The sequence below is a fragment of the Engystomops pustulosus genome, chromosome 4 (genome assembly GCF_040894005.1).
Source record: "Engystomops pustulosus chromosome 4, aEngPut4.maternal, whole genome shotgun sequence".
Classification (NCBI taxonomy): Eukaryota; Metazoa; Chordata; class Amphibia; order Anura; family Leptodactylidae; genus Engystomops; species Engystomops pustulosus.
In genome coordinates this window covers 29418030-29705552 of record NC_092414.1, presented here as the reverse complement: position 1 = coordinate 29705552, position 287523 = coordinate 29418030, and the positions used below count along the sequence as shown (strand labels likewise).

The window sequence follows — 287523 nt, the reverse complement described above, 5'->3', positions numbered from 1 at the left end:
GTGCAGGTAAGCGCGTGGCCAGCGACACTTTTTTTTTTAAAAATGCGGCGGTTTCTCTGAATCCGTCGGGTTTTCGTACGGCCACGCCGGCGATGTACCACAATCCGGGGCAATTCAGGGAAAATCGGCGCAAAACGGAAATATTCGGGTAACCCGCCGTAAAAACGCGATTCGGGCCCTTAGTAAATGTCCCCCAAAAACTTGTCAACACTTCGGCCATTGAGTGACAGCAATGGTCACCAGCAACACGTCAATTGTTGACCCTAGAAGTGCAGAGCAGAGGGCATCCATTAGGTAAGTCTTTTTGTTTTTTACTCTTACACAAAAGGTCGCCCCTTTTACATAAAACATAACCAGAATGTGGATTCGCTCATCCAATTGTAACACAAAGAGAACCAACATGTGCACAGAGTGGATGATCTACTAATCGGGGGATTAAGTCATGGATAGCAATCATGGAACAAAGCCAAAGCAGAGGGGTAATATCTTTTATGGCTTCATCTGATTGTATTCGGAAATATTTAGGATTCTTAATAGGTGGTGCAATAGGGGATGGATAATAATTAGAGATGAGCGAGCACTAAAATGCTCGAGTGCTCGTTATTCGAGACAAACTTTTCCAGATGCTCGAGTGCTCGTCTCGAATAACGAGCCCCATTGAAGTCAATGGGAGACTCGAGCATTTTTCAAAGGGACACAATAACACAATAAAATGTTTTATTTAATTGAAAAAGAATGTCTTCTGATAAGTTAGCAGATGTATGCAAACATCTGCAATCTATTCTTCACTGTTCCGCGCGTATATTATCTCCCGACAAGTTAGCAGATGTGAAGAACAGTGAAGAATAGAATAAAAACAGTGAACACAGTGAACACAGGATCATTTAAGTGAAAAACACAGTGAAGAATAGATTGCAGATGTTCGGCACATCTGCTTACTTGTCGGGAGATACGCTGTCCCGGGATCCACTGCTCTTCTTCCACTGAAGTCTCCCCGATGTCTCCGTGCTGCTCCCCGATGTCTCCGTGCTGCTGCCCGATGTCTCCGTGCCGCTGCCCGATGTCTCCGTGCCCCGATGTCTCCGTGCCGCTCCCCGATGTCTCCGTGCCGCTCCCCGATGTCTCCGTGCCGCTCCCCGATGTCTCCGTGCCGCGCCCCGATGTCTCCGTGCCGCTCCTGCCGCTGCCCGATGTCTCCGTGCCGCTCCCCGATGTCTCCGTGCCCCGATGTCTCCGTGCCGCTCCCCGATGTCTCCGTGCCCCGATTTCTCTGTGCCGCTCCCTGATGTCTCCGTGCCGCTCCCCGATGTCTCCGTGCCGCTCCCCGATGTCTCCGTGCCGCTGCACGATGTCTCCGTGCCGCTGCACGATGTCTCCGTGCTGCCGCTGCCCCATGTCTCCGTGCTGCCGCTGCCCCATGTCTCCGTGCTGCCGCTGCCCCATGTCTCCATGCTGCCGCTGCCCCATGTCTCCGTGCTGCTCCCCGGTGTCTCTGTGCTGCTCCCCGGTGTCTCTGTCCTGCTCACCGTGTTCTTCAATGTGTTCTTCACACATATATATTGTTCTTCACATACTATTTTGTTCGCACCGTTCGGCGCGTATCTCCCGACAAGTAAGCAGATGTGCCGAACATCTGTAATCTATTCTTCACTGTGTTTTTCACTGTGTTTTTCACTTAAATGATCCTGTGTTCACTGTGTTCACTGTTTTTATTCTATTCTTCATTGTTCTTCACTGTGTTTTTTTAATTAAATGCTCGATCTCGAGCAGGGGAAATACTCGTCCGAGCAACGAGCCGTTTCGAGTACCTTAATACTCGAACGAGCATCAAGCTCGGACGAGTATACTCGCTCATCTCTAATAATAATCATTGGAATTATAGAAGATGTGATCTCCCACATACAAGGTATACTAATAGACAGGCAGTCCCCAGGTTATGTACAAGATAAGTTCCATAGGTTTGTTCTTAAGTGGAATTTGTATGTAAGTCGGAACTGTATATTTTATAATTGTAACTACAGCCAAATTCTTTATGGTCTCTGTGACAATTGGATTTTAAAAATGTTGGATTGTCATAGGAACCAGAATTTACAATAAAGCTTCATTACAGACACCTGTGATAACTGTTACAGCTGATTATTGTAACCTAGGGCTAAAGTACAGTAAATTACCAACATCCAGAGGTCTAGGGATTGTCTGTAAGTTGGGTGTTCTTAAGTAGGGGACCTCCTGTACAACAACAGGAACATAGATATTGGGAGGGAGTTGTAGCAGTCACACCTGAGTCCAGGTGTTTAACAGGAACCTGTTCCCAGATTTTACCCCAGACCCCTCAGGTAGGGGATGAAATGTCCTTTCTAGCATTCCCTCTTTTCTGTGAAATCTCACCCATTGTCAGGCAAATATGACTCTTCTCACTTATTTTTCACATCAAATGAGTCAAGTTTAGTGATAACATGGGTGATTGCCACTTCAGACACCCATATCTTCTGTTCTGTAGCACCTATTAATATTTTTGTTTCATATTAAAGGTAAGAATCTCATATTTTAGATCCCATCAAGCTTTACGGTTCTGGGATCTACAGTACTGGCATACAGGCAGTTAAAATATAGGTGGGAACTAAATCTTTATCTGCAGATTCATTTCCAACTAGGACTTTAGCTGCCTCTATCTGTAGCTCACAGAAACACAAGTCTGGTGCTATATGAAATATGAGATCCTTATCTTTAATATGACACAAAAATCATGGTTCTAGGTGTTATAGAACAGATAGGGGCTGCTGAAGTGGCATTCCCCCTGCAACCACTAAACTTGACTCATATCATGTAAAAATGAGGTGAGAAGGTAAACAGGTGAGATTTCACATGAAAAGAGGGAATTCTAGAAAGGACATTTTGTACCCTTCCTGAGGGAGCTAGTAGTTTAGTAGGGTAAATCTAATGACAGGTTCTGTATAAGGGGGCAAAGAAAATAAAGTATATATGTATATTTAAGTCAGCTCACCCGACTGATCCGAAATCTTGCGTTTTTCCACGTGTTGTTGAGGGTGCTCGGAAAAAAAAATTCCGTATCGGATGCGGTTACACATGAGAAAAAAATGAAAGTTTTCCAGCACTCCAAATTCTTATATTTAAAAATTCATCCTTTATTCCATGTTGTTAAAGTTCATAAACATCCGATATTAGCGATTCGACCTACGTATTTCGAGCCTTTTGTTCGCAGTTCTTAGTCATGGACCATGACTAAAAGCCACACACAAAAGGCTCAAAATGCGTAGGTAGAATCACTAATATTGGATGTTTATGAATTTTAACAAGATGGAAAAAAAGGGTGAATTTTTAAATATATGAATTTGGAGTGCTGGAAAACTTTCATTTTTTCCACTGTATAAGACCCCACTTTTACCTAAGAAGATACCAATATTATAAATGGCTCATGTTTCACCTGAGTCTAGAATTGGATGTGTCATAAATACATGACAGATGTGGGTACCAACTCGGGGACGGTAGTCTACTGACCCTCTTACCGAGACCTGGTTTGCCAAGTATATGTGACCACTCTCCTTTCAAATCCATGGGAATGAAGAATATAGCTTAACTTATATTTCAACTCTCCCACAGTCCACAATGGAAAGTGGCTACAGCAAACTCTCCTCTCAGCTCTGAATTTTAAGGATTTTCCAATAATTTTCAAATTGTCTTGGATAGCCCTTTTAGATCTTGAGTCAGAACTTAAAGGACATCTACCACCAGGATGAAGGATTGCAAAACAAGCACACTGACATACTGGTGTGTGTCCCCTCTGGCAGGAACTGCTCTTTTTTTAGCTTCTTATATCCTGTTTTTTTTACAGAAAAAGGCCTTGGAAATTATGCAAATGAGACTAAAGGGCTCCAGGCTACATTTGCATAATTTGTAAATAATTTGCCTTTTTTCTTGAAAACCAAGGCATAAGAAACTTAAAGAAGAGCAGATCCTATGAGAATGGATACACACCTGCATGTCAGTGTGCTTGGTTTACATTCCTTCATCCTGGTGGTAGATGTCCTTTAAGTTCTGACTAAGGATCTAAAAGGGCTATACAAGACAATTTGAAAATTGTGGGAAAATCCTTAAGAATGCAGAACTGAGAGGAGAGTTTGCTGTAGCCACTTTCCATTGTGGACTATGGGAGAGTTGAAATATAAGTTAAGCTATATTCTTAGCGCCCATGGATTTGAAAGGAGAGTAGTCACATATGCTTGGCAAACCAGGTTGCGGTAAGAGGGTCAGTAGACTAAAGAGTCAATGTTTGCTAATTTTTCATTTTTCCCATTTCAACTCATGGACAATCTCTAAAACTAGAAATAGATACAACCTTGAGATTTTTTTTTTCTCGATGATAGACTTTAGGGCTCCTATCTCTGAATGAAGATTATCTACTCTACTAAAATCACAATCCAGCATTTATTTCGAAAGTTCTGTGACTTCAGAAGCAGGGAAGTCATTATGAAGCCCATCACATTATATTTCACAGGTTTCAGCGCACACAGATTGAGAGTCGTGGCTGCTATGGACCTTTCGCTTCAGTGATTTGATTGAATGAGATATCACTTCAAGGCTTCGCCTCAACCATCATGTTTTACATCTACCAGAACCAAGATCAGAAGCCTCACCGCTGTCAGTATTCACCATCTTGATGGACATGTCTTTGTGTCTGGAAACAACTGAGTCGGGAAGGTCTTATTGAACGTGGCAGGTCTGACAGATACCGGTAAAATGTGTCATTGATATGGAATGAAATGTGACTCCTGTTAATATTAAAAGGCAGCTAAAGATTTTATTTAAAGGAGATCTAACCAGTCTGAACTCAGGCTCTACAATGGTTCTATGAGCCACAGAACCGATGTTATAGGCACTTAAAGGAAATCTACCATCAAAATCCATCATGATAAAACCAGACACACTTACTCATAGATCCAGGCACAATGACTGTGACCTAGACGTGGACATCAGCATCTGCTCCAGAAACATCTCTCAGGAAAGTCAAGACCCTATCAGAGAGGAGCATTACGACCCCTTTTCCTCAGCGATCAGTAGAGATCTGCTTTTCTGAATTTTTTTGACGCGTCAAAAGTTTGTTGAGATGATAGTTAAACTTTTAGCGTAGCAGTAACATCTCTAGAATGGGTGAAGTGAGGAAAGTCCACCAGACCACACAGGTTGGGCAGAGGGTTTAGATGAAAGGACGTTGTTGATATTGAATATGTCACAACAATTTACTTAAATTAAATGTCACAATTCTGTCGAAAAGGGTCTGGGTGATCTGTGCAAATCTGACTTTATCATAACAAATCTTAGGTGAATGGAGACCATGGGTATTTACCATGGACAGGTAGTCTCCAGGTCATGTACAAGATGGGTTCTGGGTTTGTTTTTTAAGGAAAATCTACTATCAAAATCCATCATGATAAACCAGGGACACCTCCTCATAGATCCAGGCACCGGGACTGTGGTAATCTTCTTATATTGGTTATCCATATCCTCCTTCCTTCTTAAATCAACTAATGAACCTGAGGGGCTCTAGGGGGACACCACAGTTCTGCAGATTCACCCAAATCCCTGCTCTCTCTCCCTCCTCCCTCTGTCTGTGTAATTTAGCAGCAGCAGGGAGAGGGGAGACCAGTTCTGCTCATTGTAACATCCTGTGAACAGAAACACCCCTCTCCCCCCCGAGCCCTCCTGGCTCATTAGCATATGACCACAGTCACAAGGCCTGGATCTATAGGTAACTGCCCCTGGTTTATCATGAGGGATAATAATGGTAGATTTCTTTTAAGTTGAATGTGTAAGTCAGAAAAGTTGTATTTTGTAAGAGTAACCTTATTTAAATTATTTTTTAGGAGGAAAGGGAAAGGGTGTGGCCGTCTAAATCATCCATAAAGCAAAGTCATTTATCAGCATCCAGAGGTCATAGGTGACAGAGACGTCCGTTGGTAACCATGGGTCATCTGTAAGTTGGGAGTCCTTAAGTTGGGGACTGTCTTTAAAAACTACAAGAAATACAATAATGACAATGATAAATAATAGTTGTTTTATTAGTCATAATAATAGATAATAGAATAACATTAACATTTTTCATTTTGAAATGACCCTTTCATGGGATGCGCTTTATATACAGGTTCAGGTCTTACTTCTGGGACCTTCAGAAGAATCATTTTCTTCAGACCCTCATTTAGTGATTTCTAACAACCTTATCTCCTGTATACTGTAATGGCAATGTGACTGGGATGAGCTGAGGGCTGATATTTGGTGATTTCTATCATTCCCACAGTATTTAATATATAAGGACACATACAAGTCCATCAAAGGGGAACATCTCTTTCAGATGGTCCCCAAGGAGAAAGGGATCTCGACTTTGATCCAAGTCGTGACCTTAGTAGGTCTTGGAGGACCACGAAGTCCATATCTTTATGTACTTATTATCAACGGAAAGATTCACATCGTGAAAAAAAAAACATTTAAAAGCCAGAATGGACATCATTGAGCATCTGTGTATCATCTCAATTAATCTCAAATCTCATAGGAACAAAGCAGCAAACTGGAAACCTTCACATCTTCAGCCGCTTCACTGGTAGCTACTAACTCATGAATAATGTAGAAGCTGTACGACATTCACATTTAACATTCATGCTTCATGTTCAGACACAGTACAGTTCTGTCAGATCTGACAAGACATTTTCATCCACCTAAAAAAACGCTGCTCTCCGGGTCACGTCGTGCGCCGTATAACAGACAAGTGATTACATTTACTGCTGGACTGAGACATCCTTGCACATCGATGGGATTCACAGCTGTATCATTGTATGTCAGAGGGTGTGAAGGGTCTCATTTTATGCTGATCTACCAGATAATTGAGTCCATCGAATCTTTCATGGAAAAAGGTAACATGCGGTAATAGATGTTTCTTCTGTGAAAATGTACAGATTGTTGTTGGTGGTGGTGGGTAGATAGATAGAGATGTGATACAAGAGTATGACACGATGGGGATAATTTATCATTGGGTTTTTTGTCTATGTTTGGCGTTGTTTTGGCGCTGTTTTGGTACAAATGCTGTTTTACAACTTTCCATTGCGCCAAATGAACATAAGTCAAATTAGACCATCTCCTTGGGGAATTTCTATGTCTATTTTTGGAGATCCGCTGCCCATCAGATTAATTAAAGTGGCTTTGGCCCTTTAATAAATGTTCTTATGGTCTATTTTCTGTCCGGGATTTTTTGTTTCAAAAGTCCCAAAAAAGTCTCAAAATGCATGTGTCTCAGCACATGGACCAGCAGGGGACTGGAGTGACTATGAGACTTTTTGCAAAATGTCTTAAGTCATGAATCTGACTCTGCACAATGTTGCACGAGCAGCAGTTCTATGTTCATGCCAGATTAATGAAGAGGTGGAAATAGCCCTGCAAGACTTTTTAGCAGTGAAAAGTCTCAAAAAAACCTAAATGGGACTACTTTGAGACTTTTCATACCAAAAAAAGCCCAGGAAAACCAATGATAAATAACCCCCAAAGTCACTATGACATAGGGGCATAGGGGCACAAGCGCCAAGTTTGCAGCCCGATACATCAAGAGGCTTCAGCCTCTTGATGTATCGGGGCTGCCGGCTGCGCAGCGTTTATCCTCACCTATTAAAAGTCGACGGCAGCAGCAAGTGCGCAGGCGCGGGGACAGTAACACCCCGCGCCAGCCCACTCCCGGCCGCCCGCACCCTCCGCTCGGCCGCCCGCGCCCCCCTTCACATCCCTTCACACCTCACTTGTGTAAAGGTGGCCGATCGGGGCAAATAATCGCAAACGCTAGCAATACGCTAGCATTTGCGATTATGTCAGGGCCTGATAAATATCCCCCTTTGCTATCATCAAATTCATCATTTGCATAGACAAGTTTTCACAATACGACTGACTTCATAATTTGCGATTTGGCACAAATTTCTATACAAGTTTTGGCGCAAATATATTCTGAGACTTTTCATGTCTTTTTGCGACTTTTCACGCGACGGTTGCAAACAACCCAAACATAAAAAAAACACTGGCAACAGATTTATCAAAGACTAAAGCTACTTTAATGAATCTGACTGCAGCGGAGCTCCAAAGACAGACATAGGGGGTTACTTATCATTAGGCGGATCCTTGGAGCAGTTCTATGTTTATTTGTGGAGCTCTGCCGCCCATCAGATTCATTAAGTGGCTTTGATCATTTAATAAATGTACTTATGGGGGACATGTATCACTCTTATTGCTTTCTTTTTCTTTTTTAGTGCAACTTTTTAGGTGCAGAGTTAGCTGCATCAAGGATTTAATGCAGTTGCCGTATTTAGCTTTGTAGCCCAGTTGTTTGTTCAAATTGTGCGACTTTTGAGCTCTGAAATTGTCCCATTCTTGCGCCTAATTAATCCCAAAACAGAGCATGCTAGACCCAGACTTACTTTTGGGAGCTACTATTTGGGACTAAAAAGTCGCACACCACAAAAGGTTGCAAAACTGAGACTAAATAGGCAACTCATCATAAGTATCACAAGGGGAAAAACTTAAGATACATTGCAGTAGGCTGACTTCAGCAAACACGAAAAACTAGCAGCCGAAAAACTATGTGCTCCATGGTCTACTTTCAGTTTTTTTTAATGTCCCAAAAAAGTCTCAATATGCATAGAAAGTCCTAGCACATAGACCAGCAGGACTATTTTTAGTCAACTTTTTATGGGACTTTTTGAATTTTGCAAAACCCAAGACGTGAATCTGGCTTTGCACAGCGTAGCAGTAATTATATGTTTATGCCACATTGATGAAGTGATAGAAATAGCCCTGTGAGACTTTTTAGCAGTGAAAAATGCCAGAAAATATCAATGCGACTTTTTTTGAAACTTTTTCATGCCAAAAAAGACCAGGAAAACCAATGATAAATAGCCCCCAGCGTCCTGTCATAAGGACCCAACCTAATGATAATTACTGTATTACTATTCCTGGGCTCTGTATTCTTATTTATCATCTGATCTAGAATTTATTTATTTAATGTTTGGCTTGGGGTCTGTATTATTATTTATTGTCCAGCCTGTTTTTTTTTTTTTTTTATAATTTACCTTTTGGTTTACCTATATAATTTTTATCCTAATTCTTGTTTCTTCTTGAGTCTGCATTCATATTTATGGTCTGGTCTAGGGTATAATTTATTGTCTGGTCTGGGGACTGTATTATCATGTATTATCTGGATCAGGTCTGCCATCAGGGGGAATACTGTGACTCGAGATAGAGGCCCAGTCTGTTTTACAATTGAAAGGGTACCCTGTCATGGACTTACCCCCCTTACTTATTTTTTGGTCATTTATATAGCTGTTACTATTTGTGAGCAGAAGAAACAGTTGGCTGTGGAGGGATCCAGGTCCCACCTACCCACCAGGCCTCCTGTTTAGCAGCTCCATGCTCTCGTTACCGCATCTGACATGCACAGGAAGCAATAGTGATATGTCGTTCACAAACCGGCTCTTTTTTGTGAATCACTGGAGTCGGCTCCCTTAACCCCACCCCAATGTGGTACTAACCCTGATCCTAAAAGGGTAACCACTCCCCTTTTAACCCTATGAAATCAGGTTAAAAGTGGGGAGTAGTTCAGGGGCTAAAAACCTGAAAATATCTCCCAATACGGAGCCATTTAAGAGCAAGTTTTTTTTAGTGCACTGAGCCAAAAATCCAGCTCACTAAAAAGAGACAGACTTCTCATCTCTACTCTGCAACACAACACCAGATGCATACACATATGAATGTTTTTCTCACTATCAGACATGTAATCAGATCTGTTTATTTTGCGGCCTGTCTATGATTTGCAAGTGAGAACATGCCCTATCTTTTATGGCTTTTACAGTCTGCTCATGCATGGGACCGTGCAATCCACAGCCATGAGCCCTAAAAAATAATGGGGCAGTATGTTAGTTGCTTAAAAAAACGGTTGGCACATGACCTCAAAACACATTTGTAAGCAGGCAACATTAAGGCATTTAAGGCATTTAAGATAAATGTCCATGAATCTGACTCCGCACAATGTTGCACGAGCAGCAGTTCTATGTTCATGCCAGATTAATGAAGAGGTGGAAATAGCCCTGCAAGACTTTTTAGCAGTGAAAAGTCTCAAAAAAACCTAAATGGGACTACTTTGAGACTTTTCATACCAAAAAAAGCCCAGGAAAACCAATGATAAATAACCCCCAAAGTCACTATGACATAGGGGCACAAGCGCCAGCGTATGATTGCCCCGCCGCTGCAAGTTTGCAGCCCGATACATCAAGAGGATTCCGCCTCTTGATGTATCGGGGCTGCCGGCTGCGCAGCGTTTATCCTCGCCTATGAAAAGTCGCCGGCAGCATCAAGTACGCAGGCGCAAGGACAGTAACGCCCCGCGCCAGCCCACTCCCGGCCGCTCGCGCCCCCCCTTTACATCCCTTCACGCCTCACTGGCGTAAAGGTGGCGGATCGGGGCAAATAATAAGCTAGCATTTGCCATTATTTCAGGGCCTGATAAATATCCCCCTTTGCTATCATCAAATTCATCATTTACAAGTTTTCACAATACGACTGACTTCATAATTTGCGATTTGGCACAAATTTCTATGCAAGTTTTGGCGCAAATATATACTGAGACTTTTGATGTCTTTTTGCGACTTTTCACGCGACGGTTGCAAACAACCCAAACATCAAAAAACCCTTGCAACAGATTTATCAAAGACTAAAGCTACTTTAATGAATCTGACTGCAGCGGAGCTCCAAAGACAGACATAGGGGGTTACTTATCATTAGGCGGATCCTTGGAGCAGTTCTATGTTTATTTTTGGAGCTCTGCCGCCCATCAGATTCATTAAGTGGCTTTGATCATTTAATAAATGTACTTATGGGGGACATGTATCACTCTTATTGCTTTCTTTTTCTTTTTTAGTGCAACTTTTTAGGTGCAGAGTTAGCTGCATCAAGGATTTAATGCAGTTGCCGTATTTAGCTTTGTAGCCCAGTTGTTTGTTCAAATTGTGCGACTTTTGAGCTCTGAAATTGTCCCATTCTTGCGCCTAATTAATCCCAAAACAGAGCATGCTAGACCCAGACTTACTTTTGGGAGCTACTATTTGGGACTAAAAAGTCGCACACCACAAAAGGTTGCAAAACTGAGACTAAATAGGCAACTCATCATAAGTATCACAAGGGGAAAAAGATACATTGCAGTAGGCTGACTTCAGCAAACACTAAAAACTGGCAGCCGAAAAACTATGTGCCCCATGGTCTACTTTCAGTTTTTTTTAATGTCCCAAAAAAGTCTCAATATGCATAGAAAGTCCTAGCACATAGACCAGCAGGACTATTTTTAGTCAACTTTTTATGGGACTTTTTGAATTTTGCAAAACCCAAGACGTGAATCTGGCTTTGCACAGCGTAGCAGTAATTCTATGTTTATGCCACATTGATGAAGTGATAGAAATAGCCCTGTGAGACTTTTTAGCAGTGAAAAATGCCAGAAAATATCAATGCGACTTTTTTTGAAACTTTTTCATGCCAAAAAAGACCAGGAAAACCAATGATAAATAGCCCCCAGCGTCCTGTCATAAGGACCCAACCTAATGATAATTACTGTATTACTATTCCTGGGCTCTGTATTCTTATTTATCATCTGATCTAGAATTTATTTATTTAATGTTTGGCTTGGGGTCTGTATTATTATTTATTGTCCAGCCTGTTTTTTTTTTTTTTTTATAATTTACCTTTTGGTTTACCTATATAATTTTTATCCTAATTCTTGTTTCTTCTTGAGTCTGCATTCATATTTATGGTCTGGTCTAGGGTATAATTTATTGTCTGGTCTGGGGACTGTATTATCATGTATTATCTGGATCAGGTCTGCCATCAGGGGGAATACTGTGACTCGAGATAGAGGCCCAGTCTGTTTTACAATTGAAAGGGTACCCTGTCATGGACTTACCCCCCTTACTTATTTTTTGGTCATTTATATAGCTGTTACTATTTGTGAGCAGAAGAAACAGTTGGCTCTGGAGGGATCCAGGTCCCACCTACCCACCAGGCCTCCTGTTTAGCAGCTCCATGCTCTCCTTACCGCATCTGACATGCACAGGAAGCAATAGTGATATGTCGTTCACAAACCGGCTCTTTTTTGTGAATCACTGGAGTCGGCTCCCTTAACCCCACCCCAATGTGGTACTAACCCTGATCCTAAAAGGGTAACCACTCCCCTTTTAACCCTATGAAATCAGGTTAAAAGTGGGGAGTAGTTCAGGGGCTAAAAACCTGAAAATATCTCCCAATACGGAGCCATTTAAGAGCAAGTTTTTTTTAGTGCACTGAGCCAAAAATCCAGCTCACTAAAAAGAGACAGACTTCTCATCTCTACTCTGCAACACAACACCAGATGCATAAACATATGAATGTTTTTCTCACTATCGGACATGAAATCAGATCTGTTTATTTTGTGGCCTGTCTATGATTTGCAAGTGAGAACATGCCCTATCTTTTATGGCTTTTACAGTCTGCTCATGCATGGGACCGTGCAATCCACAGCCATGAGCCCTAAAAAATAATGGGGCAGTATGTTAGTCGCTTAAAAAAACGGTTGGCACATGACCCCAAAACACATTTGTAAGCAGGCAGCATTAAGGCATTTAAGGCATTTAAGTTAAATGTTCTCTTTTAGGATAATGCAACACCCTTGCCAATGCAAAGGCAGGCTGGTAGTGGACTGACAACCTCTCTAGGAAGTTTCTAGAACTTGGAATATTGTGTAATTGCAGCTGTAACTACTGCCTGTGACTGTCCAATGATGTTCTAGTAATACAAGCTGGAAGGTGATTGGAGGAGTGCTACCACCTGACCTGGGTGTATATAAACCCCTGCTGGGCAGAAGCAAAAGGTCTATGCATAGAGTCTGCAGACAGAACCAGACCTCATGGTCTGTCACAGCCAGCATCGTAATCCCAGGAACTACAGCTATCTCAGGCCCCCTGCCTAGCACCCAGGGCAAGTCCAGAGACTTAAGCCCAAAGCTGAGATCCACCACCCAAACTCAGCTCCATCTGTACTAGCCTAGCCTGAATCTACTACCAGGCTCTGTGTAACCTTCCTGTGGACCGACTCTCCCTGACTCTTCCAGCTTGAAAATCTGCTGTTAATCGTTTGGCCGTTGCTTGCTGCTCAATAAAGAACTGCAAGTTGATTTGCATAACGTTGCTGACGTCTGATTCCTGGATATGGCTGCTTACCATCACGGGCTTCCCCATCCATTACCCAGGGACTCATCCTACAGACACTTAGGGGTTGCCCAGGGAGAAACCATTGCATCAGCCTCTCCCTCCATATTTCTTGCACACACCACCTGCTGGAGACATTCCATTCCCCACCGTGACATCAGCGTGCCATAGGCTGCATTCGCCAGCCACTCCAGTATTCTGGGCCCCGGCTGCCTCCAGGCCACCAATAAAAGGCTAGGCCCAGGTGGGGGATGTTGCAAGTGGCGTTACGAACAGGATATTTACATCTGTGCCTCATACTGGCACTTTGAACTGTCATTTTATAAAGACTGTGCTGCCTAACCCTGCTGCCATCTGGGTTAAGGCCCAAGTGATTGTGATCTACAAGATAGACTATGTTTTATTGCTGCCACATGCTGTAGAGCTCTGCTCCAGCACCCACGAGGTTAATTCCTCAATGAACTGTGTCAGCACTGCTACATCTGTAGCCGCAGAACTGAAAGCATTAACCTCTACAGATTCTGTGCTGCGCAAGTAATTCCAGCCCGTCAAAAGACAATCTCCGCCCCATGCATGGATGGCGCAAATCCTGCCTCAGAGCTCTGTGGCGCAGGAGAAGAAGCTCCTGGCGGAAAGGACTCAAGCCCCGCCCTCTGGCGCCAAAGAGAGGTTAATCAGCCATCTTGCATTTCTCCACGTGTTGTTTCCTGTCCTGCTGACATGCCGTACAGCAACCAAAATGAGGAACCAATTGTCGCATGGTCTGCCCAAGAGCCTCAGGCACTTTCCCCTGCTGCACCGATTACTGCTGTCTCCCGCACGAAGTCTTCAATGGCGGATTCTCCACAGCGGTTGCCTCCTCCGATTCCGGACCTCCAGAGGACCATCTGGGATGTGAGTACGATGGCCTACAGGGGCCCTTAAAAAGCTGCAAGTATGTTTTATCACAGTGACTGTTACCATCTCTCCCTCAGCCCCGGCTGGGGTACGATTCGGCCTACCAAAGGGACTCTCTTAAAGGGGCATGACCCCTTATGCAAAGATGCTGACCTGCCTGCTGAGTACCCAGGACCACCTACCAAGAGGCCCATGCTGTCCGGTGAGAACGCCCTGCCAGCTACCGAGGTTTCTGCCACCACCAGCTCAACAGCGCCCCCAACAGCTGCAAGTCAGTCCTGGAATAACACTCCTCCATGCGCTCCCCAGCTACTGAAGGTCAGTCAGAGAAGTTCCCCTTAAAAGGGCTTGGTTTCAGTTTTTAGCATTGTTTTTGGAATTGCTAGAGCTCAACATGTAGCTTCATTTGGTTGGTTATTAATATGTTTGCCTATTATTGTACTAACAAGATAATGGAAAGCATAACATAGCTACATATCCTTCACTGGCAACACTGATATTTACATATAGTGCACTCCGATGACCCTGTACAAATATCTGCATAACCATTAGCAGAGCTTATAAAAACATATTAGTATATTACTTGACCATTTCTAAAAGGAGCCATAAATCACGCTGTATTTTTGTAATTAATATTTCCATTACTTATTATGATCCTTCATCTAGAATAAACACATTGCAAGGTTGAGTGCTTGATAAGTACAGATTACGGATCTTATAACATGAAAATGAGACAGACAACCTGTGAACCTTGTTATATACATGCAAAGCGCACCAATCGCACTGTTACTGCTAAACACCAGGTTATAGTGACCAATAATTCATAGGTGAGGCTGTAAAAATGTTATGAGTGATTTTAATCTGTTATTTACTACAGTTAATAAGTTGTAGCGAACTGTACGTGCATATTTTTTTATTGATACCATTGTGTTATGTGTGTGGAAGGACCTGTGATCACATGACCATTTTGTGCAGGTCCACCAAAAAGTGAAAGGGAGGATTTATCAGAGCTTGTACGAAAGTTTTCTGGCATACAAGCTCTGGAATAGTAGCTATTTATGGTGCAAGGGCATGAATTGTGACTAATTCCCCCCTTACGCCACTTCCTCAACAAATGGGCATGAAGTTGCCTGAAGGGGACCATTTTCTCCCCCGCAGTTGTGAACTACATACAGTCTGCAGGACCTGCCTCAGAATTTCCCGACAGCCTAACCCCCTGCTAGATATATCAGGAGGCCGGAGCTTCTTGACATATCTCGCTCCTGTAGGGGGCGGGGTTAACATCATACAATGGCGCACCATGTGCATAATAAACCCCCCCCCCCAACACTGTGACCTTTTTTCTTTTTCTTTTTTTTTAAAATTTATTCAGCAATTAAAAAAATCTTCACAATTTGAATGCTCATGTTTAAAAACTGAACCATAAGCTTCAAAAACACTGCTGCAAAAATGTAGACATTTTATGACTCAATGAAGGAGGGTGTCTAAGAGGTTCTCTTCTTACAGTATGGTGCAATATTTATAATGTTTTTACTTAAAACCTTATGCCCAAAAAAATGAGGCATAAGAGGACTCATTGGGGCACATTTATTTACCCGTCCTGACGCGTTCCTCGAAAGTGCATTGTCCGTCCTGATTGCACTGTGCCGCGATTCACTATAATTGTGCGCCCGATATCCTGCATGTGTCGCTTCCCCACTCAGGGCCACAGGAGTTCACATTCTTCTTTCTGGTACATGAAAGCGCTTGATCTTGTGAAACAATTTGAACGTTAAATCCTGCGCTCAGTCTGAATAAGTCGGATCGTCTGACAGCCACATCCCCAGTTTTCTGTCGCATGGAAACCAACGCAGCTGTGCCACAATCCGATGCCTTGCGACACAATCCCAGCGCAGACGCCTGTTAAATACCTATCAAAGCCATGCAAATCCCGAAAGCGTCAGAAACATCTACTAAAGTGCAGCCATCCCTGGGTTGTAGATTTAGTAATTGAGGAAGATACATTGGGGGTCATTTACCAATGAGCTTTCCATTTTGTTGTGCATAGGCCTAATGTATAACATACTTACACCTTTTTAAGGGCCCATTCACATACCGGATTTGACCAGCTGAAAAAGATGTCAATATCCATTGTCCATTGTATGAACCTCATCCGAGTGAAGAAACACTTTTGAAAACTAAGACGTTCAGACCACAGAGAGGAAGCAACAGGATTTTGGATCCTTGGAACAAGAGGTACCTAAGAGGTAACTGCACTGACCTTGTCAGTTTTTATCTTTTAAATTTTAATCCCCCAGTGATGTTGACACAATAAAGATCATATTTAACCCGTTACTTTACAATTGTAGTCAGTTTTGTTGCTATTTTAGCTCCCAGCACCCAGTGATGGTCAGTGTAAGATTTCAGAGCTTGAGCAGGGACTCTCTAAGCAGAGACTTTATGATTCCTCTAGTGCTGTGTGCTGACATCTTGCTTAGATTATCATTTTATAGTCATATCCAGGGACAACCAAATAAAACATAAATAAATAAAACCTAATAAATAAACATCAGGACTGATAGAGATAGATTGGAATTATATCTGTGAACTTCTGTATTTTTTTTTTAAAATAACAATGAATTAGAGAATGTGATATTTTGTTATTCTGGGTATATTTAAAAATTTTGTCTTTGTGGGAATACCTCTTTAAGTAAAGCAGCCTGGCTTATATGAAGTTTAGAAGTTCAAGACATTTATTACTTACCCCCTGTGAAACACGCCCCTTCCAAATTCATGATAAAACAAGTTGACAAAAATGGTTGCAATGAATTTGTGCCTCTTTAAAAATGTTCTCAATTGAATCAGCAAACCAATCAACCAAAGTTTAACCCCTTAATGACCGCCCTATCGGGTTTTTACGGCGGTCATTAAGGGTACTTCTTCTGATGCGACGCCTTTCTACGGCGGCGCATCAGAAGAAGTTTTCGGGACACCGGGTCTCGCTGGTGCCGGTGTCGGGCTGTGATATCACAGCCCAGACCCGGCACTAATACCCGGGATCGTAAAAAATCCGATCCCGGGTGTTTAACCCCTTGCACGCCGCGGTCAAGCATGACCGCGGCGTGCAAGTGTGTCCCCCGTGGATCGGACCCCCCCGGTGTGCTTACCGGGGGATCCGATCCCTCCTGCCGCTGCCCCGGGTTCCGACGAGTGACCCGGGGCTGTCGGCTCCTCTTCTCACCGGGTCCTGCCTTCCTGACAGGACCCGGCTGTAAGTAACTGAGCATGCGCAGCATGCTCAGTTACTTTCACTATACACTGCAATACAAGTGTATTGCAGTGTAAAGGCTTGAATAAGCGATCGGATGATCGCTTATTCAAGCCAAGAAGTAGAAAATGTAAAAAAGTAAAAAAAAAAAATTAAATCTTTTTATAATATAATTAAATAAATAAATAAAATAAAAGTCCCATAATCTCCCCAGTAACACATAAAATGCAAATAAAGTATATAAAACACAAAACACGTACATATTTGGTATCACCGCGTCCGTATTAATCTGTACAATAAATCTAAATCAATATTGAACCCGCTCAGTGAACTACGTAAAAAAAAAACTCGAAAAACTTCCCATAATATACAATTTTTCATCAAACACCATCACCAAAAATGTTCTAAAAAGTGATCAAAAAAAGTTACGGTACCTAATATGATACGACTGAAAAGAACAACTGTTTTCGCAAAAAATAAGCCCTCAACCAGATCTGACAACAGAAAAATACAGAAGTTATGGCCCTGAAAAGTTGTCAATAGTAAAAACAACGCGATTTTCTCCAATATTGGTTTTGCTCAGGAAAATTGAGCAAAATAAGAAAAACTATATAAATGAGGTATCACCGCAATCGTAGTGAACCAGAGAATAAAGATAAAATATTATTTTTACATTACGGTGAGCGGGGGGGGGGGGGGGAATGCTCACAATCCAAAATAAAAATTGATGATTTTGTTTGTGTCCCCCTTGAAATAGTTAATAAAATCTCATGAATAAGCTTTAGACTCCCAAAATAAATTATTTATACATTGTATCTCATCCCATAAAAAATAAGCCCTCATATGATCGCATTACCAAAAAAAATAAAAATTTATAGGTCGTACAATGTGACAATACAAATCTGCTGTGAATGGCGCCTCCATTCATTCTATACTCGGCCGTGCGCCCGTACAGCAGTTACCACAACATATGGGGTATCAGTACACTCGGGAGGAATTAGGCATCAAGCGTTGCAGTGCGTTTCATCATTTAATTTATTCTGAAAATGTCAGTTTTGGCCTAAATGAATGTATTTCCAAAAAAATTCCATAGTTTCTAAATCGCAGGTCCATATTTTTTAACCCATGTGAAACACTTAAAGGGTTAATGGACTTAATAGAAGTTGTTTTACATACGTTGAGGGGTAAAGTTTCTATAGTGGGGTAATTTATGAGGTTTTACTATTATTTAGGCCTCTCAAAGTCACTTGGAAGCCGAGTTGTCCCTCAAAATGTGAGTTATGGCAATTTTCATGAAAATAAGAAAAATCGCACCTAAAGTTCTGCGCCTCATAACATCCTAGAAAAATGACCGGAAGCATAAAATATCATCCCAACATAAAGCAGATATTCTGTAAATGTTAATTATCAAACTTTTTGGGTAGTTTTACTTCCTGTCTGGAAACCAGAACATTTCAAACTTGGAAAATGAAGAATTTTTACAAACTTTTGCCAAATTTTCACTTTTTTTCAGAACGAAACGCAAAACTTATCACTTAAATTTTATAACTAACATGAAGTACAATGTGTCACGAGAAAACATTCTCAAAATCACCAGGATATGTTAAAGCGTTCCGAAGTTATAACCAATTATCGTGAGACATGTCAGATTTGAAAAATCGAGTCTGGTCATTGAGCTGAAAACTAGTGTCGGTGATAAGGGGTTAAGAAAATAAAGAATTGGATAACAGCTCAACACAATGCAGTCTGAATGTTGCAAACAGGAATAAGGGAATATCTGCGGAGCTGTAGTGAATAAAAAAACTTCTTGTTTTATTTAATCCATTAAAAAAGGGACATAGCTAGTAGATTATATCTGTGAGAGTACAGAGTGTGAAACACACAGGTCTAACCTACTAGATGTGTAGTTACAGTATGTACCTCATATAATGGATTAAATTAAACAAGAAGTTTTTTTATACACTACAGTTACGGAGATATTCCCTCTGTGCTGTAGATTCACAGGCTGTGAATGTTCCACCCTCCCCCCTGCTCCCTCAGCACTTCCAACCCACCTGCTGTAATCTCACACAGCGGAAGGGGGAAGTGATTCTACACCATGTAACAGCCTGTGAAGCTACAGCATGGAGGGGCTCTGGTAACATCCCTCAGAGCCCTTCTGGCTAATTAGCATAAATTTAAACAATGATTTTAGAAGGAAGGAGGCCATGGATAACAAATATAAGAAGATTACGATTAGGAAGTCTCCACTTGGGAGACGGAACATGTGGGGAGTCCTCCACGTCCTCCACTACTGCTGAGCCGCCCTGTTGACTTATTGTACTGATGCCTGCCTGCTGACCACTGACTCGTAATGTATACTTACCCATTTATTCTATAGCTGCACTATGATTGTTATGGCAGATTTATCTTCATCTGTTCAGGGTCATTAGACAGCTTGGACCTTATTCATCCTTCTATTGTAATTGTATCATACTAGGGGCCAGGTTCCACTGTATGGAGGAGGTGTTTGTTTGGTGAACCTTACCTGGTTGTGCCAAACATTTTGACTCATGTATATTTTTTAATTGTTTTTAACTTGTCCTTCATGCCTTGATGGAGTTTTTCTATTGTTGAAATAAAGATTTATCACTTTTTAACATAATTTTGTCTATTGGCACACCTCTTTTTCTCTTTGAATAAAATATAAGAAGATTACCACAGTCACAGTGCCTGGATCTATGAGTAATGTCCCTGGTTTATCATGATGGATTTTCAAGGTAGATTTCCTTTAACCCTTTAAGGACGGAGGGTTTTTCCGCTCATTTCTCGCTCTCCAACTTCAAAAATCCATAACTTTTTAATTTTTACATTTGTACTGACCTGTGTGAGGGCTTATTTTGTGCGTAACAAATTTTACTTTCCCGTAATGTTATTTATTTTAACATGCCGTGTACTGCGAAGCTGAAAAAAAATTCCAAATGTGGAAAAATTGAAAAAAAAAACGCACGTTCTTGTGGGCTCAGTTTTTACGACTTTCACTCTTCGCTCCAAATAACATGCCTACTTTATTCTTTGGTTCGGTGCGATCGCGGTGATACCAAATTTATATAGGTTTTATTGTGTTTTAATACATTTTCAAAAATTAAACGAATGTGTACAAAAAAGAAAAAAATTTTTTGTCATTTTCTGAAAAATAACTTTTTCATACTTTGGCGCACGGAAATGTGTGAGGGGTCATTTTTTGCGAAATGAGCCGACGTTTTCATTGCTACCATTTTGAGGTCTGTGTGTGACATTTTGATCATTTTTTATTTCATTTTTTATGTGATGTAAAAAGGTGTAAAAGTCGCATTTCGGACATTTGGGCGCCATTTCCCGTCTCGGAGGTCACCGCCGGCTGTAACGGTTTTAATATTTTGATAGATCGGGCATTTTGGGACGCGGTGATACCTAATATGTTTGTGATTTTTACTGTTTATTATGTTTTATATCAGTTCTAGGGAAAGGGGGGTGATTTGAATTTTTAATATTTTATAAATTTATTTTATTTTTTTAAACTTTTTTTTTTCTTTTTTTTCCCACTATTTCTTAGACCATCTTGGGTACATTAACCCTAGATGGTCAGATCGTTCCTACCATATACTGCAATACTTCTGTATTGCAATATATGGCATTTTTGCAGCACATTCATTACAATGAGCCACTGGCTCATTGTAACGAATCTGCAGAAGCCATGTAGCCTCGTGTCAAAAGAAGACCCGAGGCTACCATGGCAACCGATCGCCGCCCCCCCAATGACGTTCGGGGGCACGGCAATGGTAATAAAGATGGCGGCGCCTGCGCGCCGCCGTCTTTTAAACGCCGCCGGAGACTTTGCCGGCGGCGTTGAGAGGGTTAATAGCGGCGATCGGTGCAAGCACCGACCGCGGTTATTAGCGGTGGGGGTTTTCTGCAAAAACCCCCACCTTTGTATGAAAAGGACTCAGCCCGTGAGCCCTCTTCATACACTCCTTATACCTCTGCGCCGTAGAGCTACGGCGCAGAGCGTTAAGGGGTTAAATGTGTTTGTATCATTTGTTGTGTAGAAAATCACAGAGATTATTATGAGAACAAAGCAGCTTTCAATATACTTGCATCTCAAAAAACAGTCACCATTTATCTCCCATTCGAAGTAATTATAAAACAGCGAACAGGTCCCTGGTCACACGTAATTACCCGAGGTCTATCAGCGAGACAAAACTAAAGAGAACGGGAAATGTAATTGCAAGTTTTTGGTTAGAGATGGAATTTATAGCCTTATGTAAGATTTATTTTGTGACAACTTATTATGCAATTTTTATGCTTTTTCCATTTTATTTATTGATTTGTTATCTATTTTTTTTCTCAATGCAGCCGTATGAGGGCTTGTTTTCTCAGATCACCTGAGCAATTAGATTCATACATAATTTATATTGTTTTTAAAGTTTTTCTCTTTTAATTACTGTACAGGTGGTCCCCGACTTAAGGACACCCGACTTCCAGACGACCCCTAGTTACAGATGGACCTCTCCATCCCCTGTTACTATAGTCCCAGACTGCAATGATCAGAACATGTTTTTTTCCACTCAGTTATTGACACGACCATGCATTCTTTGTTACAGATATTTTTCAGATAGTAAAGCATTTTAATTTTTTTTTCATACTAAAAATGTGACCGTGTGATTGCCTGATCATATAATACATGGCATGGTCTTTGCAATGGCATATAGTCAGGGTGGGCGCCAGCACTGGGCAAGTGCTGGGGCCCAGGACTGCTGGGGGGCCCACATAAGGCTGTACATTAGGAATCCATGGGGGTGAGGGCAGCTGTATCTAATGCATCCATAGGGTGTGAGGGGGGCTTTAAATAAAATAACCATGACGGGGCTGTTTCGTATGATAAACTAGGGAATATTTTAGGTTTTAGTTTTAATGCGGCCATGTGAGTTCACTGCAAACGGCCCACTGAGGCTCTGTTGCCCAGGAGCCTACTGAAACTTGGTGCTGACCCTGTTCCATACATTGAACACCAACTGTATTATCAGTGGGGTAACTTGAGGTAGAAAGGCCCAAAATGTGTGCAAGGCCCCCAATTATAATGTATTGTTTATAGCACTAGTCTTATATAGGAAATGTACACGTATAGGCCCCCTAGGCCCGGTAACGACCACACCCTCTGCGCCCCCTCAAGTTATGCCCCTGTGAATTATAATTTATTTGTAGAGCATTATTAATTCAATAGTGCTGTACATTTAATAAGGGGTTCACATACATTACAGAGACCTGCAACGAGCGGAAAGAGGACCTTGTCCGTGAAGGCTCACAATCTACATGGGAGGGGAGGTTCCTTAGCAGCGGGGTTATTGTATGTTGTGGATAATCCTTAACAGAAGGGTTTTGAGGTTTACGTTTGAAGGTTAGGAAGGTGGGGGAAGCTCTGACACGTATTGGTGGAGAGTTGCAGAGTATGGATGGGAGAAGTTCTGGAGATGATTGTGAGGAGAGAGGATGGTACAAGAGTGAAGCAGAAGGTCTAGTGAGGAACGAAGATTATGTGTGGGATGGAAACGGCCAAGGTCATTGACAATTGGTGTGACCGATATAGCACCCCATGAAATGTACAGCATGCATGAACAAACAAAAAGTAGGTGCCAAGTTTGAAAAACTGTGGGCCCTAAGGACACTCTGGGACTGGTGTCAGCAGAGTCATCATTGTCATAAAATTTGCTATTATATGGGATAATAATAATTCTTTTATTTATATAGCGCACACAGATTACACATCGATACAAAGAGGTGTCCAAATCAGCCCCTGTCCCCATGGGGCCCACAATCTAATCAACCTACCAGTATGTCTTTGGCGTGTGGGAGGAAACCAGAGGACCCGGAGGAAACCCATGCAAACACGGAGAGGACATACAAACAGATGTTGTCCTGGATGGGACTTGAATCCAGGCCCCCAGGCTGTAGTGCTTACCATTGAGCCACCGTGCCGCCCTGTTTGGATGAACCTCCTTGCCCTTTGTGGCGATGCGATTATAATGCACCTCCTTTTTGTGAAACATGCCATATTGTGTGGTTGGCCTTGGTTGGGAAGTGAAGGGTAAGGGATGGGGATGGGTAAGACATATCTGACTTAAAAAAAAAAAAAGATATACATTTAGCAAGTGGTAATCGCACAGATGATGTACTAATGTTGTGCTGCTCTAATTCACTTTTCGTTAGCTTTCTCCTGGCACATGTGATTGCTGATGCATACTCTGGCTGAATGGGGCCCAATGGACGCAGTCAGTGTGTGTCCGGGGCTTTGTTCTATTTCAATGAGAAGCCTTCATACAGTCTCCAGTGATACATATAGAGTATTTAGGTAGCTGCAGAAGAGAACAATGTCTCATGAATGCCGACAAAGACCATTAGAAGATTACAGAGCTCAGAGAACGTTTTAGGCCAAATCATTTCTGTGTCCCCGGCAAAGTACAATAAATCCGTTTTCCCATATCGCAGCAGTAAAAAGCGCGTTGTGTATCTTTTATAGTTATGGATGGGAAATCCCCTGGGGCTGAGCATGGAGAAGATTTTACATTTTAACTATACTACTATTTATTACACACTGTGTTGTGTCAGAAGTCCTATGTTCTACTGGCATTGGTTATTTTTTTATAGCTGTAAACCGTCACTTCAATTTTTTATTTTCTTTCCTTCAAATATAGATATAGGTAAAACATGTTGTCATGATCCTTTAGATGGACTGTGGCGGCAGGCCTGTTATCCACACACAGCTGCCTTGCAGTATCCCTGGAAAGTTGGATGGTTCATAATTTAGCTCAGCTGTGGACGAGTGATGCAAGGACTGGGCAGTCAGCTGCTGGGGGCGGCATCCTGGGGCTGTATATTTGGCTGCTTCTCAAGTGTCTCAGGGTAGGTCATACGATCTCCAAAACCAGACTCTGTGGATGTCTGCTTGACCTGTGTCTGCTGGGACTTACATTGGACTATCTCTGTAAACCTCTCCCGTAAATGGGTCTGCTGGCTAGTGGTGTACCTGCCAGTGCTGGAACCTTTTTGCCCTTGTTTCTGCTAATATCGGAATCCTGCCAAAGCGGGTTACCCAGTATGGTCTCACCCTATATTCATCAAACTAACGTCTGAGGCCCTATATTCATCCTGCCAGTGTCTGCGACCCTATATCCATCCTGCCAGCATCTGCAGCCCTATTATCATCCTGGCAGCGTCTGTGACCCTATATTCATCCTGCCAGTCTCTGAGGCCCTATATTCATCCTGCCAGTGTCTGCGACCCTATATCCATCCTGCCAGCATCTGCAGCCCTATTATCATCCTGCCAGTGCCTGCGACCCTATATCCATCCTGCCAGTCTCTGAGGCCCTATATTCATCCTGCCAGCGTCTCTGACACTATATTCATCCTGCCAGCGCCTGCGACCCTATATCCATCCTGCCAGCGTCTGAGACCCTGGTAACCCAGTATGGTTTGACCCTATATCCATCCTGTTAGCGTCTGCGACCCTGGTAACCCAGTATGATCTGACCCTAGATCCATCCTGCCTGCGTCTGCGGCCCTAAATCCATCCTGCCAGCGTCTGCAACCCTATATTCATCGTGCCAGCGTCTGCGACCCTATATCCATCTTGCCAGCACATATATTCATCCTATATTCACCCTGCCAGCGCCTGCGACCCTATATTCATCCTGTTAGCGTCTGCGACCCTGGTAACTCAGTATGGTCTGACCCTATATTCATCCTATCAGCGTCTGCGACCCTATATTCATCCTGCCAGTGTCTGCGACCCTATATCCATCCTGCCAGCATCTGCAGCCCTATTATCATCCTGGCAGCGTCTGTGACCCTATATTCATCCTGCCAGTCTCTGAGGCCCTATATTCATCCTGCCAGTCTCTGAGGCCCTATATTCATCCTGCCAGCGTCTCTGACCCTATATTCATCCTGCCAGCGCCTGCAACCCTATATCCATCCTGCCAGCGTCTGAGACCCTGGTAACCCAGTATGATCTGACCCTATATCCATCCTGCCTGCGTCTGCGGCCCTATATCCATCCTGCCAGCGTCTGCGACCCTATATCCATCCTGCCAGCACATATATTCATCCTATATTCACCCTGCCAGCGCCTGCGACCCTATATTCATCCTGTTTGCGTCTGCGACCCTGGTAACTCAGTATGGTCTGACCCTATATCCATCTTGTCAGCGTCTGCGACCCTGGTGACCCAGTATGGTCTGACCCTATATTCATCCTATCAGCGTCTGCGACCCTATATTCATCCTGCCAGCATCTCTAACCCTATATTCATCCTGCCAGCATCTCTAACCCTATATTCATCCTGCCAGCATCTCTAACCCTATATTCATCCTATCAGCGTCTGCGACTTTATATTCATCCTGCCAGTCTCTGAGGCCCTATATTCATCCTGCCAGTCTCTGAGGCCCTATATTCATCCTGCCAGCGTCTGCGACCCTATATTCATCCTGCCAGCATCTCTGACCCTATATTCATCCTGCCAGCGTCTGCAACCCTATATTCATCCTGCCAGCGTCTGCGACCCTATATTCATCCTGCCAGCATATCTGACCCTATATTCATCCTGCCAGCAGGGCCGGTTCTAGACAAATTGGGGCCCTGGGCAAAACTAATAGTGGGGCCCCAAAATAAAACAATTTTATGACCAGTCACAGTCAGTAAGAGGCTCCTTTAGTATGGTAAAACAAACTGTAATATGGGAGAATTTTATAGGAGATGATAGATGATCGGGAGATTGAAGGCAGCACAGAGGCTCAGTGGTTAGCACTACAGCCTTGCAGCGCTGGTCAACATCTGCAAAGAGTTTGTATGTTCTCTCTGTGTCTGCGTGGGTTTCCTCCGGGCCCTCTTGTTTCCTCACACACTCCAAAAAATTACTGTTAGGTTGATTAGATTGTGAGCCCCATTGGGGACAGGGACTGATTTGGCAAGCTCTGTGCAGCTCTGCATAATCTGTGTGCGCTATATAAATAAAGAATTATTAATACTAATTATTATGATGGAAGATAAATATGAAAGATGAGATTCTAGATGCAGAACTATAAAGTAGATGATATATACAGTAGATGGATATGAGAGATAAATACAGTAGAAGAGAAATAGAAGATTGATTAATAAATAGATAGAGAAAAAGTGAGATATATAAATGGTCAGATTATAGGAGATGGATAACTAGACAGACGGATGATAGATATATAGACAGGAGATAGAGGATAAGCATCTTCACCCGGGAATTCAACCAAGGGTATTAACTAGAGATGAGCGAGCACTAAAATGCTCGAGTGCTCGTTATTCGAGACGAACTTTTCCAGATGCTCGAGTGCTCGTCTCGAATAACGAGCCCCATTGAAGTCAATGGGAGACTCGAGCATTTTTCAAAGGGACCATGGTTCGGGAATAAAATGTGTTATTTAATTGAAAAAGAATGTCTTCTGATAAGTTAGCAGATGTATGCAAACATCTGCAATCTATTCTTCACTGTTCCGCGCGTATATTATCTCCCGACAAGTTAGCAGATGTGAAGAACAGTGAAGAATAGGATCATTTAAGTGAAAAACACAGTGAAGAATAGATTGCAGATGTTCGGCACATCTGCTTACTTGTCGGGAGATACGCTGTCTCCGTGCCCCGCTGTCTCCGTGCCCCGCTGTCTCTGTGCCCCGCTGTCTCCGTGCCCCGCTGTCTCCGTGCCCCGATGTCTCCGTGCCCCGCTGTCTCCGTGCCCCGCTGTCTCCGTGCCCCGCTGTCTCTGTGCCCCGCTGTCTCCGTGCCCCGCTGTCTCCGTGCCCCGCTGTCTCCGTGCCCCGATGTCTCCGTGCCCAGCTGTCTCCGTGCCCCGCTGTCTCCGTGCCCCGCTGTCTCCGTGCCCCGCTGTCTCCGTGCCCCGCTCTCTCCGTGCCCCGCTCTCTCCGTGCCCCGATGTCTCCGTGCCCAGCTGTCTCCGTGCCCCGCTGTCTCCGTGCCCAGCTGTCTCCGTGCCCCGCTCTCTCCGTGCCCCGCTCTCTCCGTGCCCCGCTCTCTCCGTGCCCCGCTCTCTCCGTGCCCCGATGTCTCCGTGCCCCGCTGTCTCCGTGCCCCGATGTCTCCGTGCCGCTGCCTGATGTCTCCGTGCCACTCCGTGCCGCTGCCTGATGTCTCCGTGCTGCTGCCCCATGTCTTCGTGCTGCTCCCCGGTGTCTCTGTGCTGCTCCCCGGTGTCTCTGTGCTGCTCCTCGTTGTCTCTGTCCTGCTCACCGTGTTCTGCAATGTGTTCTTCACACATATATATTGTTCTTCACATACTATTTTGTTCGCACCGTTCCGCGCGTATCTTCCGACAAGTAAGCAGATGTGCCGAACATCTGTAATCTATTCTTCACTGTGTTCTTTACTGTGTTTTTCACTTAAATGATCCTGTGTTCACTGTTTTTATTCTATTCTTCATTGTTCTTCACTGTGTTTTTTTAATTAAATGCTCGATCTCGAGCAGGGGAAATACTCGTCCGAGCAACGAGCCGTCTCGAGTACCTTAATGCTCGAACGAGCATCAAGCTCGGACGAGCATGTTCGCTCATCTCTAGTATTAACCCTTTCACCGCCAGGCATTTCAGGATATTTTGTCGCGTTATTGACCAGAGCAATTTTTACAATTTTGAGGTTTAAAAATAAAATCAAAATGACAGCAAAAAGAATTAAAGTAAACCCAACAAACCATATATTTTCTGAAAGCAGACACTTGCCCCATTTTCAAAATTGCATTAAAGAAATTATAGACGTAGGCGATTCATTGATTCAAACTAAAACATTTTATAAAAAATACTTAAAATTTGACTTTGATGGCAAATAATTTGATGAACATAAAATATTTACCTTCACATCTCCTAAATGTAATACATGGACATGTGTAGAAATCACAAATGTCCCTATTGATATGTTCACATAAATAAATCCACATAATATCACTAAAACTGGAATAACTAGATATCTGCTTTTCAGCTAGACATTTTCAGATAGTCACAACCTGCACAATAAAGCAATAAAAGAATAAAAAAACAAAGGTGCTATAAAACCTATAGAATTTTGAAAGCAGACAACCAGGTGATGCTTTTAACATTCAAAATTTCCTCTAAAATATGTACAAATCCAGAATACTTAGATAAAGAAAATATACTTTCCTAAAACAGTAAGATGTGAGGAGATCATACAGACCCCACATGTGTATATTCACCAAAATATGCAGCAAAGGGAACATTACATCCACAGGGGCACCGGACAATTTTTGCTGAAAATTGCACTAAGCGTCACATAGATCTATCATTGTATTCTCCCTTAAAATGGTAACCCAAATAAATAACTATACATCCATAAACCAAGCTAATGAGATAGCAAAAGTCACTTTTAGATGTCGCTATTGTATTAGCCGCATAATAACAGATCCCTCTGCGCTTCATAAGAATGAGAGTGAGAGCGTTATAAGTGTAAATAATGGCGGATGGTGTGAAATAAAAACTTTATTCCAGAACATGTGTGTGTTTTTGGTGTCACATATAACTTTTTGGACAGTCAATTTTCGCAAAAAAACACCTATCCCAAAATAAAAGGCAATAAGAGAGAAAGTGTGTTCTTAGATAGTTCTGCATAGAGAAGGGTTAAAAACATGAATATTAGTTGATATTATTCCTTATCAGAATGTAGTAACATATAAAGAGAATATTTCCATTATCTGTGAGGTGCAGCAGCTCCTGTGTGCAGCAAACTCTCCCTGGAGCCTGATGGCTAAGAATCTGGAGGGGGGACACTTCAGGGGGCTGTATCTCTGGCTCTGTGACACAAAGAACCTCACTTCTTTTTTACTATGAAAGAAGAGAGTCTCCTCTTTTATATGAATCTAAATTTGTGTTTCTAAGTGTCAGGAAAACGGAGATATTAACTGTCAAACTGCCGTCAGGAGTGATTTTTATATATAAGAATCGCACCTGATATTCTCACTTTAAACCTGAATATCTCTGGATCCATGGTACCTAGAAACACAATTCAAGATTCATTGGAAAGAAGAGATTCTCCCCTTTCCTTTCAGGGGGCCCTGGGCAATTGCCCACTTTGCCTACCCATAGCGCCGGCCCTGCCTGCCAGCATCTGCAACCCTATATTCATCCTGCCAGCGTCTGCGACCCTATATTCATCCTGCCAGCTTCTGCGACCCTATATTCATCCTGCCAGCTTCTGCGACCCTATATTCATCCTGCCAGCGTCTGCGACCCTATATCCATCCTGCCAGCACCTGCGACCCTATATCCATCCTGCCAGCGTCTGCGACCCTATATCCATCCTACCAGCGCCTGCGACCCTATATCCATCCTGCCAGTCTCTGCGACCCTATATTCATCCTACCAGCGCCTGCGACCCTATATCCATCCTGCCAGTCTCTGCGACCCTATATCCATCCTGCCAGCGTCTGCGACCCTATATCCATCCTGCCAGCGTCTGCGACCCTATATCCATCCTGCCAGCGTCTGCGACCCTATATCCATCCTGCCAGTCTCTGCGGCCCTATACTAACACTGTCAGTGTCTAGGACCCTGAATTGGTTACCGAGAGCTCATCTGTGGGGGATAGGTCATCAATATAAATTTCTGGACAATACAGCTAAAGGGATTGTTTTCGATTGATCACTTCCTTTTAGTAGACTTGTCCACCCCTGCTAGGACCTGCAGCTACCAGCGATAATCTTACACAAATTTGCCAGCAGAGATTAACTCCAACTAATTTTCCACACGAGGCATCACACAATGTTCAGATCTGTTTCCATTTTTTCTGTATTTATGGGTTTTTGTCTATTCCTCAGCATCCAACCATCTGATTCTCCTATTGTTCTAACACAGTAATCCCCTTTCTGTCGCTTTTTCTTTTTCTTCTATTATTATTTATTTCTATTATTTTTTATTTCAACCATTCTATAACTTATTATTACCTGTATAGATCACGCTGAGCCCTGCACCGATACGTATGAAAATCTAACTTCCCATCTCTCATTGTCTCTGATGACGTTGACGACTCTGATGACCTTGTTTCGTCTGGTTTATTGGGGACAGTAAGGTGTGAGGATTTGAAAGAGTAGAATTTGGTTCTAGAGACGTGTTTATAGAAGAGGATTAAGCCGACAGGCACCACGTTCTGTTTGGACGATACATCTATGTGATCACTTTGGAAGTTCCCTCATTTATAAACAAACTCCCACAATCCACAGTAATCTCTCTCTAAAGCAAACAGGAGGCTTGAATTCCCTGTAACTTTGTATATGAGACCATATAATACTTTACTAAAACATTCCTGGAAGCGTTAGTCTTCACACCGTGAACTTTATGTCCTTAAAAATGGTTTTTATTAAGAATGCCACCAAGACATTAGAACCAGAGCAGAACCCTCCTACGCTCCGTACACAATGGGGACTCCAAAAATAGAACTAGAGGTTCTGGTAATCCTTCAGGTTATCTTCCTATCTGCTTACAATATTAAAGTCTCCTTAGGACAAATAAAGTTTCTGTGTTGCTTTACGTCTTTACACTTAGCATTGTCTCTGATTACATTTGTAACGGGTAACGTTGACAGGGCAAATAAAGCTACTACAAAAACGCCAAAAAACTACAGTTCTCAATGATACATAAAAAAATATGTAGTACAGGCAGTCCCCGGGTTACGTACAATATAGGGTCTGTAGGTTTGTTCTTAAGTTGAATTTGTATGTAAGTCGGAACTGTATACTTTATAATTGTAAACCCAGCCACAATTGTTTGGGTCTCTGTGACATTTGAATTTTAAAAATGTTGGGTTGTCATAAGAACCAGGATTAACAATAAATCTTCATTACAGACACCTGTGATAACTGTTATAGCTGTTTATTGTAGCCTAGGACTAAAGTATATTAAATTACCAAATTCCAGGGGTCCGTTTGTAACTATGGGTCGTATGTAAGTCGGGTGTTCTTAAGTAGGGTTCGCCTGTACTATGCATGGTCGGCTCCAGGCTTCAGTAGGCCCCTGGGCGACAGAGCCGTAGTGGGCCGCTTTGCAGTGAACTCACATTAAAAATTCAGAAACTATAATAGTCTCCTGTTCCATAAAATATTTCCTAGTTTATCGTTCCAAACAATCGCCTCATAGGTATTTTATATAAAGCCCCCCTCACTCCCTATGGATTCATTAGATACAGCCCCCCTCACCACCATGTATTCCTTATGTTGGGCCCCCCAGATACTCTGGGCCCCAGCATTTGCCCTGGCAAGCCTAGTGCTGGCGCCGAGCCTGTTATTATGTAGAAGTACCAAGTCTGTTGGCCTGTATGTCAATAAGACCAAATCATGGTATGTGTCACTTTCCCTTCAGAAGGGTTGAAATCCAATGTCTCTCATAATGTCAACAGCATGGAAGACATTATGAAGTATTAATGAGCAGTGTTAATGTGACTGTTTCACAAAAGCAGTGGAATACTTACTAAAAGCAGCAGCAGAGTTAATGGCAGAGATTTATCAGGGTTCGTACAACAGTTTTCTGGCATACAAGCCCTGAATAATCGCAAATCCTTGTGCCTGGCCAGGAATTGCAATAGTTTTTCCCCTTAACCAGCTCCACAGCAAGTGAAGAGGGCTGTGCAGTTGAGTGGACAGGCGCTGGGCGTTCCTGTTCCGCACCTGCACATTAACTATTGTCTGCGCATGTTCAGGGACAGGATATAGCACAATGCGTATATATCCAGCATATATCCGATGTCACGGGTGCTCCCGCGATCCCTGCCTCGGATCGCGGATGCACTCGTGTCCCTCCGTGTGCCCCCGCTTCCCCGCACTCACCTGTCCCGGCCGTGGACATGCGTCCCCACTTCCTAGGGCGTGTGCACCGACTGTGGAAAGTTTAAAGGGCCAGAACACCGCTGATTGGTGCACTGGCTGAACACCTCACCTTATAATCCGGCACCTCCCTTCCTGCCTTGCCGGATCTTTGTGCCTCATAGCCTCAGAGAAAGCTCCCTAGCGATTATCCTGCATTCCTGTGCCTCCAGCGTTCCTGTATGTTCCTGTATATTCTGCGTTCCTGCTCCCGAGTCCTGTGTTGCCGTGTTGCTGTGGACTGCAGGGATTAACAAACCCAAACCTTAAATTTGGTACTTGCCCCTGTACCTTAATAAACCATCCAACCGTTTGGTACTTGCCCCTGTACCTTAATAAACCATCCAACCGTCTGGTACTTGACCTTGTACTTTGATAAACCATCCAACCATCTGGTACTTGACCTTGTACTTTGATAAACCTTCCATCCGTCTGGTACTTGACCGTGTACCTAGACTAACCACCCAACCGTCTGGTACTTGACCGTGTACCTAGACTAACCACCCAACCGTCTGGTACTTGACCGTGTACCTAGACTAACCACCCAACCGTCTGGTACTTGACCGTGTACCTAGACTAACCACCCATCCGTCTGGTACTTGACCGTGTACCTAGACTAACCACCCATCCGTCTGGTACTTGACCGTGTACCTAGACTAACCACCCAACGACAGACCGGGAAACTAAATGTTTGGGTAATGTGGGAAGGCCACAGCGTTTATTAACAACTAAGATAAATTATTAAATAATGTTATAAATTAAAACATTTCCCAACTTGCTAGGCCCGCTTGGCATCTTCAAAATCTTGAGAACCAACTTCGCCCGAAATGGCAGCTGCGGCCCTGCAGCCGGCATGTGGGCATTTTCCAGCGCCTTAGGGCCTGTGTAACTTCCGCCTTCGCTGTGACATCTGTAGGAAAACAGAAGGAAACAGCCAGAACCGAGGAAAGAAAAGCTGAAAAGAAATAATTCTGAGGGCAGGGTGGGAGGGAGACTTCTCGCCTCTTCGGTCCAGGGGGCAGAAGGAAAGAGGCCCCCCCACGTGCTCTCGGACTTTATAAAACCACCGGGCGGGTCCTTACCCGCCCCCAAACACCGCCTCCGGTGACCTCACACAGGAGGAGTAAAGGGGCAAGCCCCACCAGCCTACCAGAAGGCTTGAAACCACCCCCTACAGTCCTCAGCCCCTTCGCTATTTGCTTTGGGGCTTGTTAGACTGCAGGGATTAACAAACCCAAACCTTAAATTTGGTACTTGCCCCTGTACCTTAATAAACCATCCAACCGTTTGGTACTTGCCCCTGTACCTTGATAAACCATCCAACCGTCTGGTACTTGACCTTGTACTTTGATAAACCATCCAACCATCTGGTACTTGACCTTGTACTTTGATAAACCTTCCATCCGTCTGGTACTTGACCGTGTACCTAGACTAACCACCCAACCGTCTGGTACATGACCGTGTACCTAGACTAACCACCCAACCGTCTGGTACTTGACCGTGTACCTAGACTAACCACCCAACCGTCTGGTACTTGACCGTGTACCTAGACTAACCACCCATCCGTCTGGTACTTGACCGTGTACCTAGACTAACCACCCATCCGTCTGGTACTTGACCGTGTACCTAGACTAACCACCCAACAACAGACCGGGAAACTAAATGTTTGGGTAATGTGGGAAGGCCACAGCGTTTATTAACAACTAAGATAAATTATTAAATAATGTTATAAATTAAAACATTTCCCAACTTGCTAGGCCCGCTTGGCATCTTCAAAATCTTGAGAACCAACTTCGCCCGAAATGGCGGCTGCGGCCCTGCAGCCGGCATGTGGGCATTTTCCAGCGCCTTAGGGCCTGTGTAACTTCCGCCACGGAGCAGCCTCCTCCCTCCTAACACCGGCTGCGACCCCCCACACGGACCAAGGCCATGGCCTTCTCAGCCTGCTCCTGCAGGCCGAGAAGGAAAATATTTCGAACATATTCGCCTCAATGGAATTGAGATGGACCCGTCGCATAATAACAGATTGCGGTTATCCCCTGCAGATTCTCATGCCTATACACCACTCCTCCCAGGGACATCAGGTATTATGATAATCAGGACTTCCCTTGCTCTCTGTAAAGCAGCAGTGAATAGGATGCCTGACCCATTAACTGCTCGAAGACATGCCTGCAAAACCCACAAGACTTCCTTCAAGGGACTAGTTATCCGGGGTGAGATGTGCCTTTTACGCAACCCAGGATTATCCTTTACCGACTTTAAGTTACTGCATCTACCCAAAACCAGGGACCGAAACCGCAAAAGCTCACAGCTAGTTATGGAAAGTTTTGGACACTTCCATCTTTCTCTGCACTAAATCAACCGCCCTATCAAAGGAGACGAACGTAACCGCCACCACCTCCTATATAGCGTCATTGACCGAGGGACCCTTGGGAAAAGACAAGTGCTCGATTAATCTGAACTTTCCGGGCTCCTATTGGGAACTAAGCCTGGCGGTTCTATAAGGGACCGGCCATCCTGCCTGGGGAAACCTCATTCCCGACCTACTCCAGTGCAAATACCGGATTGAACGAAATTAAACTGCCGCAATTAACCAACATTGCTGTGGGCTGGTGGTTAACCTGATGCAGTGGATGGGGTGAGAAGTGCCTTTTGTGCTGCCCAGGATTATCCTTCACTGACATTAACCCCTTAACGCCGAAGCCACTTTTACCTTCCTGACCCGGCCCTTTTTTTTTTTTTTTTTTTTTTTTTTTTTTTTAAATCTGCCCTGTGTCACTACAAGTGGTTATAACTATGAAATGCTTCAACATATCCAAGTGATTTTAAAATAGTTTTCACGTGACCCCTTGTACTTATGTTATTTGAAAATTTTGGTGGTATGTTTTGCAGTTATTTATGAGAAAATCAGATATTTGGTGAAAATTTGGAAAAATTCTCGATTTTTGAACTTCAAAATGTTCTACTTTATCCCATACATAGTCATAAAAGAAAAAAACAAACTTAGTAACTAACATTCCGCGAATGTCTACTTTATGTCTCCGTGGTTTTTTATGCATATTCTTATTTTTGTAGGATGTTATGGGGCTTTAAACATTAGGTGCGATTTTCCACATTTTCATAAAAAACGCAAAATCCTGCTATTGAGGGACCTGCTCAGGTTTCAAATCACTTTGAGAGGCCTAAATAAATGTAAAAACCCCCTAAAATACCCCATTATAGAAACTACACCCCTCAATGTATGTAAAACAACTTTTATGAAGTTTGTTAACCCTTTAATTGTTTTACAGGGTTAAAACAAAATCGGATACAATTTGAAAGTACATATTTTTGGCTAAATTAATGTGTTTCTAAAAAATGTACAAATTCTCAGTGGATAAAATACAAAAACGCTCCACAAAATTTGATCCCCAATCTCTCTCGCGTATAACAATACCCCATATGTGGTGGTGACTGCTGTATGGGCACACGCCAGGGCATCGAAGGGGAGCTGCGCCATTCAGAGCAGATTATGCATTGTCACTTTTAATTTGCTATACAATTTTTTTTTTTTTTTTTGGACATATAAGAGCTTATTTTTTGCGTCATGAGATGCACTTTACAAATACTTCATTTTAGTGGGTCATTAGCTTATTGATGAGATTTTATTAACTGTTGAATGTATGGGTGAAAAGAAAATTGTCAAATTTGGTTTCCTTCCTTTTTGTATTTTCTGGGGGTCGTACACCGTACACTAAAAATACTATCTTATCTTTATTCCAAAGGTCACTACGATTACGTTGATAGTGTTGAGTTATCTTTTCAATTGATACCATTTTGTAGCACAATTTTTTTTTTTTTTTTTTTTTACCGGTAAGCTTGATCCAGCAATCCACTGATCGCCCGTTCAAGCTATTCTTCACCTTACACAGTGTAATACATGTATTATACTGCACATGCTCAGTGTGTTACAGCCAGGTCCTGCCAGAAGGCACGGACCCGGCTCCTGGAAGGAGGATTGCGCAGCCCCGGGCACTGGCAGTCCCGGGGCTGCGATCCCTAAATGTGTTACCATACAAATAGGTCCGGGGCTGAGGCAGGAGTATTTTGCGTAATTATGGAAAGACGTGGACACCCTCATCTTCTACTCTGACCCCCCTCATAGGATCGTTCCTTATCCACCGTAACGTGGTCGACATTAAGGAGCGACCATATGACAATATACTGCCATTTCTAATCTTCTCTTTCGTCTCTTCGGGAAAATAAGTACCTAGGGGAGCTACCCTGCAGAACATGGTGTCCCTAAATGTGTTACCCTGTCCTGTGTTAGCTAAATTCCCTAAGCCCACAGGTGTATCCTGACTGGCTTGTAATTGTGTGACTAGTGATCTAATGGACGTGATGACCTCTGTGTTCTTGTGTGAGGAGGTAATAGACGTGATGACCTCTGTTCTTGTGTGATGACCTCTGTGTTCTTGTGTGATGAGGTAATGGACGTGATGACCTCTGTTCTTGTGTGAGGAGGTAATGGCCGACCACGAGGGGAGGCCACTGAACTCACCGGATGAAGTCTTCGCTGGTGGAGCTGGCGTGTCCTGATGAGAAGACTGTGCTTTGTCCTGTTCAGACGGTTGGTGATGCTCGGAAGCTGAAGTGATGCGTTGAGGTGGTTGCTTGATGATGTCTGAGCTGCGAAGTGGAGCTTGAGAGCCTTGGCTGCCATGACGGGGTGACCTCTGGGACTGCGGTGGCTGTAGATGAGTTTTCGGATTTCTGGTGAGTTGCTGGACGCTCTGATGTCCGCCTGGAGTGCTTGGTCAGGCGGTGAGGGGAGTCTCTGCGGCGCTGTCGGGAGTCTCGGTGACGGGTGCGGGCGTGTGAGTGCGCCACCTCGCGGCCACTGGAACCCGGTGACGATGGGCTGTTGTAGTGTCTGCGACGTCCTCCGTGATTGCGGCTGCGGTCTGGTGAGATGAGCTCAGGGCCCGTATCGGCAGCCCGCCTGCGGTATGGCCTCTGAGACCATTCTGCTGTGCCGTTGCTACTCGTTGGACGGGGATCTGTGGCTCCTGTGTCTGTAGTGCACCGTGGGCATAGAGGTCTCTACTGCATAAAGGGTATGCAGAGAGGACTCGGGGGAATAGGAGAGGAGGAGGGAAGGGGAGCTGCCCAGGGATCCAGGGCTGTGGTGTTGGCTGGGCCGGGGGGCATGGTGGGGAAGGGCGGAAGGGGGGAGGGAGGGCGGCGGGACCCAGGCTGGTGATCTGCTGTGTGGGTGGGTGGGGGGGGGGCTGGGGCTGCCTGGGGAGTAGGCCCGGGCCTGGGGCTGTCTGGGGAGTAGGCCCTGGCCCTGGCAGGAGAGTAGGCCCGGGCCCTGGGGCTGGCATGAGAGTAGGCCCGGGCACTGGGGCTGGCATGAGAGTAGGCCCGGGCACTGGGGCTGGCATGAGAGTAGGCCCTCGGCCGGCTGTGAGTAGGCCTGAGGCCTGGTAGCAGGCCCAGGGCTGGATGGAGTGTAGGCCCGAGGCTTACCGGAAGGCCCGGGCCTGGATGGCGAGTAGGCCTGAAGCCTGCCGCGCGGCGGGGGAGGGTCCCTGGGGGTGCCGGAAGGACTGTGGGAGGGCCGGACCGCGAGAGAGGGGATGGGGAGGAGGATCGCTGCCGAGGAGGGCGCCTGGGCTCATCATAGGCCTGAACCAGAGCGTGGCCGCAGGCTTCAATTGGCACCGGAGGAGAGGTGAGCGCTGGGGGGGGAGGGGCGGGAGCCGCGGAGGTGTGTGTGGGGGTCGCTTTGCAGGCCGGATGCTCGGGAGGCCGCACATCGGCGCTGGGTGAAATTTCAGGCCGGGGCCTGGCCTGGAGGTGAGGAGACCGGAGCTGGGAGCAGGGGGGGGGAGCGGGGGAGGGAGCGCTGGCGCGACATACTGGCAGGGTGGGAGGATGAGCGGGCCGCAGCGCTGGGGTGCAGGGTAGGGGAGTGGGCCGCAGCGCTGGAGAGCATAGGAGAGGGCCGCAGCGCTGGGATGCAGGGCAGGGGAGTGGGCCGCAGCGCTGGGGTGCAGGGCAGAGGGGAGGGCCGCAGCGCTGGGGTGCAGGGCAGGGGAGTGGGCAGCAGCGCTGGGGTGCAGGGCAGGGGAGCGGGCAGGGGATGGAAACCGCTTACCCCTTGTGTCCTTCACAGCAGGGATCCCACGACGATCCTCGGGGGCAGTCGGCGTCCCACGTGGTCCAGGCGACGCCATCTTCTTCTGGCCCGGGCCGCGCTTCCTGGTTGGTGCTGGTGATCCTGGGCTCAGGCGGACAGGAGGCCTGATCTTCCTCAGGGGACGTCCTCTATCTTCAGCCAGCTGCTCCCGTGGAGGAGGTGAGGAGCACTGGGTGGGTGGTGGTGACAGGGTGGCGGGCCGCCGGGCAGGGGGAGGTGGCTGTACCCTCCAGGGTGGAAGCCACTGCAGCGGGTTTCGATCCAGGGAGATGGGTGTCCTCTTCAGGGACGTCCGCTTCTTGAACCGACCCCGCAGCAGGGCGCTGCAGGAGGGTATCCAGCATGGCTGAACCCTGGTCACTTGCTTGATTACTAGATCTTCTAGGGAAGCCATGCTGGGTATTTGCAGAGGGGTCTCTGACTTCTCGCCTCTTCGGTCCAGGGGGCAGAAGGAAAGAGGCCCCCCCACGTGCTCTCGGACTTTATAAAACCACCGGGCGGGTCCTTACCCGCCCCCAAACACCGCCTCCGGTGACCTCACACAGGAGGAGTAAAGGGGCAAGCCCCACCAGCCTACCAGAAGGCTTGAAACCACCCCCTACAGTCCTCAGCCCCTTCGCTATTTGCTTTGGGGCTTGTTATTACCAGAGTTCCTCTGTGTTCCTGTGTCCCATGTGCCTGTGTTCCTGTTCCCTCCCGCTGCTGACCCCGGATTGGACTTGACCTTGCATCTCTGCCGCCTGCCCTGACCCTCTGCCTGAACCTGACCACAAGACTGTCTTCCGTTAAGGTACCTCGACCTTGGCTGCCACCGTGGGCTAGTCGCACCTGTGGAACGACCTGGTGTTACCCTGCCGCAGCAAGTCCATCCTGCTTTGTGGCGGGCTCTGGTGAAGACCAGGTGCCACTTAGACTCCGGTCCCAGGTGGCTAGTACCACCTCCCGCGGTGGTCCAGTGGATTCCGGCATCCTAAATCCTGACATCCCAGAGGCTGGAGCCTCCTCATATATCTGGTATGGCGCAGTAGAGGAGTTTTCATCACACGATGCACCAGAGTAAGGTAAATTTCCTCCAATGTGCCTTAGTCTACTATGTGTGTGCAGAGATTTGCTCAATTTAAAGTTAATACAAGAGGAAGAGAGATGAAAACTTTTCCATTTGTCTCCATCCTGAAATGACTTCAAAGTGGAAAAGGGAAAAGTTTCTAATTTAGATGCCTTGGGTTCTTTCTTTAAGGAAAGAAAAAGAACACAGCAGTCGGTACTATTTTTCTGACATTTCATGTAACCTTAGCTACTTTCAGAAGTCATTTACATTTTAGTTTTTGTATTTGTTCTGTTCCTAGAACGGAGAATAACAGAAAAGAGTAGGAAGGTGTGGACCTAGCCTGATCCCTTTATCATAAAATCCTGATGAGAGCCCAAAATTGATACACAACTTAAATGTAATTATCAGAATATTCAGTGGATAGAAAGAAGGACATACCTTGAAGTATCTACATAACACCCACCCCGTGCCTTTTGGCTCCCTTTGTGCTTTCATACAGTGTAACACTTCTCTTGGTATCATCAGACAGTATGATGTACTCTAGGGGCCTCCAAACAGGATAATGTCTCTCCATACATGGTGTTGTGGAGTATGTTGGCCTTCACAAAGTATACTGCAGGTCCTATATGCATGGAAACTCAAGAAAGAAGCATGGGAAGTATGCAAATATGTTTTCCAAGGTGTTAATGGAAAACAATGCCTCCTTTTGCTACCTTTAAAGGCAGCCCCCTTAACACCAATTATGACCTACAAGAAGTCTAAAGATATGGTGTAAGATTAAGCCAAACCAGTATATCTATTCCATAAGGAACAGACTCCCAACTGTAGACAGCACTGTTTCCACCTGGTTGGGTCTCTTCAGTACAGTGTAGGGAACTGGTTTGGCTGTGTGAGAGGCTATTGACTAGGTTTGGGAAGTATGAGTTCTCCTTATGGAGAGTTTGCCAATCAAGGCTGCCTTATAGGCATGTGGAGACTTAATCACATCATGTTATTAGACTTCTTATAGGTCATACTTGGTGTTTAGGAGGCTGCCTTTCAAGGTAGCAAAAGGAGGCATTGTTTTCCATTTAACACCTTGGAAAATATATCCGCATACTTCCCAGAATTCCCTCGTGGGGCATCAATGGCTATAAGTCTACAGACACCTATAAGGTGGCGTAGAAGTAGAACTCTTAACTTCTGACCCAAGAAAGAAGTGGTGAGCTCCACCAGTCCCCAACCTAAAACAGAAGAGGACCTGCAATCTAACAGTAGTCAAGACACAGTACCCCCACAGTAGCTATTAGTAATATTGCCCCCTATTGTGCCTTTAGTTATTCTACCCTGATAGTAGCCGTTAGCACCCCCCGAGCCCTGACTGGATCAGCATCCGGCCTTAGAACTTAGCAGCTTTGACCAAGCATAGGCACGACCCTCTGGTACTCTGTTGGGCCAGTCTGACATTGAGCACAGGGATTGTGATTTCTTAATCTATCCCTATTTAAAGGCCCAAGTAATTTTCTACTTGTGCTATGTCAGGATCAGTGGTAGTAGATCCTCTGGACCACCGCGGTCAATGATGTAAGCCGGCACCTGGGACCGGTGTCTAAGTGGAACCTGGTTTTCACCAGAGCCCACCGCAGCAAGTCCGACCACCAGGTCGCTCCACAGGTGCAACTTTGTCCACAGTGGTGGCCAAGGCGAAGTACAGAATCCTAAGGCAAACTCGTGGTCAGGGACAGGCAGGGGGTCATGACAGGCAGGACAGGATCGGAGTCAGAAATGGAATTGAGGTCAAAACGGGAAATCAAGATAATCACAAAGGGCATGGAACAATTCTTTTTCTAAGGGCATAGAAGCACAAAGATCCGGGAGGGGGCCACGGAGGGGGCTGGCCATTAAACAGTATTGACAGAAACAGAATGAGCCAATTAGTGGCTCACTGGCCCTTTAAATTTCACAGAGCCCGCGCACGTCCCCGCCTCCTAGGCTAGCTACGGTAGGGAGAGGTAAGTGCGAGTGCCGGAAGCCTTGGGGAGCCCACGGAGGCACAAGGGTGCGCCTGCGACCCGAGACATGCTAATACTCATTAATTCAAACTTTACTTTGTGACACCACCATATGGATCCGCAAGCAAAAAATGATAACCTCCGGTGCTAGCAACTTCCATTGCCAGATAAGACAATACCTGCCCTGCATATTCTCTCGCAGATGCTTCGCAGAGATATGTAATTATGGGACATAATTGTTCGAACACATTCGGCATAGCAGCAGGTAATTCCTCTGCAATTATACACGCTCATGGGAATTACAGCCCAGAGTCTCCCTTATAATTATATCGGCATTGTCCGCGCTCTCTATGCAAAGATGAACAATTAATTCACTCTATAGATGTAAAAAAAAACTTTATTACAAGGCTCCATCTGACAAAAAATTACGGATCTTTTTTTTTTGTTGAATAGCTTTGTTACTTTTTGTCATTTGCCGTAACATGAATCATACAGTAACAATTGCCAACTTAACTTATTCAAAGTTGAAAGTACTGAAATTTCAAGCAGCAGCCACAGCCCACAAATCATATATTGGTGGCTTTTCCTCCTATTAAGTTTATTAAGAGGACACCCCCATTAATGAGATTTTCCAGGAATCTGGGAAAACCCACTGAGATTTTGGGTGGAAAAAAAATACTTCCGCCTTTCTGGCCCCAGTGTCACTCTGGCCTTCATCTGAATAGGTGGACTCCTTGGACCAGGGGTCTTCAAAAGAGGTGAAGTCCCAAGGAAAATGCAATGTCCTGTGATCCAAAGAGACTGGTCATTGGCTGAAGTTCTGTGACTCATGGAACTTTCAGCCCTTACATAGAAACTAGACCCAGTGCAGTTTCAAGTAATGTCCCATCAAATGGTGCCTCTCCTTAAAGGAAATCTAGCAACAAGATGAAGGATTGTGAACCAAGTACACTTACATACTGGTGCATGCCCCCTCTGGCAGGATCCGCTCTTCTTTTACCTTCTTATGCCCTTGTTTTATGAAAAAATGCTTACGGGTTATGCAAATGAACCTGAGGAGCTTTCAAGAGTGCCTCAGGTTCATTTGGATAATCTTTTAAGCCTTTTTTATAAAACAAGGGTATAAGAAGGTGAAAGAAGAGCGGATCCTGCCAGAGGGGGCACACACCAGTATGTAAGTGTACTTAGTTCACAATCCTGGTTGTAGATTTCCTTTAAATAAGCGATTGCAAATGGGCCCAGGAGCCTCAGGGGACATATATGGTGTCGCTTCCTCATAGCAGTTCTATAAACAATACAACCATTATATTTGAGGAGGGACTTATGCAGATCAAGTGTCCCATTGTAAAATCTGTACTATGTACTCGATCAATGAGATCAATAAAGCCAGGGGTATCCTATGTGACTCATTTGTATATAAGCATCTGCAACATCCCCCACCGGGGCCTAGCCTTTTCTCGGGGCCTGGAGTCAGCCGGGGTCCGCAGTACCTGAGTGGCTGGCGGTTGCGGCCTAGGCACGCTAGTGCCACGGTGCTTGGTATGGGGAAACCGGAGGGCTGTCCTACAGCCTGGCAGGTCTCCAGCAGGGTGGTGTTGGCAAGAAATGATGAGGGAGAGGCTGCTATAGCAGTTCTCCCTGGGGCAACCCTTTGGTGTCTAGAGTATAAGTCTCTGTGTAGTGGACAGGGTGCCTGTGATGATGGCAGCCTTAGTAGCAGGGACCAGACGAAGGCAGAGGTTGAACAAAAACAACTTACAGTTCTTTATTGGAACCGACAGGAACCGCAGCAACGTGCCTTAACAAAATGGTGGAGTGCTGAGATGCAGTTGGAGGGAGCCACAGGAGGGATCATCAGCCTGGATACAATGGCAGGCTGGGAGATAGCTGTGTCCTAAAAGGCTGCTTCAGCTTGTCCTGGGTTGCTTCAGGTATCACCCTGCAAGGTAGGATGATACCCCTTTCCTCTCTCTGTCTAACTCACTACACTCTACTGTCTCACTGCTTGGTCTGACTGGCTAGTCTTTCTGACTGAATCCTGTCAGACTCACTTCTCTGACTGACTGACTGTTGGAAAACTCCAACCGTCACTTTTTCTCAGCTCTTGGTCATGTGGTGGTTACTCCTCCAATTACATCCCAGCTTACAATACATTAGGATAATACATGTGATTGGATGACACATTTTACATCACATAAAGCAATTAACTCCTGCCTTACCAGGCAGGCTCTACCGCTGTAGTGCTTATCTGTGTGAGGTATAGTTGTTATGTAGTGACCTGCTATATGGTGGGACATATTCGCAACCACTCCTCTGCCTTGCATCGGCGAGGGTGTTGCATACCCCCGGGGCAATTGAAAGAGCTGCCCTCGGCTCGACTACGGACTGATTGGAGCGTAGAGGGCCAACCGCTGGACAGCAACGGGGAACCTCTGGGGGGGTCCGTGCAAGTGATGGCTGGTAGAGGTAGATATAAAGAGAGCACTTCTGTGAAGTGCAGGCTACATGATGTGTAGGGACAAACCGCCCATGGTCCTGGAGACAGGCACCTGGGTTGGTGTCGGACTAAGAAAAGGACATGTGTGACAGTTGGTTGCTGACGCCATTAAACCAAACTGTACAGTAGGAAAGGTGTGGTGTCATGTACTGTAATCCACTCCTTGCACCGGGGCCTGTATATTTGTTATATAAACACTTCTTCCCTGGCGACAAATATATAGTGTATATATGCATTACATTGGCATATGTGACACAATAAAACATTGTACAATGTACAAGTACCTGCCGACTGACATTCTTACCCTTGTGTGAGTGGCATCCAGGTGCTATATCTTTAATACCCCCGGTCCCCTAAGGACCTGCAGTTTACGGACTACCCCCACTTACAAAACTTCTGTTTGAGGCATAAGATTGCGGTCAGGGTTTTACATAGAGACGGTCCGATACAGCCACACTACAATCTGAAAAGCCTATAAAAGGTTAGTGCAAACTACTGACATAAATTGACAGTGTGCAAACATTTTGTAAACTCACATTGGCTTAGGAGCCCAATGGGTACACATCTTATAACATTACATACGTTACAGATAGGTAGGCTACTCAGGGTAGCAGCATAGAATGTCTCTTTACCTGAAAAGGAAAGGCATAAAAGTGCATGTAGAATGTCCGTACCTAAAAGGAAGGCATTAAGTGCAATATAAAAATAAATAAAGTAGCAACTTTTCCTTGAGGTTGGCAAAAGTCTCTCAGAAGGTCTTTAATAGCAAAGTCCATCTTCTGGGTACAGCCCTTGAAGTGGGAAAAGTGCAATAAAGATGCAAAGGGTCTCCTCTATGTGTAGAGGGACACAGTCCTTTGTAGGAATCTTCTGCTGTGGCAGAGGAAGGGGTGCTATCATAGCACATGACTGTGGGCAGTTCAAGGTATGTCTCTTGACTGAAATAAATAGGGGTAGAGTCTCAGGAAAGTTTCTGACTCTATAGGATAGGTGGGTATTCAGCCCAACTGGGATAGCAGAAATAAGTCTATGTACAATATACACAGTACCTGAAGAGGGCTACAGCCCATCAGGGGTTACTCAGTATCTCCTTCGGTGGTAAGTACTTCGGTGTCAGAAAAACGTACCTGCCTCCTCCTTCGGTGTGACACCAGTTGATACTCCTGCAGGTACGCAGGAGCTTTACCTTTTGTCTCCCTTTGAGACCTCCGAAGTTCCGGCTGGGAGAAGATAACAACCTCCTCATCGTCCCCCTCTGAGTCAGGCGCTGGAGTCGGAGTCTCAGCTGTCTCTGATGCTTCAGGGGTTGCAGACACTGGAGCCGGATCACCCTCCACAGGCAGCAGTATTGGAGACTGCGGTGGGGATGATGGTCTCTCTGGGGTACCTCTTACTGGAGTGGAAACAACAAAACAGAGTTGAGGCACAGTCACAAGTTCTAAGAAACTGGGGGTAGGTGAACACAAGGAGGTCTGTAAGTTGGGGGTCGAGGTGAGAGGTGTGGACATAGGGGCAAAAGGACGAAGACATCTCTTCAGCCGGTTCCTATGTACCCGGAGTAGTGGACGGTCTCCTCTTGAAATCTCGTAGACTTCAGGGGAGAGACTGTCCCTAACTAGGTATGGCTCACGCTCCCAACGCCCATCTAGCTTACTGGTGGGATGGTTGTTGCGCAGCCACACTCGATCTCCTGGGGCAAGAGGCTCAGCACAGGCATTACGATCGAAGTTCCTTTTTTGTTTCTCTCGGGCCTCTTCCAACCGCAGATCCACAACTTCTCTGGCATCCGCCAAGCGCCTCTGGTGTTCGTGAACACAGTCAGTCTGGGGGAGTAAAGACTGGGAATCAGGGGACTCCATGTCCCAGGTCATATCAGCAGGGAGATGGCCGTGTCTCCCGAACATTAGATAATACGGGGTGTATCCTGTGGAGCAATGAGTGGTATTGTTGTACAGGTACACTAATTCGGGCAACAGTTTTGGCCAGTCAGCCCTTTTTGCAGGGGTCAGAATCCTCAGCATGTTGATTAGATTCATCTTCTCACAAAGCTGTGGTCCTCAGCTTTTTACAGCCATATAGAGTGCACAGCTCTTGGAAGACTTGGGACTCAAACGCTGTTCCTTGGTCCGTAAGGATCTGGTCCGGACAGCCATAGGGGAGGATGAAGCTCTTCCACAGGGCCGTTGCGGTGGTCCTTGCAGATAGGTCTCTGACGGGTACTGCAACCACAAATTTGGTATAGTGGTCGATGATCGTGAGAGCATAAGTGTGACCGGATCTGCTGGGCTCCAACTTCACATGATCCAATGCCAGGATCTCTAAGGGACGTTGGCTCACAATGGGATGTAGAGGGGCCCTTTGATTGTATCGCTCTCCACGAGTGATGGCGCAGGCTGGGCACTCTGGACACCAGGCTTCGATGTCAGGCTTCATGTTGACCCAGTAGAAGCGCCTTCGGAGGGTGGCTTCAGTCTTCTGAGCGCCAAAGTGTCCGGACTGGTCATGGTACATATCCAGTACTATCTTGGCGTCCCTCCTGGGAATCACAATTTGATACAGCCGGTCATAAGTGATAGGGTCCAGTGTTCTTCTCTTTAGCAGACCCTGATGCATGTTCAGAGTCTTTCTCTGGTGCCACAATTGAGACAGTTCTCCGTCAGCACTTCTGCGGCGGATTCTTTCAGGCACTCGCCCACTAGAGAGATAGTCCATTACTTCTCCTATGGCGCGGCTATCAGCCTGAAGACTTATCCAGAGGTCCTTTTCAGCAGGGGGCTCTGACTCTTCTTGAGGAGTAGCTGGCGCTGCCTCTGACGGTAAGGAGTAAACTCTCTGGGCATCTTGACGCACAAACCGGGCATAGAACGCTGGCTTCTCGACATCTTCCCACTGAGCATCCGTGGAGGGTCCCTCCCACTGGTCAGGGAGACGGGACAGAGCGTCGGCGTTGTCATTGGTCTTACCAGCCCGGTACTTGATGGTAAAGTTGAAGTTGGCAAGTCTGGAGGCCCACCGTTGTTCCAGTGCTCCAAGATGAGCGGTGTTCAGATGAGCCAAGGGATTATTGTCTGTGAAGACAGTGAAGAAGGATGCAGCCAGGTAGTCCTTGAACTTTTCGGTCACAGCCCAGTCTAACGGCAGAAACTCCAACTTGAAGGAACTGTAGTTCTGGTCGTTTTGCTCCGGTTCTCGGAGGGAACGGCTGGCGTAGGCTATGACCCTTTCAGTTCCGTTCTGGAGCTGGGATAGTACAGCCCCTAGGCCTTGCTTGCTGGCATCAGTGTATAGGGTGAAAGGCAGACTGTAGTCTGGATATCCCAACACCAGAGGCTCAGTCAAGCGTTGCTTGAGCATCTGGAAGGCAGCTTCTCGTTCGGCTGTCCACTCAATGGATACTGGGGAACGTTGGCTCTCTTTTGGCAGGCCCCTTAGAAGTTCTTGCAGGGGAGCCGCCAGCTGGGCTAACTTCGGGATGAAACGCCTGTAATAAATGGCAAATCCCAGGAAGCTTTTGATGTCCCATATGGTTGATGGGGTAGGCCAGTCGTGGACAGCTGCAATCTTCTCTGGATCTGGCTCAATTCCATGAGCGCTCACCACATGTCCCAGGTACTTGATGCTAGGCTGTAGCAGGTGGCACTTGGATGGCTTGACCTTCAACCCATGTTGGGTCAGGATTTGGAAGACTTCAGCCAGATGGTGGAGGTGGTCTTCATAAGTCTTGGAGTAGATGATGATGTCGTCCAAATATAGCAGGACGGTCTCGAAGTTGCGATGACCCAAACATCTCTCCATCAGCCGTTGAAATGTGCCTGGGGCGTTGCATAGCCCGAACGGCATGTTGTTGAACTCGAACAGGCCCATTGGGGTGGTGAAAGCCGTCTTCTCTCTGTCTTCTGGCGCCATGGCCACTTGCCAGTAGCCACTGGTCAGGTCCAGGGTAGAGAAGTTGGCAGCTGACCCTAGGGCTGCGAGGGATTCCTCGATTCGAGGCAGAGGATAGGCGTCCTTGTGGGTGATATTGTTGATCTTCCTATAGTCAACACAGAATCGAAGGGTTCCATCCTTCTTCTTCACAAGGACCAGCGGGGCAGCCCATGGGCTGTGACTCTCCCGGATAACGTTGGCTGTCTTCATCTCTTGTACCAGCTTCTTCACCTCTTGGTAGTGGGCTGGAGGTATGGGCCGGTATCGCTCCTTGATAGGGGGATGAGAGCCAGTAGGGATGGTATGTTGGATCAGGGTAGTCTGACCAAAATCCAGTGGGTGTTTGCTGAAGGCCTGGTGGTGCTTCATAACGATATCCAGGACACCTTGTACTTGGTCTGCAGGAGTAAAATCGTCGTCTCGAATATTGAGCTCAAGCCACCAGGATTGCTCGGCAGGCTCACCTTCAGCACTTTGCTTCAGTTCCAACTGTTGGGAGGCAGACAGAGAGGTTTCCACCAAGTCTTCAGGATGGACGCTGAAGAGAGTGGCTACGGCTTGGTACTTTCTCAGATCCACAGGGGAGTCTCCCACATTTAGTAGTCGAATGGGTACTTGTCCTCGGGATACAGTGACTAGGCTCCTGGTGGCTAGAATGGGCAGGTCTTCATCAGCTGGTAGAGGTTCTACTATCGCCTGGTAGTCTTGACCTTGGACGCCCATGCAGGCTCGACACCATACTAACGTCTCAGTCCCAGGTTGAAGGCGGACAGGTTGGGGATCCTTGATCCGGGCTCTGCAGATTTCACCATTAGGGCCAGCAAACTTCTGTTGCGCCGCTAGAACCTGCATAGACTCCTGAATTACCTTCCGGGAACCGTTGGGCACTGTTGGCAGGGAGTCGTGGAGAGCCTTCAGCACTTCAGGGTAGCAGTTGCGGAGGACATTGGTACCCAGTACCAGGGAGAAGTTACCGTTTTAGGGCACTCGTGTCACCACTACGCCCTGTCTGGTTAACTCAGTGTCTCCAATGGTTAGCTCCCAGTAGCCACGGATGGGTACGGGCTTTCAGTTCGTAGCAATAATGTTCAAGTAAGCCTTGGGAGGCTGGATTAAGGATGCTCCTCCTCGGCATTTCTCGAAGGCAGCACTCCGGAGGGTGGTCACTTGAGAGTCGGTATCAATTAAGGCCGGTAGGGTAACTCCGTTGATGGTTACATGAACCATGGGGCAAGTCCCCACGAACCTGTGCATCCAGTTAGCATCTCGGGGACTTACAGGTTCTTCCCTTGGAGGTCATCCCTTAGCTCCAAGGGTTTGTCGTTTAACTGACGACATCCATCCTCTTCATGCCCATATTTATGGCAGTAGCTGCACCGCTGGCGGGGTTTCTTTTGACTCCAGGTGCTTAACGACTTCGCTTCTCTTGGGCGCTGTTTGGCCAGAGAGTCACGAGGGGTAGCTGACCGTACAGAGTTCTCTGGAGGTTTCTTCCTCATAGCGGAGACAGTCACTTCCAACTGGGTCAACCGATCGAGTATTTTATGCAGGGTGTCCGCCAGATTAGGGACCTGTCCTGCTAAGCCAGCAACTTCCGTAGCCGCAGGAGTAGGTGATGTCGACTGCGTTGGATGGCAAGCTAGAGCAGATTCCTCCATTTCCACGGATTCAGGCTCTTTCTGCGGTCCAGTAGGCGGTCGGTCCCCTAATATGTCAATGGCAATTTCCTTAAACTCAAGAAAGGAAGCCTGGGCATGTTGAGAAGAGATGATCTTTAGTTGACACCTTTGATTTCTATCAACAAGTCCATTAATGAATTGTTCCCTCAGGGTTTGATCAGAGGTTTCAGCGTCTTTGGGATCAAGACGGGTTATGGCCTTCCATGGCTCCTGTAGGGAGAGGGCAAAGTCTCGGAGGGACTCTTGGGGCTTCTGTCTTTTCCTGAAGAATTGCTGCTTCAACTCTGAGGCAGTACACTTGTCAAAGGTGTTGCGCAGCCTATCAAGAATTTGGACCACATTCTGACACTGTTCTCGGGGCCAAGACTAGACTTCCTGGAGAGCGGGTCCTTTCAACTACCCGGTTAGGATGCCCACTTTCTGTTCCTCTGTGAATGGGTACAGGGCGAAGGTGGCTAACAACTTGTCTCTGAATTCAGGGAGAGTGTGTGATTCTTCCTCGTAGTGGGGTAACCAGGGGGCCCCCAGATAGTAGGGCATAGTCAGAGGCATCATGGTGGGGGTCACAGGGACACTAGCTGTAGCAGGGCTGAAGGGACTCTCTGGAGGACTTAACATGCTCCGGTACCCTGAGGAGGGACCAGGGGACGGGACTTGCTCCAGTCCCGTATCTTCGTCCTGGGCGGACATGACTGGCCTAGCTGAGGGAAGTCTGTAGGGTTACACAATGTCCGTTGCTATGGGTGATGGCTAGAATGGGACGTGGGCACTTTAAGACACAGTCACTATTCCCTGGGAGGTGAGCCAATAACCTAGCGTCGGAAACAATCTCTACCCCCCTTTAACTTCCCCAGCGGTACTCACTCAGGATCAGCCGCGGTGACAGGACAGCTCCGGTGCACGAAGGACTCTGTTCCCGATGTCCGGCAGGCAGCAGGGGCACGGTGATGCTCAGCGGTGCTTTCCTCCAGTCGCAGGACACATGTGCCGGAACTCCGGATGAGGCTGGCAGGCTTCACGCGCGGCCTGCGCCAAAATCCAAGATGGACGATTAACCCTCTTTGTTGCTGGCCGCACACGTTCCAGCTCCTCCTCCACGGTACTTCGCACCACTCGCGCAGGGGGTGGAGCCTGGTGACGACTCTGGAGTTCCCGCCAGTGAGGATTTGGCGGGCTGGAAATACTTGCTGCGCCACAGCCTTGTGAGGTAAATGCTTCAACCGCTCTGCACCAACTGTAGTTGAGCTAACAGAGTCCGTTGGCAGGGATTAACCCCCTGATTGCTGGAGCGATGCTTGACAGCGCTTGGCAGCACTAATAAAGTCAATGTGAAATATAGCCCAAAATCACTTGGGCCTATATCCGAATGGTAGCAGGGTTAGGCAGCACAGTAGTTTTTCAATAAAGGATAGTCTCTAGTGCCAGAATAAGGCACAGAAGTAATGATCCTGTTCGTGACGCCACTTGCAACATCCCCCACCGGGGCCTAGCCTTTTCTCGGGGCCTGGAGTCAGCCGGGGCCCGCAGTACCTGTGTGGCTGGCGGTTGCGGCCTAGGCACGCTAGTGTCACGGTGCTTGGTATGGGGAAACCGGAGGGCTGTCCTACAGCCTGGCAGGTCTCCAGCAGGGTGGTGTTGGCAAGAAATGATGAGGGAGAGGCTGCTATAGCGGTTCTCCCTGGGGCAACCCTTTGGTGTCTAGAGTATAAGTCTCTGTGTAGTGGACAGGGTGCCTGTGATGATGGCAGCCGTAGTAGCAGGAACCAGACGGAGGCAGAGGTTGAACAAAAACAACTTACAGTTCTTTATTGGAACCGACAGGAACCGCAGCAACGTGCCTTAACAAAATGGTGGAGTGCTGAGATGCAGTTGGAGGGAGCCACAGGAGGGATCATCAGCCTGGATGCAATGGCAGGCTGGGAGATAGCTGTGTCCTAAAAGGCTGCTTCAGCTTGTCCTGGGTTGCTTCAGGTATCACCCTGCAAGGTAGGATGATACCCCTTTCCTCTCTCTGTCTAACTCACTACACTCTACTGTCTCACTGCTTGGTCTGACTGGCTAGTCTTTCTGACTGAATCCTGTCAGACTCACTTCTCTGACTGACTGACTGTTGGAAATCTCCAACCGTCACTTTTTCTCAGCTCTTGGTCATGTGGTGGTTACTCCTCCAATTACATCCCAGCTTACAATACATTAGGATAATACATGTGATTGGATGACACATTTTACATCACATAAAGCAATTAACTCCTGCCTTACCAGGCAGGCTCTACCGCTGTAGTGCTTATCTGTGTGAGGTATAGTTGTTATGTAGTGACCTGTTATATGGTGGGACGTATTCGCAACCACTCCTCTGCCTTGCATCGGCGAGGGTGTTGCACATCATTTTCTAGTATCCTAGAACAGCGGTCCAAAACCACTAGTCTACAGCCCAAGACTGTGCCGTGAACCATCAGGTTGTGGGCTGCAACTAAAGAAAACTAAATCAGATATTCACCTTTCCCCGCTTCCCTGAAGCAGTAACGGCTTTCCTCTTCTATTTCCCTTTGCAATGGTAATATGCATCTCTAAAGCCACCAGACGTAATTATGTCATCATATCGCGCCTGCCGGCTTTAGGGCTGCTTATTGCCTGTGCAGTAGAGATCAGAAGAGAAGAGGGCGGTGACTGCTGCCACTTCAGGGGAATGTGTGGGAAGGTGAGTATATGTTTAGCTTTTTTATTCACAAAAAGGAGGCAGGATGGACAGAGGAAAGGGGGCTAGAAAAAAGGGATGTTATGAAGCCCCCATTTCTGTATCCAACGGCTTATAATGACCTCTTTTTGGTAGCCTCATCCTTAAGAGGACAGAAAAATAATCAGGAGGCATTAGAAGGAGGAGCTGTAGGAGAGAAGGCATTATATGGTGGGATTTAGGAAAGGACACATTATAAGAGGGGGCTGCTGGGAAGTAGAATTATAAAGGGGTCAGTTACAGAAAAGGAGCTATTATAAGAAGGGAGGGCTTTACAATGGGAGGCTAGGAAAGTAAGCATTATAAGGGGGGCATTATAAGAGAGGGGATGTGCAAAAGGGGGCATTTTATACGGGGCATTATATAGCTTGGTGTTAGGTACAGGGTAAGAGTTGGGTACATAATTTTTTTTTTTTTACAGGGACCATTTGAAGTGGGGGCACGACCCCACCAGTTCCTGTAATAAAGTAGTTGGTCCCTGGCTACTAAAAGGTTGCACTGCCCTAGAACATCGAAGAACATCACTGTGATGCTGTCAGATTCCTGGACATCAGTTAGTGACCATTTGTGTGCCTAAATTTTTATAACAGGTCCCCATTAAAGGGGTTGTACCAGATTTGATTGTCATCCTCTGTCCACAGGATAGGGGCTTATAGTCTGATCGGTAGGGTTTCAACTACTGTAATCCCCCCTTCCCTGATCACAGGAACAGGCCGTCACCATTCATGAGAATGTGGGTCTTTTTCTTACTAAATGAAGCTGCAGATTGATCATAAATTCTGCCCCTCTATACAGTGCTAAGGGGAGTGGTGGGCGCATGCAGGTGCTTTACTACGCAATTTCAGGTGCTTCTATAACATTGAATGGAGCGGCAGGATGTGATCAACGATGATCAGTGAGCGACCGTTCTGATTCCAAAAACCCCACTAATCAGATTATTATGCCTAAGGTCACATTGGCGTTGGTGCTCTCCTGGTTTTTGTCTCCTGGTTTTTCAGCCTCATCAGTGAAAAAAAACAGATGTTCCATCCGTTTTTTTTTTTTGCGGACCCATAGACTACTATTGCCTTTTGTGATTCGCATCAGTGAAAAAAAAAGGGCATGTTTAATTTTTTTCCACGGACAACGAATCAGTGAAAATACAGCCAATGTGAAAACACCTAAAGAAATCAATTGCTGTGTGAGGCATCCGTGAAATTCACTGAACCACAGACGTGAAAAACTACGCCAATGTGAAAGAGCACTTATCCTGTGGATAGGGGTTAACAAACAAATTTGGTAAAACCCCTTTAAGGCCCCATGCACACAACTGTTGGGGAACATATGTACGGCCGGAAGCTTAAAGCTTAAAAATAGGATATGTCCCTGTGTTATGGCGCTGTGCTCTCCATGGCGCTTGACATTTGCTTTGCCTAGCCTTACGGGCACACGTTAGTCGTCAGCACCCTAAGTCTTTCACATTGGCATTGTTTTTTGATATCTGTGCTTCAGTCATTTTAAGGAATGCCTTATGAATGCTTTAAACCCGTTTTGAATCCATTTTGAAACTGTTTTGAATCAGTTTTTGGCCCATTTTTAAGCAAAAAGCATGCATTTTGCTTACAAACGGGCCAAAAACGGATTCAAAACGGATTCAAAATGCCATGTGTGGCATCACCCTTACAGAGTCATTGCTTTTTTTATTGGTATTTTGTAGAGATGAGCGAGTATACTCGTCAGAGCTTGATGCTCGTTCGAGTATTAGAGTACTCGGAAAGGCTCGTTGCTCGGACGAGTATTTCCCCTGTTCGAGATCGAGCATTTAATTAAGAAAAGACAGTGAAGAACAGTGAAGAATACAATTAAAACAGTGAACACAGGATCATTTAAGTGAAGAACACAGTGAAGAACAGATTGCAGATGTTCCGAACATCTGCTAACTTAGCCGAAGACACAGGCGCCGACGCTGGATCAGGCATGCCGGAGCGGCGGCTGGAGTGGGCATGGAGGAGCAGAGCAGGCATCACGGAGCGGAGCGGGGGCTGGAGCGGGCATGGAGGAGCGGAGCGAGGCTGAAGCGGGCATGGAGGATCGGAGCAGGGGCTGAAGTGGAGGCTGGAGCGGAGCAGGCTGGAGCAGGACCAACAACACAGAAAGAACACAGTGAAGAACACATTGCAGATGTTCCGAACATCTGCTAACTTACTGTATCGGAAGACACGAGCGCCGAACGGTGTTCTTCACAATAGTATATGAAGAACATTATGTGTGAAGAACACGTTGCAGATGTATGGAAACATCTGCAATGTGTTCTTCTTCAGTGTTCTTTCAATGTGTTCTTTCAGTGAAAAATGCTCGAGTCTCCCATTGACTTCAATGGGGTTCGTTATTCGAGACGAGCACTCAAGCATTGGAAAAAGTTTGTCTTGAATAACGAGCACTCGAGCATTTTAGTGCTCGCTCATCTCTAGTATTTTCCCATTGGCATTTTTTTCCGTTGTACGTGAAGAATTACATTTGAAACTTACCTGTCCGATGTTTTCAGTGATGTTTCCCCAAAAAATTATGGCAGGTCAGTATTTTTTCACTGAGAAACTAAGTGTTATATTTTCTTACCAATGTTTAACCTTCAGTTTTCTATTGCGGATGCGGGGACAAAACTGAAGCAACATGGAGACAAAACAGAGACACAACAGAAGCGTAATGAACACGCCAATGTGAAACCCCTCTTAGACTCTTGTCTCTCCATATATTTAGATGCAATTGTTGTTGCTGTTTATTTACTTCCAAAATACATTAACATAGCAGCAGTGATAGTAAAAGTAGATAAAATGCTAAAAGTATACAAAGAAATGAGTAGCAAACCTGCTGTGTGAACAGCGCCTTACATGGCTTTATTGCATTTTCTATATCATGCTGCCACCTGCTGTTACAGAATAAATTGACTATTAAAATGACATTTTGCAGACAATATTCTGGATTAGAAGTGATAATACTTTAACGCTTTCGGGGAAGTTCTCTTCGGCTGAAATGTTTAGAATTGGCATTTAAGTTTTACTGATTTGCTATGTATTTACACAGTTTATATAGTGCGCTCACCTCTTACGTATCATGCGATTGTCCTTACCTGTCACCGGTGGTATACAAGACAAATCATCTCGTATAAATAAGACCAAAACTACCAGATACAACATGTTTCGTATTAGGATACGCATCCAGCACAAGCAATTTGGCAATTATCCCCCATCACTCTGGTAAACTCGCTTCCTATTCTAATAGAATTTACATGATAAATGGCCGAATGTTTTACCATTTATGATAATGACAAGTCTTACTGATAACGGCGTATAATGTCCGCATATCCATTCCAGATACGTGCCGCATTATCGCACTTATCTTCCTGCATAGAACAAGCATCTGTAATCATGTAAAGGTATACATATTCATCGCGGCCGCAGACCGTATATTATGTGTCCATTTTAGCTAATGCTTTGCTGAATTAATGTATCCGCCGATGCCTTGATCTCTGTTATTGTATCTACATAAAACCCATAAAACAGCCATACATACAGAGGCCAATTGGAGGGTCACCGGGTCACGCTGTCATTGCCGGTTCTCTTCATGTTATAGCCTCGCTCTAATGACCTTGACAGCAAATTGGTTATAAATTATTCCTGGTTCTGTCAATCCAAGGCTTTAACAAGACCGGAGAAAGTGAGTGGGTGAGATTTCATTCTCAGTCTTTTATTTCCTTCATCCAGTGTTATAGGAATGGAATAAAAATGGCGAAAAACTTGTTATATTTTATAATAGATTTTGTGTGTTGATATAATGCAGAATTAAAATTGTGATATTGAAACTTGTGGAGGCAAAACAAAAATGCACACGATTTATCAGTCTAACTTTATAATGACAAAGTATTAGGAATTGTGGGTGTCATGATATTCTGGTGGCAGGCTTGTGAGCCGCAACCAGCTGCCTTTCAGTATCTCTGGAAAGGTGGGTGGTTCTCAATTGAGCTTAGGGCTGTAGCAGCAAGGGATAAGTGATGCAGGGACAGACCAGTCAGCTGCTGGGGGCGGCTGTATATTTTGCTGCTTCTCTGGTGTTTCAGGTTGGATTACACTGTCCCTGGACCTAACTCGGCAAATGTCCTGCCAGTGGCGCTGGGACTCGGCACACGTCCTGCCAGTGGTGCTGGGACTCGGCGCGTGTCCTGCCAGCGGTGCTGGGACTCGGCGTGTGTCCTGCCAGAGGTGCTGGGACTCGTGTCTGTCCTGCCAGCGACGCTGGGACTCGGCGTCTATCCTGCCAGCGGCGCTGGGACTCGCCGTGTATCCTGCCAGCAGCTCTGGAACTCGGCGTTTATCCTGCCAGTGGCGCTGGGACTCGGCATGTATCCTGCCAGCGGCTATGGGTCACAACATGTATCCGATGGACCCCTTGTTTTCATGATCTGTGGGGGTCTCATCACTGAGACGCCCACTGATCAGCAAGTTAGGCCCTATCCCTTGGAAAGAGCCTAACTTGTATTCGTGGGAAAACCCCTTTAATGCTAACAAAGTTTATTCCTCTCTCTTCCCTGGAAGCGGCTGTGATCTGGCAGCTGGCACAATGAGGTTCTCATTATTCTGGGTATAAAAATGTAATCAGTGGAACGCTGATTATCTCTAATCGGTCAGCTGTTTTACACTGACATTGTGTGCACTATATATTCCAAGCTTTGGGGAATAAGTGATAAGCAGATGTTCTACTGGTTTTCTGCTGATTCTAAGAAATATGGCAATTAAAATTTTACCTGTGTCAAAGTTTTTTCTCTTTTCTTCCCCTGTAAGATGTTTTATCAACATATGGCAAAAATAATTTTGCAGCTTTATAGCCTATTAGCTCAGTAACGGTGAAGTGCCTTCTCATGATATAATATAAGTAGTTCTCCAAAAAGAATTCAAAAGGGAAAACAATACAAGTGCAGAAATTTCAAGTATATCAGAAAGTTGGGGAGATGACTACGACTACACGGCTCATACTCAAGATTGTATTATAGGTAATATAGTGTGTACAGACTCCTTGGGGGTTACTGTAACTGTGAGTGTAATTTTTGTTTTTATGCTTAATTTTCATATGGAATCCAAATAGAAAATGTATGTCTCATTAGCATAATTTTAGAAGCTGATTTTAGAAGGATGGAGGCCATGGATAACAAGTATAACACGACTAAGATAGTCACAGTGCCTGGATCTATGAGTAAGTGTCCCTGGTTTATCATGATGGATTTAGATGGTACATTTCCTTTTATTTCCAGAAAATTCCAGAAATCATTTGCGCAAGTTTTTTGTGGGCCCTGTATCTACTGCTTTCACTATGCACTCCATATGACACCTCCCCTTTATTCTTTGGTACAATGACAGGGATCACCAGATTTATAAAAGTTGTATTAGGTTTTAATCCATTTAAAAACATTTCTTTGTTTTGCCATATTACGAACGCCAAACTTTTTCCCACTTTGGCGTTCGGAGCTGTGTAAGGTGTCATTTCTTGCGGGGTAAGCTGATGTTTTCATTGCTGTATGACCTCTTAATCATTTTGTAATTCAAATGGCAAAAAACTTGTGTTTTAGACATTTGGACTCTTCTCAGTTATGGGATTTGTCATCTGGAATAACAATTTTTATAAATTGATTAATTAGGACTTTAGGGACGCTGCAATACCTAACAAGTTTATTATTTTTTTGTTTGTTTTTTCTATATCAGTTCTAGGAAATGGGGGTGGTTTTACATTTCAGTTTTTTTAATTAATTAATTTATTTATCAAACCCTAGCATACACTGCAATTCCACTGTATCGAAATACATTGTGGATTTGCTGAAGATCTTTTACAGTGTGCCATCAGCTGTGGTTAAGCATGGAAAGCAGACTTGTACGCCAGTTGGTTCGCATACTGTTTCCTGTGTTATGACTACCAGGAGTACATTATATTCTGCAACAAATTGAGTTATCATAATAATTATTTTATTTATATAGCTCACATAGATTACACAGCGCTGCGCAGAGTTGGCCAAATCAGTCCCTGTCCCCAATGGGGCTCACAATCTAATCAACCTACCAGTATGTTCTGGAGTGTGGGAGGAAACCGGAGGACCCAGAGGAAACCCACCCAAACACGGAAAGAAATACAAACTCTTTGCAGATGTTGTAGTGATTGTTGTTGTAGTGATAACCACTAAGCCACCGTGACCATCACTGCTTGTAGTCCTGCTGGGTCTGAAGGATCCAGCGTCAGAGAGTAGCTTATTTACCTTCAAAGGGCCATCCATAGCATCAGCACCTGCAGTATCAAGGGTGTTGGTGACCTGACGGGAACATTTCGGCAGCTTTGTCATCTATGGGCTTCTGTAAAAGTCTATTATGACCCCCATCACTGCCTCCTTTCCCTTCTACATGTCGTCTATAGGCTCCTCCTTCAGGGGGTGTGGCTGGTATTGACTTTCCTTTACCCACTTTGGTACGAAAGATAATTTTTATCACCACTTGGTGTGGAGTTGCCGTAATAAGAAAATAATTGCAATCTCTGGCAATTTGGCAAGGCATTGGGATCATTTTGGGGAAACTATGCCAAAAAACTGGGGTAAAAGCCCTGATAAATGTGCTACTGCATCCCAGTACAATGGAATATATTAAAGGATACTGGTCCATATCTCCATTGCTGGAGACCACATTTTCGGTAACAGTGTCTTCTTCTGTCAAGCCAAGTTGATATTTCTGCTTGTCCTTTTTGCCAATCGCCTTGCACGAAAGCGACATTAGCCTACGGTAAGTCGCAGATATACAGTATTTTAGCTTCTCCCGTATTAATACATTTTCACCACTAGATGTCAATGTTTTTCATTCTTTTATCATCTTGTTATAAAGATTTACTTGATGTTTTTTTAGATTCTCTCTCACACAGTTGAAGTAACCCACAATAAAAACTACAAACCTTTCCATTGTTTGTAGGTGGGAAAACTTGCAAAATCGGCCTGGGATCAAATAATTCTTTTCCTTACTGTATATATATACACAAAAGTAGAGATAAAACAATCATGGACAACCCTTTTAATATACAGTATATGTCTTATATACTGGAGTATAAGCAACCAAAATAGAAGCTGAGACCCCTAATTTTACCACAAAAAACTGGGAAAACATATTGGAGGACATTTACTTACACACCGCTGGAGATCCCCGAAAGTGAATTGTGCACGGTCGCATGAAAGCCAGCTCCACTGCGCCAAAATGAGATCGCAATCCCCTTCTAAATCCCTGTCACAGTGGCGCAAATCCCGAAAACCATGAACAGTCTGACGGAAATGCGACCCTTCGTAAATAAGCCCCATTGACTTTAGTATAAGCTTAGAGTGAGAAATGCATTTGTCACAACCAGCTGGTCAGTCCCCTTCCCCCCTAGGATATAGCCCTCCAGCCCCTGCCCCCAATATATAGCCAGCATCCCCCTGCCCCCAATATATAGCCAGCAGCCCCCTGTCCCCAGTATATAGCCAGCAGCCCCGTGTCCCAAGTATATAGCCAGCAGCCCCCTGTCCCCAGTATATAGCCAGCAGCCCCCTGTCCCCAGTCTATAGCCAGCCAGCATTCCCCCTTCTCTTCTTCGGTCCAGCAGGTACGTGTGTCGCCGTCTCTTCTCCAGTCTGGCAGGTCTGTGTCACGCTACTATGCACAAGCTGTGACATCAGCCGCTGCTGATGTGTTGGTCGGTCGTGTATGTGGGCAATTTGGGGCTTTAACAGAAAATTATGGGGATGGCATTTCCTATTCTGGTGAAAGTGGATCCAATCACTGTCCGCAATGAAGAAGTCCAAGTAGGCACGTTGGAACACCTAAAAGTGTTAATCCACAGAGTATTGTACGAAAAAAATATTTATTTGTTTCACCATATTCTGACGTGAGTGACTTTTCCATACTTTGGTGTACGGATCTGTGTAAGTTGTAATTTTTGCAGGATGATCTGACGTCTTCATTGCTGCCCCTGTATGACTTTTTATAAAATTTGTTGCAAAATGGCAAAAAAGTGGCAATTCAGAGATTTGGGGCTTGTTTTTCCGTAATAGGTCCACCCGGTAGCTTTTATGTATTTATAGATCAAGAAATCAAAGCAGCGATACCCAATATGATGTGATTTTTATTAATTGTATATTGTTTTAACCCTGTATTACACAGCATTAGTAATGTCTGCCTATGTGTGTGCACAGACAGAACGCTAGGTCCTGCTGGAGGCAGGACAGTGCAGTCAAAAGCTCGGGACAGACTCGGCTGTCCTCCTGAGAAGATGGCACCCCGCAATCCTGGGGTTGCAATAGGATTAGGAAGGGAGTCCCCCCTCTATCAAAAGGTAAGTAGATCCCACATTCACAGCATTGTTTGCATGATCTAAGGGGTTAAACAGTTCAGATGGGATCTCATTCTTATCCAGACTGTTAGAACAAATCCCCAGCTGTCATAAGACAGCTAAGCAAATGCTCTTCCCTCAACAGGAGACCAATGCTTGGAACGCTTGGTCTATTCTCGACTAACCCGCTATCTCTCAGCTAACTCCCTCCTTGACCCCCTACAATCTGGTTTCCGCTCTATGTATTCCACTGAAACTGCTCTTTCTAAAGTCTCCAATGATCTCCTCACTGCAAAATCCAAAGGTGACTATTCTCTCCTTATTCTTCTGGATCTATCGGCAGCGTTAGATACTGTGGACGAACCAGCTCCTCCTTAGGATGCTTCACTCCATTGGCCTAAAGGACACTGCACTCTCTTGGTTTTCTTCCTATCTCTCTGACCGCACTTTCAGTGTCTCCTTTTCTGGATCTTTCTCTTCTCATCTTCCTCTCAGTGTCGGGGTTTCTCAGGGCTCAGTCCTAGGTCCTCTTCTCTTCTCTCTCTATACTGCCCCCATTGGACAAACCATCAGCAGATTTGGTTTCCAGTATCATCTCTATGCTGATGACACCCAGCTGTATACTTCTGCACGTAACATCACCCCTGCCTTACTCCAGAACACTAGTGAATGTCTCTCTGCTGTCTCTAACATCATGTCCTCTCTCTTCTTGAAACTTAATCTTTCTAAGACTGAACTTCTTGTCTTTCCACCATCTACTAACCAAACCACCCCTGACCTCTCCATCTCGGTCTGTGGGATCACTATAGCACCGAGGCAGCAGGCCCGCTCTCTTTGGGTTGTGCTGGACTCTGACCTCTCTTTTTCACCATATATTCAATCTCTTGCTCGCTCTTGCCGTATGCATCTCAGAAACATCTCCAGAATCCGACCGTTTCTGACATTTGAAACTTCTAAAATGCTAATTGTTGCTCTGATTCACTCTCGACTAGACTACTGTAACTCCCTACTAATCGGTCTTCCACTCACTAAACTCTCTCCTCTTCAATCTATTCTTAATGCAGCAGCCAGGCTCGTCTTTCATGCCAAACGCTACACGGATGCCTCCAGTTTGTGCCAATCACTTCATTGGCTGCCTGTCTCCTTCCCTATTCACTTTAAAATAATAACCCTCATCCACGAAGCTCTGAATAATGCTGCACCTCCCTATCTCTCTTCTCTCATCTCAGTCTATCACCCTTCCCGTACTCTTCGATCTGCCAGTGACATTAGATTAATCTCTCCCTTAATTCGAACCTCCCATGCACGTATCCAGGACTTCTCCCGAGTTGCTCCAATTCTCTGGAATGCCCTTCCCTGGACTCTCAGACTAATACCCACCCTCCAAAGCTTCAAACGTGCTCTTAAAACCCATCTCTTTAGGCAAGCTTATCACACTCGCTAACCGCATGAAATGTCAGCTCTCCCTTTACTAATCCATCCTATGTCCTATCTCCCATCTGTTATCTGGCAAACAGCAGATATATACCAAGCTCCAGGCTTCTCTGCAGTCTTTTTCACCTAGGACCCTGTAAATAAGATGGCGGCTGATGGCTGGTTCAAGCAGCAACATCGTTGTTTAGTAAATTATTTATTAAGTTACTTTATATTGTTCCCTTATAAAGAATGGCTGGACCATTATACAACCTCTTGTGTCACCCCCTCATCATAGTCTGTAAGCTCTTGTGAGCAGGGCCCTCACTCCTATTGTTCCATAGGACTGTTTGTTCTTTGTAATGTAATATAGTTGTATATGTCCCCTATGATTTGTAAAGCGCTACGGAATTTGATGGCGCTATATAAATAAAGATTATTATTATTATTATTATTATTAATGCAGCACATGGACTAGGCCAGTGGTGGCGAACCTATGGCACGGGTGCCAGAGGTGGCACTCGGAGCCCTTTCTATGGGCACCCAGGTCATCTCTCCAGCACACCAGACAGGACTCATAGAATGTTCCTGCAGTTCCAAGCAACTTAAAAGATGCTGCTTTCATTCATATATTTAAGTGATACCTACTTCGCTACTTGGGTATGTAGGAAGAGGGAGAATTAGTAGACAGGGGCGAATTATCTTTGACAGAACTTCTGCTGGCCCCACGATTCTGTGTACAGAGGGACACTGGAAAGAAGCTAAAATGATGCAATTTTTCCATCTTGTGCTCAGGAGGCCAATATGATAGAACATTGTTGAAGAACAGGGAGCAATATCTTACTTCTTTAATTTTTTGTTGGCACCTCGCAATAAATAAGGGGGGTTTTGGTTTGCAGTTTGGGCTCTCGACCGCTAAAAGGTTCGCCATCACTGGACTAGGCTGAACAAGAAATCTGTCAGCCCAGCCAAAAACCCCTCATAGATCTACAAATAAAAATGACATTTTAAATATTTACGTTTTTATCTATGTGTTGATAATGTAGATTCATATAAACTGAACTGTGTTTGTTACATAACTCTGATCAGGGAATGTCAACCCTTTGTGCACTCTCCCTGGCTGTAGTATGCTATGAACATTCTTTTCAAACATCAAGCTGAAAATGAAGGGGTTATTCCTCACAGTTCAGACCTGTGTAAACAAACACAGTTATCAAAAACAGTGCAAACTGCCTGTGTATAATGCAGTCAGGGATAGTCTACCTCATAGACACACACTATATAGGATGGAAAGTGGATCTCTACAGGAGGGAACTCTGCAGCCTGTTTCTTTACAAACTAAGCAGAATTCTCAAATTATTCAAAAAATGTTCACAATACCCCTCACATGACTTTAAATCGAGAATCATCCTTCACTTTAAAGAAATCTGAGGTTTCAATATTAGTTTCAGTATTGAAAATCAAAGCTTATTAATGAAAAAACATCAATTTTAGATGTACAGGCAGACCCCGGGTTACGTACAAGATAGGGTCTGTAGGTTTGTTCTTAAGTTGAATTTGTATGTAAGTCAGAACTGTATATTTTATAATTGTAGCTCCAGCCAGAATTTTTTTGGTCTCTGTGGTAATTGGATTTTAAAAATGTTGGGTTGTCATAAGAACCAGAATTAACAATAAAGATTCATTACAGACGCCTTTAATAATTGTTACAGCTGTTTATTGTAGCCTAGGACTAAAGTACAGTAAATTACTAATATCCAGAGGTCCGTTTGTAACTAGGTGTCATCTGTAAGTTGGGTGTTCTTAAGTAGGGGACTGCCTGTATTGTAAAGATATACTGTAAATGATATTAAAGAAGTTCAGCTTTATGACATGACTCCTAGCAGGGGTTGCAGTTTTGGGCTCTAAGTTATCACCTGTCACCGGCACAAGGCCAACTACCAGGCTGAATGCATGCAAAAAAAAAAAAAATCACAAATGCCAAACAAATGCACAACACGTTTATTGGCAGGATTGCGAGTTATAATTTGACAAGCTTGCAGTGACAAAGCACAGGACTACCGTACTGTCCGCATAATGATTTGCAGTTTGGCAATCTATTGGCAGTGGTGAAGCCTTAGGCCTCTTATTAAATTCAAGTTTAAACAAAAAATCAGGTTCATTTATACAATATGTTGTCAGACTTTCAGAGTGCGATTGTTATAATTACATGGCTACCTGGACTTTTAGTTCTCAAACAAAAAACCAAGATGGTGGCTATTTTCATGATCTGATCTGGATGGTGTGATATGTTTTGGTCTTGGCAGGATAATCTATCAACACAGAATGTGTTTAATTTTTTTTTATCATTACTATTATCATTGTGTGTTTTTTGAGTTTGTTTTACAAGAACATGTAAAACTTACATTGTGTTGCCAAGTCATGTAAGTCAGGGTTGAACCTAAACTTTCTGCTCCCTGAGATGAGCATTAGAGCAGCGGCCCCTTCCAACCCAACAGGTTATTTTTTCAGTATGTAGGTTGGCGTGATGTCTGATGCTGACATCTGGTGTGAAGAAATGCTTATTTTAAGAGTCATGATCAACTCTAACAGGTGACTGCTCCTTTGATGCTGCGGGCGGTGCTGCCTGAGACAAGAGGCTCAACTTACTTCTTATCTGCATATAATTAAACAGTAGGTTACAATTCATCTGACATTCATGTACTGGATTAGGCTACGTTCACACGACCATTAGGGGGGCGTTTATACGGCCGGCAGTGGGCGCACCGTACGACTCCATATACATGTCCTCTCTTTCCTCATATTACCGTGCCGTGGACCATGTATCTCTTTGGAGAGGGGTGCCCCTCCTCTCCATTGCCGCGAACGTATACCCACCGTGCTACGGCCCGGCGGGAATACATTAGTGTGAATGTAGCCTTACACTTTAGGGCACAGGAGGGCAGTAATTATGCACAGCACACTTTAGTATAATAGATGTCATGTACAACACATCATATTGTGAAAGTTACCACCAGGGTACATTGTATACATTAGACAATAGGCAGAAAAATAATTGTGCACATTATTGTTGATCCCTGCTTGTAGTAATATGGCTTGCACCTTTACAGACGTTCCCACTTCTTATTCGCAGTAAACTTCCATGTATCGATGCAGTGGGCGAGTGCAATTTGTTCCGGGAAGTCCGTTTCCAGTTCAGGGAAGGAGACTTGTTTCCCATCAAGAAAAGGTCCCAATACGTCTCTTAGGCTGCAATTAAGAATTTTAGACAACATAAACTAAATATAAGGCACAGTAACATGGGAGCAGACCTAAAAATGTGCTCCCTATAAAAGAATAACTTCAAGTAACTCTCACATGGAAAAGTTCTGGTCATATTGCACTAATATTAGTAAGCTAAAACCAATAGTGGGTCTAAAACATGAATTACTTATCTACTATGCTTTCTTTTTTTAAGGATACTGAGAACACTGCTGTGTGAACACATCCTAAATTACATTTTATAATCTTTTTGATCACAATTCAAAAAAGTATTGAGTATTTTGGAAATCTCTCCGAAATCAAAGCATCCCAGTGTCTAGAGCTTTTTTTTTTCTTATATCCATACAAGCAGAGATTTGTGTGATTATCAGTAGCTGATAGTGGCCTTACTACACTGATTCATCATTAGAGATCTATTGCTGCTAAAGTAAAGCGGTTGTCCAAGAGTTGGGGGGAGGAGGCTGGATAAAAAAATAAACTTGTAGTTGCCTCTTGTGGTGCTCCGCACACATGCCCACCCCTCACCATGGCCCAGCGTTGGGACTGTGGCGGATGGGTGTGCCCAGCCCTACCATTCCTCTGGGATAGCACGGCATGGAGGGTCCACGGCGCGGGACAAAGGAAGTAAGTAGATGTTTACTTTTTTATGCAGTTCCCTAAAATCACCTCAAACCATTTACCCATTTCTCCCAACATTACAGCCACTTTTTACAAGAAGAACAAAATGATTGGGCGTTGAAATTCAACTTTTCTGATGCCCCATATCCTAACTTATTGTTGTGGAAATTTATTTATTTCATATGTATACACACACACATACACATACAGGTTGGCCCCTTTAATTTTAAAGCTGATTTACACCCTAGAAAAATCCACATTAAATGTTGTCTATGAACAAGGATGTAGTCACCTGGTTGCTGGATCCCCCATATTGTCCAAAGAGTTAAACAAAATGGTTGAGAAACTCTTGCAATTCAAACAGTTACAGATTGTTGAGAATGTGTTCGAAATACTGTGACCATGGCCACACGACTTTGACATCTATTCCAGCCTCATATTCCTGACTTAAAGAGGACCTGTCACCCATAAATTGGGCACTAGTGCTTAAACAAACGCCGCAGTGTTAGAAGGATAGCGTTACCGGAAACCTCCGGTAACGCCATCTAATACTGTGGCGGGGCACAATGTAAACGCCGGACCGCTCGCCAAGTGGTCCGATGTATTCATGAGGGGCGGGGAGGGCGGTGACTGCCACATGACGCGCGGCAGTCACCGCCGGCCTATGGAGCGAGCAGGGCGGTCTGGGGAAGAGGCAGCGCCTTGGACTGCCCCCTCATGAATACATCAGACCGCTTGGCGGGCGGTCCAACGTTTACATTTTACTCCGCCGCAGTGTTTGATAGCATTACCGCAGGTTTCAAGTAACGCTATCCTTCTAACACTGCGGCATTTGTTTAAGCACTAGGAGCTGCTTAAGCAACTCCTAGTGCCCAATTTATGGGTGACGGGTCCTCTTTAAAGGTGGAACATTAGCAGATTTTACACCCCCACCCTTGGATAAAGTATAAAATATCCTTTATAGATTTCCTTTCAGTAAAAGGGGTTGTCCAACTTAGTGTTTGCACCACTAAACTGTAAAAAATTAACAACAGAATCCCTTTGACAGTCCCTACTACTTTTGGTGAACCCTGTTGTACAGCTGCATTGGCTGCGCTATTGGAAGAAAATGAACAGGATCACGAAGATCCAATTTTCATGAACACATAAGAAAATTGAATGGGAGCTTATAGGGGTATTCCTCCCACAATGACAAGATTCTTAAGTTTGCTCAGAAAAACAAGATAATACATTCTCTAATTCACTGTTATTAACAAAAAATACAACATTTCACAGATATAATTCCAACCTGTCTCTATCAGTACTGGTGTTTACAATTTTGGTTGCCCGTGGATCCGACCGTAAATTTTCTGACTATGGTCGGTTTACTCTCATGAATTGCTTCTCTTGCCTGCAGTGATCTCTGCCTCCTGCCCCCCCCCCCCCCCCTGCATTACAAGACCAGCTCAGACACAGCCACTTCCTGCAAGCAAGCAACAGTGTGCAGATACTCTACAAGCTACAGACAGAAAAGGTCTTTATAGCAGAGTTCATAGTGGGTGTTATAGGCGAGTTGAGTGTCCATTGTGTTTTATATCCATCTCATGGATCTCATCCTCTTTTATCTCCGATTTGTCTCATCTCTCTTTCTCTGTGTCACATACTTGTGAATGTTCAGAAGCTAAATAAAAGTGTAGATTAACCCTGTACTCTGATGATCTAAGCACATTTTAGAGAGTCCCTGCTAACACTCTGAAATTTTAAAATGGCCATGCCTGAGTGATAGGAGCTAAAACAACAATAAAACTTAGTAAAATTATGAAGTGAAGGGGTTTGAGTACTTTCTTTCATGGGCAAACTCCTTTAGTGTAAATTTTAAAGTGCCTATAGAAATAGCTGGAACTATTATGACCTTAAAGGAAACCTACCATTTGATTTGATGCATTATGAAGCAAACATACCTTGAGAATGCTGTCCCTACACTGATGCAGGATCATATCTTGGTTAATCCCTGTGCTGAGTGGTTTTGCTTATAAAACAGATATAACTTTATGATAATTAAGCTTTGTCGCTTCTATGGCTGCTCCAGTGCTAGCTTCCTTGCTTCTCATAGCAGAAGAGTTTCTCTCTGCAGGAGATGATGATGCAATTAGTTTTCTCCCTGCCAGACAGAATAATCAACAGCTGCTGTGTATGAGTGATCCAGCTCAGGTTAATTAGTGCTTTACTTAGCAGCCATTTGCAATTTCCAAGCTCCCTTGTCTAATGTGTTTATCTTGGCAGCCATGCTGTCCCAGCTTTTCCAAGTTCCTGAATGTTATGATTGTTTTTTCAGCAAAACCACTCAGCTGAGGGATTAACCATGAAATGATCCTGCATCGGTGTAGCTACAGCATTCTCAAGGTATATTTGCTTCATAATGCATCAAATCAGATGGTAGGTTTCCTTTAAAGATTGCGATGTAACTTACGTCCAGGCGGGTTTCGATTCCTCGGTGCTGTGCTTTTTCTTTAGCTTCAAGGTGATCATTTCATGCAATTCAAGCAAAAAGACATTTGTTCCATGTTGCTCCAGGAAAATATTGAGTTGCTGCTGCCCTTCCTTGTCCAATTCCATCTTATAGGCCTGGTGTACATCAGCAAAGGGGTCCTGAAAAATACAGAATTGGGGGTGTTTTAGTCACATACAATCATAAGGAAGCATTGAACTAAACTTCCTAGTGTTTTTAATACTAAGCCCCGTCTTACTCCTTTCAGATGTAGAAGATGTGCGGACTTCAGAGCGGAGAGTAGTTGCCAGAGTGCGATGGCGTTCTCCAGGTTACAGCGTTTCAATGCCTGCAAACAATTCAGAAGATTATGTGCAAAACAGTTTATTATGTCATAAAAATTTAAATTATGATAATGATATTAATAAAATCCTTTAAAGAACAGATAAGGCACAGACACCATAGAATGACCTCTCCCTGCACTTTCTCTCCGACATAGATGGCCGGTCTATGACTCATACTTGAAGCCGCCTGTGTCTTCACACTGCAGGTGAGTGACGGAGGAGAACCGCACATCATGCAGACTGTCAGTACTTCAGGGTGGGGCACTTATATACCCAGGACTAGGGGAAGACATATATACAAGACAGAGCGGGACTTATGACAGGAAGGGGACTTTATACAAGTCCCCTCATGTCAATTATTTATCAGTCCGCCCGTTCCTGTATATATAACCCCCCTTCCCCTTTCTGTATTTATAAGTTCCCCTCCAATCCTGTATTTATAAGTCACCACCACCATCCTGTATATAGAAGTCCACCCCTGTCCTTTATATACACTGGGTATTCCTTTAAACTTTTTACTCTATGTTTCATTGCAGCCAATTTGTAAGATCAAAAAAGTTTTTTTTTGCTCATTTATGTACACTCTGCCCCCATCATGACTGTAAAAAAACAGAAATGTAGATATTTTTGCTAATTTATTAAACTAGAAAAAGTGAAATATCACATGATCATAAGTATTCAGCCCCTTTGCTTGGTGTTGAGTAGAAGCTGCTTTGGAGCTAGTACAGCCATGAGTCTTCATGGGAAGATGCATCAAATTTTTCACAACTGGATTTGGGGATCCTCTGCCTCTTCCTTGCATATTGTCTCCAGTTGCCTCAGGTTGGATAGTGAACGTTGGTGGACAACATTATTTAACGCTCTTCAGAGATGTTAAATAACCTTTAGGATTTTTTTCCCCCTAGGCCACTTCAAATTCGCAGTCTTTTTTGCGTTATTCAACGTGTATCTCCATGATCGCAAGTGTTAACAACTTACCTCGAGGACATGGACACTGCTCTGCTCCTTCATCTGTAAGGTGTCCTCTATGTATGTTGTAATGAGAAGTTCGGGATCTCCTCCTGACATTGCTAGGAATCCCAACGCCACATCCACAATGTTCAGGGCCTCACACACATCGCTGCTGGTATTCAAGTTTGTACTTATAAAATCTATTGTTGAGTTTGATAACGAAGTCTAAAAAAAACAAAAAACAGATACAGTAATCAGTTTCCTTACGATGTTATGTAACACAATTTATTATCATCTTCTACATAATACTATACCTGCTCCAGCTTGCTCTGTATATCTACAAATAGATTTTCATAGTTACGATCCTGGGTGGATATAAGTGTAGGTAGACCCTACAATGTCGAGAAATAAAATTTGTGGTAAGAACTTTATTTCTAAAAAAAATAATAATAATAAAACAAACATACAGATCAATGTGCATTGGAGAGGAATAATATTAGATTGTGGGATTAAAACTTTTTGTAAGTGGTTTTTGTTGATCCAGGGGGTTATTCTGACCACCATATTAGGGGAACAAGATGAAATTTATTCCTACGAATTGGGATCATCCAATTGGTTTTGCCTTCCTCTGGATCAATACTGTATTATGTAGAATTAATAAGTTGGACTTGATGGACTTTTTTACTATGATGCTATGAATACTTTATCTTACTTTTTCTTAGGCCACATTTACACGACCATAGCGCGACATGTCCTTCCCCAGCCATAGCCACGACAAGCACATGTTGTACAGTATTAGGGGTAATGCTTCACTCTCCCTTACAGGAGATAGCAGAGCGTGGCCATACTGACGGACCCTTGTATGGTGCCACCACACCGTCCCCATGTGCCTATTGCCGTCTATGGGGACGTATAAACAGTCTTGTGAATGGGGGGGGTTAATCTTATTTTGAATATTGGTTTTGGGACCTTTGACATGAACACACTTTATAAAACGGTTACAGACTCCTTCTGAAATATTGACTATAAACATTGGGTTACACATAGCAAAGCCAACATTATACACTACAATTTGTATCACAACAACGGTTGTACAGTTAATTTGACACATATACAATTATGGGCAAAATAAATGCTGGTTAAAATGATTTTCCTACAATGATGATGATGAAGGGGTCGTGCATATTTTATCATCGGACAGTGCCAGGAGGCTTTCGGCTACCAAAGGCGTGAGCGACTCCGGCTCATTTTTATAAAGTTCTTTTTTTGGTCGAGCGGACCTTCATAACTTGCCCTTAACAGTCTACCACCGCTAAATCTGGTGGTAGATGTCCTTTAAATGTAGAGACAATGTAGAGACAAATAACAGTAAGATGTGTGATAATATTCCCACCAGCCGCCACTTACATGCATGGTGATAAGGGGTTTTCCTTGGAAGAATCTCATGGCGACCTGATGCTGGATCTTTGGAAGATCAAATTCCTGTAAGGTCTCCTTACCGCTCTCCAGGGTGTACTGACAATTGGAGAGGATTATCGGCATAAAATCCTTCTCCATATCATAGCTGATGACGTGCAGGTCTGTTACATCCGAGGTCTTAATGATATACCTGAGAATAAGGGTTGTACATCAGATCTCGGGCCTCACCATCAGAACCCACACACATACAACATAATGATGTCACCTACTTCTGCTCATTCTTGGTGTATTTTTCCAGGGCGTATATGAAGCGGTTGTGTAGAGTAATGAGGTAGCTGACCAGGGCTGTCGCACATAAGCCGTCTCCTTGCCTCCGGGGCAGTAGGTAGGTGAACTTACTGTCCATGGTGAGGGGATTGTCACACATATTACCTGGAAGTTTTATTTCACCTAAAACAGGAAAACAAAACCAGAAAGATGGCATCATTGTGGAAGAGATTTCATAAACCTGAAGCAAATGGTTGATTTGGAAAGAGGTGGTCGACAAAATAGGAGTGACTGAGAAAATGAATATATATTTACAAGTTTTAACATCCTTTTCCCACAGATCACACTTATCTCATTGTTCTTGTGCTGTCTGAATATAATACTGCCCCCTATGTACAAGAATATAACTTCTATAATACTGCCCCCTATGTACAAGAATATAACTACTATAATACTGCCCCCTATGTACAAGAATATAACTACTATAATACTGCCCCCTATGTACAAGAATATAACTACTATAATACTGCCCCCTATGTACAAGAATATAACTACTATAATACTGCCCCCTATGTACAAGAATATAACTACTATAATACTGCCCCCTATGTACAAGAATATAACTACTATAATACTGCCCCCTATGTACAAGAATATAACTACTATAATACTGCCCTCTATGTACAAGAATATAACTACTATAATACTGCCCCCTATGTACAAGAATATAACTACTATAATACTGCCCCCTATGTACAAGAATATAACTACTATAATACTGCCCCCTTGCTGTGAGGACGTGTGTGAGCTGAGCTCCTGAGTCTCTGCATGTCTGGAGCTAGCCCAGGGCGGGGCCACCCTGGGTGGGGAGATTCCCCAGGCAAGGCCCAGGCTTCCAGGCCTACACCGGGAGTGAACTCCCAAAAGCTTTCTACTAGGGATGCAAATCCCAATGTTACTAACAGTGAAGTTTGTGGAAAGAATGTTGATTTATTAAAGAAGAAACAAGACAAGGAAGTGAATACAACAGTGAAAGCAGCGAGTTCCATGTCCATCCAGCATGGAGGAGCTCAGGTGATGCAGAGTGTGAGATCAGCAGCAGGTGCACAGCCCCCCACTCCTGCACCCAGGCAGAGGAGAACATCATTGGAAAGACAAACCCTGCAAGAAAATCTGCAGCAGATGGATGTTGTATCCTGCATGTCCTGTCCAGGCCGCACCAGATCCGATGTAAAGCCACAGACCAGGCCTGCACAGTGTGCACCAGCCACAGCCACTGCTGGTACAAGCAGCAAGCCTGGGGAGCCAAGGCCAGAGACAAGAGGAGGACTACAGAGACCAGCACGGCAGGTGAAGGAGACCACCCGATCGCCTGAGCTGCAGATGGCGGAGGAGATCCCGGCACTGGTAAGGAGGATGGGGGAGCTTAGTCACCATAAACAGATGCTGCAGATGCAGATAGACTGTATGTACAGCCTGAAGACCGCGCACCCTGAGAGCAGCGCCCTGTACAATAGTAAGCTGCAGGCGCTAAGTAAGGAACTTGCGGTGGTGGTGAGAGACATGGACTGTGTTCTGGAGAGGATGGGACCCCTGGCCGAGTCCTATAAGAACAGGGAGCGCTTTGCCCAGCAGAACCAGAGCTGTAACCCTGGACCCAGGGCCCCTGCAGCACAAGTAGGACCCGTCCCCCCAGATGCACCCCAAAAAATGTCAGTGCAAGTACTGAAACCTGCAAGCTTCTCTTTCCAGAAGGGACAAACACAAGAGCATCCGCAGACCCCCGCAGCAGATAGAAATGCTGTAGTACCACAGGTCCCAGCAGAGACTATGCAGCAGCAGGAGAGCAGACTTCTATCCATGCGTCATGGTGATGCGGTGACCCAGGAGAACTTTACTGTTGTGGCAGAGACTGGGGACATTGCTGGACATCTTGATGTGTCTGAGGGGTCGGTGGATCGAGGGGACCCTCAGTCTATCTGGGATGTGCAGCCACCGGAGGACAATATACAGTTGGATGGGGGGCAGGGGGTACAGGATAATGTGTGTGATTTTCCCCCCACTAACATCGAGCCCCCCAGACGAGTCAGGTCCCTCTAGAGCTGACCCTCCCCCCAATACCCAGAGTGAGACCCGTCAGGAACCTCCCAAAAAACCGCCTGGAGCCGCGGCGCTCCCTCCTTCACCTCTAGCGCACACTACACGGGGCAGGCGTTTAAGAGGAGGAATGTGGTGCGCTTTAAGAACAGGGGCACCAAGGAAGATCTCCCGGATAGGAGGTTTGTGGTGTGGGATCTCCTGTGCCACCAGATGGGGTTCACGCCAGATGACATCCTGGCGGTCATCAACCTTCCAGACAGACAGGGCTATGATGTCAGCTTTAAGCTCATGTCTAGTCTGGATAGGTTCTGGGATAAGTTCCCCCGGCTTAGGGACACTGACGGCTGGAATAAGTTTACATTTGTCCCCATATCCAGGCCAGATACTGTGGTAGTTAATATAATATTCTGGAACGAGTCGGTTCCTCCTCAGGATATTCTGGTGTGGCTCAGGCGCCATTGTGATCTGCTGTCTGACCTCACCAAGAATAGAGACGCCGACGGAATCTGGACTGGAGGGTGGAAGTTGCTGGTAAAACTGCGCCAATATAACAACATCACCCTACACCTCCCCAACTCTTTCTTTATAGGAAGAGAGAAAGGCGTCTGTTTCTACCCAGGGCAGCCACGGAAGTGCTTTAGGTGCGGTAGGATTGGTCACGTGGCCAAAATATGTACTGTGGTAAAATGCAACCTGTGTGGGGAGGTCGGCCATCTCAGTGGCACCTGTGAGAAGGTCAAGTGTAATCTATGCGGTGAGATGGGCCACCCACACAAGGATTGCCCAGAAGCCTGGCACAACATCGCCAGGGACTTCTCAGATGATGAGATGGTGCAGGAGGCCGACGCCTTAGAGGAGGAGGCCTTGGTGTCGGGGCAAATTATGACTAGGCGGCAGGTACAACAGGGCTCAGGTGATACAGTACCGGCACCTCAGCAGTCAGACAGCGCTCAGGGGAGTGTGGAGGTTGTAACCCAGGAGCAGCCTCAGGCAGCCACCTCTGCGACATCTACTGAATATGAGGAGGTGAAAAAGAATAAAAGGAAGAAAAAAGACAAATCCTCCCGAAAGCCTGAGGAGTATAGTGCGGAGCCTAAGACCAGGAGAAAGTCCAGTGGTGAAAACGGGGTCATGGTCCTTTCCAACCGGTTTGATGCTCTGTCAGAGTCGGATGGGGATTATGAGCGAGAGCTGGAACGTATTGATAATGAGTGTGAGGTGGATATAGGGGACCCTCCAAGTAAAAAGAAGCCCCCTCCTGAAGATACCTCTGTAGAGTCAGACATGGAGACAGGTGGAAGACAGGGGGACACTGACTCTGACTCATGATGATGGGGGTCGCTGCTCTGCTTTTTCTCGTTGTAATGGCTGGGTTCTCTCTAAAAGTTGCTTCTAGCAACGTCAACAGCGTTAAAGTAAGAAGGACTAGACACGCTGTGTATGACCACCTGAGATATCTGGACGCTGATGTCATCTTCCTGCAGGAGACCCGTCTGACCACCTTGGGGCATCTCCGTGAGGCTGAGCGTGAGTGGCGGTCTGGTCCTTCTTACTAGTCACTGGCTGTGGAGCCGTACGCCGGGGTCCCCATACTGTTTAACACCACAGACGTGACGGTGCACAGGCTGACGGAGGTCACTATGGGGAGGTGCCAGGTGCTGGAGGTGACCATCCATGGTAGGCGGCTCCGGCTGATCAACATCTATGGCCCAAAGACAGTGACAGAGAGAATCCAGTTGTTCAACGAGGTACGGCAGTATCTATTTACCTCAACCCCTGTAGTAATGGCGGGCGACTTTAATGATACCATGACATCAGGTGACAGGTCCTCGGGCAGAGCAGTGGTCAGAGACTCCAAAGTCCTAAAGAGCATTATATCACAGGCCAATCTGTGTGATGTATTCACCCTGGACGGCAGGACACCTAAATACACGTACTCCTGTGCTGACAGACATAACAGGATCGATATGGCTTTTGTCAGTCCCTCAGAGAATCTAAGTGGGATGAGTGAGAGGGTCGTCCCATATTCTGACCATCTGACCTTATTGTTTTGCATGGAAGCCTCTAACCGTTCGGATATTGGCCGGGGGTTATGGAGGCTCAATTCCAGCATCCTGGATGATGCCTATGTCCAGAATTGTATCTACTCCCTTTTTCAGGACCAGCTCCAGAGACAGGACTTCTATGACAACGTATCTGACTGGTGGGAGAACGTCAAGGAGGAGATCAGGTCCCTCTTAAAGAGACTGTCAGTGAATAAGGGTAAGAGCAAGTACAGCCAGTATCTCAAGCTGCGGAAAGAATTGGAGTCACTGTATTCGGCGGGAGGGGATGACAAACAAAAGATTGACCGACTGAAGTCTGAAATAAAGCAGTATCAGTACAGCCGCTACACGTCCCTGGTAATAGAGAGAGATTACGGAAAAATGGGCTTTCCGGATCCGTATGAAAATTGCCGGGAACGTGTGGCCAAGAAATCGATCACAGGTCTCACTGACTCCCAGGGAGTTTTGCAGAGTTTTGAATCTCGGGAGGGTATCCTGGGGGTCGTGAGATCCTACTATGCTGAGTTATTTCAGAAGAAGGTTTTGGAAAAAGAGAAAATGGCTCAATTCTTGGAGGCAACTCCAGGTCCTGACACTAAAGATTTGGATTTTTCTCTTTTAACAGCAGGCATAACAGAGGAGGAGGTTAAAGAGGCCATTGATAAGTTGCATCTGAAGAAGGCACCAGGTCCAGATGGAATAACATGTGAATTTTATAAGAAATTTAGAGACCTCTTAGCCCCGATTCTTGTGGATGTGTTTACTAATTGTCTAGAAAATCACCTGATGCCTCTATCCATGAGAGTGTCCTCCCTTATTCTGCTGTCTAAAGGTAAGGAGCCTAGTGACATCAAGAACTGGAGGCTGATCGCCCTCTTGAATGTCGACAGGAAAATTCTGGCAAAAATTCTATTCTCTAGGTTAGTTTGTTTGTCCCCGGCACTGTTGGCAGGCTCTCAGTACGGCACAGTAAAAGGGCGGAACATCTCTGGAGCAGTCATCTCCATAAGAGAGATGTTTGAGAGATGTAAAGCTCTGAGGTGTGGGAGATATGTTGTAGGTCTGGACCAGGCTAAAGCCTTTGACAGGGTTGATGACGATTATCTATGGGCCACTTTGTCAAAGTACGGTATTCCGGGACAATTTATAGATTGGCTGAGAACTTTGTACAGAGAGGCGAAGAGCTTTCCTCTGAGCAATGGTTGGCAGGGGGACACTTTTGAAGTAGAGGCGGGGGTGAGACAAGGTTGTCCTCTGAGTCCACTGCTGTATGTGTTTGCCATAGACTTGTTTCTGCGATCACTGCAGCGGTGTGATTTTCAGGGGGTGCCAGTCCCCCACTGCTTGCCTTTGAAGGTAGTCGCCTACGCGGATGATGTGACTGTGGTGATATCTGAAAAAGTGGAGAATAGATAAGACCTATCTGGATAGTAAGACCAGGAAGGACCTTTATACGAGTGTCTGTAGATCATTCTATACATTACAGCCAGCTCTGAGGGACTGCACGACGGCCACCCTGCAGGAGAGTCTGAGGTTCCTTAATGGACCGAGGCTTCCCACCAAATTCTTTGATATCGCCTGGTTGTCTCTGCATGGAAAGCTTTTCGTCAGAGGAAATTTAAAATTCCTGGGTCTCTCTGACCCTTTGTGCCCCCGAGGATGTCAGCAGGAGGAGACCATGGAGCACTTTACCACCGAGTGCCAGAGAGGGAGGCAGATATGGGAGGAGGTGTCCCGCAGGCTGAAAATACCACGTCTACAGTCTCTTAGATACCCAGAGATGATCTATGGGGTGACACCACATATAACGGACATTGACCGGGGGACCATGTACCTCATTATAACCATCATAAAGTATTACCACTGGCACAACAGGACCCAAGTCTCCATCCACAGCGAGACCTTCCAGCACATGACCGCAGTCACACTGATCATGTCTGAGCTCAGGTGGATCCGATCCATAGAGATTGGGAAAAAAGATGAGAATAGAAAGTTATGGAGGAACATAAGTCTATACTGATGTATCATGTAATTCTGTTTATTTCTGACTTTTTTCCCTTAAACCAGTGATGGACATTTAAGTTATTACAAATGTAATTTTGATCTATGATTTCTAGTAAATTCTGATAAGAATGTACAATGTACAATAAAAATTGCATCTTATGTACAAGAATATAATGTTACTGCGGGATCCCAGCTACCGCGTACCGCTGGGATCCCGCGGCGATCGCAAGGGCTCAGCTTCTGAGCCCGGGTGATCGCCATGACGTGATACTATGTCAAGGTGCGGGAACAACCCGCATCCTATGACGTAGTATCACGTCAAGGTGCGGGAAGGGCTTAAATATTCCATGCCATGTATTCCAAATGCAATGAAAATGGAGAAAAAAGCATTTGCGCCATTTTCTTGTGGGCTTGGATATTACGTCTTTCACTGAGCGCCCCAAATGACATGTCTACTTTATTCTTTGGGTCGGTACGATTAAGGGGATACCAAATTTTTATAGGTTTTATAATGTTTTTATACATTTACAAAAATGAAAACCTCCTGTACAAAAATTATTTTTTTGATTTTGCCAACTTCTGGCGCTAATAACTTTATTATACTCTGGTGTACGGAGCTGTGGGTGGTGTAATTTTTTGATAAATTTGATAATATTTTCAATGATATCATTTTTAGGACTGTACGACCTTTTGATCACTTTTTATAGATTTTTTTTATATTTTTCAAAATGGCAAAAAAGTGCCATTTTCGACTTTGGGCGCTATTTTCCGTTACGGGGTTAAACGCATTGAAAAACCGTTATCATATTTTGATAAGTCGGGCATTTTCGGGCGCGTCGATACCTAATGTGTTTATGATTTTTACTGTTTATTTATATTTATGTCAGTTCTAGGGAAAGGGGGGTGATTTGAAATTTTAGGTTTTTTTATTATTATTTTTTTTTTATTTTTATTTATACTATTTTTCAGACTCCCTAGGGTACTTTAACCCTAGGTTGTCTGATCGATCCTACCATATACTGCCATACTACAGTATGGCAGTATATGGGGATTTTCCTCATTCATTACAATGTGCTATCAGCACATTGTAATGAAGGGGTTAAAACGAAATAGCCTCGGGTCTTCGGAAGACCCGAGGCTACCATGGAGACGGATCGGATGCGCCATCTTTTTGAGGCTGCCGGCAGCTTTGCCGGCAGCCCACGCTGTGAAAGCACCCACGATCGGTGCTAGCACCGATCGAGGGTGTTACCGGTAAGCCTTTGCTGCAATATGCGTCAATCAGCGCGTGAGCCCTCTCCATGCACCGGGACCCGACCGCGGTCGGGATTACCGGCGTATAAGACGACCCCAGAGAAGACAGAAGATTTTTCTGTCTTCAAAAGTCATCTTATACGCCGGAATATACGGTACTATAACACTGCCCCCTATATACAAGAATATAACTACAATAATACTGCCTCCTGTGTACGGAAATATAACTACTTTTACTACTACTACACCATATAACACTGCCAGCCAGTCCCCTTTATATAACCAACCAGCCAGCCCCCCCAGTATATAGCCAGCCAGCCTCCCCCAGTACATAGCCAGCCCCCATGTAGTATATAGCCAGCCAGCTCCCCTGTATAAAGCAGCCAGCCCTCAAGTAAAGAGTGTCCCGCCCCCCAGCACTATATAGCAAGCTCCCCTATACTATATAGCCAGCCAGTCCCCAGTATAAAGCCAGCCAACTATCCCAGTACATAGCCAGCCGCCTTGATTATACCCATCCAACCCCCTTGTATAAAGCAAGCCAGCCCCCCTGTAGTATATAGCCGCCCCCCCCATAATATACAGCTAGCCAGCCCCCAGGTATATAGCGATCCCCCCAGTAAATAGCCAGTCAGCCCTCCAAGTTTATATCCAGCCAGCCCTCCCAGTTTACAGCTAGCCCACCTAGTATATAGCCAGACACCACCTCCCAGTATATAACCAGTCACCCCCTCCCAGTATATAAATAGCCAGCCCCCCCCCTTGTAGTATATAGCCATCCTTCCCCCCTTGTAGTATATAGCCAGCCTGCCCCCCTGTAGTATATAGTCAGCCTGCCCCCCTGTAGTATATAGTCAGCCTACCCCCCCTGTAGAATATAGTCAGCCCCCCCCTGTAGTATAAAGTCAGCCTACCCCCCCTGTAGTATATAGTCAGCCTGTCCCCCCTGTAGTAGAAAGTCAGCCTGTCCCCCCTGTAGTATATAGTCAGCCGGCCCCCCTTTAGTATATAGTCAGCCTGCCCCCCATGTAGTATATAGTCAGCCTGCCCCCCATGTAGTATATAGTCAGCCTGCCCCCCCTGTAGTATATAGTCAGCAAGCCCCACCCTGTAGTATATATTCAGCCTGCCTCCCTGTAGAATATAGTCAGCCTGCCCCCCCTGTAGTATAAAGTCAGCCTGCCCCCCCTGTAGTATATGTTCAGCCTGCCCACCTGTAGTATATAGTCAGCCTGCCCCCCCCTGTAGTATATAGTCAGCCTGCCCCCCCTGTAGTATATAGTCAGCCTGCCCCCCCTGTAGTATATAGTCAGCCTGCCCCCCTGTAGTATATAGTCAGCCTGCCCCCCTGTAGTATATAGGCAGCCTGCCCCCCCTGTAGTATATAGGCAGCCTGCCCCCCCTGTAGTATATAGGCAGCCTGCCCCCCCTGTAGTATATAGGCAGCCTGCCCCCCCTGTAGTATATAGTCAGGCTGCCCCCCTGTAGTATATGTTCAGCCTGCCCACCTGTAGTATATAGTCAGCCTGCCCCCCTGTAGTATATAGTCAGGCTGCCCCCCCTGTAGTATAAAGTCAGCCTGCCCCCCTGTAGTATATAGTCAGCCTGCCCCCCCTGTAGTATATAGTCAGCCTGCCCCCCTGTAGTATATAGTCAGCCTGCCCCCCATGTAGTATATAGTCAGCCTGCCCCCCATGTAGTATATATTCAGCCTGCCCCCCCCCCTGTAGTATATAGTCAGCAAGCCCCACCCTGTAGTATATATTCAGCCTGCCCCCCCTGTAGTATATAGTCAGCCTGCCCCCCTGTAGTATATAGGCAGCCTGCCCCCCCTGTAGTATATAGGCAGCCTGCCCCCCCTGTAGTATATAGGCAGCCTGCCCCCCTGTAGTATATAGGCAGCCTGCCCCCCCTGTAGTATATAGGCAGCCTGCCCCCCCTGTAGTATATAGGCAGCCTGCCCCCCCTGTAGCATATAGGCAGCCTGCCCCCCTGTAGTATATAGGCAGCCTGCCCCCCCCTGTAATATATAGGCAGCCTGCCCCCCCTGTAGTATATAGTCAGCCTGCCCCCCTGTAGTATATAGTCAGCCTGCCCCCCATGTAGTATATAGTCAGCCTGCCCCCCATGTAGTATATATTCAGCCTGCCCCCCCCCCTGTAGTATATAGTCAGCAAGCCCCACCCTGTAGTATATATTCAGCCTGCCCCCCCTGTAGTATATAGTCAGCCTGCCCCCCTGTAGTATATAGGCAGCCTGCCCCCCCTGTAGTATATAGGCAGCCTGCCCCCCCTGTAGTATATAGGCAGCCTGCCCCCCTGTAGTATATAGGCAGCCTGCCCCCCCTGTAGTATATAGGCAGCCTGCCCCCCCTGTAGTATATAGGCAGCCTGCCCCCCCTGTAGCATATAGGCAGCCTGCCCCCCTGTAGTATATAGGCAGCCTGCCCCCCCTGTAATATATAGGCAGCCTGCCCCCCCTGTAGTATATAGTCAGCCTGCCCCCCCCTGTAGTATATAGTCAGCCTGCCCCCCCCGTAGTATATAGTCAGCCTGCCCCCCCCCTGTAGTATATAGTCAGTCTGCCCCCCTGTAGTATATAGTCAGCCTGCCCCCCTGTAGAATATAGTCAGCCTGCCCCCCCCTGTAGTATATAGTCAGCCTGCCCCCCCCTGTAGTATATAGTCAGCCTGCCCCCCCCTGTAGTACATAGTCAGCCTGCCCCCCTGTAGAATACAGTCAGCCTGCCCCCCTGTAGTATATAGGCAGCCTGCCCCCCCTGTAATATATAGGCAGCCTGCCCCCCCTGTAGTATATAGTCAGCCTGCCCCCCTGTAGTATATAGTCAGCCTGCCCCCCATGTAGTATATAGCCAGCCTGCCCCCCATGTAGTATATATTCAGCCTGCCCCCCCCCCCCTGTAGTATATAGTCAGCAAGCCCCACCCTGTAGTATATATTCAGCCTGCCCCCCCTGTAGTATATAGTCAGCCTGCCCCCCTGTAGTATATAGGCAGCCTGCCCCCCCTGTAGTATATAGGCAGCCTGCCCCCCCTGTAGTATATAGGCAGCCTGCCCCCCTGTAGTATATAGGCAGCCTGCCCCCCCTGTAGTATATAGGCAGCCTGCCCCCCCTGTAGTATATAGGCAGCCTGCCCCCCCTGTAGTATATAGGCAGCCTGCCCCCCCTGTAGCATATAGGCAGCCTGCCCCCCTGTAGTATATAGGCAGCCTGCCCCCCCTGTAATATATAGGCAGCCTGCCCCCCCTGTAGTATATAGTCAGCCTGCCCCCCCCTGTAGTATATAGTCAGCCTGCCCCCCCCCGTAGTATATAGTCAGCCTGCCCCCCCCCCCTGTAGTATATAGTCAGTCTGCCCCCCTGTAGTATATAGTCAGCCTGCCCCCCTGTAGAATATAGTCAGCCTGCCCCCCCCTGTAGTATATAGTCAGCCTGCCCCCCCCTGTAGTATATAGTCAGCCTGCCCCCCCCTGTAGTACATAGTCAGCCTGCCCCCCTGTAGAATATAGTCAGCCTGCCCCCCTGTAGAATATAGTCAGCCTGCCCCCCCCTGTAGTATATAGTCAGCCTGCCCCCCTGTAGTATAAAGTCAGCCTGCCCCCCCTGTAGTATATAGTCAGCCTGCCCCCCTGTAGTATATAGTCAGCCTGCCCCCCCTGTAGTACAGAGGCAGCCTGCCCCCCCTGTAGTATATGTTCAGCCTGCCCACCTGTAGTATATAGTCAGCCTGCCCCCCCTGTAGTATATAGTCAGGCTGCCCCCCCTGTAGTATATAGTCAGCCTGCCCCCCTGTAGTATATAGTCAGCCTGCCCCCCCTGTAGTATATAGTCAGCCTGCCCCCCTGTAGTATATAGTCAGCCTGCCCCCCCTGTAGTACAGAGGCAGCCTGCCCCCCCTGTAGTATATAGGCAGCCTGCCCCCCCCTGTAGTATATAGGCAGCCTGCCCCCCCCCTGTAGTATATAGGCAGCCTGCCCCCCCCCTGTAGTATATAGTCAGCCTGCCCCCCCTGTAGTATATAGTCAGCCTGCCCCCCCCCTGTAGTATATAGTCAGCCTGCCCCCCCTGTAGTATATAGTCAGCCTGCCCCCCCTGTAGTATATAGTCAGCCTGCCCCCCCTGTAGTATATAGTCAGCCTGCCCCCCCTGTAGTATATAGTCAGCCTGCCCCCCTGTAGTATATAGTCAGCCTGCCCCCCCTGTAGTATATAGTCAGCCTGCCCCCCCTGTAGTATATAGTCGGCCCCCCCCCCCAGTATATAACCAGGGAGTCCCCTGCCCAGCACATAAAATAAACTATGTACTCAACTTTTCGATGCTCCCCAGCAGCTTCGCTACTTGATGCAGTCCCGTGGCACTGGAGGTACACAGACTACAACATCAGACGCTTGCCGAAATCATAGTCTGTGCACCACTGACGCGCACTGACCTGTCACTGCTGGGCAGACTGCATCAAATAGGGGAGCAGCGCGGAGCCTTGAGAAGTCGGCCGACTGGTGGGTTACATGGCCAGTCCGCCCCTGAATGTCAGCAACAGTTTTCACAAGTCAAAGGCAAACAAATAATCTCATAGGGGGATATTTATTATACACTGGGACGCCTGTGTATGATAAAGCCCACTCCCAGCCACGGCAGATACATTATAAAGTCTACGCCTCATGATGTATCTGCTGGCCATTCTGTACTACTACCACTACTACTACTAACTACTCCAGGTCTGACCTTTGTTTAAAAACCTCCAAAAATATTAAACAGTGAATGTTTGCAGGCATTTAGAAATTGTGCAGGCATGGGTCAGGAATGCCCATTCTGCCAGCAGCCGTGTCCCTTCACGTAGCCCGTGACACTGCTGTAGTGCTGAGAATGATCATAATTTCTCCCCCATAGATCATAATTAGAGATGAGCGAGCACTAAAATGCTCGGGTGCTCCTTATTCACGACGAACTTTTCCCGATGCTCGAGTGCTCGTCTCGAATAACGAACCCCATTGAAGTCAATGGGAGACTCGAGCATTTTTTAAGGGGACCAAGGGTCTGCACAGGGAAGCTTGGCCAAACACCTGGGAACCTCAGAAAATGATGGAAACACCACGGAAATGGACAGGAAGCAGCAGGGGCAGCATGCACGAATGCCTCTGAGGCTGCTTAATCGCACCATTATGCCAAAATTATGGGCAACAGCATGGCCATGACAGAGTGACAGAATGAAGCTAGATAGCATCTAAAACATCCAATAATTGACCCTGACACTATAGAAGACGGCAGGCAGCGGCAGGCTAGAGAGTGGCATGGCGACATACCCCAAATGGAATAAGGCTTCAAACCTATTTAAAAAATTCCTTTTGGCGAGGATAACATGTACCACTGTATGTATCAGTATTTTGCCTGGTTAAGGCGGCAGAGAGGAACCAAAGGAGGTGAGCAAGAAGCACTGAAATGATTTCCTATGTGAACAAAAGGTTGACGGTATATTTAGTCCATAACTAGAGATGAGCGAGCACTAAAATGCTCGGGTACTCGTTATTCGAGACGAACTTTTCCCGATGCTCGAGTGCTCGTTTCGAGTAACGAACCCCATTGAAGTCAATGGGAGACTCGAGCATTTTTCAAGGGGACCAAGGCTCTGCACAGGGAAGCTTGGCCAAACACCTGGGAACCTCAGAAAAGGATGGAAACACCACGGAAATGGACAGGAAACAGCAGGGGCAGCATGCATGGATGCCTCTGAGGCTGCTTAATCGCACCATTATGCCAAAATTATGGGCAACAGCATGGCCATGACAGAGTGACAGAATGAAGCTAGATAGCATCTAAAACATCCAATAATTGACCCTGACACTATAGGGGACGGCATGCAGAGGCAGCGACAGCAGCGGAAGGCTAGAGAGTGGCATGGCGACATACCCTAAATGGACTCAGGCTTCAAACCAATGGGTAGCAGAGAGGAACCAAAGAAGGTGAGCAAGAAGCACTCAAATAATATTGGTACATGATAAAAGTTTGCCAGTATATTTTGTGGATTACACAGCAGGGTGGCGACAAAGTTAACATGGAAGCCATGAAAACAATCCAAAATTCTGCCTGACACAGCTCGTTTGATAAGGGGACGATGTATGGAGGCAGTGAACTAGTAGTAGATTAAAGGTACTGCAGTTAAAACTATGTTAGTTGGTTCTTGGCATGGAGCTGGCGCTCCGCTGCCAGGCGAGCTTTCGCCAATCCAAGCCCCTGTCTCTAGGCTACTCCCCAAACAGCACTTCTAAGAACCTTTCGGATAAGATCAAGTGTAGTAGCGTTCTTATAAGTTTGGGATATGGCGGGTGAGGGGAATGTAAACATCTGCGCAAGAAGCGCTGAAATAATATCCGTAAATGAAAAAAGTTTTCCAGTATATTTTGTGGCTTACACAGCAGGGTGGCGACAAAGTTAACAAGTTTGATGTGGAATGCCCTGCAATAGCTCTTGGGCGGTGTGCCTTTTATCACCTAGGCTCAGCAGTTTGAGCACCGCCTGCTGTCGCTTAGCAACGGCACTGCTGCTGTGCCTAGAGCTACCGACTGATGGCGCCATGCCCACGGATGGTAATTCGGAGGAGGAGGAGGTGGAGGAGGGGTGGGAGGATTTGGAGGTATAGTAGGCCTTTGAGACCTGGACCGAGGTAGGCCCCGCAATCCTCTGCGTCGGCAGTATATGACCAGCCCCAGGGTCAGAGTCGGTCCCAGCCTGCACCAAGTTAAGTGTAGTAGCGTTCTTATAAGTTTGGGATATGGCGGGTGAGGGGAATGTAAACAGATGCGCAAGAAGCGCATGATGCGCATGGAGCTGGCGCTCCGCTGCTAGGCGAGCTTTCGCCAATCCAAGCCCCTGTCTCTAGGCTACTCCCCAAACAGCACTTCTAAGAACCTTTTGTATAAGATCAAGTGTAGTAGCGTTCTTATAAGTTTAGGATATGGCGGGTGAGGGGAATGTAAACAGATGCGCAAGAAGCGCATGATGCGCATGGAGCTGGCGCTCCGCTGCTAGGCGAGCTTTCGCCAATCCAAGCCCCTGTCTCTAGGCTACTCCCCAAACAGCACTTCTAAGAACCTTTTGTATAAGATCAAGTGTAGTAGCGTTCTTATAAGTTTAGGATATGGCGGGTGAGGGGAATGTAAACAGATGCGCAAGAAGCGCTGAAATAATATCCGTAAATGGTAAAAGTTTGCCAGTGTATTTTGTGGATAACACAGCAGGGCGGCGACAAAGTTAACAACTTTGATGTGGAATCCATGAAAACAACCCAAATTTCGGCCTGACAAACCTTGTTTGATAAAGGGACGATGTATGGAGGCAGCTATATGGACGACTTTTGGAGGTAGCAATGGAGACAACGTGTGGAGGCTGCTATGGAGACAATTCAATTTGGATAGTGCCTGTATGTGGCAGTCCAAAAAAGTTTTTAAACCAGAGGAGCAGGTAGGTGGCCCTCCAGAAAAATGGAATAGATTGAGTGCCTGTATGTGGCAGTCCAAAAAATTTTTCAAACCAGAGGAGCAGGTAGGTGGCCCTCCAGAAAAATGGAATAGATTGAGTGCCTGTATGTGGCAGTCCCAAAAAATTGTTTAAAACAGAGGACCGGAAAGGTGGCCCTCCAGAAAAATTGAATAGATTGAGTGCCTGTATGTGGCACTCCCAAAAATTGTTTAAAACAGAGGACCGTGTCGGTGGCCCTCCAGAAAAATTAAATGCATAAAGTACTATACCTAGAGCCAGTGGGCCCTGTCAAAAAACAGCCAGTTTTCTCTGCTTTACTGTAGAAAGAGGAGGAGAAGGAGGAAAATGAGGAGGAGGAGGAGTTGATAAATTATTCAGGTTGAGCTTCCTTCACCTGCTGGAGATTTGAAATTAGGAGAAATCCATGCTTTATTCATCTTGATAAGCGTCAGCCTGTCAGCGCTGTCAGTCGACAGGCGTGTACGCTTATCGGTGATGATGCCACCAGCTGCACTGAAAACCCGCTCTGACAAGACGCTAGCGGCAGGGCAGGCAAGAACCTCCAAGGCGTAGAGCGCCAGTTCGTGCCACATGTCCAGCTTTGAAACCCAGTAGTTGTAGGGAGCTGTGTGATCATTTAGGACGATGGTATGGTCAGCTACGTACTCCCTCACCATCTTTCTGTAAAGATCAGCCCTACTCTGCCGAGACTGGGGACAGGTGACAGTGTCTTGCTGGGGTGACATAAAGCTGGCAAAAGCCTTGTAAAGCGTACCCTTGCCAGTGCTGGACAAGCTGCCTGCTTGCCTACTCTCCCTCGCTACTTGTCCCGCAGAACTACGCACTCTGCCGCTAGCGCTGTCAGAAGGGAAATACTGTTTCAGCTTGTGCACCAGGGCCTGCTGGTATTCATGCATTCTCACACTCCTTTCCTCTCCAGGGATGAGAGTGGAAAGATTTTGCTTGTACCGTGGGTCCAGGAGAGTGAACACCCAGTAATCGGTGCTGGAATAAATTCTTTGAACGCGAGGGTCACGGGATAGGCAGCCTAGCATGAAATCTGCCATATGCGCCAGAGTACCAACGCGTAAGAATTCACTCCCCTCACTGGCCTGACTGTCCATTTCCTCCTCCTCCAACTCCTCCAACTCCTCTTCTTCTGCCCATACACGCTCAACAGTGTAGGACTCAACAATGGTCCCCTCTTGTGTCTCACCAACATTCTCCTCCTCTTCCTCCTCATCCTCCTCCACCTCCACCTCCTCCGATATGCGCTGAGAAACAGACCTAAGGGTGCTTTGGCTATCAACAAGGGAATCTTCTTCCCCTGTCTCTTGTGAGGAGCTCAAAGCTTCCGACTTCATGCTGACCAGAGAGTTTTTCAACAGGCCAAGCAGCGGGATGGTGAGGCTGATGATGGCGGCATCGCCACTGACCATCTGTGTTGACTCCTCAAAGTTACTCAGCACCTGACAGATATCAGACATCCACGTCCACTCCTCATTGTAGACTTGAGGAAGCTGACTGACCTGACTACCAGTTCTGGTGGAAGTTGACATCTGGCAGTCTACAATCGCTCGGCGCTGCTGGTAAACTCTGGATAACATGGTCAGTGTTGAATTCCACCTCGTGGGCACGTCGCACAACAGTCGGTGAGCGGGCAGTTGGAGGCGGCGCTGCGCTGCCCTGAGAGTGGCAGCATCTGTGCTGGACTTCCTGAAATGCGCACAGATGCGGCGCACCTTCGTGAGCAAATCAGACAGATTGGGGTATGTCTTGAGGAAACGCTGAACTATCAGATTTAACACATGGGCCAGGCATGGCACATGTGTCAGTCTGCCGAGTTGCAGAGCCGCCACCAGGTTACGGCCGTTGTCACACACAACCATGCCTGGCTTCAGGTTCAGCGGTGCCAGCCACAGATCAGTCTGCGCCGTGATGCCCTGTAATAGTTCTTGGGCGGTGTGCCTTTTATCGCCTAGGCTCAGCAGTTTGAGCACCGCCTGCTGTCGCTTAGCGACGGCACTGCTGCTGTGCCTAGAGCTACCGACTGATGGCGCCATGCCCACGGATGGTCGTTCGGAGGAGGAGGTGGAGGAGGGGTGGGAGGAGGAGGAGGCATAGTAGGCCTCAAACACCTGGACCGAGGTAGGCCCCGCAATCCTCGGCGTCGGCAGTATATGACCAGCCGCAGGGTCACACTCGGTCCCAGCCTCCACCAAGTTAACCCAATGTGCCGTCAGAGATATATAGTGGCCCTGCCCGGCAGCACTCGTCCACGTGTCCGTGGTCAGGTGGACCTTGTCAGAAACGGCGTTGGTCAGGGCATGGATTATGTTGTCTGACACGTGCTGGTGCAGGGCTGGGACGGCACATCGGGAAAAGTAGTGGCGGCTGGGGACCGAATACCGAGGGGCGGCCGCCGCCATGAGGCTGCGAAAGGCCTCGGTCTCTACTAGCCTATAGGGCAGCATCTCCAGGCTTAGCAATCTGGAGATGTGCACATTAAGGGCTTGGGCGTGCGGGTGGGTTGCACTATATTTGCGTTTCCGCTCCAGCGTCTGGGGTATGGAGAGCTGAACGCTGGTGGATGCTGTGGAGGATCGTGGAGGTGACGATGGGGTTTTTGTGGCAGGGTCCTGGGCAGGGGGCTGACTATCAGCTGACACAGGGGAAGGAGCAGTGGTGTGCACGGCCGGAGGTGAACGCGCTTGTTGCCACTGAGTGGGGTGTTTAGCATTCATATGCCTGCGCATACTGGTGGTAGTTAAGCTAGTAGTGGTGGAACCCCTGCTGATCCTGGTTTGGCAAATGTGGCACACCACAGTCCGTCGGTCATCCGGTGTTTCCTTAAAGAACCTCCAGACTTCTGAAAATCTAGCCCTCGCCGCAGGAGCCCTCGCCACGGGAGCTTCACTAGTTGACACATTTGGCGCTGATGCACCAGCTCTGGCCCTGCCTCTCCGTCTGGCCCCACCACTGCCTCTTCCAACCTGTTCTGGTCGAGGACTCTCCTCCGTCTCAGAAGCACTGTGTTCACCCGGCCTCTCAACCCAGCTTGGGTCTGTCACCTCATCATCCTCCGATCCCTCAGTCTGCTCCCCCCTCGGACTTCCTGCCCTGACAACAACTTCCCCACTGTCTGACAACCGTGTCTCCTCATCGTCGGACACCTCTTTACACACTTCTTCCACTACGTCAACAAGGTCATCATCACCCACAGACTGCGACTGGTGGAAAACCTGGGCATCGGAAAATTGCTCATCAGCAACCGGACAAGTGGTTTGTGACTGTGGGAAGGGTCCAGAAAACAGTTCCTCAGAGTATGCCGGTTCAAATGGCAAATTTTGCTGGGAGGGGGCAGACTGGGGGGGAGGAGGCTGAGGTGCAGGAGCTGGAGGAGTGCCGATTTCGGTGACATGGGTGGACTGCGTGGAAGACTGACTGGTGGACAAATTGCTCGAAGCATTGTCGGCAATCCACGACATCACCTGTTCGCACTGTTCTGGCCTCAACAGTGCTCTACCACGATTCCCAGTAAGTTCAGACATGAACCTAGGGAGTGTAGCTCTGCGGCGTTCCCCTGCTCCCTCATAAGCAGGTGGTGTCTCACCCCGCCCAGGACCACGGCCTCTGACCCCTGCAGTAGTTGGACGCCCACGTCCCCGCCCTCGTCCTCTACCCCTAGCCCTCGGGTTAAACATTTTGAAAATGAGAGTTATAACTTGTATTTTTTTTTTAACTTTTTTTTTTTTTTTTGTTTTTTTTTGTGTTTTTTAGTTTTTAAAACCAAACGATGCTATCCTATTGCTATGGCTATTTTCTAGCCAAGTATTACAGCACACTACTATGCCAGATGAGATGACGCTGAGTTATGAAAAAAATAAACGTAAAATAAAAAAGGAAATGGCAGACTGTGCCTAATTGAAATACAACCCCGGGCCCTAATAAATTTTCCCACTTCGGTCTTTGCGATGGATATGTGCGTCACTAAAACACAGTGGTCGCAAGTCTGACTCCAAATTGCTCCCAATTTGATAGTAGATGCACTGCAGCAAGTACAGCCACCAGCAGATCAACCAGAAATCAAATATATATAACGCTACTGTAGGCGTAATTAAGACGTTTGTATTCTCCTATGGCTATTTTCTAGCCAAGTATTACAGCACACTACTATGCCAGATGAGATGACGCTGAGTTATGAAAAAAATAAACGTAAAATAAAAAGAAACTGGCAGACTGTGCCTAATTGAAATACAACCCCGGGCCCTAATAAATTTTCCCACTTCGGTCTTTGCGATGGATATGTGCGTCACTAAAACACAGTGGTCGCAAGTCTGACTCCAAATTGCTCCCAATTTGATAGTAGATGCACTGCAGCAAGTACAGCCACCAGCAGATCAACCAGAAATCAAATATATATAACGCTACTGTAGGCGTAATTAAGACGTTTGTATTCTCCTATGGCTATTTTCTAGCCAAGTATTACAGCACACTACTATGCCAGATGAGATGACGCTGAGTTATGAAAAAAATAAACGTAAAATAAAAAGAAACTGGCAGACTGTGCCTAATTGAAATACAACCCCGGGCCCTAATAAATTTTCCCACTTCGGTCTTTGCGATGGATATGTGCGTCACTAAAACACAGTGGTCGCAAGTCTGACTCCAAATTGCTCCCAATTTGATAGTAGATGCACTGCAGCAAGTACAGCCACCAGCAGATCAACCAGAAATCAAATATATATAACGCTACTGTAGGCGTAATTAAGACGTTTGTATTCTCCTATGGCTATTTTCTAGCCAAGTATTACAGCACACTACTATGCCAGATGAGATGACGCTGAGTTATGAAAAAAATAAACGTAAAATAAAAAGAAACTGGCAGACTGTGCCTAATTGAAATACAACCCCGGGCCCTAATAAATTTTCCCACTTCGGTCTTTGCGATGGATATGTGCGTCACTAAAACACAGTGGTCGCAAGTCTGACTCCAAATTGCTCCCAATTTGATAGTAGATGCACTGCAGCAAGTACAGCCACCAGCAGATCAACCAGAAATCAAATATATATAACGCTACTGTAGGCGTAAGTAAGCCGTTTGTATTCTCCTATGGCTATTTTCTAGCCAAGTATTACAGCACACTACTATGCCAGATGAGATGACGCTGAGTTATGAAAAAAATAAACGTAAAATAAAAAGAAACTGGCAGACTGTGCCTAATTCTACTCAAACCCCTAATAAATTTTCCCACTTTGGTGTTTGAGGTGGATATGTGTGTCACTAAGAGCTAAACACAACGGTAGCAAGTCCCCCTGCTAATTCCTCACAATATGGTACTAGCTGCAAATAAAAAAAAAAATAAATATAACGTTATTGTAGCCCTAAGAAGGGCTGTTGGGTTCTTTTAGAATCACTCCTGCCTAACAGTAAGCTAATAGAACACCCCAACGCTTTCCCTGAGCAGCAGCAGCTCTCTCCCTAGCGGCATCCAGACAGAGAATGATCCGAGCAGCGCGGGCAGCGGCTAGTCTATCCCAGGGTCACCTGATCTGGCCAGCCAACCACTGCTATCTACGTGTAAGGGTACCACGTCATGCTGGGTGGAGTGCAGAGTCTCCTGGCTTGTGATTGGCTCTGTTTCTGGCCGCCAAAAAGCAAAACGGCGGGAGCTGCCATTTTCTCGAGCGGGCGAAATACTCGTCCGAGCAACGAGCAGTTACGAGTACGCTAATGCTCGATCGAGCATCAAGCTCGGACGAGTATGTTCGCTCATCTCTATCCATAACGTATCGGGTGAAACACCCGAAAAATGAGCCTGCACAGCTTGTTTGATAAGGGGACGACATGTGGAGGCAGTCATGGAGACGACTTCCATGATTAAGAGCAACAGTATGGGGCATCCATATTGTGCTGCTATGATTGAAACTTCAGGTCTCCAGCAAGGCGGCGACAGATGGGCTGAGTTCCACTATGTATCTGGTGAAACACCTGAAAATTCTGCCTGAAACAGCTCGTTTGATAAGGGGATGATGTGCTGTATGGCGGCGACACAGTTAGTTTGATAAGGGGATGATGTGCTGTATGGCGGCGACACAGTTCGTTTGATAAGGGGATGATGTGCTGTATATCCTCTCGCGCTCCAGCATCTGGGGTATAGACAGTTGAAAGTTGCGCATGGAGACATTGGTGGACGCTGTGGAGGATCGTGGAGGCGAAATGGACAGGAAACAGCAGGGGCAGTATGCATGAATGCCTCTGAGCAGGGCCGCTTCTGCCATGAGGCGAGGTGAAGTCCCCGCCTCAGGCGGCAGATAGCGGACCGAATTTAAGAGCGGCATTTTGCCGCTGGTAGCACGGACTTGCCAATGGCTGGCAGGTCCGTGCCTCCTGTAAAATAAATTAAATCGCCGCCTTTAAGGCGGCGACGTAATTTATAGGCAGAGCGGTGCAGCACATACCGCCTGTGCGCACCGCTCTGCAGGACACAGGTCGGCGTGATGACGTCACCACGTGCCGACCTGTGTCCCTTCACAGAGCGGCTGCTGGCTGGAGAAGACGAGGCAGCTGCGTGGGAGCACTGAATGGTGAGTGCAGTAGGGAGATCGCTACAACATCCTCTCATCACGATGTGTATCCTCAGGACACACATCGTGATGAGACCATGTACAGTCACTGCTTTCCCCAGCAGTAGCTTCACCCTCCGGGAGTATAAGTCCCCCGGAGGCTGAAGGCTGAAGGACCTTAGGTGATGTCATGGTCACATGACCTTCCGGGGAAAGCAGTGACCACACAGCGAGAGCTGCATCTGTGAGGTGAGGGGGGAAACATGACAGGGGAGGGGGAGAACATGTGGGGCTGTGTGTGGGCACATTACTTAGTGGGGGGGCTGTGTGAGGCACATTACTTAGTGGGGGGGCTGTGTGAGGCACATTACTTAGTGGGGGGGGGGCTGTGTGAGGCACATTACTTACTGGGGGGGGGATGTGTGAGGCACATTACTTAGTGGGGGGGGCTGTGTGAGGCACATTACTTAGTGGGGGGGGCTGTGTGAGGCACATTACTTAGTGGGGGGGGGGGCTGTGTGAGGCACATTACTTACTGGGGGGGCTGTGTGTGAGGCACATTTCTTACTGGGGGGCTGTGTGTGAGGCACATTACTTAGTGGGATGGGGCTGGGGACGAGGCACATTACTTAGTGGGGGGCTGTGTGTGAGGGACATTACTTAGTGGGGGGGGGGGCTGGGGACGAGGCTGTGTATACAGGGGGGTGGCTGTTCAATATAGGGGGAGGCTAAATTAGGGCACCTAATTGAATTACTATATATGCTCTAATTTGGGTGACTAAAGGATGTTTTATGTTGGGAATAGTTTGTTCAGTCATGTTGTGAGGATAATATATAGTAGAATCACAATCCATTATACTGTAAGTGACTCTGATATTTTTAAGGGCGCCATGGGGAGTTGTGCTGCATGAAATTTAAGACATTTCTTTGTGAATTCAGAGGAAAACCAAGGCCAGAAGAAAGTGTAAAGAAATACCCTTCCGGATGGAGTAGATGGTCACCTGTAAGGTACTAGAGGTCACTAATATCTGTGTCTAATGACTACTAGTGTGTAAGGTAGCATCACCAGGGGCACGCACGTACGCGCGTGCGGCGGGACAGGGGGGGCAGCATTTTCAAATTTCGCCTCAGGCAGCAAAAAGGCTAAAATCGGCCCTGCCTCTGAGGCTGCCTAATCTTGGGATGGAGCTGGCGGTCCACTGCCAGGCGAGCTTTTGCCTGTCCAAGCCCCTGTCTCTCGGCTCCTCCCCACCCAAAATGGTCCTGGGGGCCAGAAGCGTTTACTTTGAAAAAAAAATCATTTTCAAAGCAGGCGGGGGCTACAAACAGCACTTCTAAGAACCTTTTGTATAAGATCAAGTGTAGTACTGTTCTTATAAGTAATTAGCTTGGTTATGGTGAGTGAGGGAAATGTAAACAGATGCGCAAGAAGCGCTGAAATAACATCGGTAAATGATAAAAGTTTGTCAGTATATTTTGTGGATAACACAGCAGGGTGGCGACAAAGTTAACAAGTTTGATGTGGAAGCCATGAAAACAACCCAAAGTACTGCCTGACACAGCTCGTTTGCTAAGGGGACGATGTATGGAGGCAGCTATATGGACGACTTTGGGAGGCAGCTATGGAGATGATGTGTGGAGGTAGCAATGGAGACAACGTGTGGAGGCAGCTAGAAAGACGACATGTGGAGGCTGCTATGGAGACAGAGAACCGGGTAGGTGGCCCTCCAGAAAAATTAAATTCATAGAGTACTATAGCTAGAGCCAGTTGGCCCTGGCAAAAAATAGCCAGTTTCCTCTGCTTTAGTGTACAAAGAGGAGGAGAAGGAGGAAAATGAGGAGGAGCAGTGAATCCATTATTCAGGTTGAGCTTCTTTCACCTGGTGGAGAATGGAAATCCTGAGAAATCCAGGCTTTATTCATCTTGATAAGCGTCAGCCTGTCAGTCGACAGGCGTGTATGCTTATCGGTGATGATGCCACCAGCTGCACTGAAAACCCGCTCGGACAACACGCTAGCGGCAGGGCAGGCAAGAACCTCCAAGGCGTAGAGCGCCAGTTCGTGCCACATGTCCAGCTTTGAAACCCAGTAGTTGTAGGGAGCTGTGTGATCATTTAGGACGATGGTATGGTCAGCTACGTACCCCCTCACCATCTTTCTGTAAAGATCAGCCCTACTCTGCCGAGACTGGGGACAGGTGACAGTGTCTTGCTGGGGTGACATAAAATTGGCAAAGGCCTTGTAAAGCGTACCCCTGCCAGTGCTGGACAAGCTGTCTGCTCGCCTACTCTCCCTCGCTACTTGTCCCGCAGAAGTACGCCCTCTGTCGCTAGCGCTGTCAGAAGGGAAATACTGTTTCAGCTTGTGAACCAGGGCCTGCTGGTATTCATGCATTCTCACACTCCTTTCCTCTCCAGGGATGAGAGTGGAAAGATTTTGTTGTACCTTGGGTCCAGGTGCGATATGCGCCAGAGTACCAACTCGCAAGAATTCACTCCCCTGACTGGCCTGACTGTCCATTTCCTCCTCCTCCAACTCCTCTTCTTCTGCCCATACACGCTGAACAGTGAAGAACTGAGCAATGCTCCCCTCTTCTGTCTCGCCAACATTCTCCTCCTCTTCCTCCTCATCCTCCTCCGATATGCGCTGAGAAACAGACCTGAGGGTGCTTTGGCTATCAACAAGGGAATCTTCTTCCCCCGTCTCTTGTGACGAGCCCAAAGCTTCTGACTCCATGTTGACCAGAGAGTTTTTCAACAGGCCAAGCAGCGGGATTGTGAGGCTGATGATGGCGGCATCGCCACTGACCATCTGTGTTGACTCCTCAAAGTTACTCAGCACCTGACAGATATCAGACATCCACGTCCACTCCTCATTGTAGACTTGAGGAAGCTGACTGACCTGACTACCAGTTCTGGTGGAAGTTGACATCTGGCAGTCTACAATCGCTATGCGCTGCTGGTAAACTCTGGATAACATGGTTAATGTTGAATTCCACCTCGTGGGCACGTCGCACAACAGTCGGTGAGCGGGCAGTTGGAGGCGGCGCTGCGCTGCCCTGAGAGTGGCAGCATCTGTGCTGGACTTCCTGAAATGCGCACAGATGCGGCGCACCTTTGTGAGCAAATCAGACAGATTGGGGTATGTCTTGAGGAACCGCTGAACTATGAGATTTAACACATGGGCCAGGCATGGCACATGCATCAGTCTGCCGAGTTGCAGAGCCGCCACCAGGTTACGGCCGTTGTCACACACAACCATGCCTGGCTTCAGGTTCAGTGGTGCCAGCCACAGATCAGTCTGCGCCGTGATGCCCTGTAATAGCACTTGGGCGGTGTGCCTTTTATCGCCTAGGCTCAGCAGTTTGAGCACCGCCTACTGTCGCTTAGAGACGGCACTGCTGCTGTGCCTAGAGCTACCGACTGATGGCGCCATGCCCACGGATGGTAGTTCGGAGGAGGAGGTGGAGGAGGGGTGGGAGGAGGAGGAGGCATAGTAGGCGTGAGAGACCTGGACCGAGGTAGGCCCCGCAATCCTCGGCGTCGGCAGTATATGACCAGCCCCAGTGTCAGACTCAGTCCCAGCCTCCACAAGTTAACCCAATGTGCCGTCAGCTATATATAGAGTGGCCCTGTCCAGCAGCACTCATCCACGTGTCCGTGGTCAGGTGGACCTTGTCAGAAATGGCGTTGGTCAGGGCACGGATGATGTTGTCTGACACGTGCTGGTGCAGGGCTGGGACGGCACATCGGGAAAAGTAGTGGCGGCAGGGGACCGAATACCGAGGGGCGGCCACCGCTATGAGGTTGCGAAAGGCCTCGGTCTCTACCAGCCTATAGGGCAGCATCTCCAGGCTAAGTAGTTTGGAGATGTGGACGTTGAGGGCTTGGGCGTGTGGGTGGGTTGCACTGTACTTCCTCTTGCGCTCCAGCGTCTGGGGTATGGAGAGCTGAACGCTGCGCATGGAGACATTGGTGGATGCTGTGGAGGATCGTGGAGGCGAAGGTGTGGTTTTCGCACGGGAGGTGTTTGGGCCGGGGTCCTGGGCAGGGGGCTGACTAGCAGAGGCAGCAGATGACACAGGGGAAGGAGCAGTGGTGTGCCCGGCTGGAGGTGAACGGCCTTGGTTCCATTGAGTGGGGTGTTTAGCATTCATATGCCTGCGCATACTGGTGGTGGTTAAGCTGGTAGTGGTGGAACCCCTGCTGATCCTGGGGTGGCACAGGTTGCACACCACAGTCCGTCGGTCATCCGGTGTTTCTTTAAAGAACCTTCAGACTTCCGAAAACTAGCCCTCGCCATGGGAGCTTCACTACGTGAAACATTTGGCGCTGATGCACCAGCTCTGGCCCTGCCTCTCCGTCTGGCCCCACCACTGCCTCTTCCAACCTGTTCTCGTCGAGGACTCGGCTCCGTCTCAGAAGCACTGTGTTCACCCGGCCTATCAACCCAGCTTGGGTCTGTCACCTCATCATCCTCCGATCTCTCAGTCTGCTCCCCCTCGGACTTCCTGCCCTGACAACAAATTCACCACTGTCTGACAACCGTGTCTCCTCATCGTCCGACACCTCTTTACACACTTCTTCCACTACGTCAACAATATCATCATCACCCACAGACAGCGACCGGTGGAAAACCTGGTCATCGGAAAATAGCTCAGCAGCAACCGGACAAGTGGTTTGTTACTCTGGGAAGGGTCCAGAAAACAGTTCCTCAGAGTATGCCGGTTCAAATGCCAAATTTTCCTGGGAGGGGGCAGACTGGGGGGAAGGAGGCTGAGGTGGAGGAGCTGGAGGAGTGCCGATTTCGGTGACATGGGTGGACGCATTGTCCGCAATCCACGACATCACTTGTTCGCACTGTTCTGGCCTCAACAGTGCTCTACCACGAGTCCCAGTAACTTGAGACATGAACCTAGGGAGTGTAGCTCTGCGGCGTTCCCCTGCTCCCTCATCAGCAGGTGGTACCTCACCCCACCCAGGACCACGGCCTCTGACCCCTGCAGTAGTTGGACGCCCACGCCCTCGTCCTCTACCCCTAGCCCTCGGGTTCAACATTTTCAAAATTAAAGTGTAAACTGTAAATTTTTGGGGGCTTTTTTGTGTTTTTTTGTGTTTTTGTTTTTTTAAATAAAACGATGCTCTCCTATTGCTATGGCTAGTTTCTAACCTACACTGACAGCACACAACTGGATTTTGTGCTGTGCCTGATGACTTTGAGTTATAAAAAAAAAGAAAAGTAAAAAAAAAAAAAGAAAGAAAAAGCAGACTGTGCCTAATTCAATCAAACCCCTAATAAATTGTCCCACTTAGGTGTTTGAGATGGATATGTGTGTCACTAAGAGCTAAACAGAACGTTCGCAAGACTCCCTGCAAATTCATCACAATATGGTACTAGCTGCACTACTAGTGCCAGCAAGGCCAGCCACAAGCAAATCAACAAAAAATTAAATATATAACGCTATTGTAGCGCTAAGAAGGCATGTTGGGTTCTCGTATGGCTAGTTTCTAGCCTACAATGACAGCACACAACTGGATTTTGTGCTGTGCCTGATGACTTTGAGTTATAAAAAAAAAATAAAAGTAAAAAAAAAGAAAAGAAAAAGCAGACTGTGGCTTATTCAATCAAACCCCTAATAAATTGTCCTACTTAGGTGTTTGAGATTGATATGTGTGTCAGAAAGAGCTAAACAGAACGTTCGCAAGTCTCCTTGCAAATTCGTCACAATATGGTATTAGCTGCACTACTAATGCCAGCAAGGCCAGCCACAAGCAAATCAACAAAAATATATATATATAAAACGCTATTGTAGCCCTAAGAAAGCCGGTTGGGTTCTTGTATGCCTAGTTTCTAACCTACACTGACAGCACACAACTGGATTTTGATGTGTGCCTGTCACTTTAAGTTTTGAAAAAAAAAAAAAATAAAAAAAAAATCGTCAGACTGTGCCTAATTCAATCAAACCCCTAATAAATTGTCCCACTTAGGTGTTTGAGATGGATATGTGTGTCACTAAGAGCTAAATAGAACGTTCCCAAGTCTCCCTGCAAATTCGTCACAATATGGTACTAGCTGCACTACTAGTGCCAGCAAGCCCAGCCACAAGCAAACAAAAAAAAAAATATATATAACGCTATTCTAGCCCTAACAAGGGCTGTTGGGTTCTTGTAGACTCACTCCTGCCTAACACTAAGCTAATATAACAGCCTAACGCTATCCCTGCAGCAGCAGCAGATCTCTCCCTAACGGCATCCAGACAGAGAATGATCCGAGCAGCGCGGGCAGGGGCTAGTCTATTCCAGGGTCACCTGATCAGGCCAGCCAACCACTGCTATCGACGTGTAAGGGTACCACGTCATGCTGGGTGGAGTGCAGAGGCTCCTGGCTTGTGATTGGCTCTGTTTCTGGCCGCCAAAAATCAAAAAGGCGGGAGATGCCATTTTCTCGAGCTGGCGAAGTATTCGTCCGAGCAACGAGCAGTTACGAGTCCGCTAATGTGTGTTCGCTCATCTCTAATTATAATCTCTTGTGAGCAGGGCAATCTTTCCTACTGTTTAATCCTCTTATGTTATTTTCTTGTAATGGTCTCATTTTATTTGTATATATACCCCATGATCTGTAAGTCGATGAGGAATATGACGGCGTTATATGAATAAAGATTTATTTGTTATATTAATATTAATTAATTTAAACAACTAGATTTATTTAGTCTGGAAAAGAGACGACTACGAGGGGACATGATTAATCTATATAAATATATGAATGGTCCATACAAAAAATATGGTGGTAAATTGTTCCAGATTAAATCAAATCAAAAGACGAGGGGGCTCTGTCTCCGTCTGGAGAAAACAATGTTTAATCACCAGAGGCGACAGGGAGTTTTTACTATGAGAACTTTCAATCTGTGGAATAGCCTGCCTCAGGCGCTTCAAAAAGGATCAAAAAGGGTCTAGATTCCTTTTTACACCTAAATAAAATTGATGGTTATGTTATATAGAATTGTCTCCCATAAATCCCTTCCTCATCCAATCCCTTCCCTCCCTTGGTTGAATTTGATGGACATGTGTCCTTTTTCAACCGTATAAACTATGATACTATGAATATGTAGTAATCGATAGAATATATAAATATGTAAGTTTTACCTTTTGTTTGAAGGGACTGCCGCAAATTATTCCAGGTTGATAGAAAATCCTCTATCCGCTTCTTTATTAATTGGTGAGCACCCGCTGAGTCATCAACCAAAATAATGATATATAGATTACAAGCGATGTAATATCCGTAATATACACTACAGATGAGACTGAAATTTTACATGGTCAAAACTGCTAAAAAATCACTCTAGAATTGTTCTTATGGTGAGAATACAAGATCAGTAACACAGACATGTCATGTCTCATGGATATACTACTGAGTACAGAGGTGTACAGTACTTAAAGGGAACCTGTCACCAGGAGACCCATTTTTAGCACTTCCCCAGTCCCCACAGAGCATTGTATATACGCTGCCAAAGTGTTTTTGTATTAAAAATAGGTTTTACAGAAAAAAAGATATGTTATATTGTACCTTTCATTAGCATCTGCTGTGTGACTAGGCAGTTGCCCACTGGGAGTGGCTGGAAAGGAGCAGTCCCCCCCCCCACCCTTGGGAAACCACTCCTCCATGTGTCCTTTTCAAATACCGTATTTTTCGGACTATAAGACGCTTCTTACTAAGACGCACCCCAGATTTAGGCTTCCAAAAAATAAATTTTACACCAATTAAAATATCCCTGTTGGTCGCACTAAAGCACAGCGCACACAGACATAGATTTACACACTCAGCTCTGCATCATCTTTCCACATACACACTCAGCTCTGCATCATCCATCCACATACAGACTCAGCTCTGCATCATCCATCCACATACACACTCAGCTCACCTATACACACACTCACACACACACACAGCTCACCTATACACACACACAGCTCACCTATACACACACACAGCTCACCTATGCACACACACAGCTCACCTATGCACACACACAGCTCACCTATGCACACTCACACTCTGTATCAGGGCATCACCCGATCTCCCTTACACCGGTCAGGAGGGTCTGGCAGTGCTGGATCCTCCTGACCTCCGGACTATAAGATGCAGGGACTTTTTAGCAAGATTTTTTCTTGCTAAAAAGTGTGTCTTATAGTCCAGAAAATTCGGTATATGAAAACACCTATCATTTGGCTTAGCGACGCCCATTGCTCCTCTACAGCCAATCCCAAGTGTGGGGAGTTATTCATATATTTGAAAAGGTCACATGTTTCCCAAGGGTGGGGGGGAACTGCTCCTTTCCAGCCCCTCCCAGTGGGCAACTGCCTAGTCATACAGCAGATGCTAATGAAAGGTACAATATAACATATCTTTTTTTCTGTAAAACTTATTTTTTATACAAAAACACTTTGGCAGTGTGTGTACTATGCTCTGTGGGGACTGGGGGAGTGCTAAAAATGGATTTCCTGGTGACAGGTTCCCTTTAATAATACACAATAATTTACATGTAATATAGACCCATGCATGTTTCTTACCCTGTGTGGAGCTTAGGAAGTCTTGTATAGTTTCATGCACAATATCACAATTCTGGAACGTCTTTACCAGCTCCTTTTGAAGGCTCAAGATTCCTGGCAGGAACTTCACCATCTTTAGTTCGGGTTCCTGTGAACATTCAGCATTGGATTAGGTTTACCTTCTGATCATATAAAACAGCTTTTGTTGAGGTAAAATGTTTGATGAGGATTTGGGGTCCATATCCTCATTTTTACTAGGGGCAGAACTACCAGGGTAGCCACTAAAGCAGCTGTTATGGGGCCCAACTACCCGACCAACAGTGTATCCTCCACAGAACACAATTTACCACTTCAGTCATCGTCTACTTCTTCCATGTGATTCCAACTGCAAGGCTGCACACAATCTTATTGGTGGCCTTCTGCCCCATAGGTAAGCACCCTGGACATATGGGTGTGTACAATGTGCCGCACGCGTGCATATGGGTGTGTACAATGTGCCTCACGCGTGCATATGGGTGTGTACAATGTGCCGCACGCGTGCATATGGGTGTGTACAATGTGCCGCAAGCGTGCATATGGGTGTGTACAATGTGCCGCACGCGTGCATATGGGTGTGTACAATGTGCCGCACGCGTGCATATGGGTGTGTGCAATGTGCCGCACGCGTGCATATGGGTTTGTACAATGTGCCGCACTCGTGCATATGGGTGTGTACAATGTGCCGCATGCGTACATATGGATGTGTACAATGTGCCGCATGCGTGCATATGGATGTGTACAATGTGCCGCATGCGTGCATATGGATGTGTACAATGTGCCGCATGCGTGCATATGGGTGTGTACAATGTGCCGCACGCGTGCATATGGGTGTGTACAATGTGCCGCACGCGTACATATGGATGTGTACAATGTGCCGCATGCGTGCATATGGATGTGTACAATGTGCCGCATGCGTGCATATGGATGTGTACAATGTGCCGCATGCGTGCATATGGGTGTGTACAATGTGCCGCATGCGTGCATATGGGTGTGTACAATGTGCCGCATGCGTGCATATGGGTGTGTACAATGTGCCGCACGCGTGCATATGGGTGTGTACAATGTGCCGCACGCGTGCATATGGGTGTGTACAATGTGCCGCATGCGTACATATGGATGTGTACAATGTGCCGCATGCGTGCATATGGATGTGTACAATGTGCCGCACGCGTGCATATGGGTGTGTACAATGTGCCGCACGCGTACATATGGATGTGTACAATGTGCCGCATGCGTGCATATGGATGTGTACAATGTGCCGCATGCGTGCATATGGATGTGTACAATGTGCCGCATGCGTGCATATGGATGTGTACAAAGTGCCGCATGCGTGCATATGGATGTGTACAATGTGCCGCATGCGTGCATATGGATGTGTACAATGTGCCGCATGCGTGCATATGGATGTGTACAATGTGCCGCACTGCGTGCATATGGATGTGTACAATGTGCTGCATGTGTGTATGTTGTGTATAATGTACTGCATGTGTGTATGTTGATGTGTATAATGTGCTGTATGTGTGGATATGGATGTGCATAATGTGTTGTATGTATGTATATGGATGTTTATAATAGACTAGCGAGATCATTGTACAGATTATGTTTATAACCTGTCCAATAAGTAGACACAGTATAATGTATTTGTTTGTGAAGTTTAAGGGCTCATTCCCATGGCCATGGTGGGTCATCCTAGATTGTGCAATGGCTGGATTTCACTGACATATTCCAAGGAGACCAGGGTAATAGAGGGTTAAAAATGTCACCTTTATTCCAAAGTAGCATTCAAAATACACAGTTGGAACTGACCTATGTGTTTTGACTCCATTAATGGGAATTTGTCATCAAGAACAGGCCTAATAAACCTTACTCACCCCCCATTCCCCCACCTTGCGCCTTTGTTGAAAAGTGCAGTAGAGGCATCCAAGCTCAAATGTGCCTCCTGCCAGCACTAAAATTCCCCAAACTTTTCCTGCCTTTTTCCATGTTCGCCCTACCCGCTACAGCTTGTCCCCATCCATCATGAGGTGTGTGAAATGGTGAGAAGATCTTCAGTCTCCCACACAGTGCACACTGCTAAATACATCATGCAGTGAGAGGTACAGCATTCTGATAAGAACAGGAAGTGGATGAGAAGAGGACTTCCTGTCTGCTCAGCCCAAGATTTGAAGAGACACTGAGCTGTCAATCAAAAGAGTGAGGCGGGATTCCCTGCCAGCCTGGAACAAACCTGACTCTTCTTTTCAGAAGCTGACTCTGTTACTCATTTGTATATCAGAAAAACGACTGTAATTAAGGTACAGTGCATTAATGCAGATCATTTCAGGTAATATGGTGAGGATTTTTAACCCTTTACCAGCTGGTATTACTGATCTTTGGGATAAAATTGTGGTAAAAACCTTCTTTCACCATGGTCTTTTTCTTGAGAAATATCTACCATAATGGGGGAGATTTATCACTGCTTCTATTCGAGTTTTCAGGTGAAGGAGGAGTAAAATAATCACAAAATCTTGCACAGGGCCCCATGTCTGCGTTCTTTTGAGAAACCACGCAAAACCAGGTCAGACCTGGCGTAGATTTGCCTGATAGCCTACTCCCCGCCAGATTCAAGGCCCAAGACTGTGTGGTCACTATCATACACCGGAGCATGAGCCCCAGTAAATGATACATCTACCCCAATAAGTGCATCCACTTTTCATACCTTCTCCAGGAACATCCAGAATAGGGGCAAAGTGTTCATCCCATCTTTCTGCTGAGCGATGTGCATTAAATATTCCATGGAAATCCGTTCCCTGCAGCTCCATATTTTGGAACAATGTACAGGACTGTTTTGTGGTAATTCCAGTTTTTCTATGCTCTTTAATGGGTCCCCGTACACAATCCTTACTATAGGGTTTGAGCTTATTCTCTCATCCTTGCTGATGTTATTCTTCACTGCCAAAAGATCCGTATCAAGACGCTGCGAGAAAAAGATGGCAAATTACTTTTACTAATGGAAAATCAGAAAAAGGGCCAAAAATAATTATAATTTGGGTATCTCTATATATTAGTAATAGCTGTCTCTGCAAAAATGTCATCAAAGGTGACACTTCTTTTGAAGAAATTAATAGTTGTAACAAGGGGAGAAATTGTGCGGCATAGAAGCGCTGAAATACGGGGTTATTTATCATTGGTTTTGCTGGGTGTTTTTTGGCGTAAAAAAGGTTGCATTAAGGTTTTTTTGAGACTTTTCATTGCCAAAAAGTCTCAAAGGAGCATCGCTGGTTCAAGGTCAGGTTTGTAGTAAAAAAAAAGTTAAAAAAAAAAAAAAGGAAATTTTAAACATTAGAATAAGTTAAAAAAATAAAAATATAAGTCCCTAAATGTCACTTTCCCATACAAACACTTATTAAAGTATAAAAAAAACACAAAAAAACCCCACATAGTTGGTATTGTTATGTCCGTAACAATCTATATAATAAAACAGAATCATTATGGACCTGCATGATAAACGCCTGAAAAAAAAAAGAAAAAACTTTCCAAAAGTAATAATTTGTAATACCTTTAAAAAATGCTCAAAAAGTGATGAAAAAAATGTTACGAACTCCAAAATAAGACGACAACTTTTCTTAGGAAAATAAGTCCCAGATTTGTCAGCCGAAAAGTAAAAAAGTTATGCATATGAAAAGATGGTGATGCCAAAATGAACAAGATTTTCTCTAAATTAGTTTCTATTCAGTAAAATTGAATAAAATTCACAAAACCCCCACATATTTGGCATCGCTGCGTCCATGACAATCTGCATAATAAAACAGAATCATTACTAGACCAGCACAGTGAACTCCGTAAAAAAACACTGAAAAAAGGAAAGATTTTATACCATTTTAGATATGCTGTAAAAAGAGATTTTAAAAATGTTACGCACTCCAAAATAAAACCACTAAAAATAACAATGTTTCTCGCAAAAAATAAGCCCTTAAGTAGATTTGTCAGCCAAAAAATAAAAAAATGTATGCATATGAAAAGACAGTGATGCATCTTTTTCGCCAAATCACTTATTATTCAGTAAAATTGGGGGGAAAAAATTAAAAACATATATATAACTAACTGAGGTACTTTCGTAATCGTGGTGACCCATAGATTGAAAATAATATACTATTTTTATGGTAAACAGCCAAAAAAACCACTAAAAATCTTCCTAAAAATTGATGATTTTCAGTTACTCCACCAACAAAGAGATAATAAAATCTCAACAATTAGCTGTAGATGCCCCAAAATTATTTACCAGAAAAGTGTGTACAAAAAAATAATCCCCTATATGTCCACATTAAAAAAAGAAAATAAATGATAGCCTGTACAATGTGACATAGCATATCTGCTCTGGATGGCTCCTCCTTCCCTTCTATGCCCGGCCGTGCGCCCATACAGCAGGTGACCACCACATATGGGGGATCAGTGCACTCAGTAGAAATTAGATTTGCTCCACTGTGTGGAGTTTTTGTCATTTAATCCATTGCAAATGTTTAATTTTACACCCAAAATGAATCTATTGTCAAAAAATATTACAATTAGTAGACCACACCTCTATTTTGTTTTAACCCCTATAAACCCTTAAAGGGTTAACAAACTTTTAAAAGTGTTTTTTCATACGTAGAGGGGTGTAGTTTCCATAATGGGGTATTTACGAGTCTCACTATTATTTAGGCCTCTCACATTCAATTCAAAGTTGAGCAGGTCCATCTAAATACTGGTTTTGGTGATTTTCCAAAAAATTTGAAAAATGGCACCCAAATTCTAAGCCTCATAACATTCTAGTAAAATACGTGGAATGTTAAAAAACCATGCCAACATAAAGCAGACATTTGGGAAATGTAAGTTATGGATTGATTTGGGTGCTAAAGTAGAGAATTTAGAACTTTGAAAATATTCAAAATTTTTACCAAATTTCCATTTTTTTCATAACTAAACACAAAAGATATAACCAAAATTTTTAAACTAATTTTAAGTACTATGTGTCACGAGAAAACAATCTCAAAATCCCCTGGATATCTCATAGCGTTCCAAAGCTATAACCACTTATAGTGACACAGGGCAGATTTGAAAAATGGGACTGCGTCCTAAAGGCCAAAAGAGGCCGAGTCCTAGAGGGGTTAATAGACATAGCACTGTCCCAAGGAGCCGCCAATGATAAATAACCCCCAATAACTTCAAGTACCTGCCATCTGCCTTGGCCTGTTATCTATTACTGGGTTTGCAATACTGGATAAGTGCAACTTCAAAAATAAAAACCTTACCTTCAGCACCGGCGCGATGACAGCTGCCGCAAAGCGTTTCTCCCATGCATTTCTTATTTCTCTTGTTGACCAGATTTCATTCCTCTGATCGGGCCCTGAGGGTATATAATAAAAGATTTGTTATCTGTGAGGCATCTCTAGATGGGTTTTACGGGATTTGAAAAACATGACTCTATTTATTCAAAAGCAATGCCCCTCCTGGCCATGGCTTGTGCTGGTATTGCAGCTTAGATGTATGGAAATGACTGGAGTCATTGAATACATTCTTAACCACTTAACAACTTAGCCCTTTTTCGTTTTTGCATTCCATTTTTCACTCCCCACCTTCAAAAACCTATAACTTTTTTTAATTTTTCCATGTAAAGAACTCTGTGACGGCTTGTTTTCTGCGTAACAAATTGCACGTCATCATGACGTTATTTAATATTCCATGCCATGTATTGGGAAGCAGGAAAAAATTCCAAATGCAGTGAAATTGGTGAAAAAATGCAATTGCGCCATTTTCTTGTGGGCTTGGATTTTACAACTTTCACTATGTACCCCAAATGACATTTTTACTTTATTCTTTGGATCGATGCGGTCACAGGGATACCAAAAGTATATTGGTTTTATAATATTTTCATACATTTACAAAAATGAAAACCTCCTGTACAAAAAAAAAATTCTTCCGCCTTCTGGCGCTAATAACTTTTTCATACTTCGGTGTACGGAGCTGTGGGTTGTGTCGTTTTTGTGAATTTTGATGTCCTTTTCAATTCTACCATTTTAAGGACTGTACGGCCTTATGATCACTTTTCATAATGGTCAATTTTTCTAAATGGTCTGTTGTAAATGGTCTGTTTTTAAGCATGCGTTTTCAGTCTATTTATGAACCCATCAGTTTTTTTCCCGTTTACCATGCAATTGGCAGCCAAACGCATGGTAAATGGTAAAAGAACTGATATGTTTTAAAAACACATGCGTTTTTAAAACGTGTACATTTTTAAATTGAATGAAAACACAAGCTTAAAAACGGACCAAAAAAGGGAGTAGAAGTTAAAGGGCATCTACTATCAGGATGAAGGACTGTATCCAAAGGAGCCTGAGGGGCTAGAGGCTTCATAGATATAAATGGAGCCTGCAGTCCCTCAGGATCATTTCCATACAGTCTTTCATCCTGGTGGTAGATGCCTTCAACTTCCACTCTGCGTGAAGTTTTAGGCATCCACCAATAAGGTCCCCCGGTGCATAACAGGATTGACGAGTTAAAACTTTGGTTATGATTGGTCAACAATTAAACCCTCCCTTCCTAGGCAGATAGCGTCCAAGCTGAACTACCAGTTACAGGCAATAGATGGTGGAAAATATACAAAGGACTTTATCTGAAAGCACAAAGCTCTGAACAACGGAATTGGCCATTTCCCATGAACCAGCCAGGGACCAGATAAGTTTAAATTCTGAAACATAAACTGAAATATTCACTTACATTGTCCTAGCAGATTGAGACTTAGCATTTGTGAGAGTACAAGGTGTACAATGGTCGTTGTGTCATCAGCGCTTTTCCCAAGAGTGTTCTTCAGATATTCTAGATCTTTTGCAATGTGATCAAAAAGGAAATGTCTAACATCTGGAACTTGTGGCTTCACAATGCGCTGCACACTCTGTTGTAATAAAAATAAACACATTTTTATAAAGTGTCACATTCTGCAGTACTTTACTGATCAAGGGGCACCTATACAAACAAAATAAAACATAAAAGAGCAATTTCATGCTCTGTTTTAGAAGAGAACAGGGATGAGACTCGTTCCTACAGGCTGTAAGGTCAGTGGAACATGATGATTACCTGGTCGTCCTCCTCTGATCCCAGGAGCATTGCTAGATGTGTCACCAGCCGCAGTAAAATAAATGCAGGAGCAGGAAGATCTCTGTCTGGAGCTATAACCGCTCCCTGCTGCTCTGGAAGTCCCAGTACATGGCCAGTCTTTGTACGATCCTTGTTGTCCCTATTCACATATGAAAAAAGCGTAAATAAAACTTTCTTCAGAATAGTCACTCTCTTCTGGTACTTATTCTAGATTACAGAGCAGCGACAGACGACTTCTAGGTACTGCTGTCACCCAGCCACTACTCTACTGTAGGGAGAATATAATGGGGATAAGGACAGTGTTACATGTCACTTGGGTTTTCATCTAAGTGAAACTGCTGTGTAATTCACAGGAAATCCTGAAAAAAAACCCCTACATTTCATATGCAGAAGGATGGGATATTTTAAGGGCCGTGATCGGGCCCGCTGGGGGGAGGGGCCCAGGGACGCACGGCCAGGTCATAATTCATTAATGCGTACCTCCGGGCCCCTCCGTCTGTGTCTGTGCTTCCCCAAATGCTGGGCCGCCAAAACTCTGTAGCTCTGTATGGCACAGAGCGTGGAGGAGATAAGTACATACTGTAAATGTGTGTAATCGTATAAATATGTTTGTAAAAATATGTATATTTTTATTTCAGTGGAAGGGGGGCCCCCTGCAGAAGTCTGCCATGGGGCCCAGCCTCTCCTAGCTACGCAACTGGATATTTCTATGTACAGTATGACATTGGTGGCGCAGCTATTCAATCATCAAAACGTCTTAATACCATTCTATGTTCCTTGTGAACCACATGTGAAAAGTATGGCTAGCTTCACACTTTTGGCTTATGTTGCACGTAAAATATGTAAGCCATTTAGGATTTCTTGTGAAATTGTTTATCATAATGGTCTTTGTAATTCTAAACTATAAAAAAGTAAAATTAAAACATACTGAATCTCCTGGGTTCCTTCATGAGGTAAATGACCTCTCCCACCAACAGTAACTCCACAGTCTGCACACTGACCCAACACCCATGGCTTACCGCACTGAAAAAAATTAAAAACATTATTAGATAAAATGAAAGACATTATCAATAGTCCTATGTCGCAAATTTTTGCTCGAACATTGTTTATTTTGTGTTTGTTTTTAGCAAGAAAAAAACGCAATTCTAAAGTCATGCAATCTCGGAAGAAGTACACCAGAGGCAATATATCAACTTACTTGAGTGTGCATCACCGTGCAACACCACATATATCAACCGAGAATTTTCAAAAGAATGCAAATTTAAATCGCAAAGCTACACTACATAGGAGGTGGTGTATGGGGGTCCATTGCTACTACAGGGGGAAGTTTTTTTGCTCAATTTTATGTTTGAGGTAGCTGAGAATTTCCTATGCAAAAACATCTCTTTGATCCTCCAACCAGATATCTTCGGTGTGCAGTTATGAGGAGCTAACCGCCCTCGTTCGTGGAGTCTGCCGTCGGCAGTCTTCGCGGATGGGGGCGCGCAGCTACGAAGATATCTGGTTGGAGAATCAAAGAGTCTACTGGGGCCTAGATTTGTTTTTTTATTGTTAAGCTATGCATTAATTTCTTTAACAAAGATTCTTACAACACTTGGAGGGTCAAAATGTTTAAATACCGAAGGGTGCAATTTCCAAAATGGAGTCACTACTTTGGGATTCCACTACACTGGCAACATAGAGGTTCTAAACTGCCTAAACCTCTGTACCACAATGTAAAGAATGCAAGCCTAAAGAACAGTTCATATCATATATGTGAATATAAAAAGGGTTTCCTCAAGTACAACATTGTCATGTGTGTGTGCTGTTTGATCCTTCCTCCAGTGAGTTTCATCTAGGCTTTCATGGTGATCTCCTAGGTTCTGCTTATCTCAGCCCATGCCATCACTGTGACGAACATGTACATGGAGATGCAAAAAATAATTGCAATCCCCGGTGTCAGAATTCCTTGGCCAGAATTGTTGGTAGTAATAAGACTCGCTGCAGCCTCAATGAATCCACTTTGAACATTGTGTAGAAATGAAGTATCCATTTCTGAATTTTAAAAATCAAAATTCTCTTATAGAATTATTTATTGTAAAAACTTACATTTCCAATAAAAAAGTAATGGCCGTTCGGACAACCTGTTGGAAATTAAAAACATGTTAATAGAAATCATTAGTTACATCAATGTCTTCATAAAATGACACCTTTACAGCAGTCTTAAACCTCTCAGCGACCAAGCTCATTCGTGCCTTGATGACCCAGATCTAGTTTTCAAAACGTGTCCCTTTATGCAGTAATAGCTATAAACTGCTTTAACTTACTCAGGTGGTTTTGAGGCCGTTTTAATATTGCATCATGGTTGATATGTATTACATTTATTTATAAAAAAAGGGATTAAAATTTAGAAAATGTTTTAATTTGAAATGTTCAGCTTTTCAAATTACCATATATACTCGAGTAAAAGCCAAGTTTTGCAGCACAAAAATGTGCTGAAAAACCCAAACTCAAACCCGGCTTATACTAGAGTCAATAGAAAAAAAAAGCTAATAACCTTTCTGGTGCCCTCTGCAAGTGTTTCCTGCGATCACGGAAAAGACTTGCGGGGGGCTGTATACTGGGGGCATGCTGGCTGTATACTGGGGCAAGGGGCGGAGTAGCTATATACTAGGGGGAAACTGTGACCAATGTATTTCCCACCCTGGGATTATACTCGAGTTAATAGATTTTCCTAGTTTTTTTGTGGTAAAAGTAGGAGCCTCGGCTTATTTTCGGGTCGGCTTATACTCGAGTGTATACGGTAGGTAGTTAATAACCAATATTAACATATATCTTCTTTGTGTTTGCATCTTTTTTTAAGAGTAGTTTTATTTTATTACAATGCTAGAAAGATTATAAATTGACAAACATTTTTACAAAGCTAGAACATTTCAGAATCGATTATTTTATCGACCATTTCAGTTCTATAAGGGTTTTGTATGTCCTTTTACTAGGACTTCCTACAAATCAAATTCATTCCTCAAACTATTAAAAACTGCATGTAGGAAGTTCCAGACATATTACTGAGGAAATAACTAATATGCTAATGAGCCTGAGGCGTTCTGGCCAACGTCACTGCATGCCGGGTGACATCACCAGCTGTCTGCAACACAAGCAGGCTGGATCAGGGGAGAATATTTAATAAGGGGGTGTGCATAATTTACGAGCAGCTGGAGTCATGAGGCACTCTGGTGACATCAGCCGGAACACCTTAGACTCGTTAGCATATTTTTATAAAGTTATTTCCTCAGCAATATCAACAGCTAAGTTAGGTGAGGGCAGTCTACCATCAGTAATTTTAAAATTTGGGGGCTCTGTTTGGATTTCTCTAATTTTGTTGTTAATGGGTTTTCCCATGAACAAAAGTAAGGCCCTATCCACGGTGATGAGACCCCCACAGATCATGAAAACGAGGGGTCCAATGGGGTCCCACATACCTCCGTCAGCTCCATAGAGATTAATGGAGCAGAACGGTCATGCCCGGCCGTCTGCTCCATTAGTCTGACGGAACGACGAGGGGTCCAACGGCGGTACGTGGGAGCACTGAGACCCCCACTGATCAGCATGTTAGGCCCTATCTCGTGGATAGGGCCTAACTTTTGTTTGTGGTAAAACCCCTTTTAAGGCATTCAATTGGCCTTAAATTTACTTATTTATGCAGAATAAAAGGCAAAAATGCATCTGAGAATAAGTTGTGCAGTTTTTCAGAGTACAGAGACGTGCCACATATAGGCACAGAAAGGAGGACAGATGGAGTAGTGATGATGAATGATAGAATAGTTTTCAAGTGCCATGATATGTTTTCAGACCCTCTGAGATAGCAGAACAGTGGAAAACCCTCTCCCAGAGAGTGATGTCAATTTGTAAAAACTTGACTCCTCAAGGGTTCTATCATGGGGGCGCTACAATCTACAGATGTTGAAATAATTTATTTTCCAGATAAAGAGAATATTTAGCATCCTATAGTGTTGGACCTCTACGATGGTGTTGTAGGGTCATTCTAGGAGGTCTATACTAGGTTTGTTGATGCTAAACACAGAATTAACACAGCTTACACATTGCTTACACATTTCTCTCCCTTCTCCAGGTACCTTTCTCTTGAAGCTATACATTTGTAATTTTTCTGTTTATTTAGTCATATAGAGGGCTAATTTTTTGTGGGATGTGACAACATTTTTGGGTGGTTATTTTATTAGCGGTTTCTGTTTCTCTGTTCCTTTTCATTTATTTGGCCGTTTGCTGTATAAGTAGCATGTTAGCTATAGTCTATGGGCCAGTATGATTACATCAATATTCCTCTTATTTATTATGAATGTGTTGGTACCTAAATTGATCTATTGGGACTTTAACAAGTGATTATCTGATCACTAGTTCACATCATTGAACTGCAATACTCACATATTGCAGTGCTTTAATAATAATGTCAGCCTATGCCTTTGCCAGAGGCAGGATCTAGAAGTCATGTCCAGAGGACAGACCTTGATTTGGCTGCAGGCTGTCATCCGGGATATTGCGATTACAAGGTGACGGGAGAGGTAAGTACAATTCCGTACTATTCTTTATGGTTAAACTGCGAAAGGCTCATTAAATCAGCAAGGAAACGCTCTTGGGATGTTGCGGTCATAGCTCTCTTGCTAAAATTGTAAATGCTGGTATCTGCCTCCTACCTGCACAGTACCTGCTGCTGGCATAGTACTAGCAGCAGGTATTGAACCAGACCACACTAATCTAGTTACAAAGGACATGAAAAGGCAGAGCAGTGGTGCCAAAAGGTTAAACATGGCGAGGATTCTGCATACGACGATTACATGTGATTCCACTTACAGTACCACTGTATTGTTGTATCTCCTTCTTCTATTTTTATTGCAGCTCTAGCGTAGACACTCATGTCTTCTGGCATTGTTGGCAGATAAGAATTCTGAAAAATACAAATTATTAGTAACATGTATTCTTGTATATCTCTCTCTTTAAAAAAAAATAAGAAAATAAAAAGAATACTACACAAGAATATCAAAATCAATCATGAGTAATTTAATACCTGCATTATTGATGGAAATAAAAACAGGTTTCTTAGTGGTGAAAAGAGGCGATTATTGCTGTTCAGTAGTACGGCTGCCATATGTACGGCCAGTCCACATACAGTGACGCGTGAGCTACTCATGCCAGGAGCGCCATGTAGTGCTGGTCGGGTGTTGTTCAGCAATGTCTCCACAAATTTACTAGTTGCGTCCCCTTGCAGAACTTTGTCGATTTTGATAAGGTTTTTTAGTTCCTATAATAAATACAAATGTTAAAGTACTTGACAGAGAACTACAGAGAACTGCCCTTCCTTAACTTTTCCATTGACTGGATATCTCCAAAAACCTCCATTACGGTATGGTCAGCCTTTCAAAACAAAAAGATTTTGCCATACAATGTTTGTATGTTCAAATATTGTATTGATTTGTTTTCTGTGGAGCATTGAAAATGGTCACTTACCCAAGGATCTATTTACCACTAGGCAATGCAGAAGGGGGCAGCAGGGAGTTTATTTATTATATATATATATTTTTTTATAATTAGAGGTCCTTCTACTGGGGGAGGGGTGTGTATCTGCCCCCACCTGTACTACATACTACTAACATCAAAAAAGTTATTGCATCTTTAAGACACAGGTGCTGTTGATAGCGATGTCGCTGCACAGGATTTATCTCTTGGGCTCATGTGTGGCTCCTCCCACCCTAGTAACATCAGGCTGCTGCTTTATTATATCTGACTGGTTAGGGAAATCGAGGGAATCTCTACTGTATGTTTTGTTTTTTGTTTTTTAAATTGATCAGAAGCAATATAGACACCACCCCCTCCTTTTCATGTGCACTCATATACAATATTCTGTGGATAGGGCCTAACTTGCCTTTATGAGAAAAGCCCTTTAAAGCTGTACATCTCTGAATGGGAGAATTTCAAAGACTAGCAATTAAATGCTCTTATTTAGGACCAAAGCTTGTGAGTGAGATGGTCCAAATTTCCCCTTTCTCTCCATTATTTTGAGGAAAGCTGAACAGATTTTGTGGGCAGGCTTGGTGGTGCTGCTGCTGGTGGTGGTAGCGTTGGTGGTGTCACATCCTCCCTTTGCAGGAAAACAAGTGGCTTGGTAACTTGGAAGATGGTGGTACCGGCTGAGCCAACCAACGCAGCAGAGGGAGCCTCAGGAGCCTGCTGGCTTTTTGGGGGTTTCATTCACTCCACCTCATGTTTGCTCAACGGCCCTACAATGTAATACTAAACAGGTCTTATAGTGGTAGTAAGTTAACACTGATGCAAATACTTGTACTACTGGTAGTGTGAACTAGCATTGACACAAATACTTGTAAAACTGGAATGATGATTACAGTGGGTAGAGCATACGGCGGTCAAGAGGTGGGGCTACCTAATTGCCTGGATGAGCAGACTTATCTCCTTTACTGTGTTTTACATGAGAATAAAAGATGATTTTTCAGAAGTGATGGCAAGCAGAAATATGCAACAAGGACCTCCAGGGGACATGCATTATACATAACAGGGTACTGTTGGTGGACTTAGGGGGGGTAGGGGTGACAGATTTCCTTTAATGCAGTTCTTCATAGTGCCCTAAAAAGGGCAATTATTTCATATTTACTCCTGTCCCTAATCCCAGCAGCCTCCTTTCCCTACCAAAGTGCCCTAAAAAGGACAATTGTTGATATTTGAGAAGCCTCTGCCTGTCGGACTGACCCCATGAAGAGCAGCAACCTCTCCATAGCTCTGTCTCTGTAATGTTGTCTGGACATGTGATCCTGCTATTATACAGCAGAGTCACATGTTCCACCTGGCCAATCACAGCCATGCCCATAGCTAATATGCCTGTGCTTGCTAAGGGGATGCAAGCTGCTCAACTGGCTTCTCAGCAGCCATCCAACCAGCTTGTCACTTTTTTTCCCAAAACACTAAGATAAGAACAGTTCAGTAAGGAAACAGTGAAAAATCACTGAAGCCAGGAAGAGAAAACAAAGCTGTATGTGGGTTATTTATCATTAGGCAGCTCCTCAGGATTCAATAAAGTGGCTTTGACTGTTTAATTAAAGGAAACCTACCACTTCCAATAGGGCTTCTAAGCAGCAAATACCTTGCACCGGCTCAGGGTGAGCTGGTGCCGGAGCTTATTTTCGTTATGTTCCACGCTCGGCGCACCATGCGCGCGACTGTGCACGTGCCTGAATAGGAAGTGGTCGCAAGCATTGTGCGCCGAGCGTGGACCACCGTGCGGTGAAGCTACTTCCAATGTAGCTTTAAAACTGTTTAAGAACATAATGACAATAAGCGCCGGCACCAGCTCACCCTGAGCTGGTGCACGGTATTTGCTGCTTAGAAGCCCTATTGGAAATGGTAGGTTTCCTTTAATGTTCTTATGCTCTACTTGCTGTCTGGGAATTTTTCTTTTTCAAAAAGGCCCCGTAAATATGCCACTAGGGGACTGGAGTGACTGTGCAAGTTTTTAAAAACTTGCCATGAGTCTGGCTTGTACAACATTGCACTAGCAGTAGTGATAAATAACCCCCTAAACAAAAATAGCTTCAGTGAAAAATCACAAATGTGAAAAAGAATGTTAATCCACCCTTATGTGATTTTTTTCACATAAATACGATCCTGTACTTCTCTGTGATGTCCTTTATAGTGCTGCTTCTAATTCTGAGTTTATAAGAAAGAGACAGGAAGCAGCATCTCCTGTTCTGTCCATATGTTGTCTCATGGCAGCCGGTCTCAATACAAGTCACAAAGTGGTTATAAGGAGTAGTATTCCTCATGTAAACATGACATGACACCTGAAAGTGTAGGTACAGCTTCACCAACATTGTACTGTACTTAGGTAAGCACATCTGTTCAATATCACACACCTCGAATATTAGGATATACAAAAAATTTAAGAGTATTTGTTAAATACTTACAGTCACTGTCTTCTCATCTGGTGTATTTTTGACCCCATAATATAAGGTTATTTCACGGAACACAGCAAGAAGTATGTTGACAGCCAACTCATGGTCTGGGATTTTACAATCCTTAAAGAAAGAAGAGGATTATATTGGAAAGTGAATGAAATTTAAAATTTAAAAATCCATGCAATCTTTTCAACATCATGTGCCCTATTCTTCCCATTTTCTAAAACCATCTTGTTCTGCCAAACTACTATAAAGGTGGTGATGATAAGAGCGGCTATACAGGTCCCTGATATTCTTTCCTCCAAATAACCATAAAAATTCAATCTTGGTTACTGTCGCTTATAAGAAGCTGTTTTGTGTGCGCACATCATCATTGAGTCCCTGTATACCAAAAGAGGCAGAGACAAGAGGTGAGGAACATAAGTAAGTTTAATTGCTTTTTTACACCGCCATAGGTTACAAGTAGAGATGAGCGAGCACTAAAATGCTCGGGTACTCGTTATTCGAGACGAACTTTTCCCGATGCTCGAGTGCTCGTTTCGAGTAACGAGCCCCATTGAAGTCAATGGGAGACTCGAGCATTTTTCAAGGGGACCAAGGCTCTGCACAGGGAAGCTTGGCCAAACACCTGGGAACCTCAGAAAAGGATGGAAACACCACGGAAATGGACAGGAAACAGCAGGGGCAGCATGCATGGATGCCTCTGAGGCTGCTTAAATGCACCATTATGCCAAAATTATGGGCAACAGCATGGCCATGACAGAGTGACAGAATGAAGCTAGATAGCATCTAAAACATCCAATAATTGACCCTGACACTATAGGGGACGGCATGCAGAGGCAGCGGCAGCAGCGGAAGGCCAGAGAGTGGCATGGCGACATACCCTAAATGGACTCAGGCTTCAAACCAATGGGTAGCAGAGAGGAACCAAAGGAGGTGAGCAAGAAGCGCTCAAATAATATTGGTACATGATAAAAGTTTGCCAGTATATTTTGTGGATTACACAGCAGGGTGGCGACAAAGTTAACATGGAAGCCATGAAAACAATCCAAAATTCTGCCTGACACAGCTCGTTTGATAAGGGGACGATGTATGGAGGCAGTGAACTAGTAGTAGATTAAAGGTGCTGCAGTTAAAACTATGTTAGTTGGTTCTTGGCATGGAGCTGGCGCTCCGCTGCCAGGCGAGCTTTCGCCAATCCAAGCCCCTGTCTCTAGGCTACTCCCCAAACAGCACTTCTAAGAACCTTTCGGATAAGATCAAGTGTAGTAGCGTTCTTATAAGTTTGGGATATGGCGGGTGAGGGGAATGTAAACATCTGCGCAAGAAGCGCTGAAATAATATCCGTAAATGAAAAAAGTTTTCCAGTATATTTTGTGGCTTACACAGCAGGGTGGCGACAAAGTTAACAAGTTTGATGTGGAATGCCCTGCAATAGCTCTTGGGCGGTGTGCCTTTTATCACCTAGGCTCAGCAGTTTGAGCACCGCCTGCTGTCGCTTAGCAACGGCACTGCTGCTGTGCCTAGAGCTACCGACTGATGGCGCCATGCCCACGGATGGTAATTCGGAGGAGGAGGAGGTGGAGGAGGGGTGGGAGGATTTGGAGGTATAGTAGGCCTTTGAGACCTGGACCGAGGTAGGCCCCGCAATCCTCTGCGTCGGCAGTATATGACCAGCCCCAGGGTCAGACTCGGTCCCAGCCTGCACCAAGTTAAGTGTAGTAGCGTTCTTATAAGTTTGGGATATGGCGGGTGAGGGGAATGTAAACAGATGCGCAAGAAGCGCATGATGCGCATGGAGCTGGCGCTCCGCTGCTAGGCGAGCTTTCGCCAATCCAAGCCCCTGTCTCTAGGCTACTCCCCAAACAGCACTTCTAAGAACCTTTTGTATAAGATCAAGTGTAGTAGCGTTCTTATAAGTTTAGGATATGGCGGGTGAGGGGAATGTAAACAGATGCGCAAGAAGCGCTGAAATAATATCCGTAAATGGTAAAAGTTTGCTAGTGTATTTTGTGGATAACACAGCAGGGTGGCGACAAAGTTAACAACTTTGATGTGGAATCCATGAAAACAACCCAAATTTCGGCCTGACAAACCTCGTTTGATAAAGGGACGATGTATGGAGGCAGCTATATGGACGACTTTTGGAGGTAGCAATGGAGACAACGTGTGGAGGCTGCTATGGAGACAATTCAATTTGGATAGTGCCTGTATGTGGCAGTCCAAAAAATTTTTCAAACCAGAGGAGCAGGTAGGTGGCCCTCCAGAAAAATGGAATAGATTGAGTGCCTGTATGTGGCAGTCCAAAAAATTTTTCAAACCAGAGGAGCAGGTAGGTGGCCCTCCAGAAAAATGGAATAGATTGAGTGCCTGTATGTGGCAGTCCAAAAAATTTTTCAAACCAGAGGAGCAGGTAGGTGGCCCTCCAGAAAAATGGAATAGATTGAGTGCCTGTATGTGGCAGTCCAAAAAAGTTTTTAAACCAGAGGAGCAGGTAGGTGGCCCTCCAGAAAAATGGAATAGATTGAGTGCCTGTATGTGGCAGTCCAAAAAAGTTTTTAAACCAGAGGAGCAGGTAGGTGGCCCTCCAGAAAAATGGAATAGATTGAGTGCCTGTATGTGGCAGTCCCAAAAAATTGTTTAAAACAGAGGACCGGAAAGGTGGCCCTCCAGAAAAATTGAATAGATTGAGTGCCTGTATGTGGCACTCCCAAAAATTGTTTAAAACAGAGGACCGTGTCGGTGGCCCTCCAGAAAAATTAAATGCATAAAGTACTATACCTAGAGCCAGTGGGCCCTGTCAAAAAACAGCCAGTTTCCTCTGCTTTACTGTAGAAAGAGGAGGAGAAGGAGGAAAATGAGGAGGAGGAGGAGTGGATAAATTATTCAGGTTGAGCTTCCTTCACCTGCTGGAGATTTGAAATTAGGAGAAATCCATGCTTTATTCATCTTGATAAGCGTCAGCCTGTCAGCGCTGTCAGTCGACAGGCGTGTACGCTTATCGGTGATGATGCCACCAGCTGCACTGAAAACCCGTTCTGACAAGACGCTAGCGGCAGGGCAGGCAAGAACCTCCAAGGCGTAGAGCGCCAGTTCGTGCCACATGTCCAGCTTTGAAACCCAGTAGTTGTAGGGAGCTGTGTGATCATTTAGGACGATGGTATGGTCAGCTACGTACTCCCTCACCATCTTTCTGTAAAGATCAGCCCTACTCTGCCGAGACTGGGGACAGGTGACAGTGTCTTGCTGGGGTGACATAAAGCTGGCAAAAGCCTTGTAAAGCGTACCCTTGCCAGTGCTGGACAAGCTGCCTGCTCGCCTACTCTCCCTCGCTACTTGTCCCGCAGAACTACGCACTCTGCCTCTAGCGCTGTCAGAAGGGAAATACTGTTTCAGCTTGTGCACCAGGGCCTGCTGGTATTCATGCATTCTCACACTCCTTTCCTCTCCAGGGATGAGAGTGGAAAGATTTTGCTTGTACCGTGGGTCCAGGAGAGTGAACACCCAGTAATCGGTGCTGGAATAAATTCTTTGAACGCGAGGGTCACGGGATAGGCAGCCTAGCATGAAATCTGCCATATGCGCCAGAGTACCAACGCGTAAGAATTCACTCCCCTCACTGGCCTGACTGTCCATTTCCTCCTCCTCCAACTCCTCCAACTCCTCTTCTTCTGCCCATACACGCTCAACAGTGTAGGACTCAACAATGGTCCCCTCTTGTGTCTCGCCAACATTCTCCTCCTCTTCCTCCTCATCCTCCTCCACCTCCACCTCCTCCGATATGCGCTGAGAAACAGACCTAAGGGTGCTTTGGCTATCAACAAGGGAATCTTCTTCCCCTGTCTCTTGTGAGGAGCGCAAAGCTTCCGACTTCATGCTGACCAGAGAGTTTTTCAACAGGCCAAGCAGCGGGATGGTGAGGCTGATGATGGCGGCATCGCCACTGACCATCTGTGTTGACTCCTCAAAGTTACTCAGCACCTGACAGATATCAGACATCCACGTCCACTCCTCATTGTAGACTTGAGGAAGCTGACTGACCTGACTACCAGTTCTGGTGGAAGTTGACATCTGGCAGTCTACAATCGCTCGGCGCTGCTGGTAAACTCTGGATAACATGGTCAGTGTTGAATTCCACCTCGTGGGCACGTCGCACAACAGTCGGTGAGCGGGCAGTTGGAGGCGGCGCTGCGCTGCCCTGAGAGTGGCAGCATCTGTGCTGGACTTCCTGAAATGCGCACAGATGCGGCGCACCTTTGTGAGCAAATCAGACAGATTGGGGTATGTCTTGAGGAAACGCTGAACTATCAGATTTAACACATGGGCCAGGCATGGCACATGTGTCAGTCTGCCGAGTTGCAGAGCCGCCACCAGGTTACGGCCGTTGTCACACACAACCATGCCTGGCTTCAGGTTCAGCGGTGCCAGCCACAGATCAGTCTGCGCCGTGATGCCCTGTAATAGTTCTTGGGCGGTGTGCCTTTTATCGCCTAGGCTCAGCAGTTTGAGCACCGCCTGCTGTCGCTTAGCGACGGCACTGCTGCTGTGCCTAGAGCTACCGACTGATGGCGCCATGCCCACGGATGGTCGTTCGGAGGAGGAGGTGGAGGAGGGGTGGGAGGAGGAGGCATAGTAGGCCTCAAACACCTGGACCGAGGTAGGCCCCGCAATCCTCGGCGTCGGCAGTATATGACCAGCCGCAGGGTCACACTCGGTCCCAGCCTCCACCAAGTTAACCCAATGTGCCGTCAGAGATATATAGTGGCCCTGCCCGGCAGCACTCGTCCACGTGTCCGTGGTCAGGTGGACCTTGTCAGAAACGGCGTTGGTCAGGGCACGGATTATGTTGTCTGACACGTGCTGGTGCAGGGCTGGGACGGCACATCGGGAAAAGTAGTGGCGGCTGGGGACCGAATACCGAGGGGCGGCCGCCGCCATGAGGCTGCGAAAGGCCTCGGTCTCTACTAGCCTATAGGGCAGCATCTCCAGGCTTAGCAATCTGGAGATGTGCACATTAAGGGCTTGGGCGTGCGGGTGGGTTGCACTATATTTGCGTTTCCGCTCCAGCGTCTGGGGTATGGAGAGCTGAACGCTGGTGGATGCTGTGGAGGATCGTGGAGGTGACGATGGGGTTTTTGTGGCAGGGTCCTGGGCAGGGGGCTGACTATCAGCTGACACAGGGGAAGGAGCAGTGGTGTGCACGGCCGGAGGTGAACGCGCTTGTTGCCACTGAGTGGGGTGTTTAGCATTCATATGCCTGCGCATACTGGTGGTAGTTAAGCTAGTAGTGGTGGAACCCCTGCTGATCCTGGTTTGGCAAATGTGGCACACCACAGTCCGTCGGTCATCCGGTGTTTCCTTAAAGAACCTCCAGACTTCTGAAAATCTAGCCCTCGCCGCAGGAGCCCTCGCCACGGGAGCTTCACTAGTTGACACATTTGGCGCTGATGCACCAGCTCTGGCCCTGCCTCTCCGTCTGGCCCCACCACTGCCTCTTCCAACCTGTTCTGGTCGAGGACTCTCCTCCGTCTCAGAAGCACTGTGTTCACCCGGCCTCTCAACCCAGCTTGGGTCTGTCACCTCATCATCCTCCGATCCCTCAGTCTGCTCCCCCCTCGGACTTCCTGCCCTGACAACAACTTCCCCACTGTCTGACAACCGTGTCTCCTCATCGTCGGACACCTCTTTACACACTTCTTCCACTACGTCAACAAGGTCATCATCACCCACAGACTGCGACTGGTGGAAAACCTGGGCATCGGAAAATTGCTCATCAGCAACCGGACAAGTGGTTTGTGACTGTGGGAAGGGTCCAGAAAACAGTTCCTCAGAGTATGCCGGTTCAAATGGCAAATTTTGCTGGGAGGGGGCAGACTGGGGGGGAGGAGGCTGAGGTGCAGGAGCTGGAGGAGTGCCAATTTCGGTGACATGGGTGGACTGCGTGGAAGACTGACTGGTGGACAAATTGCTCGAAGCATTGTCGGCAATCCACGACATCACCTGTTCGCACTGTTCTGGCCTCAACAGTGCTCTACCACGATTCCCAGTAACTTCAGACATGAACCTAGGGAGTGTAGCTCTGCGGCGTTCCCCTGCTCCCTCATAAGCAGGTGGTGTCTCACCCCGCCCAGGACCACGGCCTCTGACCCCTGCAGTAGTTGGACGCCCACGTCGCCGCCCTCGTCCTCTACCCCTAGCCCTCGGGTTAAACATTTTGAAAATGAGAGTTATAACTTGTATTTTTTTTTTAACTTTTTTTTTTTGTTTTTTTTTTGTGTTTTTTAGTTTTTAAAACCAAACGATGCTATCCTATTGCTATGGCTATTTTCTAGCCAAGTATTACAGCACACTACTATGCCAGATGAGATGACGCTGAGTTATGAAAAAAATAAACGTAAAATAAAAAAGGAAATGGCAGACTGTGCCTAGTTGAAATACAACCCCGGGCCCTAATAAATTTTCCCACTTCGGTCTTTGCGATGGATATGTGCGTCACTAAAACACAGTGGTCGCAAGTCTGACTCCAAATTGCTCCCAATTTGATAGTAGATGCACTGCAGCAAGTACAGCCACCAGCAGATCAACCAGAAATCAAATATATATAACGCTACTGTAGGCGTAATTAAGACGTTTGTATTCTCCTATGGCTATTTTCTAGCCAAGTATTACAGCACACTACTATGCCAGATGAGATGACGCTGAGTTATGAAAAAAATAAACGTAAAATAAAAAGAAACTGGCAGACCGTGCCTAATTGAAATACAACCCCGGGCCCTAATAAATTTTCCCACTTCGGTCTTTGCGATGGATATGTGCGTCACTAAAACACAGTGGTCGCAAGTCTGACTCCAAATTGCTCCCAATTTGATAGTAGATGCACTGCAGCAAGTACAGCCACCAGCAGATCAACCAGAAATCAAATATATATAACGCTACTGTAGGCGTAATTAAGACGTTTGTATTCTCCTATGGCTATTTTCTAGCCAAGTATTACAGCACACTACTATGCCAGATGAGATGACGCTGAGTTATGAAAAAAATAAACGTAAAATAAAAAGAAACTGGCAGACCGTGCCTAATTGAAATACAACCCCGGGCCCTAATAAATTTTCCCACTTCGGTCTTTGCGATGGATATGTGCGTCACTAAAACACAGTGGTCGCAAGTCTGACTCCAAATTGCTCCCAATTTGATAGTAGATGCACTGCAGCAAGTACAGCCACCAGCAGATCAACCAGAAATCAAATATATATAACGCTACTGTAGGCGTAATTAAGACGTTTGTATTCTCCTATGGCTATTTTCTAGCCAAGTATTACAGCACACTACTATGCCAGATGAGATGACGCTGAGTTATGAAAAAAATAAACGTAAAATAAAAAGAAACTGGCAGACCGTGCCTAATTGAAATACAACCCCGGGCCCTAATAAATTTTCCCACTTCGGTCTTTGCGATGGATATGTGCGTCACTAAAACACAGTGGTCGCAAGTCTGACTCCAAATTGCTCCCAATTTGATAGTAGATGCACTGCAGCAAGTACAGCCACCAGCAGATCAACCAGAAATCAAATATATATAACGCTACTTTAGGCGTAATTAAGACGTTTGTATTCTCCTATGGCTATTTTCTAGCCAAGTATTACAGCACACTACTATGCCAGATGAGATGACGCTGAGTTATGAAAAAAATAAACGTAAAATAAAAAGAAACTGGCAGACTGTGCCTAATTGAAATACAACCCCGGGCCCTAATAAATTTTCCCACTTCGGTCTTTGCAATGGATATGTGCGTCACTAAAACACAGTGGTCGCAAGTCTGACTCCAAATTGCTCCCAATTTGATAGTAGATGCACTGCAGCAAGTACAGCCACCAGCAGATCAACCAGAAATCAAATATATATAACGCTACTGTAGGCGTAATTAAGACGTTTGTATTCTCCTATGGCTATTTTCTAGCCAAGTATTACAGCACACTACTATGCCAGATGAGATGACGCTGAGTTATGAAAAAAATAAACGTAAAATAAAAAGAAACTGGCAGACTGTGCCTAATTCTACTCAAACCCCTAATAAATTTTTCCACTTTGGTGTTTGAGGTGGATATGTGTGTCACTAAGAGCTAAACACAACGGTAGCAAGTCCCCCTGCTAATTCCTCACAATATGGTACTAGCTGCAAATAAAAAAAAAAAAAAATTATAACGTTATTGTAGCCCTAAGAAGGGCTGTTGGGTTCTTTTAGAATCACTCCTGCCTAACAGTAAGCTAATAGAACACCCTAACGCTTTCCCTGAGCAGCAGCAGCTCTCTCCCTAGCGGCATCCAGACAGAGAATGATCCGAGCAGTGCGGGCAGCGGCTAGTCTATCCCAGGGTCACCTGATCTGGCCAGCCAACCACTGCTATCTACGTGTAAGGGTACCACGTCATGCTGGGTGGAGTGCAGAGTCTCCTGGCTTGTGATTGGCTCTGTTTCTGGCCGCCAAAAAGCAAAACGGCGGGAGCTGCCATTTTCTCGAGCGGGCGAAATACTCGTCCGAGCAACGAGCAGTTACGAGTACGCTAATGCTCGATCGAGCATCAAGCTCGGACGAGTATGTTCGCTCATCTCTAGTTACAAGCCATTAAAGTCAACAAGTTTGAGCTATAAAACCAAATAAAGCCACTAATTAATAATGAAAGAATTGCGAGGTGCAATGGGGTACCACAATCCCAAAAATTGAGGGGCTATGCTACGGATTACTTATCAAATTAGTAGAGTTGTACAATATCTCTATAAAAAAGGGTGGGGGGCGGCTAAACAGATAGTTCGAAGACTTCATTACTGATTTAATATATAGTTAATCATCTTTTGATGTAGAAACTTCCTACCTTTATGGCTTTTTCCACCAATTCGTTCTTGCCCTCCAGCATCGCTATACCAATAAAGTCTCTGAGTACTTTGTAGCTGTTACCACAAACCAGGAACTGATCGATCTGACTTGTGTCCTGCAATAAAAGAATTCGAGGATTAATGTGTATATATTTTTTGCTTTTCAGCATTTATCAACAAACAAGTATGAGGAGCGCCTGTATTCTTTTAAACCCTTCATTCCTCTTCAAACCCTTCATTGATTTATAAATTTAAGTAATTCATTTATTGTTTTGAGAGTGTATTTGAGTAATCATACACTGATTTTGTCTATATCTATATGTGATGCTACTCAATGTATTTGCTCACTCCTTACATCATACTGCATTATTCTCCCCTGCTTTCAAACTATTCATATAATGTAATTTAAGTTATTGTAAGAATCTATTTATTTATCTATCTACACACAGGTTATCTGCCGGTTGTATTATCTGTCTATTTTGGTCTGAAGAAGGTATTTATAACCGAAACATGTTACCTAGACTTTTATTTTTATCACTGTTTGTTGTTTTATATAATAAAAGATTTTCAATTCAGATTACAGGCGGTCCCCTACTTAAGGACACCCAACTTACAGACAACCCATAGTTACAGACAGACCCCTCTGACCTCTGGTGAAATTTTCTGAATACTTTACTATAGTCTCAGATTGCAATAATCAGCTGTAATGTGTCTGTAATGAAGCTTTATTGATGATCCTTTGTCCCATTACAGCAAAAAATGTTTAAACTCCAATTGTCACTGGGGACAGATTTTTTTTTGTCTGGATCTACAATTATAAAATATACAGTTTCGACTTACATACAAATTCAACTTAAGAACAAACCTCCGGACCCTATCTTGTACGTAAACCGGGGACTGCCTGTATTTTCAGCTATTTATTACTATAGGCCTATTAGCGGGCCACGTTAGCTTCTTTCTCCCGTTTTTCCCGTTTTTTTACTCCACTTTACTTTCAGGGAAACAGGGTATGGTATGTTATTTTTATTCTTTGGGTCGCAACAGGAAGTAAGCGCTGAAGCTTCCTGTTGTAGGACAGCAACAAGACAACAAGCAGAGATCTTGGAAACCACAAGGAACTGATACAGAAAGTGTACTGGAAAAATTTAGAACTATTTATTAAAGTGGACTTTAAAGTAGATGTTTGCAGTTTGGAATCCTTGCAAAAAACCTACCAATGAGATATAATCACCTAATTGCCTACTCATATTTACCATGTCAGTACACCAAACACATTGCTTGAGAAAGCTTGCCCAACCGAAACCTAAATGTTTTTTTCACTTTTTTGTTTTGCTCTTTAGATACATTTACCTTAATTTGTCGCATTCCTTTTGGAAAAAGCCACCCCAATCCAGGATCTTTAAAATGCCCTAGGACACTGTCGAGACCATACAAATTTGCCAGTTTTCGAATAAGGTAAATCCTATACCAGTCGTTGCCTGGCGATGAGCATAACTTCTTCACACTATCCAAGAAATTCTCATTGGCAATTTCTGGAAAACAATAGGAGGGATGATAAAACAAATGTGTGACTTATTGCAGCTTAAATCATACATTTGTCCAATTTTTGAATTTATTATAATTAAACATGCATCAGTAACATTTTTTTAAAAACCCTTAAGGACACAGCCCAAAATTTTATCCATGCACAAGCCAAGACATAACCTTTTATCTGACAACGACATATGAGGGCTTCATTTTTGTGGTTGAATTTCCCAAATTCGTCTTTTTTTAGGGGTAAAAATAACAATGATAAAAATTTATAAAAATAAAGGTCACTTTACTTCAAATTTTTCTAATGTGTGGGAGGCAGGATATTAGGTACCGTATTTCTCAGACTATGAGGAGCACTGGAGTATAGGCGCACCATCAATAAATGCCTGCTAAAACATCTATGTATAAGGCGCACCGCATTATAAGGCGCACCTGATTATAAGCATGAATGACCGGCAGGTGGCAGACCTGTGTACAGTTCAATGCAGCTATTGTCTTTAAGTACGGTTCATATATGACCGCACTGGACTATAAGGCGCACCTTTGATTTCTGAGAAAAGCAAAGGATTTTTTGTGCGCCTTATAGTCCAAAAAATACGGTAACGGCAATATACATGTTCTTTAAATGTTCAAGTCAAGCTCCTGATTCACAAATGCCTTTTACCTTCTGAAACAGCCATTGCTGTCAGGAGATGACATAATTACTATGAACAATCTATACTTTCCAGGCCCTTATCATGGTATTCAGTCTCAATACTGTGAATCAGGGATCAAGCATTATTATATATAAATTGTCACATTCAAACCTGTAGTCACATTGTCCCCCTGTAGTGCACAAGGGGTATGGTATAGGGTAGTCATGGTATATGGCAGCATCTCAGTAAAAAGACTTCAAATAATCATGAGGCCTTGGAAGGTAGCATGTGCAGATTGGTCATGGACATTAGAGATCACATGACCCTCCACCTGCGGCCATTTTATGGTCAGGAATCTTTGGCTGATGAGGTAAAAGACAGGAGGCTTCACTTCACATATCAAGAAAGCGGAGCAGAACTAATGTATTTTGGTAAATTATCTTATATCCACGCTACAGAAAACTTGAAGAGAAGTAGGCAACCCCTTTAAAACTTTCCTTCAGGGGAACAGAATAAAACGGCTATTCTGCCCCTTATTTTTTTTTATTAAAACATTTCTGTGGCTCACTATTCAGGATAACAAAAAACAATTAAATCAGTGACCCCAGAATGATCAGGAAGTTGTTGTTGGGTAGGTACAAACAACTTATCTGCAGTTTTATCTAGAGCCAGATGTTGATTTTTATCCTTCAAAAGGATTTATTGCAAACAGAAAAAAGTTACACGCCGTAGTCAACATATAAAAAAATAATCCAAAAAATGACAAAAATATCCAAGAAACAAATACCTGGTCCACCCCCCCAAACCTCTCTCGGAAGTAGGGAAAAGCAAACCCATATATAATATTGCATCTGCTTTTGCTTCTCAACCAGATGTCCCCTATCAGATGTAGATATTTACAGAGAACAGTAAATAAATGACAAGTAATAGGTCAGGATTGAGCCAGAAAAGAAGTTGCAGCTGGGACAGGGTATAAAGAAGAGCTGTGTCTGTGGAGGTAAAGTGCTATTGGCCACTCTTTTTTTTCTATTTAATGCTGGTGGTCACCACTTTACTCACCTATGCTCACCTTTCCAACATATGCAAAGTGGAAACATACCACCTAGTTGGTACATCATATATAAGGTGGGGAGTAGGCCATAGTTCTTTTTCAGTGCACATAGATGAGGAGGATCAGGGTGTGAATGCTGAACACGTGAACACACCATGCACATCAAGTAGCAGTTCCGGCAGGTTGGCCAGAAACCTTCAAACCACCAGTTTCAGCACATGCGCAAGGCAAGGGACGTGACTCAACATGTCTCGGCTCAACAAGGTTCTGGCTGTTGTCACATACTACCTTGCCGGGCCTAGGGTCTAGCGGTAGCAACCACTTGTCTGTCTCCTCCTGGATCCTAGTCCACTGTTCCCGGGCGACATTGCTCCCATGGCTTTGCCAAAACTGCTGGTGCAGGCGCTGCACTGACTGGATGAAGAAGTAGGAGAGAAGGCAACTGGAGTCAAGGAGTGATGTCCAGCAATCCTGATTGGGGGTAGAATGTGAGCCAAAGTCCTGCCTACCTTGTGAGCAGTGGGCAGTTAAGGAGATGTAACGTCCTTGCCCAGGCTTACTCGTCCACATTTCATTTGTGAGACACACCTCAGGACTAAGGGTATTGTGCAGTACACACCTAATTTTGGTGTGTCTTCCACTGCAGCCCAGGTTTACTTTGCAGGTGCCTTGCCCTACATAAGGTGCTCAAGTTGTTAAAGCTTTGGCTTCACTTTATGGATGTCCCACAGTGTGCAAATGGGAAAAAGATACCACACTGCGGACACTCCCCATGCAATAGCCTTTGTTTCTGGGGTCCCTCGGAATGAGCAGTAGAAGTCAATAACGTGGCTATGGGTTGACAGCTGCGCCTTGGCACCTTTTCACTTTTCACTGTTGGCAGCCTGACCTTTTTGTCCAAACTATCCCAGCCTTTCATCCATGTAGGGTTTAGGACTCATCACTGCCCTTCTTCTCAGATTCTGCAGTTGGGTTTCATCGTCATCAGAGATTTCTTCTGATGGTCCGATATCCACTCTTTCATCCTCCTGCACAGGGTTTTGAGAATCTGCAACTATGTTTAGGACAGGGGCTGGTTCATAGGCCGCAGATTCCCAAATAGGAGAGTCAACATACAGAATGAGTGATTGCTCCATGACTTTTGTTTGAGACAACATTGCTATTTCCTTTAGAACTCCAGATCAGTCAGAAGTGAAAAGATTAGGGCAATTGTGCTACACCAGACTAAGGCAAGACTATATAGTCAGTTTAGTATTATGGTAATTCCGAAATAAGGCATAAGGAATTCTTTGCATAAAACATTGAAAGTAATGATGGCTTGATTTATGATGAGAAATATCACATTTATAATATACCTGTGGATCTGTCTGGAAATATTTCTGCTGCTGTGTTCAGTGCCAGCCTCACTCTTGCCACATCCTGAAGAAATTGTACTGTATTGGTATTCTGGTTATTGTTGCTAGATATGAAATGATCCAGAAAAGTTCCTTCTTCCGTAAAGTATTTGTCTTTGTGTAAAGGATCACTCTGGAGTCTTTGTTGCCTTTCAAACAACGAGTCCTAAAATAAAATTATGCACTAGTTTTTAACTTTTCCATATATACATGGAGATGTTGAGGAGATGCATGTTTACTGCATGTTGTGTACATTATGTTATAACTATTTAAATGGACAAAAGCTCACAACTCACACTATCACATTATCTCACGAAAGCAATTCTACAACAACAACAAAAAAAAGTAGCAAAATGACTTTCCATTTGAAAGAATGGACCTTCCTTAACATAGTAAGAAACATGACATATGTGCCTTACTTCTAGAGAGTTTACAAACAGCAAATAGACTTCTGTGGCGTCCAGCACAGATAAAAGGTTTTTCTCCACCGCACTGAAATAGTCTTGAGCGTATCCCATTATATCTGCAAAACTGAAATAAGGAGTTTATAAAATATAGGTAATACAGAACACTGCACTGCAAGTGAAGGGTGAAGGAAAATCGCAATTTTACATCCTCTACAAACTTTACCTGTATTTCAAAAGTAACTTCAGTATGATAGAGTGAAGCATTGGGGTTTTGTCTACAGCGTCCTTGAATGGGGTAAGAGATCGTGTCTGTCCTAGTTCTGAGATTACAAAGATAATCATTGCTTTTAATCATGTCATAATGACATGGTAAAATCATGATGATAAAACAAGAAACTTACCAATGTTGCCATATAGTAAAGACAGAAGATAGTTAATGACCTCCTTGTCAGGGGGAGTGTTATCTTTGAAGCACATGGTGCATATAATATCAACAAAAAATCCATTACACTGTTTCCGAAACTGAACATTTTTCTTTATGGATTCCCTAAAAATAGTAAAGACACATGAATACAGCCTCTTACTATATACATCAGAAGATTGATAATTTAGGAAATCTCTCATAATGGGGAACATTTACTTACCTGGTCCCTGCGCGATCTCCGAGGTGCGTTGTCTGCCAGAATGCCCATGTACCGCGATTCATGAAGATTGTGCGCCCGATTGCCTGCATGTGTCGCTTCCCCGATCAGGTCCGTCGGAGTTCAGCATCTTCCTCCCGGTGTATGTAAGTGCATTGGACATCGCGATACAAATTGTTTGTTAAATCCTGCACGTTGTCCGAATCCATCAGCCCGCCCCCCAATTTGTGTCGCGTGAAAGCCGGCGCGATTGCGACACAATCCGATCATGTGTGATGCAATCCCCGAAAATCCCGAAAACCCGATTCAAATGCGGCCGCGGGACCTTAGTGAATAAGCCCCAATGTCTTCTATTGCTTGAAGTTAAGAAGTTAAAAATAAACATATCTTAGCACTAATGAGACTGATGTTGCATTTTCCTCCATCTGCTCACCGCACCTATCGAACTAGGAACTGAATGGAGCAGTATTTCCTTCTGTATTCTTTTCAAGTTGCGCTTTCATGGCACGAGTCTGTCATGTGAGCGCATCTCTGATAAAGCCTCTTCGTCTTACAACTGTTTTTGTCATAAGATTCAACGCTGCACATACGGAATGAAAGTGGAATTTGTGGGAGGTTTAACTTCAGTGGTTGGAATAAATGTGAGGAGAACGGAGAATAATACAGGCTAGGAGTGTGGCTGTGTCACATACTTTTTATCAGCTGCTTTCTATCGGTATTATAAATACAATTACCTGATTTTGCGCGACACAACAATAGTGAAGTTGTCAGGTAGCGGTGTTTTGCAGAATGGACAGCTCCTGTGGCTAGTTTGTAACCAATTATTTAGACAATCCCTGCAGAAGATATGCTTGCAGGAAAGGCATACTGGCTCGATTGGGTCACCATGGCAGATTGCACAGGTTATCATACCAAAGCTATAAAATAGAAAATAAAGGAACCAAGAAGAGAAGGATTATGAAAAAATAAAGACATCAAAAAGTTCTAGACACATATGATGACATGCTGTTAAGTTTTACACAATAAAGTATAGTCATATCATTGTCTTACGGAAGTACTAAAGTGTGTTTTTTTATATTGAAATACCTTGAAACAGTTTTGGAAACTTCATCTCTGCACATATGAAGAACTTTCACCACTACCGAAAAAGGCTTATAGGACTTTATATCCCTGAAGTCCTCCAGGCACTGAGAAGTAAAGAACCATGAACCTGTTAATTTCCATATATACTTTGGGGGTTATTTATCATTGGGTTTCCTGGCCTTTTTAGTCATAAAAAAAGTCTAAAAAAAATTGCATTTAAGGATTATTTCCACCTCTTTATTAAGATGGTGTAAACATAGAACTACTGCTATTGCAACATAGTCCAAAGCCAGATTCATGACTTGTGACTGACAAAATAAGGTCTCATAGTTACTCCAGTCCCCTGCTGGTGTAGGTTATGTGCTTGCACCTTTTTTTGCATTTTGAGACTTTTTGGAAAAAAAAATCCCAGACAGAAAATAGACCATAAGAACATTTATTAAAGGGCCAAAGCCACTTAATCTGATGGGCAGCTATCAGAACTATCAGAAGGAGCTGCCTAATGATAAATAACTCCCATTTACACTATATAGTAAATAAGATGTTTGATGCATCAATATCATAGCCCCTCTCCATTGTGATATATGGTGCACAGCCATTGCATATGGTCCACTTTACACATCATAGGGGACATATACAAATAAAATGCTACATGACAGAGTACAGACAGTCATATGGAACAATAGGAGTGAGGGCCCTGATCACAGGAGCTTACAGTCTATGAGGATGAAGGGGGTGACACAAGTAGTGTAAGAGGAACAGAATAAAATCATTTAATAACTAAAAATGCTGCAGCTTAAACCAGCCATCAGCAGCCATCTTGTATACAAGGTCCAAGGTCAATGGGACTCCAGAAAAGCCTGGAGCAAGAGAAATGTAATAGAAAGATCCAGGGAAGGAGACTCTGAAGGTGTGGTCAGAGAGAAAACCACGAGAGTACAGTGTCCTTCAGACCAAAGGAGCTTGGTTTCTTTCTGATGTTTGCTGGATAATAGACAGGAGGAGGGGTTAGTAAAAAGAGAGTTGAAATGTCATGCAGTTAGTGAGTGTGATAGGCTTGCTGATAGACTAATGCCCAACCTCCAAAGTTTCAAATGTGCTCTCAAAACCCATCGGATAGTCTGGGGAAGGGCATTCCAGAGAATTGGTGAAGCTCGGGGGAAGTCCTGGAGACACGTGTGAGAGGTGTGAAGGTAGAAATAATTCTAAGATCACTGGCAGATCGAAGAGCACGGGTTTGGCGATAGACTGAGAAGAGAGGTAGGGAGGTGCAACATTATGTGGAGCTTTGTGGAGGAGGATGATTATTTTACACAGTTTGGCACAAACTGGCTGCTGCAATAAGAATAGATTGGAGAGGAGAGAGTTTAGCGAGTCAAAGACCGATTATTAGGGAGTTACAGTAGTCTTGTCGAGAATGAATCAGAGCAACAATTAGCATTTTAGAGGTTTCAAATAAGAAATGGGCAGATTCTGGAGATATTTCTGAGATGCATGCGGCAAGATTGATCAGGAGATTGAATATGCGGTGCAAAGGAGAGGTCAGAGTCCAGCGCAACCCCAAGACAGCGGGCCTGCTGCCTCAGGGTTTTGGTGATCCCACAGTCTAAGATAGAGAGGTCAGAGTTGGGTTAGTTAGTAGATGGTGGAAAGACAAAAAGTTCAGTCTTAGAAAGATTACATTTCAAGAAGAGAGAGGACGTGATGTTAGAGACTGCAGAAAGACAATCACTAGTGTTCTGACGTAAGGCAGGAGTGATTTTACATGCAGACTTATATAGCTGGGTATCATTAGCATAGAGAATAGAATAATAACTTTATTATCCCCATAGGGGAAATTATTAGTGTCACTGAAAAGACCGCCATGTTGTTACATACAAAAATACAACCTGAGATTCGTATAAATACACACACATACAGATAAACATATATAAATTATAATATAAAAATTAAAAAGAACATATATCACTAATAAGAACCATCACACAGCACCTCCCATCTTGTTGGCTAAGCCAATCACAGAGGGGATAAAAGAGAGCTTAAATCTTTTAGTTTTACATTTAAGAAGAAGAAACCTGTCACTAAAATGGCTATGGCACCCATTAAGAATAGCTCCTATCACTCTCTATGGTGCTCAGCGCAAAATCCCAGGGTTTGGGCGGGGACTCTAAGCAGACACATTATAACCCATCTAGTTCTGTGGGGTGACAGTGTGGTTACATTATCAGGGTACAGGTGTATATACACTTTCATCTGGCTTATGACATTTTACTAACACACTGACACATAGAGAGATGAGACGGATGGGAGATGCATGAGATCCATTAGATGCCTATTACAGAGTCAGCACTGCTACATCTCTGTTCTTAGTCTCACAGATCTGTGTCTGCCTCCTGCTTCCCCTGGATCACTTATCTCCTTGTAGCTTGTAGTTTGCAGCTTGTCTCTCCTCACAATCTCCTGCCATGAAGTGAATCAGTGTCTGTGTCTGTGATCTCGTGTGCTAGGACTGCAAGCAAGACAGAGAAATCTCAGAAGCACAATCTCATTCAATGTGGCGGCAACTCGACCCCAAGTCTGAAGTTACAGGGCCGGCTCTACTGAAATTGTGTACAGCAGGACTGATGGAGACAGGTTGGACTTACATCTGTGAAATGCTGCATTTTTGTTAATAACAGTGAATTAGAGAATGTGTTATTTTGATTTGCTGAGTACATATAACAAACTAGTCTTTGTGGGAGGAATACCCCTTTTAAATGAGGTGTCAGTCAGAAACGACAGTGTCTGTAATTAAAGCTCCAAATTATTGTTAAACAGAGTTGAACATTTGTAAATTTCATAACGGTCTCCCAAAATACAATGTACATTGCAAATATATTCTATCAAGGTTATGAACGGTTTTACCTGTCCGAGAACACGTGTATGCTTATTTATGATTTGCTTCATTACTGGATCCTTAAGAAACTCATCAACTAGCACGTGTTCCATAAAGAGTGCCATGGAAAACACAGAATTCCAGTATAATCTGTATGGTTGGTACAGAGAATTAAATTGTCAGGATTACATATCAGAAAGCAGTGTAAATCCATACTCAGAATGCCTAAAAATAGCAGTTTACATAATAAGTGAAGAAACTGATTCAAGAGTTTGGTATATTAAGATTTCTAGGGAAATGCCCATCTACAATAAAGATTCAATTTTTTTACTAGACTACTACTAGTGGAGCCGCTTTTGAATTAACATAAATATTAACACATCCCTTTTATTTGCAAAAAAGAAAAATGGGAGCAAAAACAAACTCTAAATGTGTCTTCATGAGCACTTACCTAACATCCAACAGTTATATTACACATATAATAGACGGTAATAGACGGTCCCGTTGCGCCGAGTTCACCTCCTTCTTCCCGGTGCATGTAAGTGCTTGATCTTACGACACAAATCCTTTTTTAAATCCTGCGGTTTGTCCGAATCCGTCGTTGTCCAACGGCCCGCCCCCCGATTTCTATCGCATGCCAGCCGGCGTGATGCACCAAAATTCGATTGTGTGCGCCAAAATCCCGGGGCAATTCGTCATAAAACGGAAATATTCAGGAAACCCGACAAAAGTGTGGTGTCCGGACCCTTAGTAAATGAGCCCCAATGAGCTGAACAGTGCATTGTCTGACAATGATGTACTGTTCGCCATCACTGCTATAGAGCAATAACTGCCTTTAAGAAAAAACATTAAAATATCAAATCTTTATTTCATCATTAAAAACTAGGCCCAAAACAAAAATAGACAAAGAAAGCCCTGCAACTAATTTGTGCAATTACAGGCTTGGGTAACTCCTCTGGGAATATGTATATCAATCAGCCATACACATATAAGGGCATATTTATCAGGATGTGGCGCAGAGGCCCTGAAATAATCGCAAATGCTAGCCTATTGCTAGCATTACTAGCATTAGCGACTATTTGCTCCAATCTGCCACCTTCACGCCAGTGGGGCATGAAGGGGCGTGAAGGCGCGTTAGTGAATTCACTAAGATCTTGCGCCCGATATCCTGCATGTGTCGCTTCCCCGCTCAGTTCCAACAGAGTTCACCATCTTTTTAGTGCTGTATGTAAGTGCTTGGACTTGCGACACAATTTGAAAGTTAAATACCGCGCTCAGTCTGAATCAGTCGGATTTCCTGATGGCACGCCCCCCCCCCCCAAATTTGTGTTGCATGGAGGCCAACGCAGCGGCACCAAAAAGAATCGCGTGCGCCGAAATCCCAGCGCAGACACTTGTTAAATACCCGTGCAAGCCGTCTAATCCATGAAAATGGTGCACAGTCCAACGAAAGTGAGCTGCGCGACCCTTAGTAAATGAGCCCCAATGTGATGTATATAATACATCACAGTTAAAGCAAATCAAAAAGCTGATTTGTCAGCATTATTGCAAAGATGTGCTTCAGGCTGGCCACAATGAAAGGCCAGCGTATGATAGCGCCGCCACTGCATATTAAAACTCACTGGCCGCAGCAAAGGCTCAGTCGGCCGCGCCCCCCCCCCTCACGCGCCTTCACGTCCCTTCATGCCCCACTGGCGTGAAGGTGGCAGATTGGAGCAAATAGTCGCTAATGCTAGTAATGCTAGCAATAGGCTAGCATTTGCGATTATTTCAGGGCCTCTGCGCCACATCCTGATAAATATGCCCTTATATGTGTATGGCTGATTGATATACGTATTCCCAGAGGAGTTACCCAAGCCTGTAATTGCACAAATTAGTTGCAGGGCTTTCTTTGTCTATTTTTGTTTTGGGCCTAGTTTTTAATGATGAAATAAAGATTTGATATTTTAATGTTTTTTCTTAAAGGCAGTTATTGCTCTATAGCAGTGATGGCGAACCTTTTGGAGACAGAGTGCCCAAACTACAAGCTAATTCCACTTATTACCGTGAAGTGCCAACATGCCTTTTTAAGAAGTAACTTATTGTTACCTGTTCTTCCACATCTTTCAATCGTATTGGCCCCCTGAGGCCACCAATACAGTTAAAAGAAGGAGGGAAAATCCAGACTCTCATTATAGCTTCTTTCCAGGGTCTCTCTGTATAGGAAAAACAGAGGGTCCAGCAGGATGATCTCCAAAGATAATGCAGACCTGTCCACACCTTCTCACTTTTCCCGCATTTCCAAACAGACAATGAAGTGTGACTTTAATATAGCATTGAGAGCAGCATCTCTTTAGTTGCCTGGACTGCAGGAAGATTTGGTGGATTTGCTCATATTTGGTGAACTCTGTCCTGGGGCAATGGTCTGAGTGCCCACAGAAATGGCTCAGAGTGCCACTTCTGGCACCCGTGCCATAGGTTCGCCATAACTGCTCCCCAGGTTTTTTCTTTTCTTTCTAGAGATGGAAAACCACTTTAAGCTGTAAAAAAAAACTCTACCTGACTTGTTCAATACGAGATTTACATCCAGGACTGTAGTCTTTCAGATATTCTTCTGAACAAATAAGTTCAATCGGCATTTGCATGTTCTTCACTTTGCATATCCAGTCTTTTGGGTTTAGTTGTTTCATGCTGTCTTTTAAAATTTCCAAACATAATACGGCAGCAACTACATCAAGAGCCTAGAATTACAATGAAGAGTAATAATATGCAAAATCAAGAAAGTATGATAGACCATGGACAAAAATTAATTTTAATTACCAATATTACTGACATTTAAAGATAACATTCCTACTGAGGCCTCACATGCCATTTCACATTGGTTCCAAACACCAGAACATATTAAAGCCTAATGCTGAAGACAGAAAATCAAAGTCAATGTCATAGATGTATTTGAATTAATCTTTAAAGTGCATCTACCACCAGAATCAAGGATTGTAAACCAAGCACACTTACATGCTGGTGTGTTAACCCTAGTTTTTACAAAAAAAAGGCTTTTAAAATTATGCAAATTAGCCTTTTTTCTTAAAAGCAAGGGCAAAAAAAGAGAAGCAGATCCTGCCAAAGGGGGCACACAGTGTGCTTGGATTACAATCCTTCATCCTGGTGGTTGATGTCCTTTAAAGGAAATCTACCATTTGCTTTTATGCATTATGAACCAAACATACCTTGAGAATGCTGTAGCTACACTGATGCAGAAACATATCTTATTAAATACATGAACTGAGTGGTTTTGCTGAAAAAACTATTATAAAATTATGATAATGAGGCTCTGTCGCTCCTGTGGCTGCCCCAGCGCTTCTCCTCTTACCCTAATTATGCACTGCTCCAGAGAACGCTGTAATCACTGTGTTGTCCCTGACAGGCAATAATAATCAATCACTGTACCATCCCCCAACTGTTGAGTAAGAGTCATCCAGCTCAGGTTGATTAGTCCTGCCTGGACAGTTCAGGAACCTCTGTGTAATGTGTTTACGTTCCGCAGCCAGCTTTCCCAAGGTCCTGAATTTTATCATTGTTTTTTGAGCAAAACTAATCGTTTCAGGGATTAAACAAGTGTTTCTGCATAAGTGTAGGAACAGCATTCTTAAGGTGTGTTTGGTTCACAATGCATAAAAACAAATGGTAGATTTCTACCAAACAGCATAAAAAAGTTAGGGTTTTTTTTGTACTGCTTTCTTGACAGGAATATTAGACTTAGAGTGATGCAAGAAACATGCTTTCTGCAGCACTCTGTCTCTGTGTGACCAACATGGAATTTTTAATAAGTGTGAAATATATTTGTCCTTTTTTCGGCTGCAGTCACATGAATGTATACGGTGGCGAACTGAAAAGTGGGAGGGTTGAGCGCTGCTCACCCCTCCCCTCTCCATAGGAAGAAGCACCGCATGGCTGTAAGCACGAGGAAAGGAAGCATGCTCTATCCTTTCCCTTCGTACAGTACGTGCTACACATAAATAAAATCCAATGCTTTTAATACTTATTTCATGCCTGCCCAGGACTACTCCCTAAGAGCCTCTTCAAGGGTATTAATAGCATCCTCAGATCCTTCTATTGGCAAGGAGGCTCCCCGTGTTGTAGTCTAGCTTTGCTCCAGGCACTTAAGTTTCTGGGTGGGTTGGAGGCTCCTGATTTATATTTATACTTTTTGGACGCCCAGATGATGTATGCACAGTGGTGGACAGACATTGACATAGGCAATGCCGCCACTGCTCTACTGGGGGGCATAGTGGGTCTTGCAAAGCTCTCACAAATGTGCTTTATCGCTATAAATCTCCATCCAACGTTCCACTCCCTATGCACAGTGGCAGTGTGCTGGCGTAGGGAGAAAATACTGGTTACAGATGACAGCTACCCCTTCTTTCGCCTACGACCCCACTGTGGCTCAATCCATGGCTCCCTCATCTCCTCTCCTTCCTGGGTTGGACAATGTGATGGGCAGCAGGGGTGAAATTAACTGGCCAACTCCTATCTACAAATGCTGAATTGCTTAGCTTTACTGAGATACGGGAGAAACATAATGTGCTCACAACAGCCGCCTTTCACTACACACAATTACGACTTTTCAAAGCTGAAGAATCTGATGAGCACCCCAGACCTCCCTAAACCACTCACGCAGGTATACAGTCTTATACAATAGCAAAGGACTAGACCTTTTGATAAAGCACTGGAATGTTGGAGGAATGACATCCCTGACCTGTCTGATGATGACTGGCCGGAGGTTGAATTGTGAGGGACTTCCTAATCCAATCTGAATTCTTACAGTTTGTCTCTTGGGTGTTATGAACAAAGTCATCAATGGTCACTACGACAAAATCTTTTTCCTTTTTATGTTATATTATGCCAGAAAAGTGGTAATGATGTCCTGGAAGGATCAGGACCCGCCCGCCCTGAAAAGATGGATGAGGGAATACGCATGGATGTCAAATGTCTCACGTCTGTTTAAATTTCAAATATCAACGGATATTTAAAAAAATAAATAAATTTTAAAAAACCACCAATTCTTACCATTTGATCTGTGATTATGGGATTGCGGTCATCAATTTGTTTCTCAAGGGATGTAAGCACTGAAGGACTGAGCGCCAGAATCCTGCTTAGGTTTTGCAGTCTGTGCTGGAATGTATTGTATCCGATATGAACCCATGGAAGAGTCAACTGCTCACTCCCTTTATTGACTCTTATTTCTTCAATACATGTAGAAAGAGCATGTTCCATCACCTGAAACACGCAGAGGTAACATGGAGTTTGGGCAAAGGGTCTACATCATGTTATATTATACCTACATTTCGTAACAAGTTCTGACCTCACCTTCAGTTCTGTAGGAGAGGATATAGTCATAGTCATAAGGATAAAGTCTCGCTGATAATGCAAGAGCAGATTTTTCTGTTCATCCATTTCTTTTAAGGAGATAAAATTCCCTAATGGGGTCTGTAAGAAGATATTCACAAATTGCTTTTCACGACCTAAATATGTAAAAGATAAAACACATATGTATAATACATATCATCTTTCCAAATATTTCACTCTACTCCCGATTCCATTACAACCAATGCAACCTTGGCCACTTGCTCATGATATAGGCATGCATAGGCATTATTAACACTTACCCTGTTGAAGTCAAAGCATAAGAAATTATTGCCCTTCCCACCCACAGGAATGGGCAAGATTGGTGTAATGGTGTGAGAACCTTATAGCTGAGAGCATGTGGTGTCTGGGCTGGAGTAAGGATAAAGAATCAGGGAGATGAGGGAATGGAGAATATCTTCATACACTTAACCCCCCAGTGTAAGAGGCAAGCTAAGGAAGAAGTGTTAAAGTAAAACTATTGCTTTTAAGGAAGATATTCCCTGAAACAAGGTATGAGATATACTGATTAAGAGAGATGTGAAGCCCCCTATACACATTAAATGTAAATCAGTTGAATCCAACAATTTTGGTAGGTTCAGCCTACCATCTATGTATGTTGCCTTCTGACCCCTCCCAAATAGTAGATATTAGGGGTGTTAAAGGACATCTACCACCAGGATCAAGGACTGTAAACTAAGCACACTGACAAACTGTTGTTCACCCCCTCTGGCAGGATCTGCTCTCCTTTTATCTTATTTCCTGTTGGTTTTTTTTAGGATGTTTAAATTATGCAAATGAGCCTGATGGGCTCTATGGCTATATGCATAATTTTTAAAGCCTTTTATTTTTAAAAACAAGGGCATAAAAAGGTTAAAGAAAAATGGATCCTGCTACAGGGGGCAGTGTGCTTGGTTTGTAATCCTTTTATCCTGTTGGTAGATGTCTGTAATAAATCTGGCCAGGGGCGGGAGGCATTATACTACTAAAATCCCCCACTTCCCTCCAGCCTCATCCCAATTAGCATAATAGAGCTAGCTATAGTGTTATCTAACACTACAAATGCTGCAGAGGAACTCTGGCTTGGTAGGGGGTCGAGCTTCAAAGCATTTCCCCAGTCCTGGCGACTCTCAGAGGCTTCCCTCCAATTTTTAAACAGGAGACACTGGGGCAGATTTACTTACCCGGTCCATTCGCGATCCAGCGGCGCGTTCTCTGTGGTGGATTCGGGTCCGGCCGGGATTTACTAAGGTAGTTCCTGCTGCGCTGAAGTCCGCTGAAATGCACTCAAGTACCTATACTTGGTGAAGGTAAGTGCAAGCTCCGTGACACTTTTTGTTTTTTAAATGCGGCGGTTTTTCCGAATCCGTCGGGTTTTCATTCGGCCACGCCCCCCGTTTTCCATCGCGTGCATGCCAGCGCCGATGCACCAAAATCCCGAGGCAATTCAGGGGAAATCGGTGCAAAACAGAAATATTTGGGTAACACGTCGGGAAAACGCAAATCGGGCCCTTAGTAAATGACCCCCAATGAGTCATAAAACTTTCACACCAATATGTTGGTTATGGAGTTATGATCAATCGCAGCCCAAGGGGAACTACATTTTTGGGGATCACAGTGCCCCAATTCCCAAGGCTCTAGCATTCTTGGGTCCAGAGAACTAAATATCTCTGGATAGGACCATAGCAAATGGGTCAGGTTTGGTATGAATGATACCAGAACCCTGACCCTACGACTTCTCCTTGAGAAGCTGTGACTTCTCCAAGTTTCTAGACTTAATACCAGGTAGGAGGGACTTATGAGCCCTCCTGGGGGGGTGCAGAGGTGTGTCTGCACCTAATATAATCAGAATACCCCTGATGCTTTCGTCTTTTGTTTGGGAAACCATTTACCATCAAGTGCAGAGGAAAGATCTTCGGGTATGGACTATCAGGTTCCATTAGGCCCACCAATAAGGTAACTAACATACGGATTGCTGATACTTGTAGTGGTACCTGTGTATTTGTACTCTGTATATCTATTACTGTTTGTCTAGTGTCCACTTAAGGCAATTAAATGTAAAATTTAAAATTGGTGTTGCTCTTTTATCTCAATCCACGAACCCCACGTTCGTGTCTCGGTTATATACATGCTACTGGGTTGGTTCCTCACCCTATATAATCCCCTTATGGACTTGGCTTACATTAAATGAGAACTGGTGGCAGCTTAATTGGGTTGATAAGGTCCACCCTAATTTCTTTATTATGACAAAGCTGCAGGAGCATAACTACAGGGGTAGCAGCCAGAGCAGCTGCTATGGGCCCGAAGTGTCAGGAGGACCTACAACCTCTAAATAATGGAGGATGTGAACCATTATATATATAATATGCTAATATAACAGTGCACATCTTTCATAGTAGTTCAGATAAGAAACGTTGGGGAAGGGGACAGCACAAGAAATCTCTCATCTCTGTCAACTTCCCCCAATGATGTCAGCAGCTACTGATAAGAAGCTGCCTGACAATTTGTAAATATAAATGTATGTGTTTGTATATGTAAAATATATATGCTGTATATGTTATGTGTGTATATGGTACAGAATGTATGTGTGTACATGGTGTATGTATACTATAAGTTTGTGTTTGCTGTGCATATACTGTATATATAAAGGTACAGATGTACATAAGACTACATACTTGTGTGCATACAAGTGTACACGTGTGGGTGTGTAAGTGTATAAATGTGTGTGAAGGAGTGTAGATCTATACGTTATTGTATAAATCTGTGTAAGCGTATATAGATAGATTTTTGGGAGGAAAGGCGTATTTCTTGTTTTATGTTACAAACAGGCTGGCTGTCTACAGTATCATGATCCTTACTACTGTGTATTATGTATACCACATTTACCTCTATTGAGAAATTAACTGATCAGTTGACACAATTACATTGCACCTGCAATTGTCTTAATACGGAGAATAATATGCTGTAGCTGGCTGTCTTGTTCAAGTTTATTTTTAATTTAAAAAATTTGAAAAGTGAATTTAAAAAAAATTAAAAAATAAATAAGATCCAATGCAACTGGTTGGTCCCTCATCATAGCATTTCATTGTTTATGAAGGAATCCCCTAGATGGAATATGCATGGATGGCAAACGTTTGGGCCCGAAGTGTCAGGAGGACCTACAACCTCTAAATAATGGAGGATGTGAACCATTATATATATAATATGCTAATATAACAGTGCACATCTTTCATAGTAGTTCAGATAAGAAACGTTGGGGAAGGGGACAGCACAAGAAATCTCTCATTTCTGTCAACTTCCCCCAATGATGTCAGCAGCTACTGATAAGAAGCTGCCTGACAATTTGTAAATATAAATGTATGTGTTTGTATATGTAAAATATATATGCTGTATATGTTATGTGTGTATATGGTACAGAATGTATGTGTGTACATGGTGTATGTATACTATAAGTTTGTAAGGAGTGTAGATCTATACGTTATTGTATAAATCTGTGTAAGCGTATATAGATAGATTTTTGGGAGGAAAGGGAGCTCTATGCAGGAGTCTGTATGGGGCCCAGCCGCTCCTAGTTATACCTCTGCAAAGGTGTCTTGTACTTTTTTCCAATTACACATTTAGAACCACCCAGCAGTCGCAGCTACTTCCTTGACTATTAAAATTTAATAGGTCAGCCCTATTTGTTACCAGCAAATGCTTTTTTTTTATTATTATTGCTTTGTGAACCTGACACTGAAGGTGGAACATAAAATCCAGAACTCATTTAGTTGCTAAAGAAGTTGAACAACTTTTCAATCTTGGTTGTTTGAAATACTACAAATTTTCCCTGCCCCTCCATTTATTGATAAGGGTGCGTAGAGGAGGGAAAGTCATCTTTCTTCGTCATATTAATCTGCCGAAAATAATTGAAGTGAATGCTAGTGAGTTGGTTTTACTGCTGAAGATGTGTGCGTATTATGAACATCACTGATTGTTTCCTCCAGTGGCGCTCCTTCAGACTAATGGAGCAATGCTCCATTAGTCTGACGGAGCAACGAGGGGTCTCATGGAGGTACGTGAGACCCGATCGGACACCTCGTTTTCGTGATATGTGGGGGACCCCCACTGATCAGCGAGTCAGGCCCGATCCTGTAGAAAGGGCCTAACTTCTGTTCACGGGAAAACCCCTTTAAATCTAATAAAATATCTTGCCACTCAAAATCATTGTAAATTTGATCAATACAACTATATCCACATTACACATATGCAGGGTAAATGTTACCTTCTGAGCAAATAATGTGCTGAGCCTTGGTCCAAATGTCTTCAAGATAATCTTTAATTGTCCAGCTAAAAGGTACATGGTTGTGCTCAAAATCAGTAATATTCATGTTATTCTTCACCAGAATGGTTTCAGTCTGGGAGCTACAGAAGAAGTAACATTTTACTTACATTATACAGTATGTACATATTGAAATATTATGAACAAAATATATAGCAATGAAAATTAAAATGTAAAAATATCAGATCAAACACCAATCACTACATATGTCACACTGAATGGTTTAGTACTAGCAAATGGAGTCAGAGTAATTATATTAAAAAATCCTAAAGGATTACCATCAAATGTAAGCATGTATAAACCAGGGACACATTACTCATAGATCCTGGCTCTATGACTGTGGTAATCTTATGTGTGTTATCCATGGCTTGCTTCCTTCTAACATTAACATTTAGAATTATGCTAATGAGTCTGAAGGGTTACTGAGCGATTCCCAGAGCCCCTCCATGCTGCAGATTCACAGGTTGTTACACTGTCTCACTCTTCCCTTCTGCTCCTGTTCAATACTCCAACCTTCTCTCTCCCGGTTGTAATCTTACTGTAGCAGAGGAAGTTTCAACAAATGGTGTAAAGAAGGGCAAGTATTCCTGCCCATTGTAACAGCCTGTGAATCTACAGCACAGAGGGGCTCTGGGAAACGCCCCTGCAGCCCTTCAGGCTCATTAGCATAAGTTTAAACGTTGGTTTTAAAAGAAAGGAGGCCATGGATAACAAGTACAAGAAGATTACCACCGACTTAGATATACTTAGGTTGGAGGGAGGAGTTCAGGAGAACATACACAAAAAATCTTGTCTGGCAGAATTTTGTGAGGAATTGGGCTGGGTAGATGTTTGGAGGGTTAAGTATGAAGTAGAAGGAAGTACCATGCCCTCTCTAGGATAGATCTATGCCTCTATGACTATGTTACTATCAACAAGAGTCAGACCGTGACTTAAATAATTTGGATTTTTGTGCTATGTCACAGTACCTCGATTAGCTCCAAAATTCAGGAAGCAGGATACAAACTCTTAGGTAAGTGGTACAGAGTACTACTAGGTTATATACATATCTTTCCGCAGGTTTCTGCCACTTATTGGAAATGCAGAGAGGGGGAGGGAACCTTACTTCATGTATTCTGGTCTTGTCATATTCTCAACCCATTTTGGCTGGAGCTACAGCTTCTCATCTCACTGATTTGTCGAGACTCAGTCACATTGGACCCTCCTCTCCTCCTCCATCACAGTGACATTTCGACCCAGACTTATAAGCGCTCCTTATTTGTGATCATTGCTGCATGCTCCTGTGTCCCGATTCACTGGAAACAGACCACCCCTCCTACAATAGCCGCGTGGGTTACGAAAGTAAATGACATCATACCCAAGGGGGACCTTACTTCGTCTATTTATAGTACACAAGCCAAATTCTATAAGACCTAGCAGCCATGGATCCTGCTTCAGCAGCCTGCGGAGTACAGTTCTATTAGTTGAAATCGTAGATTTATTAAGTATATTTATTATATATTGTACTTATTGTACTACTCCTGCAGACTTGATAAAGATGAGAATTAGGGGAGATTTGATCTTTAGAAGATGTGGAGTTTTCGGTGCCGATTCGATTTTCTCCACATGATATGGGGCAGTCTTGAAATCGCACATTTTTAGAAAAACATACTGTATATGAATATGATCTAAGTGTATCAAGACTGAATTTAAAACGTTCTATCTGTCTTTCCATTGGTGGTTTTATCAATGATTCCAATGCAGGGCAGCACGGCTTAGTGGTTAGCATGACAGCCTCGCAGCGCTGGGGACCTGAGTTCAAGTCCCAGGGTCAACATCTGCAAAGAGTTTGTACTGTATGTTCTCTCCGTGTTTGTGTGGGTTTTCTCCAGTTTCCTCCCACACTCCAAAACATACATGTAGGTTGATTAGATAGGGACAGGGACCAATTTGGCAAAAACGCTGTGTAGTGCTGCATAATCTGTGTGCGCTATATAAATAAAGGAATTATTATTATTATTATTATTATAATATAGGTATGGGGCAAAAGAGACTCTTAATAAAAGCCATGCACTTGGCATGTGTCTGTATTGCAAGAAAAAGGGATAGCAGAGAAACACCTACTAAAGTGCAATGGCACATGCTAACGTTAAAAATTAAACAGTTCAAAAAGATTAGGGCAGTTAGGGTGATCTTTAAAAATATGAAAATGATTTGGAATCGATGGTACTAAGAAATATTGCTGTTTTTTTCCTTTCCCGTGGAAGGATGAGGGGTGGGGGAATTTTAAATATAGAGTTGTCAAGAATGTTGTTGTTAAAGGGGTATTCCAGGAATCAGCATAATTCATATACAAATGGGTACTCAAAATATAAGCTAATGTGTAATTAGTTGTTATTTAAAATTTTGCTCCCCTTAGCAGAAAATGCTGGTGGCATAGACTATAATGAAGAATTAAAATGCTACTGGCCCTTTAATCAGTCCGTTAATTTCCTCCGCGCGGTCCGTTGTGGAGCAGACACAGGAGAGAAGATGGCCGCTGGTCACATGTCCACATCACATGTCCTGCACCTGCCTGGGCAGGTCATGTGATCACCACTATGTTTAGCTGTAGTTGGTTGGTTGCAGTGCATCCTGTATGGCCAGTGTTTTGGTGATGGCAGTTACACATCATTACTATGGTAACAAAGCAAGAAAACCTGTTACATCATCACTGGGAGCAGAGCATAAGAGGTAGGAGGAGTTACTGAGAACTAAAGGATCATGGAACTTGTAGTTTCCAGTGGCGGCCATATTAGTGATAACTACACCTACTTTAGAGAGGCCATAATTTTTGTAAATCATAAAATCAAACTATTTAAGCTCCGTTTTGTGACTAATGACATTGATTATTGTTGTATTCATTTATTTGTATCATCATGGGATTTTGTGATAGACATTCATATTCCCGGAATACCCCTTTAATGAAAGTTGATATTATTTTACTATCTAATATTTATAAAGCGGAATGTATCTGTGTGTATATATGTCCGCAAAAGGAATCAACACCGTTGTTATTACAATCCAAATTTTGCACAGCCGCTCTCTGTGACTCAGGGAACATCATAGACCAGTTTCTGAATTGAAATTTTCACCCCACGCTTTCCAAAATACACCTATTAACCATGATATACAGGAGCCATTGTCTGCTGCTGAGGCAGTTAGGAGCTGAGCCGTGATTGGTTAACATTTTATCACAGGTCATTGATATGAACTCTGAGATTTGGTAGAAAGAGTCAGTGAGAGATGGGTAGAAAGAGAGAGAGATGGGTAGAGAAAGCGACAGGAAGGGAGAGTGATGTAGAGACAGGCAGGGAGAGTGATGGAGAGACAGGCAGGGAGAGTGATGGAGAGACAGGCAGGGAGAGTGATGGAGAGACAGGCAGGGAGAGTGATGGACAGGAAGGGAGAGGGATGGACAGGGAGGGAGAGGGAGAGACAGGGAGGGAGAGTGAGAGACAAGGAGGGAGAGTGAGAGACAGAGAGAGGCATGCCCCTGCTTCTGCACCATGATATTGGAGGAAGGTCATAGTGCACCAAGGGGTTAAAGGAAACCTACTGCAGAATTTGATTACCATATATCAGTGATGGCTAACCTTTTAGAGCCGGAGTGCCCAAACTTCAACTAAAAGCCACTTATTTATTGCAAAGTGCCAGCACAGCAATGTAAGAAGTAATTTTTTTCTCCTTATTCTTTGACAATTTTCAATCGTTCAGCCTCCTAAAGACACCAACGAAGCTGAAAGGAGGAGGGCAAATTCATCTGTCATTGTAGGGAGATTCTACAGAAAGATTCTTTGAGTCTTGTCTGGTGAACTTCATGTTGGAGTGATGGCCTGGGTGCCCACACAGAGGGCTCCGAGTGCCGCCTCTGGCACCAGTGCCATAGGTTCGCCACCACTGCCATATATACTCGTGCATAAGCCGAATTTTTGTGCTGAAAAACTCGGCTTACACACGAGTATATACGGTATTCAAATACTGCAGTAGGTTTCCTTTAACCCCTTGGTGCACCGCGACGTTCCCCCAATGTTATGGTGCAGCAGTAGGTGTATGAAGAGGTCTACTGTACTTTAGTCCTAGGCTACAATAAACAGCTATAACAGTTATCACAGGTGCCTGTAATTAAGCTTTATTGTTTATCCTGGTTCTTATGACAATCCAACATTTTTAAAATCCAATTGTCACAGAGACCCAAAAAATGTTGACAGGGGTACAATAATAAAGTATACAGATCCGACTTGCATACAAATTCAACTTAAGAACAAACCTACAGACCCTATCTTGTATGTAACCAGGGGACTGCCTGTATACTGCAATATATATATAAATATATCGCCCCCCTTTCCTTAAAACTGACAATAAATAAATAAATAATATCATAAACATGTTAAGCGTTCTCACGTCCCAAAATGCCCGATCTATCAAAATATACATTTATTCCTGGCGGTGCACACCATAGTGGAGAATAGCGCCGAGTGTCCGAAATGCCACTTTTTTTTTTTACATTTTTCAACACATAATTATTTATGTAAAAAGTAATCAAAAGGTCATACAGTCCCCAAGTTGGTAGCAGTTCATCCTACACAGCTCATTTCACCAACGTATGAAAAAGTTATTAACCTCAGAATAGGGCAAAATGAAAAAAAAAAAAAGATTTTTGTACAAAAGATTTCTTAAAATCTACTAAAACATAAAAGCCGCACAATGAAATCCGTAAAAACAAGGCCCAAAAGAGATTGGCGCAAATCTGTTTTTTTGTCAGTTTCACCGGATTTCAATTTTTTTGCAGTGTTTTTTTCCAGTACACAGCATGGAATATTAAATACCATCACTAGGACATACAATTTGTTGCACAAAAAACAAGCCCTCATACAGCTATGTGCATAAAAAAAATCTAAAAGTTATAGAATTTTTAAAGTGGGGAGTGAAAAATTGAAACGTTAAACGAAAAAGTGCTGTGTCCTTAAAAGAAATCTACTACCAGGATCAAGGAATGTGAATCAAGCACACTGACATACTGGTGTGTGCCCCCTCTGGCAGGATCTGCTTTTCGTTTTGCTTGTTATACCCTGGTTTTAACAAAAAAGAAAAGCTTCTAAAATTATGCAAATGACCCTGAGGGGTTCTGGGCTCCATAGGTGTTAAAGGAGTCTGGAGCCCCTTAGGCTCATTTGCATTATTTTTAAAGGCTTTTTTCTCTTAAAAATCAAGAGTATGGGAAGCTTAAAGAAGAGCAGATCCAGTATGTCAGTGTGCTTGGTTCACAATCCTTTATCCTGGTGGAAGATGTTCTTTAAGCATCAGCATCAAAATTCTCCAATGTGGAAAAGGTCCTACCTGCTTCAGATTATGCAAACAAGTATCTTTAGGATCCAGAAAAATTTGTAAAAATAGTATATTATATATTTTTAAAAAAATTCCAATTAAAGCTATAATCTTAGGCAGAATAGTTGAACATTAGTAAATACAGGCGGTCCCCTACTTAAGGACACCCGACTTACAGACAACCCATAGTTACAGACGGACCCCTCTGCCCACTGTGACCTCAGGTGAAGCTCTCTGGAAGCTTTACTATAGTCCCACACTGCAATGATCATCTGTAAAGTGTCTGTAATGAAGCTTTATTGATAATTCTTGGTCCAATTACGGCAAAAATTTTGAAACTGCAATTGTCACTGGGGCAAAAGAAAAAAATTTGTCTAGAACTTCAATTATAAAATATACAGTTTCGACTTACATACAAATTCAACTTAAGAACAAACCTCCGGACCCTATCTTTTATGTAACCCGGGGACTGCCTGTATTTCAGCTTTGACTAGTGACCTACATAAATTACCATGGAATTATGAAACTAAATAAAGTTTTTTTCTTAAATCAAAAGATTACCTGAAGTTGCTAGAAACGGGTAGCATATTTTCATCAGAAAAAATAAACATCCAAATGGATTTTATAGAGTTCTCCACATGCTCTTTCACAAGAATTTCCATGTTGCCATTGCAGTCGATAATTGATAAAATTTGAGATAAGCATTTTGTCACAGCCTTTTGAACGCGCTTCCAGAGGGTTTTCCTGCAAAGAAAAGTTTCATCTTTATTTCTGTGAAAAACAAGGTTTTTCTTTCCTGATTTCCAAATATACACAACAAATTTGCAATCCAGTAAAAGTCATTAAGATTCATAGATTAAGGGCCACCAGCAGGGGGGTTTTGGTTCAGGGGCCTCAAGGAGGAAAAGGGGCCCTATGTCACAGAAAACCCTCCTCCAGGTGCGGGGAGCTCACTGTGTACACAGGGGTGGATGATCATTCTGTAGGGAGCCCACAAAATTTGCCAGTCAGGGGCCCCAACATTCCTAGTGGCGGTCTTGCATAGATATAAAAATAAATATACTGAAGTCTAATTTCTCTCTACTATAATTATCAATTCACTTCTCTTTCACACTGCTGGATGCCGAGCAAAAGTGTGATAATAAAAGTGTGACAACAACATCAGAGAAAACGAAAAAAGGGAAAGAAAGTCAGTCCCACTGTAAATTTACAACGTAAAGAAATAATAATGGGCAGGAGTTGGTCGTGATACATATAAAAATCATTAGATATCATATAAACCAATACTCCCCCACCATCAGGCCAAGGCCCAAGGCCGGAGTTTTTTAGTTTCAGGCCACAGGTAGAAGATAAAGCTGGTATCACATATTCAGAAATCCCAACTCATTGGAAACAAAAGTCCAATAGTTGCAATTTGTTTATGTTTGCTCAGAAAGAATTATACCTGTATATACTTAAGTACCTGTATATACTCAAGTATAAGCCGACCAGAGTATGAGGTACCTAATTTTACCACAAAATACTGGAAAAACGTATTGACTCGTATATCCTCTCTCACTAACGAAATTCACAGCTGCCTCCCCCAGTAATGAAATGGCCTATGCAGCCTCCCCCCAGTAATGGAATACCCCATGCAGCCTCCCCCCAGTAATGGAATACCCCATGCAGCCTCCCCCCAGTAATGGAATACCCCATGCAGCCTCCCCCAAGTAATGAAATACCCCATGCAGCCTCCCCCAAGTAATGAAATACCCCATGCAGCCTCCCCTAGTAATGGAATACCCCATGCAGCCTCCCCTAGTAATGGAATACCCCATGCAGCCTCCCCTAGTAATGGAATATCCCATCCAGCCTTCCCCAGTAATGAAATGCCCCATCCAGCCTCCCCAGTAATAAAATGCCCCATCCAGCCTCCCCAGTAATGAAATGGCCCATGCAGCCTCACCCAGTAATGAAATACCCCATGCAGCCTCCCCCAGTAATTAAATGCCCCATGCAGTGCAACCCAATAATAAAATGCCTGATGCAGTTTCCTTTAGTAAAGAAAAGCCCCATGCAGCAGCCCCCCAGTAATAAAATGCCCTGCAGCAGAACCCCCCAGTAATAAAATGCCCTGCAACAGAACCCCCACTCCTCCCACTTAATAAAATGCACTCCAGTGCCCCTCTTTGTCTAAAAAAATAAACTTACATACCTACCTTCCACCACTTCCTATGGCTTCCCACCTCTCTGGTCTTCAAAAATGTGTGTGGGCAGAGACTCGACAATGTGCTCTGCTCACGCTCACGCTGTGAAGTGGCAGTGTCGTTACTAATGCGGTCATACGCTGTGCGCAGGCAGAGTGCATAGATGTGCTCTGCACGCTCTGCTACATGAAGACGAGAGGGAAGAGGAGCCGAGGGGAGCGTTGGAGGGTAAGTATGTAAGTTTATTTCTTTTTTATACACACATGTATAAGCCAAGTTGTTTTTTTCAGCACATTTTTGGTGCTCAAAAACTCGGCTTATAGGCGATAATATATGGTAAAGTTCCTTATAAAATTCAATTTACCCATATAAGATTTCTCCAGCCACTCTTGCTTCTTCTGCTTGTACGTGAATAGCTGCTGGTAAGTGTACATATTTTTGAGTGCTAATAGCCCAAGGAATGTTAAAATGCCAGCACTGAACAAATTACTAATGTAATGCCATACTTTTGAAGCCATTGCGGCACTTTTTTGACCCCTAAGACCATATATACAAAAGTGGTCAAAGCATGTACCTCTAATTTCTAATACACTTAACTAGGATTACCTATTCACTTATAAATGATTAATAATGCAGACAATGGGGGATATTTATAATACGCCAGAGCTCGTGCTAGCCCCCCGGTTGCATTTTCGCAGCGTGATCAAGAGGCTTCAGCCAGGGTGCTGGGGTAGAAATAAATGCAGCAGGCATTTGTGAAAAGTCACCAGCAGCAGAAAGTGCACCATCGCGGGGACAGTAACACCCCACACCAGCCCACTCCGGGCCGCCGTGCTCCCCTTCACAACCCACTGGCGTGAAGGTCCTGATAAATATGCCCCAATGTGTTTTATTTTAAACTAATCATGCATATAACCAAAAAGTGTGACTGTAATGGTCACGCTAAATTCACAGCAAGCAGTCACTTTTTCTTCTACTACCTAAAAGTTCCAGCTTCCTGCAGAGCATCTAGATTTACTGCCTCTCGTAAAACCCAATCATCAGCGTGAAACGACTGTCCTTCTTGAGACCTCAACATGTTGTATAGACGGAATTTCAAACATTTCAAGAAAGAATCTGCAAAAAAAGACCAAAAAATACAAATATTATAACACTGATTTGTTAAAAATAAGCTTGGGGCAAATGAGTAACTTTCTAGTACCTTTCAAGTCACTCTCTGTATTCAGTAGATTGATCAGAATTTCGATCCTTCTGGTGCTGCGGCTATTGATATTCTCCTCGTCTCTTAACAAGCCTATGGCATTCTGGACACAACTTCTGATGAGAGTGGTGGTATCCAGCACCTGCAAATATGTGGAAGGGTTTAAAACCAAAAGAACTAAAATTGACAAATTCTATTTTCTTTTCTACATACGGTCCATTCATTAGAAACTTAATTTATTCTTTGTTTGGGTTTTCAGTTATTTTTAACTCAAATTTAATATGTAGAACAGAAACTAAATAGAAAAGTTTTAAAACACTCTCAAAAGTTTGGTGGCATATCAACCTCTTTTTCGGGATCTTTATCACTTTCAGCCTCCATTTCATTATTCACGTTTTGATATATATCCATTAAGTTGAAGTCATCTAATTGATTGCTTTCATTTTTTTTGCTGTCATCCAGTACACAATCTTCTACTTCCATTGGTGTTACTTTCGCCAGATTTTTATTATCGTCATCACTGGGAAATGCATTTATTTCAGGTGCTAGAAAAAGAGGAGTTATGTTACATAACATAAAGAAGATACAGACATTAGCATAAATCATGGGCCACTATCTTCACTGTGGATTCTCGGCTCATCCTCATCTGGATTCCGAACTGAATATTGTAGCTATGGACCATTCTGTTTAATAAGGACAGTTTCGCACAAAGTTCATTACAAGAAAAATACGGTCCACATGCTGGAGTGATTTTGAGTTCTCATACAATGAGCTCCTGAATGACTGGAGTGTTTTCTCTCTAACTCAAACCTTTAAGACCGGCAATGATCTGGTTAGATTGGGTTACACAACCCTGGAAAATGCATCAGGCACATGGATTTTGGATGGTCTCTCTGACAATAAATCATTGTGTGAAAGTTTCATTAAGCACAGACCAAGACATTGATGTCAGGTGTTTAATGCAGGACCTTAAAGGGAACTTGTCATCACAAAGAGCATTTTTCAGTGATGACAGGTTCCAAAAGTGCATTTAAAGGGCATCTACCACCAGATTACTAGTAGTAGAGTGTCCTAAATAGGCTGCTTGTTATGTCTAAGGATAGGGGGGACTGTGTTTTACATATATTTCAGCATTTTTATTGCCGAAATAATAACTTTGTAAAAGTGCGGGAGATGCTCAGGCAGACGGCGCCTCTCGTCCACACCCTGGCCTCTCCGCACACCAGCTCTGACGTAACCAGCCGGATCCTAGTTATTGAACACCATAAAATCTCATTGTGTCTAGGGGTTAATATTTATAATTTGTCACACTTACCTGTACAATGAAATAACTGGCTAATACTGAACTTCAGAAGTCCTGTTACATCTGTCACAATATCTTCTTTCCTTAAATCATCAATGTGTACAGACTGCCACAAACCTAACATAGGAAGAGAACATCATCAACATTTAAATCCAATTCATCTTCTATTGTTTCTACCAGTTTTTGCCGTTAAGTATTTAACCCTTTAACGACCAAAGTGATGGCATTTATGATTCCAGGCCCAAAAATTCAGTGCAATCTGTGAAAAAACCCTTTGGCTCCATTTTCTTGAGGGCTTGGTTTTTTACGGGTTTCACTATGCGCCCCAAATGATGCATCTCCTTTATTCCTTTGGTCGGTACAATCACAGGGAAACTAAATTTATATAGGTTTTTTGTGTTTAAATACATTAACAAAAATTAATACATTCTGTACATTAAAAAAAATTTCTTTCACCATCTTCTGGCGCTAATAACCTTCATACTTCAGTGTACGGCGCTGTGTGAGAAGTCATTTTTTGCGAATGAGCTGATGTTTTCTTTGCTACCATTTTGTAAACTATACAACCTTTTGATCACTTTTTACACAATTTTTAATAAGTTGCAATATGGCAAAATGGTTTTTTATATATATGGTTTTAACCTGATAAAGGCATTGGTCCAAAGACGAAACGCGTTGTTTTTTACCCATTGCTATAGGAATAAAAACATGAAACTTTAGAAGATGTGCTACTTGAGTGGATTTCTCTCGCTTGCAAGATATTGAACAGTTTCCACAAACGGGTTAAACTTATGGATGTTTATTCCCCGTTATTCCACTTTGTGCTTCAAATGAAGGAACATACTATATGCTATATAATCTACATCAAAAGGTGAGCGCCCTACTTTCTATAAACAATATTGTTATAATTATTCTACACTTAAGTCTCTTGCGCTTTGTGTCCCCCTATGCTTTTTAGCACGGAGTCCATCTCTATAGTATTTATTTATTCGTTCATTCATTCATTTACTATCTTTTAGGATACTTTAACCTTAGGTTGTGTGATACTACAGTACAGCAGTATATGGGGATTTTCCACATCATAGTGTAAGAAAAAGTACCCTTAAAGGAGTTTTCTCACAAACTAAAGTTAGGCCCTATCCCCGCTATAGGGCCTAACTTGCTGATCGGTGGGGGTCTCTCTGACGAGACCCCCACAGATCGTGAAAGCAATGGGTCCGTCGGACCCCTTATCGCTTCATCAGACTAATGGAGTATCGATCTCTATGGAGCTGACAGAAATTGCCGAACGCCGATCTCCGTAAACTCCATAGAGGCTAATGGAGCTGAACGGTCATGCATTATTACCAAATGCTGAAAGTATCATAAACTAAAGGACAGTGAACACAAACAGTCTTAGGAGTGTGGTGGCAAGGGGGTGTTATAAGGTATAAGAACATGTGGGAGTTGTAGTCTATAGAAATGTGGAGAGGGAGGTTAATGTCTATTGGAGGGTACAGGGGTGTCAATGTATTTGAGTGGAGTTATATGGGAACACAAGTTGTAATTCTACTGCAGTAAGAGGCGGCCATCTAGTTTTATACTTTATCATCTATAAACACTGACAAAATATCATTATCATTATAGGAACAAGAAAATTGCCATGTATAAATGGGCCCTTCATGGGGGCGAGTCCAGAGTGGACTGTATATAGTGTTATATACAAGTTATATCATATGAAGGAAAAAATATTGCACTGGTGCTTGAAAACTGTTCTGGTCATATGTGATTCATATGCATCTCCAGACAACCAGTAAACATTGAAGGTGTCTAATGGATAACAACAACCAGTTCCCTTGGTATCCTGGTGTAATTTGTCCACAGACGCTGCAGATGGGCCCATAGATCCTGCACACCCACAGGTTCTTGAAGCTATCATCCCATAAATGCTTGTAATACTTCGAGAGGGTCTTTGTGTACATGATAGAATCAGGCCTAGTAGTTACTGAAAAAAATAAATTGTCAAAAAATCCCTCATGTGGTTATATTAATGAAAAATAAAATTAAGTAAATGAATGTTGCTATTAAGAGTTTAAATATGCCTAACCTCCACGAAAGCCAACATATGAGGTTCCACCTTTGACTCTTGGGAGCTTTGTTATGAAGTAGACAAATTTTTCATGGAGATTTAACTTGTTTATTTCATTCATGGCAGAGTATCTGAAGATAAAGAAAGTCAAACAAATCATTTACATCATGTATTCATAGAAAGAAAAGAAAAAAACATCAACAAAGTGCTAATATGGGGAAAGAGTAACAAACTTAGTCTTGGTCAGATCATCCTGTAGAACAGAATTGGAATGAAAATACAGTAACTTATCTTTTGACTCTTTGGTCCATCAACTTACTTTGCTGATGCAACAAGATTTGCTCCTCGAGACCCTTCTTCAAAGTCAGTTTGTATAATCAGGATGAGGTTACCAGATGAAGATTCTAGAAAACTCCTAAATCAATTACATAAAAGACATTAAGAATAAATCATAATATGTTAAATTTAGGAAAAATGAGAGAACTAGTCCTTGATGTTGGCATCATATTTAAGCCCCAAATATTTCAATGACACCAGGCTTGTTATTGCAAGTTCCTAGACAGTTTTATTAAGTTATGGAGTGACAGAGTATTTTAAACAAAGTGATGAACAATGTATTTCCCGTACTTTCTAGTGCAATCTTGAGTTTATGTATAATATTTATTAAAAGTTTACACATACAAAACAAAGTATCACCCAAGGCATTGGTCACGCAAATTTATGTGTAGCCTATAACATCAAACAGTGTGCGCCAAGCGGGGGTGGTAAAGGACAACGGGGTAAACATGTACTACCTGCTTATCATTACATGCAATAGCATTTCTCCCTTCAGAAATAGTTAAATAACATGTTTGGGTTTAATAGTAGAACCATGAACAAGGTAAAAAGAAGAAAAGTAGGGACGAGGGTGAAGGAAGAAAATAGATAATGGGGATCTTATGCCGTACATGGTTTTTCAGCATAATCTACACAATCTCAGTAAGGCTCTATAGTGGGTTTAATAAGCCTGGTCACAGAAATAGGTTTTGGAAGGCTGTCAAGTTTTGGTAGCCACCCCCCCCCCCCCCCAAGAGGGTCCAGGCAGTGATCAATCTTGAGTTTATGTAACCCCCACTACCAAAAGAGAAAATATTGTTTAAGCAAGATGTTTTTAATTCCTTGAACTCTGATCAATGTAACCCCAGACGAAAATGTTTTTGTCTGGGGTTACAATTATAAAATATATAGTTACGCCGAGTACAAACCCAAGGAACATATCTTGTATGTAACTCGGGGACTGCCTGTATATATATATACACACACACATACATATATTACTTTTTTTTTTACTTTTATTGACAAATCCTGAATGAAGTTAAACCACTTTTGCCTACTCAGTGCTTTGACATAACACTTTGACCTAACAAAAAGATCACAGAAATTATGAGGGGCATAATATTAGGTAATTTGCAATAGACACTACATTGGAGGCGTCACTTTTAAAGGTGAAAGACTTTCCTGTGCACATATACTGTCCTGGGTATAGCAGGACAAATGATCTAGATTTATAAAAACAATTAATGCTTATTTAGTGGCATAAAATGGGATTTTTACTATCAAAATATGTAAGGAGTAATATCTCTAAAATGTGTAACCATATGTAATGCAAGTTTAACTTTAAGAATAGTGCAGCTGCGTCACAAAAGGGTCAGGTGCGACACAAATGTGGAACAGGCCCTTCTTAAATACATGTGCAAGGAGTTTGCAATGAAAAAAAGTGAAAAGTCTCCCACTGGTGCAAGGACCTTAAGTAAATGCGGGCCAATGTCTTGTTTATTATAGTGGATATTCAAAAAAATGGTACAAAATGCAATGGTATATTACGGTAAGTCATTCATCATTAAGTCACAACTTACCTTATTTTTTTCAAGAATGAAAATTCTGTGTCAAACTGCTGAAGGGACAAAATTTCAATGTTTCTAATAGTGTTTGGTAATTGAGCTTCTAAAATCTTTTTGTCCGCATAGGTGAGAAGGCGTGAAAATGTTGTGATCTAAACAGAAATGTTGACATGTTGTAAGATAATCATATCATTTTAAGGATCAAAGTCTAGGCCTAAGTTTTAAAAAGTTCTTTAAATTTTTATTTTTTACTGTAAGGATATGGACAGCCTGATAACCCCCCCCCCCCCCAAATTCCAAAACAAGCATCCTAAAAAACTGAAGCTAATGGACACAGCTTTGGCCATTCTACAATTGTGAATTATAGGATGTACTGTGTAGCATATCCCAAAAAAAAACACTTATCCCACCCCACAACTAACATATATATATATAAATATATTGCATACATAAAGCAGTTAGCAGTACTAAGCAGTAATTATCAGTACTGAGCTGTGCCCATATATGCAAAATACGAGTAGTAGTACTGTGCTGTGCCCATACATGCAGGATAGGCATAGTAGTAGTACTGTGCTGTGCCTATATATGCAGGATAGGAGTAGTAGTACTGTTCTGCACCCCTATATGTAGTATAGGAGGAGCAGTACTGTGCTGTGCCCCTATATACAAGATAAGAGTAGTAGCACTGTGATCAGATCAAACATGTAGCAATGGAGTAGTACTGTGCGGTTTCCATATAAACATTTTTAGAGTAGTAGTACTGTACTATTTCTATATAGGTTAGTAGTAGGATAGGATATCCTTCCTCAGGTCCAATTGATTTTTTTGGATGTTGTTCTGGCTGTATCCTGGGGTAGGTGTAATATCCTTATGAATTTTATAAAATTGGCTAAAAATGCCAAACTGCTTTGATGAACTGTTATGGGAGTAGAGATACGTGATGATGAGCTGATATGTGGTATACCAGGGCGGAAGGCAAGTAGCCTTATTGTAATAATGAGAAATGTCAGAGTAAAGGAGACCATCCAGGGCAGCAGCAGCACCAATCCCAGGGTGTGCGGTGTCCCCTTATAACAAATTACACTATTTCTATATATACAGGATAAGAGCGGGGGCGTGGCCTGATGCCGACCTAGGAGGACGTGCACCGCGGAGCTCCCGGGACCTAGCACCCTATCACCCTTCCCAGGCAGCCATCCTTACCTGTACCCCCTCCAGTCTGCTCCCCGGTGCCGCGGGTACTTGCCCCCATACTCCGGTGGCGGTATCGCGGCGGTCACCGGCTCCGTGAGGTCCCCTCCAGCACTTCACCTCCTGCGGCCTCCCACGTGTCCCGAGCGGCGGCGGGACCATAGCCGCCCGGCATCGCGGCTGTATACCGGAGAGGTGCTGAATACCGGGGGAGGGAACCCCCCCCCCCCCGTGCTGTGCCGCCGACCCGCTGTGCTGCTGACCTGGGGGATCGTGGCAGCGCTCCAGCCAGCCCTGTATCCGGCCGGAGGCGCCATCTTACTGGACTCCCCTGCGCTGCCTGAGGCCTAGGCGCGCAGGGTTAACCCTGTCACTGCCGGACTGCAGCCAGGAATAAGGTAGGGAAGTAATTCCCCTGCTGCTGCCCTCCTCTCACCTGGGGACCCCAAGCTGTGCAGCCCACCATACTCCCAGTGATCCCCTGCTCCTGGGTTTTGTTTTATATTAACCCTTGCAGTGCCGCTGCAATAGTCCACGTGGGTTTGGACTGTATCCCTGCTAATTACTGGACGCTAGGCTCCTCGATTGTTTATCACTGGCCCCCCCTGTCCAGACGCCATGGGTAACCGGAGGAGGACGGCTAAATTGCAAAAAGCGGCGTCCGGGGTGTCTGCGCCTCCATCGGATGATGAATCCATCCATGAAGATCCTCCATTCCAGTCCCTGGAACCCCTGGATGCGCAGGAATGCTCCACATCACAAGCCGTGCTTGCACAGATACAGTCAAACGCTGCAAAAAAATTGGGGAGATTCTCCCGCACACAGCCCTGCTCTCCTCAGGGGTCCCCAAACTCCTCTCCCTCCCTCTTTGAAGGCTCCCAGAGCCCGCCGCAGCTTGTAAGTTATGAAGAGGGCGCTGATCCGCCTGACGTGGCCACTGAACTGGACCGCAAATTTGCAGAGGTGCTGGCGGCCATTAATGGGTGCCAATCCAAACTGGTTACCAAGGTGGATGAGCTGCGACAGGACTTTGTTCTTTTAAGACACGATGTCCATAAAGCCAAAGAGCGAATAACAGAAACTGAACGCAGAATATCTGAAGTGGAGGATGTCCAGAGGCCTATGCCGACACAGATAAGAGAGCTTCAGCGCCAAATGTCTGCTTCCATCGACAGAGCTGATGACCTCGAAAACCGCCTGCGACGGAACAACGTCAGAGTGGTTGGCCTCCCCGAAAAAGTGGAGGGGTCTGACCCGGTATCCTTTTTTGAAAATTGGCTCAAAAATATGCTTCCTGCAGATACCTTCTCCCCGTTCTTCACAGTAGAAAGGGCCCATCGTGTGCCATTCCGCCCTGGCCCCCCAGGGGGCAATCCAAGACCCTTCCTGGCCCGGCTGCTGCACTTTAGGGACAGGGACTCTATCCTCAGGGCTGTCCGTACCAAGGGAGAAATTCTCTATGCCAACAGCAGAGTGTCCTTCTACCCTGATTTCTCTGCATCCGTCAGGAAACAGCGAGCACAATTCACCGAGGTCCGTGCCCGTCTCCGTGACAAGGGGTATAAATACTCCATGATGTACCCTGCCAAGCTCCGAATAGTGGATGGTCAGAAGACTCGATTCTTCACTTGCCCAACCGAAGCACTTCACTGGGCTGATGCAGCTCCACGGGCTCCAGCTGCAAGGCCCGCACCTCCTGAGTGACTGGACTCACATATCCTTTTGTCTGATGTGCAGTGACTGTGCTGGACTTGGTCCTGAGTGGTTATTCAGGGGTCCCAAATCACTGTTACAGTATTCTAATATTTGTTTACACTTTACGTGCCTCACAAATGTACCCTGTGATTGATTTGCGCTTTCTTCTTGGTCATTTTGACCAGTGCGCCATTTATGGCACTCCATTCTCTCCCTCCCTCCCCCCCCCCCCCTTCCCACCTCCCCCTACCATTACCTCCCCCTACCATTACCTCCTTGCGTCTTCCTCCTTCCCCCCCCCCTCCCCTATTTCCTCTTGGCTCTCTCTAAATATGGCTGCCTAATAACCTCCTGATCATCTATTCATTAAGGGTTGAAGGTCCCGGGACAAATGGTGTAGGTTTGTCTTGAGTTAGGGACCACTGTTCTACTATTTGACTGTTAGTGGGTATAGGTCTACACTACTGCTGTTAGGGTGTTAGACAGGGGGTTTGTATTCTTGGGATTGTTAGTTCAGTTCTGGTATATTTGTTATGCTCACTGTTGTCTGTCTGTCTATGTCTTTGTGGTATGAAAGGATGAATGCTTGGTTGCTCACGTCTCCTTCCCCACACCCCTTTCCCTTCCGCTAAGATGTCTTCACTTAAGGTAATGAGCTGGAATGTGAGGGGACTTAACTCCAAATTCAAGAGGGCTCTGATGTTAGATGTCATTAAGCGTCAGGCCCCCCATATTGTATGTATCCAAGAGACACACCTTACGGGTCAGAAGGTCCTCTCCCTGAAGCGGGCCTGGGTGGCTAGAGGTTACCATTCCTCCTACTCTGTTTACGCCAGGGGAGTATCCATACTCATATCCAAAGCGCTTCCCATAGAGGTCATACAGGTAGCACCGGATCACTTTGGCCGTTATGTAGTCATACATTGTGCCTTGTGGGGTTTTACCTTTACTATTGCGTCTATTTATGTCCCACCTCCCTTTGATCCAGCAGTATTGCATCTAATATCCAGTAAGCTGGCTGCTATGCCTCCAAGCCCGTTACTCTGTATTGGTGATTTCAATGCCGTCCCTAATCCCTCCTTGGATCGTACAAGTGGTCTGGACACAGGCTCGGTCCGTCTGAACGAGTGGCTCACCTCTCTAGACCTCGCCGATGTTTGGCGTAGTAAACACCCTCAAGAGAGAGAATATTCATTTTATTCCTCTGTTCATAAGAGCTTCTCTCGGATTGATCTGGCCTTTGTCTCCCCTGATATGTTGCCGCACGTTGACCAGATATCCTATTGCCCGCGCAGTGCGTCAGACCACTCCGCCTTGTTCATTAGTCTCCTTATAGGCCCTCCCAGCGACTCCCGCTTATGGCGCCTGCACCCGGCTTGGCTCCTGTCCCCAGCGGTCCAGAGTACTGTTAGGGCAGCGCACAGCGAGTTCTGGGATGTACACTCAACCCATCCTGATCCCCTTCTAGTCTGGGACTCGTACAAGTCCTCGGTACGGGGGGCATTCATGTCGGGGGTAGCTGGCCATAGGAAGTCCTTGAATGCCCAGGAGGAAAGGCTGACGGCTGTACTGGTGACTGCAGAAAAGGATTATCTAGAGAAACCTACTCCGGGGAATAAAAAGACTTGGGCTCAGGCGCAGAGGAACCATCTAGCTGTAGTGAAGGAGCGCACCAGCAAACGCCTGCTAGCCAGGGAAGCGTCCATCTTTGAATTTGGAGATAAAAACGGGAAGCTGCTTGCGTATTTATCGCGGGCTGAACGCCCCTGTGCTTCCGTTCCCTCTATTGTTGATGGTAACGGAGCATTGATCACAGAACCCCGGGCCATTAACATGGTATTTCATGAATACTATTCTTCTCTTTACAGCTCCAGATTGTCCGCCTCTTCCGTCGAGATCTCCGGATTCCTTGACAGTCTTCCACTTTGGAGGCTCACACAGGCACAGTCATCGGAGCTTGATGCTCCGCTCTCGGCAGAGGAGGTGGAACTGGCCATCCAATCGTTGCCCCCCGGTAAGACACCTGGACTTGATGGGCTGGGAGGTGAGTGGTATAGGGATAACTGTGAGACTCTGGTCCCCCTTCTCCTCAGCCTATACTCCGATGCGCTTGATAGTGGTTCCCTCCCCGACTCCATGCGAGAGGCCCTTATTGTAGTTCTTCCTAAGCCTGGCAAGGATCCCCTGCTTCCTGACTCATACCGCCCAATTTCCCTCCTAAATTCAGATGTTAAAATACTAGCAAAAATTCTGGCAACAAGGCTTAACAAAGTAATACTATCATTGGTTCACCCGGACCAGACAGGCTTTATGCCTGGGAGGGGAACTGACATAAATATACAAAGACTACACCTGAACATTGCAGAGGCAGAGCGGTCTCCAGACCCTGGGTTTATATTATCCTTAGACAATTGTAAGGCGTTTGATTCTGTGGAGTGGCCCTATTTGTGGACCCTTTTGCCTAGAATGGGTTTTGGCCCTCGATTTACAGCATTGGTTAAGCTACTGTATAACGATCCCAAGGCTAGGGTGCGGACCAACCTTAACATCTCACCTACTCTCCCTATGGCCAGGGGCACTAGACAGGGTTGCCCACTATCTCCCCTCCTCTTCGCACTCGCCATTGAGCCCCTTGCTGTGGCGATCCGCCACTCTGAGGGCATTAAGGGCATAACTAGAGGTACTATTATTGAAAAGGTATCTCTCTATGCCGATGATACACTTGTATACCTTGGGGATGTGGGCCCCTCTCTGGAATCCCTTCTGGCCCTGATAGAACGTTATGGGGGGTTCTCAGGCCTTCGGGTTAACTGGGACAAATCGGCCCTATTTCCCTTATCTGAGGTAGGGGTACACTCCCTCCCCGTCCCAGTCCGGGTGGTGTCCACCTTTAAATATCTGGGAGTCCAGGTGTCACGCAAGGTCCAGGCATTTACGGAGTTAAACATTACACCCCTGATAGCTGCAACGGAATCGCGCCTAAAAGCCTGGTCCACTCTCCCCTTGTCTTTGTACGGGCGTATTAATATATTTAAAATGATTTTTCTCCCAAAATTTCTATACCTTTTCCATGCCTGCCCTATACTACTTCCTAAGAGTCTGTTTAAACGCTTGGACGGCATTCTCAGGTCCTTCTACTGGCAGAGTAGTGCCCCGCGATTCAGTCTAGCGCTGCTTCAGGCTCCCAAGTCTAGGGGTGGACTGGCTGCCCCGGATCTGTATCTTTATTACCTGGCTTCCCAGCTAGTATATGCCCAGTGGTGGATAGATATAGACATGGGTAATGCAGCTACTGCATTGGCTGGTGCCCTGGTGGGTTCCTATGAGGCCCTTACAAACCTGCTGTACAGATACAGGTCCCCATCTGTTACCCCACTTCCCCTACGTACGGTAGCGGTGTGCTGGCGTAGGGCGCAATCCCTGGTAGAACCGAGCAGCTCTCCCCCTCTCTCGCCTAGGACTCCATTGTGGCTCAATCCGTGGCTCTCTCACTTCCTCTCCCTCCCAGGCTGGACAATGTGGGGGGCAGCAGGGGTGAAATTTGTAGGCCAGCTCTTATCCCCGGAAGCAGAGTTACTCAGCTTTAACGAGATAAGGGAGAGACATACTGTACCCAATACGGCCAGCTTCCATTACACGCAACTGCGACACGCATTCAAAGCCCAATTCGGCTCCTTCAGCCTGACAGTGAAATTCTCCAAACTAGAGACTCTGATGAGTACCCCAGACCTCCCTAAGCCACTCACTCAGTGCTATGCTCTCCTACAAGAGCAAAAGTCCAGACCGTTTGATAGAGCCTGTGAACGCTGGAGACAGGATATCCCTGACCTGTCAGATGATGACTGGAGGGAGGTCGAACTGTCCTACTTCACATCTGTAGTGAGTGCGAGGGACTTCCTGATCCAATCTAAATTCCTCCATAGAGTATACTTCACCCCTGCTAGACTATTTCGCATGGGAGCAATGCCTAATGATCTTTGCTTTCGCTGTCAGGCTGAAGTCGGATCCTTCCTGCATTGTGTCTGGTCCTGCCCTAGGGTCCATGTCTTCTGGTCCGAAGTGCTGGAGTTCCTTAATTTACACTTTGATTTCCCACGCTTACTATCTCCCTCTGTGTGTCTCCTCGGCATCATAAATGAAGTTGTCAATGGCCACTATGACAAAATTTTCTTTAGGTTTGTCCTATACTACGCCCGAAAAGTGGTGGTGATGACCTGGAAGGACCAGGAGCCCCCTCCATTAAAAAGATGGATACTACTCATTAATAGTGTCATTCCCCACTACCGGTCCCTGTATACCAACAGGAAGTGTCCCCAGAAGTTTGACCGCATCTGGTCCAGATGGTGCGCGACTCCCCATACAGCCTTATAATCACATGTGATTTATATTCCTCTCCATGATGAAGGAGACTGAGCGTGCTGGTGTGTGTGTGTGTGTGTGACTGATTGTCCCTGTGTCAATAGTTATTTGTGTTGTATCAAGATGTCTGGCTGCAGTATCCTGCTGTTATCTACTATGTAATATCCCTCAGGTAGTTTTGAAACGCAGTAAGAACCTGACTGTTACCATGGCTGTTGTATAATAATCCTGTATTGGGGGGAAGGAAATATGTGACAGACAATCTTGATTTCTGGTTTTGTTTATTATGTTTGTATAAAAATTCAAAAACTGCAAAAATAAATACTTTTAAAAAAAATACAGGATAAGAGCATAAATACGATGCTATTTTCGATGTGTATAGGATAGGAGTGGTAATACTGCTCTGTGCCTATACATATAGGGTAAGTGTAGTGGTACTGTGATGCGCCTATATATGCACAATAGACAAGTAGTACTGTGCTCATATACACACATGGACGAAATTGTTGGTTTCACAATGGCCACAGAAATAACTTAAATCTGACAAACGTAAAAATTTAAATATGAAAATGAACAATTGAAAGGCAGACATTGCTTTTCAACCATGCTATAACACAACAGGTATATTAGGTCATTTCTCATGAGCAAACTGCTCCGGATGTCTGGGGGTTTGAAGGGGGCCTTTTCCAAAAGACATGTTTCAGCTTCTTCTTAGGATGCTTAAGAGGATTTAGGGCTCATTGAAGGCCACTTCAGAATAGTCCAAGACCCATGACCTGCGATGGAGACCAAGCTTTCTGACACTGGGCAGCACATTTCTCTCTAGAATCCCCTAATGTTCCTTGAGTTCAAGGTTTACCTTTAATCTCTTTAGAACTTTTTCTGTGCTCTTTTGTAACCATTCGCATTATACGTCTATTTGATCTGCCATCATGGATTTTCCTCCTTCAACCACGTCCAAGGAGGTTTGCTACAGTCCCGTAAATCTATAATTTCCGAATATGTGCAACAGGACCATCAGGCTGTTTGGAGAAGGTCTTATAACCTTTAGCTTTAACATGCTTGTCTATCATTTTTTGAAGCTACTAAGACACCTCTTTCCCTCAGGTCCACACCTTGTCACCAAAATGCACAGAAAGTGACTGAAGCCCTATATACAGGCCCACCAACTGATTACAATATTGTATACAATATGCTATTTAGTGGATACACCTTGATTTAACATGTCCCTTTTCTCCAAGTTTTTTAAGGAGTTTTATTATTTTAAAAAATCCATTGAAGCATGGTTGAACAGCAATGTATGCATTTCATTTGTTTATTTTTTTATTAATACTCAAATTCAAATTTATTTTTACTTTTGTCAGATTCAACTTATTTCTGTGACCATTCTTTCATTAAATAAGGAGTACCAACATATTTGTATAAAGGATAGGAGTAGTAGTACTGTGCTGTGCCAATTTATACAGAATAGGAGCAGTTGTACTGTTCTATGTCCTATTTCCAAAGGATAGGAGAAGTGCGGTGTCCATATGTATATGATAGGAATAGTAGTACTGTGTTATGTCCAAATATATGATAAGAGTGGTAGTATTGTGCTCTACCCATACAAACAAGACAGGAGTATTAGTACTGTGATATGTCCAAAACTATAGGATAGAAGTAGTTGTACTGTGCAGTCTCCAAATAAACAATATATGAGAAGCAGTACTGTGCTCTATCCATAACTCTTTTATCCCCAAAACAACTGAACTGCACAACAGAACATTGACCACCGGGACAAAAGACGTGGGTAGCCCCCCACACTAGCCCAACCCCCATACATGCTCTGTATTCTTGTCTCCCATGACACTTGATCACCTCCTATATCTCTGTGTATTGTATATTATCTCTTTGTCTACAACTCCTGGATTGCTTAATACAATATACAATATGTATGGTAGAAAGAGTGGTACTGTGCTACAGACTTGCTAGTACTAGGCTATATACTGGTATGTAAGATAGGACTAGTAGTCACATGATTAGTAGTGCTGTGTCAGATAATGTAGGGGAGGAATGGTATTACTGTGCTATGTCTAAAAAATATAGGATAGGAGTAGTAATACAGTGCTATATGTGGTATGTATCATAGAAAGAGTTGTACTTTGCCCATAGAACATAGGAGAGGAGAATTAGTGCTGCATTATGCCTAGATAATGCTGGATAGAAGTAGTAATACTGTGTTATAGCCTGGCATGTAGGGATGGAGAAGTAGTACTGTGCTATAGCCTGGTATGTAGGATAGGCGGAGATGTGAGTAGTAACGATGTGCTATGCCAAGATGATGTAGGATTGGAATAATAGTACTGTGTCGGCCCAAATAATATCGAAGAGGTAGTAATGTGCTATAGTGTGGTATGTCGGATAAGACAGTGGTTTTGTGCAGTGCTCAGATGATGTAGGAGAGGAATATTAGTGATGTGCTATGACCAGATGGGGTAGAATAGTAGTAGTAGTACTGTGTAGTAGCTTGGTATGTAGGATAAAAGAATCAATGCTGTGCTATAGCCTTGTATATAGGATCAGAGTAGTAGGGTTGTGATGTAGCCTTGTATGAATATATAGGAGTAGTATTTCTGTGTCATGCCCAGTAGTAGTACTGTGCTGTAGCTGAAATGTAGAATAAGAGAAGTAGAACTTTGCCAAGTCCAAAATAAGAAATGAGTCTCAAAGGAGACAAACAGGTAGACAAAGAGAAACACATACTGAACTTGCATATGTGTTGTGCTGTGTCTCCTTCCTGAAGCAATGCTGCCCATACAGGAAATTTGCTGAATTGTCACTGGTCTTGGAAAGCAGATAGTCATAGTACTTATATGTCAGAGTTGAAATTTTAGGTAAATTTGTTATCTATGCCTCTGCATAAGGGTAAAATAAGATGCAAGACATTAAAGAAAATATAACAATTACCTCTGTGAAAATTGTGTGATTTCCGTATCCACCATCAGTTATGTGGGAACAGAGGAAGTCCAGTAATGAGCCATGATGCTGGAGCTTGAAGTACTCGTCAATTAACTCTTGACTGTGGAATCTTATCACAGAATCTGGTGTGGCACAATTCAGCAATACACTTGTTGCCTTATCCTTCACATTTCTCAGGTCTTCAGGATCAGACTGTGTTTGGTTTGTGTTCTCTAATACTTGAAGAACCACTGAGGCACATGTGTCCGAGTGGTAGCCAATAAAAACATCTGAAGGACTGTATTCATGATTTTTTACCATAAGGTACTCAACATTGGGTTTGGTAAAAATTTGAACCCAGTTCTCGAGTTCTTGAACAATGCCCATATGTTCTCTTTTCAAAAATGTGCTTATATCCAGATAATGTTTTTCCAGTCTGTTGATGAGTGGGATTGGAAAGTCTTTGTACACAATATCTTTTTCTTCAATGACGATCAGTCTGAATTTTGGATGAACTCTGCACTTTACACGATGGGTACCAAGGCCCAAGTCTACATACTTCTGGCCAGCTAGGTAGACATAATATTGGTTTAATGCATCATAGAGGCTTTCATACAAGTTTTGGAGATTGAGAAGAATGACCATCTTGCCAGTCTCCATACAGATTTTAACGCGGTTAATATTTCGGCAAATCTGGGTGTATTCCTGGTCCTTTGGAAAGCTGGATCCAAATATAATTTCATGTTGTTGATTTTCTTTTAGAAATTCTTGCTGTAATATCTGTAATGCTGCATAGTTTTTGGTCAGTATTAAAAGGTAACGAGAGTCCTCACTGACACTTTTAGTATTTTCCATCACCAAATCTATTGTATCGACTGCTAGACGTTTATGTTCATCCTCAACAAAAATTTCCAACACATTTAAATCATCTTTTCCACTGAAATTCCGGAGGACAGCTCGGGCAATTTGATGTTCTGTTAAAACACCATGAGACTGTTTGGTAAAAGCAAACACCATTTTAATCAAACTGTAGAAGTCACGTAAACCGAAAAATTCCTTACTCTGTTTCTCACAAACTTGCTGATAGGCTTTTGCAAAGTACTGGAAATGGTTTATCACCTTATTAAAAATAAGTTGATCAGATGAACAGATTCCCTTTGCTGTATCAATAAGTTCTTGTTCATTTGGTTCACCCCGAGATACAAAGATTCCTCTGTTCATTTTTGCAGGGTCTAAGGCCCAGTTAGAGATGCCGATAAATCCAACCTTTTTGTGTGGCAAAGGGTCATCGTCAATGCAACCATCCTCCAGCAAGGGGTGAAGTGTTTTTAAAGGCATTTTGGGAGAGTCTTCAGCGAGACCTATCTCATCAAGTACAACCACAGACACATACTCACTCAAGTTTTTCCCTTCCTGGAAGCGAGCACACTGTTTAAATGTGCCAATTATGCCTTCCGGAGTTGAGTGAGGGCTACACTGAAAAGATACCAAGTGGATCTGCTTAAGGTCCTTGTACAGTTCTGTATGAGCTGCTTGACCTTGCATGGCGTCTGCTACAACAGTCTTTGCAAGTGACTTTGAGCTTCCAGGTTTTCCAACAAGAAATAATGGGATTTTAAGTTCAGTACAGATGACCATCATGAACAAGTTTTCCTTTAAGGCAAGGTTTCTTGCAATGGTGTCTCTCAGTGGAACACCAGATAAAAAGAGATCCTGAATGACACTTATTTCATGTAAAATAGCAGCTTGGTCTTTGTATGGTTGAGGGAAATGTTTACATATGGCCTTTCTGTACAAATCCTTTCTTTCTAAAGATGCATGATAGCATACACCGACCGCTAGCACCAAAGACCAGGGTACTTTATCTTCAATATTAGTTGTGTTTTCCTCATCATTCAGTAAGCTTTTCTGATTGTTGAACAGCTTTTCATGATGGTTATAAAACCACTTGAAGACCGTTATACAGCGTTCAACATCCCTAAGGCTCACAAAGCTGCATTCATCATTTTTCAACCTCATGTGGGTCTGAGAAGCTGAGAGCACATCTGTTAGCATCTGGACATCACTAGTGGAAAGCTGAATCTCTTTTGCCAAACGCTGAACAATTTGTTGTATATATTTCTTCTCAGTTTCATTATTCAGTTGTCCAAAGTCCCAGACAAGTGGCATCATGCTAGGAGGCAAAGCGTGGACCCGGTAAACAAGCTGCCTTAACGGGATGGACCCAAGTCTTTGTTTGGTCTCATCTGCAGAGACTCTGTAACCAAGACCAGCAGATTCTAAGCGTTTGATCATTTCATCTGTGTGCTTTCGATATGGGTTGCAGGCTGCAATAATGTGTAATCCAGAATCTTCCTCTAATGGTTCTCCATCTACAGTGTGATCACACAGGGCTTCCTTGATACTACTAATGGCTTCAGTTGTATTAGCTTCATCAAAAAACAACACAGTATCACATTCATTGGCTTTGTTTAAAAGTGCAAATTCCTGAGCCTCCAATATTTTTTGGTAAATCATTTCTGCTGTGGTACCTCCATGAACTTTCACAAGCTTCATATTTTCAGTATCAACAACAGAGCCTTTGCACAAATGGCATAAAAACTTAATTAACCATGTTTTTCCACAACCGGTTTCTCCCATGATGACAACAGGAATTCCACATCGGAATCTCATCTTAATGGCCAAAATCTTGAGAATGTTGTCCGTAGTGAGCTCATACATTTCATCGGGATCAAATGGTTCGTTGATTCCTAGGACCATGCATAATCTGCTTATTTTCTCCTTTCTGGGCAAGTTGTCAAAGTCAATATTGAATGGGACTCTTTGAAGCACCAAACCATTATACAGTTTCTTGGTCATGACATTCTGTTTAATTACAGTATTATCTTTGGGATTGATGGCATCTACACCTCCTGCATTATTGGGTTGTAAGTGAAATCCAATAAATGTCATGGAGACATGATCATTATTGAAGAAAATATAGGGATGTGGTTCAGTCTCCCACCTTTTACGCAAAAAAAAGGGAGCCAGGTCTTTTTCCTTACATTCATCACGGTTAAGGATTTGCCCTCCAGGACTTTGATCTGCAATATCTAAAGATGGGGTAGCAAAGTCTTTTGCCATGGTTATCATGAAGTCGACAACAAAACGTTTAAATCCTGGCAATAGATCTCCAACTAGCTCAAATTTACAAAAATCTGAAGATTCACAATCTTTAAGTTGGATATTTAAAAACCAGGCAAAATTTCTGAGTTCTGACCAAGAAGGATCAATTATTCCACAATACAGAAGGAATATCTGCAGACATTTTGCTGGATCACCTTCTACACTGTCATATGTGTATGTAAATGTATCTAGATTCTGCTCCATATCAAAACAAATCAAATATTGGTATGGTCTCTGGAAACATTCACTGCGGAATTCCTCAACATCCATTCCTGGATCCTCACTGACATCTGCCACATCTTCTGTGTATTTTGTTAGAACTTCGTTGGGTGAACAACATAAGATTTTGGGAAAGAAGTCAATAAAATTGTGCTGTACCCCTTGAGGAGCCTGCAAACAAAGAGGAAAAATAATAAAGTATTACATCAAAACCACATTTCTATAAAATGTCAATTTTCATTATATATATATATACACATACACTGCTCAAAAAATAAAGGGAACACTCAAATGACACATCCTGGATCTGAATTAATGAAATATTCTCCTTGAATATTTTGTTCTGCACAAAGTTGAATGTGCTGACAACAGAATCATTAAAAAAACATCAATGGAAATAAAATTTATAACCACTGAAGGTCTGGAATTGGAGTCACCCACAGATTTAAAGTGGAAAAACACACCACAGGCTTAACCAACTTTGATCTCCTGTTGTTAAAACAAGACAAAGTGAGGCTCAGTATTATGGCCTCCATGTGGTCTCTTGAGGAATCTCCACCCAAACCTGGACTAAAGCATCTGCCAAGTCCTGGACAGTATGTGGTGCAACCTGACATTGGTGGGTAGAGTGAGACGATGTCCCAGATGTACTCAATCAGATTGAGGTCTGGAGAACAAGCAGGCCAGTCAATAGCTTCAATGCCTTTATCTTGGAGGAACTGCTGACACACTCTAGCCACATGAGTTCTAGCATTGCCCTGCATTAGGAGGAACCCAGGGCCAACCGCACCAGCATATGGTCTCACAAGGGATCTGAGGATCTCATTGCGGTACCTAATAACAGTCAGGCTACCTCTAGCGAGTACATGGGCTGTACAGCCCTCAAAAGAAATGCCTCCATGTCTCCTGGTGTACTGGCCTGTCTCCTGGTAGCTCCTCCAGCCTCTTGTTGAAAAACACAGCAAACCCTCTTGCCACAACTCACATTGCTGTGCCATCCTGGATGAGCAGCACTACCTGAGCCACTTCTGTGGGTTGCTGAGCCGTTGTAGGGAGGTCATACAGGCAATTGGAAGCCACACAAAATACTGAGCCTCATTTTGTCTTGTTTTACCAACATAACATCAAAGTTGGACAAGCCTGTAGTGTGATATTTTACTTTAATTTTGTGGGCAACTTCAAGTCCAGGCATCTTTTGGTTAATAAATTTGATTTCCATTGATTTTTTGGTGATTTTGTTGTCAGCACATTCAACTTTTTACAGAACAAAGTATTCAATGAGAATATTTCATTCTCTCAGATTTAGGATGCGTGTACACACACATACAAATCTACATACACATATACACACACACATACAGAAGCAATATGTAAAAGAAATTTTTACCAGATGCTGGTGACAATCTATCCAATCCACACTGGTCAAGAAATTAAGGCAAAGATTTCCATAAGTTAAGTGATGTTTAATAATGAAAAGTGACAAAAAGGAAAAGCAATGAACACATGAATAAAGGGAGGTGCAAAAAACACAGAAAGTCATGACACCAGCAGAATTGAGTAATTAGAAAGCAATCCTGCCATTTAGTGAAAACTTAATATCAGGGTCAACTTACTGTCTATAAAAAAATTTCTTATTGTCACGGGTGGTCCAGTGCCTCTCACCTGTCCCAGCTCCCGAGTACCGGCCTCGCTCTGTGTGCGCACGCACCGGCTTCAGGAAAGTTAAAAGGGCCAGCGCACCTTTAATTGGCGCTGGTCATTTTCCCGTAAGGCTATATAAACCTGCCTCTCCCATCACACCTCCTGCTGCTGACCCCGGATTGGACTTGACCATGCACCTCTGACTTGACCCGATCACGAGACTGCCTTCCGTTAAGGTACCTTAAACTCGGCTGCCACCCCAGGCTAGTCGCACCTGTGGAACGACCTGGTGCTACCCTGCCGCAGCAACCCGCTTTGCAGAGGGCTCTGGTGAAGACCAGGTGCCGCTTAGACTCCACTCCCAGGTGTCGGCTAGTACCACCTCCCGTGGTGGTACCGCCATGCTGCAACAGCTGCTAGCCACCCAGCAACAACAGGTTCCTGATTATGCTCCCGTGGCTTCCGCTACCCCGGTTTGTCTTCCTGCCGCTGAACCTAGTCTACAGCTGTCTATGCATTCCCGGCAAGTATGATGGCGATCCCAAGATGTGCAGGGGCTTCATAACCCAGTGCTCCCTGCACATAGAACTCATGCCGTCTCAATTCGTCTCAAGGTGGCATTCATCATCAGTCTCCTCTCCGGGAAATCCCTGGCCTGGGCTACCCCTCTTTGCATTTCTGGCAGAGTCCCGGTCCATGTTTGAAGGACCTGCACGGGCCTCCTCGGCTGAGACTGCGCTGTTGAATCTGCGCCAAGGGAACTCTTCCATGGGAGAATATGCTGTCCTGTTCCGTACCCTGGCCTCGGAACTTTCCTGGAACGATGCTGCCCTGTCTGCAGCTTTAAAAAAGGGTCTCTACTCTCATGTAAAGGATGCTCTGGCCGCTCATGATCTGCCATCTACTCTGAGTGGTCTAATCACCCTGGCCACCTGGATTGACGTGCGGTTTAGGGAGCGTGCTGAAGAGTCACGCCTTGAGCAACCCCAAGTCCTTCCATGACGCCTTCCTCGCCTGGCTCCTGCCTTCCAAAGACCGCTCCAGCCTCCAGTAGTACCATCTGCAGAAGAGCCTATGGAGGTGGACAGAGCCAGACTCTCTTCCCAGGAACACATCAGAAGACATCAGCGAAACCTCTGCCTTTATTGTGCCAGTCCAGAGCACTTAATCGGGACTTGTCCACTCCGTCCCCAACGTCTGGGAAACGCCAGCACCTAGGGTTCTTGGAAGAAGCGTCCCTAGGTGTAAGCAAAGCTTCTCCACGCCTGACGACTTGGACTCCGGTTGTGCAAGGAACTTCGCTCTGTTCTCCCGGCATCACATCCCAGTGGTTTGCCACGAGAAGCCGTTGGTCATCTCCTCAGTAAGTGGCCAAATCCTCTCTGACCGGTCCAGTACCACACCGAGCCTCTGTCCTTGCAGGTCGGTGTGCTGCACAAGGAGAGACTGTCCTTTTATGTGCTACCTCGGTCCATGTCCTTCATCCTGTTGGGCCTTCCATAGCTGCAGCTCCATGCACCAGTACTCAACTGGATGACAGAGGAGATTCTTCATTGGGGTCCAGAGTGCCGCTGTATGGTGGCACCTCTACCAGTTCCCGTATTGGTGTCCTCCGTGTCTCCCAAACCCTTGGAAGGTCTACCAACGTGCTACCGGGACTTCTCTGACGTGTTCCCCAAGAAGCAGACAGAAAAGTTGCCGCCGCATCGTCCCTACAATTGCCCTATTGAGTTGTTGCCGGGTACCTCTCCTCCCCGAGGTCGCCCCCGCTCTCCGTTCCTGAAAACACAGCCATGTCGGTGTATATCAAGGAGTACCTGTAAAGAGGTTTCATACAGAAGTCCTCCTCTCCTGTGGGCGCAGGATTCTTCTTTGTTACCAAGAAGGAAGGCTCCTTGCATCCTTGCATTGATTATTGCATACTTAACAATATCACGATTAAAAACCTCTACCCTCTGCCATTGATCACTGAGCTGTTTGACCACCTGTGCGGCTCTAAGATTTTCTCCAAGCTGGACCTTTATGAGGCCTACAATCTCATCTGGATACGCAAGGGAGATGAATGGAAGACAGCATTTAACACCCGAGATGGACATTTCGAGTACCTTGTGATGCCATTTGGACTGTGTAATGCTCCAGCTGTCTTCCAGGAGTTCGTCAATGACATCTTCAGAGATCTGTTGTATACTTGTGTCATGGTCTACCTAGATGACATCTTGGTGTTCTCTCCATACCTCCAGGCCCACCAGTCTCACGTACGGCAAGTTCTTGGCCGCCTACGGGCTAATCATCTCTATGCCAAGCTTGAGAAGTGTCTGTTTCACCAATGGAGTCTCCCTTTTCTTGACTACATAATCTCCGACAAAGGTCTCCAGATGGATCCTTCTAAACTGTCTGCAGTTCCGCAATGGCCGTGTCCAGAAGGTCTTCGAGTCATTCAGAGGTTCCCGGGCTTGGCGAACTACTACCGGCAGTTTATCCCACATTTGTCTTTTCTGGTCTCTCCTATCGTGGCACTCACCAAGAAGGGCGCTTATCCACACTTCTGGCCTTCGAGGGCTGAGGAAGCCTTCACAAAGTTAAAGTCCGCCTTTGCAGTGGCTCCAGTTCTCTCTAGATGCGGAGAAGCCTTTTATACTGGAGGTGGATGCATGTTCTGTCCCGCAGAAAACTACTACTCTATTGGGGATAGAGAACTTTTGGCCATCAAACTTGCCCTGGAAGAATGGCAATATCTTTTGGAGGGAGCTCGCCATCCAGTCTGTGTTTACACAGATCATAAGAACCTCTCATATCTCCACACAGCTCAACGTCTTAATCCCAGGCAAGCCCGTTGATCACTATTCTTCTCCCGCTCCAACCTCATGATCCACTTCTGACCTGCGGAGAAGAATATCAAGGCGGATGCGCTTTTCCGTGCCTCAAATGTCGTTGGAGAAGAGCCTCAGCATATCATCTCTCCAGAACAGTTGGTTGCTGCGGCTCCGGTGGATCTTCGGCAGCTTTGGCAAGATGTATGTCCGACCTGCTCTGCGGAAGAGGATTTTGTTGTGGGGACATTCCTGGGGTGCAACGCTCAGTGGCCCCTCATTTCCCGCTACTACTGGTGGCCTGATTTGGTCAAGGATGTTCGGGACTTTGTGGGATCCTGCACCTCCTGTGCCCGTAATAAGCCTTCTCGTCTAAAACCGGCTGGTCTCTTGCTTCCATTGATGATACCCAGTCGCCCGGGGTCACACGTGGCTATGGACTTTGTCACGGACCTTCCATCCTCCTCGGGCAATACCGTCGTCTGGGTGGTGACAGACCGGTTTTCGAAGAGGTCTCATTTTGTCCCTCTTCCAGGTCTACCCTCTGCTCCACGTCTTGCCAGCCTCTTCTTCCAACATATCTTCCGGCTACATGGTCTTCCTCTACACATCGTCTCTGATCGCGGAGTTCAGTTTGTTTCCCGCTTCTGGCCTTAGAGAAAGCTCCCTAGCAATTATCCTGCGTTCCTGTGTCTCCTGCCTTCCTGTGTGTTCCTGTGTCTTTCTGCATTCCAGTGTCTTCCTGCTCCTGTGTTACCAGTGTTCCTTCATGTTGCAGTGTTCCTGCGTTGCTGTGTTCCTGTGTCCCATGTGCCTGTGTTACCATTCCCATCTGCCTGAACCTCCTGCTGCTGAGCCCGGATTGGACTTGACCCTTCACCTCTGACGCCGGCCCTGACCCTCTGTCTTGACCCGACCACGAGACTGCCTTCCGTTAAGGTACCTGGACCTCGGCTGCCACCAGGAGCTAGTTGCACCTGTGGAATGACCTGGTGGTACCCTGCCGCAGCAAGTCCAACCCGCTTTGCAGGGGGCTCTGGTGAAGACCAGGTGCCACTTAGACTCTGGTCCCAGGTTTCTGCTAGTACCACCTCCCGCGGTGGTCCATTGGATCCAGACATCCCGATTCTTGACACTTATTACGAAGGTGCAAAAAAAAAAAAAAAAAATCTCACGGTGGATAAAACCAATGAGCTATCTAAAGACCTCTAACGTTATTGTTTTAAAACATACTGATGGCATTGCTCACAGAAGATTTTCTAAACTACTGAAGGTAGTTCTTTTTTTAATAATTAAAAAAAATAAAATATAAAAAAGTAAAGATCAAATCATCCGTATAGCATAAATTAAAAAAAAACAAACATACATAAACACGTTAGAGTGGGCATTTAGGCACTCGACGATACATATCAAAATATAAAAACGGTTATATAAATTTGAATAAAAAGTGATCAGAAATGGTAGAAATTAAAATGTCAGCTCGTCTTACAAAAAATGACACCGTACACAGGTCTGTACACTGAAATATGAAAAAGTTATTGGCATCAGAATAGGGTTAAACTAATAACTTGTTTTTCGTACAAAAGCTTTCAAATTTTTAAGATCTTATAAAGTCTTTAAAAAATTTATCTACATGATTGTAGTGACCAACAAAAGCCTTAAAAATGAAGCCCACAAAAAAATGGCACAAATTTTTATTATTTTTTTGTCAATTTCACTGCATTTGGAATTTTTTTCCTGCTTTCCAGTGCAAGTCAAGGATGCAGTCACTAGATGCAGTCACACAGCTCAATAGATGGAAAAAAAATAGTTATGGATTTTTGAAGGTGGGGAGTGAAAAAAAGGAAGTGAATGAGGATTGGATGTGTTATTACCAAGATTTGGTGAGAAACCCTGTAAATTGCACCTTTAGGACTATATTTGGTTGGAAAAATTTTGACAAGTTTAGAACATATTTCAACTGCTGTATATCCCCACAAATACACGCAAAATAGCTTACAACCATTTCACCAGCTGTATATGTATATCCCCACACATACACAAATACTTACAAAGATTTTAAAGGAACACCAAAATATATTCCCATATGCTCCACTATATAATCTTATACACTTTTTTCTGTGTTAAATTTAGATATCACATCAGTCCCATTGAATAGAACAGTGTTAAAACAGTTTTTATTACACATATTTCTACCCGAAACTGTGAGGAACTTTGTGTAACTCATTGCATAGACTGTACCACACTGGATCTTAAGAAAGAAGGACAGAAACATCTTTGTTCTGCAAAAGCAGGAACAGGAACTGTCCAATCTGCAACAGTAACTGAGTATGTGGGGTACGTAGAGTAATGTAATAAATAGTAAAAACCAGCAGTAAAATAGTTACATGAAGTTTTTAGTTTGTGCTGTGTGAAAACTATAAGTTAACAGCTTCCTTGTTTGAATATAGTGTCCAGAGAGCAGGAACTGGGTAGAGTAGTGATCAGTCTATAATAAAGGTTCTATAATAAATAAAATAATAATAAAGCTATAATAAATGTGCAAATAAAGACATAAAATGTCTACACTCACACAGCTGACACAAGGCTTTCCCATTAGTTGCACAGAGCAGCATCACATGACCTCCCCCAAACTCAAGATTAAGCAGCAACCTCCTCCCCCTACAACTGACTACTCTGACAGAGGATAAAGTGTGTAATAGGAGATCCTACCCTTCCATATTTATCATGCAGATAGTTCATGTGCCTGTAGTGGTGACACATACATCTTCACTGACTTAAAGGGAACCTCTCACCAGGGACCTCATTTTTCACTAAACACAGATTCTAAAAGCCCATGACACCTGCAGTGCAAACCTGCCTCTGCCTAAGCATTTGTATTACACTATAATTGTGTGTTATAACTTGCTCTTGCATGCTGACAAAATCCTGGGGTAGTCACAGGGGCTGGACTTTGGTTTGGATGCATTTCAAAAAACAACATGTGACTTGTCTGAGCTGCAGGCTGTCCTCCATGCTTGTGCTCCTGTATAGTATGTCCCTCCCCCACTGATGTCAGGTTGACCAGGCTGTGACCTCTGAGGAGTTGGTAACACAGACAAGGCACATGTTGTTTTTTGAAATGCATCTAAACCAAAGTCCAGCCCCTGTGACTACCCCAGGATTTTGTCATGGAGCAAGAGTAAGTTATAACTCACAATTATATTGTAATGCAAATGCTTAGAGAATGCAGAAAGGCAGATTTGCACTGCAGGTGTAATGGGCTTCTGCAACCTGTCTTTAGTGAAAAATGAGGTCCCTGGTGACAGGTTCCCTTAAAGTAATGGGTAATAACCACTTGCTAACTATACAACAATCTTTATGTGATAAATAGTGATAGGACCTGCAAGAAAAAAAAGAACAGGCACGTACCAAACTAATAATGGAACATGTGGAAAACTAAGCTTTCAAAGTTGTTTTGAGTTAAATAAAGCTAAAATCACTTCTTACAGATTTAAAATGCCTTGTAGACATCAAGTTTGCAGATTCCAAAATCTCAACAATGTACAGGTGATTCGGCAGGCACTTCCATATTCTTCCCTTTGAATCCATGAGATATTGCAGTACCAAAAGCTTAAACAGGAATTCTGGAATACCTTTGTTCACCTGCAAAATAAGGGATTTGGATATAAGAGAGTAACAGTCTAGGTGCAAGATTTCTGATGTCATATACAACATGCAATATCTGTGTACATGATGAGTAAGGCTTAATTCCCATGTTCATTGTATGATTTGTTTTTCTATTCCATACACCGAAGGAGAACTTCGGTGTACCCCCACTCGTCGAGGCTGTAGGGAGGGATGCAATATGCTGCATACACTCCCCAAAGCTGTCCATTGCCTCCGCTAAGCATATACATCGCTCAACTGAAGGCTGCAGGATGGAAAGATGTAGTTTGCTTCGTCTTTCCATCCTGCATTTTTTGACGGACAGGACTTACAGCGGCTTGATGGAAGCAACATATTTTTTATTCATTTACATTAAATTTCATTTCAAAACAGAATCGGACTTGTGCATTTAAAGACCAATAAAAACCTACGAGTGGCTTAACTGATACATTTTCCCAGTCTTCTCTTTCACGAAACAGAAAATCTAAAAGCGTAAAGCAAATACCAGACATATACAGTGGGGGAATAAGGTATTTGATCCTTGGCTGATTTTGCAAGTTTTCCCTCCGACAAAGAATAGAGAGGTCTGTAATTTATATTGCAAAAAGAAAAGGTTGGGTCAGCTCACTCACGTTCACACCGGCAGGTAGACTCGTTGTTGTGGTGGAGGATGCTCGGAAGGAAAAAGCTGTGTCGATCAACAGCGACGAACCAGAAATCCAAAAGACGTACAAATCCAGCACTCCAAAGTTATATTATCAGGTAAAAAATCTTAGTAGCATTTATTTAATCCATCAATAAAAGGACAAAAAAAGACATACGGTCCAAAGACCCATATAGACCCATGCTTAAGAATGTAATGTAATCATTCGAAACGTAATGTAATCAATCGAAACTACTAAGATTTTTTACCAGATAATATAACTTTGGAGTGCTGGATTTGTACGTCTTTTGGATTTCTGTAATTTATATTGTAAGTACACTTTAAGGCTGCCTGCCATTCCGTAGCATGGCAGGAACACGTCAACGCACCGGAGAGGAGGAGGGAGTGAGCTCTGCTTGCCCTGCCCCTCTCCGTAGAGATACATGACACACTGCGCCGTAATACGGGGAAAGATAGGACATGGCGTACGGCTCTGTGCTCTCATAGCCGGTCTATGGGGGTCGTATATAAGGTATTTATAATTAATTAGCATATTATTGTATGAAATAAATATTTGATTCCCTACAAATGCGCAAGAATTCTGGGTTCCTCAGTGCTCCGTAAAAACCACACATTGTAATGAATGTGTTAAAACCAAAGTTTGGTTTGGTCACCACATTTTTCACAAATACAGCTAGTGACAGGTTCCCATAGTGCCCTATTAACTAAATGTCAGGGCCAGCTCCAGGTTTTAGTGGGCCCCTGGGCGACAGAGCCTTAGTGGGCCCCTCCGTGGGCCGCCCTCCAGTGGCCACACTGCCCCCCCTCCACCTGCGGACACACTGACTACCCCCCTTCCACCTGCGGGCACACTGATCACCCCTCCTCCCCTGCGGACACACTGACCCCCCCCCCAACCTCCCCCTGCGGACACACTGACCCCCTCATCCCCCTGCGGACACACTGAACCCTTCCCCCTGCTGACACAATGACCCCCCTCCTCCCCCTGCGGACAAACTGACCCCTTCCCTCCCCCCTCTCCCTGTATACACACTGACTCCCCCCCCCCTCCGGGAAAGAAAAAAGAATTCACCTTTCCTGGTTCCCCCGGAGCAGTGCCTGCAGTACCCCGGGGCCCTGGCACTTGCCCGGGTTGGCCGGGTGCTGGCACCGGGCCTGCTAAATGTCACCATTCTTTTTAGCTAAAACTTGTTTCCTTCACATCCCTAAAAATCAACTTTATGTTATCCTACCGGGCATAAATGGGGAGTGTCCTGCTCTGCCAGCCCCTCAAATCTATTCCTCCCCATGCCTTATACCTCATTATTCATTGTCAGAGGTTGTGGATCCTCTGAACCACTGCGGACTATGACACAAGCCACTACCTGGGACCGGAGTCTAAGTGGCACCCGGTTTTCACCAGAGCCCGCCGCAAAGCGGGTTGGACTTGCTGCGTCGTGGTACCACCAAGTCGTTTCACAGGTGTGACTTGTCCGCAGTGGCAGCCAAGGTCGAGGTACAGAAACGGCAGGCGATCTTGTAGTCGGGCATAGGCAGGAGGTCAGGACGGGCAGCACCGGATCAGAGTCAGAGTCGTAGCAACAGGTCAGGGCCGGCAGCAAAGGAGCAAAGTCAGAAACGGAACCAGGGTCACAACAGAAATTCTCAGAAACAGCACAAGGCATCAAAACAGCATTCTCCAAGGCTCAAGGCACAAAAATCCAGCAAGGCAGGAAGGGAGGTGCTGGATTTTAAAGGTGGAAGTGTTCAACCAGTGCACCAATCAGCAGTGCGCACATCCCCGTCTCCTAGGGGATCTAAGAGCTCGGCCGTGGATCCGGAACGGGGAGAGGCGAGTTGAGCTGGCGCTGCGCCAGCGAGCCTCAAGGGACACGGGTGAGCTTGCGACCCACGATATGGGTCGCGGGACCAGCCGTGACAGTACCCCCCCCCTTCGGCCTCCCCCCCTTCTCAGGTCGAAGAAACCTTTGCAATATCTAGTATTTTCTCCTCAGGCTCCCAAGATCTCTCCTCAGGCCCAAACCTCTTCCAGTAAACAAGGAAGAACCGCTTCCCTCTCACGGTCTTCATGTCCAGTACCTCTTTTACCTGGGAGATATCCGCAGTCAACCTCTGGTGCAGGAGGAGGAGATTGCCGAGTGAAGCGGTTCAGGATGACAGGTTTCAGAAGGGAGACATGGAAGGAGTTTGGGATGCACATAGGGGGAGGAAGGCAGAGCTTATACGCCACAGGATTTATTCGCTTCAACACCTCATATGGGCCAAGCTTGTAACTGGGGCTCTTCAACCTGACATACTTTGAAGACAACCAGACCTGGTCACCCAGAGAGAAGACAGGAGGATCCGTACGTCTCTTATCACCTTGGGACTTGATGCGAGCAGAGGCCTGAAGAAGAGACTGGCGGGTCTGTTCCCAGACAGATTTGAGGTCCTGTATCAATTCTTCCACCGCCGGGACTTCAGAGGGAACAGATAGAGGAAGAGGTGGGTGAGGAATTCAACCATAGACCACGAAGAAAGGAGCTGCTTTGGCAGCCTCAGAGTCCAGAGAATTATAGGAGAACTCTGCTCACAGCAACAGACTGGACCAATCATCCTGGCAGGCAGAAAAAAAATTGTGGAGATAACAGTCCAGAGTTTGGTTCACCCTCTTTACTTGGCTATTTCACTGAGGGTGGTAGGCAGAGGAGAAGTCCAATGTCACTTGAAGCTGATTGCACAAGGACCGCCAGAACCGCCTCAAACTGAACTCCTCGGTTAGACATGATGTGTTGGGGGAGACCATGCAGCCTGAAGATATGCTGGAAAAACAAGTTGGCAAGACGTGGGGCCATTGAAGGACCGCAGACAACTTGGCTGGATCCATCTGTAGACCCCTGTCAGAGATGATGTAGCCTAGGAAGGGGAGACTCCTCTGATGGAACTGGCACTTTTCCAGTTTGGCATAGAGGGCATTGGCTCTTAGACGGCTGAGGACTTGACGTACGTGGGACGGATGGGATTCAATGTCCGCAGAGAACACCAGTATATCGTCGAGATAAACCACGACACAGGTATATAGTAATTCCTTGAGGATGTCATTGACGAACTCCTGAAAGACGGCTGGTGCGTTGCAGAGTCCAAGCGGCATAACCAAATACTCAAAGTGCCCATCGTGGGTGGGCAGTCTTCCACTCATCACCCTTGCGAATACAGATAAGGTTGTAAGCCCCATGGAGATCCAATTTGGATAAGATCTTGGCTCCAAGTAGGCGGTCAAACAACTCAGTGATCAAAGGCAAAGGATAACCGTTCTTAATGGTGAATTTGTTAAGTCCGTGGTAGTCGATACAGGGACGGAGTGACCCATCCTTTTTGGTCATGAAAAAGAACCCTGCACCAGCTGGAGAGGAGGACAATTATTTGCTGAAACACTGCAGTTTCCACCTGGTACCACCAGGTCGTTCCACAGGCATGACTTGTCCGTGGTGGCAGCCAAGGTCGAGGTACAGAAAACGGCAGGCAATCTCGTAGTCAGGGATAGGCAGGAGGTCAGGACGGGTAGCACAGGATCGGAGTCAGAGTTGTAGTAACAGGTCAGGGCCGGCGGCAAAGGAGCAAAGTCAGAAACAGAACCAGGGTCACAACGGAAATTCTCAGAAACAGCGCAAGGCATCAAAACAACGTTCTCCAAGGCTCAAGGCACAAAGATCTGGCAAGGCAGGAAGGGTGGTGCTGGATTTTAAAGGTGGAAGTGTTCAGCCAGTGCACCAATTAGCGGTGCGCTGGCCCTTTAAATTTCCTGAAGATGCCGTGTGCGCGCCCTAGGAGACGGGGACGCGCATGGAGCTAGGCCGTGGATCCGGAACAGGGAGAGGAGAGTTGCACTGGTGCCGCGTCTGTGAGCCATGAGGGACACAGTTGAGCCCGTGACCTGCGATATGGGTCGCGGGACCACCCGTGACATTCATGTCATGTAACCAGAATTATGTCATCTTTGCTTTACCGAGTTACATGAAATTACAGCATGCCTCCTAGTCCTCTCCATCCTCCATGGAGGCATGCTGTGATTTCATGTGATCATATACATACATAAGGTAATGTAAATGTAACTGGCTAAAGGACCTTAGATGACATCATCCTGGAAACATGACATGAAGTGCTCAATGATTTAACAGAGCTCTTTCTCAACATTCTAGCAAGGCATCTTGTCAAAGCCCTAATAATTAATAAGCAGAGCTGTATATGTCTGTAGTGAAATATTGGCAGATAGTCCCTAAATACTAATTCCATACAGCAGCTTTTTGTAAATCAATTTAAGGAACCATTTAGGGATAATGCAATGCCTTTTAATTATAATTTTTTTTTAAGTATTTATTTTGGGTGGGTTAATTTAATGGCATGCAATCCATTGTTATGTCAATGTATTAGGTTTAAAAACCATGTGTGTCATAGATATAATCCTACAAGGTTGAAGGTACTGTAACTTGCATTCATACTCACAGAAGATGTTATATCAATGTGGAATATTATCGGGCAATTCTGGCGACCGAGAAAAGGGAGCAAGGTGTTCAATACTTTGTTTTCATCCACTTCAGGATTTATAAGTCTTACGGTTTTAAGAACTGATTGTTCATATGTAAAACTTGACTGAAGCTTCTGATATAGCCTTTTCACGTACAGAGATTTTCCTGGAACAAAAAGGAAGGTTTTTATATATCTATTACTCAGGAATAAATACTGTCCTTATTGGATGCTATGTAAATGAGTTAACTGCCCGAGAATTAGCCTAAGTGACTACTGCTTTTAAAAAATGTGTGATTTTTTTTGTAATTAGATGTCTATTCTATATTTGTCTAAATGTAGCCATCAGTAGTTATGACGTGAATTGTAGTCTGTCAAGGATTTTAATAGCTTGCGGCAATATTGCAATTGCATCCATTAGCATGCTCAATCAGTCACATAACACACTGCAATACATTTGTAGAAAAATAAAAGTAAAAAAAAAAATGAATAAAAATGTTTTTAATAAAAATAAATACTGCTAAATTTCCCTCACCACCACCATCACATATATACATCTTATAAAAATACTAAAACCCCAAATATCACATATTTGACACATATTTGGTATCACCACGTGCATAGCAATCTGTACCACAAGTTTGAAACATTATTGAACCCACTTGGTGAAAGTCATAAAACAAAAATGCAACCAGATAAATACTAAAGTTATGCCTCTGAAAAGATAGCAATGCAAAAGAAATAAGATTTTCTCCATTTGTTTTTCACTAGTAAAATTCTGCAATGTTTAAACTCTAATGTTTAAACGAAAGGATTCTTACAATATTATATTCATGGTACAGGGAACAATCCCCCCTATTGATTACTTTTTATTGAAATTTTTTATGTGTTGCAAAATGGCGTAAAAGTGGCGTTTTGGACATTTGGGAGCTATTTTCCATTACAGGGTTCACTGCCAATAATAACTTTTTTTATTATTTTAATAGATTGGACATTTTGGGACGCAGCGATACCCAACATGTTTAAAATTTTACTTGTTACTTTTTATTTCAGCCCTAGTTAAAGTGGGGCGATTTGAACTTTAACCCCTTACGGTCAAAGCCTCTTTTCACCTTCCACCTTGTCACTATAACTGGTTATTACTTTGGAACGCTTTAAGATATCCAAGTGATTTCGAAACGGTTTTCTTGTAACACTTTGTACTACATGTTAGTAGAAAAATTTTGGTGCCATGTTTTGTATTTATTTAAAAAAAAACCAGATATTTGGTGAAAATTTGCAAAAATTCTCAATATTCTAAATGTTCTACTTTTTCAACACGTAGGGGGTCATTTACTAAGAGTCGCACACACACTTTTGTCAGACTGTGCATCTTTTTCGGGGTGCAAGATCTTAGTGCATCGCCACACCTTGCAATATAGTTGGAAAATGAAATTTCTGTGAACTCCTGTGACCCTATGGGGCACATTTACTTACAGGGTTACACTGGAGTTCACAGAAAGTGCATTGTTCGACTATAATGCACAGTGCGGCGATTCACTAAGATTGTGGGCCCGAAATCAGGTTGGAAATCAGGTCCGAGTTCATAATCTTTTTAGTGGTGCATCTTAGGGTTAGGGCTTGCGACACTATTTAAAAGTTAAATCCTGTGCTCAGTCCGAATCAGTTGGATTGTCCGACGACATGCACCCTAAAAGTGTGTTGCATGGAAGCCAGGGCCACAAAAAGGTTTGTGTGCACCACAATCCCAGCGCACACACTTTTTAAATACCTGGGCAAGCCGGTTTAGTCTTGAAAATGATGCACAGTCAAAAGTGTGCGCACAACCCTTAGTAAATGAGCCCCATAGTCATAGCAGCCCAAAAAAATTGATAATTAACCTCTTAACGCTCAGCGTCTGATATCGGACGCTGAGCTGATGCCGGTTCGGCTCAAGATCTGAGCCGAACCAGCATCAGAAAAGACGGGGTGCCGGCTGTGACTGATAGCCGGCACCCCAGTGTAACACCCGCGATCGAAGTTGACTCCGATCGCGGGTGCTTAACCCGTTAAATGCCGCGATCAGCGCGACCGCGGCATCTAACATGCATCTGGGGGGTCTTTCCCCCACGATCGGCCCCCCCGAACCGTTTTCGGGGTGCGCCGATCATTGCTATAGCAACTCTGGGGTCCGATCTGGACCCCAGAGTTACCTGCAAGAATTGCCGGTAAGATGGCGTCTGTGACGTCATCTTACTGGCACTGTGCCAGCCTATGTAAGTGTATAGGCTGACACTGATAATACTCTGCAATACATGAGTATTGCAGAATATTATCATGAACAAGCAATCAGAGGATTTCTTGTTCATGTCCCATGGTATAAAAGTGAAAAAGTAAAAAAAAAAAAGTTATTCAATAAAAAAATAAAGTCATAAATCACAAAAAATGCCCCAAATCCCCAAAACATATAAAGAGACATATAACTCAAAAAAAAGTCTAAATCATAAGACAAACCCCACATATATAGTATCACCGCGTCCGTAACAACCCGTAGAATAAAAGTAAATCATTATTGAACCCCCACGATAAACGCCGTAAAAAAAAAAAAACTGTTATAAACCCTCCAAAAATTATGATTTTTACCTTTTCAATCCCACAAAAAATGCCGTCACATGACCCCAATAACGAAAAAGCGAAAATTTTATAGCCTTCAAAAGGGGCCAATGAGGAAACTAAAATCCTGGCAGCTGCAGGGCCCTCCTTCCCTTCTGCGTCTTGCTGTGCCCCCATAAAACAAGCAATGGCCACATGCGCGGGTCTTTGTACTCAGGAGAAATTGCAGAACAAATTGTATGGTGGGTTTTCTCTTTTTATATTTTGGAAATGTGTAAATTTTAGTGCTAAATGAACATATAAGGGAACAATTTGACCATTCTAAATTTCACCTCCATTTTGATTCAATTACTATGAAGATCTCAAGGGGTTAACAATCTTCGTAAAAGCGGTTTCTGATAGCTTGAGGGGTGCAGATTTGAAAATGGGTTGGTTATATAGGGGGTTTTGATGCTAAATATGTAAAATTTCATTCAAAACTCTATTTATCCCCAAAATAGTCAATTCTGAAAATCCGGAAAAGCGATATTCTATTTGCAAGCCGCGTGACATCAAAATAAATTATCCAAACATTTCAGAAATTACGAAAATGTAAAGTAGACAAATGGGAAATGTTATTCAGCAACTTATTTAGGTGATAAATCGATCTGCCTGAAAACGCAATGATTTTGAATTTCGAAAATGGCAAATTTTTCAAAAAATTTATCATATTTTCTTTTTTTTTGTAAATAAACGCAAAACTTATCAGCCAAAATTTACCACTAAAATGAAGTACAACATGTGGGGAAAAAACAAATCTCAGAATCGTTTTGATAAGTAACAGTGTTCAAAAGTTATAACCATATAAAGCGAAGCATGTCAGAATCCAAAAAAAATCGGGCTGAGCCTTAAGCTACAAAATGGCTGAGTCCTTAAGGGGTTAATATTTACTGACATGGTTTTTTTATGCATCCTCTCATTTTTGTAAGATGTTATGGGCTTTGAACTTCACGGTGCCATTTTTCATATTTTCATAGAAAACACGCTATTGAGGAACCTGCTCAGCTTTCAATCACTTTGAGAAGCCTAAATAAAACTAAAACCCAGTAAATTACCCCCCTATAAAAACTTTACTCCTTAATGTATTGAAAACAACTTTGATGAAGTGTATTAACCCTTTAATTGTTTTACAAGGATTAAATCAAAATAGGGTGCAATTTTGACAGTTACATTTTTTGGGGCTAAATGAAGGTATTTTTCAAAAAATGTACACATTCTCAGTGGATAAAATACCAAAACGCTCCACAAAGTTTGATACCCAATCTCTCCTGAGTACAACAATGCCCCATATCTGGTGGTTACCTGCTGCATGGGCACACGCTAGGGCAGTGATGGCGAACCTTTTAGAGCCTGAGTGCCCAAACTTCAACCAAAAGCCACTTATCTATTGCAAAGTGCCAGCACAGCAATTTAAACAGTAATATATTTCTCCTTGTTCTTTGACAACTTTAAATTGTTCAGCCTCCTAAAGACACCAACGCAGTTGAAAGGAGGAGGGCAAATTCATCTATCATTGTAGGAAGATTCTGTAGGAAGATTCTTTGAGTCCTGTCTGGAGAACTTCATTCTGGAGTGATGGCCTGGGTGCCCACAGAGAGGGCTCCGAGTGCTGCCTCTGGCACCAGTGCCATAGGTTCGCCACCACTGCGCTAGGGCATCGAAGGGAAGCTGTGCCATTTAGAGCAGGTGAAGCATTCACACTTTTTAATGGCTATACAATCTAGTAAGCCATTTATAAAAACTGGCTCCTCATAGAGGGCCAAAAGGACCTGGTAAATGAGTTAGTAAAAAGTGTCTTTGAGAAGGAGAGAAATATGAACTGCTATCAGCCAATGCCCCCGTTGGCAATTATAGATGTGGACATTGTAATTTTTGTAAAAAATACTTGAAATCGAAAGTGATACAATTTGGGGACCAGAAGGTACGGATCAGACAATTCTTGACGTGTAGGTCAGAATATGTAGTATACATTATAATGTATCTATGTGGGTATTTTTATATTGGGGAAACCATCAGGAAGTTGTTCATGAGGTTCAGAGAACATGTGAGATCTATAAGAACAGGAGAAGGCGCCATTTGGTAAATAGAACATGTAAGATCAAATCACAATGCAGATCCACAAAAAATGGAAGTTTCCAGCCATTGAACAGGTGCCTCAAAAAAAAAAGGCTAGGTGGATTCTGAAATCCAACGCAACTGGCCCAATAGGGTGATTACAATGATACCTCATTTATAAAGTTTTTTTTATATATTTACAATTTTACTGAAGAAAAACTAATATAGAGAATATTCAATTTATTTTCGTATCACCATTTGTTAAGAGACATAACTTTAATACTTCTTCGTTGACTGAGCAGGTTAAGGGCTTATTTTTTACGTGTTGAGTTGTACTTTTCAGTCATACCATTTTGGTGCACATAGCCTTTTGATCGCTTTTTGAAACATTTTTGAAAAATGTACAAGTTTTACTGCTTTTGTTTTTACGCCGTTCACCAAGCGGGTCCAATAATGTTACTGATTTATTGTACAGATTGTTACGGATGTGGTTATACCAAATATGTGGGAGTTTTTGGGATTTTGTTATAAAATGTGTATAGGGAATGTTGTTGTTTAGGGGACTTTCACTTTAATTAATTTTATTATAAAGATTTTATTAAGAGTTTAAAAAATGTATTTTTACAGGTTAGTTTTACAAGTGATGCTTGTTCAAGCTCTTCTTCACACAGTGTAATACAGATGTGTTATGTGTTTGTACAGTGTTACAGCTGGGTCCTGCTAGAAGGCAGGACCTGACTCCCTGAAGATGACCACGCAAGAACAGAAGCCCCTTACATGCCACGGTCATGCATGACAATGAAACGGCTACGGGTACGGCTTTACTTAGGGAGTCCCCAGAAGCCCCAGCGCAGGATCTGAACCAGGGTGCAGCCATAGGCTTGCCTCTACTTCCCTAGATGAAAAAAACAGAAGAACAAATTTTACTCACCCATTCCTGACCGTTTGGATGCTACAATGCCAGCACTGGTTCCGTTCTGAAATACGTGAGCTGCTGAAATAACTGTGGGATCCACAGTAAAGTGACCATGTAGATATCGCTGTATCTCATGAAGGGGATTTTGAGGAATCACATGCAGCTTGTGCTGGCTGAAGACAGAGGGAATGTAGCAATGTTCTCGATCAGAATTACAGATGATCACCAGGCAGTAGTCATCATTCCCTGCCTGCAGCTGCTGGAATAGCTGCTCGGATTTGTATGCTGTGTCATAGTTTAGTTCATCTGCATAGATTAGACTGTAAATCTTTTTCCCTTTGTAACCCGGTGTTACACATCTTCTGAAAAACAAGGCGACTTCTTCAAAGGAAGTCTGAGGCGTGCACAGCAGCACTTCATCATAGGATGGCAAAGGCTCAGTGGCGCTGTGCATATACATTGCCAGAGTACAGGACAAGATCTGGGATGAGGGGCATAAAACCAAATTAGGGCGACCTTCATGCAAACCAGGATGGAGTTTGCGCAAAACCCATTTCTTATTTTGTTCGGCTAAAGAGGCTAAGCGAGTACCTAGAGCGTCTAAGTCTAAGCATCCTGGGAACATGGAATTCATATGAGCCATTGAATACTCCCAAATAATCTTTAACTTCTCTAATATATTGGTACATGTTGCAGATTTAAACAAAATTTTAATCTCGCTTGGACGCTCTTCAATAGAAGAGTCTCCAGTCTTTGATGTGTCCGTTTGTTGGCAGTGCGGCTTAATAAAAGACAACATGACAAGCGCCTCGTCACTGATGTCTTCATTCTGAAATTCTTGGCTCAGGAAAACCAGCTGCTCTGCCGTGTAATAGTTCAGGTAGTAATGCTGAGACCGCTTCTTCTTCATGAACTCCAGCCAATGGTCCAATAAATTCTCCATTGTTTTGCAGATGTCTGGAAGTAGACTGGTAAGAGGTCCTTCTTCATCCAAGTCACTGATGCCATTATCACCAAATTTCATGCAAATGCCAATAGGTGCATCATCCGAACAATATATTTCTGCTTTCCAGGTTCTAAATAACATATTTCCAGCTAAAAAGAGGTCAATAAAGGATCTGGCCAACCTCTGCACAATGGAGAAAATCTGAAAAGATATAATTTCAAACAATATAACAGTTCTTAAATCTGTAATAAATCAATTTAAAACACATTTCTACTCAGCTCATGCTTATTTTAGCCATTTATCATAAGTCTGAAACGTAGGTTTTCAAATACTAAGAACACAGCACAAAAAAAAAAAATTTTGTAAATTGTAGACTGGAAAGAATGTAAAACTCTGAAGCCTTCCACAATTCTCCATATCTTAAGGCTGAAGATATAAAGTTCTGGTTGACAGCCCTTAAAGGACATCTACCACCAGGATCAGGGCCGGATCATAAGGGGGCCCCCCACCGCTTTGCCCTTAAAGGGGCCCCCACCTAATGTGGGAGATCCAGGCAGTCGCATAAACTGCCCGAATTGCCCACAGTATGTGCAGGTCCGGCGGTGGCTGGATATGGGGCTGTATACTGCGGCTGTATACAGTGATTGCTGGGGGGCTGCATACAGTGATTTCTGAGGGGGCTGTATATAGTGATTTCGGGGGGGGGGCTGTATATAGTGATTGCTGGGGGGCTGTATATAGTGATTGCTGGGGGATCTGTATATAGTGATTGCTGGGGGATCTGTATATAGTGCTTGCTAGGGGGCTATATATAGTGATTGCTGGGCAGCTGTATATAGTGATTGCTGGGGAGCTGTATATAGTGATTGCTGGGGGATCTGTATATAGTGATTGCAGGGGGATCTGTATATAGTGCTTGCTAGGGGGCTATATATAGTGATTGCTGGGCAGCTGTATATAGTGATTGCTGGGGAGCTGTATATAGTGATTGCTGGGGGAGCTGTATATAGTGATTGCTGGGGCTGTATACAGTGATTGCTGGGGGGCTGTATACAGTGATTGCTGTGGGGGGCTGTATATAGTGATTACTGGGGGAGCTGTATATAGTGATTGCTAGGGGAGCTGTATACAATGATTGATGGGGGGGCTGTATATAGTGATTGCTGGGGGGCTGTATATAGTCATTGCTGGGGGGCTGTATATCGTGATTACTGGGGAGGCTGTATATAGTTATTGCTGGGGGCCTGTATAAAGTGATTGGTGTTCTCTGGACTACATTCAATGGGGGCCCCCCACCAGATTTTGCACCCATTCTTAATCTGTCACTGACAAGGATGAAGAATTGTAAAGCAAGCACACTTACATGCTGGTGTGTACTCCCACTGTCAGGTTCTGCTGTGCTGTTAGCTTCTTAGGACCTTGTTTTTATGGAAAAAAAAAGGAAATTATGCAAATGAGCCGGAGTGGCTTCAGGCTCTATAGATGTCCATGGAGCCTGGAGCACTGAAGGCTTATTTGCATAAATATATTTTTTTTTTCATTAAACAAGCTATAAGAAGAGCATATTCGGCCAGAGGGAGGCCAGACCAGCATGTAAGTATGGTTTACAAACCTTCATCCTGGTGGTAGTTTTCCTTTAACTTCTCCACATGGCAAGATTGAAGACAATGGGGCACATTTACTAAGGGATTTGCGCTGGTTTGCGACACACTTTAGTCAGACTGGTTGCGTTCTTCATGGGTAAAACGGTTTGCACAGGTATTTAAGAAGTGTGGCGCACGCCGCCCTTTTGTGGTGCAACTGCTCTGCCCAAAAAGGGGTAGGGTAAGAACTTAACCCCTTATGACAGAATCCACTTTTCACCTTCCTGACACGCCCCATTTTTTCAAATGTGACATTTGTCACTAAAAGTGGTTATAACTTTGGAAGACTTCAACATATCAAAGTGATTTTGAAATTGTTTTCTTGTGACACTTCATGTTAGTTGAAAAGTTTTGGAGGTATGTTTTTGTTAACCCTTTAATTGTTTTACAGGGGTTAAAACAAAACCGTGTGCAATTTTAAAATGTCCTTTTTATTGGCTAAATGAATGTGTTTTTCAAAAAATGTACACATTCTTAGTGGATAAAATACCAAAACGCTCCACAAAGTTTGATGCCCAATCTCTCTTGAGTATAACAATACCACATGTGGTGGTGACTGCTGTATGGGCACGCGTCAGGGCATCGAAGGGAAGCTGCGCCATTCAGAATAGATTTGCAGTGGCACTTTCTAATGGCTATACAATCTTTATTTTGGCAATTTGTACAAATAAGGGCTTATTTTATGCACTTGACAAATACTTCATTTTAGTGGGTCTGTAGTTATTGATGAGATTTTATTAACTCTTTGTCACGGGTGTCCCTGCGATCTACATTTCGGATCGCAGGCACACCCGTGCCCCTCTCCGAGCGGCGCCCGGTCCCTAGCTCACTCACCTCTCCAAGTTCCTGTGCCTGTCCTGGATGGCCTAGGGAACGGGGATGCGTGTTCTGGCACTCGAAGCTTTAAAGGGCCAGCGTGCTGCTGATTTGTGCTGGCCACTTCCGGGTTTTCTTTAAAAGTCGTCTTCTCCCAGCAACCCCCGCCAGATCTTAGTGCACCAAGTCTATGAGAAAGCTTCCCCTACATGTCTTCTGTATTCCAATCTCCCGTTGTGACCCTGGCATTGCTGCCAGCCCTGACCTCCTGAACCTCATACTGTGGGACAACTGCCACCATCACATCTTTAAAGCTGTCCATCTCCACCAGCCTCAATGCGAGCATTTCAAAGCCCAGCAATTTGAAAGGCCAGCTGCTCAACAGTCAATCAGGCACCTTGGTACGTTTCACAAAGCTCGAACCTGAAGCTTGAATGATTTGTAAGATTTGGCTTAATTTCCCTGGGTGCTAAACCCGCCAAACTCCAAATTTGGTGCTTTGAGTTTGCTCATCACTACTGGAGAACCCGGAGCAATCATATAATACCCCCAGAGCAAATGTCTTTTACTAGAAACAGCAGGGCAGACATGTGTTACACTGGAGAAACCCATAGCAGACTAAAATAGTGGAGACCCAAGAGCAGAAGTCTACAATATTGGAGACCCCCAAGAGAAGATAAGTGTAATATTGGATAACCCAGAGCAAAAGTGTGTAAAACATTAGAACCCTCGAGTAGGTCTATAATAATGGATACCCCATAGCAGACTATCATACTGGAAACACCCAGAGCAGGTGTATAATACATCAATATGAAATAGACTTGATTAGTGGTTAATACTGTAATGGCCCGCAGAAAGGGGCATTAAAAAGTCATACACTCTTGGTGGCCCCTGACAAGCTTATGGAGTTTTGCCAACTCTGTTATGTAAAACTAGGTGATTTTATCAATTGCCAATGCACTAAACCCTTCGCTTATGCCGCCATCTGAAATTGCCATATGCTGGTAATAACAGGGTTAATGTTTGCACCATTTATGAGAAATTGTAACAACCATGTAATCCTTCTCGGGAGTAATTGGTTGGGAGCCTGGAATTCCCCCACAGTGGGAGTCTGTAAATACTTCCTCAGGCTGGAGTTTCAGAGTTTTCTGTCAATCGGGAGGTCTGCAGAGACTAGTAGCCTCAGACAGTAGGTGTTCTCCTTAAGGAGAGATTGCCAATTAAGGCCACCTTAAAGGTGTGTGGAGACTTAAAGCCATAGATGCTCCACTAGGGAATTCTGGGAAGAATACAAATACGTTTTCCAAGGTGTTAAATGGAAAACAATACCTCCTTTTCCTACCTTGAAAGGCAGCCCCCTTAACACCAAGTATGACCTACAAGAAGTCTAAAAACATGGTGTGGGATTAAGCCAAACCAGTATATCTATTCCATAAGGAACAGACTCCCAACTGTAGACAGCACTGTTTCGACCTGGTTGGGTCTCCTCAGTACAGTGTAGGGAACATCTATGGCTTTAAGTCTCCACATGTCTTTAAGGTGGCTTTAATTGGCTATCTCTCCTTAAGGAGAACACCTACTGTCTGACCCTAGTCAATAGCTCCTCACACAGCCAAATCAGTTCCCTATGCTGTACTGAGGAGACCCAACCAGGTCAAAACAGTGCTGTCTACAGTTTGGAGTCTGTTCCTTATGGAATAGATATACTGCTTTGGCTTAATCACACACCATGTTTTTAGACTTCTTGTAGGCCATACTTGGTGTTAAGGGGGCTGCCTTTCAAGGTAGCAAAAGGAGATATTGTTTTCCATTTAACACCTTGGAAAACTTATTTGCATTCTTCCGAGACTAGTAGCCTGCAGCTGTTGTCTTCCCTCAGAGGACTATCCCCTTTATCATTCCTGCAGCATCCCTCTGTAGCAATTGGTGTGCATTCTTCTATAGAGCCTGCCAAAAATTGCTGTCCAAGCAGCCTAACTTATTATCCAGAACCAAGCTACTGGACCAGGGCTGTGAGCTACATCCAGAATACAATCCAACCATCATCTACCTTCATCATTACTGTCTTCACATGTGATCCCTGGCTGCCACTAACATCACAAGCCTCCCCTTCAACTTTTGCCCAGGATCCCTTCACTACACCTACATTCAGAGTGCCCTGGGGGGGAACCTACATCATATTGCGTCCTCCCCCTCTTCTTGCATCCCCTCTCTGGCCCTGCCCGGTGTGGAAGAGGCTTGTTTACCTGGACCAAGCTACCTGTGACCCCAAAAGAGCCAGCCAGCCACTCAAGTACCGGGGGAATCCAACCGGGGGTGTCCCCACACCAAAAAGTCAGGCCCCAATGGGTGGGTGTTATACCATATCCAGGCTTTTTCCAACTTGTAGAGCAGCTCATCCAGCGCACTGTGCCCCTCAACCTATCTAGAGCACCTGGCGTAGAAGCAGTGATAAACTACCCCCAATACGTGTAAGTATTTCTCTCCAATACCAGAAAGCTTCTTTCCTAGATTTCAAGGAGATGGCCATTGTTTACATTACTTAAGTAGGCTGTGACCAATGCATTTCCCACCCTAGGTTTATACTTGAGTATGAGCTCTAACCAGAATCTCTGGTGGTGGTGGGTACCAGGGTAATGGTAAAGGAGTTAATGTTAGCCTTTAGAAATGGGCACCATCTAGTATATAACAGCACTAGTTGTATGTAAATTGAAGACACAATTAACATATTTTATTAAAATAAAAACTATTCGAAAACATCTTAGTTTACAATTTTATGTTTAGCAAATCCTGGTCATCGATGTAGTCCACCACATACATTGATTTGAAATACAAAAAAAGATAAAACTAACAGTTCATTGAAACAAAAAAAACCTTATTTTTCTCAACTCCTCCTGGGTCCAGCAAGACTCTTCTAGTAAAATACTTGGGCAGAGGCATAATAAATTTGGCCCTGATCTTACCTCTGAAAACTTTTCAACTTCTTCACTCTTTTGGTCTCCTTTTGCTGACATCAGCATAAGTTTATGCAGTAATTCCTTCAACTCCTCTAGCGTGAAAATTCGATTATTTATGCTGCCGTCTTCTTCTATACTGAGATTTAATTTTATTACGTTGTCTAGGGAGATCTGCACAAAGATAGAGTATCAGACATGACATCAGGCAATTTAATAGAAAAAGAGTTGTCTAGTCACAAGATATCCCCTGTGCAAAGGATGCTGGATAAGTTGCTGATTGGTGGAGGTCTCAGTAGTGGGACCACAGTAGATAACAGGAACAGGAATAGAGCAGCTGGTTGAACCTGCATCTAGCAGATCTATTTATTGCTATGGTGCTGATGGAGATAGCCGAGTACAGTACGACTCCTGTCAGTGAATGGAGTGGCTGCACACATACTCTACTTGCTGCTCCATTCACTTTTGTTCATGAACAAGTTATTCTTTATCTAGTGGATGTATACATATATAATATTCTATATTACAAAAATACAAACATGTTTTGGCAAACTAGTTTTTATTTGTTTTAGTAGGGAATAAGAACATACAAGCTTTTGATTATTTAAGAAAATAAACATTTTCATAGACTGATAGTTGCAAACATTTTAGATGTAAATGGAATGTAGAACACACAAAAATTATGTTTTTTGGGGAAATAATTACCTTTTTATTGTCTTGAGGAGCTTGGATTATGTAAGTTCCCTGTTTATTTATTGTGGTGGCTAATGAAAAGGAGGACAATTCCACTGATCCATGACTTTCTTTCACATTTTTCAACCACTCTATATGGCGAGCAGAGTCTAACTAATAAACAAAAATATATATTTTCTTATTAAGAGAGTTATTAAAATTTCAGCAATTTCTTTTTGATAGGCAAACCATAAGTTACCATAATATAAAACAATGTGTCATTATTATTCATACAAAACAATGACTTTATTGAAAAAATATTTAACATTTTCTTTTTATCTCTGCAGAGGACACTGACATAATATTAAGCATGACAACAGATTTTATCACGTCCTGTAAGCTACTGTATACTCTTCACTACTATTAGTTTTTGTTTTTTTGTTTTTATTTGGGGGGGGGGGGGAGTCAAAATGCAGATTGCTAAGACTATTCTGCTCTGTTCAAGTGGCATCAGCTCAGTTCTGCTCAACACTGACAGGAAAATAAGTGAGCTCTCCAGACTCCTTATACCTGGTAGGATTATTGGAACCTAGACAGCCACCAATTCAAACCTTTTTCACATTATTATGATGTTATCACATTAAAAAACGCATCTTACCATTTTTTTGGGCAGGTTACTGTCACTTTGTAGAACTTTCCATAATTTTTCCAAGCATTTCATTAAGTCATCAAATCCAAAATTTGATTTTAGTTCATAAAGTAAAGATGAGTAACCTAGAACTGTATGATGGAAGCAGGCGACGCGATCTAAGTCCATGTCATTCTCACCAGCGGAGATGGAGGCCAAGTCAACAAACACTTTCAATTCACTGAGATCTAAAATAAAAAAAGAAAATAAATCAGGGTAATTTATTTAGGATTTTCTCTTTTTTCCTCTTATATTTGCTCCTAAATTTGCGACTTTTACCCTCACATAGCAAAGTTCGCGGTCCGAGAATTTTTCAGTGTCATGCATGATATATCTTTAAAAGGAAACCTGCCACCACGGATCTACCTATTAAAGAAGATCCGGTGGTATGTGCATCTAATGTATGTAAGGATAGCCCTTTTTAGGGCTAATCCTTTAGTCCCCTTTATCTTTTTTAATCTTTAATTGTGGTAATATGCTAATTTTGTAAAGAGGCTATTGGGGCGTGGAGTAGTCGGAGCTGAGGCTACACGGCGCGGCTACTCCACGCCCCAGTAGTCTCCTTGATCCTCCTGCCCAGTACTCTTCAGCATGCAGCTACTTTGCCTGCGGAGCCAGCATTCTGCGCATGCGCAGTAGCTCAGGCTTTGGACCCGAGATCACGCAGCCGGAAGACTGCGTTCTGCACATGCGCAGAATGCCGTCTTCGCGGACGAGGGCATGTAGCTCCTCGTAGCTGCACGCAGAAGATATCTGGGTAGGAGGATCAAGGAGGCTACTGGGGCATGGAGCAGCCGCGCCGTGTAGCCTCAGCTCAGGCTACTCCATGCCCAGGTGGCCTCTTTGGTAAATTAGCATATTACCATAAATAAAGATTAAAATAGATAAAGGGGGCTAAAGGATTAGCCCTAAAAATGGCTAACCCTACATACATTAGAGGCGCCTACCACCGGATCTACCTTAATAAGTACATCCGTGTGGTAGGTTTCCTTTAAAGTTGCAAATAAACTCAAGGGCAGTTTACGACTTTTGTGCGACTATCAATAAAAAGTCGCTAAACCCCACATCAACCTTTGAAATTGTAACAAGTCCAAAACTCGGAATAGCCTAAAAAAAAAAGGCACACACAAATGTAATGACTAAAGATAAATGACTCCTGATGTGTCTCGAAGATCCTAAGCTGTCAGCTTTCAGCATTCTACTTTTTAACTATAAAAAAATGTACAAAAAAACGTACAATTAATTATTATATCTGTGTACAGTACCTTTCAATGCTTCTCTAACCCAAAGGATAAAGTCCTTTCTCAATACAACTTCCTTAAGACATGCTATATGTTCATCTTTCATTTCTGACAGAAGTTTTCTTGTTTTCATAACTTCATCACTTAAGTAAGAAAGAGGCTTTTGTTTGCAGCTCTCAAAGTTATCAGCCTGAAATAGAAAGATAAATAAATTGTAACTGTAAAAAATGTATTTATTAAGGATTTTATTAAAGATTATTTTTTGTCTTTTGAGGATTTATATATTTAGTTATATTTAAAAAAAAACAAAAAACATTTGTTGCTTTTAATTGTCAAGGTATATACGAGGATCAGGACAACTGTAACAAGGGGTTTACATGAATTGTCTGTAGTATTCATTCGGCAGATCTTCAGGACCTAAATTTCAGCTTTGATCATTTTAGTTGGATTTATTTAGGGGAAATACTTGGAAGATTAATTGAGGTTATTTTGTGAATGCAGACTGGATTCCTTCATCACTCCTGTAAGCCAGGGCATAACAAGGGCATAAGAAGCTAAAAAAAGGGCAAATTCTGCCATAGGGAACACACACCTGCTTGTAAATGTGATTGCTTTACACAATCATTGTTCCTTTTAGTAGATTTCCTTTAACCTTTTCATTAACATTATAAAATTATCAAATAGCCAGTACTTACAAATTCCAGCAGTGTTGTCAAGACTTGAAAATTTCCAGAGAGACTTAAAAAAGTTTTTACTTCATCTATGACGGCTGCTGAGCGGAAAGCCAAGTGAAGCTGGTGATACTGCTCGATCTGTTCCACGCGCTGAGATATCCAGCTACCATTGTCCCCGTCACCCAAGCGACACAAGTATTTAAATTCATCTTCTAATTGTTCGTATCGATTTTTGAAAGTTTTAAAAAATTTGTCAACAATTTCAAAAGTGACCTCCCCGGCCTTTACATTGTTGTACATTTCTTTACAGAGATCAAGGCAGGGGGAAAAGAGTTTAGCCTTTAATTTTTTTAATGTTATTGTAGAACCTGTTTTGGCTTCACTTTCATTGGTAACTTGCAAACTGCTCACAAATAAATTCTCTTGTTGTTCCCAGAAAGTAATGAAAACATGGCTGTCCTTAAAATTGTGCACATGGTAAGCCATGTCCATCAGGTCAGGTGACAGGTTATAGTATGACACAGGCTCTCTGTGGTCCCTACCAGGAATTTTTACAGTTATTAAATCATTCAGTTTTTGTGGTCCCTGATTTGTTGAATATTTTCTTTGAATGTCAGAAATGTTTACTGCAAAAAAAATAAATAAATAACCATAAATAACTTTAAAACAGAATACTCAAACAGCGTAACTAAACCTTCAATTACAGATGTGACCAAGGAACAGTAGAATTACTCGTATATACTCGAGTATAAGCAGACCCAAGTATAAGTCGAGGCCCCTAATTTTACCACAAAAACCTGGTAAAACCTAATTTTTTTTAATCGAGCATAAGCCGATCTTGGGTTTTCAGCACATTTTTTGTGCTGAAAAACTAGGCTTATACTCGAGTATATATGGTAATTGAAGCGCTCCCCAACAAGAAGATCAAGGCAACTGTTCCTGTATCCAGGCAGCCAGGAGCCTCCTGCACACTCCCAGGCAGTACCAATATTATTTATTGTCGATCATAAATCTATAAAATTCATAAATACATCTAAAAACATTAGTTTTCTAGATGATGCACAAGAGAAGGGTATCAAGAAATCAAGTCTGCGAAGGCAGTGCAAGTTGAAATTAATAGCTACTAGATTCACTTCACTTGCCCCTCTTAGTCGCTAGGAGGGGGGGGGGGGGTCAAATAATACTGGACCTCCAACAAAACCATCAAAAGATACAAAGGTTAACCCCTTCCCGACGCGCACCGTACTAGTACGGCGCGCACCGGGTCCCGGTGCATGGAGAGGGCTAGCGCGCCGAGCCCTCTCCATAGCCGGTAAGTCTTTGCTCCATATTGCAGCAAAGGCTTACCGGTAACACCCGCGTTCGGTGCTAGCACCGATCGCGGGTGTTTTCACCTCGATCGCCGCCGGCAATGCTACCGCATGGGTGCCGCCATCTTGCCGCGGATCCGTTGCCATAATAGCATCGGGTGTTCCGAATACCCGATGCTACTTCGTTTTAACCCAATCATTACAATGTGCTATCAGCACATTGTAATGAATAAGGAGTAAAAACCCCATATACTGCCATACAGCAGTATGGCAGTATATGATAGGATGAATCAGACTACCTAGGGTTAAAGTACCCTAGGGAGTCTGAAAAATAGTAAAAATAATAAAAAAAAAAAGTTTAAAAAAAAAAAATTAGAATAAAAAAACCTAAAAATTCAAATCACCCCCTTTTCCCTAGAACTGATATAAATATAAATAAACAGTAAAAATCATAAACACATTAGGTATCGCTGCGTACGAAAATGCCTGATCTATCAAAATATAATAACTGCTTTTCACTGTGTTTAACCCTGTAACGGAAAATAGCGTCCAAAGTCGAAAATGGCATTTTTTTGCCATTTTGAAAAATATAAAAAAATTAATAAAAAGTGATCAAAAGGTCGCACAGTCCCAAAAATTATAGCAATGTAAACGGCATCAAAATTCGCAAAAAATAACACTACCCACAGCTCCGTACACCAAAGTATGAAAAAGTTATTGGCGCCAGAAGATGGCAAAATAAAAAAAAAATATTTTGTACAGGAGGTTTTAATTTTTTTAAATGTATGAAAACATTATAAAACCTATACAAATTTGGTATCCACGTGATTGTACCGACCCAAATAATAAAGTAGACATGTCATTTGGGGCGCACAGTGAAAGCTGTAAAATCCAAGCCCACAAGAAAACGTTGCAAATGTGTTTTTTCACCATTTTCACTACATTTGGATTTTTTTTCCCGCTTCCCAGTACACACCATGGAATATTAAATACTGTCACTATGAAGTGCAATTTGTTACGCAGAAAATAAGCCATCACACAGCTCTTTAGGTGGAAAAATAAAAAAGTTATAGATTTTTGAAGGTGGTGAGTGAAAAATGGAAGTGAAAAAACTAAAAAAAGGCCAAGTCGTTAAGGGGTTAAAATGTAACTTTTGCTTAATGTGTCAAGATACAATTATATACGGTTATGCCAACCGTGATAATAATAATATTAATAATCTGTTGGTGCGGGGGCGTGGCTAGCGGCCGAGCGGTTCGGACGCATGTAAGCTGAGCTCCGCTGCGGCCTACAATTATCCTGCAGTTGATCCTGTGGAGGCTTTACCTGTACCCCCTCGAGAAGCCCCCGAGTGGACAGAGACACGGTTGGAGCAGGTCCGGGAGCAGTCGGTGAAATATATCTTGAACCGGACACGGAGCATGAGGCGCTGAGAGAAACGAGGCCGCGCCACGTGTCGGAGCTGCGGCGCTGTGTGGACACTGCGACACAATACAGAGCGGGACACCACCGGTGAGCAGAGTGACTATACTTGCTTATTATATCTCCCTCGTGGATTGCCTCTTGGACTTACAATTATAAGTTTGGGCTCTGCTCGGGAAAAGCTACAGAGCAGTGAAGTATCAGAGGGAGACCTCCTAATTCACTCTCCTACTAAATTGGCTCTCTACTAGAGAGGTGAAGGGATTATTTGGAGAGACAGCTCACACCGCAATCATACCTACCTCAACTGCAGCTAAACGGGGGCACAGGGGTCCGCTGAAAATGAGCCGGAAAAATCTTCCCTCCACATCAGAACGGTTAAAGGAGTTTGCTAGAACTCCTGAAAGGGATGTTGATGAGCCAAGGGCCTCTGTTTCCCCCCGACCCCAGCAGCGGAAAGAAAAAAATGCAGAGATGGAGCCTACTCTTAGCCAAGTGTCTGCACAGCTATTAGAGGCAATCCAGACCAGCACAGCCTCTCTGACTGGGAAAATTGAGGAGGTCAAAATAGATGTCAGTCTGCTCCGTCAGGATCTACAGAATTTGAGAGGGCGAGTAAGGGAGGCTGAAGACCGGGTGTCTCAAGTGGAGGACACAATTGCGCCCATACCGGATAAAGTGGCTGAGCTGGAGAAGGCGACAGGCCTGTGGTCACAAAGGGCGGATGATTTAGAAAATAGACTGCGTAGGAACAATCTCCGCATTCTTGGTCTACCCGAAAAATCTGAAGGCCAGAACCCTTGTGCCTTCGTGGAACGGTGGCTTAGAGAGACACTCTCAGATGCATCCTTTTCTGACGCCTTCGCGATAGAAAGGGCCCATAGGGTCCCAGCGCGACCACCACCTCCGGGTAGTGCTCCTAGGCCTTTATTGGCCAGACTGCTTAGTAGCCGAGACAGAGATGCTGCGTTACAAGCTGCCAGACGTCTTGGAGAAATTAAATATAATGGGGCTCCAGTCTCCTTGTTTCCAGACTTCTCAGCGGCTCTCCAGAAGACACGAGCGGGCTTTGTTGGAGTAAAAAGACGCTTAAGAGAGGCTGGCATTACATATTCGATGGCCTATCCAGCTAGATTGCGAGTTGCCCATAATGAGAGAGCTATATTCTTTACTACACCTAGTGAAGCGGAGGACTGGCTTAATTTGCTCCCTAGACCATCGAGACGTTGAGATGGACTGATGGGGCTAAGTATACTGCTAATGTGGACATTTGAATGTTCTTTCCCCATTAACCCCCTTTTTGTTTATCTCTATATAAGTCAGTATATTGTAACCGTTGACCTACATGGGCCCACAGCCCTATAAGATATGATAAATAGCTGGAGTGTGTAGTTAAATGTGGTATGTGCTCCCTGACCTGGGGGGGGGGGTGAAGGTGGGGTTTCTCCCCAATTCTAAGTAAGATGTTGGCCGCTGGAGGTTAAACCCTCTTTTGCCTTGAAATCTTTCTCTTATTCCTTCCGCTCTTTCTTTTGACAGTCCAGGGTAAAAAATTGGACTGGTTGGTGGGCAGGGAGAGTAGTCGTGGAACTCCTCCTATGCCTGCTACCCCCTTTTTAAAGATACAACATCTGCCACGTGCTTGGAGAAATTACTTGTGGAGGAGATATTGAGTGGCTACAGTTTATTATGTTACAGTTAAAGGGCTTAGCTGTTAGTAGCCCATGGTTTATTGTAATGGTTGCATACACTGGAGAGTGCTGCTGCGAAGCTACTGGTATAAGGGAATGGAGAATTGCTTGGCACCCCGCGATTATGGGGACGGCAACTTCATTGCCTTATCAGAATGGGGGACTATTATTTTCTATGAGCAAAGATGGGAGAAATTAGAGTTCTATCTTGGAATGTTAGAGGTTTAGGAGAAGTCAGAAAACGAAATATGGTGTTTTCTCAAATAAGGTCACATGACCCACATCTTATATGTCTACAGGAAACACATCTTACCTCTGAGAAAAAGCAATTGCTTAACAAGTCATGGGTACAGTGGTCTATTCATTCATATCACACATCCTATTCCAGAGGGGTTTCCTTATTGGTGCATAAAAGGATTAGATGGGAGGTGGGCCAGACAGTGGCGGATTCGGAGGGTAGATTTATTTTTGTGCAAGCCTGGATGGAATCTAGACAATTGGTGTTTATAGGCCTCTATTCTCCTCCGCACTCAGATTTATCAGTTATACATCAAGCAGCACAATTCGCTGCTAAGTTTCCAGGAGCGGCGATACTATGCGTAGGAGATGTGAATGCTGTCATGGACTTAGCTCTAGACAGACACCATATTGCCCCACTACCTCAAGCCCTTCAGACGATAACCCAGCTAGCTCAATTGATGACTGAACTCGGATGGCATGATATGTGGCGTATTCGCCACCCATTGGAGATGGTATACTCCTGCCATAATACCGGGAGGCAAACCTTGTCACGAATTGATTATGCCTTTGGTAACACTGTGATTAACTCGTGGGTGACGGGGGTCAGTTATCTCTCCAGAGTGGTTTCCGATCACTCTCCAATATGTGTAAAGATTAATTATTCGGAAACTATCAGACGTCCCCATGGATGGAGGATAAACCCTTTTTGGCTTAAGTTGTTTAAGCCTTTAGATAGAATACCTGACCAGCTTAGAGAGTTTTTAATTCTCCATAACCCAGACACTCCCCCATTAGAATTATGGGAAACGCTGAAAGTATATCTCCGAGGATGTGTAAAGTCCTCTATTTCCTATGTGAAGAGAGAAGCAGCTAGACAGGAGTTAGATCTAGCCCGGAGATGTCAGCAGTTGGAAGAAGCCTTTATTGCTAACCCAACTGAGGATAATAAAACTATGTGGTTGCAAGTAGGCAGACAATATTTACATGCTTTACAGGAAAAGGCTAAGAGGGCACAGTTCTTCCAGCAACAACGCTTTTTTGAACAAGGAAATCAATCCAGTAATATGTTAGCGAACCTGGTACACCAAAATACAGCATCACCAGCTATACTGAGAATCACATCTGAAACAGGGGAGGTCCTAACTGAAAATGGGGCAATAAGGGACAGATTCTATGATTTTTATAGTTCCCTATATGAGTCGCAGCTTAACTGTACTGCTCAGGACATAGCAGAGTACTTAGATAATATACTCTTCCCTACGCTAGATTCCATACAGAGAGAGGCCCTAGATGCTCCAATTACGCTGGAGGAACTTACAGAGGCTATGAAAGACATGCAAAGGAGAAAGTCGCCGGGCCCGGATGGCATTCCGGTGGAAGTTTATGATCAATATCAAGAAACTCTACTGCCGATTTTACTGCAGTGCTTTACAGAGGCCTTTAGCCAGGGAACACTTCCACCATCCTTTTATGACGCCAATATAGTTCTTATATTGAAACCAGATAAAGACCCAACGGATTGTGGGTCTTACCGCCCCATTTCGTTATTGAATCTTGATTATAAACTATTAACGAAGGTTTTGGCAAAACGCCTGAATTCAGTAATTTTAGCGTTAATACATCCAGACCAGTGTGGCTTTATGCCCGGAAAATCAACCACTGACAATATCAGAAGAGTGCAGGTGGTGTCTCAAATTGGGTGTCGACTAAAAGCTGACTGGGCATTAGCGTCATTAGATGCCACAAAGGCATTCGACTCAGTAGAGTGGCCGTTCCTGCGGCAAGTGCTAGTTAAATTTGGGATAGGTCCTGGATTTATTTCTTGGTTGAATATTCTATATAAACATCCGAAGGCAGCCCTCTTGGTGAATGGGCTTCCATCTTTACCCTTTTCTCTACACAGAGGAACGCGACAGGGATGCCCCCTGTCGCCCTTATTGTTTGCCCTAGCAGTGGAACCGCTGGCTATATTAATCAGAAGTGATCCACAGTATAAGGGAATACAATTAGGCTCCAGAGAAGATAGAACTGCACTGTATGCAGATGATATGATGCTATTTATGTCAGATCCACTATCAACAATAGAAATAGCTATGACACAGATTGATACCTTTGGTAGATATTCTGGGCTTAGAATAAATTGGACTAAGTCCTCAATAACTTTTCTTGCCCCGGAACCTCCAGAAGGACGACCCAATTCTGTATTTGGATTGAAAGTAACAGACACATTTAAATACCTAGGAGTGTATATATCAACTATTGCCTCTGCCCCGCTGGAGTTAAATGTTTATCCTTTATTGGAACATTTTAAAACTAAATTTAGAATTTGGGGATCCCTGCCATTATCCGTGGCGGGTCGGATTAATTTGGTAAAGCTTATTGTGCTACCTAAATGCTTGTATGCCCTGCAACATATGGAGGTAGTAGTGCCTCATCGTTTTTTTACTCAAATAAATAGCCTATTGACCTCCTTTGTCTGGGGCAATTCTAGAGCCAAAGTAAAATTGACTTCCCTTCAGCGACCCAAAAGTATGGCTGGAACAGCACTCCCAGATCTCCATATTTACTACCTGGCAGGTCAACTTAGGTATGTTAGGTACTGGCTTCTTCCTGACCCACTGCCAAACTCGGAACACCATCTGGCACATTTTCTGAAGGTAGACTGCCTTTGGCCTGTTCTAGAGACTCCCCACCTATTTTCGGGCCAAATGTTACCAATACACAGACTAGCCAGGTCAATCTGGCAACAAGCTAAATCCATGTCAAACTTTACAGCGATAGTGGCAGAAACTCCATTATGGAATAATCCGAGCATGACTGAAGTATATAAACTCCCAGACCTACGATTATGGTCGGGTTTTGGAATTACTGAATTGGGTGACCTATATGATAACTCTATATTATACTCATTTGAACAATTGAAAACCTCTAAAGATATCCCACAAACACAATTTTTTAGATATCTACAACTCCGACATGCCCTGGGAGTGCAGTTCCCTGACTCTCCCCTTCTTATATCAAGCTATCCACTTATTGGGATTCTTAGATCACAAGGTCCCAGGGGACTAGTGTCCATATTGTATTCCCACCTCATTACTGACAAAGTGTCGGCAAACCCATCTCCTGCTCTAGAAAAATGGAAAGTGCTTATACCCAATTTGACGGAGGAGACATATGCGGAAGCCTTAGAGTCCGCTAGGTTAGTGTCCCCGGCAGCTAATAACAAATTAATACAGGTTTTTTTTCTTCACCAATGTTATCTGACCCCCGCTAGACTATATAGAATGGGTAGGAAACAGAATCCGGGTTGTTTACGATGTTCTGTGAGTTATGCAGACTTCTGGCATATGGTGTGGATTTGTCCGACTATTCAGATATATTGGCAAGAGGTAACCTCATTGCTAACTAATGTACTTAACGCTCCTGTACAACCCACACCAGAGCTTTGTTTACTGGGAGTGGTAGATGAAGAAGTATGGCAACATCATAAGCGCATATTCCTTAGAGAGGTATTATTTTTGGCTAGGAAGGTCATAGCTTTAAAATGGATGGCAACACTACCACCAACTTTATCATCATGGAGGAAACTGGTGAACTCGGTCCTCCCTTTTCATGACCTAATATATAGAGGGAGAGGTTGCCCGGATAAGTTTAATAAGGTTTGGGGGCAATGGTGTGACTCTTCGGCTACGCTTTACTCTGTAAATTCATACACGTCACAATTAAGAGCACTACAGGCTAATTAATTCTGAAGATGCTTAAGACAAGATAGATGACGTAGTAAAATTCTGGGAGAAAGTCTTTCCTTGGTAACATTAAACTGACACCCCATATTTAAGGGAAATTATGGAAGTGGTCTAGCGGCAGCACTGTAGAGTTTTGTTTAAATGTTCTTGGTTTTAATGCTAATCATTTTGATGTGATATTTTGTGTACACATGACATATGAAGACATAACAATATGTATTGTAGTACATCTCTTTTTTATTGTGATTGTTGTACACTTTCAATAAAACGAGTTTAAAAAAAAAAATAATCTGTTGGTGACAACTTTGTACAATGACCTGATGTGTTAGATGTATAAAAGTCCTGATACTTTATACTGATCAATGACTGTGCAGGAGGTACAATGTTCCATATAGATTGGTATCAAATATTCGGAAGGGGGAGGGGGGTTCAGGGAGACTGCTGTTTTACACGCCAGTCTTAAAATTCCCCCTGACATCCCAGATCTAGTAATAGGCTCCGGCCTTTAGGTAGATGAGGAAGCGTTCTATGCTAGGTCGAACCTGTTCAGACCATGTACAATCTGGCAGAGTTTTCAACTATAGTCTGACAGTTTTCCAGCAGAGATTACAGGCGGTCCCTTACTGAAGAACACACGATTTACAGTGGACCTCCAGTTACAAACGGACCTCTGGATATTGGTAATTTATTGTACTTTAGCCCTAGGCTTCAATGATCAGCTGTAACAGTTATTAGAGGTGTCTGCAGTGAAGCTTTATTGTTAATCCTGGTTCTTATGACAATCCAACATTTTTAAAATTCAATTGTCACTGAGACCAAAAAGTGTGCCAGGGGCTACAATTATAAAATATACAGTTCCGACTTACATACAAATTCAACTTAAGAACAAACCTACAAACCTATCCTGTACGTAACCCGGGGACTGCCTGTACTTGTTTTTTCCCTCCATTTGCCATTGAACCAGCTTTGTGGAGAAAATACAAGTTTTTAGTAAACCTTACCGATCACACGTGGATTCATTCTGCTGATCATCTGGAGGAGACTTCCCACCCACTCACGGTGTTTCTTTAATGTGTTTAATTCTTCCTGCCTCCACTCCAGAACTTCTGTCATTTCAGTTAACGAGAATTTCTCTCTTTTTTCTGCTGCTAAAAAACAATGGTAAGTGAATTATATTGATTTGTCATTAAAATCAAATAAATTATATTTGTTTAATTTAAAGAACTTACTGAGTTTACACATGTCCAAAAACTTGTTTCTGCTGTTCATAATGTATTCCAAATTATTGAGTTGCACGGCTCCATCCAAAATACTTTTTCTTGTCTCTAGAACCACAGACTCCGAGAGGACCACCAGCTCTTGAATTTCCTGAGTGATATTCTGACTGATCCTGGAGTCTGTTCCTATTCCACAGAAAATAATAAAGATTCATTGATGTTACGGTTTCTTTTTTCTTCTTAACAATAGAATGTAGCTTTTAGTTATTTTAACCCAAGTTAGATATTGCAGTCTCTATCTATCGGTCTGTCTATCTGTCTATCTATCTGGGCTGTATTTTTACACAGGGTGGCCTGGGAGGTGGAGGGGCAAAAAAAAAAAAATTCTGACGGGCATGCAAGTCGGAGAACCCACAAGCAGGGGAGGGAGAGTATTATGTGCCTTTTCCACCAGAAAACTTGTTCAACAAGCTATAACTAAAATTTTTCGGCCACTATAGCTGTGAGCGTTGATTTCTTGGGGGGCAAAATGTACTATTGGGGGTAAAAAAAAACTTTGCATCACCACCTTCCAAGCATCATAATCTTTGAAATTTTTTTTGTCATTGTGGCTGTGTGAGAGCTTATTTTTTGTGAAAAGAACTGTAGATTTTATTTGTACACATTTGGGAATCAAAGTTTTTTGATCGTGATTATTATTATTTTTGGGTGCTGGATGATTAAAAAACATTTCAATTTTGATGTTGTTTTTACTTTATTTTTTTATTGTACTGGGTAAAAACGGGTATAGTTTTGTAACCTATACTGGTATAGGTGTGGAGGTGCAAAATTTGTGGGGGCAATTTTTGTGTGTTTGTTTTTTTTTAATCATTATGAGTAATGTTAAAAGCCAAAAGACATGTTTGCTAAACTCAAAACATTTGGGGATGCATTTGAAACGCTAATGCATCATGTAAACACAAGGGGAAGATGGGGAGCCCATCACACTGAGGCACATTGTGCAAATCAACTCATGGTTCTTTATTTAAACGAGACCGGCAGGCAACAGCCTAACATCAACAGCAGGTTCAGCAGGCTGGAAAGCTCACAGCCTGGTAGTGACTTTGGACTCAGCTCCATCTACCAGTCCAGCCTGGACAGTGGACCTCTGTTCTGGGGCTTAGCCTCCTAACTTGCCCAAGGTGTCAGGCAGCAGGCCTGAGACACCTCTGCTTCCTGGTAGTGTGACACTGGCTTGTGCAGTACAGGAAGGTGCTGTACTCTACTCTGCTTACTTTGCTGACTAACCCTCATACCTCAGGCCCTGCGCTTTTCCGGTCTAAGGACTGACCAAGGACCATGTGCTTCCACCCACAAAGGGCTTTTATACTCCCCTAGTAAGGTGGCAATACTCTCTAATCAGCTTATAGCTGGCTTTACAATAGTACAAAGGATATCATTGGTTAATAACATTTCACATGTTAACTCTTGCCTTACAAGTCAGTACAATTACAAGACACTGCAATTACTTAGTTTCTCATGTTACAGACCTCTAAGTAAAGTGATCAATCTCACCAGGTAGCTATTGGCATGAAGAAGGACATTTATGCAACACCTACTCATCCCATGCATTGGCAGGGGTGTTGCACTAGTTTTAACCATCATTAACCTCTGGGCCTCAGCCTGGGTGAACAAACCATTTGGCCACACGCAAGAGAGAGGAGGGTTGAGCACTGATAACCCTTCCCTCTCTATAGAGAAGCAAGTGGCTGGCGCTGTAGAACAGCTATATATAGGACATGTCCTATATTTTTCCTTACACAATCACAGTGTGGTCTCCACATCATGATTGGGTACCATAAGCTAATGAACCAATATCTGTCCAAACACTTGGTGGCCAGATATCAGTCCCACACATTTTCGTGTGCATGAGGCGTTACACACAATAACTTGCTCCTTTTTCTTATTATTAAAACTATAAAAAGACATAGGCAGAAAACAAAGTAAAATATTGAAAAAAATATAAAATGTAAACATGAGCTGGTGAAAAAAAAATAAAAAAAACTTACCATAAAGTTTGAATATATAAGTTGAATCATCCCACTGTAACAAATACTGTAAGATTTTATTTTTGTCTGTAACACGATTTCCATTGTTGTCTTTTGGCCAATAATTCAGTATAATACTTGACACCAATGGTTGAAAATTTGTCAAGTTATATTTGTTCAGTTGAGTGAGAATATTTTTCTTTGACTATAAAAGAAAGGTGGGGAAAATGGTAAAGACCAGCTACAGGCTTATCATTGTCCTACAGGTATAAAAGGCTATATAAAGTATACACGCCAAGCCAAAGCCCAGACCAGAGCCCTACACAGAGGACACGCTTGGAAACTGACAGATTTAGTGTTCTTTTGCACTTTGTCTACATTTTTTTTACCATGGAAAAACCTGCAATTTTTAAACTACTTATCCACTGTATATGCATTAGGTAGCAAAAAAAAAAAAATACAGAATATGGAAATGATTGTAGGTTCAAGTTAATCACATAAGTTCATGGTGGATGCTTAGGTTTCTGGAATTCACATGATGGACAGTCAGACCATTCTGTTGCTATAGGTCAGTGGTGGCGAACCTATGGCACTCTGAGCCCTTTCTGTGGGCACCCAGGCCATCACCCCAGAATGGAGTTTACCAGACAAGACTCAAAGAATCTTCCTATAGAATCTTCATACAATGATAGATGAATTTGCCCTCCTCCTTTCAACTGCATTGGTGTCTTTAGGAGCCTGAACGACTGAAAGTTGTCAAAGAACAAGGAGAAATAAATTACTGCTTAAATTGCTGTGCTGGCACTTTGCAAGAAATAAGTGGCCTTTGGTTGCAGTTTGGGCACTCAGGCTCTAAAAGGTTTGCCATCACTGATATAGGTTTTCTATATAGAAAAAATATCTAAACTATGGTTAATTCTTGAAGACTTGAATCCTGACTAGTTGGTCAAAGAGCATTGCAGCGGTTGCAGCTGTTAAAGTGCATATACTTGTATACCACTTATTAAATTACAAAACAAATATAAAATCAACAAAAAGAGTATTAATACAAATACTATGTTTCCTTCAAACGAAAGAATAGCCTCAGTCATGACCATTGGGAACCAAACAATGCCTTTAAGGCATAAAAACTTGAAGAAAACATCTCCTAAAATTTTGGGAAATTTGTATAATTGTATCAGTATGATGTGTCACAGTATGATGTGTCAACCGTGTAAAGATTCTAAAAATCAAAAGTAATTCTAACAGCTTTTTTTATCAAATGTTTTACTCTATTAAATTGGTAAAGGAGAAATTGTAACAAACATCAACTACTATGTAGTATTTATTAAATCTCATTTGAAAATTTTTATGGGCTCAGCATCTGGCATATTTTGTATGTAATCAAATATAGTTGACTGTACCTGACAAGCAAAATGCACTGCTTCAATGGCACAATCCTCAAAACATTTATTAATTGATGGGTGAAGGCCTTTAAAAAGATTTTGTTCTCTGCAATAGATCTTAATCTGTTCAATGGGCTCCTCCTGTAACACAAAGTCAGAAAAGAAGCACAATCACTGCAAAATCAAACTGTAGTCCAATCAAATATATTATAGTATCACAGTAATTCAAGACAGGGAGGCAGCACTCCGTGAAATATTCAATGTTTTATTTCGCCAGTGGGCAGATGCAACGTTTCAAGCTTGAAAATGGCTGCATAGAGACAGCTGAAACGTCGCATCTGCCCACTGGCAAAATAAAACATTGAATATTTCACGGAGTGCTGCTTCCCTGTCTTGAATTTCGGTTATTCCTGGGATTTGGAGTCGGATCCTCCACGAATTTCAATTAGTTTTTCATTGTGCTGCTCCCCCTACTCTTTCTCTTTAAGATAGTATCACAGTAGATAAGGCTGAATAATAATGCAGGTCCATCTACTTCTAAATCTACTACAAACTCATAATCCTTCAGTGTTCATCCAGAGGAACACAATAAAAAGGATAATGCCAGTTGCTCCATAGTCGGGGGGGAAATTCCTTCCTAACTCCAATATGGCACCTACAATAAAAATAACTTTTTATTTTTTAACATTTTCAGGCATTTCAACCATCACATAATGGTTTGGAAATATCTAAGTAGCCCTACTCAGATTGATGAACAGCAAGAATGTCTCCTCTAAGACCATTGACAGACTAAGTCTTTCCTCCTTGGCAGCAAATTACCAAAAGTTACACTTTTATTGAGGCAGTGTTTAGTATGGAGCAGACCTAAACGAGCAATGATCCTCCCCAAAATGGTGGCACCCATTTCGGGGCTGGGTTTGGCTCAACTTCCCCCAGTGATCAATGTTGGCACTGGGCACCACAATTTGGGGGTGGATTATTGCTCTTCAGGCACAATGAACCTACTCAAAATGGCAGCGATCAGTGTCAGCACTGATTGTGGATGTTACTGGTTGGGTTTTGGCACCCAAACAGGATTTTAAGGTCTGCTTATGTTAGTGGTGTAACATCAGTGCCTGTTTGAGCTGAAGTGTAATTTTGTTTCATTCAGTCCTTACTACTGGATTATTCATTTTATTAGTTTCCACCACACCTGTCTGTCTCCTGTGGATAAAATCTCCCTGCGCTCTCATTTCTGATCTGTCTGGATGTCACCGAACTGATCCCATCATCTTCTAGACCACAGCTCAGAAATCTCATAAAAGGTTTGTTGACTAATCCCTCCTTGCTTGCTATCGTTTTATTCCGAGTTAGTTGGCATTTGTCTTCTGTAATATGGATTCTCTTTGCCTCTTTTTGACTATCCATTTCACCTCAGTTCTGATTTCACCTCAGGAAGGGGATATCAACCGGTTTTCACATTCTACTTAGGGTAGGCTGGGCAATTAGGTTTCTGAGTTTGCAAACCAGCTGGCAAAGCTGGTCCTTGCTCGAATCTCTTGAAACACCTCTCGTGCTCAAACAATCCCCTGCCTCCCCGGAACACTAGGTGAAAAGGGTTCTCCTGGATCGTTTCTCAGGTGACTGAGAAGTGTAAACATTCTGGGATGTTTACAATATTTTTGGGTGAAACCCTCTCATACCCGGACAGTGGGAGTAGTGATCTCCCTTTTTCCAAGGAGATCCCCAAACCTGAACCCAGAAATTTCCTCTAGGAAAGAAGGAGTGGCCATCCCTGCATCAAATTTTTTAATCCTTAGGGTTTATTTATTCTGAGCCAGACCATATGGCGCTTACAGAATCCTAACTCTTAGGCTAAATTCACACTGCCGTGAGCCCGCCGGTCGTAGCACGGCGGGCACACGGCAGCGCAAGGAGAGGAGGAGGAGGTGAGCGCAGCTCACCCCCGCCCCTCTCCATAGGAAGTAATGGTGCACGGCGCCGTAATACGGGGAAAGATAGGACATGCCCTATCTTTCCCCAGGCTACGGAGCGGTACGGTGCCGCACGTGTGGTGCACCGTACCGCTCCCGTACAGGGCCGTGAGCCCATAGAAGTGTATGGGGGACGTATATCGGCCGCATATACGTCGGCCGTATATACGTCCCCCATACTGTAGTGTGAATGTAGCCTTATGTATCCAACAAATGCAATGAAAAGAATATTGCATAGAATTCCGTAAACACAGTGTGACTGAACTGTTTGAATTTAGACTTTTTTGAGCCAGTTAAAAAAGCCTTTGCATCTATCCCAAAATCTGTGGAGTATTCAGACTGACATGACCATGGTTTGTTCAAAGCTGGAGTAGATCCAGTTTTTTCCTCTCTGTTACCCACCATCTCCTGAAAAACGGTCTCTTCTTTGTTACACCTGAAGAAGAACCAATGCAACTGGATACTACGGATGCAAAAGCATCTAAAAAACTCCCTAAGTCTGTACTGGGGTAAATAAGGGCACATTGGGGCTTATTTACTAAGGTCCCGCAGCCTCATTTCCGTCGGGTTTTTCCGACGTTTTCAGGGATCACGCCACTGGGACAGGCATTTAGAAGGGGATTGTGTCGCACACAATTGGATTTTGGCGCATCGGCAACGGTTTTCATGTGACAGAAATCGGGGAAGGGCCGTCGGACGATCTGACGGATTCCGACTGAGCACGGGATTCAACTTTCAATTTGCGTTGCAAGATCAAACACTTATATACATCGGGAAGAAGAAGGTAAACTTCAGCGGACCTGATCAGGAAAGCAACACATGCAGGAAATCTTTTCCTGCATGTGTCGCTTCTCTGCTCAGGTCCGCCGGAGTTCACCATCTTCCTCCCAGTGTATGTAAGTGCATAGGATGCGACACAAATTTATATGTTAAATCCCGCTCTTAGTCCGAATTCGTCAGATCGAAGGCCTGCCCCCCGATTTGTGTCGCGTGAAAGCTGGCGCGATTGAAACACAATCCGATCACGTGCGACACTATCCCTGGCGTGATCCCCAAAAACTCGGGAAACCCGACAAAAATGCTGCCGCGGGACCCTTAGTAAAAAAGCCCCTTTGGGGCTGATTTATCAAGTGTCACAGCTCCCCTTTAAAATACTCATGAGGACTGGTAAAATGAAAGCTGAGTTGTGATTGGTTGCCATGGGCAACTAGAAATATTCTGACTTTCAGACACTTGATAAATCTGCCCCCTTGTGTTTAAAATTCTGTCATTGAAGGATTTTCAAGTTGATGTTCCGGGGATGTGGAAAGTCTAAATTTTTAAATTCCAGATTCTCAACGTCAAATTGCGCTTTTCCTCATCCTTTGGATGAGGAAGTTTCATTTTCATCAAAAACCTTAAAAATGGTAAAAACCCTGGGCCAGATGGCTTCACCCCATGTTTTACAAGAAACATGTTTCTTTAATTTTCCCTCTCATTAACAAGGCCTTTAATTCTTTCTCTGCGGTATGTCACTTCCAGGCAAGATTTTCCAAATTTATGTCACTGTCATTTCTAAAATTTGCACTGTAAAGAGTGCACTGTGGGAATTTGTGACTCACTAGGACCTCCATACTTGATCTATTTCACCATAAAGGCAACAAACTGTGGGTGTAAACTAAATTTGAATTAGCATTTGTTTCTAGTACTCTAGACAATACTCACCTTTGAGCACTTTAGCTGACCCTTTAGTTGACATGGGGAAATACTAAAAACATATATGTCCCCAAAGATGGCACACGTGTAGCAACGTATTGCACGGTACACAGGGAAAAGATAGAGCATTCTCAATCTTTCTCCATACGTACGGCCAGGCAGTGGTATTTCCTATGGAGATTGCTGCTCAACCTTCCTTCTCTCCAGTGCGCTGCCATATGCTCGCGAGGCTACAGCCGGGCAAGCATATGTACGTGTGCATGAGACCCCAGAATAATACTGACTAGGTTGTATGTGGTTACCTGCTTAATTTTTCTGCACAGTAGCGGTAGTAGACACTCGTTCCACTTTGGAGTGACATTTTCACCAGCCTTCAAAATCAGATGCCAGGCCTAAGATAGAAAAATCTTTTTGGTTACTTACTTCAGAATTATTTAACTGATTAAACCCTTATGGTAAATAATAATTGGGGTAAGTAAATGTGGACCATAGTACGTTACGTTACAAGGGGATATACAGATTTTGCCATTTGTCGTTAAAATGATAACTTATATTAAAGTTTAATCTGGCTCCCTGCCAGCTTGTGTCCTAGGTTCCCATGGTATTTTCAGTATGGAGCTCCACGCCTCCTCCCAAAAACCCTCCCTCCTCCCAGTAGCTCCTTGCCCCAGCCTCTGCTTCCTCTTCTCACAGATACAGTGAAGATTTAGCAAATGTCCACTTCTATCTGCGAATTCTTCATAATGAGCACAGTTGCTAGGCAGTGTGCCGGGTAACTGTGTACTAAGTTGTGGACCCGACTCCCTGCCTAGCGACCCTTCTTGCAATACAGCGCATGCGCCAATAACACTGTGGACGTGCCTGCTGTCTCCACTGTGTCTGGAGAGGAAGCTTGGAGTGACAGGAGGTGGAAGGGTTTTTTTTTTCCAAAAGTGATGGATGAGAAGCATTTTTAAGGAGGAGATGTGAAGACTCTTCTCCATGCTGAACTCAGGACACAAGCTGAGAGCTAGGTAAACTTTAATATAAGTTATCGTTTTAACTACAAGTGCAGATGTGTTATAAAACAGTTCAGGGATAAGCTATTTATTGTCTGTGGGGACATGGGGGAGGCTCAAAAAGGCTGCCTGGTGGCAGGTTAAGATCTGTAATGCAACATCATCTAATTACCAGTTTTATTATTTTTGCATTTTTTAAATAAATAAGGAGCCATACAATCAAGGGTGGATCAATGCAGACCATACAAACACTTGGGGACCCATGTTGTGGGGGGACACTATACAGAGATGTGGCATGCAGTTAATTCTCCCGGACAGTTCCTTAAAAAGAAGCTTTGGGTATCAGGAATAAAAAGGGTGCCAACCCACATGCTTTAAGTCCTACCGATGCCAACGGGAGGTTAATATAGTTTATAGCTATACAAGCTGAGCTGTGCAATAGGTAGACCTCCTAATATAATCTGCATTCCCATTAGGAGTCCCAATAGGAGTCCCACAAATGCCAAATTGCATTGTGCTTATATTATATTTCTTTTCTGGTAGGTTTAAATGAACAAATTACCTGGATTTCATCTGGAAATTTTTTCGGTCTGTAGAAATTAAAATTAAACCTTTCTCCACATGCTTCTTCAAGCCATTTCTTTGTCAGAGACAATGCATCATCAAACACCATCTTTATGTCAAGGTGCAAGGATTCCCATTCCTCACTTCCGGTCTAGGGAAAAAGAATAATTAAGAATAAATTAAATTGGTTTCAAACAATTCAAACAGTGAAGCCACTATTAAAACAGGTTTTCGTTTTCTGAGCAGATTTTTAAACTTTTTTTTCTCCTCTAAAGAAAGGCAGTGACTGCACATTGATTAGTCACATTTAATGAGTAGAAATGAGCAAATCATTCGGCCATAAACCTGTTAGCACTGTTTGAGGATGAGGCCACGTGTGCCGTTTGTATTGGAGCAATGGAAACACATAGGCTGCATTCAGAAGGCCGTTGGGGGACGATATACATCAGATATGCATTCCCCATAGGTCGGCAAAGGGCGCACAGAGTCATATGGAGTGGTACGTTGCTGCACATGTGTCCCATCTTTCCCTGGAATACGCTGCCGTGCACCGTTTCTCTATGGAGAGGGGTGGGGGTGAGCCTCTCCTGCGCTACGATACGGCGGGGACGCGTTCGTCTGAATGCAGCCATACATTCACATTGGAGATTAGAGAACAATGTATGATCGCTTAATTTTTTTTCAGAAATAATCTTATCTCCGTTGATCAACATTTGATGGATTTTTGTAAGGGGAGCACCATGCCACTAGAACAGGATTTTACAAAATTACCAAAGTATCAACATAAATCCTTTATAAAAAAACATGATGATCATAATTAAACAACAGCAATGACTGTATTACAGAGGCAGTTTATAACTACATTTTCTGAAAGTCTTTGCTTATGAAGGACTTCAGCACATCTGCAGCCAACAGATACCTGGCCTGTCTGAGCCTTCTCCATAAATTCCTAACCTCTTTATGACATATATATTTACTTTGGGCAAGTGTTAAAAGTAACCTGGCATCAAGAACAGGCACAATAAAGTGCAATGCAGGTGTCCCAGTTTAAATCTTTCTCCTCCCACCAGTAAAATCGCTCAGAAAACTTTTTCTCCCTTTGTCAACATGACTGCCTATTGCAGCTTGGCTCTGCCCATCGTGGGATGTGCGAAACGGTAACAAGATCTGTTTCCAACATCATGTGTTTAAAATTTGCCAGAGTACAGGGGACGGCAGCTCTCACTATATCAGGGTGGTAAGTAATTACAAAATCAGGCACATAAATCTGTGGTTAGATCTCGGAGGCTGATGGTGCGTACATATGCTACATTCGAGATACCGCAACTCGTATTCTATCTTATATTGAGGAGAGACCCGTGTCGAATTATTAGGTTCAGTTTATAGCCACTTCGGCGTCGTATTCTCCCTAGATTCACAGGTCAAACTCCCCGGTGTGAGTGGTGCTGCGCTCACACAGTGCTATGTGCTCCTTTCCAAGAATCAACTAACCATAGAATCAGATTGTTAATACTCCCGCTAGCTAGCTATATTGTGTAACACCCTAAGTTAGCTGTCCGTCCGCTGCCTCTATATTAAAATCGAACAGAATAGCCCCCCCGACATGTTTCGCCACATGCCGTGGCGTCCTCAGGGGGATCGGGGCTAATAATGCGGCACACTGGACCCGTCAGTAACCTATATAGACTTCGATAGTGACATCATCACTGGGGGCCGGATCGTGTTATCCAATGGTAGTATAGCAGGTTCGATCCTCCTATCCAATCCGCTAGATGCTCGTCTGATAGCCAGTCATTAGGGGTACGCCCCTTATTTTGGTTGATTTGTGCACGTCGTGAGGCTCTGCCTCTAATGCGCATGACAATGGACTTAGACCGCATCGTGAGTGTTGCATCCAGTGCGCATGACAGTGGACTTAGACTACTGCGTGAGTAGAAACATTCAGGCGTATGACTGCGGGTTCAGTCTGAATTTTCAGAGACTCGAGTGCGCATGACAATCGACTTGGTTTCCATCGTACGTAGGGACATTACGGCGCATGACCATGGACTCAGTCAGAAGTGGAGTGAGTATTTCATCTGGTGCGCATGCCGATAGACTTAGGCTGCTACATAAGTGGAGACATTCAGGCGCATGACTGCGGACTCAGTCTGAGTTGTCGGTCACTCGAGTGCGCATGACGATAGACTTAGTTTATATCGTGCGTAAAAACACTCCGGAGCATGACGGTGGACTCAGTCTGAATTGTGGTGAGTATTACATCTAGTGCACATGTCGATGGACTTAAACTACTACGTGAGTGGGGGATAACAGGCGCATGACTGCGGACTCAGTCAGAATTTTGGTACCCAACGTAGATGTGCATGGTGACTGCCTGCTCTTTACGTATAGGCGTGATCTAAAGGTACATGTCAGCGGGATATTAAATCCCAAGTATGTGTTACAGTGGATTTTATCCAGTTATTGGAGGGTATGGCAGTACCGTAGATTGGATGGTCGTCTGAAAATACATTGTATAGTAAAAATTGGTCCCCACAGGGTTCTCTTGATCGAATTGTGGGTACAATGACTCCCAGTGATGGAGAGGAGGTGTGCTTAACACAATATGTAAATATAGTCCATATATAGAGTCAGGTGTGCCTATTGGATGGAAAATAAATAACCCATCAGTAGTGTATATAGCTGTCAAGCTAAAACCAACTCACTAGTAAGTTTATAAAAAAGCTGCATATGTAAAGCCCTCATTAAGGCCTTTGGGTGATAATGTCCCCAGATGGTAAATCCATTTCGCTTCAAGTTGTAATAATCTGCTATCTAAATCGCCTCTCCTCATTCCGGTCTTAAGACAATCGATACCCCAAAATTTGAGTTGTTCCAGGTTTCCCTTGTGCATCAGCTTCATGTGTTTAGTTAACGTTGTATCTTTATTGGTCCTTACAGTACTAAGTTGTTGGGACATCCTCCTCCTCAGTTCCTGTACAGTTTTCCCAACATACATTTTGGGACAGTTGCATTGCGCCACATAGATTACTCCTGTCGATTTGTAGTTGATGTAGTGTTTTATGTCATATGTGCGTCTGCCATCCGAATCAGTGAAGTTTCTCTTCCTTATCATATGTTTGCAGAAGGAACAGTCCCCACATGGGTAGGAGCCTGTAGTGGGAGGGGGTAACCAGGTAGGTTTTGTGGTTCGCAACTCAGAATAGTAGCTGTGATCTAGAAGATCTTTTAGGTTTTTTCCCCTTCGATATGTTATTGAGGGGTAGGTGGTAAGGACCGGTTGGATGTCCTCGTCCGCAGTAAAGTGGGGCCAGTATATGTGGAGGATGTTCGAGATCTGTTTACTGTATCCATCAAAAGTGCCGATGCACCTGATGGGCATCCGTGTCTGCTGGTTATCCTCATGTCTGAGGAGGTTGTCCCCCTCTGTGTGTTTTGCTCTTTGGTAGGCCCTATGTAGGGTCTTTTTCGGATAACCTCTGTGTAGAAAACGCCGGTAAAACTCACCACACTACTTATCAAATTCGATTTCTGTTGAGCAGTTTCTCCTGGCCCGAAGATATTGGCCTACTGGTATACCCCTCTTGAGGGGCCATGCGTTCGTCATCACATCATTGATAGGTTACAGGCTATCAAGTTTGAATTGGGTTTGATTTTTTCCAAGTCCCTAGTTACCATATTAACAAAGGCCTCAATAAGTGGATAGATCTGATGGCTTTGGAGGATGTAGTGTTCAAACCCTCTGATAAAGGGGGGAACACAGTGCTAATGGATAGGCAGGACTATGTGAACATGGTCAAACGCCTTTTGGCTGACTCCGACACATATAAACCATTGGAGAGAGACCCTACTGATAAATTTGTCCAGGAACTTTCTGATGTATTAGAGGGAGCTCTAGAGGGGAACCTGATGTCAAAGGACGAATTCAAATATTTATACACCAAAAAACCTCAGGTACCGACTTTCTATGCACTTCCAAAGGTGCATAAGAAGTCGAGGCCGATTCCTGGGACGACCAATTGTCTCTGGTCCTGACAGTCTCACACAGAGGATTAGTGAATATATTGACAAGCTGCTACGCCCCTTCGTCTCTTCTTTACCATCATATCTAAAAGACACAAAGGATGTCATCACCAAACTACAAGGAGTGACAGTATCTGAGGAAACCTACCTTGCGAGTTTGGACGTAGAGGCCCTTTACAGCAACATCCAGCACAACCTGGGCCTTGAAGCTGTAACTTATTATTTGAGCACAAAGGGTGTCCAATTTAGGAAACATAATCACTTTTTACTGTCACTACTGCATTTTAACTCACAATTACTTCCTCTTTGGCGGTACCTTTTACCATCAATTAAAGGGTACCGCCATGGGGACGATATGTGCACCGACATACGTTAATATTTTCTTAGGGTGGTGGGAAGCCTCTATTGTTTTTTCTGATGAATTGGCAAGGTTCACAAAACACATCATTTACTGGGTAAGATTTATTGACGACTTCCTGATCCTATGGGAAGGGACCAGGGACGTCTTCAAACAATTTGTAGAGTGTCTTAACAATAACACAATAGGGATGCATTTCACTTCAGAAATCCACCGCAACAAAATTTGTTTTCTGGATTTAGTCATCAATAAGGATGAACAGGGCCTCCTAAAAGCATCCATTTTCAGGAAAGAGACCTCAACTAATAGCCTACTAAATTGGCGCAGCTGGCACCCAGAACCCCTCAAGAGGGGTATACCAGTAGGCCAATATCTTCGGGCCAGGAGAATTCGAATTTGATAAGTAGTGTGGTGAGCTCTACCAGCGTTTTCTACACAGAGGTTATCCGAAAAAGACCCTACATAGGGCCTACCAAAGAGCAAAACACACAGAGAGGGACAACCTCCTCAGACATGAGGATAACCAGCAGACACGGATGCCCATCAGGTGCATCGGCACTTTTGATGGATACAGTAAACAGATCTCGAACATCCTCCACAAGTACTGGCCCCTCTTGACTGCGGACGAGGACATCCAACCGGTCCTTACCACCTACCCCTCAATAACATATCGAAGGGGAAAAAACCTAAAAGATCTTCTAGATCACAGCTACTATTCTGAGTTGCGAACCACAAAACCTACCTGGTTACCCCCTCCCACTACAGGCTCCTACCCATGTGGGGACTGTTCCTTCTGCAAACATATGATAAGGAAGAGAAACTTCACTGATTCGGATGGCAGACGCACATATGACATAAAACACTACATCAACTACAAATCGACAGGAGTAATCTATGTGCCGCAATGCAACTGTCCCAAAATGTATGTTGGGAAAACTGTACAGGAACTGAGGAGGAGGATGTCCCAACAACTTAGTACTGTAAGGACCAATAAAGATACAACGTTAACTAAACACATGAAGCTGATGCACAAGGGAAACCTGGAACAACTCAAATTTTGCGGTATCGATTGTCTTAAGACCGGAATGAGAAGAGGCGATTTAGATAGCAGATTATTACAACTTGAAGCGAAATGGATTTACCATCTGGGGACATTATCACCCAAAGGCCTTAATGAGGGCTTTACATATGCAGCTTTTTTATAAACTTACTAGTGAGTTGGTTTTAGCTTGACAGCTATATACACTACTGATGGGTTATTTATTTTCCATCCAATAGGCACACCTGACTCTATATATGGACTATATTTACATATTGTGTTAAGCACACCTCCTCTCCATCACTGGGAGTCATTGTACCCACAATTCGATCAAGAGAACCCTGTGGGGACCAATTTTTACTATACAATGTATTTTCAGACGACCATCCAATCTACGATACTGCCATACCCTCCAATAACTGGATAAAATCCACTGTAACACATACTTGGGATTTAATATCCCGCTGACATGTACCTTTAAATCACGCCTATACCTAAAGAGAAGGCAGTCACCATGCACATCTACGTTGGGTACCAAAATTCTGACTGAGTCCGCAGTCATGCGCCTGTTATCCCCCACTCACGTAGTAGTTTAAGTCCATCGACATGTGCACTAGATGTAATACTCACCACAATTCAGACTGAGTCCACCGTCATGCTCCGGAGTGTTTTTACGCACGATATAAACTAAGTCTATCGTCATGCGCGCTCGAGTGACCGACAACTCAGACTGAGTCCGCAGTCATGCGCCTGAATGTCTCCACTTATGTAGCAGCCTAAGTCTATCGGCATGCGCACCAGATGAAATACTCAATCCACTTCTGACTGAGTCCATGGTCATGCGCCGTAATGTCCCTACGTACGATGGAAACCAAGTCGATTGTCATGCGCACTCGAGTCTCTGAAAATTCAGACTGAACCCGCAGTCATACGCCTGAATGTTTCTACTCACGCAGTAGTCTAAGTCCACTGTCCTGCGCACTGGATGCAACACTCACGATGCGGTCTAAGTCCATTGTCATGCGCATTAGAGGCAGAGCCTCACGACGTGCACAAATCAACCAAAATAAGGGGCGTACCCCTAATGACTGGCTATCAGACGAGCATCTAGCGGATTGGATAGGAGGATCGAACCTGCTATACTACCATTGGATAACACGATCAGGCCCCCAGTGATGATGTCACTATCGAAGTCTATATAGGTTACTGACGGGTCCAGTGTGCCACATTATTAGCCCCGATCCCCCTGAGGACGCCACGGCATGTGTTAGATTTTAATACAGAGGCAGCAGACGGACAGCTAACTTAGGGTGTTACACAATATAGCTAGCTAGCGGGAGTATTAACAATCTGATTCTATGGTTAGTTGATTCTTGGAAAGGAGCACATAGCACTGTGTGAGCGCAGCACCACTCACACCGGGGAGTTTGACCTGTGAATCTATGGAGAATACGACGCCGAAGTGGCTATAAACTGAACCTAATAATTCGACACGGGTCTCTCCTCAATATAAGATAGAATACGAGTTGCGGTATCTCGAATGTAGCATATGTACGCACCATCAGCCTCCGAGATCTAACCACAGATTTATGTGCCTGATTTTGTAATTACTTACCACCCTGCTATAGTGAGAGCTGCCGTCCCCTGTACTCTGGCAAATTTTAAACACACAACATTGGATGATGTTAGTTTCATCTTTTAATGAATATCAATAAAAGTTACATTTTAGTGGCCAATGAGTTTGTGTGTCCCAATGGACAATTTTCTTTGATTCACAATTTATCCAAACCCAGTCACAATGTGGTCTATGCAGTAAAACCTTTCTGAATATTTTTTACAAGATTTTTTCCCAAACATGCCTCACTGCTATATACTCCATGCAGTGAGAGGGACAGGATTCTATCAAGGACAGGAAGTGGATGATGAGAGGACTTCCTATCTGCTCAGAATGAGAACTAAAGAAACACTGAGCTGTCAATCCAAAGAGGGAGGCGTGGTTGAGTGCATGTTGCTGTAACCACGGAAGTCCGAATAGGACAGAGGATGTGGAACGGGGAAGTACATAGAAGTACAGTGTCTCCTTATGCAAGGCACCAACTTGCAGACATAGTGGTTCGGTGCGGTACCGGACTGGGTCACAGAGTATCTGCCCCTGTGGTAAACAGCGGCTTCTCTAAACGTACCACAGGGAAACTATGCCGGGAGACCAAAGCAGCATCCATGAAATTCCCTGCAGAGTCCAGGAAGGCCGAGACTTGAATCAGACCACTGGTTCCAAATCTGAGCAGAACAGGAATATGCAGGCGTGAAGATGCTTTGTTCTCACCTAGGGATGCTTCTCCCAAGAACCCTAAGTGAGTGTACAGAGGATGGACAAGTAAGCAGAAAGTGTTCTGGATTGGCACAATAGAGGCAGAGATTCTCCAGACGTCGTCTTGTCCGCTCTTGGGGAGTCAGCCATGCTTTATCCACCTGTAATAGTCCCTTGGAGGAAGATAGAGGTGGATTTTGAAAAACTTGGGCCAGGCGAGGAAGCTGCCGGGTCTTGACTGGCGCTTAATCAAGACATTGCTCTTCGAGGTGCACTGAGAACCGGATGTCTATCTGAGTAGCCAAGGAGATAAGCTCACTCAGGGAAGACGGCAGGTCCCGTGCAGACAAGGTGTCTTTGATCGGTCCGGAAAGACCTTTTTTAAAAGGTAGCAAGTAAGGCTGCTTCATTCCAGTCCAGCTCGGAGGCTAAGGTACGGAATGGAACCGCATAGTCACCGACAGAAGAGTTCCCTTGCGTAAGTTCAGCAGGGCAGTCTCAACAGATGACGGAGACTGGGTTAGACGCAGACTGGGTTCTGCAGAAGATAAGGAACCGCATGCTGCTGCTGATGTCAGGAAGAAAATAGCTGCTGTAGCATAGCGGAGACCTTGCACAGCAACTTTCTGGTTCTGCTGAGCCACGATGGTGGTAAGATCAGCCAGAACAGGTAGCGGAAACTCAGTGGGATCCATGGCCGGATCTTACTGTCAGGATCGGAGGTAGTGGATCCTCTGGACCCCTGTGGATGATGACACCTGGGACCGGAATCTAAGTGGTACCCAGTTTTCACCAGAGCCCGCTGTGGTGTGGTACTACCAGGTTGTTCCACAGGCGCGACTTTGTCAGCAGTGGCAGCCAAGGCGTAGTAGAGAATCGTCAGGCAAACTCATGGTTGTGAACAAACAGGAGGTCGAGTGACACAGGATCGGAATCTGGGACTAAGTAGTAGGTCAGGACAGGTAGCGTGAAATCATGAAATCAGAGCAGAAGGAGCGAGGTCAGGAATGAAATCAAGGTCAATGAGAAATCAGGGCAATCGCACAGGGCATCAGGAAAGCTTTCTCTAAGGCTATGAGGCACAAAAATCCGGAAGGAAACAAAGGAAGGGGCAGGAATTTATCTTGGCAGACGGCAAGCCAGTGGCAATTATTGGTGCACTGGCTCTTTAAATCTTATAGAGCCAGCGTACGCGCGCATTAGGAGACAGCAACGTGCGTGCCGGACCGTGGGGAGCGATGAGGCCGCCTCTGAAACTGGGAGAGGTACGTTAACAGGCAGGCTCCAGGGGCACAGTAAGGCACACGGGTGGGCCTGCGTTCCGGGATATGGATTGCATGGGTACCCGTGGCCATGACAGTACCTCCCCTTTCAGCCTCCCTCTCTTCTTGGACCTGTGTAGAAGAGCACGATCCAGGATGCTGTCCTCGGGTTCCCAAAACCTTTCCACAGGGCCGAACCCCTTCCAGTCGACATCGCTTCCTTCTGATCATCTTCATATCAAGGACCTCTTTCACCTCAAAGACATCAGAAGCATCATCTTCAGGAGCAGGGGGAGGTACTTGTCGGGAGAATCGATTCAGCAAGAAATTCAGGATGCGCATGGTGGGAGGAAGGCGGAGCTTTTACGCCACTGGATTAATGCGCTGTAACACCTCAAACGGTCCCAGAAACGTGGACCCAGTTTGTAACTGGGGATCTTCAAACGAACATACCAGGCAGACAGCGACACTTTGTTTCCTGAAGAGAAGCTGGGAGGAGTCCTGCGTTTGTCAGCCTGAGTTTTGGTACGGGCAGATGCCTGAAGCAGAGACTGACTAGTCTGTTCTGAGATGGATTTAAGGTCTTCTACCAACTCTTCCACAGCAGGAACATCAGCAGACACAGAGAGAGGTAGGGGTGGATGTGGATGCCTCCCATACACAACAAAGAAAGGAGTGGCACCAGCAGACTCAGAATCCAGGGAGTTGTAGGAGAACTCGGCCCATGGCAGCAGAGTGGACCAGTCGTCCTGTTGGGTGGAGACAAAATGGCGGAGATAACAGCCTAGGATCTTGTTAACCCTCTTGACTTGTCCATTAGACTGAGGGTGATACGTTGAAGAAAAGTCCAATTTCACCTGAAGTTGGCTGCAGAGAGAGCGCGCCAGAACCGGGAAACAAACTGGAACCCACGGTTTGATACAATATGCAGGGGAAGACAATGAAGCCGGAAGATGTGAGTGAAGAACAGGCTGGCAAGGCGGGGAGCAGACTACAGACCTGACAGCAGGACAAAATGGGACATCTTGGAGAACCGGTCAGTTACCACCCAGATGACGGTATTCACAGAGGAAGAAGGAAGGTCCATGACAAAGTCCATGGCCATGCAAGTCCACCGCGGCTGGGTATTGGCAATTTTGAAGTATCCTGAAATTATGTTCAGCCTTTTATGTATGTCCTGAAATTTTGAAAGAGCTTTTCCATTCGGAACCTTTTTCTGCCCTAGTACTCGCGAAAATTTTACTTACTGCCCACTTTTGTGTGGTACGAGTTCCATATTTATATATAATAAGAGTCTAGTTTTTGTACAACCTCTTATTGAATTAAATCCAGATATACAATAGTGATTCCCTTTTGTACTTTTTTACGGATTTTAAAAAGATACTGTAATTGCTTGAATGATTTCGCTTATCCTGTATTTTACATATCATTCTAAAGAGATCTCAAACATTCCCTAATTTAGATATTTTGGATCCCAAACATACTGCAATCGTAATCTTACATGAAACATTTCAATATACGCATACTTACCGACAAACCTGCGTAACGTAATAAGGTTAAAATTATGTCTGCAGACAAGGCAGCCACTGGAGAAGATGCAGAAATGTTAGACTTCAGAACGGTCTTAGAAAGGAGGCGTTGGTGCAGGTCAAGGCTGGCTTTGCAACACTTGTGAATTGACTCAAGCTGGAGAAACCTGCAATAAGTAGTAAAAAAAATACTATAAATAACTATAAATACTGAGCACATCACTAATCTTTAAACCATTTTTTTCTATTTTCATAACCCACAGTAAATAAAACATAAAGAGCTTTATGAGTATGTAAAGTTCTCAAAACATTGTATATAATTAAAGTTAGTGTTTAGGCCCAGTTCACCCCTGAATTTAGATTTCCATCACCAAAAGGAAAGAAAAGGAAGACTAATAGCAAAAGTTAACAAATCTAAGTACCGTAAGTGATTTCAATGGACTTTATTGATTTTCGTTAAGTGTCTGTATGCACCATTTTGGTTAAATTTCTGTTATTTGAGGAGGAAAATTTGATGGGAACTGCGAAGTATTTTTTCCCATCTGAAATAACAGAACTAGTAAAAACAAAACACAAATGGAATTTAAATTGTTTGTGTTACTAAATCTTCAGAGACAAATTATGGTTGGAAGAAGCTAACATGGTTACCAGGTAAAAGAAGAAAATATAAATGACATCATTGGTAGGTTATCAGATTTACACTAAGTGCTGGTATTACCCATGAGCTCTTCTCCAATAAGGTGAAACTACATGGAAACAGATTTATCATCTAGCAATAGACACCAGTATAAATCTAGTGCAGTATAAGGCTGTCTTTCTCACTCTTCTTCAGTCCGGGCCCTGGATGTATGTAGTAATCTTGGTTAAACTTCTGTATCTATATAGTATGCTGCTTGGTTTTGGTACTGTATTCATTTAGTAGGATTAATTTTAGTACTGACTCAATGTAAAACATTTAGTAATGTGACCATTTCTTTACAGAGTCTTGTTATGCTATACATTTATGTATTAACCCCTTAATGACTTGGCTGTTTTTGTTTCCATTTATTGCTCCCCACCTTCAAAAATCTCTAAATTCTTTATTTTTCCATGTACAGAGCTGTGTGTGGGCTTGTTTTCAGTATAACAAATTGCACTTTCTAGTGATTGCATCTAATATTTCACGCCATGTACTGGGAGGCAGGAAAAAATTTCCCAATGTGGTGAAATTGGAAAAACAACATTTATGCCTTTAACTTAGGTTAAAATTAACACCTCCACTTTATTCCTGGGGTTGGTAAGATCATGGGGTTACCAAATTTTTATAGTTTATATGTTTTCATAGATTTTAAAAAAATTAAAACCTTTAGTATAAAAAAATTGTTAAATTTGCCATCGTCTGGTGCTAATAACTTTTTCACACTACAGTGTAGAAATAAGTGTATGGTCCTATTTTTTGCAGGATGAGATGATGTTTTCATTGCTACTATTCTGGGACCATACAACCTTTTGATCACTTTTTATAAAATTTTTTATGAGTTACGAAATGGCAAAAAAGTGCCGATTCGGACATTTGGGCGCTATTTTCCGTTACGGGATTCAACAACTGGAATAAATAATTTTATATTTTGATAGTTTTGACATTTTGGGATGCGGTGGTGCCTAACATGTTTATGATCTTCTTTTGTTTATTTTGATATCAGTTCTAGGGAAAGGGGGGCAATTTGAACATTTAGGTTTTTTTGTATAGCCAGCCAGCCCCCAGTAGTATATAGCCTGCCTGCCCCCAGTAGTATACAGACAGACAGCCCCTTAGTATACAGACAGACAGCCCCTTAGTATACAGACAGACAGCCCCCTTAAGCATACAGACATCCAGCCCCTTTAAGTATACAGCCCGCCAACCCCCTCAAATCTAACATGGCGGGTTAACATGCACGTGGGTTAAAATGTCTCTGGCACTTTTGCTTGGTTACATGGTTCACATGGTTAACACCCACCATCAGTGCCAGCACAGCAATATGCAGCAAACACCCACCTGGTATGGAGAGGGCTCTGCTCTCTATCCTCCTGATGTGCACTGTACTATTACAGCATGTGTTGGTAAGAGGTGAAATGTCAGATCATCCAAGAAAAACTGAACTTTTGGAAGGGCCACAATATCTTTACATCAATGGGCAATATACAATGTGATATAGTAGTATTAGATGAGAAACTGATGTGTGGGGAGGGAGGCATTTCTTTGTTTCCCTACTTTCCTCTCAATTGCCTAGAGATTCACTGGTGTGCCCTAGGCACCTCAGCCCAACACTCGATTCTTATTTGTTTCTGAGCCCATCAAAGAAGGAATAGAGTTTGTTCTGCAAGCCATCTGCCAATGTGGCAAGTATTAAAAAAACTCATATTTATTCTATGATCAATAAGGTGTTTTGAAGGAGGACAACTAGGTGTAACTCCGCTCCAGGCCAAATGTTCACCTAACACTAATTTTCAGTTACAGTAAAATTCACTCCACTTACTTTCCTTGCTTTTGTATATCATCCAGTATTTTTCTTAAAAGAACTTCCATATTCTGAAAAAAAAAAAGTCACATAAATAAGAATTGACCTGATAGTAGCATCTAAAATATTTTTTGGGTATTAGTTTAAGGAAAAGTGAATTTTGTATTTCAGCTGTAAAATGGTGGTATTTACATTAGATGAAGTAAACAACATTGTGATAAAGTAAACTGCTCTTCTGGATACAGATGACTTCATTTGGGAGGAAGCACAGATATCACCCAAAAGGATCACATGGGTAATCAAAATCTCACTGTACCGGCAGATACAAATAGAATGTCACTTAAAGGCGTTTTCCCACGAAAGAAAATTCTCACATCTCAATCCCCTAGTGATGTTAACACAATAAAGATCATTCTACCCCTTGCTTTACAATTTTACTCAGTTTTATTGCTGTTTTAGCTCCTATTACTCTCTATGCTGCTCAATGCAATGTGGGTGGGGCCTCTCTAAGCAGACACATTATAATCCATTTAGTTCTATGGGGTGACAATGTGGTTACATTATCAGGGTACAGGGTTTATATGCACTTTAATCTGGCTTCTGACATTGTACCAACGCATAGAAAGAGAGATGAGACAGATCAGATATGCATGAGATGTTTACACAGAGGCTGAAAGACACAGACTGACAGACTATTACACTGTTACACTGTAAGTTCTGCTACATCTCACAGATATATGCCTCCTCCCCCTTTTCCCCCGGATCACTTATCTTCTTGTAGCTAGTTGTTTGCAGCTTCTCTTCCCATGATCTCCTGGAAGCAAGTGTCTGTCTCAGTGTGAGCTCTGTGCAGACAGTAAACTCAACAGCACAGTTTCACAAAAAAATCCAACATGGCTGCTGACCCTAAGTGAGAAGTTACTGGGTTGTGTCAAGGAGAAACTGAAATTGTGTACATCAGGACTGATAGAGACAGGTTGGACTTTTATCTGTGAAATGCTGCATTTTTGTTAATAGCAGTGAATTAGAGAATGTGTTATTTTGTTATTCTGAGTACATATAAGAAACTTGTCTTCGTGGGAATACCCCTTTAATCAGTGAAGCCAAGGAGCAAAGATAGAAAATTCCATGTAGCGACAGTACTGGTTAGAAGTACTGTTCCATCTGACCTAGACTGATTTTGGATGTCTACTCTATACCCTTAGCAAACTTAGAACAGGCCTGGGGAATGGTTGGAAAGCAGAGCTTCCACAGGACTGCATATTCTTTCTATATCCAAATAAGAAGAACCAAAAAGGAAAAGGGGTTAATTCCTGTGGCCAAAATCACCCACGGAACAAAGCAAGTGTGACAGAACTATGGTGGCAATATTTTAAGGGAAAATTAGGATATGAAACATTGACTGAGAAGTGTAAAAAACACTGAGCACCTAAGCACATAAAGTTTGTAAAGTAAAGTATGTTTTGACAAAGAAGGGGAATAACAACGGTGATCTAAAGTTTTGTCCCTCACGGGCACACCCGGGCATCCCCAGTGTGGCACGCCACCCCCCTCGGCACAGACTTACCTCTCCACGAACCTGCTTCCCATCCGACCAGGGCGCGTGCGACACGTTCCTAGGGCGCGTCTGGGCTCTCCAAGACTTAAAGGGCCACTTATAGGGTCTGCGTCCTCCTGATTGGCGCTGGTTAATACGGCTCAGCCTTACCAGAACTCGCTTACCACAGCGGTTCCTGTTGAAGAGAAAGCCCTTCCAGTGTTCCCAGACGCTCTCCTGTGCCTCCAGTATTTCCAGACGCTCCTGTCGTTCCCAGCGTTTCTAGATGCTCTCTTGTGTCTCCAGCGTTCCCAGACTCCCACCTGTGTCTCCAGCATTCCCATACACTCCTGGTGGCTCCTGTGTTCCCAGCGTTCCCAGACACTTCCAAGTCACCAGTATTCCTCCGTGGGCCTGCCCATTCCTGTCTGCCTGTGTCGTGTGCCAGCTCTTGCTTCCAAGCCGTACTCCTGCTGTCACCCCAGGCTCGGACTGTGGCCTGCATCTGCTCCTGCATTCCCTGTTACCTTGGATGCCACTGCGGGCCTAGTTGCACCCATGGAACGACCTGGTGGCACCCCTCTGCAACAAGACTATCCCGCTTTGCGGCGGGCTCTGGTGAAGACCGGGTGCCACTTAGACTCCGGTCCCGGGTGTCGGCTAATACCATCTTCATCTCCCGCAGTCCAGAGGGTCCACAGACACTTCCCAAAGAGACTCTTGCTCCGTCCAGGTACTCCCAAGTACCCTCCCTCTGTTCTGTGACAAGTTTATTTGTGAATATGAAACAAGTACAAATGTAAAATTATGTATTTTCAAATGTGTCTTCGTCATTGCTTTTTACAAGATCCATCTACTGTTCAGACAGTGTTTAGAAGTGCAAGTATGCCCTCTACTGTGAGAAAATATTTGGGTTAGGAGACTTTTTTATTTATTTAATTATTTAGGTTTAATATGTACATGTCAAAGATATTCTGGTCAAACTTTTAACCCTGCTGTGAAAGGGTTAAAAAACACTAACAGAGCTAACAAGAGTGATATTAAATGGTCTACTCACCTCTATTTCATTAAATTTGACATCAGAAATTTTAAAGTAACAGGCTCTGAGAACGGTCACAAGTGTAACTGGAAATTCATCCAAAAATTTCACAATTTTGTCAAGCGATATAAAACACAGCCATGACTGGATCACCATTGGGTGTGACTGATGTAAATGTTTCTTCTTTTTAATCATCTTTCCAAGATCATCCATGTTACTTTATAAAGAAAAGAGTGTCACATTAGACTGACTGCAAACTGTTATTATATCAGACCATATTGCTACCATACATAGTAACCCTAATTATTGGTAGTCAATAGTCTGTGTGATACAGCATACTGAAGCTGTCCCTTGCCAGATCACATGGATGGACATTTATCCGAATGCCCACAACTTAATACTATATATTGTACATTTCTTCCGTAGCTTAAAGGGGTTGTCCACTTTCAGCAAATAATTTATATGGTTTGTGTAAAAAAAAATTTATACAGTTTTTCAATATTCTTTCTGTATCAATTACTCACTGTTTTCTACCTTCTATGTTTACTTCCGGTGGATAGAAATATGTCCCTGGTCATGTGATGTCACACAGATGTGTGGCTCATTAGTATCAGATAGCAATCAGAGCTGTGTGTTATAACGAGCTGTGCACCTGTGTGACCATGATAAAATTTCTATTCACTGGAAGTAAACAGAAAAGCAAGCAGAGATCTAGAAAGCCATGAGGAATTGATACAGAAAGTGTATTGGAAAATTGTATAACTTTTCCTTACACAAACAATATCAAATATTTGCTGAAAGTGGTTCCAAATACCAATAATGATAAGGAAATCAACACACTATCAAAGTAGTTGTTTACATGTAGTCATCTAACAAATGTTTTTACACAATTGCTTTATTAGGCTACATTCACACTGCCGTACCGGCGGCGCTCATCCCCGCCCTCTCCAAAGAGGAATATGGCGCAATGCACTGTATGCCGAGAATAGATAGGACATGTCCTATCTTTTCACGGGGTACAGAGCGGTACAGTGCTGCACATGTTCCTGTAGGGTGACGTGTGCCCATTGCCGTCTATGGGGGACGTATATAGGAGGATTAAATGTGTCTTCTAAACCAGTCCTATATATACACACAGTATATAACTGCCTGCTGCTATAGTGGCACAGGAGTAAAATTTTTGGGTGATAATGACTAGTGTTGAGCACACCAGAAACTCTTTGACAGCGGCATTTAAACAGTTAACATTCTCTGGTGGAGATTCGGTACCCAGACATATTTTACTCTTTACTAATTATGACCAACGGGTGGCCAATTTTGCGGTCAGATCACGGCGCCCATAATGGTCATGTACTAAAAGGTCCTGGTCCTCTTAGTTAATCTGGCTCAGCTTTCACGTTTCAGAATGGAAACTATCCAGAGTCCAAAGACTTTTTTGTGGCTTGTACTACAGAAAACTGGTGTGCAAGGCGTCTGGCGTCTGGGCACGTTAAATATATCTCCGTCAGCTACATAGAGATTAATGGAGCAGAACGGTCATACGCGGCCATTAAAAGGAGCAACGAGGGGTCAGACAGAAGTATATGAGACCCCTTCAGACCCCTTGTTTTCGTGATCTATGGTGGATCCTGTGGATAGGGCCTAACTTTTCTTTTTGGGAAAACCCCCTTTAACTATACCAACTAAATGCTGGTCTAAAGTACAACTCTGCAGTCTTAACTAATGGATGATTTATCTGGAGTGCAGTAATACTGTGGCCTTTAACTCTGCAATTGTTTTTTCACCAACTCTTTTCATCTCCTTCAGTGTACTTGGTATAATACATATCAAATTAAAGGGCTTAGACACTCATTTACTGATGTTGCCCATGTGCCTTTACTGCACATTATGACTTCTAGCTAGTAGGCGGCGTATAGGACGTAGATGAAAAGGCTGTGGTGGACGGCTGTGAGAAAAATGAGAGGAAGTGACATCAGTTGGACATATAGAAGTGTCCCTGTAAGGTCAGCTGTCTATTTATGCAGAGGACAGCAGAAGGAGACATGTCATGCTGAGACTTTTTAATGGAATCATTTTAATGAAAGGATCCAACCCTTTTAGGCAAAAAAAAAAAAAAAATAATATTATATATATATATATATATATATATATATATATATATATATATCTGTTACCTTTTATAATAGGCTAGACCTTCAAGACCTGCCCAAATATCTTCTTGATTTGCCATAGATCTATCGGTGTTAGATGAAGAAAATGTATGTAGGACTGGAAGAACACAAACCCAGTGCTTTACTTTTGCATTAATACATCGATGGCACAGCCGTATTAATAATCCATGTATTCTGTATAAGAAAAGTAATGGAGAGAGCAACAATCAGAATATAAAGCTGCCACATAATGTTCAAGAGGAGATCATCAAAACATAAACCCGCTTGTTTTTAGTGTCCGTGACTCTTTACTTTACATTTACAAATTAATGACAAAATTAGAAAATTACTTAATTTTAAATAAATTCCCTCATTTTGTTAACATTTCTGTAAAAAACTTAGCGTTTACAAGCTTCCTACATGCGGTTTTGAACACTTTGTGGGGTGAAATTTTATTTTTTATTAGATGGCCTGGGGGCAGCCGGGGCCCACAATACCGGAGTGGCTGGCTATTGTAACCTTGGTATTGGGAACGGAGGGCTGACCTACAGCCTGGCAGGTCTCCAGCAGGTGATGTGTGCAAGAAATATTGAGGGAGAGGCTGATGTACTGGTGTATGTAGTATGAATTCCTGGTTGATGGATGGCACCTCAGTGATGGTAAGCAGCCTTATCCAGGGATTATATGGAGGCAACGTTGTTCAAATTAACTTGCAGTTCTTTATTCAACTTCAAACAGCAGGCAAGGGCCAGAAGGGTAGCAGCAGCTTCAACAAGCTGGAAGGTTTATGGAGATAGCTGGTCCGCAGGAAGGTTTACTCACAGCCTGGTAGTAGCTTCCGGCTGGGCTGGTGAAAATGGAGCTGAGACGAGATGGTGGTTCTCTGCCCTGGGGCTGAAGTCCCCTGACTTTCCCCTGGGTGCTAGGCAGTGGCCTGAGGCACTTCTGCATCCCGGTATTATGACACTGGCTGGTGCAGTGCTGCAGAAGCTCTCTGCACTCTCTTCTGCTTGCTGGAGCTGACTGAGTCTGTAGACTGGCCTTATGCTCCTGCCCACTAGGGGTTTATATAATTATACAACTTTCTACAAGTCATTACAGACATGGCCAGACACTATATGTGGGATGTGTATGTTACATGCAGATTTTATATGTAATAGGGCATTGGGAGTATTTTTTATTAATTTATTAGTTTTAAAAACATTTTCTTCTCTTTTTATTTAACTTTTTTACTTGTCCCAGTATGGGACATGAACAAGCAATTGAATGCTTAAAAAATTATAATACCCTGCAATAGTGATGTATTTCAGGGTTTTATCACTGTCAGCCTATGCTGATGCATAGATGAAACACTGCCTGTCAGGCATTTAAATGTTGTGGTCCCTTTGACTGCAGCATTTAAAAGGGTTAACACCCACGATTGGAGCGAGCTCCAACTGCGAATGTTACACAGGGATGTCAGCAGTAAATTAGGGTGAAGAGCTGAACTGGCAAAGGATCCATGGAGCGTGATCTGTCTAGGAGTGGCAATGAGTTAAATAAGGAAGCTCCTCATACATTAATGCCCATTTTTCAAGAAGCCTACTGAAATGGCTTGAAATAATATGGAAACCAGTAAATCTCTTTTCCCTACATGTACTGACTAGCAAGAATGATTTCAAAACAGTACCATCTACAGTTGGGTGTCTGCTCACATTGAAGGAGAATTCCTGGTTTGGCTATTATCCAACATCATGTTACTAGGCTTCCTGAAAGTCGGCACTGATCCATAAGAAGCTGCCTTTTCAAATCCGTAAAAATAAGAAAAATAAAACTTACCCTGGAATATTACTGAACAGAGTCTTTGCCTGATGAAGTTCCCTAATCATCTTTTCTCTTGGCATCTCATCCAAGCACAGAACACGGCAGAGGTTTTTTAAATGCTCGTCACCAACAGGAATGGAAAAAAAAGTAACAATCCAGAGGCAAATCAGCCCTGCTACTATTCTGTTCAGCTTTACATCACTTTCCTGCTGGGTATTTTTCTCAATGAAGGGGTCCCAGATTTTATCAAGCAAATCCAGCATCATGTTATTCACCTACGAGCCAGATATCAGAACATTAAAACATTTTCATAAACATATTTATGCATGCAAATACACTGTAAAACGTAAAAAGGAAACACACCGGCACATTCACATTGAATCTGGGTTCACATTTCGTCTTTTGTATATGCTCAGCGTATATGCCAGGAAAGCTCCCAACGTATACGCATTTTGATATACAGGCAGTTGGAGGCATAGTTGTTGCCTCTGTCTGACCAGTGTATGTTGCATCCGGTGAAGAAAGCAGGATGGAAAGACGTATATGCTGATTAGAGGCAAGAGAAGCCTATGAGGAGCGGATGCAACATATTGCATTCCAGAGTTCCATCTGCTGAATGGATACGCAGCTCAGCAGGAGAGAGTACACCGGTGATGTCATGGTCGTTACAACGTAGTGCACCAAATGTGATGTGAATCCGGCTTCATCAGGAAAAAAAAATTCTACAAAATCTGAACCTTCCTTTAATGACTAAGTGTCATTGGTACCTGTATCATAGTATCATAGTATATAAGGCTGGAAAAAGACGCAAGTCCATCAAGTCCAACCTTTAAGAATTAAATAAATGTTTTGTCCCCATAACCCGTTATATTTTTTCTCTCCAGAAAGTCATCCAGGCCTCTCTTGAACATGTACATAGAGTCGGCCATAACAACCTCCTGCGGCAGAGAGTTCCATAGTCTCACTGCTCGTACAGTAAAGGACCTTTGTCTATGGTGATGGTAGAATCGCCTCTCCTCTAGGCGTAGAGGATGCCCCCTTGTCCTGGTCACAGGCCGAGGTATAAAAAGATCTTTGGAGAGATCCTTGTACAGTCCGTTCAGGTATTTGTACATTGTAATGAGGTCTCCCCTCAGTCGTCTTTTTTCTAAACTGAATAATCCCAAATTTTGTAATCTGTCAGTGTATTCTAATCCCCCCATTCCCCTAATAATCCTGGTTGCTCCCCTCTGCACCCGTTCCATCTCTACTATATCCTTTTTATACACTGGTGCCCCAAACTGTACACAATATTCCATGTGTGGTCTGACCAGGGATTTGTATAAGGGCAAAACTATGTCTTTATCATGAGAATCTATTCCTCTCTTGATACATCCCATAATTTTATTTGCTTTAGCAGCAGCCGCCTGGCTCTGGTCACTAAAATTAAGTTTACCATCCACCAATACCCTCAAGTCCTTTTCAGCTCCAGTTTTACCAAGTAATTGACCGTTTAGAACATAATTATACTTTTTGTTCCCATGGCCCAAGTGCATAACTTTACATTTATCTACATTACATCTCAACCATTTCTCTGCCCACTCCTCAAGCTTCCACAAATCCCTCTGTAATGCTAAACTATCGACCTCAGTATTTATTACTTTACACAGCTTAGTATCATCTGCAAATATTGAAACGTGACTGTGTAAACCCACTACAAGGTCATTAATAAAAATATTAAAAAGAAGTGGCCCCAATACTGACCCCTGTGGCACTCCACTAGTAACCTCAACCCAATCTGAGAATGTGCCATTAATGACGACCCTCTGTTTTCTATCACTAAGCCAATTACTTACCCAAATACACAGATTTTCTCCTATTCCCAGCAGTCTCATTTTATATACCAACCTTTTATGTGGCACGGTGTCAAATGCCTTTGAAAAGTCCAGATATACAACATCCACAGCGTCCCCCAGATCCAGTCTTGAACTTACCTCCTCGTAGAAACCAATCAGATTAGTCTGACAGGACCGATCTCTCATAAACCCATGCTGACGCTGGTTTATAAGGTTGTGCAGGTCAATTTTGCAGTTCTGTTCTGCTGTTCTTGAAATGAGGATATATGTGGAACAGCTTTGCATATCACATTTTTTTATCACGCGAGACTTTAATTTAATAAGTTAATAAAAGGCAACATTGAATAAACCTTTATCATAGTATATTAAAAAATCTGTGTGCTGTCACTTTGTCACTCTTGCTCTTATTCAGCTACAAATGCGCAGGGTCCATGTATTTCTGCATACTGCATTGTAACCTTTGGGGTACTGCATTTGCCATGGTAACGGTATATGCTCTGATGGTATGCATTGGCGATTTTAATACGGTCCCCGATCCCTCCGGGGGCTGTATGAGTGGGGTAGACCCTGCATCCGCCCAGTTAAATGAATGGCTGGTGTCCCTTAGTTTAACGGATGTCTGGTGCTGTAAACACCCCAAGGAGAGGGAATACTACTTCTATTTACAGTCTATAAAAGCTTCTCTCGCATAGTTCCCTGAATATGCTGCCCTTGGTAGACTTCATATCACACTACCCTAGAGGTACTTCCGACAACTCTGCTTTGCTCCTTACTCTCCACATAGCCCCTACCCCCTCCTCCAGTGAATCCCATGTATGACGCTTGCATCCTGGTTGGTTGACCTCCCCAGCAGTCCAGGCAGCGGTGAAAGTGACCCACAATGAATTCTGGGACACACATTTGGCAAATCCTGACCCTCTTCTGGTGTGAGACTCATAAGTCCTCCATCAGGGGTGCTTTTATTTCCTGGGTGGTGGGGCATAGGAGGACCCTAAATGCTCAGGAGAATGATCTGCTCGGGAGAAAGTCTGCGCTACCTGCTGAAAAGAAATACTTTGATAATGCAAGCCAAGATAAGAAAATGGTATGGGTGCAGGTACAAAGGCAGTATTTGGTCTAGGCTAAAGAGTGCACTAGCAAACGCCTCCTTAAAACGGAGACAAATATATTTGAGTTTGGGGATAAGAATGGGAAACTCTTGGCGTACCTATCCCGAGCTGAACGTCCCTGTGCTTCCATCCCCTCCATAGTTGATGCTAGGGGTGTCTGGCTCACGGACCCAAGTTCTATAAATGAAGTCTTTTGTGCTTATTACTGCTCTCTCTACAGCTCCAGGTTTTCCGCCTCGGTCGTCAAAACAGATGACTTCCTAAATGGACTTCTCCTGTGGCGCCTGACCTCGGTTCAATCCTCCAAGCTGGATTCAACTGTTTGGGCGGAGGAGATAGAGCTCGCTATCCAATTTCTCCCCTCGGGTAAGACACTGGGGCTTGACGGGCTAAGTAGGGAATGTTATGGGGACAATTTTGTATTGCTAGTTCCCCGACTGCTAAAACTCTTTTCCACTGGCCTGGAGTATGGCTCACTTCCTGCCTCTATGTTATAGGCACCGATTGTTGTCCTGCCCGAGCTGGGAAAGGATCCCATGCTCCCTTACACCTACCGTGATATATCGGACACAGAGCTGATGCCGGTTCAGCTCGAGATCTAAGCCGAACCAGCATTGGGATACACGGGGTGCCGGTTGTACCTACCAACCGACAGCCCAGCATAACACCCACGGTCAGAGTGTTACCCATTAAATGTTGCGGTCAGTGGCATTTAGATTGCCTTCCAGAAATTGCCTTTCACGATAATCCCCCCCCCCCCCTGCCGTCTTCGGCACAGTGTCAGCCTATGCACTTGCATAAGCTGACGCAGCTAATACTCTGCAATAGATCAGTGCACCAAAAAAAGTCTAAATCAGAACACAAAACCTACATATATAGTATCCCGTGTCCGTAACAACCCATAGAATAAAAGTAAATTATTGAACCTGCACGTTGAATGTCGTAAAAAAAAAAAAACTGTTAAAAACCCACCAAAAATTATGATTTTTAGATTTTTAATCCCACAAAAAAAGGCAATAAAAAGGGATAAAAAAAAATATGTACTCCAGAATTATACTGTTGTAAAGTACAACATGTCCTGAAAAAGCTATCAACCAGTTCCGTAGCCAAAAAAGTAAAAATGTAATGCCACTTGGAAGACAGCGATGCAAAAATGCTAGATTTTTCCCCACATTAGGGTTTTATTTGGCAAATTTAGCAAAGCGTAAGAAAAAATATTCAAGTATGGTATCCTCGAAATCGTATTGACCCATAGAATAAAGATAACATGATTATTATTATTATTATGCTATATGGGGAACACCAAAAAAAAAAGTAAAAAATCCAGTACAGAATTGATGCTTTTAAACTCCTAACCTCAAAAAAAGTTCATACATTTTCAACAATAGGGGATACCAACCTCAAAATGGCAACACTGGAAAAAGCAACTGATCCCGCAAAAAAAATGCCATCACTTAGCCCCAATAACTAAAAAGCTAAAATTTTATAGCCTATAAACGGAGCCAATGAGAAAACTAAAATCCTCACAGTTGCAGGGTGCTCCTTCCCTTCCGCGCCTCGCTGTGCGCCCATAAAACAAGTAACGGCCACGTGGGGGATCTCTGTACTCGGGAGAAATTGCAGAACAAATTGTTAGATGGGTTTTATCTTTTGGAAATGTGTAAATTTTTGGGCTAAATGAACGTATAAGCGACAAAATTTCACCATTCTAAATTTCATCTCCATTTTGAGTTAATTACAATAAAGATCAAGGGGTTAACAATCTTCCTAAAAGTGGTTTTGAAAAGTTTGAGGGGTACAGATTTGAAAATGGGTTGATTATATAGGGTTTTTTTTAATGCTAAATATTTAAAATTCATTCAAAACAGTATTTATCCCCAAAATAGTCAATTCTGAAAATACGGAAAATCGATATCCGATTTGTAAGCTGTCAAAATAAATTATCCAGACATTTCAAAAATTATGAAAATGTAAAGAAGACATATGGGAAATGTTATTCAGCAACGTATGTAGGTGGTAAATCTATTTGCCTGAAAACGCAGTGATTTTGAATTTCAAAAATGGCAAATTTTTCGAAAAGTCAGAATACAAAAAATGTGGCTGAGTCTTAAGCTACAAAATTGTTGCATCCTTAAGATTAATTATTCATGTGAAGTCTGTCACGGGTGACCCCGAGATCCATGTTTCGGATCGAGGGTGCACCCGTGCGCTGCCTGACCCCGGTCTGCTGTCTCGGCACGGGTGTCCCCGCGATCCATGTTGCACCCGTGCTCCGCTTTGTGCCCGCCGCTGCCCCGCTCCTCCAACTCTATACTTACATGTCCCGGCTCCTGGCTCCGGCCGGCGGTGCTCCTGCTGTCTGACAAGCTCACGCACGTCCCCGCTGCTAGGGCGCGCACACGAGACTCTCCAGGAATTTAAAGGGCCAGCGTCCTGCTTATTGGCGCTGTTATCCTGGCTCTGCTATATAGCCTGGCGACTCCCAGCATTCCCTGCCGGATCTTCATGACCTGTTACTGAAGAGAAAGCCCTCCGTGTTCCTGAGCGTTTCTAGACGCCTCCGTGTATTCTGTGATTCCTGTGTTCCCGTGTATTCTGTGATTCCAGTGTTCCTGTGGTGATTCCCGCGGTCCTGTTATCCTGTGGCGGTCCTGTACTCCTGTGGCGATCCTGTACTCCTGTGGCGATCCTGTATCCCAGTGGTCTGCCGAGGTCCTGCCAGCCGTGTTCCCTGAATGGATCTTCACGTTCTGTTACTGAAGAGAAAGCCCTCCATGTTCCTGAGTGTTTCTAGACGCCTCTGTGTATTCTGTGATTCCCGTGTATTCTGTGATTCCCGTGTTCCATTATCCTGTGGCGGTCCTGTATCCTAGTGGTCTGCCGAGGTCCTGCTGAGGTCCTGCCAGCCATCCTGCCGAGGTCCTGCTAACCCTCCTGCCGTGGTCCTGCCAGCCCTCCTGCCGTGGTCCTGCCTTCCCGTGGTCCTGCCTGACTGTGTCCCTACCTTGGCTGCAACCGCTGGCCTATTCGCACCCGTGGAGCGACCTGGTGGCTCTCCGCCACAGCAAGTCCATCCTGCTTTGGGCCGGGCTCTGGCGAAGACCACTTTGACTCCGCTCCCAGGTTGCAGCTAGCACCTTTATCCCCCGAGGTGGTCCAGGGAGTCCACTGACTATTCCAATAGACTGTGACAAAGTCAAGTGTAATCAGGTGTAGGGACGTGCCTAATTAGCAGCCCGGAGCACCGGACATCTTGTCCGGTGCTGCTAATTATATGTTTCTTCTCTAGGTGATCCCGGCGTCTCAAGACTCCTCTGGGATCAAGGTGAAGAGGAGCGGAGGTGAGTTTTGCTAGGTGTTTTTACAATTGGTTGATTTCCTTTAACCCTAGGTTGTTTGATAAATACTTCCATATACTGCCATAACACAGTATGGCAATATATGGGTATTTTCCTAATCATCTATTACAATGTACAAATCGCACATTATAATAGATAGGCTAAAATCAGACAGAAAGTCTGCAATATGCAGACTGGTTCACCCAATTAGGCGTGTGCCTCCTCATCGTGTGCGCCACACTCAGGTTATACCCGGTCAAGACGGACTACCCCTCACACCGGCTAACCTTATCTAATACAGCACCTCCGCTGGTCATCTTTAAAGGTAAGAGAAAGGATGTTAGCACACATTTCCTTTCAGTACTTTTTCCAACTCCCCACATTGGGTAACCCCGTGTTTGGTTTGTTTTTTTTGTTTTTTTGTCAGGTGGCCACGACATTTATTCTATGTCCCCTGATGAGCCTGAAGTAAGGGGAAACATGGCACGTAGGGACATGCTCCACCTGATATTTCTTTGAGATACCTTTGTGAGATGTTTTCTCATTTACCCTACCTTGGACCTTTAGGCTTTTAATAGGGCCAGTGTTCGTAGGATAAGAGTCCAGTCTGGGTGGCAGCTTTCTAGGGCTGCGGCTCCGAGGTCAGGTTAACAGGGACTAATAGCTCTCTGCCGGATTAGGGAATAATAGGGATAGTACTGCATGTACATCTACCCTTTTCTATTCCCGACAGTTGTCCTGTACCCTGTGTACCCTCACCTAACTGTACAGCTCCACTGTGACTTTTATCACGGACTGTTTACGGAGTTACTAGAAATATATCGTCCACTACAGCCACCGAATATCCTCATTGGAGCATACACTCTGGAAGAACGGTGCTTCTACTACAACCTTCCCATTGGTGAGTCCATACCCTCCAGGGACCAGATTAATCATCACAATTCGATTATGTTTATCTGGTTATGACACGTTTTCCCTGTGGATATGTAGGATCCATGGGCCTAGGTCTAACTATTTTTTAGACTGTTTACTTGTTTAGGAGTGTTATCTATTATCTTACACAATCGTTTTTATACAAATTTTTTTCATTTTAACAAACATCAATTAAAAGTTACATTTTATTCACCACCATTTTTTCGGTATTAACAAGGTGAAATTATACATTGACATTGGACTCTATCTGTATTTTAATATGCAGATCTGAAATTATAGGAAGGTGCTGGAAAACATAGGTGAGAATTTGCACAGTCATGTGCATGCAGCCTTTCTAGTAATAAATAAATATTATTACTACTATTTTAGACCAGTTTTGTTTATTTCAATTATTGCCAAGCCTTATAACACTTTGGTCATTAATGCAAATGATCTGAACACATGATTTTTTTGAATAATTTTTAAAAAGAAAGCTATTTGTACCTTGTCTTTGTCATATTCATCAACACGCCATTGAAATACTTGGTCCGCCATCAAAAGAAACTTGGAAATCACAAAATGAAATTGCTGCAGTTGTTGAAGAAAGCTGGACAAATTGATCTCATCGCAGGTCCCAAGAATACTGTAAATGCTCCTGAGCATGATCTCACTCGCCTTCCTTTTATCTTTACAGATGGATTTGTAGTTAACTTTCCATAAATTCCAAACATTTTTTTTCAAATTACTGTCATCCTTCTTAAGACACACATCATCATATTGGTGCCACTCTGAGGAGGACAAAAATTACCATTAATTACAGGAAATCAAAGCTACATTACTTATAGGAGAACTATGGTATATCTAAAACCAAACAGGTGCTACTGTGATCACAGCCCCATAGTACAGCCACTACACTAGGTACAGTACTGTGTCTAGAATATTTATATTTCAATCATTTTTATTAGTTTTCAATGAGCATACAACATATATAACATAGAATAATCAAGGGGCAGTAAAAAAAAGGGGGGGGGGGGGTACAACAATACAACAGTCATACTCAGCTCTTTATGTGGTATGAAGGATATTGCATAGAAGTGGGGTATCTGTGTTCGACCTGTCAGATGGAGAGGGCATGAACAGCATGTAAGGGGAATCACATGACCCTTCAACCAACATTTAAAAGTTGCGCAAGAAGATCTAATGAAAGGGCCTATGCGTCTAACATATGCGAATGAGAAGTAGGAGGGAGAAGGCCGGCATGTAGGTAAGTTCCCATGGGCCTGTTATCCCGTCGACAGCTAGGCATAGACCGCTTGATCTGGGGCAACTCCAATAGAAGGAAGATTGAGGAAAACCATTACCTACAGTCGCCCTAAGTGTGTAGGCAATATGAGATATATTGTGTGTAAATACAGCTTAGATTCCAACCTGTTAGGAAGAAAAGGCACAAATATCATTCAAGGGGAAACACAGAGATCTCCATCTGATTTGTGTTCTCTACGCAGATAGAGCCAATGAGAAGACTGCGAGTGAGATATTGATGAATTAAGACTAACATGCCAACCTTCTCCCCGAGTCCTGTAACTCTAACGGTATGAAGGTATACCACCCAAGCTAAAGGATCCCTGATACCAAGGAGGGGACTGAGGAAGGTCAGGACACAGACAAACATTTAGGGTAAGACACAGGGGGAATGAGACAATATACACAGGGACAGCTCTGAAGGGAGACTGGGAAAGGAGAATGCAGGGGAAGGGGCATGGTATGAAGAGCAATGTGAGGACTATATATGAAGTCCTGTCAGGTCATCCGTGCTCAAGAGGTCTTTGAATCTCTGAGACTCTTGGAATATCATCCAGGGTTGCCACAACTTTATGTGTTTCTTGGTAGTGCCGAGGGTGTCCGCCATTATTTCTTCCATTCGATGGATGAACAATAGCTTTTGAGCCCAATCAGAAATTGAAAGAGGTGTAGCGGTCCTCCATCTATGGGGCATGACTGTGCGAGCCGCTATGAGAGAGAATCTCAGGAGGCTACTTTTCTGCTTCTGTATGTTGCCCGGGAGGATAGAAAGATCTGTGGGGTTTTGGGGGTCGACATACCTGTCACTTCGGATGTCACCTCAAACACCTGGTTCCAAAAAGGAGTAATTTTTTGGCACGACCACCAAACATGTAACATGTCACCTCTGTCCATTCCTCATCTCCAACACGTGTCCTGGATCAAGTTAAGACTATATACAACTTGGAAAGGATTTTGGAGTTTCTCTCTTGAGCAGTGCAGGCTATTGAGAGTTTGCGCGTAAACAGAAACGCCTTGTCCCAGTACTTAGGAGATAGGGAGATGTTCAAGTCCCTGGCCCATTTGTCAAGAAAGGGCAGGCATGATCTGATTCCTTTATAAGGAGGCCATAAATCTGTTAGTTGCAATGTTCTGGAGGGGATGCTGTGCGAAACAAAGTCTCAAAGGTACTGAGTGGGGAAATGAAGGCAGCTGGGGTCCCTGGTTGTTTAAGAAAAGCTCCCAACTTAGCCATTTCTAACCATGAAAGTTTGAAAGATGTAGCTAAGGCAAGCAGCTCAGCGTGTGAAGGGATTGGGGCTTCTCCCAGGATATCATGCATGTGCAGATCCTTGTAGCTTGAGTGGTCTAAGAACCTGGCTCTAGAGAAGGCCGGTTGAAAGTCTGGATTGTGAAATAGCAGCGTGAGAAGACTAAACGGTCGGGAAAGGATTTTCCGTTGAACAAATCTCCAGGGTTTAAGGGTTGGAGCAAGAAATAGGGTTTAAGGTTCTATCTCTACATGTTAGGAGGACACCCATGGTAGTGCACGTATAGGGATCGGGGAACTATATTGTTCCAATCGTACCCATAGCTTGGTATGTAAATGATAGTGGCAGTCTATTAACCGCACTAGGATGGAAGCCCGATGGTAGGTTTTTGAGATCGGGTAGACCCACTCCTCCCGCCAATTTTGTTTTAATCAGAATCCGCCATTCAGTAGGAGGGCGAGAGGTGCCCCATATGAAGCGCAAGATCGCTGATTGAGGGGATTTGAAGAACGAGGATGGTGGAATTATTGGGGCACCCTGAAAGAGGAAAAAGAAAACGGGGTAGAATATCCATTTTTATCACGTTGATTCGGCCAAACCAAGTTAATTGTTTCCTGTTGTATGTGATTATATCATGCATAGTGCGTTCTAATAATGGCAGATAATTTAGGGAGTATATTTTGGAGAGGTCTGTAGGAACCCGAATTCCTAGGTATTTAATCGATGTAGGACGCCAGTGAAATGGAAAGTGCTCTTTAATCAGCTGAATGTCATCTGCCGGAAGAGAGACATTCAATGCCTCGGACTTGCTGAAGTTGATCTTAAAATTACTCAGCCGACTATAGGTTTCAAATTCTTTCGAGGAGTGATGGGATTGAGATCCTTGGTTGAGAAATATAGAGGAAAAGGTCATCCGTAAATAACGCCGCCTTGTAGTGACGCTCTCCTACTTCAATACCATGTATGTTAGGGTTGATCCTAATAGCATTGGCCAGGTGTTCCATTACGTAGAGGAGGCGGGACAGGGGACACCAATACGTATTCGGTTAGAAAAAAAACCATTGGCTCTAACTCAGTAGCAATAGGTTGGTTATAAAGGGCTAGGATTCTCCCCAGGAATTTAGGTCCCAAACCCATGTTTAAAAGGGCCCTGGATAAAAAGCCCAAATGCACCCTGTTGAAGACCTTCTCTGTGTCTATTGATAAGAGGCAGGCAGGAATCGACCTTTTCTGAGCCTGTGCCATTAAAAGGAACGTCTTGTTCAAGTTAACCCTGGCCTCTCTACCTCTGACCAATCCTACCTGATCTGTATTGATTACTTTCAGCAGGTGAGGGGCTAACCGATCCACCAGTATCTTGGAGAACAACTTAAGGTCCACGTTTAAGAGAAAGATAGGCCTATAGCTGGCCGTTGAGAGAGGGTCTTTGTCTGGTTTTAGCAGGACACCGATGTTGGCCTCCAATGACTGTGGGTGAAAGGCTGTCAGGATTGGGGAAAGGGCCTCTCCGAACAACTTATAAAAGGCTGGAGAGAATCCGTCAGGGCCGGGGCTTTTCCCAGAGAGAGTGCTCTTAATGGCGTTAAGTGTTTCATCTGAACTGGAGTCCGATTCCAATGCCTCAATCACGTCCTCATCAATGGGAGGTAGAGCAGTGTCCCTGACATATGTGTCCATTCTGTTTGACAGTAGAGCTGGGTCTGAGTCTGTAAGCTGGCCCCTTATATTGTATAATCGGGTATAGTATGCGCCAAATTCCGCGCCAATGTCCGCTGGATTGTGTGTGATCTCACCCTCTGTAGTTTTGATGCGGGGAATATGTGTCATTCCAGACCGGGGGTGTAAAAACCGTGCAAGTGGTCGCCCACATTTATTCGAATGTTTGTATAGGTGAATTTTAAGCCAGGGATTTCCTGTCCAGTAAAGCATGAATCTCATCTCCAATAAGTATCAGATCGGCCAAATCCTCAGGGGATTGATTTGACTTATGTCTACATTCTAGGTGATGCAACTGCTGTAGTAATGAGGTGATTTTGGCAGAGTTAACCCTCCTCAATCTGATCCTCGTGCGTGGATTAGAGGAGTTTGTGGAGGGAGGGGTGAGGAACCGAGAAAGAAACACATTCGGGAAGAACGCAGAGGAGAGCGGTTTGCAAGCAGCAAGTTAAGGAGAGTAATGGTTCAAGAGAGTATGGAACAAACCAAAAAATGTTGGGGCAAACCTTTAGGAAAAAAACAGTGAACAGTCCTGCTGCTCACAGGGACCCCAAGGGGGTTGGTTCGACCAAAGAGGACAAAATATCCAGCCCTTAGCTGACTAAGTATGAAATACAGTATGAGAACCATAGTTTACCAACTGCATAGATTCTACACCTCTGGTAAAATAGGGTGAGAAATGAGGGATTTCTGTGCTATATCCTCAAGCCCCATGCAAATTATAAAGCAATGTCCTAAAGGATCCCTGATATAGGATGTCTCCAGCTGCTTGGGCCTTGTACGTTATAGAGTCTTACAATTGGTAGAGATGGACCCGACAAATGACATCTCTGGGTTGATCCTGGGCTGGCGGGCAGGCCTGCAGAGAGCGATGCACTCTGTCAAGTTCCAGTGGGATATCTGCAGGGACCTCTAGGACTGAGTTGAACACTTGACGTAACACATCATGTAACCTAGGAGTCTCTAGTTATTCTGGGAGTCCATCATCCTTTGCATCAGCCAGGAATTGAAATTGATAAGTGTGGTTGTTGAGAACAGTCTCTAGGGCTGTTCAGCTTTAGCTGACTGAAGCTTATACAAGGAGGTTGAGGAGAGGCCATTGAATGTGGACAGGGTGATGGTGTATCGACAGCGGGGGTTGGCAGCCATTCTTCCCCATCTTCAGACCATAGGATAGGGGAGGCCACTGGACATGAGGCATCTTCACAGGCCCCAGGGGATGGGTTCACCAGCCCTAGTGCAGCATGTGGTGGGCACAGGTCGTGCTGCTTGAGCCCCTCTGCTACCCTGGAAGTTCCACTTTGTGGTTGGGGTGCTATATGCCCCTGATATATTTCCCTGAAACCTCTGTGTGCTGCAGCCTAGTGTCTGGGAGGCCTGCTGTATTGCCAGGGCACCTGAGGGGCTTGAGGAGGCCTTGCCAGGGGACCCATGCTTGCCAGGCAGGGTAGTGGTACCTGTGCCTAGCTGGGCTGCTAGGGCTGCTTCCTCTGTTGGCTTGCCAGACAGAGGCCCTCCACCTTCTCTGCACGCTACAGTGCCTGTTGTTCCTGTGCCTGATGACGGGGCGGTCGCCATCTTGGCCACATGTAGCGTGCTGTGGGGAGACAACCGCGGGTCCCGAGGAGAGGAGTCTTCCGGCCGATCAACGACTGGCAGGGAGACCGGGTCCTGGAGCCCGCTGTCAGGTGAGCGACAGGTGCCAACAATGGGGAAGGATCTGCAGGATCTGCTGCCATTGCTGGTTTCCAGTGCGGTGCCCCTGCCACAGCTTGGTTAGCCAGGTATCGCCTTATGCCCCCGGCAGATGATCTACCTGGGAGAGCTTCTGGGGTGTCCGGGCATACTTTCCTCTTGGCCCCCATATATGTTGTGCTGGATACTGGGTTCTATCTCACCGGGCTACTCCAGCATGCGACCTGTATCCTCCATAGCCAGCCACGCCCCAACCATTTTGTGTCTAGAATATTTATAATCCAGAATTATGGGTCTTCCTTTAATCACCTAGCCTGTATGGGTTTTTGGACTTAGAACACCAATGATCTGATATTGATGAGCTAACATTAAAGGGGCAAAAGGAAATAAAATTAACCCTTTCACAACCGGCCAATGTAAATATACGTTGGCCGTTTGCGAAGGAGTGCATAGAGAGGGCTCACAATCCTATCCATTCCCAGTGCTGGCACTGATTGTGGCAGTTAACCTGTTAGATGCTATTTTCGGGTCCGAACAGCTCTGCTCCTAACAGTCCTGATTCTGGGTGCCACCATCTTTAAATACCGGTCTGAGCCCTTCTTGACGTCATCAGTGCAATGTAAAAAGGCTCCAATAGCAGTCATTAGGATTTACATATTATAGCCTGTCTGAGGCAAACTGTAATATAGAAGCAGTACATCTACAATATACTGTAATACAATAGTATTGCAGTATATTGTATAAGGGAAATAATAGTAAGTAGTTTTATGGACAGGAATGTCTGGCGGATGAGGTAAAAGACAGAAGTCTTCAATTTACATATATATGTATATTACAGATGTATATTGTTAAATGACCTAATATTCTGCACTTCCCCCCCCCCCCCCCAAGTCTACATTCACCCAGCCGTATGCCTGCCTGGTGACCCCTCCCCTCTCCATAGTGAACAGCGCCCCATTGCCCACACACAGGGGGGAAAGAGAGAATGCTCTATACATCCCCCCCCAGACAGCTGTGTGAATGTACCCTTACACACACATTACAAAACTCATGGAGGTAAAGTGGCCAACCTCTAACTGCATTTATTGCTATTTGAAAGCATTTGGGATAATTATAAAAATATACACACCTTACTGTTTATATGTGGGACTAATAAAGAATTATCTTATCTTATAACCCTTTTGACAACATTTCAGTTTTAAAAGTAACTTTACTGTAAGAAGCAGTTAAGACCTTGGCCAGGTTTTAGTATTTATTGTTTCCTGCCCATGACAGACACGGGGGGGGGGGTGTTAGGATTTATCGGGGCTTCTGGACTGCATCTGCACCTGCGTTTGTTTTCCCCTTTCTGCCGGGGGGTGTGGAGGGGCGTGAAGAGAGGTGTGGCCGTCAGGGAGTGGGCCGGCACAGAGCATTCTATTCCCTGCACCTGTGCACTCGCTGCAGCCAGCAGATGTGTGTAAATTCATATGCCAGCACACGAACGCCGGCGTTTGATAAATAGACCCCGTGGAGACTTTCTAGCTCTGTATTCCTGTGTCTACAAAGATGTGAACAGCTAATCTCTGGGTGTTCAGATCTGGGAATGGAAGAAATGAAGAGTTGATGGCCTATCCAGAGTTGGCAGTCAGCATTTAATATTGTCTGTCCCTCTAGAACCTGGATAAATGTTCTTTTTCAGTAAGGCACTGTGCTAATATCTAATTATTTGGGGACAAAACTGACCACATCTATCCACATTTTGTTTTCCAGTTTAGCCTGGGCCAAGTCTTGTTCTTACTTGTGTTTAGAAGCTACAGCAATAAACTTGTCATTAGTACAGGCTTTATGAGAAAGCCGCAGCCAGTGCAGATTAGCATTAGCCATACTGTTTGTCAGGCACCAGGGGTAGTGGACCCAGTGGACCACTGCAGATGATGACGTAAGCTGACACCTGGTAGCGGAGTCTAAGTGGCACCTGGTTTTCACCAGAGCCCGCCGCAAAGCAGATTGGACGGGCAGCACGGGATCGAAGTCAATAACGGTAACGGGGTCACAACAGGAAATCGCAATACAAGCATAGGGCATCAGACAAAGCTTTCTCTAAGGCTATGAGGCACAAAGACCCGACAGGGGACACAGGAAGGGGCTGGATTTTTAACAGAATTGGTAGCCATCCAGCGACAATTATCGGTACGCTGGCTCTTTAAATCCCCGGACGCCGGCGCGCACACCCTAGGAGGCAGTGACGCGTGCACCAGACCACCGGGGCCAGTGCTGGATCGAGGAAAGGTGAGACCGGCAGCAGGGGTCCAGGGGAGCAGAGAGGGACATGGGTCGCAGGAGCACCCTTGATGCTGTTATGTGTACAGATAAGATGCCTGGACTACAATAGGCAAGGTAATAACTAGAGATGAATGGACCTGAAGTGTAAGTTCGGGTTTGGCTTTTGGGAACATTCCTCCAGACGCAGACATATTTATGGATTGGTTGCTGAAAAGCCAATCCAGTTAATACTGCACTAACAACTAACCATAGCTATAATTGGCTAGAGTGTTCCCGTAGACAATCATAGTCATGGATAGTTGTTAGAGGTGTTAACTTGCTGGACTCGCTGCTCAGCTGCCAATTCAGCAATATATCTGGGTTGCCGAACCCTGGCCTACACTTCGGGGCCACTCATCTCTAGCAATAATGAAAAAAAAATAACAGTATCAAATCTATTTGTTAGCAATTATGTAGAAGCTAGTAGAAAGTATACTCTCTGTTGGAGCCAATGGCCCACATTTATTAAAGCTCATGCGCCAGGTTTTTGTCCGACTCTGATAAATGTGAGTCATTGGGGCACATTTACATTCCTGGTCCAGCGAGTTCCCTGAAAGTGCATTGTCCGACAATAATGCACTGTGCCACAATTTACTAAGATCGTGCGTCCGATATCCTGCATGTGTCGCTTCCCTGCTCAGATCCCCGGAGTTCACCTTCTTCTTCCTGGTGTTTATAAGTGCATTGTCTTGCAACACAATTTGAATCTTAAATCCTGCACTCAGTCCGAATCAGTCAAGTTAAAGGCTTACTGTATCATGTCCTTTTAAAAACAAAGTTGGGAGCTATCTAGAGTAAGATTTAGTATCATAGTAGATTAGCTTGAAAAAAAAAAAAATCAACCAAACAAGTCCAACCTATTAATCCTATATTATTCAATATTGAAACAAAGGAAGGCAAAACAAACCTGAAAGGCTGATGCCATTTGGCCCAATGTAAGGAAAAAAATCACTTCTGAACCCCAAATATGGCGATTAGAAAAACCCAGGGGCGTTGCTAGGGTGGTAAAAGATGCAGGGCATGGGCCCCAATGCATATGCATGGCACTTACAGTAATGCCCACTCATGTACATAACCCCCTCACATGTGGTTGTGCCAATATATACAGCTACAGAAACACAGGATAATTCCCTACTAGTTACATCCAGTACCTGCAGGTGACCTGTCCTCCATCTTCTCAATTTGGCCGGCTGCATCTTATGTTCCTCATCGTCCCTAAATCTTGGTTCCCTGACAGAGTTATCCTGCTGCTACCCCAATCACTCTCCCCCGAATACTGTAAGGCTGCGTTCACACTTTTGCTTTGAATTTAAACAATACTAGACACCAGTGCTCATTGCCAAATCGCATGTGTTTTACTGGAAACACATATGAGATCAAACCGAGGCTGGGCCTAGTGCCCCACACAGTTTCCCCCAGTAACGTGGCCCACACAGTTTCCCCCAGTAATGTGCCCCACACAGTTACTCCCCCATGTTCTTAACCTACCTTAGCCCTCATCATGTTTCCCCCTCACTAGTGAGGTAGTGCAGCTCTGTGCACTACTTTCCCCTGCAGGTCACAGGTCCTGCAACCTCCGGAGGCTAGGTCCTAGGGGAAAGCAACCTCCGGAGGCTAGGTCCTAGGGGAAAGCCGTAATGCACACTTTCTCATCACTATCTGTGTCCTGAGGAATGCCCCGGCACCGGGACAAATGCCCTGCTGATCTGGGGCTCTGGCCAAAATATGCGGGACACGGGCCCTGAAACTTTTGACCTAGCGATGCCCCTGGAATAACCCCATGGATCAACAGGAATTAGTTAGAAACAAACTTTATTCACATAAAATGTGATATTTTTTTCACTCTATGTTCAAATTATCAGCCATTACAACATCGACCTAGGGGTAAAGAGTTAATTGGAAATTTTGTACATTGTAATGAGGTCTCCCATCAGCCATCTTTTATCGAAACTAAATAACCCCAATTTTCATAATCTGTTTTTGTATTCTAGTCTGCCCATTCCCTTTAATAATCTATTTATAATCTATAATAAACTATTTACTTTTTATACGTTGGTGCCCAAAATGGTACACAATGGGGCACATTTACTTACCTGTCCGACGGATTTCACAGAAAGTGCATTGTCTGACGATAATGCACTCTGCCGAAATTCACTAAGATGTTGCACCCAATATCCTGCATGTGTCGCTTTGCCGCTCAGGTCCAACGGAGATCACGTTCTTCTTCATGGCGCATGTAAGTGCATTGTCTTGCGACACAATTTGAAAGTTAAATCCTGCGCTCACGTCTGAATCAGTCGGATCGTCTGATGGCACGCCCCCCAATTTGCGTCGGATGGAAGCCAGCGCAGCTGCGCCAAAAATCGATCGCAAGTGACACAATCCAAGTGCAGACACCTGTTAAACACCTGTGAAACACCTGTCCAAGCCGTGGAATCACCGAAAACAGCAAACAGTCCAATGAAAGTGTGATCCGCGCCCCTTAGTAAATAAGCCCCAATATTCCAAGTGCAATTTGTCCAGTATTTCTGAGAATTTATTCCTCTCTTGATACATCCCATAATTTGCTTTGCTTTAGCAGATGTCTGGCTCTGGTCACTAAAATTACATTTATCATCCAAGAGTTTTTCTGCTTTAGTTTTACTAAGAAATTCACAATTTAAGGGCGTGGCCTGGCTATGTAGGAGTGAGGATGTGTTCGTCCCGTGCTCCCGCTCCGATCCTGTAATTCACTGCACCACCAACGTCCAACAGGCATTTGAATACACAGGAATGCGGGTGAGGAAGAAGAAGGCGTTCGAGGCTGTCTCTGCAACCCCGGTTGTCGCTACCTGGGGATCGAGAAGATTTTTTCAATGGATCCTCCTGCGGACACAGCCAAGATGGCTGCCGCGGTTTCACACCCAGTGGCAACTGCCGCGCAGCAGCCGGACTGCGCTCTTCTGACCACTCAAAATGGCGCAGCACACCACCCAGAACACCCCAGAAACGACTGGAGAGGGGACGTCAGCCATTGGCTGCACACGCATGGCGACAATTGTTATTAGCCTATTTATTAGCCTATTTATTAGCCCGTGGGGGGAGTCACGCAACACCCGCCACCCCCATCAGGGCACCCAAGTGGGCAATGTCCCCAGCAGCTGAGGAATGAGGGCCGGATGACTTCCCGGCCCTCATTCGAAATACAGGACTGGCCATCCCTTCACACACTCCCTCAGGGAGGAAGATGGGGTCTACCACCATGCTCACAGAGAGGACCACTCAGCTGTAATAGGGGATGCCAAGGCAGAGGGGATGGTCCCACAGAGCAAGGCCCCCCGAGCTGGGGGCAACTGATTGAGAAGCATGGTGATATCCTTGTACCCCTTCCCCAATGCATACACCCTCACGTTAAAACCGGCTCTGCTGGTCAGCACCAATTTCTTACAGAGACCACTAGCCACGGAATAATGGGGGCTCTGTTTGCAGAGGAGTGAGGGGGAACCACAAATATGATTCAAGTTAACTCATGTTTAAGTGATTACCTGTTCATTCTCTTTGATTCCGATGTGTAGCTTTTATTCAGATGTCTACGATTTACATTACTTAACCAGGTCTATGTTTAACTTAGGTTGGGGGAGGTACTGTGGGGGAACTTCCCATCGGGGTGCTTCTGACTTTGGTGGTTGGAGTCAGAGGTGGTTAGATCTTTCTAGTCCTTGACCACATCAGTGTTTTCACCGTTTGGAGGTACATAGTACCCGACTGTTGTGTGTGTTTATTCGTTGTCTTGTCCTCAGGTTCCACCGAGTCCTCGTTCTCTTCACACGTTCCTGGTGTGACCTGTCCCCCTGGTGCCTAGCCCCACCCCACAGTGTTTCCCCTATGGCTCCCATAATGTGCTACTCTCTTAATGCGAGGGGACTGAATGTTCCCCAAAAAGTAGCCACATATTGTACCGAACGCATAAACTGAAAGCCAACGTTCTTTTCCTACAGGAGACCCACTTCTGCACCGACCACATGCCACAGCTACGCGACAAATACTACAGCATAACACCACAAATCCTACAACCAGATCCAGAGGGGTCTCCATTGCGATCCACAGGAGGCTGGCTCATGAGGAACTGGATACTAAAATTGATCCCGAAGGACGTTACGTCTTTCTTAAAGTGAGGCTGTGGGACTACCTGATCACTCTGGCATCCCTCTATACCTCCCCAACAAAGGGCAGATTGTGGCCTGCCGTTCAGTCCTAGAGAGAATTTGAGGAACATACTAGACCAGAAACATCTTAGGTACAGGGATAGGGACAAGTGGTTCTTTTATGAACACTCTAACAAATGCGGTAGGCCCCTGGCGAAACTAGACTGCCACTTACATCCCAAAAATACAGGATCGGGGGGGGGGGGTTGACGGGGGACAAGTGGTTCATGACCCTATTACAATTTCTGACATCTTCCGCTTCTATCAGGAACTAACATCCAGGGCCAAAATCAATGCATATATAGCAGAAACGGCTCGTCCTTGCCTGGGCGAGGAGGACAAAGGGTCCCTTCAAGAGAACATTACCGAACAAGAGCTCTCAGAGGTGATCAAACTGACCCCAGCGGGCATTTCACATCCAGTTTTTATAAAATCCTGCATCAGGAATTGGTCCCCTTTCTCACCAGGGTCTTTAACGGGCTTTTTTCACGTACCCCTTTTACACGCCAATCCCGTAAGGCCTCCATATCAGTTATCCCCAAACCTATATGTTTGATTAATGTGGATGTAAAACTATATTCAAAACTCCTGGCCAATCGATTGGGCGCCATCCTGCCCTCTGTCATACACAGGGGCCAGGTGGGCTTCCTCCTGTGGAGGGAGGCTCGGGACAACACCAACAAGACCCAGATGTTGATCTCCCAAGCCAAAACCACAAGGCAGACACTCTGCCTTCTGTCTGTGGACGCAGAAAAGGACTTTGACCGTGTGCACTGGGGATTCCTTTAGGTCGCTCTGGACCAAATTGGGGTGGGGCCCCGGTTTCTGGGAATGATCAAAGCTCTCTACTCTGGCCCTATGGATCTCCTCCACACAATTCCCGATCAGGTATGGAACTCGCCAGGGTTTTCTTCACTTCAGTACATTATCGTTATGGAACACCTGGCTGTAGCCCTGCGGGGGAACCCCAGCGTGCGCGGTCTCCAAGTGGGGTCTAAACAATACAAAGCCACCAACTTTGCAAACGACCTGCTCTTGTATGCGTCACAGCCCCGGATCTCCTTCCTCTCTATCTTATCGGAATTTACCCGATTCATCCTCCTCGGTAACTTTAAAGTTAACCTGTCCAAATCAGAGACCTTAAATGTTTCCCTCCCCGAGGCAGAGGCATCCCTCCTGGCGTCCCAGTTCCCCTTCAAATGGTAGAAATCATGTATTCGCTACTTGGGTATAGATATCCCGGCAGATCTCTCCCAACTTTACAACCTTAACTACAAGACTCTTCTAGACCATATAATAGGGGACCTGTCCAGATACTGCAACAGCAACCAGTCATGGTTGTCCTCAAAATGGACGTAATGCCCCGATTGCTTTACCAAACCCTACCGATCTGCCCTCCCAACTCCTTCTTCACTAGCCTTTGCTCAGCCTTCTGGTGATTCATATGGGGAGGTGGAATAAGTCGGATCAGCTATGCTACCCAGGCAAGACTTAAATCTGCAGGGAGAGTGGGTCTCCCAGACCCCAAACTATATCACTCAGCGACCGTGCTCATGCGCTTGACCAACTGGCATTACCATACTACATCAAAACAGTGGGAGTCCTTAGAGACAGAGCTTACCCATCCCCACCTTCGGACTATCCCGTGGCTTCAGCCAGCCCAACATCCCGAGGGGTTCACACACCCTATCTATTCCTCATATTTCTTTTTTCTAGCGTGATGTTAGCTCTGACTAGATTTGGGTCATCCCCTACCGCCCTGGAAGCCCTCCTCAGGCTCCCATCCCTCCCTGCCCACGTGCTATCCCACACCTGTACGCTATCCTACTCACTGTATCCTCTTGTGGGAACCAAAGGTTTGTGATGGCCTGGGAGACAGAGCTGTAGGTTACCCTCACCGAAGAAGAATGGGATAAAGCCTTCTTATTCTCCCACAAACTGCCCCTACACTGCAGTGCGCAAGAGAAAAATTACAAGATTTTATCATGATGGTACAGGTGCCCCCTCAGGCTTCACAAGACCTATCAAGGAGCTTCGGAAATTTGCTGGAGTTGCTCAGTGATACAGGTCTTATGGCGAATGGTGTTTGACACCTACAGCAGGGATTCTGGTAAGACCATACAGTTCAGCCCACAGACGCCCTTCTCTCAGTGTTGCCGGGCTCCATCTCCTCCATTAAAAAGGGCCTCCTTCGCCACTTTCTCACAGCAGCAAGGATGGTGATCCCTTGACACTGGAAGAGCCCCCACCCACATACTACAGTGCAGTGGATACAGGAGCTCCGATTTATACGTAGAATGGAGGAGTTGGTGTCCCACGACTCCCCAGATCCGGGTACAACAATTATGGCCTGGGCTACCTGCGAGGAATAAAAGTTGACTACGGCCTTTTAGGATCTCTTTACCACTGGGAAGCATGGTTACGCTTAGTTGGTCAAGAGTGCCCGAAAGACTATTTGGAAGTCACTCTATACCCCCCCCCCCCCCTCCTTCCCCTTCCCCTGCTCTTGTCTTGTCTCGTTGTCGGTACCTCTCCTCCCACAGGGCAACAAAAAGATTGGCCGAAGAGGGTGAAAAACAGGCCCCCACGAGACAGCCTACCCGTTGTAAAAAGAAAATGTTGTCAAAGGTAAAAAAAGATGTGCCTCAACAAAAACCAGTGACCAAAGGCACAAAAAATGTTCCTCAACAAAAAACAGTGACCAAAGACAAAAAAATTTGTAGGTAACAAAAATTCCATCATTCGTTGGTCAAAAAATCCCAAATGTACACCTTCCTTTAAAAGTTCTGACATTTTGGATTTAATTTGTAGAGATGATCTGAAGAGAGTCTGCAATATGTATCTTTAGCCTGGAGCATAGCCAAAGTAGTAGTACGATATATATCTTTATCTAGGAAGACAATAGAGCCCCCCTTGTCTGATGGGCGAACAACTTATGGGTTAGATGGAGTTAATGGGGTAGATGGTGGTGTTTTTGCATTTCACAGCAGAGGAGGTACCCTTGTATTCAAGGTTTGGAGAAGAGTTGCCAGAGTTAGTGTAAACGCATAAGCTGAAATAGTGTACATTGTTCATTTTGTTCCCAAAAAATAGGACGCAATATTTGTAGCAGCCCCAACAAACAATTTTATCATTGTTTTGGAGTGAATTCCATTTAAAGAAATTTTATCAGTAATTAATAATAAAGGTTAAGTTTTAGGCCTGAACGATAAGGCCTTACAAACTGTCTTAGGACAGTTTGTAAATAAGGTTCAGAGGAAGAAAGGGAAGAAGATTTGGCACTCACCACGTAATAAAGTATATCTTCTTTATTTCTTACATCGTAGACATCGCAAGACAGGCAAGATGAAGCGCTGATGCGCGAAACGAGTCGTCCCTAACTAGCGCTCCCGCGCTGTCACGTTCCTTCCCCTGTCTATGTGGTACCTGTTTACGATGTCTACGATGTAAGAAATAAAGAAGATATACTTTATTACGTGGTGAGTGCCAAATCTTCTTCCCTTTCTTCTTCTGAAGTTTGAATACTCTGTCCTGTGCTAGTCAGAATTTTGAGCACCACCACTTGCATTTACTTACAGGCGATATTTTCCATAAGAAGAATTGGCCAAAAGGGTTAGACACACCCCGTTCATTCCCGCTATAAGATTAAACTAAATAAGCTGTGCCCCATACACACTCTTTCTTCTTCGTTTGTAAATAAGGTTATTGTCGCCTTGGCAGTACTAAAAAGGGCTAGCGCGTATGTAAATTTGGATTTGTTAGAGAAACACATCAAAAGAGTCAGTGGAATTTTTTTGGATACTGTGATACAACTTTTTATGCGGGAGGCCAAATGGATACTTACCGTAGAAACACGTTTTCCACTTGGACTCTATTCAAGAAATGATCTGACATATTCACTAAAATCGTGTATAATTTGATCTCTTCTCTTTGGTATTTCAGCCTCCTTTAACTCCTGTAAAATTGCCCTATTGTGACCCATAACACTGGTTTAAAGTTGTCCAATCATAGATTGTCTCCAGGTTATGTGACCTTGTGGGGCGGTGCTTTTGAATCTTGCTTTGGTGCTTTTGACGTCCTTTGTCTATGAGCATAATGGGTATGAATAAGGACCATAATGTATCGGTCCAAAACGCGTTACCCCTTGTTTTTGTGTGCACATTTTTTATGTTTTCTTTTCATATTTTTTGTCCACCATGGTTTTTAATGGATTAATACAATAAACTAAAGTTTTTACCATTTAAAGAGAACCCGTTAGGCAAATTAACCCCCTAAACTAAATATATTTTCATAAACTACCATTAGAAAGCATTGCCTCTATCCCTTCATTGTACCTCTACATGCCTGTAAACTTAAGCAATGAGGTCCTAAAGCTGTATGCAAATGACCTGTGAAATGTCCAATAAGTCATTAGCATATTCAAGCTGTCCAGCTTATTCATGAGTGGGAGGCACAGCCACACCCCCAGTGCTTGACTGACAGCCTGTATAATGATGTGAGGCTGTATAATGATGTGCTTCCTGGTGCTGGTGCGCCCTGCAGCCTGTGTGTGTATAGGAGGGATACAGCAGCTCCAGGCAGCCATGTTATAGCAGAACATTTCAGATTCATGTGTAGCTGATGTCTGTGTCTCTCACTTATGTATAGGAGGAGAGAGCAAGTCGGCAGATGCAGCACAGACACCAGCAATGCTTTACTATACATTACACACAGACATGGGGGAGGAGAGTGGAGGGGTAACAGGGTGACATCACTGCCTCTGACCATGTGACCAGCCTTATTTACATGATGATTTTACAATGATTAACCCCTTAACGCTCTGCGCCGTAGCTCTACGGCGCAGAGGTATAAGGGATGTATGAAGAGGGCTCACGGGCTGAGTCCTCTTCATACAGAGGTGGGGGTTTTTGCATTTTGCACAAAACCCCCACCGCTAATAACCGCGGTCGGTGCTTGCACCGATCGCGGCTATTAACCCTCTAAACGCCGCCCGCAAAGTGGCGGGCGGCGTTTAAAAGACGGCGGCGCGCGGGCGCCGCCATCTTTTTTTCGATCGCCACGCCCCCGAACGTCATCGGGGGGCGGCGATCGGTTACCATGGTAGCCTCGGGTCTTCTTTTGACACGAGGCTACATGGTTTATGCAGGTTCGTTACAATGAGCCAGTGGCTCATTGTAATGTATGACCTGCAAAAATGCCATATATTGCAATACTGTAGTATTGCAGTATATGGTAGGAGCGATCTGACCATCTAGGGTTAATGTACCCTAGATGGTCTAAAAAATAGTGAAAAAAAAAAGAAAAAAAAAAGTTTAAAAAATAAAAAAAAATTAATAAAATATTAAAAGTTCAAATCACCCCCTTTCCCTAGAACGGATATAAAACATAACAAACAGTAAAAATCACAGACATATTAGGTATCGCCGCGTCCCAAAATGCCCGATCTATCAAAATATAAAAACGGTTACGGCCGGCGGTGACCTCCGAGGCGGGAAATGGCGCCCAAATGTCCGAAATGCGACTTTTACACCTTTTTACATAACATAAAAAATGAAATAAAAAATGATCAAAATGTCGCACAGACCTCAAAATGGTAGCAATGAAAACGTCGCCTCATTTCGCAAAAAATGACCCCTCACACATTTCCGTGCGCCAAAGTATGAAAAAGTTATTAGCGTCAGAAGATGGCAAAATTTTTTTTTCTTTTTTGTACACATTCGTTTAATTTTTGAAAATGTATTAAAACACAATAAAACCTATATAAATTTGGTATCACCGCGATCGCACCGAACCAAAGAATAAAGTAGGCGTGTTATTTGGAGCGAAGAGTGAAAGTCGTAAAAACTGAGCCCACAAGAACGTGACGCACGTGCGTTTTTTTTTCAATTTTTCCACATTTGGAATTTTTTTTCAGCTTCGCAGTACACGGCATGTTAAAATAAATAACATTACGGGAAAGTAAAATTTGTTACGCACAAAATAAGCCCTCACACAGGTCTGTACACGTAAAAATGAAAAAGTTATGGATTTTTGAAGTTGGAGAGCGAGAAATTAGCCGAAAAACCCTCCGTCCTTAAGGGGTTAATGTATGAATTGACTAGATAAAGGCTGGGATGGGATCCTTGTGAGCTGCTCCAACAGGTAGAGGTGACAGGACTAGTGACACAGACCTGATGACAGGTGTCCTTTAACTAAGCTGGTGGCAAAGGCTACCACCATTTTACACGTTTCACTTTTAAATGGTGTTGTTCCCTATGGAAATGTGGCATGTATCCATAGACATCGCCAGAGAAATTTGTCAAAGTTTGGGACAGATGGTGTGACTCTCACTTAACACTATACTTTCGGCCTTGAAGCCTTTGTTTAGGTTGTAACTATGTATCAAACTCTATGCTCATTTATACCTGTCATGGTATAAGACTCATGGATTAAGCTGTATTTTGATACTGTGCATAAGTTGTTTTTTTGTGTAATGATAAATTCAGCCATATATCACATGTATGTTGTCTTGTTTCTCGCTTAATAAACAAGTTAAAAAATATATTAAAAAGAAGTGGCCTAGATAATGACCCCTGTGGTACCCCCACTGGTAACTTCAACCCAATCTGAGAATGTGTCATTCATAGAGACCCTTTGTTTTCTTTCACTGAGACATTTGTTACCAACAGTGTGAAATTAATTTCACATACAAGGCACCCGGACACTCAACTATGTTACAATGAAAGCACTCCCCTTGAGAAAGCCTAGCGGCGAAACACGTGTCGGGGTCTGTGGCGAGTACATCTTTTGTTTGGTATGGTATCTTTTCAATCCAATTCAGGTTCTTCATTTGGCAATGCGAGTTTGGTCTTCTTACCTTCATCTCCCCTTTAAGTCTTATAATTGTTCCTATTAGGGATTGTTTTACTTACCTCTTTGGGTCTCTCGGGGATTATATATCTCCCCCTGGCCACCACTAATTCTGTACAGCCACTTTTATTCGTTTCTGTGGTCTATCTATTACTGCCTGTAATTGTATTTATTATTCTTTGTAACTAATAAAATTTCAACTTTTTTGTCATACTAATTCTTTGCATGTTTTTTGGTTCAAATATTTGGTGTTTATGTTACAATGAAAGCAGTAACAAGAGTGCGGAAAGAAAAGAAAAAGTAAAATCAAGTGTGAAATCCTCAACTGGAGGTCAGTGCTGGCCTTTGCTTATGGTACCTTGCTGCAGCAATAACGTACTATACACCCTTGTGACCACTATTATGTAAAGTATGATGATCGCATATACTCTTTGAGGCCAATCAGTGTGTTCTATGAAGTAAAATCTCAGAACATAATAGTTTAAGGTTATAAAAATATAAATAAGATATGTATTCAAACATTCTCACCTCCTTTGAAGACATACATTGATGGAATATGAAGACAACGGTTCACTACATATTTTTCTTGAGTTTCACAGTAAATGTATTCATATTCTAGAGCGCCATTACCCCGCACAACAGCATATTTGTATGGAATGTTTTTGTCCAGATTGTCTTTGGCGACATAGGTGTATCCTTCATATAAAAATCCAAAGTCCTTGTGCTCTCTAAAAAAAACACACATAAAAATTTATTTTGAAAACAAAAAAAGCACTTAAGACTTAAGAAAATTTTCTACCTCGAGTCCCACGAAGACAAGCTTCTTATATGTACTCCGGATAACAAAATAACACATTCTCTAATTCACTATTAACAAAAATGCAGCATTTCACAGATATAATTCCAACCTGTCTCTATCAGTCCTGGTGTACACCATTTCAGTTGTCCCTAGACACGACCCAATAACTTCTGATTTTGGGTCAGGCGCCATCTTGGATGAGATCATGCAGATGAGATTTCCGTCTGTCTATGCTGTGTGGCTGTAACCACGCCCCCTGCACGGAGCTCAGAGTCACTCACTGATTCACATCCTTTCAGCACATGGTGAGCAGAGAAAGAGGCTGCAAACTACAAGCTATAAGGAAATGAGTGATCCGGGGGAAAGGGGAGGAAGGCACAGGTCTGTGAGATGTAGCAGAGCTCACAGTGTAATGGGCTGACAGCCTCTGTGTAATAATCTCATGCATCTCTGATCTGTCTCATCTCTCTCTATGTGTCAATGTGTTAGTACAATTTCAGAAGTCAGATGAAACTGCATATAAACCCTGTACCCTGATAATATAATCACATTGTCACCCCTCAGAACTAGATGGATAATACAGTAATGTGTCTGCTTAGAGAGGCCCCACCCACACCCTGGAATCTTACATTGAGCAGCATAGGGAGAGATAGGAGCTTAAACAGCAATAAAACTGATTAAAATTGTAAAAGTATAGGGTTAAAACCAAGGGATTGAAATGTGAGAATTTTCTTTCGTGGGAAAGCCCCTTTAAATTTACTCAGGTTAACAAAATAACACACATTCTCTAATTCACGGTTATTAAAAAAAATACAACATTTCACAGATATAAGTCCAACCTGTCTATCAGTCCTGGTGCACACCATTTCAGTTGCCCCTAGACACGACCCTGTAAGTTCTGACTTTTAGGGTCGGCAGCCATCTTGCCTGAGGCTACACTGAGTTAGTCTCTCTGTCCCTGTAGCCCCGCCCCCTGCATATAAGGACAGAGCTCACACTGACACATCCACCGACATTCTGCCGGCAGCAGCATGAGAAGTACTACCAGCTACAGACAGAGAAGTTATTTATCATGGGAGTAAGCCACAGGAGATCTAGGGTTGTGGAATAGCAGGGATGTAGGAGAGCTGACATAGTTTTGTCCTTAGTGCCCTTTTCCTGCTTCCTCTCGCAGCGCCTGAAGGTCATGTTTTGACTAGGGAAGGGGGGCCTTCACAGTACATTTTATGATAAGACACGGTTTCCATTGAGTCCAAGGTTTCTAGAAGAAACGATAAATAATAATAATAATCTTTATTTATATAGCGCCATCACATTCGGTAGCGCTTTACAAATCAGAGTTCATTAACATTATTTTGGGAAAAGTAGCCAAAGGGCAGGTGCTCAAAGTATATTCAAGCTAATCTATAGCATTTCAGCATTTTATCAACTTTTCACGCCCTCTGCAAAGCATTTCTGTTTTCTATATACATGACTGCGCGCCTGGAATAAAGTGTAATTGAGTACAGCTTATAGGAAACCTACCACCACTGACCTACCTATTAAAGGAAACCTACCAGTTAGAATGGTAGGGGTAAGCAGTAAGTACCCAGCACCAGCTCAGGGTGAGCTGGTGCCGGTACTTACTTTCGTTAGTGTTATTAACCGCTGTATCGTGGTTTTAACACTGTTTAAACTTTAGAGCAGAAGAGGCTTCGGCGCTGCGTGCGCACGATCGTGCGCGCGCCTACATAGGAAACGCCGGAGATGTTACGCGCGCACGGTCGTGTGCAGCGCCGAAGCCTCTTCTGCTCTAAAGTTTAAACAGTGTTAAAACCGCGATACAGCGGTTAATAACACTAACGAAAGTAAGTACCGGCACCAGCTCACCCTGAGATGGTGCTTGGTACTTACTGCTTACCCCTACCATTCTAACTGGTAGGTTTCCTTTAAGGTAGATCCGGTGGTAGGTGCCTCGATTGTTTGTAAGGATAGCCCTTGTAAGGGCTAATCCTTTAGTCCCCTTTATCTTTTTTAATCTTTAAACTATGGTAATATGCTCTATTACTAAAGAGGCTACCGGGCGTGGAGTAGCTGGAGCTGAGGCTACACGACGCAGCTACTCCACGCCTCAGTAGCCATCTTGATCATCCTACCCAGATATCTTCAGCTCTCGCCAGCTAAGCCGGTGTTCTGCGCATGCGCAGTTGCTCCCGCTTCAGACCCAAGACCACGCAGCCGGCGGCCTGCACATGTATAGAATGCCGGCTTTGCGAACAAGGGAGCGCAGCTCCTTATAGCTACACACTGAAGATATCTAGGTAGGAAAATCAAGAAGGCTACTGGGGCATGGAGCAGCCGCGCCGTGTAGCCTCAGCTCCGGCTACTCCACGCCCCAGTAGCCTCTTTGGTACATTAGCATATTACCACAATTAAAGATTAAAAAAGGTAAAGGGGACTAAAGGATTAGACCTTACAAGGGCTATCCTTACATACATTAGAGACACCTACCACCAGATCCACCTTAATTGTTAGATCTGTGGTGGTAGGTTTCCTTTATGACATGTCTTTGTCTGCGGTGCTGCTTATCCCAGCGCTGGGAACAAAGACCTGTATAATTTGGATATCACATTACAACTTAGGAAGGGTTGTTGGAGCCCTGAATAAAACTCTCTAACAATGTGTAATAGGCATCTCATGGATCTGAGCTCTCACTCTATGTTTCAGTTACTAGTACAATGTTCAGAAGGTAAATAAAAGTGTATAAAAACCTGTACTCTGATAATGTCAGCTTCCAGACCCTGGAATATTGCACTGACCATCCTAGGGAGTGATATGAGCTAAAACAGCAATAAAACTGTGTAAAATTGTGAAGCAAAGGGTTAAAATGATCTTTATTTTCACGGGAAAACCCCCATAACCGTAAGGCACAAGATCTTTGGAAACTAATACATGGTTCGATTTTTTGTGACCATCAACAATGTAGCCACATCAAACTACATCAACACATACAAATTTCCCAATAACCTTGGAAAAAAATGGGGGTGGGGTGCAGAAGAGGGAGCGGAGGTGGGAAGATGCTGAATATGTCAAAACAATATGATCTGTGGGGATTTGATTTCTGGGAACGCTGATTTCAAGGTCTCAGTAATTAATACTATGAGACAGTTAGAAATTGCACACTACCATATGGGGAAACGTGATCCAGCCATGTGACTGGATCACGGCCCCTATAGACATCTATAGCACCCAGTTACGACGTGGTGAGCACACTGTGTCTCACCGCACTGTGACAGAGCCGGGTGGCGCCGCAAAATTTAGGTCACATCCTATATGGATTTCAATAGAGAGAAGAGGGGTGAAGAGTGTTCACCTCTCCTCTCTCCTGCACCCAGCCGTATGCTTGTCTAGGATATGGACTCGGCGAGAATACGGTAGTGTGCATGAGGCCTTTTAACTTTAAACACTAAGATTAATCTGTCAGGTCAATTTGGGGGACTAAGCCACCCAAAGTTCCTTAACTGCCTGGCGAGTCCCTTACGATTCTTTACATTTCAGATATTCTTGGACATACAGGCAAAGTATCGCTTACTAGATCTTATAAATTAAGTGGTTTCTATATGAAGTTGCCTTTAAAGGGAACCTGTCACCAGGAAACCAATTTTTAGCACTCCCCCAGTCCCCACAGAGCATTGTACATACACTGCCAAAGTGTTTTTGTATAAAAAAAAATAGGTTTTACAGAAAAAAAGATATGTTATATAGTACCTTTCCATACCATGTGCTGTGTGACTAGGCACTCGTCACCTGGAAGTGGCTGGCAAGGAGCAGTTTCTCCCCCACCCTTGGGAAACTGCTCCTCCATGTGTCCTTTTCAAATATATGAAAACACCCATCACTTGGCTTAGCGACGCCCCCTGCTCCTCTACAGCCAATCCCGTGCTCATTTTCAGCCACTCCCAGTGGGCAAGTGCCTAGTCACACAGCACTTGGCATTGAAATGTACTATAGAACATATCTTTTTTTCTGTAAAATCTATTTTATATACAAAGACACTTTGGCAGTGTATGTACTATGCTCTGTGGGGACCGGGGAGTGGTAAAAATGGGTCTCCTGGTGACAGGTTCCCTTTAATGATATATTCATTCCCCTTAACGCTATACTTATTGATTGGTATTGACACCACCTACTGGCTATAACTCATAATGCAGCTGTATAATATTTGCTTGGGAAGGGAGAGTTTGAACGGCCTCTCCATAGCCGGTAAGTCTTTGCTGCATATTGCAGTAAAGGCTTACCGGTAACACCCGCGGGCACCGATCGCGGGTGTTTTACTGCTGATCGCCGCCGGCAAAGGTGCCGGCGGCTTAAAAAAGACGGCGGCGCGCGGGCGCCGGCATCTTTCCGTGGATCGCCGCTCCCCGTGCCGTCATCGGGGAGCGGCGATCCGTTGCCATGGTAGCTTCGGGTCTAACGAAGACCCGAAGCTACTTAGGGTTAACCCATTCATTACAATGTGCTATCAGCACATTGTAATGTATGAGTAGTAAAATCCCCATATACTGCCATACTGTAGTATGGCAGTATATGGTAGGATTGATCAGACAACCTAGGGTTAAAGTACCCTAGGGAGTCTGAAAAATAGTAAAAATAAAAAAAAAGTTAAAATAAAAAAATTAAGAACTGATATAAATATAAATAAACAGTAAAAATCATAAACACATTTGGTATCGCCGCATCCGAAAATGCCCGATCTATCAAAATATGATAACGGTTTTTCACTGCGTTTAAATGGCACTTTTTTGCCATTTAAAAAAAAAATTTAAATTCTATAAAAAGTGATCAAAAGGTCGTACAGTCCTAAAAATGATATCATTGTAAACGTCATCAAAATCCGCAAAAAACGGCACCACCCTCAGCTCCGTACACCAAAGTATGAAAAAGTTATTAGCGCCAGAAGATGGCAAAATCCCCCAAAAAGATTTTGTACAGGAGGTTTTAATTTTTTTAAATGTATGAAAACATTATAAAACCTATACAAATTTGGTATCCATGTGATCGTACCTCCCCAAAGAATAAAGTAGACCTGTCATTTGGGGCATACAGTGAAATCTGCAAAATCCAAGCCCACAAGAATACGGCACAAATGCGTTTTTTTACCAATTTCACTGCATTTGGAATTTTTTTCCCGTTTCCCAGTACACAGTATGGAATAATAAATACCACCATTTTGAAGTGTAATTTGTTACGCAGAAAATAAGCCGTCACACAGCTCTGTACATGGAAAAATAAAAAAAAGTTACAGATTTTTGAATGTGGGGAGTGAAAAATGAAAACGCAAAAACGAAAAAGGGCTGCGGCGGGAAGGGGTTAAGAAATATGGCTGGCGGCCAGCGCCAATTATCGTCGCACTGGCCCTTTAAATCGCTTGAAGCTGCCCTAGGGAGGCGGGGGCACGCGTGCGGCGCTGCCAGAGTCATCACTGAATCGTGGAGCGCTGGGGACCCGGAGCAGCGGAGAGGGGCACGTGTAGAAAAACCCCCAACAGGTTAATTTTAACCACTACAAGTGTGAATTTTATTTACACTGCACAACTTTTTTTTTGTGTCATCAATCCAGTTTATATGAATAATCTTTATGTGAAGGTCCATTCTGAATGAAAAAATTTAAAGAAAACCTGTCATAAGATTTTAGGCCCATTTACTGCCACCAATATGTTATACAGAACAATATCAGGATCACAACGATGTCTGCTATACTCTGGGACATTTTCACACAAATAGAACAGGACCAGCTGATCACCCAAATGTGTATAAAGTCCTTCTAACTTCTAAATCACCTGACCATCCTTCTATTCTTAGGGAAATAAGTTGCTGTATGAATTAACTGACAACATCAGTACTAGAAGAAATGTAACTTACTTTGAAAACTGCATTTCACACACAACACTTTTCCAAGGATCATTTCCTTTCATATGTCCAGCTCTAACAATTACTTTATCATCATCCACGTTGAGTCCAAATTCCTTAGATACGATAACATGGAAATATATTGTGATGTCATTTGTCAGATCTCGTATCCTGCATAGAAAATAAAAATAGATAGAGGAAGAATGTACACTGTGTAAAATCCAAGCCCACAAAAAAATAGCGCAAATGTGTTTTAGATTGGACAAACACTGTTATCTGGTCTTGGGAACACTAATCACCGGTAACCACTACTCCTTAAAGGGAACATGTCACCAGGGACCTCATTTTTAACAAAGACAGGGGGCCATTACTGCTGCATTGAAAATATGTATTTTTGCCTTTTCTAAGTACAGAATTTGAATTACTATATAATTGAGTATATACGGTAAGTTAAAAAACACAAGTATAATCCCAGTTTTTCATCAAAATGTTCGTGCTGAAACTTTCCCACTCGGCTATACAAAAAAAAACAAAAAAAACAAGAAAACTGAGTACACATCTTTCCGACTCCTGGGCAGGTCCTCTACTTACATCATGTATGCCGACGCCAGCTCCAGGTCAGCGATATGTCAGTCGCTTGCTGACATCATAGTTTGAGCGCCAGCCGTGTGCGCGGACCTGTCGCTGACCTGGAGCTGGCACACATGAAGTAAGAAGCAGAGGACCTGGCCAGGGCATCGGAAAAGTGAGTACTCAGTTTTTTTTATATGCTGGGCATACTCGGGGCTATATACTACACGCCACCATTCTACCGGTTCGCCACTTGTTTTGACGAACACCTATACCTCCTGATAAGATAAGTAACCCGATTATTAGAACAGAGATTCCCCTTTCTTTTTGGGCCTCAACCCCTTTGAGGGAAATAGGTTATACTAGGGACATCTCTGTCCATCTGAGGGCTAAGTGCAATTCTGCATGAATTACCATGTCTATCATGAGGGTGAAGGAGGGCTAAGTGCAATACTGTATGGATTGTCATTTTGGTCATAAAGGGTCGTGTGCAATGTGGTATGAATCATCATGTTTGTTACAGGGGGCTGGCTGGCTATGTACTACAGGGGGCTGGCTGGCTATGTACTACAGGGGGCTGGCTATATACTACAGGGGGGGGCTGGCTATATACTACAGGGGGCTGGCTGGCTATATACTACAGGGGGCTGGCTGGCTATATACTACAGGGGGCTGGCTGGCTATATACTACAGGGGGCTGGCTGGCTATATACTGGGGAAGCTGTGACCAATGCCTTTTCCACCCTAGACTTACGGTACGGTACCTTGCACCCTGATAGAATCCTCTGTTGAGTCCCAGGGGTTGCCTTTGGTTCACATGCATTTCAAAAAACACCATATGACTTGTCTGTGCTGCAAAATCCTCATCAGCCCCCACGTTTGAGCTCCTGTACAGGTTCCCTTTAACACCAGGTCACCAATAGCTATATATTTAATTGTAAGGATACAGGCTTGTGACAAAATATCCCTTGAGGCTCCACAACCCAGTGTGGCTAGTCAGGCCTGCGTAGGAGTTGGTCAGCAGAACTGAAGAAGTGAAGTGGTTCTTCACTGTAAGAGTATTTGTGTTATGAAAAGTTCTTAAAGAGGTTATGCCACGAAACAGTTTACTACAAAAAGCTGTCAAAGAGGTTAAAATATTTCAAAAATCTATTTGTAATGGTTACCTGGAATTAAAGATACCTCTCTATTTGTTATTATGATGCTTGTTCAGCCTCTATTCTGCTCCACACAGAAGCAGAGGTGGGAGGGGCCTAGCAATCAGCCTTCAGAGTCTCCTTCCACCTGCTGTGCTCAAATAGTCCCTGCATTTACTGATCCCCAGCACAGCAGCAATCTGCTACTGGTGTCACCTACACTGCTTCCTCTCTAAGCTCAGTATAAGGTGTGTGTGTATATACCGTATATACTCGAGAATAAGCCGACGCAAGTATAAGCCGGCTTTACTAATAAACTTTTTGTATGTTACTTTGGGGCCGTTAATTGCATCTCTTTCTGTGTATTTTGTAAGGAATTGCAACTAAATCACAAGATAGATAGATAGATAGATAGATAGATAGGAGATAGATAGATATGAGATATAGATAGATGATAGATAGATAGATAGATAGGAGATGGATGATAGATAGGTGACAGCTTCTCACATGTTACTGATCTTTAGCTACTTCCCTGCTAGTCAGGGACAGGGGCCCCTTTGCAGGACAGCAGTGTAGCATGGAGGGACAGTGAATGGTGGAGGGTACAGGAGGAGGACTGCATCAGGAGAGATCAGAGCTCAGCCTGTTACTTGTCTTATCTCTGCAGCCTCCTGTGTGACCTGACTAATGGTGGAGGGAGCAGCGGGCTGCTACACTGCTATGATCCATGTTAGGGGAGGACTCCTCTGTGCAGCAGATAGTCATGTATGTCTGCAGTTACCTTGTATCTGCTGCTGTAGGCACCTGTGTGACCTGACTAATGGTGGAGGGAGGAGAGGGCTGCTACATTGCTATGATCCATGTTAGGGGAGGACTCCTCTGTGCAGCAGATAGCCATGTCTGGCTGCAGTTACCTTGTATCTGCTAGAAGCACATGTGGAGCTGGTAAACAGTGGGACATCACATCCTTCACTTGTGTAGATGTCTGAGCTCTCTGCCCTTCCTCCTCTCTCACTTCCTATTGGCTGCAGTGTGTCAGGTGATCTCTCAGTGTGGAGTGATCTGTACTGCAGAGCAGCTGGGGAATATTTGTGCGCAGACTCGGCCAGATCAGCTGTTGTTCAGGACGGGACACAGCTACCACCAGGGGGCGCCAGCAACCAGGACAAAAGGAGTTCTCAGTAAGCCTGCATATTTTGTAATAAGTGTAAATGGTGAAAGTACTTGTCACAATGCATTGAGCTGAATTACAGTTATGTACTATGGTGACACAACCCCTTTAAGATTGAGGGGTTTTGTAAAATGCAATTCAAAGTGTAAAAATTAGGCTCTTTTCAGCCTCATAACCTATGTTACAGACCACTGCATTACTATTCGGTTTCGTATGAAAAGCACATTTAGAAGGTGAAATACAGAAGCAACATGTAATATTTCTTGTCTCATGTAGATGGTAAAAGCTTACACTCTTAACTCCCTCCATCTCCAAAGAAAAGGAAGAAATCAATAAATGAAATTTTATTATAACAATAGGAAGGTGAGCCCGAAAAGATAACAGTAAGAAAGGGGGCAGTTACCCAAAATATTTGGTCAACTATTATTCAAGTCATTGCTGCTGTGGCAACAGTTCATCTGTAAAACAGATTGCTAAGGATTCTACCAGGTCAAATTTTTTTTCCCCAAGTATAGTCTTTTGACTAAAACTTGAAATATATATATAAACAAATGGAACATACCGTGCTGGTGCCACATAAGTATCTGGATATTCATTGCTTTCAGCTTCATTTTGTTGCCTCTTAGTTTCGTCCATTGTCTGCTACAAGTAAGTGATATAAAATACATTGTATTTTATTTGGCTCAGATCTTAAGACATTTTCAATTTCTTATCTTTTTTAAAGGGATTGTACCAGGTTTGATGGTCATCCCATATCCACATTCTAGGGGATAACAATCTCATATGTGGGAGTCTGACTGCTAAGATCCCCACTAAAGAGAAATGGGTATACATTGATATGAGTTGAATGGGGGAGCACAGCACTTTGCTATCTCTTTCACTCACAAACACTGCATGTTCCAGTACTCCCACAGTATTCAATGGGGTGGTAGGATGCATAGTCTACCTGCCACTACATTTAAGTTAGTGGGAAAAGGACCCAGCAGTCCATTTAGTGATCAGTGAATCTGTGATCCCCACAGATCAGACTGTTTTTCGTTATCCTGTGGAGGTAATGCTACAAATGATGCTGATGTACCTGATGATGCTGGTAGTTTAGTGGTACAGAAGCTGCTAACAGTGTACCTTTTAGTGATGAATACCTTAAAGGGAACCTGTCTCCAAGGACCTCATTTTCACTAAAGACAGGTTACAGAAGCCCATTACAGCTGCAGTGCAAATCTGCCTTTCTTCTTTCTATAAGCATTTGCATTACAATATAATTGAGTGTTATAACTTACCTTGCATCCTGACAGAATCCTCTGTTTAGTCCAAGGGGTTGGTCTGACTTGTCTTTGCTGCAAACTCCTCAGCTCTCAGCCCCCACCTTTATGCTCCTGTACAGCATCCAAACCAAAACCCAACCCCAAGGACTACACAGAGGATTGTGTCAGGGTGCAAGGTAAGTTATAGCACACAATTATATTGTAATGCAAATGCTTAGAGAAGACAGAAAGGCAGATTTGCATTGCAGGTATAATAAGCTTCTGCAAACTCTCTTTAGTGAAAATGAGGTCCCCAGTGACAGGTTCCCTTTAATAAACCTATTAGATGATAGTACAGTATTCTTATGTTGGGCATGATGGCCACCACATAGATATAAACAGCCTAAAAGCTTATTTTAGTCGTTGGCATGTCTCAAGTTGCGCAAGACTAATTATACAGTATATTGTTAGACTACAACAAACTATACTCGTATTACAATCTCATGCTAAGAAACCTACCTGAGATGTTAGTCTTTCAGATTCTTGTTTTTCCCGTGCTGTATTTTTACCAATCTTCTTATTTGCTTCCTTCATTTTGAGATCATTTGTTGCATTCTCGTTTCTTTTATTATCAATTTCTTTAATTAATTGTTCTGATCTGTTAAAATTATTCCCCTGGTTCTGGTCTTTTGTGTCCTTATTTTCAGAATCCTCAATGTGTTTAGTTATATCCTTCCCTTGTGTATCAAGGCCATCAAGATCTTGAGACCCAACTTCACTGACCTGATCAATGACTTCATTTTTGTTTTTGGATTCTTTATAGTCATCATTTGCTCCCAAAGTGATAATAGTCACTTTTTCAAACTTGGATGTGCTTGGCATATCACCCTCTTTTGTCTTATGGTGACAATCAGATTCTTTTGATTTCTCTAATGTAACAGTACTATCCGATAGCATTTGGGTGTCAGAATCTTTTGTCACATCAATGAGATCTTTGCTGCTGGACTTTTGGGTTTCATCTTTTTCCGGCAAATCTTTCATCCCGTCTTGCAGCATAGCTCTGTGTTCTGCTGTTTCTGATGATTCTTGTATTTCTTTGGTTAGTTGCTTAGAATATTTTATTTCTGAATCTGTCTTTATGGTTAATGTGACAACATTTCTACCATCTTCATTATCCAAAACGGCTTCAGTGGCTGGACATGAAGAGACCTGTTCGGGTGCATTGGTAGGACATTCATCATGTTGATGTTCTTCAAAAGAAGTGGGAAGGGACACCAATTCTGTTTTGCTGGAAGACCCTTCTTGCGTCTTTTTTTTCTGTACAACATAAGGTTACACCACATTTTAATTTATTTAAACAAATATAACTTTTTATAAGTTACCAGTTTACCGTTCCTTTTATACCATTACGTCCTTGGCTTCTTGCTATAACTGTATTATTTGACATTAAAGGGAACCTAATGGCAATAGATGATGACCGCTTGTTATGGCGCTGGATGACTCCCCAAGGACGTTAAAATGTATTTTATCGCATAAAATTAGCCATATTCCAAAATAAATAAAAAGAATTAATCAGAACTATGCGTTTCAAGCTCGGGCTGATTGCTTCATCTGGTTAATTTTATGGCTAATTTTATGCAATAAAATAAATTTTAACTTCCTTGGAGAGTCATCCAGCGCCGTAACAAACGCACATCATCTATTGCCATTTCGAACTACTACTACTTGGAGCTGCTTTCCGTTTCGGATAAAGAATTATCCTAGGAGCGCGGCAGCGGGAGGACACAGATGCGCACATAATATATGTACATATTCAAGCTGCTATCGGAGTTGTGCCCAGCTTCACAACCCCATAAGGTTAGTAGTTTTATGACTGTTACATCAAACTTGTTTCACAAAGATACTGAACTATAGGAGAGCTCCTCTCTCCGTTATATTTCCTATTAAAGGGAACCAGTCATCATCACTTGGCCTTATAAACCACTACCAGTATATTGTCAACTGGACAATAAAACTAGCGCAACACCTTCTAGTTTTTCTTTCTTTCGTGGTCCAGTGTGATGACATCATCCAGAAAATAAATTTTGAAGTGAGATGTAAACTGGTCATAAAGTCAAGGAGGTGGAGAGATTAACACTGAAGTCAAGGTGGAGAGCTCTGAATGCCTCCTCTGTGACTGATATCATGCATCAACTTCAGGAGTTGTGGTTAGTGCGGTCTCTGAATGCAGGACCATCAATTACTTTGATGGAGCTCTCTGAGGAAGAGAGAGCTTGACTTCCTTGTTAAAATCTCTTGACTTTATACAACCAATTTACATCTCACTTCAATGATTTTTTTGGATAAAGCCACCACATTTGGTAATGAAAGAAACATGATCTGAAAGGTGTTAAGATGTTTGTGAACATACCGCTAGTGGTTTATTAGGTCAATTTCTGTTGGCAGGTTCCCTTTAAGTCTCACTTCTTCAGTGCTAACTACTTTTTTTAGTGATGTTACCTGTTATATAATTTGACTTTTCTTGCTTGCAAACTTAATATGCACCACTAAAACTGGACAATTATTGTTAAGTTTCTTCTATCTAAGCAATTACAGCAATTTATGACTGATTGATAAAAGGTGATGCCCACACACTGACTTTCAGGTGGGGATTAGGATTATGAGGCAAGTTTAGTGTTACGCTGTCATTAGCCAAAATTGGTGAGTGGGGTTTAAGATTTATGTGGCGGCCAAATTGAGTGGAGCCACTTTAATTGTGTAATTGTGTCTTCACATGTTTTTATTCAGTTCTGTAAGCCGCTTCCAGGAGTATATGGAAAAACAGGAAAGTACAATCAATGCTGGAGACACAAGTTGCGACCACTTCTGAAGCCCCATGCACCTTCAGTGACCAATGTACCATATTGTGCTTAAAGTGATGAGCAGGGAGATGACTACAGTGTGTCACCAGAGTCACACAAAGGGGGCATTTTAAAGTGTGACAGCCTCAAGGAGAAGGGCACCTGAAAAAAAAACAAAAAACAAACTGGTGCACTCAGTGTAGGTGCGTTTGGCATGCACATAGTGCACCAGATTATAAAAGCCTTTGCACCATGAGAAAAGTGGAGAGACAGTGATTTGCCAGAATAAGGGAAAAGCCCTTAAAGTGCTAATATAATATAATATATATATATGCGCAACATCCCCCACCGGGGCCTAGCCTTTCCTTGGGGCCTGGAGGCAGCCAGGGCCCAGAATACCGGAGTGGCTGGCGGTTGCGGCCTAGGCGTGCAAGTGTCACGGTGCTTGGTATGGTGACCAGAGGGCTGTCCCACAGCCTGGCAGTCTCCAGCGGGTGGTGTGTGCAAGAAATTAGATGAGGGAGAGGCTGTGGTACTGGTTCTCCCTGGGGCAACCCCTTAGTGTCTGTAGTATGTTTCCCTGGATGGTGTATGAGGGAGCCCTTGATGGTGATACAGCCATAGCAGGGACCAGACGGAGGCAATGTTGTGCATAAAAGTAACTTACAGTTCTTTATTCGAACCAACAGCAGCAACAGGCCAAACGATACTGTACAAAGTCGGATACTGGAGTGATCTAGGAGAAGGAACCTTAGGAGTTGTGTCACCAGCCTGGATGCAGGGGCAGGCTGGTATGTAGCCGTGTCCAATGCTGGAAGCTGCAGCTTTAATCCTGGTTGTTCTATGTGAGCTCTCTTGATGTGAGGCACACACTGTCTGTCACTCAGTGTGTAGTAGATATGCTGAGGCCTGGGAGCTCCTCATGTGGTGAGAGCTGGGCCTGAAGAGGGATCTAAGCTCTCTGAAGTTTCTCCTCTGAACTCCCTCCTCTTCACTCTGTGCTAACTCCTCCCCTGACTAACGGTTTAGTTAATCCCTGGTCAGGTGATCTCACTCTCCAATCACACTCCAGTTACAATACTGGAACATCATTGGATGATAACATTAAATAACATTAACCCTTGCCTATCCAGGAAGTATCTACTGCTGCACAATTACCTCTGTACATGTATAGTTTCCTGAAGAGGAGTTTATCAGACTCTCTACTAGGGGAACACACATATTAGGGGTTAATTCGCAACAACTCCTCTGCCTTGCATTGGCAGGGGTGTTGCCTATATATATTTATATTTTAATTGCAGATTAATAGCTTTTGGGATGTAGAGCCACTTTACTTATTATCTTGATTACGTATGTGCAGCAGTTTCTTTGCTATCCTCCTCTGTTTAGCTTACTTCTCCACTAGCTGTGTCTCCCAGCTGTGCTCATTTCTCCTGAGACTCCATAGAGTATTTTTTACACATACAGTATTGAAGAGGAGGGGGGCTACTGCTCCCTGCACACTCCACTCAACGGTCATGTGATGCTTTAGGATAGGAGAACCGAGTGTCTTGTATATAAAATAGTGAGGTACTAGCTCTCCCTTATTCCCCATCAGTGCCTCTATCCCATCTGCTTGTACAGAACCATCTCCCTCTGCACCTCAAGCTGTATAATAGACTCCTCTGCAGCCCCTGCCTCACCTTCTGCTCATCATACACTTTCTACACAGCAGAGAAGCTGTTAACCCTTAGTGCACACATAGCACAGACTATACACTTCATGTAATGGTTTCACTACATGTCTTTGCTAGTTTGTCTGTGCTCCTCCGTGTGATAAAAGTGGCCAAGCTAGTCACTGTATAGATCCTTTTTGCAAAAAATGTGCAGTGTTCATTGGGTTTACTTGGGTTTACGCCAAATTCAATGCTAAATTACTTAATGATAAAAACATTAGGTAACATTGAAACTGTGGTCAGCCCAAATTTGACTCAGCTTCAGAGGAGATACAGGAAGAGGTTACCGTATTTTCCGGACTATAAGGCGCACATAAAAGTCTAGGATTTCCTTAGAAATCCAAAGTGCGCCTTATAGTCCGGTGCGCCCTATGTATGGAGCAGGGCAGCGGACCCTACTTACATAGGTCCCCGCTACCGCTCTGCCACGCCCCCGGACCTCCGCCACGCCCCCCGGCCACCCTGCGCCTTATAGTCCGATGCGCCTTATATATGGAATAATTCCATATATAAGGCGCATCGGACTGATGCACCTTATATTCCGGTGTGCCTAATGGCCCGGAAAATACGGTAGTTTTTGCCCACTTAACTGCTACTGAGGAAGATTTTTGACAAACAACTTCAACACTTAAATTGCTGTAACTCAGGAAAGATCAGGGTGAGAAGCACAATATATGTGGACAGACCATGCCTGCACAGTAGGAAAGGGGAACAGCTGCATCCTAACTACCAAACAGCAAGTGAAGTCTTTTCCTACCTGATTACAGCCCTGGCGTGCAATATATTTAATTCTGCTATATATTTATATGCAATTATTCACTGCTTATGTATATTTACATGTTTTGGACATTCATTTCACGTAGGGCACCAATTCTTGGATCAATCCGGATTGTGCTGATTTTTATGTTGATTGGACACAATTTTGCATGTCTGGCTAGGGTACCAAAGTTAAGGCAAGAAAAAGTCACAATTTTTGCTATATAATAAAGTGGATGGAGTAGAGCAAGGAACAAAATAGGTCATGACTGATTTCTTGGCCTTCCATATTTACTGGAGGATTTCAACTAAAACCAGAAAACTTCCACTGGTTATAACTGAAATCTGCACCACCATTGTGCTGGAAACTATAACAACAGCAGAGCTGATAATTAAAAATCAGTGCACAAAGTGTGGGTCTTACTTTATCAGCCAATGGGGCACATTTACTTACCCGGTCCAGTCGCGATCCAGTGGCGCGTTCTCTGCTCTGGATTCGGGTCCGGCCGGGATTTATGAATGTAGTTCTTCCGCCGTCCACCAGGTGGCGCTGCTGCGCTGAAAGTCATCTCATCGCGCCGGAATGCACCACCTCGGACCAGGTGAAGGTAAGCGCTCCCCAAGCGACACTTTTTCGGTTTTTAAATGCGGCGGTTTTTCCGAATACGTCGGGTTTTCGTTCGGCCACGCCCCCCGATTTCCGTCGCACGCATGCCGGCGCCGATGCGCCACAATCCGATCGCGTGCGCCACAATCCCGGGGCAATTCAGGTACAATCGGCGCAAATCGGAAATATTCGGGTAACACGTCGGGAAAACGCGAATCGGGCCCTTAGTAAATGACCCCCAATGTTTTTAAAAAAGATGCAAAATTATTTTATCCCCTAATTTTCTTTCAACTCAATTAAAAGTAAAATCTGAAGAGTCTAAATAAAACAAACTCTCTTCATATATTCTATATTTGGAATACATTACAACTTCCTTACCTTCATTTCTTTGTTTGGTGGATCAGTGTCCTCCAGTGATAGAGGCTCATTGTTTCGTTTTATCGGATCACTACAAGCAGTTATTTTGCTTTCATCTAAAATAAGTTCTTTCCCGGGCTCCAATTCAACCTCAGTTTGAGGGATCAAATTCTTGTTTGCATCTTCTGTAGAAATTATAATACATTGCTAAATATCATTAAGACATAACATTTAGTATATTAATGAATAAAATAAATAACTATTATTAATTTTCAAGGAAAAAATATGATATGTAAATGGAACCTTAGCTTTCGTGTACATTTTCTATATTTCCTGCGGAAGTTGGTGAATAAAATCCATCAGGGCGCATTTACTAAGGGTCCGCAGACTGCATTTCTGCCGGGTTTCCCGCCGATTTCTGTTTTGCGCCGCATTTAACAGGGGTTTTTGGTCGCACACGATCGGATTGTGTTGCAATCGCGCCGGCTTTCACGGAACACAAATCGGGGGGTGGCCCGCCGGACTCGGACAAACCGTGGGATTTAACTTTAAAATTGTGTCGCATATAATGCAGTTACATGCACCGGGAAGAAGAAAGTGAACTCCGGGGGACCTGATCGGGAAAGCGACACATGCAGGATATCGGGCGCACGATCTTAGTGAATTGCGGCAGCTGTGGGTTTTCGTCGGGGATCGCACCTCGGTCAGGTAAGTAAATGTGCCCCATTGTGTCTCACAGTACCATGAGAATCAATATGATCTTCATAAACCCATGTCAATTGTTCACATTACTAAAATTGACATGCCATATATGCCAGGTGGGATTTATAATCTGCAGTATGTCAATAGTTTCGGTGAGTTTTAGTTGTGGATCTGTAGGTGTAATCAGCATCAAAATCCACCACACATTAACATGTTGTGGATTGAGTTTTGTCCTTGTGCGAGGAAGGAATGCAATGTAAAACCAAACCTTTTAATTTAGCATTGATAAAATTATTCATTCACTCATAAATAAGCAAAGTGATTTGTAACGCAAATCCTAAATCAGCCATTACTCAAACTGGAGAATAGAGATGGTCATTCTTGTGGGCTATAGCTTTTTATTGTGACATCCCCTTTAAACCTTTTATATCATCAATTCTTTAGATATACAAAAACAGCGTCTCTTTAAATAGAAAACAGCGCTTGCGCAAGATTTCAAATGTGACCACAGTATTTGAGAGGTTGCTTTATTTTTTATTAAAATGAAGGCAAAGGAACTGATCTCCATCAAGGTCAGGAGCCATTCAGACACCCCTGGAGCCATAAACAAAAAGAGGGCATGACTTTGGGAAGGTGGGACATAAAGCTTCCTTTGTACTGGTTTAGGCAAGGTGATCGATCTGCTTTAACAGGACAGAATATGTGGTACATAGTTTAGTACTGTGAGAAGACTGGGGCTCAAAAGTAGATGTCATTTCTTGTATGGTCTCTCTTCAAGGTTCTCTCACCAGAGGAAAACAAGGAAACATGTTTGCAGACCTTAGGGCAGTGATGGCGAACCTTTTAGAGATTGAGTGCCCAAACTGCAACCAAAAGCCACATATTTTTCACAAAATGCCAATTTAAAAAGGTTTATTGCTCCATGCTCTGTCAAGGGTTTCAAACATATTGGCGTTCTGAGGACACCAATACAGTAGAAAGGAGATACTCGGATTATCATTGTAGCTTCCCTTTATGGTCCACTTAAAGGCCCGGAGAAGGGTCTCCTAAGATAATCGGGTTCTGTCCACACCAACTTGCACTTCAAGTCAATTTAAAATAGCGCAGATGGTGGCACGTCCTGGGCTGCCTGTGACTGCAGGAGGAAGTCTTTGAGTCCTGAATGGCTCGGTAATGGCCTGGGTGCCCACAGAGAGGCACCCATGCCATAGGTGCGCCACCACTGCCTTAGGGAGTATAATACTGGGGTTACCTCACACATCATTTGCTTGTGGAGTCAGACACTGGAGTCAGGCTATTATAAAATTAACAGATTAATAGAAGTTTTACCACATGGGAACTAGTGGGACTAGTTAGGCCCCAAATAAAGGTAAAGACATTCAGGGCTTCATTTACCCTCCCTTTAATTTCATATTAAATCTGCATACTTCTTTCCCTAGTTAGGATACATTCACACAACGGTTAGTATTCTCTGTGCGCTCCACTGTGGATACGTTTTGCAGAATCGGCACTGAAAGTGGTGCTGGCAGCAGGTACTTTTCGTATTTTGGACAGATCTTAGTCCCTTTGCCACTGCACACTGCATTTGTTTGTCTCTCTCCTCCCTTCCCTCACCTGACTCCTGTTGCACAGGAATTGGCAACTGGATAGATGGGAAGGCATTGTAAAAAACATGCAAGTATCCAGTAAATGTCTTTATGAATGCAACCCCAGGATAGGAGATAAATGTAAGATTGCAGCTCAAGTCTCCCCGCCACCAATTCCAGGAACTACTAGTGCCTCAGGCATACTGCCTGACACACAGGGTAAGTCACAGCACAGCGTGCCCAAGGCTGCAGTAGCCAGCCACTCCGGTATTCTGGGTCCCGGCTGCCTCCAGGCCCCCAAGAAGAGGCTAGGCCTCAGTGGGGGATGTTGCATATTATTCATGTGTGTGTATAAATACAGATAAATGGTTATGTATATGTGAGCATTTTGCCTCAGTGTAGATAACACTGTATATGGGAAGGTAATTACCACATACACTGTGGATGCGACTTAATGATACATGGATGCAATATTATCCCACATACTATAGACAGAGTAAGTATTACCTCCCATACTGTGGACAGGGCGTAAACATTACCCCACATACTGTAGACAGGGTATAAGTATTACCTTACATACTGTAGACAGGGTGTAAATATTACCTTACATACTGTAGACAGGTGTAATTATCACCTCACATACTGTAGACAGGGTATAAGTATTACCTTACATACTGTAGACAGGGTGTAAATATTACCTTACATACTGTAGACAGGTGTAATTATCACCTCACATACTGTAGACAGGGTATAAGTATTACCTTACATACTGTAGACAGGGTGTAAATATTACCTCACATACTGTAGACAGGGTATAAGTATTACCTTACATACTGTACACAGGGTGTAAATATTACCTTACATACTGTAGACAGGTGTAATTTTCACCTCACATACTGTAGACAGGGTATAAGTATTACCTTACATACTGTAGCCAGGGTGTAAATATTACCTCACATACTGTAGCCAGGGTGTAAATATTACCTCACATACTGTAGCCAGGGTGTAAATATTACCTCACATACTGTGGACAGGGTGTAAATATTACCTCACATACTGTAGACAGGGTGTAAATATTACCTCACATACTGTAGACAGGGTATAAGTATTACCTTACATACTGTAGACAGGGTGTAAATATTACCTTACATACTGTAGACAGGTGTAATTATCACCTCACATACTGTAGACAGGGTATAAGTATTACCTTACATACTGTAGACAGGGTGTAAATATTACCTCACATACTGTGGACAGGGTGTAAATATTACCTCACATACTGTAGACAGGTGTAATTATCACCTCACATACTGTAGACAGGGTATAAGTATTACCTTACATACTGTAGACAGGGTGTAAATATTACCTTACATACTGTAGACAGGTGTAATTATCACCTCACATACTGTAGACAGGGTATAAGTATTACCTTACATACTGTAGACAGGGTGTAAATATTACCTCACATACTGTAGACAGGGTATAAGTATTACCTTACATACTGTAGCCAGGGTGTAAATATTACCTCACATACTGTGGACAGGGTGTAAATATTACCTCACATACTGTAGACAGGGTATAAGTATTACCTTACATACTGTAGACAGGGGGGGTGTAAATATTACCTTACATACTGTAGACAGGTGTAAATATTACCTCACAAACTTGGGACAGGGCATAATTATTGCCCCAAGAAAGACAAAAGTAATGATGTATCTGCAGCGTGGTAACAAGGCGAGTACAGTTATTTTTATTCAGCAAGAGAGGGGCCATAAGACCAGGAGCAGAGAAGAGGGCACAATAAGAGAGAAAAGCAAAAAAAAGAAAAGGAGCATAGAGAGGTGGCACAATTAGAGGAATATAAGAAAGGCAGCATAAAAGGGGGCACAATAATAAGGGGAGCAGAGAGGGGGAACATGTGTTGCATGTAAATACTGATTACCACACATGTGCGTTCCAGAAGTCGCACAATTCATACACAATGGGAGGAACTCGGCCCCAGTTGCATGTGTTGCCACTGAAACACATGTTCAATGGTAATGCTCTTGTTACAATTGTTAACGCATAAATGCAATTGAAATGCTAGCTGTGAATGCAGCATCCGGTAGCCTTCACAAGTAGTTTTGCCGTATTCTGACTCCAATTACGTTTTCATAGTAGGGAGCGATGTAAGGTGTCATTTAAATCTTAATGTGTTGCAAAATCACAAAAAAGTGCCGATTGGGTCATTGGTGATCTATTTTCAGTTACGGGTTCACTGCTCTGTATAATCATTTTTACATTTTGATAGCTGGGACATTTTAGGACACAGGGATACCTGCCATGTTTATTTTTATATGTGTCTTAGGGAGAGGGTCATGATTAGAATTTATATCTTTTTTTAATTTTAATACTTTTTTGAAACCCTTTTTCTCAGGCCCCTGTTACAGCAGCCCCTGAATACAGCTCCAATACTGAGCGTTGTGTCTGAAGAGGAATCCTGTGGCTTAATAATTGCAATAAAAAAAAAAAACATGAACCTAAATAAAATTAAATTAAAAAAATCTGCAAGTCAATACAATACAGCAGCTTCAGTCATAGTCTGCTTTGGGTGGCCTGTGCCTGGATGGGGGTTACCAGCCACAGTTTGGCCCGATGCGTATAGTCAGCTCTGTAGGTTGAAATTTCAAAAGGAAACAAAAGGTTGTGCACCCTTTGTTTTTATTATTGAAAAATGTCCTACTTTCCAAGCACTTGTGTCTTATTTAAATAAAGATCAAACTCACTTCTTTAACAAAAGTACAGGTACAAGCTCACAATAAACATAGTTCTGCAATAAAGCTGCCTGGATCCAGACAGCAGCATTAATGGTTAAAAACAAAAGAAACCTCCACTTAGATATCCTCCAAAACAGGAGTGCACAAACTGCGGCCCACATGCAGCCCGCAGAGCCTCAAGTTGTGGCCCTTGTAGGGCAGGAGATCGTCTACCCATTCTATGGGCGCTGTGCCGGACCTCCATAGTGATCAGC

At 44.0% G+C, this 287523-nt stretch overlaps 1 protein-coding gene across 1 annotated transcript; it reads right to left on the bottom strand.

The window, feature by feature from the left end:
• Window positions 1-64080: 64080 nt before the first annotated feature.
• On the bottom strand, window positions 64081-282406 carry LOC140126320 (E3 ubiquitin-protein ligase RNF213-like). Its single transcript, XM_072145609.1, has 65 exons — window positions 282247-282406; window positions 276471-277268; window positions 275270-275349; window positions 271843-272001; window positions 265672-265871; window positions 246348-246631; window positions 238665-238924; window positions 236871-237041; window positions 234715-234913; window positions 232139-232191; window positions 229642-229807; window positions 219117-219269; window positions 217859-217948; window positions 213907-214029; window positions 212525-212708; window positions 210489-210662; window positions 210261-210407; window positions 200872-201476; window positions 200201-200366; window positions 198906-199123; window positions 198281-198421; window positions 197585-197749; window positions 191232-192363; window positions 185594-185781; window positions 180289-180444; window positions 168974-172519; window positions 158798-158934; window positions 157222-157317; window positions 156921-157033; window positions 154847-154951; window positions 153877-154076; window positions 153532-153673; window positions 153311-153446; window positions 150706-150888; window positions 144742-144881; window positions 140445-140599; window positions 140145-140354; window positions 137637-137818; window positions 135128-135248; window positions 132227-132327; window positions 131875-132057; window positions 130901-131046; window positions 130723-130819; window positions 130512-130623; window positions 130054-130258; window positions 126830-127011; window positions 125479-125595; window positions 116617-116727; window positions 113712-113945; window positions 113498-113591; window positions 110741-110775; window positions 109581-109675; window positions 108632-108791; window positions 108275-108449; window positions 106810-106904; window positions 104238-104495; window positions 101522-101648; window positions 100097-100180; window positions 71495-71675; window positions 71214-71415; window positions 70121-70198; window positions 69834-70031; window positions 68771-68860; window positions 68494-68672; window positions 64081-65414 (listed from the first exon to the last, which is right to left on the bottom strand). The coding sequence occupies exons 1-65, from the start codon at window positions 282250-282252 to the stop codon at window positions 65270-65272; spliced, it is 15168 nt and encodes a 5055-aa protein (XP_072001710.1). The 5' UTR covers window positions 282253-282406; the 3' UTR covers window positions 64081-65269.
• Between the last annotated feature and the right edge of the window lie 5117 nt (window positions 282407-287523).

Excerpts from the sequence above, each read along its gene's own strand:
- LOC140126320 (XM_072145609.1), bottom strand. Across the intron at positions 275,350-276,470 it reads CTGAAAGACTAACATCTCAG|CAGACAATGGACGAAACTAA; the intron begins GTAGGTTTCTTA and ends ACTTACTTGTAG. Across the intron at positions 265,872-271,842 it reads TGTGAAATGCAGTTTTCAAA|AGAGCACAAGGACTTTGGAT; the intron begins GTAAGTTACATT and ends TGTTTTTTTTAG.